Source organism: Thermobia domestica, chromosome 2 (genome assembly GCF_964235325.1).
Source record: "Thermobia domestica chromosome 2, izTheDome1.hap1.1, whole genome shotgun sequence".
In the NCBI taxonomy this organism is placed as follows: domain Eukaryota; kingdom Metazoa; phylum Arthropoda; class Insecta; order Zygentoma; family Lepismatidae; genus Thermobia; species Thermobia domestica.
The window spans coordinates 194704852-194954728 of record NC_137455.1 but is presented as its reverse complement, the minus strand read 5'-3'; the positions used below and the strand labels follow the sequence as shown (position 1 = coordinate 194954728).

Below are 249877 nucleotides of genomic sequence, written 5' to 3'. Positions count from 1 at the left end.
ATACTGTTACCAGAATTTTTGTATTTCGTGATCAAAGGTTTGGAGGGGTCTCTGCCCCCTAACCGTTTTTCTCAGGAAAATACGAAACCCGTATGCCCTCAATTAAAACCTACAATATCTGTGCAATATTTCGTTCACTTCGGTTCACTTCTTCTTACCTTTCGGGCGTCAACTTTCAAACCTTTGGTGTGGGTTCTTTCGCCCCCTAAAACTGGTTTCTGCAGAAAATAAAAAAGTATTCCTTTATTTTTTTTTGCGTATTTGTCCATACAAAAAGTTTCATTGGAATTCTTCGTGGTCTTTACACACATATGACATACTGTTACCAGCAATTTTTATATTTCGTGATCAAAGGTTTGAAGGGGTCCCTGCTCCCTAACCGTTTTTCTCAGGAAAATACAAAACCCGTATGCCCTCAATTTAAACCTACAATATCTGTGCAATATTTGATTCAATTTGGTCCACTTCTTGCCGTCTTTCGGGCGTCAACTTTTAAAATTTTGGGTGGGTCTCTTGCCGCCTAAAACCGTTTTCCCGCAGACCATAAAAACCCGTATTCCTTTATTTTTTGCGTATTGTCCATACAAAAAGTTGTGTTGCAATTCTTCATGTCCTTTACACACATCTGACATACTAGCACTTTTCATACTTCGTGATCAAAGGTTTGGAGGGGTCGGAGCCCCACGCTTCCGTTATACCCAGGAAAATACGAAACTCGTATTCCCTCATTTTATGTCTACAATATCTGTGCACAAATTAATTCACTTCGGCTCATTTCTTCTTGCCTTTCGGACATCAACTTTCAAAACTTTGGGTGGGCTCTTTTGCCCTCTACAACTGTTTCTCCGCAGAAAATAAAAAAAACGTATTCCTTTATTTTTTGCGTATTGTCCATACAGAAAGTTTCTTTGGAATTCTTGGTGGGCTTCACACACACCTGACAATCTTAATAGCACTCTTGATATTTCGTTATCAAAGGTTCAGAAGAGTCCGGGCCCCAACTAACCGCTTTTTTTTTTTTAGGTAAATACGAAACTCGTATTCCCTCGTTTTATGTCTACAATATTTGTGCAAAGTTTCATTCACTTCCGTTTACTTTTTCTTACTTTTTGGCGTCAAATTTCAAAACTTTGGGATGGGTTCTTTTGCCCCATAAAACCGTTTTTCCGCAAAAGTAAAAAACACGTATTCCTTTGTTTTCAGCGCATTATTCATACAAAAGTTTCCTCGCAGTTCTTCATGTCCTATACACACATCTGACATGCTGTTAGTAGCACTTTTGATTTTTCGTTATCAAACGTTTGGAGGGGTAGGCGCCCCACCCGACTGTTTTCCCTAGGAAAATACGAAACCCGTATCCTCATTTTACGTCTGCAATATCTGTGCAAATTTCATTCAATTCGGCCCATTTCTTCTTTTCTTTCGGCTGTCAACTTCAAAATTTTGGGTGGGAGATTTTGACCCCTAAAACAGTTTTCTGCTGAAAATAAGAAACCAGTATTCATTTATTGTTTGGTTATTTTCCATACACAATGTTTCGTTGCAATTCTTCATGTTCTTTACACACATCTGACATACTAGCGCATTTGATATTCCGTGATCAAAAGTTTGGAGGGGTCGGCGCCTCACCCAACATTTTTCTTCAGGAAAATACGAAACTTATATCCTCATTTTACGTCTGTAATATCTGTGCAGAATTTCATTCATTTCGGCTAATGTCTTTTTACCTTTCGGGCGTCAACTTTCAAAATTTTGGATAGGGTATTTTGTCCCCTAAAACCGTTTTTTCGCAGAACATTAGAAACTCATATTCCTTTATTTTTTGCGTATTGTCCATACAAAAAGTTATGTTGCAATTCTTCATGTCCTTTACATACATCTCAAATACTGTTACTAGTACTTTTGATATTTCGTGATCAAAATGTTTGAAGGAGTCCGTGCCTCACCCAAGCCATTTTTCCAGGAAAATACGAAACCCGTATTCCCTCGTTTTAAGCCTTCAATATCTGTGCAATATTTCACTCACTTCGGTTCACTTGTTCTGACCTTTCCAGCTTCAAATTTAAAATTTTGGGGTGGGTTCTTTTGCCCCATAAAACAGTCTTTCCGCAGAAAATAAAAAACCCGTATTCCTTTATTTTTTGCGTATTGTCCATACAAAAAGATATGTTGCAATTCTTCATGTCCTTTACACATATCTCAGATACTGTTACTTGCACTTTTGATATTTGGTGATCAAAGGTTTGGAGGGGTCGGCGCCCCACGCTTCCGTTTTCTCAAGGAAAATACGAAACCCGTACTCCCTCATACAATATATGTGCACAATTTCGTTCACTTCGGCTCAATTCTTCTTACCTTTCGGGTATCAACTTTCAAAATTTTGGGGTGGGTTCTTTTGCCCGCAAAATAATTTTTCCGCATAAAATGAGAAACAAGTATTCATTTTCTTTTTGCGTATTCTCCATACACAATGTTTCGTTGCAATTCTTCATGTCCTTTACAGACATCTGACATACTGTTACTAGCGCTTATGAAATTTCGTGATCAAAGATTCGGAGGAGTCCGTGCCACACTTAATCTTTTTTTTTTTAGGTAAATGCGAAATCCGTATACGCTCATTTTATGTCTACAATATTTGCGCAAAACTTTATTCACTTCGGTTCACTTTTTCTTCCCTTTTGGCGCCAAATTTCAAAATTTTGGGATGGGGTCTTTTGCCCCATAAAACCGTTTTTCCGTAAAAATGAAAAACCCGTATTTACAAAAAATTTCGTTGAAAGTCTTCATTTCCTTACACACATCTCACATACTATTAATAGTATTTTTGATTTTTCGTTATCAAACGTTTGCAGGGGTCGGCGCCCCACCTAACTGTTTTCTCTAGGAAAATACGAAACCCTTATCCTCATTTTACGTCTGCAGTACTTATGCAAATTTCATTCACTTCGGCTCATTTCTTCTTGTCTTTCGGGTGTCAACTTTCAAAATTTTGGGTGGGAGCTTTTGATCCCTAAAACAGTTTTTCCGCAGGAAATAAGAATCTCGTATTGATTTATTTTATGGTTATTTTCCATACAAAATGTTTCGTTGCAATTCTTCATTTCCTTTACAGACACCTCACATACTGTTACTAGTACTTTTTGATATTTCGTGATCAAAAGTTTGGAGGGGTCCGTGCCCTTTCCAACAGTTTTTTTCAGGAAAATACGAAACCCGTATTCAGTCATTTTACGCCTACAATATGTGTGCACAAGTTCATTCATTTCGATTCACTTGACTTTGCTTTTCGTTCGTCAATTTTCAAAATTTTGGGTGGGTGCTTTTCCCCGTAAAACCATTTTTACGCAGAAAATAAAAAAACAGTATCCGTAAGTTTTTGGTATATTATCCATACACTAAGTTTCGTTGCAATTTTTCATGTTCTTTACACACATCTCACATATTGTTACTAGCACTTTTGGTATTTCGTGATCAAATGTTTGGAGAGGGGTCCGTGCCCTACCCGGCCGTTTTTTAAAGGAAAATAAGAAACCCGTATTCCCTCATTTTTTGTTTATAATATCTGTGCAGAATTTCATTCAGTTCGGTTCACTTCTTCTTACCTTTCGGGCGTCAAATTTCAAAATTTTTCGTGGGGGCTTTTGCCCCCTAAAACTGTTTTCCGCAGAACAGTAAAAACTCGTATTCCTTTATTTTTCGCGAGTTGTCCATAGAAAAGGTTTCGTTACAATTCTTCATGTCCTTTATACACATCTGACATACTGTTACTAGCATTTTTTATATCTCGTGATCAAGGGTTTGGAGGGGGTGCGTGCCCCACCCTACCGTTTTTTTTCAGGAAAATATGAAGCCATTTTACGTCTGCAATATCTGTGCACAATTTTATTCACTTCGGTTCAGTTATTCTTGCCTTTCGCGTGTCAGTTTTCAAAATTTTGGGTGAGGCTTTTATATTAAAGCTTTCCTTTATGTAACTTTTTCTTTTTTAAAATTATTTTTTTTGGGGGGGGAGAAGGAGAGAAATGTTTTTTCTGATATGTGTCTTTTGCCATTCATCTTTTCTGAGGTGCTTAAGTAAGATCATTTTGTAACTTTTGATGTCATCCAACTCCGTTACGATAATAAAATTGTCGTTCTTAACAATTTGTTTTATTTCCTTATTTTTCAGTTTGCCACACTGATATATTTTTAAGAGAATTGAGGTTTGGTCCAACGCCTTTCGAATTCGGAACCAACCCAACCGCCGAGCTTTTTGGGTTGCCTGCTATTGCAGGAAAACGAGAATTGCAGGTGGTAATGCACTTTTGGAGTTGTGTATACAAAAATAATTTTAGATTTATTATTTATTTATTTAGACCTATATTATTTATTTTCTCTTACTTAAAAAAGAAAAAACGAAATTAAATTTCAAACCCCTCCTTTGATTTAGACATACAGTATATGTACTTCTAATAAATTTTTAACAAATTTTCCTACGTTAAACAGGAAATAGATTAATTGTAAATGTGTATGTGGCTTTTTTTTTCTATTTTTTTTTAAGTTACCCGCAAACACTGGCGCCATTTCTTGGGGTGGAACTTGCAGGAAACTAGAGGTTTTATTGGAGCATTAGGTGATATCTGATGTGGTCTAGCCAACACCGGTGCCCCTATATACCTTTCTTTTTTTCCTCCAGTTTCCCGCAGACTGATATGTCATCTCTTTGGTAGTTAAATTGTCACCGCATTGTGTACTTTTCTATATTTTATTTGGTTTCTGGGATTTCTATAGTTTACTTTTACTCCAAAAGAAAAATTAAAGAAAAGGGGAAAGTACGAGGACCTATCAATAAGCAACGCACAACAATTTATGTAACACAAAGTAATAGGAAACTAATATGAATATATACAAAGTGAAGGCTCATATTAAAACTACTTTTCATTATGGCTGCCAAGTCTCTCAACCTATTTCTTCTATTATGTTACAATTTCAAACTACCTTGTTCATTAAAGTTCGTATTTTGGAAATATAGCCATCTGCGTGCAATCAATTAAACTTCATTATCGAAATTGAAACGTTGGTCGGTCAAGGATTTCTTCATTGGACCAAAAATATAGACTGAAGATGCCAGATCAGGACTGTATGACGCGCGCTCGAGCACCTTCGATCCAAATTTCTCAAGTTTCTCACGAACAAAAGCAGCAACATGGGGTGTATTTTGCCATGTCATGGAGTGCACAATGCAATTTTGCCAATGTTGCTTCATTCGATACAGTATTTACAGTGGTCCCACATGTTAGAAAATTCACCAGTAGACACTTTATACGTATATCAGGAGTTTTCAAACTTTTTGCAGTTGAGACTCCCCTCAACCACCACAATCAGAACGCGCCTCCCCATGTCAAAAATGAAATGTGTCAACAATATAAATATATGTGTCCCTAAAAGAAAGACTCTCAATATGATAAACTTCATTTATTAATCACTAATGGAAATATCTCCCTAACACGGGTGATCTATATTGTACACACTGACTACACCTTTTAACGTTATTAGCCGGTATTAATAATTATAAATTGTGGTAAGTCAGAAATTTACGTTAAAATTGAAAAATACGATCAGAGACGGAATTTAAATAATAAAAATCGGTCCTCGCGCCTCCCCTGACAACCTTCGGCGCCTCCCCAGTTTGAAAAGAAATAAGATTTCTTCTTTGGTTGGGAATCGGCACATTTCCATTCCATGGGTGCCCGCTTTATTTCAGGCGTGTAGTAGTACACCCAGGGCTCGTCACTTGTAACGATAGTTTGCAGAAAAGCATGTACTTCTTTAGTGTACTGTGCCAGGTGGACCTCAAGCATGTCATAATCCACTGTCCTTTATTGACAACTGTGAGGTTGTTTCGCACCCACCGAGCATTCACTTTAAGAATTTGAGTTAGCTAACATCACATTATACGTTGTAACGTACGAAATGTTGAAGTTGTTCGAAGATAGATTCATGGAGCATTATGCAAGATGGAAGATGGAACATTATACACTGCCTCTTCAATGGCCGTGACGTTAGTTTGCTGGATGTTGTTACTGGGCATCCGGCACGTGGAAAACTCGTAAGCTTCATACGACCATATTCAAAGATTTGCACCACCAGGAGATGTCCATACAATCTTCCCCATATGCATATATCATTTCCCTCTGGATTTCGTTCGGGATTTTTCCGCTTGCCCCCCCCCCCCAAAATAGCGAACTACACCTCTCTGATCTTTAGTGTTATAGAGGATATGTTCATTCTTGAAAATCATGAAGCCATACGTCACAACTTCGTAACGACCAATTCACCATCTTTGTTGGCTCAACCTATAACCGATCTCTCTAACCTTGTAAGTTAAAAATTGTAATATATATTTCTTGAAAATTAAGCGGACAATCAGAAGTAAGCCAAATCGCGAAACTAGCTGAGGTTAATGAGCCTGAGCCCGATTGGGTGCGGGTCTCACTGAAAGTAATGAGCTCGAGTTCCATTCAAGGTAATGACCCCAAGCCTAAACAAAATTTTGAGCTCGAGTTCCATTGAAGCTAATGACCCCAAGCCTAAACAAAATTTTGAGCGCGAGCTCAAATGAGTACATGCTCCATTGAGGGTAGTGAACTCGGCGCAAATGCAATTTCGATTAGTAAGACCGAGTGAACGCTAGCTACTAGCTTATTGAAGATAGTAAGCCCGAGTCCAAGTGAACACGTGCCAGAATTGAATTAGCGAGCGCGAACTTCAAGAAGACTAGTGGAGTACAAGCCTCATTGAAGGATGTGAGATCAGAACCGAGTAAAAGCAAGCCCTAAGAAAATAGTGAGCGTGAGCCCCACTGAAGATAATGAATCCGAGCTCAAATGGGTGAAAGCCTCCCCTTACGTCAGTGATTTTCAGCCCCATTAAGGGTAGTGAGCCCAAGCTCAGTTGAGGAAAGTGAGCACCAGTCCAATTGAGATTAAGATCCCCAGTCCCACTGAGTGTAGTTAGCCGGAGCCCAAGTAAGTGCGTGTCAGGAAAGGGTTAGTACGCGCAGGATCCAAGGAAACTCGTGAGTATAAGACTTATTGAAGGATGTGAGCCCGAATCCAAGTAAAGGCGAGTCGCAACAAGAGTAATGAGCGCGAGCCCCAGTGAAGGTAATGAATTCATGTAATCATGTGGAACGTTAAAGCAAAGATTTGAATAAAAATGAATGCAATAAAGGCTGCATGTTTACATATGGAAAACCTAATGTTAAAATTAATATTAATGGCGGAAAAGAGAGGAACCAAACAGGTTTACCGATGCTTGCTTGTTTTTCGGCTTCACCGAATTAGGAAAACAAAGATAGCTATGGGTATGTCCTCTAATATAAACTCCTTGACTGTAATATATGCACTATTTTTGCTCTGTATTTCACGCTTCTGTCACTAGAGGTACACGACTTCCAAGTACAGTTCAAAATTCAAAATACGTCTCTTTTAATTTTTCACGTCCCAGATTAGTATAATATACTAAAATTATTGTGTTACTTTTTGATCTACACTCGTAAATTGAAAGACGCAAAATAAGCAAGTAATCGAATATTTTAAAGAAAGTAATACATATTTAAAATGTTCATTCCTAAGGAAAACGCCGTAGCTCAGTTTCGTGCTCTATTTTACCCGTACCTCCGTAGAATTTGTAGCAATAACAACAAATAGTATAAAACATTTTTAAATTAACATTAAGCCCTACAAAATTAAGAAATTAACTGAGAAATGTTTAATTTTCTATATATCATAATGGGGATCATGCCTTTCTTACTACGAAAGTTGTATTGAGACATTTTTTACAGATTGAAATATCGTGTTAACTCTTTCAAACTTGATTTTCTTTTAATTGCTCCTCCCCCCCAAAAAAAAAATCTGTACTTCAGAGAATCGAATAGAAAATCATCAAATGGCAAGTTACCTTATTAATAGTACGTACAATCTGGTATTCATCTAAGATACCAGGTATAATTCTCAAATAAAGCATTGCATTATAAGCATTAGAAATAATACGATAAACTACTGTATAAGTACCTGGACCCCTGACTGTTATAATTCAATTACTTGGGGTTCAGGCACTTATGTGGGTGACTGTACCAGGTACATCTCTATTGAAATGGATATAGAGACTGACAGGGTTAATCTGTCACAAATAAACATTCACATTTGCTACAAATAACAGTTTGAAGTGTATTGCGTGTTTCGCTAGATACGTGAAATATCTCAGAGCTCCCACCTTGTTACCAATCATGCTTTTCTCACTGAGCTCTTCATATACAATATAAATGAAATGAAATCAAATCTTTCAGTTTAACATCCCACGATTATGCACTTTAGGCTAAAGGTGACGATGATAATTGAGACAAGTGAATGATGATAGAAGAATTGGTGGAATGAGAATGTGGGAGTACCCCGAGAGAACTTCAAGACACGATGTTGTCCACCAGAAGATTACTTGGTCGGGAATCGAACGAGGCATCCTACGCACCAGAGCTAAGCACCCTATCACTGAGCCATCGCGCACCCTTTCATATGCAATGTGAAGGTCTAATAATAAGAATGCAGCATCCATATAACCTTGAAATTACGTGAGAAGTCAGTTTCGACGTTGAAAATGTCCTTCAAGTAAATTTAAAATACATTCATTTAGCCACGAAATAGCTAACTAATAACGGAATTTTCATGTCAACTTCCTGTTCGATAACAACAGGTATTACGAAACAGGTACTGTGGGAACCATTTTTTTTATTTATCTTAATTTAAAAGATACCTGTAATAAAGATAGAATCTAAAGATCTTAAAGCGCCTGTAATAAAGATATATCTTCTGTGTACGCAATATTAAGTAAGGTATTGGACTTTGAAAATTGCTTATGCCACACACACTGAAAAATCCACTGAAAATCCATTTCGTCGGATATGACGCAAAAAGTGTCAACAGTAAAAATTGGAGGGGTCATCTCCGAATACATAGGGTCATAACTTGTGGGGGCGATTGCCTCTCCATTTAAGATCCCGCTGTTCGAGGGGGCCCACTTCAAGATAAAATTTTCTTGCTCCATATCATATGACACGAACATGAATATATAAATGAAGCATGAAACAGCTTTATCACATCCCAAAAGCCACACCCCGGCGAAATTAAAATACCGCTAATATTACAGTAATTAATGTAATATCTTCAAATAGATAAAAGATAATTGAAATATGGAACAAGAGCGCCCTAGACAATATTATTTTGCGTGAGGTACCGTTATCACAAGTCACCTAGTGGCTTTCCGTTTTCAGCTGTTTAGAAACGCGAAAATAAATGCCGATTTTCAAAATGGCTCGAAATCGAAAGCAGATAAGTGAGTCGTGATAACGGTTTCTCATGTAAAATAATATTGTCTAGCGCGCTCTTGCTCCACATTTCGATTATCTTTTATCTATTTGAAGATATCACATAATTACTGTAAAATTAGCGGTATTTTAATTTCGCCGGGATGAAGACTCTTAAATAAAGCAAAAATGTGATCTGGACCCATTTCAGTAAAATGCATACCATTAGAGCCACCAGAAACAATCTTAAGGCTTTAATAGTTTCCTCAGTTTAACTTGTGAACATGAAATGTGCTTACTATACCTTTTCCAAAAGAACTGAAAATAATTTTAAAAACTGATGTGTCCCAACATCTGAACAAAATATGTTTCTCTAAGATGAGGCATAAATTTAATCTGGGCCCTACTTGAGTAAAACACCAACTGGAGCCCCTATAAGTAATAAAATGTTTATTAAGGTTTTTAATTATAGGAGGTGCCAAATTTCATATATATATATATATAGGGTGTCCTATTAATGCGTACAAAACATTTAAGGGTAGATGGCTGATGTCAAACCAAAAATAAGACCTCTTCAATTTTGGCCAAAAGTCCATAGTTTCAGAGATAGGGTGCCGAAAGTGTGGGGAAATGAACTTCAAAGATCTATATCTTCACTATCCTAAACGATAGAGCAAAGGCGGTATGGTCAAGTCAAAGACATGGAATGTGCTCTATCCAAAAATTCTTACGCCGCAATCGTGAAGCCCATGCGCAAGGGATTCCCCAAACGAAGTGGGGAATCCTCGTCAATTCTCTTGAGAAAGAGAGGTCTACATTAGCGTGGTTCGAAGACTATAAAAACAGCAAACAGTAATTCGTTGTCCGCAATGTGATATCTTCAACGAATTCAACTTGGGTGCGGGAATTTTATAATTAGCTACGGTATGTGGAGTTGCATAACTGCAACATCAGTAAAAGGTAAAAACATATGCTTTAGTTATCGTAAATGAGAGAGGCGGGCCATTCGAGGTAAATAGCAGCAGCACAGTGTGTGTATACCTGCAATAGGATTTGGCGTGGGAACATGAATGAAAAGAGGGTGCAGTAACCAAAAACATGGGGAATATGAGAAACCACTAAAAAGAACATGCACATGAGGAAAAGTGCATACTAATCAGCATGCAAGTTGTACAGTACAGATGAACCAAAATAACGTTAAACTGTGTTTGATGTAACTAATGAGTGGATGGAAATAAAAAGGAAGCTTGCTTTCTTCGTATGCAGAGAGAGAAATCGTCCAGGCAACCCAGAAGATAGTGGCAGCGAAATACCAATTGATTTCGTTCGAAGAAAAAAGCAACGAAAGCAAACATTGATATGAGAACACCTTTCCTAAAACATCCATTTGCTTGGAATGTAGCTATATGTGGTACTGAAAAAAACTTGCTGGGAAAGGCAACGAAACTAACGAAATTGTGAAATAATAATAATAATAATAATAATAATAATAATAATAATAATAATAATAATAATAATAATAATAATAATAATAATAATAATAATAATAATCAACAGTGCCTTTGCATCAACAGTGAATTTCGTGAACTTGCTCTTCATATTTCCTGAACTGCCCATTCGGGGGCTTCGCCCCCACACACTATCTTTGCTCGGCCTACGGCCTCGCATCTCTTGAACCCACAATTCTAACGTTTCTTTTCCTATTTCAACTATTTAAAAGATAAGATTTTGTATCCCAAGAAAACAACCATTTAAATAGCATGGGAATTTCTTCACTCCCCTTTAGACCCCTAAAAAATTAAAAATATTCACTTTTGGCAATTTTCCTGTCGGTTAGTCCCGGAAGGCTACAATCATGTCAATTTTCATCATTCTAATCCTGCCGGAAGTGCCTAAACATTTTGAGGTGAAGAAGAAGTCCCATATAAATAAGGTGGAAAAGATTTTTCAGTTCCCCATAAAACCACTCTACGGTTAGAAATTTTTATTTCTGATGATTTACTTTGGTAACACTAACGAAAACGTACAAGCATACCGAATTTCAAGTTTTTATTCCAGTTCTAAGTACCTAAACATGAGATTATAGGTCAAAAAAAAAAAAGCCCATTTAAATAACATACGGAAATTCTTCATCCTGTCTTTAGACCCCCTAAAAGTTAAAAATATTTACTTTTGGCAATTTTTCTGTGGGTTTGTCCCGAAAAGCTACTCATGCCAAACTTAATCATTGTAGCCCTACAGGAAGTGCTCAATAATCTGGGGGTGTAAAACGTGTTCCATATAAATAACATGGGAAAGATTTTTCAGTTCCCTATAAAACCGCTCTAGAGTTGGATTTTTTTACTGATTTACTTAATTGATGCTAACGAAAACGTACGAGCATACTGAATTTCAAGTTTTTATTCCAATTCTAAGTACCTAAAACATGAGATTATAGGTAAAAAAAAAAAAGGACCATTTAAATAACATAGGGAAATTCTTCATCCTCTCTTTAGACTCCCTAAGATTTAAAAATATTCACTTTTGGTAATTTTCCTGTGGATTAATTGCGGAAAGCTACAATCATGCCAAATTTAATCATTGTAGCCCTACAGGAAGTGCTCAATGATTTATGTCAGCTCATGTAGTTTTATATATAGTTAGGATTAGTATATATATATATATATATATATATATATATATATATATATATATATATATATATATATATATATATATATATATATATATATTACGAGAGGGGAAAACTTTTCCAAATGTATATCAAATATTTTTTTTTTACTTAGTGATGTATGATATATGTATGAAATGAGATATATTTCACTGATGTATATTTCCCGTGCAAGGAAGAAATTCTTCTTTGACGATCCGGGGAAATTACTTAACGAGAGGGGTAATCCCCCTCATCTCCCGTTGATTCGAATCCTGCCTTAATATATATATACGAGGGTGCAATGGCGTATTTAGGGTTTTGTTTCGGGAGGCTATGCACATTCTCCTGAGTGGGTATATATGCTGGGTCTAATGTAGGTATACAGTTATTACATAAATTTATGTATTTCGGAAGGGCTTGAGCCCGATAGCCACCCCCTAAATGCACCACTACGAGGGTGATTCAGAAAGTAATGCCTGCAAGGTGATAGCACCGATACAGGTATCAGTGGAAAGCTTGCAATATCAGCTACAAGTGATAGCATCATTTTTCAACGTAGTCCCCATTATGGGCAACATACTTGCGCCAACGCGAAACAAGGTTTTTCATGCCGTCACAGAAGAAAAGTGATGGCTGCTAGCGACACCATTGCCGAACTGCTATTTCCACCTCCGCGTCACAACTGTAGCGTTGGCCGTGATCCGTAAGTTTGAGTAAGAGCCAAAATTTGGAGTCAGCAGGATGAGGCAAAATGTCAACAACACTTTGCTAGCAGATGGGACAACTTTGAATTTTTGGCGGAGGAGAGGACGTGTTGCAGTCGACTGCTGTTTCGTTTCCGGGTCGTAATGGTGTATCCACGACTCGTCGCAGACGATGAATGTCCTTGGACACACAACCTTCCGCAGTCAGAAAGTCAATGACAGCCCGCTGTTTCAACTGGTTGTCATCGCTGGATATCATGGCTTGTTCCATTACTCTGGAACGAGAAGAGGTAGGAAGGTGAAACAAGTGACATTCTATAGCTTAAACATCAGTGCATTAATGATAAACACTTCAGAATGTTTGCAGTACTGTTGGCAAAATAGTGGGCTTCGAGAAATTATTTTCTGAATTACCGTCGTATGTTCCATTTTGTAAAAGTGGGACAGACAACAATTATACAAATTGTTACACCCAAGGTAAGAAAGTTGTGCATTTAAGCCATTAGCGTCATTTAATTAGGGAAAGGGGCAAGATGTTCCATTGACATAAGAGTTTCAAGGTTCACATTAGTACATTAGTAGACAATTGATTAAAATCTTGTCATTTGTCAAACTCAATATGGGGCAATTGCCCCCTGCCCTCCGCAAGTGACGCCCCTGATTTAAGCATTTCACACAAGAGTAAGATTTAGCAGCAAACCGCTAGTACTAGCATCTGATGACAATTATTGTAGATATACCTATACATTACATTGAAAGAAAAATTATGTGTGTACGCTTCTATAACACGACAATCATTACTCCTGCCATGAGTATTCTCTGTCTATGTCACTGATCTGGCTCATACGCCTTATTCAACACCAATACCCAACAATGGCATGGAATCAAGCTGGAACGCCTGCCATGCTGTTTGAATAATAAACCCTTCTAGTCTAGTGGCCTTTGGTGTTCGGATTCGATTCCTAGTAAAAGTTTAATTTTACAATCATTCACTTTCATTAATAGTCTGTCTCTTTTAGTCTAAAACCTATTACTGTAAGACGTTAAAAAAAATCAATTCATTTTGTATGAGAAACCACAAAGCGTCGACATTGTCTGCTGAAGGACCGTGGCAAATAAGAAGTCGATAAACCATATCCCATGACAACATGTCAAGGGATATGTAGGCCAGGAAAGCAACAGTATAATACAGGACATGAATAGATTTTTTTCTCAAGAATTCTAGAAGGCCTCTAAACTTTCCCCTGCTAGTCTTCGCGACAGGTAGTAGAGAGTTTGGCACCTGCTTGCTGAAAACCAATGTTACTCAGTTCCTTCTTTTTTAACTTTTTTTTTTTATTAGGTTTCTGTCAGTTTTTGTTAGAAAACATAGTGAGTGATAGCATCTGTGTGAGCAAAAGTAAGTCAACACTGGGAAGAATGATAGTTCGCATTCTCTCTAGGACTAGCTGAAGATTGTGAGAACGAATATGAGTGGTGGTTTAGAAAGAAGGCCTTTAACTTTTCAGAAGGATACCCTTCTACCGTCGAAGAATATTCTCACATTCTGGTATACATGTGATTCTGCCGCATTGTTCTGTTGAAATATGGCTTCCGGAATGTCCGAAAAAAGGTATGTCATCATCCCATATAACTTCCTTGATGTAATGGTCACTGGTGATGCTTAGCAGATGACATTGCATATTGTAATCAATAGTGCCCCACACCATTACATCTGTTATTCGGAACCTATGGAGTTCAACAATAGAGATTGCATTGAGCACAATAAGTGTAAAATAAATTGAAATGGGACACGTCCGAAAACATGACAGCATGCTACTCAGCACTACAGCGACTGTCTTCATGCACCCACTGTAACTAGGCTTTTGCGGTCCTGAGTCAATGCCAAGTCATGTATGCGTTTAGGAGACACCTCGACCAGTTTAGTCCACATCTGTCACTATGCTATAGCGCCTAGTTGACACTGTGGACGACGTTGTACGGTCTGTCACGGCCATACAGACAAGATGTCTTCATCCTGTGGTGTAGTTACATTGCGCAAGCTAATGCCTAATCATCGCTGCACACAATTCTTTTCTGTCCGTTACTTCCGTACATGTGTCAGTGTTATGGTGGCGTTCTCTGTACGCGCCAGAACTTTATAGACAAGAAATTATCTTCTGGTACATCCAATCAAGCGTCTTTATTCGGATCGTGTATTATTCGACACCAGACGGTGGTACGTTTTTCTTGGTGAAAATCGAGCCATACTGTGATGGTTGATCTTGTATGATGGTCTGTGCACCCACCAATTTAATCCACGGTCTTAGTTTCGTAGTTGACCTATAGGTCGTCCCATTATGGGTGACTTCGTTCTTCATAGCCATGGTATTGCATGCAAAATACAAAAACTCTCAAACGTAGTAGTCTGCTTATATTGTGCCTTTTGGTGTCAGTCAGGCAGAATAACGCTTAGCCATGTTTGCTATTTGCTGGTCTATGCTTCGTTATTTGCCTGCTTGAATGTTGCCTAAAAACCACTTTTTTCCTACGCACTCATAATTTCTCTGAAATTGTAAATCAGTCGCACGTTCAACTCTGCCATCCACATTTCCCTCCCTTCATTCTTGGTGTTAGAATTTTCACAAACACAAGTTTATATCAGAAACATGATAAGATAAGATAGATCTCAGTAAATACAGAGTACGCAGAAAGTACGTAAATAAAAATCAAAGTAAGTGAACTATGTGGATCAGTGCAAAATCTCTGAAAAGAGATAATAGGAGAATGCTACTTATATTGTAATGTGCTAGCGTTTATCTCTGTTTGATGTGATGAAACTTTGTTGTTTAGATGTATGTGAGTGGGATTTGCGTTATTTCTTTTACCTCATATATTGCGCTTAACTTTCGTTGACCTGGGCTCCTTGTATAGTACAGTAGGAGAAAGCGTTGTACCACAGAACACTTTTACATTTATATTAGTACATAAACACATAAAGCATGTATGAAATAATACATTTACCTAAATCAGTGATGGACAAACTACGGTCTACAGGCCAAACCGGAACCCCTAAAAGTTCTAACTCCCCTGTAACGGATTTGCGTAAATGCAACGCAAAATATGCGTTTTAATTGCTTTAACATTTATAAATGCTTGTTCTGGCCTTTGTATTGCGTTGCAATCCGCGAACTCTGTAAAGTGTACGACGAAATGAAGGTCATCATTTTTAATCCTTCGGCACTGGCGCCTGTTAATGTAACATGAGCACTGGCGCCTAGTCTCACAAACCCATTTGTTAAATTTTAAATCTTTACCTAATAATTTTTGTTTAAAATTTTTTGTTGATAATTTTATTTTGTATTACGCATGTTAAACAGATATATTGCGAATTTTGGAAAAATTGAAGTTATGAAAAATATGGTAGAATCATAGGCGGCGCCAGGATTTTGGTAATGTGGGTGAAGGCTGGCAAGGGATAAGACATAGTAAAAAATATTAACATGGTAAGCAATAAAAACTGTTATGTACATATTTTGAAAAAAAAAAAGTTCATGCATGGATACATGTGTATGTGTTATCGCTTTATCGAAAAAATATCAGAAGTTTTAAGTATAAGGGTATTTTTTGACATAATTCATCTTGGAGAAACTCCGTTCGCATGAGCAACTATTAACCGGAATCAGTGAGAACTTTCTCATTAATTTGTAGAAATTCACATATACCCTTTCTCTTCCGGATTCTTGCAACCACTTTAGCCAATCAAGAACTGTAGATGAAAGATTGTTCAAGGGCCTTGTTCTGCACTATTGTGCCTTAAGATCTCAAAAATAATCCCTCAAATATACCCAAACATAGGAAACAATACATATACAAAATACAAAGGGTTATTGTAGGAAACCTGAAAATCGAAGTTAATGTGGGTGCAGCTGCACCCACTGCACCCACTGTGGCGCCGCCCATGGGAAGAATTACAAAACAGGGGTCTGTGAGACTTGGCGCCAGTGCCGCCGGCTTAATCTGATGGATGAAGGCATTGACTGAAATTGTTTTTAATAAATTACATTGCCCCCCCCCCTAAAAAGTAGTTTCTTTCTTCTTTGGCTCCCTCCTTAAAAAAAATGTTTGCCCATCACTTATGTAAACCATGGAAAACTTTAAGCCTATGAATTATTGTCAGGGCTTGAGAAATCCACTCGCCTAGTCGCCAGTGGCGAGTACCCTCTTATATTGGCGAGTCAAGGCCGAAATACAGCTGCACATATCCAGAAGAAATTCAAGAATAAATAACAGATGTCACCCCTTTATAATTATTTGTAAGAGACATGTCAATAAACAAAACAAAAAAAAATGAAGTGATATGTTTACTGTGCCGCACCGTGATTTTTGTTCATTTGTATAAACACTGTGACTGCATTCATTAACTCAAAATTGGTGAAAAAGGTAGATAGACTACTCTGGCATATGACCATCCAATTAGAGTTAGCCTTGTCCCGTCTGGAATGTAAAATGAATTTTCGTCCCGATTTTGTTTGTTTTGATTTAGAAACGAGATGAAAAATTCCTCTCCTCGTGGGCAACATTAAACAAAACCAATATATATATATATATATATATATATATATATATATATATATATATATATATATATATATATATATATATATATATTTGCCAAATGTCACGTTTCTGCTTGTAGTGGTATAACCTGTGCGGTAATAAGTTCATAATTTTTAATCTTCTACAAGACAACTATTGTTATTGAAACATCTGAGTATTCAAATATCTGAATATAATAAAACATAGGTCATCGCCGATCAATCGCCATCAAAAATCCTAGAGTGAAAAAAGAATATTTCCCCGACATGGATTCGATCCAAGAACCTCCAGATTACTTGTCTAGCGCCTTTCGTCTTTAGTTTGGTTGTTAAGTTTCTTTGCCTCCACTTGCGAAGTTGTATGTTATATTTCTTCGTTTGAAAACGTCGGCATCGTTTATATTAATAACATGAGTTGTTCTTAAACTTTTGGTTCACAAATTTGTTTCTTGTCCATACGAAACTACAGATATGACAGATTTAATTCTCATACTCTGCATTTGTTTCAAAGCAGTCGCCATTACCTCATCAATGACTTGTGTCCGCCACGATACATTCGCGAAATGTCCCGTCGACGTTCGTGTAAAATTGATTCAAATGCTAAGTTCTCTATGGTCCAATGTGTACTGTACTAATTTTAGCGGCCCATGCCGGTAATTTGCATATTTATATCTGGAATGCAATCATACACTACTATAACGCTCGAGCACAAAATTGCATTTAGTTTCCTTATATGTAACTGGATATGAATGTGGGCATATGCAGAACATTTGGATCAAATACTGCTTCTTTGACACATGTTACCAACTTCGGCCACTATCTTGAATCCGCCATATTGGATTCATCATTTGGTTTTTCAAATGGAAATAGGTACAGATAATACATCAAATTCATGTACAATTTTGTCGGAAATTCATTGGTGTAATGAGTGTTACCATAGTTTGTACCGTTTGGAAGGTATTGCACGTTAAATGTCAGGCACTTTACGAATATTGAACCAAATAGAAACTTGTGCAGGGCTCCGTATGTACAGTACATGTAATCTTTTACGTTGACAAAATATTCTCTGAACGTACATACATACAGGCACACAGATGTCAATACGGAACTGGTAGATCTTCACTCAAATCTGGACGTATCTTAATTTACATTAGACATTTTGACCGTAATATAATACTTTCTTGTTATAGTACGTATAACATGGAAGTAATAACAATCACTCACAGAAATGTATCAAGATTATGACACCAATGTTGTAAAGAGTTTGTTTATACCTACAGTATTTTTTCAGTTAGAAATTGTTTTAATTTGTAAACATCAAAAGCGTAAGTGTTACTGATATTACTCTGCAATATCTATTCGCGAAGTGCCTGGAGGGATTTTTCCGAATTCCGTTTTTTTAAATTCCGAAATTTTCTAAATTCCGGTTTTTTTCCGAATTCCGGAATTTATCTGAATTTTTTTTCAGTTAATATCGTTATATGAAAGAAACTAACAATGATGCAAATGAAGTGCAACATGAGTGTATATATACGATATTCAGTTATGCTGTTAGTTCCAAGATAAAACTTTGCTATCTCTGAAGTTATGGAGATAACAGTAGATATCACTTGCGTAAACATTCAAACATGTTGGCAAACAAGCTTTGGTTTCCAAGTATTAACATTTTGAACGGTTTGTTGAACCTACTTATTACATTTATACGTCTTGCAAGCACTGGCGTAAATCCCGGGGGACGAGGGAGGACATGACCCCCAATCTTGGACCTGGGAGGGACTGTCCCCCCAATAATCTGACTTAAAAAGTGCTTTTTGGGATAAGTGTAATGATTTGTGCCACAAAGGAATGTAAGATGAAATTGATTTCTCTTGGCTTTTCCATTTCTTTTAAAAAGATTCGTATTCTGTAGTATTTCAAACTGAACTTCGTGCTGTAGTGCGTTTAGTAGTCTCATCAATATGTATAATTCCACTTCCGCTACTTTTGCACAAATTGCAATAAATGCCACAGGAGGATATGCCCCTCTCGTCGTGCTGGAAAGTTGTCTCAGCTGTAGGTACGGGCACAAATTCCGGGGAAATGGGGAGACATGTCCTCCCCAACATTGGAACTGGAGGCTCTCCCAATAATCCGATTTGAAAAGTGCTTTTTGCAGATAAGTGTGATGATTTGTGTCCGACTGCCACAAAGGAAACTGAGATGAAATTGGTTTCTCTTGTTTTTTTTTTTTTTTCATTTTTAATGAAAATGAAGGTGTGCGACTGTGTGGCGTAATCTGATGTGAAATCTTATCTCCTCCTCTCCCCTAGGCCCTAGAACATGAAGAGTATATAGACTAGCTAATGTCAGTAGAACCAATATTTTCAGTAAATGTGCATTTCATCTATTTATAGTATCAGTCTAGGCATCTACTCATGCTTCGTAATCTAACTCTATGGCCTATGGAACCCGGAGGTTCAATGCCGCGTTCACAAAAGCTCTCCATTGACTTCTATCCTTAGCCAACTGGATCCAGTTTCTACTTTGCATTCCTATTTTTGCGAGATCCATCTTAATATTCTCTTCCCATCTGCGCCTACGTCTTCCTAATGGTCGTTTACTGATTGGTCTTACCGTTAACACTTTGAAAGCGTTCATACTTTCTTCCATCCTGGCTATATGTCCTGCCCATCTAAGCCTCTTAGACTTGATGACCCTAACAATGTTTGGTAGGCTGTATAATTTATGTAGTTCCTTGTTATGAAGTTTTCGCCATTCCCCATTCCCCATTCCCGTTCCTCTTGGATACGAATATTCGTCTGAGGATTTTGTTCTCAAATACTTTCAGTCTATGTTCTTCCCTCAGAGTAAGCTACCACGTTTCGAAACCATAGAGAACAACAGGCATGATTATCGTTTTATATATTTTAGGCTTCAAATTCCTCGACAGAATTCGCGACGACAAGAGATTTTGAACTGAATAATGACACGAATTCCGTTTTTACTCGATATTTAATTTCTTCGTGAATATGATTTTCGTGTGTTAATATTGATCCTAGATTTTTGAAAGTATCCACTTTATTAAAAATATTATTTAATATTTTAACGCATTCATAATTTGCCGTATTACGGTCCCGACGCACTTCCATCTGCATTTCTTTCTACTGTTCTCATATCATCCCCTATTAAATTTACATCATCAGCGTAGGCATAACCTGGTGAACTCCGTTCAACTCTAGGCCCTGGTTGCAGTCTTGGGAAGTAACATAACGCAAGTAACGTTTCCTAGTAACGCGTTACAGTTTTTCCAAAGTAACTGTAGCGGTAACGCGTTACAAATGTTTAAGTAACGTACATAGTTTGTGTTATTTTTTTCGCGTTACATTTCGGATGAGTAACTACAATATAATATGTATTTTTTTTTCGGAAACAAATGTTTCTTTCCTGTAAGTGAATTTCTCAGAATTAAACAATCGAGCATAAACTACATATGTCAGTGACCGACAGTCACCGACACACAGAGAAACAGATAAGTTCGTAGTGCCACTTGCTGTTTTTGGAAGATGAAGACAGCCTCAGGGAAATCACGTGTACTGATTGCAAGCACCTGGAAGATTTTGTCGTAGTTTTTGACAGCTCCAAATCAATACATTCAGTGAGTGAACTAGGAGTGCAATGATACCGGTAGTCTATTTTACTTTGATTGGTGTTGTTTTTATAAAGATCGAGAACGAAAATATCTTACCGTTCGAACATTTGAAAGAATACTTTTTTCTTAAGAGCTGAGGATGATGGTGAACAGTGTTTAAAAATAAAGTATCTGAAGGGGCCTTGCGGAAAATATCAACAACTAGGGTGCCATAATTAACGATACACAGTAAGGGGTTAATATGAATAAACTGTTCTGATGAGCAGGCCTACTTTATTACTAGAAAATAGTTGCTGATGGTATGTAATATTGGAGTTCTTTCAGATCAGTTTGCTTATCCTGGAGTGCCGTTGATTATAGAGTTTGATTCACCCTCACGTTGGCATATTTCTTCCTCGCTGGCAGCAACACGGTCGCATTACTAGGTGAAAGTAAAATGGTGCGAGCGTGTTTCTTCTCGACGTTTCTCCCATTGTGCGCTTATTTCAATGGAGGCACAACCAACCCGTTTCCATGTCAAATTTTGCAGATCACCCCCGTTGGAGATATTCAATATACGCCACTGGTGTCGCTACTATTTTTATTGCATTCTACACATACGATTTGGTAGTTCAATTGTTTGTTCAACGGCTCTATGTGCATTATTAGCTGAGATAAAGGCCTGTTACGGGTAGTCAGATACAAGTCTGCAACAACACCTCTAGCGGCTAAATGGGAAAGGATATGACAAAGTTTGTCCTCTAAAGGTTGCATGACATTTAATGTCCTTTCAAACGTTTCCAACAGTTATACCACTTTCCATTGCAAATTTTGAAGTTGCCCCCCGTTGGAGGTATTCACGAGACGCCACTGATCTCGCTACTATTTTTATTGCATTCTAACTTACACATACGATTTGGTAATGCAATTCTTTTGTTTGAAGGCTCTACGTGCTGTATTAGCTGTGATATAGGCCTGGTACGTTCTTATTGAATCACCCGGTATATATATATAATATGAGAACGGTCTTACCCGTCTCCCCCCCCCCACCACAATGTTGAAGACAGATTTGTGCCGATGCTTGAAAGTAGTATGGATTAAATCGTATAATGAGAGCAGTACCGTATAATGGCTCTGATTCACACAATTAATGATGGTGACGTAAGATGTGATGACAAATGCATAAAACATTTGTGAACTCTCTCAGTTACCACTGGTTTCTTGTCACTAAATGAAGTCAAATTTTCTTGTACAAAGGTAATATAATCATCAGATAATATGATGGTATTACAGGGTGCACTGGGGAAGATTTCGAAAGCATTTCAGAATCAGAGATAAATTACGTGTCATGTATAAAGTATGTCCTTTAGAAAATAGTGTCTTAATGTAGCTTCGTCACATTTTGATTTCTCCTCAGCCCGGGAAACATTTTTCTGAAAGAAAGTCTAATAGTAGGTTCGATGCTCTTTCAGTGGGACCTCGTGTATCAAAAGCATGCATACTAGCTATACTAGACAGCAAAGATGGCTAAATCTTTTAGCAAACTATTAGCACTGACACATTTCTAAACACGGCATTAAACACTCTACTTCCAAAAATAATCCACCGAGTGTCACTTGATTGGTGTTATGGAGAAGTGTTGCTCGCGATACGATTCTTCATCTCGTCTCGAAAATAAAATGAGATTCAAGACAAGACGAGAAACAAGAAAACTCTCGTCTTGTTCTCCGGGCAAAACTAGTTCACCCAAATGTTAGATCTCAAACACTGATTTAGTGTTATATGGACCATATACAAAAACTATAAATTGATAAAGTGATTATATGGACTATATACAAAAACTATAAATTGATAAAGTGATTAAATGGAATATATACAAAAACTATAAATTGATAAAGTGATTATATGGACCATATACAAAAACTATAAATTGATGAAGTGATTATATGGACTATATACAAAAACTATAAATTGATAAAGTGATTATATGGACTATATACAAAAACTATAAATTGATAAAGTGATTATATGGACTATGTACAAAAACTATAAATTGATAAAGTGATTATATGGACTATATACAAAAACTATAAATTGATAAAGTGATTATATGGACTATATACAAAAACTATAAATTGATAAAGTGATTATATGGACTGTATACAAAAACTATAAATTGATAAAGTGATTATATGGACTATATATACAAAAACTATAAATTAATAAAGTGATTATATGGACTATATACAAAAACTATAAATTAATAAAGTGATTATATGGACCATATACAAAAACTATAAATTGATAAAGTGATTATATGGACTATATACAAAAACTATAAAGTGATTATATGGACTATATACAAAAACTATAAAGTGATTATATGGACTATGTACAAAAACTATAAAGTGATTATATGGACTATATACAAAAACTATAAAGTGATTATATGGACTATATACAAAAACTATAAAGTGATTATATGGACTATATACAAGAACTATAAATTGATAAAGAGATTACATGGACTATATACAAAAACTATAAATTAATAAAGTGATTATATGGACCATATACAAAAACTATAAATTGATAAAGTGATTATATAAACATAAGGGAGAGCATTTATCAACATTTAAAGATACGTCAGTCATTACACATTATAATTCAATAATAAATATAGTTTGAATGTTGTTGTTTATACGCTTTGTGGATCTTTCGTGACACGGAATAATTCTACCCGCTTCTAGAAGAAATGAAGAATAAATCAGGCATAAATTTTGTACATAAATTTACAAAAGAAGATAAAAATTTCAAGACGTGACGAATAAAGCTTTTCGAGCATCGAGACGAGAGAGATTTCTACTAAATTTACGAGACAAGACGAGAAAACCCTATTTCTCATATCCTCTCGTTCTGCCTGTAACACTATTATTGAGTCATTAACAACATTCTATAAATCTCTAGGGGAGTGTTAAAAAAATCCTTATCACAGCAATTACTGTTTAAAGCAGTGGGGATGCAGCTGATAGGTTGAGGGAATAACATTCCACATTTCTTTGCTACAAGACAAAGTCTTCTGCAGTAAAGAACTTAATGAGGGTATTTCAATATCAGTTTTATCACAGTAAGTAGCATGGCTGTCGTAGAGTACCAATTATTAGGGTTTACAAGCACGTTCAGTTTCCTCCATTTTATTTTACGCTCACACGTATCATTTTGCTCAGCTCATGCATTTCCTCGTCTGTCCGATTTGTGTGATTTTTGGATATGTTGTAGCTGATGACTCCACGGTCAATTGTTTATATGGGGTCAACTCTTCATACCCAACCCTATGATCCCCAGAGATCACCAAAAGTCACACTATTACATGGACTATCCTCATTTGCCGTAGGCCAGTATAACACACAAGCTTGGCTATTTTTTGTATGCCAAGTTTGAACCAGTGTGACATTTGGAGACCTCTGGAAGGCACAGGGTTGGTCATAAGGAGTTGACCCCTTATAAACAATTTCCCGGGAAGTCCTCAGCTACAACATATCCAAATATCACCCAAATCGGACAAACGAGGAAACGCAATGTTTTTGTACGGTGTCCTTTTAATGCGCACTAAAAGAACTGGATACAATGGGCTTTATTATTATTATTATTATTATTATTATTATTATTATTATTATTATTATTATTATTATTATTATTATTATTATTATTATTATTATTATTATTAAAAGAGCTTCAAAAAGAATCATGCATGTCTAATTTTGATTTGCGGGCCGCAATTTGATCATCACCGAGCTATAGAATTGTAATATAATGCTCAAAATATTATCGATTGGTTAAAATATTTTCGACTTTTCTTTCATTTATTAGTAGCTTTAAGCATCCATCGTTGCCAGATTTTAATTTAGAACCTGGATAAAAACTTTCTTTTAAAATCAACTAATAAAATGAGAGGAAGAAGAATGTCATGAAAGGAATATTCCCACCAACAGCACTTCCATTGCCTGGGTATTTATCCTATGTTGTTATGTAAGCCCTCATGATAAAAAAATGACGTTGGTTGCATATATACAAGGCGTTCTTACAAACTACTAGGAAAAAAAGTGCATAACGTTTGGTCCTCCGAGCTGAAATTGATGAAACAGCTTCGTACACAAATTAAATAGGTAGCTCTAGCAAAATGAAATCTTTGAGTTTTACGTCCCACGGTTATGCCGGTTAGGCTAAAGTAGACGGGGATGATGAGTAATGAATGAAATGGTGGAATGGGAGGAAACGGGAGAACCCCGAGAAAACGCACGACCACGGTGTTTGTCCACCACAAAGTTCACTTGGCGGGGGCTGGGATCGAACCCGGGACCCCAAGCAGCAGAGGTGAACGCTCTACCACTGAGCCATCGTGGCCCCTAGCTCTAGCGAACTCCTTTTTATATGGACAGCTAATGACAGACAAACACACACGCACGCATGTTATTTCATTATCATAATATTAATATTACTTATTTCTTTTCCCGTATGTCACAAATGTATTCTGATCAGAATCAAACCATCCGAATTTCAAACATCTTGGCCCCGAGACTAAAATGTTTAGAGTCGTGAATGTTGTAGTATGTCAATATAGTTTTCATTGATGTAGTGTGCCAAAGCAGATCTCCTTATTTCAATCAAAATGTTCAATCTCAGTTGAATTCTATCGCCGTATGAAACAATAAACTGGAATTTCGGCAATTTCCTTCATTGATATCCTGTCAAGAGAACAGATACCAGCCCAATAGACTACTGTGCTTTCGGACTTCTCAAATGGCGCCTGTCTCATCGTCGAGTCCGATCCATTTCTGACATGTGGAAAGTCTTTAAGGTTGGTTTATAGGGACAAGTTTTGCCGATAGATGGCACTACAGTCTTCGTATCTCTCCCATGGATTTTTTACCTTTCATTAAAATTTACAATTTCTCTTACAAATTTCAACCTAGAGACTTCAAATTTTTAGAAAAGGAACTTCATGACCTATTAAAGGGAACAATCCGTGCCGATTTTTTATTTAGAATTTTCTTCATTGTTGAAATGGCTTGATTGTTGAAATTGATACCCAAACCTTTAACAATAGAACTGTTTCAACAGTGAAGAAAATTCTAAATAAAAAAAAACGGCACGGATTGTTCCCTTTAATAGGTTATGAAGTTCCTTCTCTAAAAATATGAAGTCTGTAGGTTGAAATCTATAAGAGAAATTGTAAATTTTCGTGAAAGGTAAAAAATACATGGGAGAGATACGAAGAGTGTAGCGACATCTATTAGCAAAACTTATCCCTTTACACTAACCTTAAGGTGGAGTGGGATGCAATACTCATGGTCCAGCTGCAAGTAGTCTCCTGCAGTGGAAACTCCGATGCCGGGCAATAGTCAGTAGTGGTGTCCTGTAGATGGAACACAAACGGTGGTGGAAACACGGCATTTCCTAGGTTATGGGGCGTTTACACTTGGTCGATTTAGTCGCACGGCTAAATCGACTCGTTGCATTTGCGACTAAATCGAAGCAACTAGGCCGAATCAGATCGATGGATGTGTTCAATTGTTTCCACCGAAATTGAATGCTGCTTGTCGACTCGCTCTCCTCTGGTCGATTCGAAATCGACTGGCAATTTTAAAGATGTCCAAGCAAGCAGTAATTGGTACAATTTGCGGTGTTATAGCAGAAAAAAATAGAACTTCTTTCAATTCAGTTGCCAGTCGATTGGTCGCCTTCGATCAACAAGCGATTAAATTGAAGTCCCGTTTACACGGTCGTGACGTCAATTCAACTGAATCGAACGCAAATCGACTAAGTGTAAACGCCCCATTAAGTAGCACATTCAAACTCGTCTCAATATAAGTGAATCAACCTGTGTATAAGCTTTTACAGAAAAAGTTAGAATAGTTTTTCCTTTAAATTTTATCGTACATGTTGAATGCGAATTGTTTTAATAAGTATGACCAGAATATATTTTTTTTAAAAAAACGACCTTTGCATTCTTTCTGGACACCATGGCACGCTACTGTCATTTTAATCTATTCTCCGAAGAACAACGAAGAAAAGAAAGATTGCCCAAGTTTAATATTTAAAGACACAAGATATCTAAAATGTCTCTTCAGTGACCCAGTTCTTTTGTTTGAGACCTTGACATTCATGCTTAAATTATCGCTAGTAATCACGGTAGATGCCATGCAGTTCTTGCACTACTTAGAACGAAGAAGCATGTTATTTCCATTAATAGCCAGCGCACGACAACTCGTATCTAGAAAATCACACAGAAGCTAATCTTATTATGCCCGCTCATTCGCACACAATTTGTCATAGAATTTAGGCCAAATCTACAATGAATGTGTTACAGGTATTCCTACCTTCCTTCCGTTGCAGTTAAAAGTGCATTATTATTTACTTAACTTCACGTCACAATGTTTTGAAAATGACTAGCAAATATTTGTAGATGGCCCTTTTCTAGCCCAGAAAGCTGTAATCTCATCAATTACACTTGTTTGAAGAAACAAGACAAACAAGTATCTGGATTACTTTATAATAATAATAATAATAATAATAATAATAATAATAATAATAATAATAATAATAATAATAATAATAATAATAATAATAATAATAATAATAAACCTAAAATTGTATACAATTCCCAGTAAAAGTGAATACCTTCTTCTACAGTCCTCTAGTTAAAACTTAATAACAATGAGTATGTAGAGGGATACATTAATGTAAAGTTTATATTGGTATAAATATTGGCATAAACTGGACTCAATACAATACTATTTATCTTTGGGAACTGACGTCCATGTTTCATGATGTACTTATATAGAATTCATTCCTGAATTTCCAATATTAAAAAAAAATAAATGTATTACTACACTTAGCAATGTGTGGATGTAACGTCTCCAATTGGATGGTTTAAAAAAGAAAAACATTGATTTATTTTATATGAAAAAAAATCTTTTCCTTTCTCTTTTCTATTTTTACTTTTTTTATGCGAGAATATTCCGCTATGTGAAAAAAAAAATAAATATTTGTGTTTCATTAATTTTCCTTGTTTGTTTAAAAATTCCAAATGACTGGCATTGCAACTTTACTTGAAAAATAAAGAATAGATTGTTTTACAATTTTAAAGGAAGTTTTTTTTTTAAAAAAAAAGAAAGTCGAAATTAAAAATTAACCGAAAAATCAGTTAATCTTTCCTGTATCAATCAACTTATTAAGCAAGAAGTCTGAAAGGTCTGAATTCCATATTATAACCAGAAATGAGATCATTTTGTAATATACCTGGTGGTTTTGCATCAGGTTTGTTTATAAAATTCTCAAATTCTTTAAAAAGTCTTTAAAATACTTTATAGTTCGAAAACTATGCGTACATATGGAATAAATTTTACGTTAAAATGGAAATAAAAGTGGAATTAATTCTATTTCACACATGATATTTCACGCAGAGAAAACATACATGTAATCGCTGATGTATTAATCTGTATAAAATCAAGGAAATAGTCACTAATGTAACGAATAAAGGTTTTAATAGGCCTATCATGATTTGAAGTGTATCCAATGATGTAATTGGCCGTTTCTTACTTAATGTTTTATATTATGTATTTTATCATCAACATTCACTGAAATCGTTTCACTATATGTTTTCTTGATTTTAAAGAGAGCAATTAAAATATTACTCATTTCAAAACTAAGAAGAAATATTTTTTTTCAATTTTGTACAAAAATATGCATAATTTAATCCGTCTACGAGGTATAATCAGTAAAGAATGAATTTATTACTCACTAAAGATATTAGATGTAGTTGGGATTCATAATGTCCTTTTTGACAAAAAAAAAGTCCCTTTAAGTTGTATGCACTTGGTCCAACATCTAGGATACTTTGTATATGTTAAAACCATGATCATTTCCAGGGTGAAGAGGCAAGGGAACTGATTTTCGTGCCTACTCAGACACTACAGTATTTTATCTATTTACTATAGCTAATAAAGTTGTGCAATGTGCCTAAATAACAGTTGTTTTACATGAAATGTTATGTGGATCAATGTTTGTGTGTGTGTGTGTTCGTGATTTATCGATATCAAGATGATTATGTGTCGAAGTAAACAAACACCTGTTAATCTACAAGTGCTCGTGAAAAAATGGTGAAGGCCAAAGACAGTAAATCTATAAGGCCTCATTCGGCTCGGCACTCCCAATTTTATATTATCATTTTTATATGAATATAGAAAAATATGAGTATATGTATTTTAAGTTGATTGTACTTGTGTTGTGGCTATGACTTCCCTTTGAACCAAAAACAATAGTTCTGACTCCTTCAAACTAATTTATCCATGTCCTACGTACCTTTATGGGACTACAACCGACGCGGTCAGTATAAAGTAGATACAAAAAGAGAAAGTGGTGGCATGAGTCTTGCCCCAAGCAACCTGGCAGAAGCCAGAATTGACGAAAGATATAAGGTAACTATAAGAAAGATATAAGATAAGATATAAGGTAAGATATAAGGTATAAGGTGACAGAAACATACTTGTTGATAATAATAAGTACATATTAAAAATTATAATAGACATTTGGAAATTTTACTGCATCCATGAATTAACCTTGAGGGGCTATGATGAAACTGAAAGCCAAAACTAACATAGCTAGGGTAAATCGGCATAGGCTTCTTCCCAGACTGTTAGATGCTGAACTTTGCCGGATGTATTATAGACGTCTTCACCTGGCGACATAAACTGACCATCACGTAAAGCTAAGTCGAAACCTAAGAAGGAGCTTAGCTTTGGAACAACAGACAATGATTCATCATTCCATGACGGTTTACTGTCCTGAAATGTTCTATTCGTAAGATAGCAGCGAAGAGAAATGGGCTTCGTATATCTCTTGTGAAGTATGTGCACACACCAACTGTGCCGGTGTGGAAAAAGACAATTATATCTACGATTATTGCCAATATAATTCAGTAAACGGTGGACTAATGTGATCAAGTTGTACAGCGAACCACAAAAGTACCCCCGCCCCCCAAGTGCTCTAATTCCATTACTTGGATTCCAGGTTATTTGCAGTTGTGAGAACGCCTAGAGAGATGCAACCCAACTTACACGTAACTTTTCTCGGCATTGACAGCAGTTGGTAGCCCTGATCCAGGCGTTTATGCAGGTAAAATTGTAAAGTAGGTGACTAACGAAACAGTTCTCCAGTCTAAGATGAATCTCTATGGTGCGGATCGTGTTTTTGAAAGTACACCATATATTAAGTGCTGTGTATGTAATGTATTATTTCTTTATATACTGTATATTTAGAGAAATAAAAATACTGACCACGCATGAATCAGTAAATGCTTGAAAGTAGTTGAAAATAAATATCAAATCTAGAACAACTACTGGAAATAAGTTTGTAAATGATTGCCTCCATTGAAAGACCTTCTCCAATTCTCTTCATTCCAACTTTTTCTTTCTGGAGGAGAAAATATCTTGCTTGTCGCACTGAGTATGTATTGAAATTGAAAGATTTGAAAAAAGTATCAACCTGGCCGGGATTTGAACCCGCGTCCATCGAATAGAAGCTCAATACACTAACCACTTACCTACTGTGTCACTTCATCTTCATCTAAGCTATTAGCTACTTAAAATCGTTGCATGTAAGACTATAGAAAATACTAATGCTCGTATAAGATGATGTTCCTTATGAGTGTCACAATGACTTACTCGAGATTTCCTTCTTCAACTCAAAAACAAGTTGTATAGACCTTCGTCAATGAGGAAAATATCACGAAACGTTCTTCAACCTTCTCCAACCTTCTTGATATCACGAAAAATCAATGATTTTTAACTGCTCCCGATTTACATTACTACTATTCTTCCTCATCGTAACTTCTAATTTCCAAAATTATTTTCGCATTCTTTGAATTGCATCAACATGTGTAGAAAAATAAAGTTATATTTTTATTTTCTGTAACTACTAGTTTATTTTGTTATCTTTGTATGAGGAATTTGTGATAGATTGGCAAATTATGAAACTCGTGTGGCAGAGACACGGGTTCGAGAGATGGCAATTATTTTTTTCTTAATTGGAAGATATTGTTTACGAAATTGTTATTCTAATTCTGTTATTCTTTTATTATTATTATTATTATTATTATTATTATTATTATTATTATTATTATTATTATTATTATTATTATTATTATTATTATTGGAAAGTTGAGACTTGGCTACATATTTTATATTATATGAAGTTTTTGATTATTCAATTTGAAGTCTTTTTGTCGATATGGAAGTATCTGAAATGTTGAATTGCTTAATACATTAATATTTCTAGCAGTAGTAGTAGTAGAAGAAGTAGTAGTAGAAACATAAGCGATTTCTGTGAAATAGTAACCTTTGTTTTTGATCAGTTGTATTTGTGAGCTATACTAACGATATGCTTTACGTATTCATCAATTGTTCGCAAAACACGTTACATTCCCAGACAGTACGAATCAAGGTAAATACGGCTGACCTCATCTTGTAGGCCATTGTTCTATTGCGAGTGCACTAAAGAAAATCGTATCAACACTAAGCCCTAGAGAAATTGAATATTTTCTGTTATCTTACATTGGAAGCATCAACATTACAAATGATAAAAATTTCCTTTGGTTACAAGGCGAGAATCGAACTGAGGACCACCGGAATGTGAAACTAACGCTTATCCCCCTAGTCTAAAACACGCTGCCAGTTAAGAGGGGGGAAACTTGGTGTGAAGTGACTTAAGCAAATTGCACAGTTACAATTTCAATGTTGTATAACGCTTGTTGCAACATTTAAGTATGTGGAAGTTTAACGTCCTGCTTGAGCATCGAGGCTAACGTTATGTGAAACTACAGTCTCTTCGAGTATTTCTTTATAATTATATTCTTTCACGAGCCAGTAATATACATTGCAGATTGTCGAGTTCAACATTTTATCCAGGTTACTCGATAGTGGGGAAATCAAACTCTCTAACCGTTGCCCTCGAAGACGTGATGTGTGGCCCGAAAACTGAAACGTACTTTTTATGTATTTTTCTGTTTATTACACGTTACTTTGTATGGAACTTCTTTTGTGAAATGTAGAAAAAGAAAACTGGTAATGTAAACAACCTGAAACTCAAGCTATCCGATGCTGAAAGCGTCGGTGGACCTGCGATGGGCAACTAAAGAGCTCTCGGCAAAAATTAGATGCCCCGCAGCGACGATCTATTGTGGCCCCACTTCCGTTTTGAAAATTATACTACCAGCGTTCCACCAGTCGCAGAGACGCAACGAAACGCTAATGAATCACAAACTTACTTCCCAAAAATATGTCAAATCAACTATATGCGTGATTTGTATATATTACAGTAAGTCTAAAAAAACACTTAAAAAATACCCCGACGCGTGCGCGAACCAACAACCTTACAATTCGAATGCGGGTGTTCTTCCGACTTCTCCACTTGGCCGATGAAGGAGACGTCGCATGTAAAGGGATAAATCATCGAGTTTTTTTTTAATTTTGGCCAATCAGAGTGCTCCTGTAACCGTGTATATTTGACGATAAACGTTTGGGATAGAGGACATGCGTTCGCCATATAATTTTATAATAAAATTACACGCATCTATTTACTTTCTTTCATAGTTCTCCCATATTCACTTTCTAATGATCGGCAACAGTTGCCATCGAATTTCATACAATTATACACACTCATCTCAATATTTTTCACTTCATGATGTATCTAGAGGCAGGCCCCCGGAGCTTACTTTAGAAACAATTCGTCTGGAAAAAGTAATATATAATAATAACCGCATGCACATGACTGGTGATAGTTCGTATTGGTCCCTTCGGGATTCTTGACGACGAAACAAAGCGCGGCCAAAATGAAATCCTTTCTGCAAGATTTCCCGCTTTGCCCCGTGAAGTAATAATAATAATAATATTTATTATTATTATTATTATTATTATTATTATTATTATTATTATTATTATTATTATTATTATTATTATGCGTATAATAGTATGAATTTTGATAGCAACTGTCGCCGAATATTAGAAAGTGAATATGGGAGAACTATGAAATAAAGTAAATAGATGCGTGTAATTTTATTATACAATTATATGGCGAACGCGTTTTATCTTACCCCAAACGCTTATCGTCGAATATACATGGTTAAAGGGGCACTCTGTTGGTCAAATTAAAAAGACTTAACGATTTATTCCTCTCTAAGGAGACGTTGCTTATGTGAGTGTCACAATGACTTAATCGACATTTCCTTATGTTATGTAGACGTTCCTCAATGAGGAACATATCACGAAACGTTCTTCAAGTTAAGGCTACGTCATCGTTTTCAGGGATGGTCCCGATTTACAGTACAATTCTTCTTTACCTTCTACTATCCAAAGAGGAAAAGATGGTAGAAATTAATTTCACATTCTTTGAATTATATCAACACGTGTAGAAATAGTGTGTGCTATGTTTATCTAACATAACTACTAGTTTATTTTCTTGTCTCTGTATGAGGGATGACAAAGTGTGAAAACAGAGAAGTGGCATTACAGCGACCCGGGTTCGAATCCCGTCGTTGCATTTATATTTTTTTCTTTATTGGAAGGGATTGTTTACGTAATTGATATAGTAATTCTGTTATTTCTTTATTATTATTATTATTATTATTATTATTATTATTATTATTATTATTATTATTATTATTATTAGAAAAAGGAGAAGTCATCCATTGTGCACCACCTAAAATTCAAAGCACGAGCCGCCACTGCCAATTACATAAACATTACCTTCCCATACAGAAAAAATAATAATTGCCACGACGGGATTTGAACTCAGGTAGCTGCAATAGGGTTTCCTGCTTTTACATTTTAGAAAAACAAATCGCCCCAACCGGGGTATTGTTCGCCACTGGCACCTCCTGTCCTTTCGACGTGTTCCAAACACTACAGGAACACGAACACAGAAATACCGAGAACAGTTGAAATTCCTTCCTTGCTCTTCTGAGAAATTCGAACCTCTAGTGAATTGCGCCTCATGATCAAAAGTCCCCGTTATTCAAGCATCCCGTTAAAATACATACCAAAAGGGGTTTCAAATAAGTCAGCAACCTTCTTGCAATAACCCCTGCCAACTGTTCTTGTCTAACTACAGAGCATTTCAAACCAGAAGACTTTTTGTAATTGTAATCATCATATTGGATTCGCCATTTTGAATTTTGTAATTTTGACGTCAGATTCTGCATCAGCTATTCTAAAACTCTCCTGGCAGTATATTTTCTTCCACATTAAATGATTGTTTCTTCTGTATGCTTGAAGACTACCCCTACCGTTCAAAGGGTGGTTTCTACCCTTAAACCCGCACCATTGCCAAAATAAAAAAAATACGTGTCGATTATTTTTCAATGTTCTACAAGTATGCAAAGTTTTATTCAAATCAGTGTGTGACACTTCCAGAAGTCTCCTTGTAAGTGAAACAGTCTGTGTGTTGATATGATTGCGCTTTTCCGATATGTTCGTTCCCAATCTCAGCCGTGTGATCATCACAACCTGTTGCCTATTAAACTTTGATGTATCGCCGATCTTCCACATTCTACACACAAGCCTCACACTGATTAATCGAGTGAGGTCCCTGTCACTGTCTGGCGAGCTATTCTGCTTTGCCCCGTGCCTCTTATATCAGCCCAACTACTTCGTTCAAAAGGTAGCGAGTGGTCATAATATTTTGGTTGATCAGTATAGCTTTCCATAGTCTCGTGCACTTATTATATGAAATTATCACCAAAAGATTTTGCTTTTTATTTGTTTCGTATAGAACGTTTTTCATATTGCGTGCATGGGCGGCGATTATGGGGGCAAGAGGGGGCAGTTGCCCCCACTTTTTTGAAGTGACCACTTAACTCTTTTAAATTATATAATCTATTTTTCGGTGATAGGCTAGAATTTTCATTATTCGATTTCAAAAAGTACCATAAAAGTTTTTTACTTGTTTTTTTCTGAAGCCTGGAGACATTGTAGAACATGTTACATATGCTTTCACGCCTTTCTGCGTCGAGACGTAGTGTGATAACGCCATAACTAAAAATATTTTTATGACGTTTTTATTACTTTTTGCAGGGTTTACTTTTGCACTTAGAAGATTGAAATTTTGCACACACATTCAGTACACCCCTTAATATTTTCCAGATTATTTTCAGATTTCTGCGATAAAACAGTGGGGTCCAGAGGGGCAAAAAAGTAAAAAAAAAAAAAAGATATATTTTTAACGAATCACTTTTTTCGCGATTTTTCCTTCTCAGATACATGATGGAGATATGTGAGTGGTACCGTTTGAAAGGCTGTTCTCTTCTAAAAAGAATGATGTACGAACCATGATCCTAGTATAAATAGGGATGTCTCAGGGAATTTTTACCTGAGATCCTTTTTTATACGGGAATCTGGATTATTGTAGAAATATTATTTTTGGCGGGCTTACTTTTGCACCTAGAAGATTTAAATTTTGCACACACATTTAATACATCCCGTATTATTTTTCAGATTTGTTTCAGATCTCTGCGTTAAAACAGGGGGTACAGAGGGGCAAAAAAGTACAAAGAAGGAATATTTTTTAAACAAATAATCCATTTTTTCATGATTTTCCCACCTCAGGTATATAATGAAAACATGTGAGTGGTACCGTTTGAAAGTATGTTCTATTCTGAAGGAAATGATGTACGAACAATGATCATAGTATAAATAGGGATGTCTCAGAAAAATTTTATATTACATACGGGTCATCTGGGGTATTGTGGGAATGTTCTTAGCTCATTGGTAAACATTTTCCCGCACTTAGTTTTCAAGATAGAAGCTTGAATTTTTTATATACATTTAGTACACCCCTTCGTATTTTTCAGTTGATTTTGAGATCTGTGCGTTAACAAAGGGGGTCCAGAGGGAATCAAAGTATGAAAAAATCAGAAAAATTCCAGATTTTCCTCAAACTTTCCCGCCTTAGCGACATGATAGGAAAACGTAAATGAAACCGTTTGAAAGGTTGTTCTATTCTGAAGAGAATGAGGTACTAACCATGATCCTAGGATAGATAGGGATGATGCTGTAGCTGATTGACTGAAATTCAATAATTTACCTTTAAAAAGCCATAATTTAAAATGGTTAATGTATATAGTTGCATTTGGAAATGTAAAGTTTTTGCATATATTACTGGTTCATAGAAAAAATAGTACCATATAATATTTGTCGTTGCGTAAGAGTGTATTGGTTATTTGTCTTCCCGTGGAGTTAAGAACAGCTACAGGAATTGCGTTTTAATTGCAATTGAAAGGAATTAATATTACAATTGCGTCGTAGCATATGCATGTAGTATTTACTGTCTTTTATTTTCTAAGAGTAATAACATACATTTAATGGCAAGTGTGGAGTTAAAAATGTAAGTTGTTCAATAATCCCCAGTTTCAATATAACTTCTACAAAACAAGCCTTATTATTCATTAGTATCATTAATAATATCCTTTCTATTTATTTGTTTTACAAATGTTATTAAATAATCTGATCACACAATTTTCCAGACAGAATTTTAAGATGTTCATGAGCAAGGAATCATGAGCAATTAAGTAAATTACTCTTGTCAATTTACTTAATTAAATATGAAACACGATATACGGTATTTTAACTGAAAAATATAGTATCCTATTAGTTATACAACCTTTCGTCAAACAAAGTGTTAGAAACAACGAGGAACACTAACTTTGATATACACATATTCAGATCATATCTTGCCCCCCCCCCCCCACTTTTAACGTCCAATCGCCGCCACTGATTGCGTGTTTAATGTTTTCATTATGATGCATATGTTTAGTGTTTGGTGATTAATACAAACATTTAATGCAAGAAATTAGTAATTACAGAACATCGAGATGATAAATAGACAAAACATATTATATGTATGACATCAATAATTGCATAATAATTAACAAAATGCCATCAGTAACTTTAATTACAAACTAGAATTGCAAGAATATACCTAGGCATATACTATATGGAGATATGAAAGGTCATTTAAAGTTACCTGAAGGGGAATTCTCGCTGAAGTCTTCTCAAGGCTTTTTTCCTTTTTCTATTCCAATACTGTTTCTGATGTCACCGTCCCTATTGTCTTAGCTTTTACTGATTATTCCTTGCTCACACGTGGAGAAGAGGTAATAATTACTGTCTCTACAACCTTACTATCTCTACATATTTTTCAAATCACTCAAAATCATAAATGTGGTTTTAACAAGCCACTACTAGAAGACAGATGCTTTCTAATTTGTTAGGAACTAGTCGTACACTCAATTTTAGCTTCATAGAAGATAGTGATAATTTTCCCACTAATATATAGTGTGTTTCAAAACAACACCGACAACGTTTGGGAGGTGATTCCTGACACCAAGATAAGACAAAAAGTATAGACCAACCTGGATGTACAAATACTTCCTCTTGGAGTTATAGGTTGCCGAAAACATGAAAAAAAAAATGAACTGTAAAGGTCCATAGCTCCAAAACTATGGGACCTACCGTAGTCGGGCCAAGACTTCACTTAAAAACTGCTATGTGCCCTATCGAAAAATCTATGTTTTAAAATCCTAAGATACTCATGCAACAATTTTTGGAGGGGGAGTTAGGCTACGGGCATATAATTTGAAGTACTCATGAGCTACCTCTATAAAAATTGTTGCGGAAGTACCGCAGGATTCTCAAACATGAATTTTTGGATAGTTCCTATGTGAAGTTTTGACACTACTATGGTAGATCCCATAGTTTTGGAGCTATGAACCTTTAAAGTTCATTTTTTCGTGTTTTCGGCAGCCTATAATTCCGAAAAGAAGCATTTGTGCACCGAGGTTGGTCTATACTTTTTGTCTTATCTTGGTGTCATTCAGGAATCACCTAACAAAAGTTGTCTGTGTTGTTTTGAAACACCCTGTATATATATTCTTACTTCCTGGTAGTCTAGTAAGTATTGCTGCTTTTCTTTATTTTCTTTCTGTTAGAAAAAAAAAATAAAAATGGAGTTGGGGAAAATTAGTTTGTTTTTAGAATGTTTGTTTGTAAATTGTCCTACGTCTTATACTCCTTAACCTTCAATATTTGAACTTATTGTCATAGTTCTAATTTGTATTATAAAGAGTTAGGTTGATAGTATATACCTAGGTATATCTTTATTTTGTCATAGTTGAAAGATTGCCTTTCTTTTTTATGTTTTACGTGCTCTTTACTTTCCATCAGAGCCGTAACAATCGGTGGTGCAAGCCGTGTAACGTTCCATGGTCTCCGAACTAAGGGGCCCCTCACCCACCCTTTGGTGCTCATATTACTTATTGGTGAATGCTTAAATTAACTGTTATTCATTTTGTCTATAAGAAGATTTGCATATTACAGAATTTCAAATTGGTATATATATGAATGAAATGAAGAAAGTGGGAGGAAACGGGAGAACCCTGAGAAAACCCACGCACATGGTGTTTGTTCACCACAAAGTTCAGCGCACATGGTGTTGGCTTCAGCGGGAATGGAACTAGCGACCCCACGCACCACAAGTGAACGCTCTACCACTGAGCCACCGCGGCCCTTATATATATATACTCACACGGTTCAAACAACTCTCATTGTATATACAATACACATCTTGCAGATAGCCAGCTTAGGCTAGAACCTTGAATGCAGAATAGCAAAAGTCACTGAAATGACTCATCAATAAATATATATCACTGTGGTAATTATCAAAACTACATATGTGTTTGTTGAAATCGAAAGATCTAATGGGCTGACTTCTTTTGTTTTAATGAAGTTGCCCGTTCATGACCCTCAGAAGGAGAGAGCAAGCTATTGCTGCTTAAAGGGACCTTGAGTAGGGAAGGTTGCGCAGATCCAATCGGGAAACCATATATTTAAATACGAATTCAAAGGATCCATTCTTATGGATTCTGGCAAGGCGATCAGGCCTGAACTGTTACACTTTCAAAATAATTTGCTGATTGAAGTCTCCAAAAATACTCATCAGCATCGGTGCCACCTCCCTGATTAAAGGGACCCCAAATACCCTTCTGCATAGAGACCTGCACGGGCCGAATTTTTCGGCCCGAGCCCTATCCAGCCCGAACGTACCTAGGCCCGGCCCAGCCTGGGCCAGAAAAGTTTAGGAGATTTTCGGTCCGAGCCCGACCCGGCCCGATAAGTTTTTTAAAATTCTTGGCCCAAGCCCGGCCCGGGCCCGATAAATTTTAAAAGTTTTTGGCCCGACCCCGCCCCGATAATTTTTTTTAAAAATTAGTTCAGCCCCAATCTTTCTCAAAATTTAGTACTAAATTTGACCTAACCTCAGAAACCTTTTCTAAACTCTGGTTTACAACCTGACGCTTGCCTCCCGAATGGTACCATTGCCTCCTAGAACTTTGCCTGTCATCGAGAGAACAAAAACTCCATTCCCTGTAACAAAAATCTAACTTAATTGATTTTTAGCGTAAAGTGAAGATGGCAATATTGTTTAGCGACAGGCAAAACATTCCCACCCCTTCCTGTTATATTTTGAGTTCAGCGAAGGTCAAGGTCAGAGCTCAATTTACCGCATAATGCCTGCAATCCTCTATAGTGAAAGTGGAGCCGCTAAGCAACACAAACTGTAAATAGCTATTGCATTCTTTGTAACATTTTTCACGGACACACTTCTTCAACGTTTGGCTTTATTCCAATTATCGTTTAACGAAAGTCAATAATTATTAAAGAATTGCAATTGATCGTCCCCAGCCCAGCCCGACCTGAAGAGAAATCAGTGTCGGCCAGCCCAAGCCCGTCCCGGCCCAAAGAATTAACAGTGTCGGCCCGCCCAAGCCCGGCCCGGCCCAAAGAAATAACAGAGTCGGCCCAGGGGCGTCATTTCAGACTTCGCTTGGGGGGGGGGGCAAGAGCACCACCGACATAAGACTTTCACGTTTTGTACTAGTATATTAGTAGGCAATCTATTAAAGTATATGTATTCCTCAAACTCTTGGGGGGGGCAATTGCCCCCTCCTGCCCCCCTAAATGAAGCCCCTGAGTCGGCCCGCCCAAGCCCGGCCAGTGCAGGTCTCTACTTCTGCACCAGGACCTCGTAGGAATTTGCTAAGGTGTTGCTTTCGATAGTTTGATACAAGTATTGAGAACAAATTACTACCGCTATGCTCATGTTCATAGAAACGTATGCTTTTTGAGGTTGTTAAACAAATTATAACTATTCATTGCTTCTCTTTTATCAAAATTGTCGAGCTGTTTTTTTTTTTTTTTTTTAAGCCCATATTTCCTACAAGATTATATTTCCCAGTTAATGTTGCAACCTAAGCCCACTAAAGTGCCACAAGAATATCAAAAATGGGGCACGTTCTAAGTACTATAGCATTTAGGGTTATAATATTAAAATTATCGAATACCGGAGATACCGAACTTTAAAAGTAATTTTGAAAATAGCATACCTTGTAATTGCGTTGCCGTTGTTGAAGCTGTATTGGTTTACAGGTACAAAATATTACTTATTCGCAACCCTGTCTCTTGACAGAAGAAATTTAGTCCATTAAGTTTTTGCAACCAGTATGTGTAAAATTCTTCACCTGTCATAAATTTGAAATTATATTTTTATTAGAATGATCCCCTTAATTGTCTTTAATTTCTTCATTGAGTCTTTATAACAGAAAAGTCTTTGCGTTAGGTCTACTGTTTGAAATTTTGAAATAAGGTTAACCAATTTTAAGAAATTCATTGAATATTTCAATGGTATTGTTATTTCTGAAAAGTTCACACCACTGCTTGTTAAAAACAACATTTTTATGTGTACTGGAAATGCACACTAAACTAGGGGCATAATATGAATCAAGTCACACATGTATAATACTCACATACTGTAAACTGTTAAGAATTTATAAGGTTTTCGTAATCAAAATATCCAAAACCACGGTATTTTGGTGTGCGTTTTCATATCTTTTTCACTTGTGTTCATAACGTTAAAGTTGCCATCGGCCCGGCTTTTGCCAAAGGGCATATTCGTCAGAAGCCGGGCCGACGGCAACTTTAACGTTATGAACACAAGTGAGAAAGATATGAAATCGCACATTAAAATACCGTAGTTTCGAATATTTTTAATATACCATAATAATAAATTACGAATATCAAGATCAAAATTGTAAATATATATATATATATATATATATATATATATATATATATATATATATATATATATATATATATATATATATATATATATATATATATATATATATATATCTTAATGCCCTATTATGTCGGAAAACTGCTGAATAGCTATTGAATCTTATTATAAACGAACTAAGAATAATCCTATAAACACACGAAACAAAAAGAAAACATAACGTCATTTACGACGAGCTTGTTATTTCAAGCTATTCTAATACAGTAATACGAAAAGTAATAGTCAGTTCGCAATGGGAGATGAAAAAAAAGTATGATTTTTTTTTGGAGGGAAGGCGGACAGTTTCTTCTAAAAAGCTGGCTTTTTTATTTAAAAAACGGGATTTTTCCCTTCTTCTGGCTTTTTGTTATTTTCTTATTCAAATGCCACTTTTGTTTCCCTCTACTCGATTCAATCCAGAAATTTTTGTTGCGGGAGGCAGGTTGCTAATACTACAAGCCACTACGAGTATGTAGTATTGAACGGGTATTATTCTGTACCCGATAAGTAACTGTAAAATAGCTCCACCTACATTTTCAGAAGAAAAGTGACAGAACTAGATTGTTTTTATGTATAACGTTAAGGGAAAGAGTAAAGTGAAGTGTGGAAATCAAATGTTCATTCTACATCAATCATTTTCCTGTTGAACAAGTATAGTTTTATTGAGAAAGGGTACAAATGGGTGCCTCCCTGACTGGATTCTACAATTAACAAAGTGCGGTACTTGTGAATCCTATGTTCAGCCCAGGGCTGGCTATCTTGTTTGCTTCTCAAACTAGTATTGTATTGTTGCTAGTAAATGTAAATTATGCAAACCAACATGTCTCAAGTGTCATTTTGGTTGCCTAACCATTTCATCTAGCTGCTGGAAGTCATACATCTTGTCATATGCGCTTTACTGGTTGCCTAAATTCAAACTAATAGGCAACGAAAAAGTACCATAAATCAAGATACAGACACTAAACTATTTTTGTTTTGGTATAAAATTTCGCTCACATCTCGTTTTTCGTTTAGGAAACACTACACATTTGCTTTCAAATTGGATGAGGTATTTATCTAAACATTTTTTCAAAAGCTTTTCAGAAAAGTAAAATTTTCAATCTCATGAACTTTGTTCGTATTCCTTCAAAATCCGTCATATCATGATCATAGTATTAGACACTAAAGTACTTTTAATGTGCATTGCCCTGTCAGTTTCACCAGGCCACCAAAATTTTGATGCTTGTGATATTTTAGTGTCATTAGTTTGCAACAGTGGATAGATATAACATTGTAAGTTTTCATTTATCAAGTAAATTTGAAATGTGTTATAACCTGACATAGTGCCATTTGAAGAAATATAACTTTATGTCTGTTGGCAACACTGTTAACTTTATGGTATCACAGAGAATGCCAAACAATATCCCTCTGCCGATATTTGCATGGTACAAAATTTTACCGTTTTCTATCCATTAGTTAAAAAGTTACAAGGGTGTATCAAGGTAAATGGTCGACTTTCTATATATATATGTATTATTATTATTATTATTATTATTATTATTATTATTATTATTATTATTATTATTATTATTATTATTATTATTATTATTATTATCAACATATTACAAGTATACAGATTCTTCTAAGTGAAATCAGATCTCCCGTTTGAGTGAATGTTGTGACATTCAAGAATGCTCGTCTAGGAATTGCTGACCTAAATATTTGTAATCTTCCCACCTCCTTCGAACCTCTTTAGCTTGCTCCTGGCTTAAGAATGTTTCTCCCGCATGAATAGGTAAATATTTCAAGAAATAATTCCAACTACAGAAAGATTGAGAAGCGAGATGTTTCATAAATTGTTTCAATTCAAATAAAAATGCTTTTTAGTTTCGTTACAAAAAAATATAAGCTATTCCCTGTTGCTATCTTCATGACTATTCGAAAATAATTCTTAAAAAAAAAAAAAGTTATCCCTGCCAAGGACGAAAATTGTTTTTTCTTCACGGGAGGGAATAAGTTTTTGTCAGGGAAAAATCCCTTGTTCTCTCCCTGCAGATTCAACATTGCTTGAGACCACAATGTATGTCTTTCGCAAGTTCAATGCCCGCTCAGAGTATGCTTCATATGCATTGTTCTTTCATTTATTTGATTATGATCATGCATACCATGATTTTTAGCCGAAAGGACAAAACACATATAGTATGACTTAAACTAAGAAAATACCGTAAACAAATGTATGATATACTTAGATCCTGTTTCTTTATCTTATCTTTCTTTTCATAAAGCCACACGTGTGTTTTAACATGGATACCGAGAGTTTCGTTGAAAAGTATTCCTTCGTGACTTTGTGTTATCATTAACTAAACTTCCTCAAGTTTTGAAATATTTTAAGATCTTAAACAATCTTGCATTCATGCATATAATACCTCTAATCAGATAAGTTATTGTACTTGTTCCTATAGTTTATCAGCATTACCAATGTAGAAAATATTTATTGAGCCCGGTATACACTGATGGATATTAAAAATGCAACACCAAGAAGGAGATACCAGATTCACCCCACAGAATGTGCAGAAGATGGAGGAAGCTCCGCAACGCATCACATGTGTCGGCCACTCGCCTTGGAAACGGCAACTGAACACAAGACAAAGACCCACAGTTCAGTGGTGACCGAGTGTTAGGAGAGGACGCGAGTGCATTTATATGATTTAATGTTTCATCGTCGGGCAGCAATCCTAGTAGGAGGTTTCTGCCTTTGATAGGGGAAGAATTACGGCATATTATAACTGCGAATTATCCTTTCACGATATTGGTGATTGTCGGATCTTGTTACACGGAATGCAGCCACAGTGATGTGAATACAGAATTGATTGCTCCAGGAAACCAATACACAATGATTTTCAGGGTCCCAACGGCCGCGTCATGTCACATTCCAAGAGAGACTTCTTGTTCAGATGGCTATGGTAGATCAGACAGGCACATCTGGAACACTGGTGTATGAATTTGGCGTTGCTGCATGTTGCATTTTATATACATGTTTACCGTCATTGTAACTATTATACTCTGTTTTCCACTGTCAGTAAGCATTAGCTAGCATTAAGAGCGCTCGTTGAAGAAGTATGCTCTGATGTCCCCTCCCCTTCCCTAGCATTGTGGCGTCGTCACTGTTTGTACACCAGAAACTCAATATATTGTACAGGTTGGCATTAAAAAATCTGGCCATCGATAATTCAGTTCCTTCAGATTTCTGGCATTGGTTTTAGATTGCATTTTAAAATTCAGCGTATAAGCGCGCTACTATTTTCTGGAGGCACCATTTATTTCTTGGTAGCGTTATAATTAATACTTCGTTAACAAATTTTGCTTGTATCTGGTAACAGGCATTCCTGTTTATTCCTCGTCATTTTATATTTTATTTACTGTTGTATGGTCCCAAAATGCACGTCGTAGTCATTGTCTGTAAAATATATACAGCATTTGTAACCATTCAAAATCCAACACTTTTGAAAATTCGCCACTTCTCAGGTTCCTGACGCGGCTGGATTTTTAAAATATCACCCTGTTCAACACAGAATATATGCACTACATGGAAGCGCTATATCACATAACACCGTAAGAAAAAATCTGTTGTTTTGGAAACAATCGCTCTAATATAAAAGAACTAAATGAATGAATGAATGATCGATCAAACGTCCACACCAAATCGCTTAAACTAGAAACTTAAAAATTTTTAACAGTACATAGAATTTGTGAGATAAGATAATTACAATAAAGGCAGTATTTTTGGAAGTATTGACTCGGAAAGGAGGGGGAAACAGGGATGGCAATTATTATAGAGAAATGTCCATATCTCCAAATCTTTGAAGAGTCAAAACGTGATATTTGGTCTATGGACTCTCCATTTAAAACAGTTAGGCACGTGTTTTTTTCTTTCTTTTCTTTCTTTCTTTTCCTTTTCTTTTGTGTGTGTGTGTGTGTTTCCTAAAGAGTGGGATTATCATAATAGGATGGTCATATCTCAAAGTCCTTTAAGTTTAGAGACATGAAATTTGGTACTTAGACTTTTCATTTAAAACAATTGAAGAAATGTTTCAACGTTTTCCTAAAAGGAGTGGAAAAAGGTGAAAAGAAAAAAAAAGGTTGGGCGTTATAATTGTAATAATATGGCCATATCTCGAAATCACTAAAGGTTATGAACATGGAAATTAGTATTTGGGCTTTTAATTTAAAATGATTAGACATGTTTTAGTATCTTTAAATGTTTCCCTTAGAAGGAAAGAAAAAAGGCTGAGGGCTGCAATTGCTATAAGAAGATAATCATATCTGATTTGACTGAAGTATAGTTTTTTAAATAAATGAATAATGAAGAGAAAGACGAACAGGATCTCCTCATGGCTAAATGGTAAAAGTTCTCAACCACTGTGAGCGACACCTGAAATCAGTTACTGGTGGAAGGTTATATAATTTGGCTATACCTTTATGCCATGCCCAAGTTCTGAAAACAGACGTTCAAAAAAATGAAATCTTTCAGTTTAACGTTTGACTATTTTTATGCCCTTTAGGCTAAGGGAGAAATATAATTAAGGCAAGTGAATGATGATGGAAGAATTTATGGAATGAGAATGTGGGAGAAAACAGTAGTACTCCGAGAAAACCTACGGATACGATATTGTCCACCACAAATTTACTTTCCCGGGAATCGAATCAAGAACCCCATGCACTAGAGGTAAGCGCTCTACCACTAAGTCCCCACGCTCCCAACAAACGTAAAACTTCAATTTAAATAATTTTAAAAATTAGAACTTTACTATGTTCTTACAGAATATTGTGTAAATTATTGGTCATTTATCTAAGATTGGGTGAAAAAATTGTGCTTAAAGTGAAAAGAATTGTAGTGGAAAGTTTGGATAAAAAAGGAGAAAAAAGAAACACCTTTGGTTATTTGCAGAATATTAAAAGGTCATGTAAAGTTGAGTTGAGTTGATTTTGGGTTTAACGTCCCGTTCAGCAGCGAGGATATATGAGACGTGGACCTACTGCTGATTAACGTGGAATCTGAACCACATGAGCTCCCGCCGGGAATCGAACCCGGGTCTCCCACAATGTAAAGTGAAATCTTAGGAAAGTAAGTAGATAATATTCCTAATTGGATTAACTTTGCAGATGGTAGAGCTTAGCAGGATTCTGTTCCTGTCATGATGAACTTTCGGACTTGTAAGTCCTAGAGTTAGTTAAATTCTCTTCGGGGATTCAATTTCCATTTCTTCATCTTAACAATATCGAGTACCTACACCATTCAGGACTTTTAGCCCGTTCCATTATGTGGGGAATTTCTCTTCTATTCTCTTTAAAATGAACAGGAATTTTAATTGTGTTGTATTACTTTTTTCTCTTTCAAGTCTACCTAAGTATCATTTCTTTTTACAAAAAAAAGAAAAAAGAAAAAGAAAAAAGAAAGAAAGAAAAAGAAAAAGAAAAAAGAATTTGCATTCTATATAAATGTAATATTACCAAATTGAATTTGAGTACTACGTAAGTATTAAAAAGTACATAGAACAAACTTAAATCTTCACCAAGTAAGGATGATTTAAGTAGTTTTGAAGGAAAACTTCAGTAAAATCAAGCAATTAAAATTCCAGGTGATTTCAAAGAAAACAGAAAAAATGATTTCCCAAATAAATCAATAAGCGACATAAATCTTCATGATAAATAATGATACATATAATCGTGGGGGCATAACAAAAAAAAAAAAAAAGCCGCAGAAATTCACCATCGTTAATATAAGCAACATATTGAAATTGTGCAATAAATGGAGAAGTTAAATGAATAATTGAAGACCAACTGAATTGAGAAATTCTTCACAACTAAAGCTCTGAAGTTGTCAGATTTAAAAAAAGAAACAACAAAGAAACACTTAAAAATTTGTACTAAAAGCCAGATCACTACAAATATTTACAGTATAACCATACTTATGCGTCCTTCTTTTCTTTTCTTTTTCTTTAATTTATTCATTTATTTATTTTTGCTGAAATATCAAATTAATTAAATAATAGGGGAATACTCACCAAAATAAAGTGACAAAGAGTCCGTATCCATGAATTAAAAAAAAACTATTTTTAAAATACCGTACGTATTAGTATGTCTTGGAGAAAAACAGGGACATTTAAATTTTTGAATTTTTTTGGAGGGGGAGGGAGGAGCCCACTTGTGGTTATATGGTTAGCGTACGCGTCTTCGAAACGGGAACCCGGCTTCTTCTACTCCCGGCGGAAACTCATGTTGTTCGGGTCTCAGGCTAAGCTGTAGGGCCATGTGTCATATAGTCTCTCTGCCCAAAGGGACGCTAATTCCCCCGTTCAATTTGGGGGAAGGGGACATATTATGTAAAGTCCACACTATCCCAGCTAAACCAGGACGTCTGGTAACTCTATTCGCAACCCAAACACAGTACATTTAAAAGCATCACAAAAATATAGTAAATAGTGAAAGTAAAAATACAAGAAAATCAGTAAATCCAAGGTCAAACAGACGAAGCAAGAATTTGATCAGATAAAGGAACATTTATCTAACCTACAGTGAAATGCTTTTTTCTTTTCCTTACCCCTCTACTTCAGTGCCAACACTAGGTCAGTGTAACACCTCTTTAACTGCTTCTTATAATGATTTTTCTTCTTCTTTTAAATTTACCTTAGTCATTGCTGCGCTTGTAATAACTCACTCATGACCCAAATTCTGCTAAGCGATTTTTTCCTTATAGCGATACAACTGCTAACTGAGAAGTCCATGCAGAAATTCTTCAAGGTAGCATCTCTGTTACACAAAAAGTTTTCATGTTTTTGTGGAGTGTATTTTTAGACAGTCTGGCTTAGTTTAGTTCATCTCCGTCTTGTTGTTGTGGCTGCTATTCCTATCTATTTTAGAGAGAAGGATATCTTCAAAGACAGGCGCATAATGACACCATCATGCCACAAAGATAGAAGATTTGGGACCTGCAATGGAAGTTAATTTTTCAGTCTAGTAGGCAGCTCAAGGTTGAAATAAATAAATTCTGCAACATTATTAATGTTTAACGAAAAAATCCAAAAAAAATTAAATATACGAATCTGTAGATCTTTCAAGCTGAAAAAAAAAAAGTGATAGCAAAGAGTGTAAAATCTCATGCGCAGTTTTCAAGAAAATTGAGAAAAATTCATTTCTTTATAATCCAAAAAATTGATGCTGTACGACGAGGACGCCATCTATTAAGGTGAAACTGATACTGAAGTATACAATCATCAAGCTCTTCAATATGACACTGAAGTATATACCCTAACAGCTCTATTACATGGGAGGCGTATCCCTATCACGTTCTCTCAGGTACATGGGAATATGCCCAGTATGTGCCTTATGTACCTATGAGAGAGAAATCACAATGATGGCAAGTGATAGTCACAGTCTATGTCCGGCCCTAGGCACATGCTGGACCTGGGAATGTGCTTAGTATGTTCTAGGTATGTTCTTCGCAGAAGCGAATCGTCCACAGCACTTTAGGTAATTCCAGACACGTACAGAGCATATGTTCGGGCTGTTTAGTACATGCTATCCATGTGCCTGGCATGTACCTTATGTAGCTCAAGTACCTCAAAGAGATACACCTGGCATTTGTCAAATGTACCCCTGTATATCGTACCCCCTTAAATAAGTAGTACCCTTGGTGAAATTGATCATTTTGAGTACGCTCTTATTCTTAATCCTAACATACGTAAGTAATTAACTGATCGCACATGTATGAAAGATACATCTAATTTTTATTCATCCGTTAAGTCATCTCTTTCTTCTAAATTCATCTCCCAAATTAGAGGCATTTTTTGCTTCTTTTTTTCAAAGCGATTGTTCACTAGAAGCAACAAATGCATCAAATTTGGGATGACATAACTGATGAATAATTAAAAAAAAAAACTTTCATACATATGTTGTCAGTTAATTATTTACATATGTTAGGAATAAAGAATAAGAACATATTCAAAATTATAAATTTCACCAAGAGTACTTCTGCTTATGTAAGGGAAGGGGTTCGGGTGTTTGAGATAGGTGTAGAAATTACGTACTTGAGTGCAAGAGTAGTTTAAGTTGACACTGCAAAAATAAAACAGAGAAACAACGGCGCGAAGTCTATTCACCGCTTCAACGGCCCCAAATAATATTTCGCCATCACTCCTCATCAATAAAATATACTACCTAACAATATTCAAAAAATAAATAAAACAATCAACATACCGTATACGTACATAACTACTGCATTCAGGAAGTAGAGCAGAAAGCAGGGGGAACCGTTGCATGTTACTAAGAATGAGCAAATGCAAAAAGCTGATTGTCATTCGTGCGTCGCTGCAGATATCAATTATGTGTTATAAGTATCTGAAAAAGTATCCATCTAAAGGACGTACCTAGAACATGAAAGATATATTATGTCCCAAGTGACGACAAAAAACAAATGACTGTCACAATGCGAAACTGAGCTAAACATATAAATGCTACATTTGTTATACATAGTCGCAAATATCAATTAGATGTAACATGTGCATAAAACTTTAGGTAACTGAAGTACATGATTAGCACATGAATACCATATGTGCCAAGTGTCGGGTACCAAAAAAGTAGCTGGGATGCCTAAATAGCACATGTCAAGCACATTTTATGCTGTTAGGGTGATCATCAAGCTCTTTAATATGACACTGAAGTATACAATCATCAAGCTCTTCAATATGACAGTACATATACCCAAAAACTACGATTAACACTAAAACTTAGTTTTAATAGTTTACTAGTTTGTTATTAAAACTTAGTTTTAATAATAACATAGTTTTAATTTTTTTAAACTATAATATTGTTTAAATGTGGTATCAATCGATAAATGAACAACTATAGCTGAACAAAATGGCATGCTTAAAGATAAATATGTATTCATAGTTTTTGAGAGCAAAATCATAGAATAACTAAACTAACCACTAGAGGCATAATTGGCGTCACTATCTATGTGATTAAGCCACTAATCGTTGTCAATTTAACAGTCATTTGTTTTCCAGTTGTATGGTAAAAAGCAGCAGTGTTCGTAGTTTGAGAAAAAATACCCTGAACTAGGGAAATTTCGTAGGTAAATTTAACAAAAAGGAAAAAGGGATATTATGCGATAAAACAAAAATCCAGGGAAATTCTCGGGCTGACTGATTAACCAATATAAATGCTTATTATTACTATATTATTATTATTATTATTATTATTATTATTATTATTATTATTATTATTATTATTATTATTATTATTAATATTAATATTATTATTATTTATTCATCAGAAATAAACCAATATAATAGGAATAGTTGTGTGTGTTTTCAAAGTACCATAATTTGCACTCATTCTTGGCTTGGTGTATATATGTGAGTGGTGCTTTTTTTTGTAAAAAAAGAAAACTGAAGAAAAGAGTAAAAATAGGAGCAAAAAGCAAATTAATAAAACAAATGTGGTAGGCAATTTCTTTTATATACCTAAATTAATTTTATCATAAATTCTGTCATAGGAATTGGACACTCAACAAAGTAGGCAAATTTTGATAAGAAAAGGGAAATTTTTGTGCCAGTCGAGGGCAATTTTCTTAAGGAAAGCTACGAACACCGAAAAGCAGCTACCTGCTTTTTGTTTCAACGTATAAGTGGTGCTATCAAATGAATTTCGAAACAAATTTTTGACTGGAATTTATGTATAACATATCAACTATTTAAAAACACAATACTATTAAAAGAGCATCATATTTTCGGAGAGAGAAAGAATGCATAGTTTTTATTGTTTATATAAATTCACTAGGACAGCTATCTGAAAGTGGAGTAAGCATCATTATTCACATGAACAGAGTACAAATGATATAAAGACAATAAATATTTCAGCATCTGTACACCTCATACCATTCACGTTGCTACCTACATATTACAATAAGCTATTCACAGAGTTAATTTCAGTTGCGTGGTTAATCTTGGTAAAACGAGAAAATAATACGCTTAATTATGTCTAAGCGAAATACGTTAAGATACCGTTTTTTAAGTGTAGTGGACGAAAGACCAACACATTGAGGATTGATACTGCATGTTGATCAACCTCCAAGTACGCTGGATTCAAACTCTGGAGCGGTTTGGAATCCACGTAAGTAGTAGGTGCCGTCTTCATAACCTCTGTATCGCATAAAGACATACGGCAAATAGCAATCAAATCACATCAATAATTTTCTTATTTTTATTATAAACTAGCTGAACCTTCGCTCTCTACACAGCACATCATTCACATATGAGCATGAATCTCCTTGCCATTCCACGCAACCTCTGTACATATCCCTTCACAGACAAAAGTTAAAGACGTTGTGATAAAAATCGGCAAAGGATACTATAAAGGGAATATTTTTTTTTAATTTTCTTTTCACTATCTCGCACCGTTTGCAAGATTTGAGCCTACTTTCGGTTGAAGTTTCTAATTCATGAATGATCAGTGTTTTTTTTTTTTTCTTGCATGCAGTATGTAATAAGCAAATACATTACATACACAATTAATTATAATGTCAGTTATATATGGTGTTCATTGAGTAAAACACTCCAAAAATAAAGATTCACCTTAGATTGGAAAAAAGGTTATCGTTCGTTTTTCATTATTAGTCCATGAAACAAACACTTGAGACATACAACCCCTATATACAACTATTTGGTGTTGGAATGCATAATGCGTAAGATATAGTGCTTTTTTAAATTTCAACACTTCCAGTGTACCCGTAAAATGTAATAAAGAGATAAAGGCCATGTTTTATAGATATTTAATTAAAACTGGACAATCTATGCAAAATTTGCAATCGATCGGGGAAAACGTCATCTTTCTAGAGCCTGTAGTTTCCGAGATCTCATTGTCGTAAGGATTGACCACAAATATATAAACGTCCATAAACATATAGTTTAAAAGAACTCCAAAGATGGCAGCACAATTCATTTGCATTGATTTTGGAGAAAGCTTATTAAAATACAAAGGCTTTGCACAATAATTTTAAAACATTAATTTTATATAAAAAGATGTATTTACATAATGTATTTAAAGTACATATACTTTAAAATATTTATCTATGCTAAACGTGAAATCACAAATATTTGATTGATAAAAGGATTGAAATCCAAAGGTAGAGGTTCTAAATCAGGCGTTTTATAATTATGCCAAAGAGAGAGCGTAACTCTCTAATGGCTGGGAGTAGGAACTTTTTTTTTATAATGATAAAACAAAATTTGATGAATAAAGATTTCAATGTTACCCTATTGCCGTACCCGTAAAAAAAAAAAAAAAAAAAAAAAAAAAAAAAGCGTTTTATAATTTTACAGAGGTTTTACCTCTGAAGCGCCACCTACTTAGAACGGTGACGATTTTTGTAAGAAATTTCCTACTCGTCATCCTGGACTTTTCTCTGTGTTTTTATAGGACACTGTTCATCAGACTGATCTCAGCCAAGGGTATACAGTCTCACTGCATTAATAGGAGAACTGTCTTACTTGGACTACTATCCGAACGGGTAGTCCCACCTTGAGATCACTCACCCATCTCATCATACACTAGTCTCGCTAGCTTTTTGCATCTGGGCAGTTGCCCAACGGAGGTCTTTAAAGATGTCGAATTTACGCACCACTTCAGGCAAACGCACGAACAGTCGGCATGTCTCTTCCTTCTGTCGTTGACGAACCTACTGTGTGTCCCACGAAGGTGAGGCCACGGAAGGGATCTTCAAAGGCGCAGACAAACGCTACAACCTCTCGCACACGAAGAGATTCTCATACTTCAGTTGCATCTATTGAATCTACATCCTCCGTCCGCTCCAGGTAAACTCAGTCTAAAGACTGCTATGCTGTACGTGTTCAGGATTCACCTCCAAAGAAAAAACATCACCACGAAGATTCAGGTAGTGACACTATGGATATGGGAGCATCAACATCATCCACTTCATCTATCTCATCAACCTTTTCCATATTATTTCGTAATTACGACAGCAAGTTTTCCAACGAGAAGTTTGTCTCACTCCAATTACGGAAATATCTACCACATGCTGCTCTCAAGGAAATAGTTCATACACGGAATGATTACATTCTCAAGACAGCAGACCCACCATTCGTAACAGCAGATCTTTACACCACCATTCGTAACAAAGTACCAATCGATACTTTTGGCGCAAACGCTGATATCACTCGCCTTTCCGATTCAGCACGCAAACAACCATCTCCACCACGTCGGCCCTCACTTCTGTCTGTGGTTATCCGCGGGGTAGATCCATCATACGCAGATGATGAAATCCATGAGGAACTGAAACTAGATGGCTACTCCGTTACTAAAGTTCTTAGGATTCGTAACGACCGTGGGCCCAACTACATGGTCCGAATTCTTACGCCTCATCGGGAGACGATAGACGATCTACTTGCACATGGGGCATACATCTATAATCGAAAACATAGAGTCGAACCATCGCGATCGTTAGCACCATTGCCATTACGCTGAAAGCGCTGTCAGGAATATAATACACATACCACTTCTGAATGTAAAAACAATTATAAGTGCGGCTCCTGTGCCGGACCCCATTCAAATGGCTCTGTACCAATTTACACTAACCAGCGAAGTGCTCCACATGTTCCGATAACCACCCCACTTATAGTTATAAGTGTAAAGCAAAGCCGAACCAACACCAGCCCATCCTGAACTTGTTGTACCACTCCGTACAGCATCTGCACCCCTTCAACTCCGCCTGCTACTGACGCTCCTGTCACCTTAAACCAATTGCTCACCTTTTTTACTCTGGTACTCCAAAATATTCACCCTTTCATAAGGCCACACATTCTACAGCAAATTACTCTAGCAGCTAAAGCAACATTTCATATCAATTCCACAGTTACTTATTCTGGTAATACAGTACACTTTCATGCATCTCCAATCACTCACCTCGGATAATCACCCTTTCCTTATGGCTTTAAACTTTCTGTACCTCTACAAATAAACTCCTGTTTGAAACTTTACTTCTGGAGGAACATATCACAGTTTTTTTTTCTGTTAAACGAAACATTCTTGACAAAGAGAACTCCATGTCGCATACCCGGCTACACCATTCTTAGAGCAGACAGTCACATTCCAGCACAACGAACGAATGAGGGCGTAGTAATTAGTTCCTCTCCGCTTCCCCCTATCGCCAGCACCATTGTGCCATCAATCTGTTACCTGAACATCTTATTATCACTGTATATTTCAAATCTCTCAGCATCACGTTTGCAACCATTTACGTACGTCCTGGTCACTCTGTTCTGACTCAGTTTGTTCAATATATTTCAAACACATACCGTCACTATATCATCATGGCCGATTTTAATTTGCACAGTCGCTCATAACTAGATCGTGTTGATTTCGAAGCTTTTATAACTACACACACAACTGAAGTCATACATCCTCTCCCAAAGCCTATTCAACCCATTTCCAACACAACACCTGACATTGTCATCACCTCAGCAAATCTCTCCACCCATAGTCTCATTACTGTTCTCGATACAATAGGTAGCGATCACGCTCCTGTTCAATTTATGCTTCAGTTACAAGCCACTGCATCACCTCGCTCGCAATTGCCTTCTCGCCTATGTTATCACTTCGATAAAGCAAACTGGACTCACGCTACAATGGATACTATTACCAATACCATCCAGGAAGCCAGTAAACTTTCTATTCCAACCAGTAAAAGCATTCCATACCAACCACGTCTACCACCACATTATGTGATTATGATATCCCGCTCCCGCCAACTCTTCAGAGATTACCTTCGCACCGGAAACCCTGAAGTTTTACATCATCATAAACAAATGCAACACACAGTGCACAACTACATCAAAGCGTACAAACTCAGATGCTGGGTTAAAACCTGCAATAACCTATCAAATACCACTCATCCAACAAAGTACTGGAAAAGGTTCAACGTTTTATGCGGCAAGTCTAGCAGCACTCCATACCCCATACTGATTGGAAACTCCACTGCTCCTACAGATACTGACACAGCAAATGCTTTTGCCGATCACCTCCAGACCATCTTCACCCCGCCCCCCTCTGAGGACCGGCCACACATTGCTGATCGGTTAAACCCATCTACTCCATTCTTACAGCCTAGTCATCTGCATGTTCTCAATCCAAATCAATCTGTTACCGCACCCAACACCGTCACGGAGATCACCGATACCATACGATATAAACGAAATACAGCACCAGGTCTCGATAATATAACGTATCGCCAGATCTGAGAATGTCCTTTTACATTACTACTTCTTCTTGCAAACGTTTTCACTTTCATTCTGCGCACTGGATACTTCCATATGTCTTCGAAGACTTCAAAAACACTAATGTTTCCGAAACCACATAAACCACCTCATGAACTATCTTCCTATAGGCCGATTCAGCTCACAACAACATTTAGCAAGATTCTTGAGCGCATTCTTGTTAAACGCCTCCATAGTTATCTCTCAAACAGAAACATCCTACCTCTCAACCAAGTGGGTTTCCGCCCTTCCTTTTCTATAAATGACCAAGTCTTACACCTCACAAGCCTAACCAATACACACTAATTCAGTGCATCCATCATGCCTCGTCCTCTTCGACTTGGAAAAAACATTTGATAAAGTGTGGCATCTTGGACTTATTTACAAGCTTATCAGACTTCAGACACCTACCGCATACATACGCCTCATCTTTAACTTTCTCTCTGGCCGTCTTACATACGTAGCCATCCGAAATTGTCTATCCCATCCGATCTTCTTACTCTTCGGAGTCCCTCAAGGTTCCGCTCTTTCACCGCTATTGTACATTCTGTTTATAGCTGACATGTCACGCCTTCCAGATTTTGTTCATGCCTTCCGGTATGTAGACGATACCGCTTTTTTCGCGCTGGGCACATCCATTCAACATATTAACCGCATCTTACAAACCGCCATAGTTGACTTTTGCCGCTGGTGTCGACACTGGAAACTTAAAATTAACGGTACAAAGACACAACCCTTCGTTTACATCCCGAAGAAGAAAACATCTAATGTACGCAGAAATCGACGTTGTCTCTCCCTACATGTTGATCATGTTCCGTTGCAAGCTACCAGGACAGTAACCTATTTAGGCATCACTTTTGACACTCACCTTCCATGGATGCACCATCTTACAACAATAACGACAGAGACTTACAATAGACTAAATTTGCTTAAACGTCTCGAGGGTACGACTTGGGGCCTAATAGCTTCTACTGCCTTAAACACCACAAGGTCTTTCTGCGCCATACTTTAACGTATGGCTTCACAGCTTGGAACGCTGCTTCCGACACATTCTACAATAAACTACTTGTCCTTGAACGACACGTCTTCCTGATAGCTTTTCGTATAACATTGCCTAGCCCAACACGTGATCTCTATTTCCGTATCTCATTTCCAACGTTGCAATATCACCTTGAAACACTCCGACACTCCTAATTCTGTAGCCGCTTTCAAGCTCACCATCCCCTTCTCTTTGACACAATGGAATACTTAGCATTACATCCCATACCTTCACGTATGTACACACTCCATTATCCCTTCTTTTCACGCTATATCATTACACACTTCCACCCTCACTTTTGCTTATCAATGATTACATTACTCATGTTCATCGTCCTCTCATATTCCCATCATTTCATGCACAGTGATTTCCTCTGTTTACTAACTTGGGTTCCCATAGTCTTTCATCATAGCCTAGAGTCCCCCTAGGCAAGGAGATAACCGCATTTGTCTGCTAATATTTGACCTTTTGTGTTGTCCTATGCATCGCACCTCACTTCATCCTTCACTTCCATCAACCAATAATTACAAACTCATATATTAAAACATATATTTTCTCTGTTTGTCTTTATTTCAAACTTTGTCTCTTTTTCATACATGTTCTAGTTGTTTCCTATTATGTTTCTTATTATGTATGTTATTTCCGTAACTATCATACATACTGAAAACCTCACTTTCATTATTTTTATTTTTTTCTCTGCAATTCATAACAACTGCATGACTGTATGTATTAACATGTATCACTGTATTTAATGTTTGTAAATTGTGATCATTCCTTATCCACGCCAAAAGTCCAGTAATTAAACGAATAAAGGTATACTACAACACTCAGACCATCCCAGACCTTGAAACCTAAGTCTTCCCACACCACTTCCCTAAAACAGGGCGTAACCCTGTAAAAGATAGCTAGTCTTGGCTAGCATTAAAAAATTAAAAAAATAAAAGCGTTTTTATTGCCGTTGTAGCATTTTAATAGATAGATACTTCACCCCTCTACAATTGCCCCTATAACTGCTTAAGCAAATGCTGATTTACAACGTAGTTAGTTACGGCTGCTAGTGCATTACTTCATATCCGTGTTTATTAAGATGTGTTTTTAGTTCCTGGTCTGGTTTGTTTTCCTCGTTAGAACATCCTGTTAAACAGGATAGACGTATGGGATTTTTGACAAATTACAAACATTATTGAGTAAGTCTAGGATTTAGATTTACCAAACTTCCTGAAAATCATAAAAATAAATATACATATCAAACAATCCACTTTAAGTACCTCAAAACTCTTTTTAAAAAATCTCTTAAAACTTACATGATTGAAGTATGACTATTTTAAATATTGTCCAAATTAAAGTATCCAGCTTCGCGCTGACTCAAAGCCTTTCATTTAGATCGGGTCTGGCTTTAATAATAAGTTCTTTTCGTTATATTTTGTGTTAAAAATGTGCGATAGTGCATTGAACTCATGTTGACACTTTTAATACACAGAATGAACATTGATATATGTTACTGATAGATTATTATTATTATTATTATTATTATTATTATTATTATTATTATTATTATTATTATTATTATTATTATTATTATTATTATTATTATTATTATTGGAAATTCACTCACTTAATAGCTACACAAAATTACTTGTTTTCAATTTGCTATCTCTCTCTCTCTCTCTAGTCTGTCGTAGCATAGTTAGTTAAATATCTACGGTCTTATGCAGAGTCGTTTTGACGTATGATTAGCGTCATACTAAAGACCTAACTACTGCAGGAAACATATGTTAGTCGAACTCTTTAGTATGACACTAATAACGCATCAAAACGACTCTGCATAAGGCTCCTACTTACTAAGTGAGAGGCACGAGTTCGATTCCAAGTAGGGACGGAAAATTTTTCTCATTCAATTCTCGCTTTTATGAGGCTCTGTGGTTCATTCAAGCTCTGCGGTATCACTTCTACATCACGTCACCTCTCTCAATGCTGGATTTAACGAAATGCCGAACTTTTACTTCCACACATAGCTCTTAGATGACTACGGTCTGTTTAGAGAGGAAGAGAGAGGGTGCGACCATTGCTTTATCTTTACATCATAAAATATATTATATTAAATACAATACTGGCAGAAACTTGGAAATTTAATTTTCAACTATAAAGATTAGAAAATATCACTGTTTGTTTAGCCAGCATTAATATAATCGGTATATATATTACTGTACGTATGGTTCGGAGATTTAGACATTACGAAAGTTAAAGAAGAAGCTTTTAGAGAGCTTCTAAATGTGACGTCGGAGGAAGATGAAGGAGATAACATGGACGGAGAAAGTAACAAATGAAGAAGTTTTAGAATGAGCAGGAGAGAAATGGATGCTTTTAGTTAGCATTCTTCATAGGAAGATCAATTGTATTGGACACATCTTGCGAAGAAATTGTGTTCTTCATAGCGCGATAAAGGAAAAGATGGAAGGAAAGCGAGGGGAAAAAATAAAATGAAATCTTTAAGTTTTACGTCCCAAGGTTATGCCGGCTAGGCTAAAAAATAGATGATGATGATGAGAAATGAATGAAATGGTGGAATGAAGAAGGTGGGAGAACCTCGAGAAAACCCATGCACTCGGTGTCTAACCATCACAAAGTCAACTTGGCGCGAGCTGGGATCGAACCAAGAACTCCAAAATTGAAAGCTCTACCACTGAGCCACCGCGGCCCTCAGGAAAGTGAGGAGTAGGAAGAAGAACACAACTGATCGATGATTTGAAAACTAGAAGAAAATATTGGGAAATAAAACTGGAAGAAACATTTCCAAACCGGAAAAAAAGAAAATTTCATTAGTTCCCGGACCTGCCAACAGGCGGAATACTTACTTATACATGTATATATATACCGGGTGTGTCAGAAGGCCAGTGCCATATGTCCACGCTGGTAAGGTGCGTTATGTTAAACGAAAAAGCAACGTTTCCAGTTCAGCAGTCTGTTCTAACGAAATAACGGAACGAACAATAACACGGAGAACGTGACAATTGTTATGGAAGAACCTAATATACCTCAAATCCGTTACCCAATGATGCTGTATTGTTCGTATGGTGAGGGTCTAAGCAGAAATAGACTGCTAAACTTGAAACTTTATGAATGTAGAGCCCAAACGGTTGATGCAATTGAAAAAAAAAATCACTATTTTAAATTGAAAACTACCTATTTTCAACAACTTTCCTCTTTCTCAATTTTTTCGCATCTTTGTTTATAACACAGTTGGCATTCTTCTTTTCATTCTGGTGATTTCAAGTAAAATACTGGTTGAGGCTACCCTATAAATAATGTCTAGCTGCGTCGCGATCCGCCAATTTTACAGGGCTGACCTAACAACCTGCCAACCTACCATCTACGGTGTAAGAAACCTATCTCGAGCTTCTGGATCTGATGCGTTCCTCTCAGTTGTTAGAAAGTGTACTTTTGCATGTGTTAGTAAAATAAAGCTCCTTCGTCTGCACTTAAGTAAATTATAGTTTTGTCAATACCTACGTTATAGACTATTCACACAATACACTCACTTGCGAAACCTGTAATTATTCCTGGGATCAATAAACTACAGCCATTCTGCAAGGAGTTTAATATTTTTAATTTGCGCTTAAACATTTCCCTGAGTCGGGGACTAACGACTTTTTTCCTTCTTATTATTATTATCGGGATAACGATTTTCAGTTTAGCCGAGGCCAACGCTACCCTGTCAAGCTAAGATCTTCCAGATTGGTTAGTAGCTGAGTTGTGATTTTGCTGCTCGGATTACAATTTAGTGTCTGTCAGGTGCACACGCAGAAATTTTAATAAGATACACTTAAAAATGAATTTTTATTCTTTTTACTAGACACAACCTCAGACATATTAGTATGCTTGTCGGTTGAGGAAACTTTTGGGCCTTTGAGTCCCTGGCCCAAGGGCACATAGGAATACCTCCTCTAATAATTGGCAATGGGTACGTTGACTCACTTCCTCAAATTTCAGGAGAAATGCATAGAACCAAATCTTAAATTTTGAAAATTGCCAAAACTAAAGATTTGGTATAGGACCATGTACCTTTGCAAGTTTTGGTGGTCCATCTCATTCCCTTTCATGAATAAAAACGGTCTAAAATTCAAAATTTGAAGGTTTCAGACCTATTTTATCTCCTTTGATGAGGATTTATCACGTTACATGGTTATGTGGGCCCATTCTCATTCATAAGACATGGGTATATTAACGCACCTCTCTTAAATTTTGGGTGGGATATATAGGACTACCCTATGACTTTGGGAATTGTCGAAAAGCAAAATTTGGATAATGCTCTCTGGGACACAAATATATACATTTGTAAATTTGGATGGTCCATCTTGTTCTCTTTCATATGTAAAAATTACCAAAAATTCAATTTTTAAAAACCTATTGTATTCTCTTTGGTGAGTATTTATCATGTTATATGGTTAAATAGTGAAGTATATGAGTTTATTCTCTTTTATAAGACATGGGCACAATAACGGACCTCTCTAAATTTTCGGAAAGGGTATGTTGACCTACTCCTTAAATTTGGAAATTGCGAAAAAGTAAAATTTGATAAATGTCCTATAGAACTTGAATATATATTTTTGTAAATTTGGTTGGCCCCACTTATTCCTTTTTATGCTTAAAAAATTGGCAAAAATTCAAAATTTGGAGCTTTTTGATTTATTACATTCTTTTTGATAAGACTTTGTAGCATTATATGATTATATAAATGAGTACAAGGGTTAATCTTCTTTTATAAGATATTAGTATATTAATGCTTTCGTTTAAAAATTTGGGATGGGTACATTGTTACCGCTTAAGTTTAGGAATTGTCAAAAAATATATATTAGTATATATATATATATATATATATATATATATATATATATATATATATATATATATATATATATATATATATATAATAAATGTTCTCTAGGACTCAATTAGGCCTACTGTAATTTTGGTTGTTCCTGCTTGTTCCTTTTTATGGGTAAAAAGTGGTCTAAAATTCAAAATTTGGAGATGCTTGACATATTCTCTTCGATGAGAATTTAGTATATTATATGCTTATATAGATAAATACAAGGATTAATTATTTTTCATAGGATAAGGTACATTGATATTTTCCTTGTAAAATTTGGGAGGGGTATTGATCAATGTCTTAAATTTGGGAACTGTAAAAAATATTTATTAGTAAATGTTCTCTAGGATTTGAATATATACTTCTCTAAATTTGGTCCATCTTGCTTATTCTCTTTTATGGGCACAGATATACCAAAAATATATATAGTCAAAAGTAACATTTGATGTTTGGGAGAACTTTAAATTTTGACGGGAAATTGAAGTAGTGAGATGCGAATTTTGAATATTGTACTTAAGGTTCATTAAGATAGATTGTAACATAATCATATGGATGAATACAAAATCCAACTGTTTTCCATTGAACATGAGTTCCTTGAAATACTCTTCTTAAATTTCGGGAGGAGTACATTTGGCTCACCCTTAAATTTTGGAATTATCGAAAAATAAAAATTCCTAATTGCTCTCTAGGACTCAGGTAAATTTGAGTACTCTAACTTGTGTCTTTTCATGGGTAAAAAATGCTAGAATTTAAATTTGAGGATATTGACCTAATATATCCTCTTATCGCTTTGGAACTTAAGGACAACTCATAGTCTAAGGTTAGGACTTGAACCTCATAGATAATTATTACAACCGATTGATATGAACGAATAACATTTCAAATTTTGAACTTTAATTGCAACTGATAGTCTAAGGTCATTGGTGGAAAGTTTTTGAAAAGTTTTGTGTCAAAATTTTAGTTCGAAAATTTTTGAACCTTAGTATTGTAGTTACAGCATAGGCTATGGTCTGTCATTTGTGGAAAGTTATTCTTGATGCAATCTGATTGACTGATCCCTTTTAAATCTTTGTATAAAATATTTAAAAGGTCTTCGAAACTTTTTGCTTAAAATTGTCTGTTGATTATTTTGAAAATTTTTGAACCTTAGGATTATAGCTACAACTCACAGTGTAAGGTCACCGGTGAAAAAAATAGGACTTAGTATGTAACAATAACAATTTCGCAATCTGAATTTTAGTCACAACTCATAGTCTAAATCATTAGTGGAAAACGGTTCTTGGTGCAATCTGATTGGCTGATCACTTTGAAATTTTAATTTTAAATTTTTCAAATATTTTGAATACTTTTGTTTAAAATTATTTTGATAATTTTTAAAGTTTAGTTTGAAAATTCGTTTAACCCTGGGATTGTAATTACGACTCGTGGTCTAAGGTCATGGAAAAAAGTTTAGAACTCGAAACCTGATAGGTAATTATTAACACCTTTTGACATACAACAACAATAGTTTCACACTTTGAACTTTACTTACATGTCATAGACTAATATCATTGGTGGAACATCATTCTTGATACAATCTGATCGGTTGATCACTTTTAAATCTTTGCTTAATGTTTTTAAAAAGTTTTTGAAACGTTTCTTTACATTTTCACTATAAGTTTTTTGGATCACTAAGTTTTAAAATTTGTAGTTTGAAAACTTATTATAGTTACGACTCATAGTCTAAAGTAATTGGTGGAAAGTTATTCTTAATATAATTTGATTGGCTAATCACTTTCAAATCTTTGTGTATATTTTTTGAAAGGTTTAAAGATATTTACTTTAATTTTTGATCACTGTTTGATTTTTATATTTTTGTTTTAAAACGCTTTGTTTGAATATCTTTGTTTAAACTTTTTAAGTTGGAAAATTTTTGCACTCATTAAAGTGTTTGAAAATTTTTGATTAAAAGCTTTAGTTTGAAAATTATTTGCATTTGTTGAAAAGCTTTTAAAATTTCGTTTGAAAATTTTTTACTAAAAAATTTGTAGCTCACAATATAATTTACAAGTTTAAGGAAAGAATCGGAACAGTTTAGAATAAAGAAATCTGTCAAAAGTTTCTTCGTACTACTTTTATCATGAGTTTGAGAAAATTATGAAGTCATATGAAATAGGATTATGGCCGGGAACACACAGGGGCAGTTCAGTAAATTCGGTCCTCAGTGGACTTACCAAAATTGACTCATATTTTGAATCCTTTTGTAGATATTCGGTTAGCAAACACGTCTTCACCATGAGATATTAGGATTTAATCACGGTAGGAGCACATATAATTCAGATTCTACGTTAAACAGTACGTCCACAACTTTGTATTGAAAATAAATGGTTAGATAGATTACTCATTCGAATTAGAGACAATCGAAATCGAATGCATATTTAAATTTCAAAGCATCATTAAAATATTACCGCGTCTCTGTTTTTAAAAGTTAATATTAAAACTATACGAGAAAGGAAGCTATTGTTAACTTTTTTATCTACTCATTCGAATTAGAAACAATCAAAATCGAATACATATTTGAATTTCAAAGCATCATTAAAAATATTACTGTGTCTCTGTTTTTAGAAGCTAATATTAAAACTATAGGAGAAATGAAGCTATAGTTAACTTTTTTATCTTTAATTACTTTTGTATCCGTATGTAATCTGTTTGTTATTACATTGTTAATAAGAAGTATGTAAATGGGTATATAACCGAATGATTATTACGGTATCGAATGAGAAATTCAAACTGAACAATCAAGTTGAGCAGTTTTGGCAATATCAATTGCTTTCCTCTTTTGAATAGCTTAGGTTCTTTGTGCTGAGTAAAATGTTTAAAATTAAATTTAATAGTTATGTATGTAAGAAATACATCTGTTATACAATAGAGCAACGATTATCCGAGCTAATATGGACCGAACTAACCTAAGATAATCGGGGCTTATATAATACAGAGTTTCTGCAAAATAACTTGCAGTACTGTATGTACGTACCAAAGTAATGGCGTCATTTAAGGACGCCAATTGTCTCCTGAGTTTGTTTTTTGATTTGATTTTGAGTTTCGCGTTCTTTTCAGCAGCGACGTTACATGAGGCATGTACCTATCGCTTAGTGTGAGATTCCAACATGTGCTCTCGCCGGTCTCCTACGTTAACCGCTTAGCTACGAGGAAACTTCCCCTTGAGTTTGAGAAACATAATTTTTAATAATGTGTATACTGATAATAAAAACTTGGAACTCTTAATTCGGTACGCAATCTTGAGCCCATCCCCTGTCTAAATCTGATATGACGCTACTGGTATGAGGTACAATATAATACATAGGGCTATTAATTGTTGAGGTGTAAGTTGAAACGTAAAATAATAAAACACAAAAATTTAAAAAGTAAAACACTCACAGTACAACATTTTTCAAAATTGAGGACTTTGATGTAATAAGGGCGTAAGCGAGTTTACGCCCTTTTTGCATCAAACGCATTTGTGGCTTTTGCCATGCTTTTTTAGCCTTCTGGTAACATTTCAATTCAATATCGGAATAAAATGCTGCATTTAACGTTGTTTTATGTAAGGAAAAAAAAAAACTACTTAAATTTTCAACATCGTTTTTCTCCAAGTGCATGTTCAAGACTTATTGCATCAAACTCCTCAAATTACATTCTAAAATAGTCCTGAAATTTAAAAGACGATTCTTGACAGCATGGTTGCGGAGTTGCTTCATTAGTACGCACGGGGCGTGAGGGCTTATAAGACAGAAAAAAAAAAAATCAGGATACAACGAAAGCTGCTCGATACCCGAGCGAGTTAGAGATTCGCGCTACTGATTCCGGAGTGGAGCGTTCGAATTTTCTCCATTTCTTTTCAACTTTTTAAAATTATTATTATCATTATTCTTGTCAAGTTATACAATTTCCCGCGTCGCCTCGGTTTCTGCTCGTACACTACTATAAATATACCACATTGACTTGACACCTAGTTTTCGGTTCCAAGCGCTGCTATCGGCTGAAGGAATTCCACTGCCTTTGGCGCAGATAGCTACAAGACTCTCTCGTTTAGCAGAAGCTGAACCCTTATTGGCTCAACGCGTGGGTGTGAGTTTTAGTTCACATTTTTGCCACGGCTCAAGATATTTTGGCAACACGATAGGGGCGGATCCAGAACAGTCTCCTGGGGGCGGAGTGGAAAGATTCTCAGTTTTCTCTCTCACCGGGCTTTTGAAGCACTGTTACCTGTACCGCTGGGGGTGGGGGCGAACGACCTTTCACCACCCTGGATCCGCCTATGTACGCTACAAGGCGCGCCAGTTAAAACGCGAGTCATTCGCTCCAGCATTTCTTTTCTTTTCTTTTGGGACTACTGGTTAACCTGAAAGATAGTCTCGTTCGATTAGTCGGAGCTCAGGTGTTACTGTGGACAACTGCCCTTTCATATGGAATTTGCTTGAACTCGAAGTCCTGCTCAAAATTCGAACGTTTCAAGAATATTGTTAATGAACCACTCACATCCCTTTTCCTTCTATTCTGGATCAAATATCAAAAACAGCTTAAACACATATTTAATTATTTTAAATAAAATATATAAGTACTAAACTTTATGTCTCTAACCTTAAGGAATTCCGAGATGTATATATATATACATATAATAATTGCAACCCCTACTTCTTTTTTTCCTTCTAAGTCAAATTAAAAATAAATAAATTATTTTAAATGAAAAGTCTAAATATCAAATTTAATATATTTAAACTAGAGATTCTGAGATATGGATATCTTATAATAATTTCAACTCTCTTCTTGTTCTTGCTACTACTTTTCTTCCCTTGTAGGTCAAATATCGAAACACGCTGTGCTCCCTTGTGGCGTATATGGTTAGCGTATCTATCTTCAGTACGAGAGATGCGGCTTCGATTCCCGGTGGGAGCTCATATTCGGATTTCATGTTAACCTGTAGGCCCACATCTCATATTGCCTTGGTGCTAAAAGGGACGCTTAGCTCTTAATCCAATGGTTCCTAACCTTTTATGACTGACGACAGATTTTACTGAACGCTCACGACCGCGACACATTTATTTATTTATTTATTTATTTATTTTTTGTTAAGAAAAATATAAATTGTAATAGTGCAATTATATAATCCTAAAGTAGAGCTAAGCATTCTTGTTGCTTCTGGAGGCGTTCACTGGCACAGTCTGCCTTAGAATTTAATAAATTATAAAATGGTCCATGATTTTTAAATCCTAAAATTTCGCAACGTACTTGATGAATTTGGATTTCAGTTTAGCGTCCCTTTAAGCAGAGGCTATATCAGGCGTAGATCTGCAGTTTAAAGTGAAATCTGAACCACATAAGCTCTCGTCAGGAATCGAACCTGGGTATTCCGCGCCAAAGGCGTGTATACTATCCACATAACCACAAGGGAGCTTTGGCACACTCGATGGAATTGTGTGACATACCAGTTTGAAACCACTTCTCTAATCCAGCCTTTCATCGAAAGACGCCGAAACACACGTTTAAACATTTTAAATGAAAAGCATAAATTCCAAATTTCATAACTCTAATCGTAATGGATTTCGAGATATGGAATCTTCTTATAATACTTACAACGTTTTATTTTCAGGCAACAGTACCGACTTCTGTATAACTTTTGGAGGAGGGAATTTACATATACAGTATGTGTTTAGTAGTCAGATGCCCAAACAAAGATCCAAGTAAAGGTATCCAAATTCTAGGGGCCAAAGCCAACTTTAAAAGGGCCCGGGCCTTTCAGATAGATACACGTAGCTCCAATCGAATATCCAAAAGTCCTTTTTTAGTGGTACATTACATCACAAATCCTACGTTCTGTCAAAATTTCAAGTTTGTGACTTAAGCAGTCTGGCCTAGGTGTCGATCAATGAATCAAAACTTCTTTCATACGTAGAGATGAATATGCAATGACATTTTTTTTCTCTGTAGTATCTGTGCCCTATAATAACTTATAGAAGCCTTCAAAGTGAAAGATCACTGAAGGTTCCAAAGCGGGCGGGGGTGAGGTTATAAGGGGGTAAAAATCCGATTTTGCTGCCACTGCCGATGTGACTTCCTTCTTGTAGTACTCTGAAGCCGCCACTACAAGCAATTTATATCTATGTACTCGTAAGAAAAGGTAAGCTCATAAAAGCGAATCATTATGACATCATACGAAAATTAATTCAATTATTCTGCTATTAAAGATACAATTATGCTTTTGCAAATACAGGTATTAAGAATATATGAATTTAATGCAACAATTAAATAAATATCGATCAACATCAACAATGGAATTATAGATACACTTACTCCAGTCTACAACTCATCTACTTTGTCGCGTCACATTCTTTATACTATCCACGTAACCATAAACCAACGTAGATTAACTGGATTTATGACTGTAATATGTAAATAGGCAGATTAGATTAGTAACTTTAAGTAATCATGAAGTGAGGTTCCAATATTTTTATTTTAAATAATATATATTCATCACATATTTAAATTTTGTATACTTGTTTTTTCCCACCTCCCGAAAATTAGTCCCTAAATCCAAATGTTGCACACACGGTAAAACCGGCCCTGCATAATTATAATTGTGATAAATAAAATCGCGCACAACAAACAGTTACAATAAGCAACAAAACCTAGACATTCATGTAGAAAATTGTGTCCGGGGAGACAAAATCAAAATGCGAGGGGCTGCATTGGAGCTTTACTGGCAAAAGGGATGCTCTGCACGAAGTTGTAATTTAATCTATCTTGGCTCCGGGAGGGGAAGGTGAGAAAAAGCCGCGCTGAAATACGCCTGGTAGTAACATTGATGAAAACGATATAATTGCTTTGAATACATATGAGATTTCCCTTCTCTGTGCCTATACTCAGCAAATAAGACAATACGTTACTGTATAATTTGCAATAAAAGTGATTTGCTAGTATAGGCCTGTTTTCAATTTTGCTTCATGTAACAGAACTGTTTAGTTCAACAATAGGTGCACTGGCATTTGCATTCTCAACGCCCCTAACTCTCGCTCTCACTCCTTGTAAGCCACGGAGCGACGGATAGCGGGGAATATGCAAATCGTAATTTGCACAACGGATGTTTCTCTTGTTTCCGCAACGATATTTCTGTCTCTCTGACACAACATTAACTTGTGAAATAGAGTATGAACTTTCCTTTAAATTAAGATGATGATGTATTTCAACATTTTTTTTTTTTTTTAACGTATCCCTTTGCAATACGTTTTAGGTAGGGAAATGACGTTTCACGTGCAATTTTCTTCTCATGGCCTTGTCAAGGGTCAAGCACTTTTGAGTTTTAGGACTTGGGGTTCATAGAGTGGTGTGATACAAGAGGAGGCGGAAGTTGCGCATGCGCACAACACTGGAAAGTTCATTCGGTCTTCGGGTCACGACGCGAACAAAGTTTTTAGTTGTGTATGTTGAAGGCGGGAGAACGCGTTCTGCTTGGCCTGGTAGAGTCAACAACCATCGTTTTCTTGAATACGTGGGATGCTAAGATTTTCTCGTGTAACATTTTACGTGAATTAGCATTCGTACACGTCAGAAGTTTCACTTCTCAGTGACTTAGTTGTCCGTTGTCCTTGAGGTAAGATACAAAACTCTTTTAATTTCGCTTTATTTCATTTTGTGAAGTTGTTTCCGCCTTTTTAAAAGGTGGCTACGTAAGGTGTAAATTTATGGTGTTCTGAGAAAGCCGGTGCGTTGTGGCACAAACTGTGTGCTCCTACGCTTGACAAACTATTTTGAAAAAAAGATCTTGCTGTTTTAAATTATACATAAATAGAAGTAAATTTGTAGATAATTTTCCACTTACCATATTAACCGGAAGCACAGTTTAACGGATTGTTTGAATGAGCCGGCTGTTCGCTTTCGATGTGTGTGAAACTGATCTGTGAAGGCGTGGTTTATACTATGATCGTATGTATACTGTGCCGAAAAATAGTAAATAGTGAATAAAAGCGTGTTAGGATTAAGTAAACTTAGATCTTTCGATGTAAAGAACAGCAGGACACGTGGAGCTTTGAGGACAGGTGTGTTCGCGATGGAGCGATTGACACAAGTCTTGTTTATGTTGAGTTGAATACTGCAGTTTGGTTTCTCAGTGCGGTTATTTGGTCTAGGTAATGCGTAGCTCTAAGCAAAGGTGGTTGAATGTATCTGGGCCAATCTTGAACTACAAAATATTCATACTGAATCAATGCAGTCTAGTAAAGGGTGGTTATAGACTTGTCTGGTGGACCGTTTTATAGCAATAGTACCTTTGCAGTTAAATGTTTTCGCGATTCAACTTCGGCAATGACTGGAAACTGAGTACTTGTGATCTGTAGCAGTTCAGTGAACCACGCCCCCTTTCATCGTGCCATATTGACCTTGAGCAGTGGTTCTCAAACTTTTTTTGACTGATGACACACTTTACTCAACGTTTAGGACATCACGACACTTGTTTGATATTATAAATAATAATAATGAATATTATAATATATAAATATTATATATTATAATATTTATAATATTATAAATAATAATGAAACAAATTAGTTTTTACAATGACTGTATATAGCACTCATCATTATTGCTGCCGTTGGAGGTGTTGACAGGTACACTCTCTCGATTTTAACTATTAAAGTTCATGAGTTCTAAATTCTAAGATTTAGCGACACACCTTAGTGTGAAATACCAGTGTCGCGACACATCGGTTGAGAATGACTGTCATAGTGCTTCCAAGAATAAATGAATTTAGTTTACAAGATAATTGTAATTCAATTTACTTCCCAGTTTTGTTTTCCTATGTGTTCTCGAACGAAGATCCGGAATGAAAATTCTTTGGAGCGTCTGTGCTTATAGTAATTAAAGAACTTTTTAACAATACTTCAGTCTCGCTGTGTGTGGTGAAAGATTTGGCACTCGTCTGATGACAGACGTTAAATAAGCTTTATTAGGCTATTCCCTGATGTTGCAGCCACGAAGTAACCCTCGTGCTACGAACTCTCTGCGATTATGGTCTTTTAAACCTAGCCATATTTCCTCCCCGCTTCATGTGTTTGGTTATTGAAATGTAGCGCCCCTTTTCTACCGAAACGTGGACCTACATGTGAAGGTGAAACTACATAATGGGCAAGGGCGCCGATCCTGGGAGGCCGAGCCCCCCTTCCCCAAGCTTATGTGGGCCCCCTATTGTATTTATGAGTATAAAATATTTGGCATAATTTGAATGCAGTTTGTCTTAAAATCCTCTATTTTATATAAAGTCGGATTTAGGGGGTGAAAGGGTGCACTTGCACCCCCCTTTCGTTGTAAATATACACTACCTAAAGTGAGGAGCTGGCAGTGAGTTTTCCAAATATCAATAGTATCAGTCTATTTTGTGAAGGTTTGAAGGAAAATGATCCATCGAGAGCAGGCATTTAGCATTTCCGGGCCAATTTTTCATTCACACCACAGATACCTAAAGGCATTTACAAAACTCATTCAAATGTACGGGCAGATATTTGGTGCAACTCCCTCAGAAAATCATGGTTCCGACCTGCCAACAGGCATAATGATAAAATTCTTGTCGACTTCTTCAGTGGTTCGAAGGAAAGACTAACCCTTCAAGAAAATAATTAGAACATGCCATTCAAGACAAACCTATTACCTTAATTTGTCCTTATTCGATGTTAAAAATATATAAAAATTTGAAAAGTTAAATTAAATTTTAGTTTGTTTCTCGGTTATGCGCTTGAGACTAAAGGAGACGAGTTATTAATGAAAGGGAATTATTGTGAAATTAAATATTAGCACTCTCTTGCCGAGAAATGAAATTGTTTTACGTCCCACGGATATGCCGCGGAGGCTAAAGGAGACTGATGAGAAATAAATGAATGAAACTGTGAAATGATGTGGGAGGAAACTGGAGACCACCGAGAAAGCAAGCACACTGGCTGTCCACCATAAAATTCACTGGGGGCGAGCTGGGATCGAACCAAGGACCCCATGCACCAGAAGTGAACGCTCTACCACAACCACCGCGGTCCATCCCCTACCCGTCCGCGGACCATATATATATCTTCTGCATCTAAATGTCCCCTTCCTCAAATTTACAGAGAAATCTTCGCCCTTTATAATGCGCGTTCAAATTTGAATGCTTATATACTGGATCGAATCTGGGATCACGTGCACCAGTTTTTTTCGTGTTAATGTAGGATGAATGACCAGGTTTAGAAAGATAACGTGGGGCATGCAGTAAACTGGCATACCTTTAAAATTCACGTAAGTACCAGGTCATTATGTCATAAATGGCAGTGAGAAAGAAGTTTTCTTTTCAAAATAGCCAGATTAACCTTATTCCTGTTATAATCTTCCCGCTCCTCTAGTTGCTAGCACATGTGCCTTCGGTGTACGTAGTTTCAGGTCACTCTTGGTAGGGGATGGACTGCGGTGGCTAAGTGGTAGAGCGTTCACTTCTGGTGCATGGGGTCCTTGGTTCGATCCCAGCTCTCCCCCCAGTGAATTTTATGGTGGACAGCCAGTGTGCTTGTTTTCTCGGTGGTCTCAAGTTTCCTCCCACTTCATTCATTAGTTTCATTCATTCACATTTTGTTTTTTAGGTTCATACGGCTACTTTTGGATCTGCTCAAAAATTGATTCATATAATTATGGTACTAGCTATTTGGAATGCGAAAAGGTGACCCTCACTTCCGATAAATCAGATGAGCTCACACCTACGTTAGGACAGCTGAATTTCCTATAATTTTGGTTTGATTTCGAACTATCAACGGTGATTTGAAGATGGGTAGCTGGGAGTCCCCCATCCCATCCACAGTTTTCGTAATCTAGAAAGTCTATTACTAGGAACACTATTCTTTCACGTTTGAGTGTATGTACTCTTACTTACAATTACATCAGTTAACATTTTAGTATTCGGGAAGTGATGTTGATCTCATAAGGTTCTCCGTCCGTACGTAAGTCTACGTCCATTGATCTTAATATAGCTATTAATCAGGTGGTTGAATTTATCGCAGTCATCACATACCTACTAGCAGGAAGGTACGAGAACCAAAGATAAATTTAGATGTAGCCGGGGCCCATTCTCAGATCAAAGGCTGTGCAGTTAATTTCATGCAAGAAGACTGCATTTGAGGAGTTTTAGTGTAGCTAAGTTTTTGTGTGTTTGGAAACCCTTTGGTGCTAATTGAATTGGCTCCTTTTGTCGAGCGAATTTTTTCTACTGTAAATGCATGTAAGATGAATTAAATTCGCAACAGATTGTACCAGGTTATTCTTTCCGATGTCCTTTTTACGGAATGACAATATTTAGTTTCAGATTGGAAATAGTTATTGAAACTGCTCAAAGTGGATCAGCCGGAATAATCGTTCGATTTTAATATTTACTTTAATAATAATAATAATAATAATAATAATAATAGTAAATTTAAAAAACGGGGTTCTCAATGTGACAGTTCAATATTCATTAATGAGTGAAATTTGCTTTTTAAAATTCACTGCGTATTCAGATTATTCATGCAGTTTCACACCAGGCAAAAGTTTCACCATGCAATTCTTCAGACGGATTAACACCCAGTTGCGCACTTATGATTGTACTTACCAAATTTGGAAATCCTTCTAATGCAAGGTGACCAGACGTCCCGTTTTAGTAGCCGGGACAGTCCCTTATTTTCAACCGTTGTCCCGTTTTTTCTAATTCTCAAACGGGACGCTTAATGTCCCGTTTTTAAGCAAACATGACCCAGGTGTTCCGTAATTATTATTCAAAACTAGCAGCGTTCACCCCGCTTCGCTGCGGTCACCCCGGAACGCAATAAACTTTGTTACTTAGATAATTTTTACTTTTTCGCTTTCAAGTAAAACCATAGAAGATTGCAGTAAATCTTAACATTATATCGCCTGTCATTTATGTTAACCCGCCCCGCTTCGCTGCGGTCATCCCGGAAGTTTTCGCTTTCAAGTAAAACCATAGTAGATTGCAGTAAATGTTAACATTATATCGCCTGTCATTTATGTTAACCCGCCGAGTGACACGGTCATGCGGGTTGCATATAAATACGTTTATTTTTACCTATGATGAACTAACAAAGGATTTGTACGTTATGGACACTTGAATGGTCAATTATCTCAAGACACTGGTAATTAAAAATTAAAGTGATATGATAAAAACCATCTAGGGTCCAAATCCTAATAACCCCCCAAAAATAAAAGAAATTGGTTCAGCCGTATTAGCGTGGTGAGGGAACAAAGGATTTGTACGTTCTCTTTTATATAATAGATATAAATGGTCACTGCTAATTCTACACTCTTCCGTACCAACACGCATTGGGAAGGTTCAGCCGTGCCTAGAACTTCTGAATATTGAAATGAGAATTGAGTGTTCTGTGGTTCAAGTGGGAATTCTGAGTGTTGAAGTAGCTAAAAGTATTGTTGGATAGTACTTAAGTTAGAAACGCTGTGTTATCATTCCCACTTGTGTATTTTGTAAATTGAAAACACTGAGTCCCAAAATGCAATGTTGAAGTTACCCCTTCTCCCCCCCCCCCCCGTCGCCGATTCGTATGCGTCCCGTATTTGAAAGTAAAAGTTCTGGTCACCTTGTTCTAATGCCCCTTTCGAGCTTTGTGAGAACTACGACCAAATTGTCCTCAAAAACGATCCAACACTCAGTCGCAGCTATATAAAGTATTTGTTCATTAGACGTTTGAACGACAGGATTATTGGGGATGGTTAAATGCCCATGTGGGGGAAATTTCCAGTACAATGAAGGAGAAAGATACACATGCCTCCCTGTGTTCCAGCCTGCTCATCCAAGGCGTGCATACCGCCACGCAGTTGAAAGTTTGAGGGGATGTTCCCTTTAGATATCCCGTAGTTTAGCTCTTGAATTTCTTGAAATGACTAAAACTTCTGTCCGTAGGAAATACATTGCCAAATAGCAAATGGCCTACCTCTGCTAGTGCTTTAGCTAGTCTTTATATTCAACAATAAAGGGTTTCTTTGTAGTTTAGACTGAGTAGGGATTGACAACAAAAAAAAAAAAAAATTGAAGACAGAGAGATTTAATTTTTAAGTTAAAATGTAAATCAGGCGATAAGGTGGATCACTACCCTGAAATCGGTATATATTTTAGATCATTGCCTTAACTACTGCTCAATGAAACGTTACATATTGTAAATATTGTACTATAAGGCAGAGTAATGTTTCAGCTACAGTACAAGACACTAATTCATTTGGTTGTCTTCTGATGGCGAAAATTGTAACAAATAAGAGAAAATATTTGATTCTTTTTACAATGAGCACACAAGATGGCACTTACTGTAAGATCTTACTAGAAGTGCTGTTTTACGAAATGTTTATTTGTATGTGTAAAGTATTTTAAAGTAACGATCTTATAAAATATATTGTTTGACAGTTTTTCGTGGTATGTTTAATATTTTATTTAAATATTAATTTGCATTTAAGGAAATAATTTTGAGACGAAACTTGTGCAGAACGCCATGCGTTGTTGCCAAATTTGTACGTTTACTGTAGTAGTCACAATAAGAAAGTTCCTGGATTCTAGCAGTTCGAGAAGCGGAATTGTAGTAAGGGTCGAAAACTAATTTCTCTAGTAAGTATCCAAGCAGGATTCAATGATTACTTCCTTGATCTGGCATCAGTAAACACTCGACACTATCTGGCAACGCCACACTATTTAAGCAGCGTTTAACAACAGTGGGAACACCTAGTGATCCACCTTAATATCAAAATGAATACAATTAAATGAAAATTGATTCCAGATGTTCCAGTAATAACGGTCAATGTTATATCGGACATTTTCGTAATTTTACAAATTTTAATTCAACTACAATGCGGTGACAACATATTTACCAGTGAATCGCTGTGAAACTGTTGGTTTGTTTTTTAATGATTTATAACTCGTGGTTCTTCTAAAAAAATGCGTGCATTTATTTTTAGAACTGTAGCTGCTGAATCTTATTAGATTTTAAATTCGGTTCAGTGATAGGATTTGAAGACTTTGTCGTACTTTCCCGAGTTTGGGCTTTCATGATGACACGTGGTACTGCGTGCCAGACTGATAACCCCCGGATTGCTTGCATCTATTTAGCACGTGCTGTTGACATGAAATTTCGAGATGTGTTGGTACTGAGCATTCTACCAGGTTGTGAATGTTGTTCATTCGTACTAATTTGAGATGGCTGTTTCCTTTGTTTACCACTTGTTCACAATTCGCTCACTCTTCTCTTTCTGGACTTCTAACAATAGAATAAAAGTAGACATTAAAACATGTTGACCGCCAGGTGCATCACCAGTGATTCACAGTGGGTGTACTTTGTGGGGCCATATGCATCAAGGGCGCCCATGTTGTGATTTCCAGGGTGGGGCAGGTATAAGCAGCATTTCAAATGTAGTCTCAAACTTTGCGTTAACTATTCTAAAAAAATCTATTGGGTTTTCGATCTTCCGAACTACAATTTCCTATAGATGGGGGGGGGGCAAGCGCCCCATCTTTCCCCCCTGATGGGCGCCCTTGTGCACCATATGTGATTCACAGGCTTTGGATCCTTGTTTTTGGAGTCATGTGAATCACCGGTGATACACAAGCACATAGGTTTTAATTGATGAAATAAATTCTCCGGCCTCAGAAAGATGTTCGGCATCCTTGGTTTCTGGATTTTTTTTTTTTTTTTCAGAAATTGTTTATTTTCCTCCAATAAAATTAACCCCACAATTCACCGTATCGATTCCGCTTTGGCAGTCAGTGTTAACCCTAGGAACATCAAGGGGGGGGGGGCTCTTAAGCCCACACCCATTAGTTTTAATGTAAGTCGAAATACCTTGGTGTTCCTAGGTTAATACCAAATTTGGTATGACGTAGAAAGGTTCAATAAATAGGCCTAAAATTAAGTCTGGTTGTAATATATTTTTGTTACACTTACGTAACAATCTTCGTAAATTTTACATGGTTAAGCATTACTTGTACTAGGTTTCCTTTATTACTTTTAAAACTATTCTACTTGTAACTTCTGTAAGGTTCAAACTAGCACTCTGCACTCGCGTATCATAGCAGTTAAGTCTAAACAAACAAGTTATAGGTTAACGATAAGAAATTTAATATACGGCTCTCAGGTTCAGTGCCGTGCCGTGGAAAATCATCGCCCGGGGCGAGGGTATACAACTGATGTATTCCAAGTAATTTTTCCTATCTTTTTCCTCCCGAATTTTGCGCCCCCTTACTTCGGCGCCCGGTGCCGTCGCCCCGCTCGCCCTCCCAACGTCACGGTACTGCCGAGATTTTCAGAAAACCGGTACAACCTATGAAATTTGCACTAAGAACTGGGAAATCCTCCGAAAAGTTTCAGTATAGTCATAATTATGCTCTTACTTTTTGCTGAAATATAAATTAAATAGGGTAACATTCACCAAGAGTGAGAGTAAGCTAAATATCGGTGACCAATGAAAGTGGTGTTTTTAAATATCGCGCGAATGTTTTGGACAAGATCGAAATTGATTTTTTTTGGGGGGGGGGCAATTATGTACACTTAGGATTGCCCGGGCGAAACTCTGACGTTTGAGGGCCCAATTTTAGTACAATACTAGCATCAATTAAAAAAAATAGTAATATGTTCCATTAGTCACTTTTTACTATTACTAAAGCTCTGTCTGATATCGGTCATTTTCCAATTTTTATATTTTTCCGCCTGGTCCTTCCCATGTGATGGCTGACTTTAGATTTAAACGGCATCGAAAGTGTCACCGTTCATCACAGCGACTCCGGAAACTATGGATTCGGCAATAATATAGGTCATTCTCGATCGTTTTTATCTTTCCCTCTATCCCCCCAAGTTGTGACTGAATTTGGACTTAAACGGCATCAGAAGTGTCACTGTTCATCTCAGCGACCTTAAGCTATAGATTCAACACTCATTTTTTAAAAATCATTTTTGATCCCCTTGCCCTAAGCTGCACCTTTAGAGATGTATTAAAAACCATCCCAGGCGCGAACCTAATCTACGTTGAAGATTTGATAGAGATCGGTCGAGTGGTTCAAGATTCACAAACAGTCACTGTTAATTTTATAATATAGATTTCAAAATAATTTTCTTTAAAATACTACTTATGGACTAAAACTTCTACAACATACTCAGAACTGGATATTTACCACTCTCTTACTATGGATGTTAAAATTTAACTTCCTACAGTTATGCTTGAAGGTTGTGAGACAGTTATAAATGAGAGATTAATGATAGTGAAATGAGGAAACCTGTCCCTAAGAGAAACCATCCGCACAGTGTTTGACATAAAATACAGGGTGTCCCAATTGAATCTCCCTATTTTCACTTCTGTATTTCTCCCACACTATTTGAGATATCCAAATGAACTAAAATGCACTATGAAGGTACACTCGTTAAGTTTGTATACAAATATCAAGAAAGTCAGAACACTTCAACATATGCCCCACCAATCACACAAAGGATATCCAGGTGATGGTAGAGCTCCAGTCATGTGTGTTGAAGCATTTCAGGAGTGACGGTCGCAATAGCAACCAAATTCTGTTTCCATACTCGAGTTGTTTTCGTATTAGGGGGTTCCCTCTGGTATTTGTGGCGGAATCATCGTTGCACTGCGACAATGGAACCAAGTTCTGCATACTACCACAGTACCTGCGCTTTTTGTGTTGGTCGCAATTTCGCTGTTCCTGCTGCCACCACCACGCCTGGCGAGATTTTTGGGATCGACAAATTTCTAACAAAACTGTTTCTTCTACTGTATTACATCTGGAAAAGAAATACACATACATTAATTTACCACCACGAAATGAAAATAGGGCGATTCAATTGGGACACCCTGTATAACTCGCACAAAACCGGAATTGAAAAGCGCTCAGCAGAAGTGAGCTTTCTATTGCAGTGTTGCCTGGGGACAATATCTCGTTTCAGAAAGATATTTTATTGAAGAGTGTCTCCGCTTTGCCTTGAAATCCTTTCTCCTCGCGTAGGCAGCACTTCTGCCAATGAAGTTCTGATAGTTACTTGGAGTAGTCCAATATATTTCGATATAAAAATATGTATCATTAAAATCCTTTAAATTGACTGGAGATCACTAAATTTTTTCTTAACTTGAAACTGTAACTCACCAAGCTCACCAGACATTAGCGCGCTAATATGAGCCTGTCATGTAGGTCTACTCGTAAATTTTTCTTAATCTAGCTGGGAAGGTTGAATTCTACATGTGAAGTTCTCTCTAAGCCGCGTATTATATAATATTCAGTGGTGAAGCGCAATCTCATAAATAGGGTAGGCCCGATAAACTAATAACACAAATAACACTTAATGTGTCATAAAATATTTAAAATTGTAGCCTGAATTCTAATTTCCTTATTCAGTTAAACAAAAAAAGCTATCAAATCTATTTATTTTAAAGAAACTTCTTAGCTGTATTTCTAACTCTGTTTAGAGTTGAATTTATGAACATGTATACATAGTAGTTTTTGTTTTTTTAACAAAAAAGAATAAGTATATAAGCAAAAGCAGACATTATTATTATTATTATTATTATTATTATTATTATTATTATTATTATTATTATTATTATTATTATTATTATTATTATTATTATTATTATTATTATACAAATATTTACATGAGAACACTCCATATGTATTAATGGAATATTCCCATTTAGCTCTACTACCTACAAATGTTTTGAAGTGCAGTTCGTACTTTCTTCTGTCTGGGATTTGCAGGGGGGATGAATGGAATTTCCTTCTCAGTTGCTGTTTTAATTTCCCGCATATCGAAAATTGAGGTAGAGAAAAGAAAGTATATTCTTAGCTGTCAAATTTCTTGGATTAGCATTTAATACTATCTCCCACTTTAAAGTACAATAATGTATTTAATTAATGCATCACTTGATAATGACTTCACTAGAAATGTTAATGCTCAGAAGGAATTTCATTTTAATCAGCGCAAGGTATTTAATATTGTATTCTATACAGTGGTATATTTAAGGGGGTGGCTTTGAGCTTAAGCACTCACCGACATTTTATCACAACTTTGTTTTATATATAGTACAGAATTTTCACATTTCCTGGAATAAGTTGGCAAAGCCCTTCCCGAAACAGGCAAAGTCGTCCGAAACAAAAGCGTAAGTACTAAACTGATTCTATGAAATGTGAAGACTCAACTGAAATGGAAAATTCAACTAAAACACAAATATAATTTTATGCTGTACGGTAACGACTGGAAGCCTTCGAAATGTGGGTGTGGAGAAGAATGGAAAGAATTAGTTGGGTCGAGCGGAAAACGAATGAAAGTGTGTTAGAAATGGTGGGTGAGAAAAGAACACTTTTAGATAGTATTAGGAAGAGGAAGAGAAACTGGTTGGGAAAGAGATTGTATCATGAGGGACGTCCTAGAAGGTATGGTGGCGGGAAAGAGGGAGGGGGCGAAGGAGACTACAATTAATGGATGATATTAAAACAAAGATCATACGCGAAGACGAAGAGGTTAGCGGAGGACCGTGGAGCATGGAAGCTTCTCAGCTGTGGCAAGTGACCTGCCAATAAAGGCAGAATACCTATGATGATGTACGGTAACGTTTGGAAAATTTATACATATATGTTTAATGTATCACTTACATTCTACAAGCTATTATGGACCAGGCCCCATGTAGGGGGAAACACAGCTACAATGAATAACTCCTGAGAGTATATACCTAAATGAAACAATTGATCACTAATAGAATACCTAATTCTAAGAAATTTCTTACTCAGTGTTAAAGAAATCATTTTATAACATTAGCATTGAAAGGTGCTTTCAACGTTAAAACTAAACTCCGAGAGGCGAGCCTTCGCACCTTCCCAACAATGCGTGCAATCCCCACTGATAGAGCTTCGCTCCCTGAGCAGCATAGCCCGTAAACCTGTCTAGCGAACTGGTGAGGCTCAGACGGAAGGGACTTCGTGTTTCCAACCTTCTATTTTGTTACCGAAATGTTGAAGTATTTACTTTATAAGAACCCAAAGATGTAGGGCTATATACGGTAGTACACTTCGCCACAGATAGCATTCTTGACACCTAACAATTCCAGTTTTAGGAGATTAGGAGACATATAGGTTGTATAAGTTTTCCTCTTTTTACCAGTAATAAGAAAAAAGATTTGTAAGTAACTGGAGAGAAACAGCAAATCATTTGGGAAGGGACATAACGTATACGTTAGTCCAAAAAATGATGTAACCTTCAAATTAAAAACAACTTGCAATACGCTCAAGTTACATTTGGCGTAATTTACTACTGCAAATAAACTAAGCCCGAAACGAGCTCGGTAATACAGTAGCAATTCCACCCAACTATGCAAATAAATGTTTAATGATTTATTTGCCTAGTATTTCGTACATCTACCTTACTCTCTGATACATATCTTTAACAAATGCACTGAACTGACAGGAAGCTGGAGTTTATGATGTAAACCCAGGAACGGTGTTAACGCATTTCACACTGTACTTATAGTAATCCTAGGTTTTTGTCAAGACTAAAAGGCATTGCAATGCCATGTATTCTTGTGCTGCATTTACGTTACTTAAATATGATCATAGTCAAAACAATAAATTACTTTAAAAATAACATGTCTTGCCGAGATTCCAAATTACCATTTTGTTTTGTTCTCAACAATTGAAAATTTACTATGGTCTGCTTAGAAAATTTTCTGCAAGTCCGTCTCGTATATCCTCGGTGCTGAGGAACGCTGAACGCCAATTCAACCAATCAGACTACAAAGAAACTAGTGTCAGTTACTGAAACAATTGTGCGTACAAAAGGATAATTTTAAATACAGTATTTCCTGTGATTGTTCTTGTTCAGTGTTAAGTATTTAGATCCAACTTTTATCGGATAAGTTTTCCCTCGTAATCCAAAAAGTGGGATACTGAGAACGTGATTTCCTTCATTGAAAGCGCATATGAATAGGCCTAGTTGAGAAATATTGAATGGTCTGGACGCGTATTCATGAAATCCTTCAAACTTTTTAGTACTAACTTGTGGCACGACCATATTTTATCGCATATGAAAATCGCATCCCATATTCTGGCTGTTATCCAAGATTTCTCAATCTGTCATGGATTCCCAATTCATGATCAATAGTATAAGGTACTTGATGTGTCCTAAATTTTAATGCGTGAGGAAATAACCCGACACCATACGGACGTAGCATCTCTGCCTCCATAGACTACTTTCAGTATCGGTACAACTTGGTGTACTTTAGACTGATTTAATTTGGCGATGGACCTAGTTAAGCGTTTGGACAGTTTTTTTTTTTTTTTTTTCGTGTATTGATCATTATTTGGACAGTTAACCTGAATTTTTGCATTGGATTAAGTGGATTTGTAATAAAACGAAACTTTTCACGAGGCTTGAGTGGACAAAACTTTTCTTAAATTAGTATTGCTGACTTAGGTGGAGGGTATTGTGTTCGTGGCCAAGCGGTATCGACACTCAGTATTCTGTGCATGTTGTCCCGAGTTTGATTTATGGTGCAGAATTGCTGATACAAATCCAAGTAGTTCGGATCCCACTTTAAACGGTAAGGTCCGCCTCAGGTATTCTGTTCTGAAAAGGGTAGTTTAAGCTCGAATTTATAAATTTTATTAAATTGACGCAACGGATTGCGTATGTATAGGTTACCATTCCCGAACCGGGGCACTTCAGTGGAAGGAAATCTTCCTAGCCGGGACACTTGAATGAAAAGTTTACCTATAGTTCTTCCGTTGGTAGGCGACAAGTACATAAGCGACAAGTCATTATTTCATTCCTGTTGGGTGTATCAGTAATGATTTTATTATGGAAGTAACGCGCATCTTATATCCAAAGATTATATATGAATTTTATGCCGTAAAATAAGGCACTCTACCGATATTAAAGTACTATAAATTAAGATTACGTACTTGTATGTAGCTGTTAATGTGAAGACATGTACTACCAAAAGTATTTTAGAATATTGTAGCGAGTTAGAGCTTTTCTGTTTCAAGTGTGCCCTCGGAAAATGTGCGAAACATACTTCGGGCCCCAACCTTTGCACCTTCTTACAGATGACTCTTTGCTGTGGGGAAAGAAGTGAATAACCCAGGTTGTGTTCCCAACTTGTAATTCAGTCGTTTGATCTTGGCGAGTGAAGTTTGCAGGGTACTTAGAATGGTTAACAAGACAGTGAAGCCTGTGAAGTAATTCAATGATGCAACCCTGTCTGCATCCAACTATTGAGGAATCTCGGTCATAGCAACTTATCCCTCCTCTTTCGAGGGAAGTACTCGAACAGACACATCAACAGCAGCACCAGCAAGGGCACACTTGAAATAGAAGGGTTCTAGGATAAGGAATACAAAAAAAAAAAAAAAAAAAAAAAAAAAAGGACTGCAAACAAACTAAATGTGAAAGCTTGAATACTAGGACAAGAGCCCGAAAACCGGGAGTGTCCTGGTCAAAACAGACGTATGGTATCTTTTACCTGTGAGTGGAGGCTCGCCGAAAAGTTTTGTGCGTGTTTCTGAAGGTTTGGGCTGTGAACAGTCAATGATGGGAAGCTAATTTCTATTATTCCAAGGGCTGATTTCGGCAAAACATATTTTCGTATTTGGTGACTTCACGATACCTGAAGTTTTGTGCTAGACTCTTTGCAACTGTTGCTGCTATGGGGAAAGTTTATTACTAATGTATCAACCGAAGTTTGGAGAATACATTTTTTCTTTAAATACTAGCTGAGCCTCAAACACACAACTGCAACCAGTGATAGTTCTTGGGAGGTGACATCTGTTTCGAATGTTTTCTAGCTTTCTGAATCTATATGAAACTTTATTCCTTTAGCTTGTAGCGATAAGATCTATGGTTTCCCTGAAGAGCCACCACTGACAATATTGCATCTATTTTCAGTCATAAATTTTAGTAATCATAAAGCCGGCGATGTCTTATGTGACTGACGTCAGAGGTAGTTATTGAACTCCATGTATCTTGTTTTCCTTTTGTTAAACTGCTTTTGGCTAACATGAATTAGTTGTCAGGTCTTTGCTTTCATCTTCGCTAGTATATTTTAATGGTGTCAAATGATCAAAATGTTTAAAGTTCGATACTGCATTTGGGTTAGGGTGTTTGAGATCATATTTGATTGACTCGTGGTTGAGGCGCGTTTGAAAATCTGCGAAGTTCGAAATTTGTATCCTTACTCACCAGGTAACCTCATTCTTCATAGTTCTTAATGGTTTGGGCACATTGACCATATGCTTTAAAAAGTATAGGAATTGAGACTGCGTTGTTCTCCTGCCTCTTTAGTAGTTTATTGGAATCTCGTGGATACGAGGCTTTTAAACTAAGGCTTTGGTTCAAATTTCCGAGCATAAACCGCGCTGGCTGTTGGGAGTTAGCTTGAAATTGATCAATACATGAATTCTTGAATGCGACGAATAATAGTTAATTTGATATAAGTAACTGAAGTAGAGGAGTGTGCGAAGATTTGTTAAACTCGAAGGAAAGTTTTCTAACGTTGGCCGGGTAAAAGGTCTCTCGCTTGAACACATTGGTTTCATGAAGATCTTTCGTGGCTGCATGGTTAGCGTACATGCCGAAACCGCGGGAGGCATAAGTTGGTTCCCGATGGAAGCTCATATTTGGATTCCACGTCCCAACTGTAGGATATCTCCCATTTCCTTCGTTGCTGAAAGGGATGTTAAGCTCAAAATACAACTAAGTCTAGGTTAATTTCTCTCTATTTCACCGCATTCATATAAACAATACAACACTTCATCTATATTTAACTGGTTCTTTTACCATAGTATTTGAGGCTTTGCTAATTTTATGGCTGTACTTTGCAATCCAAATAAGAATAATTATGGTAGAAGAAATAGTAATAACTTGTCTTGAGGTTGATTTCGCTACAGATGGGTGCACATGGTTGAGCTCCATGGTGCTTATGTCGGTAGGAGTTTCCAAAGTTGATTTTGATCTGCTTTTTCTATTGAATTGAAAGAAAATGGCTTTAGAAGTCTTAGCTGAGGCCGGCAGGAATGAATGTAGGGGGGAGAGCTTTTGTTTTGCTTGTGCTTTGTTTTCCCATGAGAATTTCTTGTGTAGAAATTTTCTCGAAGTTTCAGAAATAAATTGAATATGTCCTTGTACAGATTGTAATCTTCTTTCAGTGAAGGTCATGCGGAAATAGTCGTGACTCCACTTCCGTTTTTACGGAATAATGGAATTTCACAAGCGACTGGAGGTATCTGCCTTTACTTCTGGTACTGATTCAACTGGTTAGTAATTGTATTTATTTTTATTCAATAATTTACTACTGATTATTTTAGTTCTAAACGTGGTTGCTGGGAATCTAGATTTGGGTTATCATGTCCTTTTCTCGATGTGCTGAGTTCGAATTGCTTCTGTAGAATGCTACCAATAGAACCAACTATCTTTCCGGACAATAGGGAGCTGCTTTATTTCCTGGAAATTGTCCTAGTTCAATGTGCGTAACTCTTCAAATGATTAATTCATCAATGTTGAGAACATTGTTCTTTTAATTTTAGATTTTCAGGGACATATTAGTAAGGCCAATGCAGATTGAAGGTTTGGCGCAAGACCAATATGTCGAGGGAGGGCTAAGTTTGAGGGGAGGTCAATGGCGGAAATACTGGGAATATCCTGGCAGTAGGTTCGAAACGTTAATGTCTTCAGCACAATTTAGTACGTATAATTTTTAGTAGCTTGACGGGAGCTTGTCGGAAATTTTGTAAACTTCGAGATGGTTTAGTTAAATTTATCTAAATATAAAATATCTGTTACGAGTATTGTGTAAGAGTTCGAAAAATGTTCATCGTGGTGTTAGCTTGTTACTCCTATAGTTTTTAATCGGTTCTAAGAGATTTTTATTTTGTAAGTAAATTTTAGTGGTTGTTTCTAAAAAATTTAAGTGTGCTTTTGTGCCCAGTTTGGATTGGGGGGGGGGGGAAACTAATGGTAGCGAGCACAGGCGGTTGCGATAGTGTCACGTTACCTCTTCACCTGATGTGATGGTATTGTTTGCAAATTGCTTAAGTACGCCTCTTTTCTTTCCTTATGACAGTGCAATCAACTTTGTATGCTTTCGCCTTTGACACTTGTTCCGCTTCAAGCTATTGACGTAGGAAATCTTTTAATTATATGTATGTTCTTGTACTTCACTGATGGTTTACAAGGGCCCTCATGGTATCTGTAAATTTGCAATATTTGACATAATTTGAATGCAGTTTATCTTAAAATCCTCATATATGCTTTCTGCATCTGAATGCCCCCCCCCCCCCCCCCAAATTCGTAGAGAAATCGGCGTCCTTGGTTTTCAGTGTTTTCGTATATTTTCCGTGTATATTTGTTTGGTGCATTAGAACCAACGTTAGAAGGGCTATTTAGCCTGTTTGTTTCCTTTGAGAAGTTTGGTTTAGTAACCAAAACTGTTTTAAGTTTGTCCGTGTGTCCATTCGTCCGGGAGACAATCTCAAGAATTACTTGATGTAGGAGCATAAAGTTTGGCCAGAATGTAGTCAAAAGTTTAATAGTTCGTTGTTGGTGATCCATGAAGTTGATCTGAGGATATCCCCCGCTTCACATAGGTTATTGAAGATGAATTGCACCTTCATAGTATGCAATCCAACTGTACTTAAGGAGCCGCGGTGAGCCAGTGGTAGAGCATTTACCTATGGTGCATGGGAGTCCTTGGTTCGATCTGGTTCGAGTGAGCTTTGTGATGACAGTGTGCGTGGGTTTTCTCTAGGTTCTCCCGTTTCCTTTTCTTCAATCCACCATTTCATTCATTTATCAGTCTCCTTTAGCATAGCCGGCAAACCGGTGGGACGTAAAACTTAATTTAGACCTAATTTCCAATTGTACTTAAACATCAAGTTAGTTGCATATCAGTTTCAATATTACTGACCAAACTTTCACGTGATGCGCACATGACACTGGTACTTGTTTATAGATAGCTTTATTTTGCCGTCTCGAATTTGATTCTGCACATAACATGAATGTTTTAATCTTAAACATTAGCTTGAATGTTTATCGTTACATACAAGCATTTTGAGTTTCTTTCGTCCTTAAGGTTGGTTTAAAGGGATAAGTTTTGCCAATAGATGGCACTACAGTCTTCGTATCTCTCCCATGTATTTTTCACCTTTCACGAAAATTCACGATTTCTGTTACAAATTTCAACTTACAGACTTCAAATTTTCAGAAAAGGAACTTCATAATCTATCGAAGGCAATAATCCGTGCCGATTCTTTATTTCGAATTTTCTTCATTGTTGAAATTGCTTGATTGTTGAAATGAATATCCAAACCTTTAACAATGGAACTGTTTGAACAATGCAGAAAATCCTAAACAAAATATCGGCACCGATATATATAATATTGTTCCCTTTAATAGGTTATGAAGTTCCTTCTCTAAAAATTTGAAGTCTCTACGTTGAAATTTGTAAAAGAAATTGTACATTTTCGTGAAAGGTAAAAAATACATGGGAGAGATACGAAGACTGTAGTGACATCTATCGGCAAAACTTGTCTCTTTACACTAACCTTAAGGTCTACTATTAACATGGGCTTCAAATCAAACTACGACCGGCGCAGTTGGCAGTCTCAGACCACGATGCAAGACACCTTCACAGTATAAACAATTCCCCACCACACTCTCCAAGACAGTTGGATTACAGGGTAACGCAAGTCGCTGACTTTTACAAAGTTGCTATTTGAGATTTGCTTCATCCAAACTATATTGTATTTAGTTATGGCAGATTTTTGAGTTAGTCCCTTTTAATCATAAGGGCTATATAGACCAAATTTTGTAAAAAAAGATCACAACCATTAAAATTTTGTCCTATTTGCAAAGTTTGATTCATAGGAAACTTAGATCTGTAGTTTAACGTAGGATCTGAACCAGCCGGGCCCCCTCGCCGAAGACTTCCATGGAGCTCTTACTTGGTGAAATGCAATGGTGTCGAAAAATGGTGTGATATAGTGATTATGGCAGGACCTCCTACCGGTACACGTGGGTTTTGTGCTTGCTCATAATTACCTGCCACTTCTATTAAATACTGTTCGTGGACTTTTACGCTCTAAATTTGTCACACATCATCAAAACATTGTTTCGTGAATTCGGTTTTAATTGATTGGAAGGACCAAATAGCCTGTTGCTGTCCCATAAGAAGTTGCAAGTAAGTCATGTGTTCAGGCTTGAAATCCTAGAAGCCATGGATATACAGTTTGAAATAACTTGGTATGGCCAAGCTACCCAATGTTCTACCTCTTCAGATGAATTTCTTCGCTTTTGTGTTGGATAAATCTGTATGGGTGCATTAAGTGTAAAACAAGACATAAAGGTAGATTGTGAAAGCATTCGAAATATTTTTAGAAACTTGAAGATTTAAAAAATAACATCCGAATGCTTACTCTGATTTCTTCGTGTTCTTTAATGTGAATAATGAACATAAAGTACGTGGTTTGGAACAGAGAATTGAATTTTAGTAAAATATTATAAATTAATAAAATTTCAGATCAAATATGAATACAATGGCAGTCTGGTGTGGCTTGTAGCACCTCAGCCTAGCTATGTTTCTGGTATAGTTTACTCAAGTCCATTTAAGTATTAAATTTCATGACTAGCGGTTTTTATCTTGTCCAAATCTTTCTCACTGCAATGGATGGCCCTAAGGGGGAAGGGGTTCTTCAGAATTTGACAAATTTCTTACTAGCCCTTCGAGTAGGGCAAATAATGGAACTCTGTATATAAAATCCTTACAGAAAATAATTTTAATGTATGCGAGGGCATGGTTGAACCGTTTAAGATGTTTATACATTACTTTGGTTGGCTTTGGTATTTATCGTTAGCTTTACTTGGATTGAAATGCGTATTCCAATTGGAAGGGAGGATAATTTTTCGGAAGTCTTAAATATCGGACCGCTTAAAAGTTTAAAATAGCACTTGAGTTGTTTAAAAGATAGGTAACACTTGAATCGAGTTGGATTTCTATCTTCTCATTTTGATTCAAATGCGCATCCTAAGGGGGTGAAAAAGAGGTGAAATGTACCTTTCATATATTTGCCATAGATTTATTCTTCCTGTGCTAAGAACGGACATTTTAGGTAGTTCATACTGTAAATAGAAAACGAAGGTAAAGGATATTTGAAAAAAAAAATCATGATTTGAAATTTCTTACTACTAAAATATCTTAAATATTAAGGTAATCTAAATTTGTCATTGAGTGCAGATACATTAAATCAAATAAGATTCATGCTTATAGTCAAGTTTAACTGACCGATGATTTGAAAATCGAAAATATTGATAGTTAAGAGGCAGCTGAAATCGAGACTCGTGGAAGGGACAGTTGAAATCGAGACTCGTGGAAGAAACTTTTCCAGGCCCAAACGTTAACTCTAGTCCCAGGACCTGCCAATAGGTAGAAAGTCGTGATCGTAAAGGAATGTCAAATGTGATTAAAAAAAAAATTTTTTTTGGTTTACAGTTTCTACGTTCGTTCGTATGCATGTATACAGACTGGGGGGTGCAAGAAAATTTTTCATTCCTTGCCCCAAAATTAACTTTGTTTTTACTTCAATTTTGACTAGTTCATTTACAGATTCTACCTCTTCGAAGGTCGGGAGGCAACTTTTTAAAGTTGAAGAGTAAAAGTTTGCGGACCCAAAAGCTGCTTATGTTACAATTCAAAGCTAAGCAGCATTTGGTGGAACGTATTTTTTCTCTTAACGTATTCCTATGATCTACATTATTAAGCAATATTGCAAATACAAAGAATTTTTTTCATACATACATGGTAAATGTTTATCAGTTTTGTAATCAAGTACTTATGTTGTATTGTTCTGAGCTAAGTTTTATTGCAATAACTTTCTCGACAGCAAGGTTATAAGTCATGTTTGTTCATTTGGCGTAATTTCTCTGTTGTGTGCAGCAATGGTTTAAGTCCGTGACGGATGCGGTTACCAAATGAAATATGTATAGTTCGTTCCGTACATGTTGGTACATTATCTTTAATACGTTTGAAATATGTGAATGTCGTATGGAACTAATTCGGTCGTCTTTTAGAGGGAAAATAAATTTCTTCAAGAAATGACTCTTGCTTCGTTGAAGCCATTAAAATTTGACATACATGGAAAGTATTTTTCCTTTTTATGATAAAAGGAAGTATGTAGTCTTATAAATTCCTTTTGTAAATTGTAGATGTACAGGGTGTACGAAATAAAACTCACTAAGTTTAACTGATTGTAATATCGCATGATTTAATATATTTAAAAATATATACAACAAAGAATACATATAGGCATAGTTGCCCCGCCCCGCAATCCGTAAATTTATACACGAGTTACACGGAGGATCTAGAAGACTAATGATCTATTCAGGTGGCCTGTAACATCTGCAACATTGGTTTATTTTCACTTTTCACCACCCGGAACGATAAAAACAAACTAATCGTTACTATCAATTCTCAAATTTCTGCTGCCTAGCTACTATCCTACCTAAAACTGTTCTTGCGTGATTATGTATAGGTCTATTATTATAAACATTCGAAACTGAGTTCAATTCGGGTAGGAGTTCACATGAAAAAGATTTGGAATATTGCCGTTAATTATATGTACGACGCGGGCACGTGTAAGGGGAAATGTCATGAGTAAAATATATTGCGAAAATTTTACAAAGAGTATTCCTTGATTCCAGTTTCATAAAGGCACCGAAGGGCTTGAGTTTGACCTACTAGTTTCATCTAAAACTTTTATTACTATTAATGATGACGGAAAGTTACAAGAAGTACAATCATAAACTAATAACGCGGTTTAAAAAGTCTTACACATACGAGGGGTATGGGACGTCAGAACTACTAGGTTTGTAAAGGGTGGCGCACGAAAAAGTAGTTCATGTAAGTTATATAAATGACAATAGTTTTGACAACTTTGGATTCCCATAGGATACGAAAATTAAATTTGATCAAATTGACTTAAGCTCAATTTAAGGTTGGTATAGTCCGCGTCACCCAAATTTACGTGTAGCATCAGCCAATAAGATCGCAGTGCTCTGTTTATAAACCTTCAGGGAGGAATCGAACCATTGTTAATTGTCCACAAATACGAAGAAAATCAATTAGGAATGATTACTCCTTGAAGGTGTAGCAACAGGGCACTAAAAGCTTATTGGCTGATGCCACACGCCAATTCTGGTGACGCGGATGTTCGAAAATTCTTTTCTAACTGTTCAACCATTTCTCCGCAGATATTTGAATGTCGAGGAAAAACTATACAATGTGCCTTCTGTCTTAAAAGTGGAATTTTTTTCGAGAACTGAGGGATGTATTTCTGCTAATTTTTAATATCAGTAGTTTCATCTTTTAACTTGAAGCGGTCATGAAAAGCTCTTTAATTTTGGCACAAATTTTGTTCCTCCTTTTTTCTCCTTGGAGTAAACATTTTAAACAGTGACATAATAATCTTGTTCGAGATAGGTACTTGACTATGTTCAAAATTTCACTGATCAGCAGTTTCCCCGTGATTTGTTCATAAACAAAATACTGTAATTCCAGTTTTATATATGATTTGCTCTGTACTTGGACTACTTCTTCCTACTGCATTTTTAGAAAAAGCAACGTAATTGTGTTTTGGACAATGAGAACCCCTGATTGTTTTATTGAAAATTTAACTTAATACATATAAACTCATTTATTTATTTTTTAAGCTGGTGTAATGAGATGCAATGAAAATTGCTGACAGAGAAATGTTCGATGAGAAGCGGAAGGCTGGGGCAATGCCGGAAGAATTATATAAAACCGTCTGCGTCATCATAAAACGTACGATGAATAAAAACAGCTGTGAAAGAAATGTCACGTGAGGATGGATGGTCTCACAATGATGAATTTCTCTTAGTGATTTGTGTTGGAGGGGGATTTGCAGTCGCGTCATTCACTTTGGTTAGTGAGAATTTTCTTCAGATATGAAGCCTTGAAGTTGCAGTATTACTACTGTATTATTATTATTATTATTATTATTATTATTATTATTATTATTATTATTATTAATAATCTGTATCTATAAATTAGAATACTACATTTAGGTTTGTGGCAAATTCACTTCGACAATGTCGCGGAAATAAGCTCTAGGAGCCACTTTTGCTGGTCAATGCAAAATTGTGTAGATTTGCCTTTTTTTTTTTTTTAAATATAACTTTGTATTCAGTGTTTTAAGCTTCGGTTTGAGTCCGAAAGATTAACATTATCGCTAGGACGTTGCTAAGGTTGGTATTCTTGTGTTGGGCAACCAGTAAGAAAGCTCCGTATAGCGGGTTGGACACACATGTTGCGAATTTGACATTTTATTATGAGTCGTGTTAGAAATCATGGCCATGTTACCAGGCTTCCATTTTAGTACACAAATCAATAGCATTTTTCTTTTTATCATATTTTATCATATATGATCATATTTTTATCATATTATCATATCCTTTTATCATATTTTTTCAGTTTTGCTGTTGACGTGAAGTCACTCTGTTTTGAGTGCACCACGCAACATTTTAATGTTGAGCAGCTAGAACGGTAGCAAAGCAATGTTGCTACCGTAGTTTCTCCCTTCAGCAAAAAATATTTCCTCGATATTTTCAACCTTTTTTTTTTTTCGTGTGAATAAATTAAAACTGTCAATAGTATGTTTGCATATTTTTTCAAGTAGTAACAATGACTAAACATGTTTCTGCAAGGGGGGATTTCAATATACACAAGGGTGAAAGTACTACTGCAAAAATAGTGGTAATCCACGTTGATCGTAATCGGCTATATGCTCCGGGGGAAATTTCTAGCTCCAGGGGGTTAATTCACCCACATTGTGAAATCACCACTGCCTCTTTGCTATGGTAAAGTGACTTTTTGGTGCGTCTGTAATATACACGTACAATCACAAGCAGAAGTCTCTCCTCTCCCCCCTGGGTGCTATAATTCATTCCTTTGTGTCCAGAATATTTGCAGTTGTGAAAACGCCTGGACAGATGCAACCAAACTTGAACTGCTATTTGGGATACCCGGGTTAGATTCCAGCAACGTCTGTTTTTTCAAATGCTTCAATTTCATTGCATACTCAGTGTGACAAGATCTTTCTGGAAGGAGAAATATGTTAGAATGAGAATAATTGGTCTGTGAATGGAGGCAATGATTTAAAAACTTATCCCCTTCAGTTCTAGATTTGATATTTTGAGCTACTTTCAAGCATTTTCAGATTCATGCGTGGAGTGTTTTTATTTCTTTGAACACAGAGTATACAATGAAATAATACATTACATTCACAGCAATATTGAGATTTATATGGTGTTCAGTGAACAACGCGCTCCGAACTATAGAGATTCATCTCAGAATGGAGAACTGTTTCGTGCGTCATCTACTCAAAATTTTACCTCCAGAAACACCTACCAACTGTTGTCCTTGGTGAAATGTTTCGTGCAAGTTATGTTGCATTTGTCCACGCGTTTTACAAACTACAAATGACCTGGAAATCAGGCAATGGAATTAGAACACTCAGGGGGAGACATAATTCTGCTGGTGATTGTACCAGTAGCATCATCAGGTGTTGCTCGGTGTGCGTGTGTGTGCGGAGGGTGATGATGCCTTGTCGAAAATTGGCAGGCCAATGCACAGTGATCTAGATGCCCCTAAAACCTGGCCAAAATTCATTTCTCCGAAGAGTATAACGTATATGTTTCGGTTTCTGATAACTCTGAACAATACAAACGATATGTAAAGAGCAATTACGGCATTCTGTAATACACTGAGATGAAACAAAATATAAAGACCGCCAAAGTGAACATTTTAACACAATATATGCTCAGTTAGCATAGTTCATTGAGTAGTTTCCAGCTCTCGTTGATGGTTGTAATGAGGTTTGCAGCACGTTTAAAACTGCAGAGCTTTCCTCACACTGGATTACATCCTCTGACGAACAGTTGACATGAGCTGATCCGACATAAGTCGCATCATCCTTCCATTGTTTTCTCTCTTGAACTTGTTCGTGGATGATGTTCCCGGTACTGCTTGATATTTCAATGCATGGCTTCCTGCACCTCCTCCGACATTTGGCCAATGAGCAGAACCACGAAATGATGATTAGCCCTGTATCAGAACTTTATACACCGAAACGGGCATATAGTGCCAAGAGTAGATTGAGGTAAATGTCAGTGATACATACATGTCACGTATTTCAGTGACCAACGTCTCAAATTTGAAGAACCACATTTCTCGATTAACTGTCGGTTAATTGTTAGAGGATATTTGTTCCGGATTTTGAAAAAAAGCATCTGGCTGTGTTACCATCGTTGGACGTTCCACTTCCATCCTGCCTTGGCTCGTCCACTCTGAGTCCCAGTTACCTTTTTTTTTTTTTTTTTTTTTTCCACAAGTTTCTGCTTTGAGTCTGCTAATGATTTGTTTTCCTCCCGGATCTGCCATTCTTGAAAGTCCAATCTGTATTATACATTTAAGAGCCACTCCATGAAACATATCCATGCATGAAAAGTTGACAACCCGAACTGAAAGGTTTTTGGATTCTCGTGTTTATCATCGCTGTTATTTTTAATTTCCTTAGGTGTGACTCCGCGGACATGGCACTTCAGTGCTGACGTATTACTAGTGAACATATTACACATTTTACCATCAACCATAGTTAACTGCAGCAAATCCTGGACATGGCAAATTTTGTTTGCTGTTACTATGGTGTTCAAGTTCAGCACTTGTTGCAGAATGTGGTGCACCTCATGTGTCACTGAGTCTGTAGTTTCCTTCTTGAACTGGATTCTAATTGGTCTACATAACCTTACAGATGGTCATAAATTTTGCTACACGATGGCCTTCCTCTTGTCTGACACGTAGTAGAGGTATAGTGTTACCACAGAAGTGAAGATGTATCTTGAAATCCTGCTTCATGAGCACTCTGTTTATACTGTGCTTGGCCAGTAGTTCCATCGCACCCACAATTTGATACTAACGTCAGCTGCTTCCGATATATCTAGTCAAAGATGGGTTCTTGTACTGATGTCGAGTTAGGTCAGCCTCCAATAATGTCAAAACATCGTCAGGAGTGTAAGTTGGCGTCGGAGGTTGTTTGTGGGCCATCTTGTAGGCTTACCATAAGCTTTCATTTTGTTGGTATCTTCTCAATTTTCTTCGTCAGATATGCCTTGTCGTGGTCTCCTTCGAATGTTACGCCTGCGGCATAACTGTTTATAGTTGCACTCCCGAAGCACGTAGATCTTGTCTTCGTACGTTTTGAGCGTGTAACATCTAAACAGTAAATAGATTTTTTTTTGACAGCTACAAGTTCTTGTAGCGTGACAATGTGCCTTAAAACACAGCGGCACTTTTTCAGTAGTTCGACATTTTGATCACGTTATGTTAATACCAGATTGGGGTTTTTATTAACGTTCCCATGTTTTTTAACAATCTCATTTGTATTCTTAAGTAACAAGTGGAGAAAGGTTTCTGCATTGGTGATGAAGCAGTTTTGTAAGTGTGTGACAGTGAAGTTGGAAAAAGTTATATGTATGTTAGTGGGATTATTCTCATGGATACAATGTTAATGTAGAAATCAGCTGGATCAGAGCACAATACTAGATGAACAAGGTAAAATACTATTTTGGCACTGTCAGCAGAAAGTTTTGTTGTCCATAATAAACATTAATTTAAATCTTTCCCTGTAATTAAAAGAACTTCCGTAGCTGTTCTTCCAGTTGCTTTGTATTTGTACTGTATTTTGAGGTAAATCAATTAAAAATGCTAATTTACCGAAAATGAAATTCTTTATTATACGAAGCTTATGCCCTTGTACTAAAAGAAATGGATGATTAAAAGAAAAAGTAAATGATTACGAAAGAACCTGTGGAATGAGATTGTAGAAAGAAATGAGAACCAGATAGGATGATGTCCACAAACTGATGTGACCCGAGACCGAACTATAAACTCGAAATACCGAAGATGGGCACTCTACCAAAGCCACCGTACTTTTAATTTGTCTTTGTATATTAAGTTTTGTTTAACCACTAAATAATTCTTAAAACAGACGATTTATCTGAAATTATAATCTATTGACAAGCTGATTATTTCAAATTTTTGGAAGTCTTGTAAAATTCTGATGTTTTTCATAATGTGAGGAAAAGTAATGGATTGCTATGCTCCGAAATGTTATTCTCAAGTAACATTTTATACAAAATGTTAATTGTTTTGATATGGATTAAAAAACAAAAAGGTTACTCTTGGCGGGCTCGTGGATTTCTCAAAGGCTCAGTGAGTCTTCAATGTTCCTAATGCGTTCTTAAGTTTGAGTCAATGCTAAAGGTTGTATTATTATTATTATTATTATTATTATTATTATTATTATTATTATTATTATTATTATTATTATTATTATTATTATTATTATTATTATTATTATTATTATACTGTTCAAATTGCAAATTGAAATTGCTTGTATACTAGTACGTGATATAGTTGGTTTCGTGACGTTGTTCGGAGTTTTAAGCTGCCCTTTTCTACTTACATAACGAACTGCGTTTTTGTTTTGAGTAGGTGACCTTGACGTGCATCATCAAAAAATTTGACTTGTTGCGTAAAGACAACTGCTTAATAATACATAATGCTTTGTTTAGAGTGAGCCACGGGGATAGTTTTGATTAATCTTACAATCATTACTGCAGAGCAACTAATTATCCTTCTGAGATATAATTAGCAACTCGTTTTGTTTGGCAGAATGTGGCAGTGATTTATAAAGTGAAGCTGTGTACATTAAGGGAGTTCCAGGTTTGGAATGATCGGTTTTAATTTTTTGGCACTAGCACACCTCAATCTTGAACGCAAAAATATTTCAAGACTAAGTTGACGAAATGGGATGACATCCACAGGAGTGGATTAAGGGCGGAGCCAATAGAGCCCAGTCTCCAGGGCCTTCATTCTCTAGGGGCCCACAAAATCCCTCTCTTTAATACTAAAATATAGCAATCAACTTTTAGGCTTCAGACCTATACTAATTTTTTCCCGCTCGCTATGCTCGCAGTATCGCTAGAGTTAAGTCTTCTTCCACTGGCGTCTTCACGATACGTATTTTGTGACGAAGTGAGCTATTTTGTGCCTCTATTACAAACCAAATTATTAGCTTGTGGCAATTCCTTTGAAATGTCATTATTTAGAGCAAATCTAGGTTTTCCAAATTTCCTTTATTATTGTATTTACAGGGACTGATGACAATTTGGCTTGTATTTGGCATTTGTTACACTGCAGTATATCAGCATTTAACTGTTAATAATGAATGCAATTAAACTAATTATTATAAATTTGGAGCACATTAAAATATTACAGCATAATTCTTGGTGTTTCGACAAGCCTGTGAGGCTGTAGAAGGCAACAAATAAAATTTATGCACTGGAATTATTCGTAACATAAGGCCCCCTTGAAATAGTCGGCTCCAGGGCTCCAAAAGCATTAATCCGCCCCTGGATATAAATTTGATTTATTCTTTAAGCTCTAAAACAATTACTTTGAGGGCGCAAAACCAGAACTGTCTAAAGTTGATTGTCAGCGAGGAAGCATGGATGGAGCCTTGTAAGATTACCAGAAGGCAATACACACACTTGCCTCGTAAAATTTTACACATCTGCAACGGAGGATTTTTCCTAGGGTGAGTGCAAAAGTCTTTGAACAGTAATAGTTGAGACTTTGAGTGTACAAATACTTCTTAGGATGCTTTTCTAAATCACCTAGCTATTTGTTGTACGTATTATAAAGTCCATACCTTGTTCACGAATAGCATACACGTTAAAAAGTATTTAGTTATCTTCTGCTTCATTACAAGCTGCCTCGTTTTTTGGCTGGTATATCATGCCAGCAGGTGTCGTGGGAAAGGGAAGAGTAGTTCTTTACGCTAACTTCTTTTTTGATTCGTTGCTGAAACTAAGGTTTGCAGACTGTTTATCATTGTAACTAGACGAGTTTTTTTTTAAATTTGGGTTAAGCTTGGATAATACGGAACATCGGTTAATCGAAACTCGAATAATCGGAACTCCACTGTATAATATACTGTATTATGTATTTTTTCTCTGATCTTACTCTATAGTTACTTTAGTTTTAATCCATTCTATAAGTTTGTCATTATATTGAGGTGCCTCTTTGAAACTCAGTATCATTCATCTCATTTTTTAAAACCTATTTATGGTTTTCGTACGTGAGTTAGTGTTGTCTTAAAATTCTCACGTAAAGTGTAAAACCAGGAATTTTGTAGAGCCAGGTTGAACACTCGCTTTGTCCATGTAGAACTGGCGTCTTGGGGTACCCTAGTTACATTTTGCATTTATTCTAAAGATGTGACAACCCCTATGGGACACCACTTTAATCCATGACTTACGTTAGTAAATAAGAAAATGAATTTCTGATAGAACTGAGAAATTGTTTCTATATAAATTGATTTCGTGTTGCTGCATTAGTTCAGTACTAGGTATCTTTGCAAAATATTTGGAGGAAATACGTATTTATTTAGTTTTTAGATCTGATTCAGAATTTTCATTCAAAAAGTATTGTGGAATATTTGAATGAACCTTACTTTGATATTGAGAACATTGTAGAATTGAGATCCTGTGCTTTTAAATTGTCCTAATATGGAATGAGAAACAGTTCGTTATTTATTTACTGTAAACATTCTCTATTGTAATTTCTATTTTATAAATTATGTACAGTAAAACCTGTCTTCAACGGACCCTTTATTAAACTGAAATGTTTCACGGTCCGATGAGTTTACTGGCGAAAATCGTTAAATTCTCTTCATTAAACTGAACCTATTACGCGGACAACGGAAATAAAAAAATAAACCTCTTAACGGAAAATTTCAAGTTTGGGAGTGCAGCATTTAGGAAGTTTTTAGACATCCTATGAGAGATTAATCTTTTTTTACAGCAAAATACAGTTATCTGCAAACAGAAGCAGACACGACGTATATAAAAGCTTTGAGAATTATATGGAAAGTCTGAAAGGAGGAAACAGAGAAATGAGGCATTGAGCTGGAAGAGTGTAGGCTAAAGATTTATCAAGATTCTGTCAAAAGTTTAAAAGAACTGCAACATTTGCAGACTATGAAATGACACTGATATGCTTAGTGTGGTTTGTCAAGCTAAAGTCTTTCTATGAAGTTGAGCAGACAAGCAACGATGTGTATAGAAAACCCTCCATGACTATTAAAAAAATTAAGTTAACGTGTGTACAGAAATTTCTGTTAAGTTTTACGTGTATTAAATCGTAGTTTACTAAAGTACTGCAGCATCTTATATTCTCAGTATATCCATTATAAACATGCAATCCGTTTTGCATAGATCTACCTTCGTTAACCGGAAACCTATCTGCAACGGAAAGTTTTGCGAGTCCCGTTTGATTCCACTAAAGAAAGGTTTTCCTGCATAATACATATCATCGTGGGAATGTTACTACAATACTTTTAAGTTTTTAACACCTTTGTCTCCTTTTGAGAGACAATTTTTAATTAAAAATGGCACAATTGAACTTTATTATGATACTTGTAAAAAGAACAAGAACTTCCAAAATTGAATAAAATTTAGCCTAGAAAGTAAGTTATTTACTTTTTATTAGTTGTCTCGAATCTTTCTTTTTTGGGGGAGGAGTTAAATTGGGAGGACAACCAACCACCTTTGTACAGTCATCATTCACTTCATTATTAATGAAGAACTTACTGACAGCTTTCTCACTAAGTGGTATTCCCTAATTACTATATTATGGAATGGCTTTTGATTTCCACAAGATTATGATAAATGGGGCGAAACTGACTACCTTAAGTCTAAGAAATGATGGTAGGAAACTAATGGGGAGCTAATGAAATCGACACAGTTCAGTCGAAATTTTCTCGATGCAAAGGAAGACTGTATACGTTTAAAACTTTGTAACTACCGAAAACACTAACCCACTTCGTATTCTTTGTAAATATTGTCGAGTTACTCGAGAATGCCATTCAAATACTTTAAAGGGGAGTTTAAGTAGCATAGATATAATTTTCAGTCGTAGAAGTGATTTATGTACACTCATGTCCAAAATGATTGTCGCATATCTATAACTGTCTTCTTGTAAGGATATAATTTGATAATGATTTTGCAGGTTACTTTTAATACTGATACTATGTATATAATCGGGAAATGTATATTTGTGGTAAATTTCATAGGAAAAGAATTATAAATACGAAAATTAGAATGAGTAAAACAAAATATTACTAAATGGGCAAGAAAGTTTTATTTTAGTTCTATTTTTCTTCTTTACTGCTCTTTTGATATAAAATTTGCCACATACATGTCTTTGCCGGTTATACACATACTAACATTATAAGAAATAACGGGCGAATTCGTTATCAAATTATATTCCTACAACAATATATTTATAGACATGCGACAATACTTCTGGACATGAGTGTACATATAGGCCCTATTATGGTACCGTATCATGAAGTGTTTATAAATAACTAGCAGCGTTCACCCCGCTTCGCTGCGGTCACCCCGGAACGCAATAAACTTTGTTACTTAGATAATTTTTACTTTTTCGCTTTCAAGTGATATGATAAAAACCATAGAAGATTGCAGTAAATCTTAACATTATATCGCCTGTCATTTATGTTAACCCGCCCCGCTTCGCTGCGGTCATCCCGGTGCTGGCATATTGTAAAAGTGTCTGTAAAAATAAGCAAATCAATTAAAAAATTTTAAACAGAAGATTCAAGCTATTTTCCGCTGTATATCGCCTGTCATTTATGTTAACCCGCCGATCCTCACGGTCATGCGGGTTGCATATAAATACGTTTATTTTTACCTATGATGAACTAATAACAAAGGATTTGTACGTTATGGACACCTGAATGGTCAATTATCTCAAGACACTGGTAATTAAAAATTAAAGTGATATGATAAAAACCATCTAGGGTCCAAATCCTAATAACCCCCCAAAAATGAAAGAAATTGGTTCAGCCGTATTAGCGTGATGAGCGGACAAAATTTTGTACGTTCTCTTTTATATATATAGATTTCAGATACAGGCATCAAAGTACTAAACTGCAAACCTTGACGGGAAGTAAAGAAGTAATTTCGGTAGTCATTTAGAGACTATAATTGATGCGGTTAACCATACTAATCGAAGTGTAATTTTTAGCATGGCTCTCGGCTGAATTCGAACCTGTTACTACTGGATTGTGAAAAATTGCTTAATAAAACATAGCTCACGGTGAAAGTACGTTAAATTTCTAAACGTAGTAGTTAATGAAAACTGGTTTGTGCAGTTACAGGCTTTTATAATTTATAAAATTTCTAGGAATCAATACTAGATTTCAGAATTGTTTTGAACACACTATTTTATCAACGTGACTTCTAATTCTTGCGTATCTCTGTTCGTGTTGATAGTTGCTAATATTGTTATTTAAAATCATGGTCTTTCACCTGTGATACTTCTCTTAACGCCGACGCTTTAAGTAGAAACAAGTTTATCATGGAACACGCAATTGCCCCATTTATCTAGAATTTTAATGTGTACGCTACATGAAAACACCCACACTGCACAAGGGCAGTTTCATTGACTGTGTGAATAGATGCCAAAGTTAACGTGAGGATTAAAAAATAGTAATAATAAAAATTGCAGTAAGTTCATGAACCGGACTGGAGTTGGTGTTTCAGAAGCAACAAATGAAACCAGAAAAGTGATTTAGCTGTTAGAACTTATAAGCTGTCAGCAGTGGCGTATTTACGATTTTGTTTCGGGAGGGGCTTTGCTAACTTTCGGGGGGGGGCTTTGCCTGGAAATGTGAAAATTCTGCAAGATATTTCATTTACATTACTATACTAAGATTTCGGGGGGGCTTAAGCCCGGAAGCCACCCCCCTAAATACGCCACTGGCTCAGATATAATCGTAAGGTAATTAATTTTACACTAGAATAGCGGCAGCTTTAGCGGGTAGGCCGGATAGGCAGGCCCAAATATTTTGAAAAATATATAGGCCTAAATCCTAAAAGATACAATAAAGTGTAACTATGTTTTCCACTATGTGTATTAATAATTATTTAACAGCATAAACCACTACTATAAAAGTAGTTTCCTATTTTCATTAATCAATCAAATGTGTATGTATCCATAAGCTAGGGAGCGGGCCTACCCAAAATTATAATCGTAAAGCTGCCCCTGCACTAGAAACATCTGAGTTCAGTTTTTGCAGGAGGATTAGTGCCGATATGAGATGCGTAGAGCTTAGAGAATTTACAGCGTTTTGCTTTGCAATTTAGAAGTCAATTCTAATCAGGAATCTCATTTCTCACTCTCGGTGATTAACTCTAATCAAACGAACTAACAGTCCCACTGGGAGTCTAATCCAAGTGAGTTAGTGTGTTACAAATATGCAGAATGTGCTATTCATTTGTTTGAACAAAAAGTGTGTATCTATGTTTAAAGTACTTTAGTTTCCTGAAGGACTAACCATTACGCAATCCACACATGTTGCTCTTCTGAACTGATGTAAGTCACTTTACTATGGGACTTTCCCGTTTTCCTGAATTAGTTCCCTTTGCATTTACTATCTGATATCATGCAGTAATAATTATAAGTTCCCGATTCTCATATTATATAGCTACGAGTAATAATTCAAATTTAATGTTCAGTAGTTACTTCTTATATATGTAATAGCGTAGTGAAAAATTGTTTAAAATATACAAACACGACTCATAGGTGAGATCGATCGATTCCTCAAGCATTTGTTTCATCACCTTGTTGTATGATCTGTCAGGAAAGTAAATGTACACCTATTTTTCGAGTCTGGAATTCCTGCGCTCCATCCGTAGAGAGTATGAGAATTAAATCAATCAAATGTTTACTGAGGGGCAAAAAGAAAAGCTTAATCTGAATAAGACATTGCAGAGGGGCACAAGCTGTGAATACGAATAGTGCATAGTGTAAATAAAGGACGACACCGAAAGAGAAAGCCAGAAACAGCTGTTAAACTTACAAAAAAAGAGTAAAAATTGTCGAAATGGGAACATAAAACACAAATACAACAAATTCGCCGACAACTGAACGATCACCATGCCATGATCTTGGTGTAGTGGTTAAGGTGCTGGCTTATAAATGCAAAGGACGCAAGTTCGAATCATCGGCAAGGACATTTTTAAAAATTTTTGTTAATAATACATACAACTCATGAGAGATGGTAAAAGAGGTCGTATTTAGTTTTTCGTAGCAATTATTATTGGTAATGTTTAATACTGATAATACTTTTTGTCTTTGCGTATTGCTTTTGTTCTTGTCTTCATTTCGAAAGGGAAGAATATCCGAACAAATGCCAACAAAATTCCTCATATTTTGAATGTAAACGCCATTTGCAATTAGTAAAGAATTAAAATTGAATGTTCCGAAGTAGCTGCAAAAAGTAAAAGGAGAAACATGGAAGTCGACCATACTCATGGTTACTAAAAATACAATTTCTACATGCCTTACACCTCCCGACCACGTTTCTACGTTAGCAAGTAAGAGGCTTGTGTTTAGGTTAGGCTCGTCAATACGTTTTGCAAAGGGGCCCGGTTTAGCTCTGACGCACCACAGGTGCGAGAAGGGAGAAAAACATTTTTCTCTCTCCCTCTGTGTGTCTATTTATCTATCTATTTGTATATATATAACGCTATTTGTGAATGCTATAACCACCTTAATTTTTAGCGGATTGAGACGAAACTTGGCACAAACATTAATTGTTGAAATATCTTGATGAGTTCGGTAACCAGAATAATCAGATGAAAATGTTCAAAATGGTGGCCCTTCAAACTCTTAAAAAGTTCCAAGGGAACCAAATTTCGCCAATAAATAGGTATTCAGAAAGTTTGAATAAATTTTCCTCTTTTACTGAAATATTTGTGTGCAGAAACTTATTGAAATATTGGCCCCGATTAATCGCCTAAAGAAGGTTCACGCCCTTTCGCTACGGTCAGTTTTTTTTTTTTTTGCAGGAGGGGGTTATTTTCCTATCGGAACAAGATGATTGTTAGTGTTGATATGAAATTACACATTTAAAGTGAAGTAACTTGTGTAACGTGTTATTTGAAAGAATAATGTAATAAATGTGCATTCCTCTAACACAGAGAACTGTAAATCATGTATTTCGAGTTCGGAAGCCTGAATGGCGAGGAGTGTTATTTGATTTGCTTTTTAGTAACACATTGCATTGCAAATAAAGTTAGGCGACATTAGTGGTAAGTAAAACAATAATAATAATAATAATAATAATAATAATAATAATAATAATAATAATAATAATAATAATAATAGGTGTTGTTTGTGGCAAGGCAATATCTTCCTCAGTTCTTCTTCAAACGTAATGATTGTAACGCCATATCTCCCTTACAAACAAAATATTAGCAATTTATATCGAGAGAACGGGAAACTGTAGAGCGATGGGACCAACGTTGGACAGTATGCACTCATAGTACTCAGAGAAGTAAGCGATTTCAATGCAAAATGAACGAAGAGTCATTGTCATGGGTACTCATGGGGCCACCTCAGAGCCCTCTTTAGGCAAAATGTCGATAGCTTATATCGAGAAAACAGGAGGTGATAGTGGGATGGGACCAACGTTGGACACCGTGGACCCATAAGGCGCATTGAAAAAATTAGGGAGGCGGGCGCCAGCCAGCCTTACTTATTTCCTCATAATAATATAAAATTATATTGTCGAAATACACACACGAGTTAGCTACTAATATTTCATATTATTATTATTATTATTATTATTATTATTATTATTATTATTATCTACAGCGTCTTTTCATTACGTGAGCATGTTTGACATGAAACCAAAGAGAAAATCCATCCTGTAGCGAAAAGAAACAATACTTTCTCTCAAATGGATAACATATCAAGCCGAGATTGATTCGAACTCGCATGGACGGCGCGAAAAGCCAGTGCTTTGTCCACTATTTTCTTAACTGACTCACCGAACGCGTTTCAGTAACTTACTTATTGCTAATTTTACTTGCTTTACTCGTTTAACTTGCTTTTTCTAATAACTTATAACGACAGGGACACGAACACAGAAACATCGAGAACAGTTAAAAATGATAGATGCTCTCCCGCCGAGAATCGAACCCGAGACTCCATATACCCAAAGCTCACGTACTAGCCTCTAGACCAGCGGCGATGACAACGCTCGCTCCCTGTGTCGTTAGGGATTACGACCAGCTATCACTTCTGTGGGTTGTATACTATGATCACATGTTTCTTCTTTGCTGGAAGAGTAAAACCTACATTATATGTAATACATGAGGTATTTAGACCTACATGCTCTTCATATAATGTAAAAAAAGAGTCATGGTGTCGGATTTTAATACATGACGTATTGCAGGATACAACATGCTTTGCATTACTTGTTTGTTTGTAGACAGCTACTAGCTTAGTGTTCTGAAAGGTTGTGTATAAACTAGGGATAGCCCGTTCCGGAATTATTAGTTTTCGGACTCCCGAAAGATAAGCCGGACAAATTGCGGAAAATTCCAATTTTGTAATAGTTTCGGAATTAGGAAAAATCCGGAATTTAGAAATTTGATTTCGTTAACATTCCGGAATTCGGAAAACCCGGATTTTTTGAAGGTAGCAGTTTTTCTCAATTCCGGAATTTTCTAAATTCCGGATTCTTTCCGAGTTCCGAAATTCTTCTGAATTCCGGAGTATAACTGAATTCCATAATTTTGCGAAATCCGGAAAGTGAAAGTTCCGCTTTCGAAAAATGAATTTATTTTGGTTAATATGAATCGTGGCGGAAATAAGTCTTTGACGACTGCTTTGAATAAGTCTTTGAAGCAGGTAATGGCGACTGCTTTGAAAGAAATGGGGAGTATGAGAATTCAATCTGTCATATTTGTAGTTTCTTGTGGAGAAAGAACGAAGTTGTGAACCAGTGGTTTAAGAAAAACTCAAGTTATTAATGTAAACTTTGCCGACTTCATAAAAGAAATACGAAAGACATTTTGAATCGAAAAATATAACATACAAGTTTGCAAGCGGAGACAAAGAAACCTAACGTAACCAGACTAAAGACGAATCGTTTACCGCGTAGCGATCGCGGTTCAGTGGTCAAGGTGCTTCAGCGAATGCACGTTGCAATTTTTTTTTCTTACTTTAGAATTTTTGATGGCGATTGATCAGCGATAACATACGTTTTATTATATTCAGATATTTGAATACTCGGATGTTTCAATACTTGAACTATCAAATCTTCAGGAATAATAATAGTAATAATAATAATTATCATTATCTCGTAGAAGATTAAAAGCTAGAAGCTAAATTATCGCTCAGGTCATACCATTACAAGGAGAAACGTGACATTTGGAAAGAATATTTTGGTTTGGTTTAATGATGCTCACGAGAAGAGGAGTTTCTCATCTCGTTTCTAAAACAAATAAAATAACATGAGAATTAGCATTTTACATTCGAGACGGGTCAGGGCTAAATCAAAATTTTCGTCTCTCTTTGGAGATGAGAATCGAGACGAGACGAAAAGTATCGTAAACATTTCCCGTCTTGTCTCGATTCTCGAAATAGTGTATGTCCATTCTTTGAGTAACAATTGCTCTGTAGACTGAATCTCATAGGCTATTTCGTTACATTATATTTCAGAGCTCATTGAATTATGCTCTGTGTAGGTATTTTTGTAGCAAAGCTTTTATATTTACCTCAGCATATTCAAAAAATTAGTTTATTATATGCCTTACTGTCGCGTGATATTCAGTTATATTTATTACAGTTATTTTCCTCAAAACATACTTTCTACATGAAACTTCAATGAAAGGTTCTAGTTTAAAATGTTGGTAGTTGCAGAGGTGTGTCTTGAAGGTACGGAACCCTTTCCCCGAAATCTCTACTTTTAAGTAAGTTTTGTCAAATTTCAGGGCAAGTTTAAAACTTTTATTATTATTATTATTATTATTATTATTATTATTATTATTATTATTATTATTATTATTATTATTATTATTATTATTATTATTATTATTATTATTATTATTATATCAACTCCATGTATAATCTTTAAAAGATATACGGTTTGTATCTGAATAGTAAAAGCTAATTGACTGTCGATCTCGGTCGTCTGGAAGTCTTCAGGAGGCAAGGACATCGGTCACGTTCTGGGTTTGAGTTCCGAAGGGGCAAGTATTCGGGCTCGAGCCAAAAATTGTTAAAAGTTATAGGCTTCATCCAAACATATTCAAAACAGCTGGGACCGGATTTGGGCTTCTCAACGGCTCGAGCGGCTCGGCTTACAGCTCATTCAATATCGAACCGAATCGAGAAGTGAGCCGAGCCAACAGCTCACCACACCGAGCCGATTTGAGCCATCGGCTTAATTGAGCTGAGTCGAAACGTGCTGATGAACTAGTTTCAACTTAGCTGGCTCGAACCGGTTCACATGAGCCGAGTAGGTGACCCATCCCAACCGAGAAAGCTCGAGCCATCGGCTCAATTGAGCTGAGTCGATGGCTTGTTCCAACTAAGCCGGCTCGAGTCATCGGCTCATCCCAACCGAGCCGACTCGAGCTGTTCGCTCAGTTGATACAAGCCGAGCCGGTTGATATCACTACCCGAGTTGGTCTTCTGCTTGGACTCAAGAATTCGACCGTGCAGATCTCAGCCTTGATTTTAAGAACTACAGTATATACTTATATTGGTGATTACGACATTTGAGGCTGTCTCGTAATAATAATAATAATAATAATAAACTCTTGTCTTCTCGTTATCTAGACAAGACGAGATACACTAAAATTGCACCACGAGATGCACTAAAATTACGAGATGAGACGCACGTCTGTCGTGAGCAACACTAAAAGTATTCCACATTACTGCTTACATTTCTCATGGCTTTTGCTTTCCAGTCTGATCAGGCCAATATTTCAAAACGAGTTAAAACGAGCTGAACGAGCGAGCGAGCCATTATCAAACTCAACTCGACTCGAAACTCGACCTCGAAAACAGCGACTTGGCTCGGAACTCAATTCAAGAAAATTACCTTTGACTCGACTCAAATTGTACTCGAGTATAATTGAATTTTGGCTCGACTTGTGCCCATCACTATTCGTGTTTGTATTTTATGTTTCCACTTCAACAATGTCTACTCTTTTTTCTCCTTTTACCTGCTGTTTCTGGATTTCTCTTTCGGTGTCGTCCTTTATTTACACCGTGCACTATTCTTATTCCCAGCTTGTGACAAGCTTCAATGTCTTATTCAGTTTAGGCTTTTCTCCTTACCTTGACTACACATGTGATTGATTTAATTCTCACTTTCCGCGCAGGACCGATGAAAAATTTTTATTATTATTATTATTATTATTATTATTATTATTATTATTATTATACTATTGAACTTGCACGGCGAAATTACTGTATAATACGATATCATTTCTGTAATTTTACTCCATTGTATGTTATTTAGTTTATTAATGGGCACTAAATTGTCTCCAGATCAACGAATAAATTAACTACGGCATGCACTTTGGTGGAAATATCATTACAATAAGATTATTGGTTCGTTCCAAACATGTTCATGTAATGATATTTCCACCAAAGTGCATGCCGTAGTTAATTTATTCGTTGATCTGGAGACAATTTAGTGCCCATTAATAAATTAAATAACATACAATGGAATAAAATTACTGAAATGATATCGTATTATACAGTAATTTCGCCGTGCAAGTTCAATAGTATAATAATAATAATAATAATAATAATAATAATAATAATAAAACATTTTCATCGGTCGTGCGCGGAAAGTGAGAATGAAATCAATCACATGTGAAGTCAATGTAAGGAGAAAAGCCTAAACTGAATAAGACATTGAAGCGGGTCACAATCTGGGAATAAGAATAGTGTATGGTGTTAATAAAGGACGACACCGACAGAGAAATCCAGAAACAATAGGTAAACGAAGAAAAAAAAAGAGTAGAAATTGTGAAGTGAAAACAAAATACAAATACGAATAGGGATGAGCAGGAGTCGAGCCAAAATTCGACTCGACTCTAGTTCCATCCGAGTCGAGTCAAAGGTATTTTTCTTGAGTTCCAAGCCAAGGCGCTGTTTTCGAGGTCGAGTTTCGAGTTGAGTCGAGTTTTATAATGGCACTCTCGCTCGTTCAGCTCGTTTTAACTCGTTTTGAAATAATGGCCTGATTAGACTGGAGACCGAAAGCCATGAGAAATGTAGGCAGTAATGTGGAATACTTTTAGTGTTGCTCACGGCAAGGGTGCGTCTCCTCTCGTAATTTTGGTGCATCTCTTGGGGCAATTTTAGTGTATCTCGTCTCGTCTAGATAACGAGAAGACAAGAGTTTTTTTTTATTATTATTACGAGACAGCCTCAAATGTCGTAATCACCAATATAATAATACTGTAGTTCTTAAAATCAAGGCCGAGACCTGAACGGTCGAATTCTTGAGCCCAAGCAGAAGACCAACTCGGGTAGTGATATCAACCGGCTCGGCTCGTATCAAATGAGCGAAGTTGTTGTATTACTATACATCTGCTTTCGCCCCTGTCAAATTTGGTCGATCTCGTTGACGCGACATATTTGTTTTTTAATACACCTTTCTTCGTTTCCTGAACAAAACAAACTATTCTGAAATATACTACTGCGCATGCCTCGTAGATAAATATTTCTGGTGAAAATACTTTCGTTTTGTCCAAGGAATGTTCTTTTTCTTATTCCCAGCATGACCCTTTTATTACATTATGTGAAGAGCATGTAGGTCTAAATACTTCATGTCTTACATATAATGTAGGTTTTACTCTTCCAGCAAAGAAGAAACATGTGATCATAGTATACAACCCACAGCAGTGATAGCTGGCAATACAGTGGTCGTAATCCCTAACGACACAGGGAGAGAGCGGTGCCCTTCCCGTTGGTCTAGTCGCTAGCACGTGCGCCTTTGGTGTATGGAGTCCCGGGTTCGAATCCCGGCGGGAGAGCATCTATCATTTTTAACTGTTCTCGATGTTTCTGTGTTCGTGTCCCTGTCGTTATAAGTTATTAGAAAAAGCAAGTTAAACGAGTAAAGCAAGTAAAATGAGCAATAAGTAAGTTACTGAAACACTTTCGGTGAGTCAGTTAAAAAAAAGTGGAGAAAGCACTGGCTTTTCGCGCCGTCCATGCGAGTTCGAATCAATCTCGGCTTGGTTTTTTATCCATTTGAGAGAAAATATTTCTTCTTTACGCTACGGGTAGTCCACTCTTCGTATTTTTCGCTGTCGTTCACAGTTAAAGTAACTGACTATTATTCTTTCTATGAATGATGGATCTTCTCTTTGGCTTCATGTCAAACACGCACACGTAATGAAAAGACGCTGTCGATAACAATAATAATAATAATAATATGAAATATTAGTAGCTAACTCGTGTGTGTTTTGACAATATAATTTTATATTATTATGTGGAAATAAGTAAGGCTGGCTGGCGCTCCCCCCTATTTTTTCGATGCGCTTTATGGGTCCACGGTGTCCAAAGTTGGTCCCATCCCAGTATCACCTCTCGATATAAGTTATTGACACTTTGCCTAAAGAGGGCTCTGCCGTGGCCCCATGATTACCAATTACAATGACTCTTCGTTCCTTTTGCATTGAAATCGCTTACTTTTCTGAGTACTATGAGTGCATACTGTCCAACGTTGCTCCCATCGCTCTACAGTTTCTCGTTCTCTCGATATAAATTGCTAATATTTTGTTTGTAAGGGAGATATGGCGTTACAATCATTACGTTTGAAGAAGAACTGAGGAAGATATTGCCTTGCCACAAACACCTATTATTATTATTATTATTATTATTATTATTATTATTATTATTATTATTATTATTATTATTATTATTATTATTATTATTATTATTATTATCTTACTTACCACTAATGTTGCCTACCTTTATTTGCAATGCAATGTGTTACTAAAAAGCAAATCAAATAACACTCCTCGCCATTCAGGCTCCCGAACTCGAAATACATGATTTACAGTTCTGTGTTAGAGGAAAGCACATTTATTTATTATTCTTTCAAATAACACGTTTCACAAGTTACTTCACTTTCAATGTGTAATTTCATATCATCACTAACAATCATCTTGTTCCGATAGGAAAATAACCCCCTCCTGCAAAAAAAAAAAAAAGCCTTACCATAGCGAAAGGGCGTGAATCTTCTTTAGGCGATTAATCGGGGCCAATATTTCAATAAGTTTCTGCACACAAATATTTCAGTAAAAGAGGAAAATTTATTCAAACTTTCTGAATACCTATTTATTGGCGAAATTTGGTTCCCTTGGAACTTTTTAAGAGTTTGAAGGGCCGCCATTTTGAACATTTTCATCTGATTATTCTGGTTAACGAACTCATCAAGATATTTCAACAATTAATGTTTGTGCCAAGTTTCGTCTCAATCCGCTGGGAATTAGGGTGGTTATGGCATTCACAAATAGCGTTATATATATATACAGATAGATAGATAAATAGACACACAGAGGGAGAGAGAAAAACGTTTTGCTCCCTTCTCGCACCTGTGGTGCGTCAGAGCTAAACCGGGCCCCTTTGCAAAACGTATTGACCAGCCTAACCTAAACACAAACCTCTTACTTGCTAACGTAGAAACGTGGTCGGGAGGTGTAAGGCATGTAGAAATTGTATTTTTAGTAACCATGAGTATGGTCGACTTCCATCTTTTTCTTTTTACTTTTTGCAGCTACATCGGAACGTTCAATTTTTATTCTTCACTAATTGCAAATGGCGTTTACGTTCAAAATATGAGGAATTTTGTTGGCATTTGTTCGGATATTCTTCTCTTTTGAAATGAAGAAAAGAATAGAAGCAATACGCAAAGACAAAATGTATTATCAGTACTAAACATTACCAATAATAATTGCTACGAAAAACTAAATACGACCTCTTTTACCATCTCTCATGAGTTGTATGTATTATTAACAAAAATTTTTAAAAATGTCCTTGCCGATGATTCGAACTTGCGTCCTTTGCATTTATAAGCCAGCACCTTAACCACTACACCAAGATCATGGCATGGTGATCGTTCAGTTGTCGGCGAATTTGTTGTATTTGTGTTTTATGTTCCCATTTCTACAATTTTTACTCTTTTTTTGTAAGTTTAACAGCTGTTTCTGGCTTTCTCTTTCGGTGTCGTCCTTTATTTACACTATGCACTATTCGTATTCACAGCTTGTGCCCCTCTGCAATGTCTTATTCAGATTAAGCTTTTCTTTTTGCCCCTCAGTAAACATTTGATTGATTTAATTCTCATACTCTCCACGGATGGAGCGCAGGAATGCCAGACTCGAAAAATAGGTGTACATTTACTTTGACAGATCATACCTACATTGTAATTGTCCTCGGGCTTATTAACCCATTTGTCATTTCCTCGTATGTTTGTCCCCTGTTTATGGCACTAACGTAGTTTTTAGTTTCCAGTTCCAGCAAGAATCAACATTATTTGACTTACATCCATAGTAATTTCATGTTTTGCCAGCGATTTATGTATGCAAAATTGCTCAGACAAGGGTTTGACGTTTATTAGTGTATTAATACAATTTATTATAAATGTATTTCTGAAATTCAGGCCCCCTGCTCTCCTCTAACACCTGCCTTTTATGTTAACTTGGACCTTGGTTTACCCTTGCCGCGTAGTTCCGCCAAAGATGATTAGTATCCCACGGTAACACCCTTGTCCTTTTGTTACTGTTTGCATGTTTTCTATAAACAGTGCGTTGAAAATATCACTCCGCGGTGGATATAGGTACCAACTATTTATTGTGAGGGAAATATTGAAACATTAATTTTACAACTTGTGTTATATGTAATGTTCGACACAGGCTTTCAATTCCATAGGAGACGTGTACTGCACATTACTTTCGCATAACGTTGTAACGAGCTGTTCTGTTCAGATCTGTCACTTCTGTTGAGTACAGAGTGATGGGTGTGTGTTTACAATGGAGCAAAAAGTGTTTCGTACGGGTGACAAGTATAATGAACTTGACACTATTCATTGAAAAGTGGTTCAGTAATATTCACCGAACAGCGCCAGAATAGATTTAAAACTTTTAAAGTACTTTGATTCCTGGAAAAATTGAAGAATCAAAGAAAATGTCATTCGATAGGAAAGAGAGGGTAAATTGGTAGACGCAGAGGATTTTTTTCAGCTCCAGCGAATTTATAGAGCAATTAACGTTCAACACCAAAACGTTTGTTTAATAGTTAGCAATAACTTTTCTGAAATTGTACTGGATTTCGTGGAACAAATTATCATTTGAAGTTTATGAATAGACTTAAACGTGATAACTACATTTGATACTACTAAAATTAGATTAGAAAATAACTCTCCCCCATCAATTTCAAATCTTTACGCGATTAAACAGTAAAGAAGGAATTCAGTAAATAAGGATTTTAAAGTAACATACTCAAAATAGCAGTTTACGGCTTTAATTTTGTAAACTGAGTTCTGAAGCTCATTTGTGGTAAGTTTTCCTTGCTTGCCAGGTTGAATTTAGGCAACCAGTAAAGTATACAGGGTGTTAATGAACTATACAGACAAACTGTAAGAGCTAATTTCTCACATCAAAATAAGAAAAAAGTTCATATTGACCTATGGCAAAAAGTGCATAGTTTCAGAGCTAGGGCTGTCCAAATTCGCGAAAAAGCCAAATTTCAACAGATCCTATTTCGAATTCCAGAAACTGTGGATGGTGCTCTTTATCAGTATAAAGAAAGCCACGCATACACAACCAAAAATGCATATTTCAATTTTCAATGGGTACCTATACAGGGTATTCCCTACAGGGTGTAATTCTTAGATATGCTCTCAAGAGTTTTCAGATATAGCCCGATTTCAAGGAGGGTTCAAAGTAGGCAGAAAGTAAGCCTTGACAACAATGGACATTCGGTGCTTCGGAGGAAAGTCGGAAGTGTTAGGAATCGGCAGCTCCACGGTTTTTTTTTTTTTTTTTTTTGTGTGTGTGTGTGTGTGTGTGTGTGTGTGTGTGTGTGTGTGTGTGTGTGTGTGTGTGTGCATGCATTCGGAATGTGTGATGCGATTTATTTAATCACGGTATATTTCGTTTTCTTCACTTACAAGCGTCAAAGAAAATATTGCAGCATGCGTTTTTCCGAGTACGAAAAACCGTACTGCTGACGATCCTTAACACTTCCGATATCGCGCCAAAGGATTCGGTGTTCACTGCTATCAAGGCTTATAGTTTGCCTACTTTGGACCAATCATAAAGTAAGAGCATATCTCAAAATTCGGTGGATGGTATATCTGGGAATTTCACCCTGTATGGAATAGTCTGTACTCCCACTGAAAATTAATGAAATATGCATTTTTGGATTGGGTATGCGTGACTTCCTTTACGCTGATAAGGACCACCACCAAGTTTCTGGAATTTGAAATAGGACCTGTTTAAATTTTGGCTTTTTCGCGATTTTGGACAGCCCTAGCTTTGAAACTATGCACTTTCCCCATAGGTCCATATGAACTTTTATTTTGATGTAAGGAATCACCTCTTAGTTTGTCGGTATAGTTCGTTAACATCCTGTATATCAAGATCAGGTGCTGGATATGATGCCTAGAGAACCAAAAAAACATTTTGGATATGGTGCTTGCATAACGTATATTGCAGGCAACAACTGCAATTGCCAGCTTGAAAACATCAGAGAGCTCCGGACTGGACATAGGACCCACAAGTACTAGAAGTTATAAACATACTTTAATTTTAAAATTTACTGCAGGGTAACAAGTGGTGCTTGAACAAGTCATAAAAATTAAAAATCAGTCCCTCTAGCTTGTCTACTGGAAATTAATGCCATTTTAAAATAAAACCGTTCATTTTCGTGAAATCGAAGAACTTCTTACGAATTTGAAGGCAATTGGAAGTACTTTTCATTATTGAAATTATTGGAGTAAGAGTAAGAACTCGTACTTAAACATAAGAATTACTGGTAGAACTACTTGAGCAGTACACTTGGACTTTTGTGATCAATGCATTGGAGACTATCTCAATTATATGCGGCTTTCTACAAGAGTTCACTAGCTATAAATTTAATTACTGTCCAGTTACCTAAACGAAGAAATCAAACATTACATTGATTTAGACTCAAAGCTTAAGTGTTCCTCAGCTTCAGTTTACTTAGTTGCAAGATATTGCTGAAAACCTTTTTTTAAGTTGCGTCCTGAGGGCATGGTGGCTCAGTCGAGCAGTCACCTTTTTGTTGCATGGGTTTTCTCAGGTTTGCAGCAATTTCTTCTTTGCCATTCATCAGTTTCTCTTAATCTCGGAGCATAATCATGGGATGTTAAGATTTTTGTGTTCTTATACAACATAGGCAGTGAAGGATTGAATCTAACGTTACATCTGAATCACGAGCGGGGCTTGAACCGATACACCAATCATGTAAGATTAACCCTCACTGTAAGTCTCCACCACACTATCTCGATGTCACCGGCTCCGGTAATGTTAACTTAGGTTATTTTCTTGCAAGCTCGAACGATTACTCAGAAAAAGTAGTCCATGATTTTTACGCTTACGACATCGTAATGTAGCCTACAAGACTAGTATGTCTGACACTAGACGGCCATCGAAGGGTAATTTTTAAAGCTGGTGAAAATTATTTTTTTTAAGGGATACTCTATTATTAAACAGTTTATTCTGTAGTTTGTGAAGAAAACTACGACTGAATAAACTTTCAACTCTCATAATTACGTCTTTTGTTCTGAAAGAGACGAATGCTTAAAATAAATCATTGAAGTAGTGGAATAGGAATATGGTAGGAAACAAGTGTTGAAAACCCACAAACACTGTTGTTCACCACATTCAAGTGCGACGGGTCTGGGATCGAAGATGGGACCCGTCGCACCACAGGTGAGCACGCTACCAGAAACCACCATGCTACCAAAACTACGGAATGAACACAATTTGATAGCGATAATTCCAAGCTTAGTAGTGTATTTAAAAAAATATGTAGTACTTGGTGTAGTAATAAATTTGATCTGTTACTTGAATGAGGAAAGAAAACAGCATAGGCATAGGCGAATGTTTTAGAAATTTCGTCAGGGATGCTGAGTAGCGCTGAGGGAGAGAACCCACGAATACTCGAAAAGTGAGTTTATGGAATAGCTAAAATAAAATTGAAAGTTGATCGAGATAATGAACAGTAGATGATTCATTGTAATACTCGTTAGAAATTGTAGTGAAAAAAAAAAAAAAGCAAGCTCAAATCACCAGATGGTAACACTGCACACAGTTATGAAATAATCATTAATTTTGTCCCGCAATTCTTAGAAAACTGGCAGTGATACTTTTTGAGAAGTTAAAACCTCCTTATTTTTCAACAAGGAACATGGAAACCATTTTGATATTCTTTTGATATTCTGACTGAAGGTGTTTCTCATGCTTCTTGATCATAGAATCAACTTCCTGTTAAATTTGAAATGCATAAAGTTTCCTTCCTTATTGCTCTCGCCTACTCCGTGTTGGTTCTCATTTTGAATGCAACGAGATTGACAAGATTTTTTTAAAGAAGTTGTTGGTGCACGGTGTGAATAATGTTAAAAATAAATCACTCAGCTTCAGTTTAGAAAAGATTTGCTTTCATGGAATATATAATATTGTAAAGTAACTTCAGCTCACGTGTATCGGGATGTGTAGTTCGCTGACTTTAGATGTCTGGCTTGGACAAGTTACTTGTAATTTCTCTACATTTCTAAGTCGTAATGGAATTCTAGGCTGTTAAATTTGGAGATTATAGGAAAGAGGCTGTATTGCATTATTCTATACTATTGTTAAAGAATTCCACAAAAAATAGGATTATCTTGACGAAATATGAGACTAAGCCATTAATGAGACTCCGAATTAAAGCATACTTTAATTAAGAGACCATATACCTCTTTCAAAACACATTTTTCGAGACTGCTTGTAGGCAACCCTATATTTTGGGACTTAACGAATGACCACTACCACTGAAAGAACTGACCTTACACGCCCGCTGGCGAAAGAAGGAACTTCGACAAACTAAGGAATTATTTTACGATGGGTTAAAATAAAATTAAATGATGATAGTACGGGAAATGGGGAGATTGTCAAACGTGCTTCAATTCTTTGAACGAGTTGAGTTTTATGGAATAAACCGGAAATTTATCAGGATTTTTCTTCTATCTGCTAACATTAGCGTATACAAAAAGTTGTGAAACTATCATACTGCCTATTGTGCTCAGAGGATGTATTTTTTAATAATAATAATAATAATAATAATAATAATAATAATAATAATAGATATTGCGTTATACTGTTAAAATATTCTCGTTTGAGAGATTTGTAGTAGATAGGATTGGAGGTACTGTAAACGTTATTTTTTGCGTGGAATTTTACTCACTGCGTGATCGTGATCTACATTTTCAGAGTAATTATTCGGAAGATGTTCAATTTTACTTTAGATTTCCAATTATAGATCAGTTGTCTATTTATTGTATAGTAAGCTGATAAATCTAAAATGTTACCGCATTGTTGCATTTGACAACCTGTTGATAAAATTTTTAGCAGTAGCATAATTCCGAATTTTGCTACAGGAGGGGAAAGATTGCCCACTGACAGTTCAAAGTTTCTTAGTACTGTATATTGCATACAATTTACAAATAGCATGTTTTTGTCACTCAGAAGGGCAGTTGCCCTTTCCTTTCCCAAATGACTCCACTGCACTTTAGTTTTGATGTTTGATAAGGAATCCGATAACTTTATCACATTGAGATGTTGTGGAGTTCAGGAGGTATAGTCAAAGCGGAAAGATATCTGTTTATTCCTTGTTACCATTCAGTCAGTGTCAAGGGCAAGTCTTGATAACCTCGTATGGAGTTTGAGATAGCTACCCCATAAATTCTTATGTCCGCTGCTTAATCTTTTATGTGTAGCCGATTTTTGTTATGTCCCAGATATAAAAGCACACCGTTGGCTTGGCATCTTCTTGGCGACTGTAGGGAAGAGATCGTACGCTATTCAGTTTTTTTTTTTTTTTTTAATGCCCATCCTAATAGGTGGAGATGGTTAGTTTCTCAAGAGTATCTCAGACAAGACCTCAAATTAGGCTGATGACACTTTGTATATAAACTCATCAAAAATAAGCTGCATTCAAGGGTTCGCAGATAATTCGCATCTAATCGAATCGCATCGCGTCGACTACTACTACTACAAGCTAACCTTTTATCATGCTATATTGATTCAAGGGCGTACCCTGAGGAGGATGCGGTGGTTCCAAAATTTCAGCCAAAGATTTCACGAGGCCCTCAAGTTGAGATGAAACTTGCTGATTTCCTTATTAAAAATAAGCTGTTACGTGGCCCATAGCTTGCAAAATTCTGATTTTAAGGGGGGAACGTAGGCCCATGTTTGGGATCAAAATTTTAGATTTTTGAAAGGTTTCCAGAATCTAGTCTTTGCAGTTTAAGTACTGCAAAAAATATTTTCTTCATATGACATCAGGAACCTTCCAAAAATGCAAATAACTAAGTACTACTCGTTATATTTGCAGACTTGATAGCAAGTTTTTTTCCCTTTCTTAATTTTATTGTTCGATCATCCAATTCTTGCCGTAATAAAGAACACACTTGCTCTGTTGTTTCAAAAATAACTTTTTTTTTGGGGGGGGGGTATTGGCTTAATGTTGACTGTTTTCAGGTATTACTATATGTTGGTAGGTTGTGGACTAGTGCATGGAAGCAGACGGTCAAGTATGTGGAAGATTGGTTATGTCTGGCGTAGTAGCAATAATTTTCAACAATTGGAAAATTTACTTAAATATTCAACTGATGCGAAATCAAAGGAAGATTCCTGGTGTGACTAGAATGGATCTTAAGAAACTGATACTCTATAAGCGTGTATGGATGCTGCAACCTGTTTAGAGCCCTTGCGGATTTCCAGTTTGCAAAAATGAATGGGGAAAACAGCTCCATTGAAAGTTCCATAGCACTAGCATAGCAGTGATATTCAAAAACTACATTTGTAAGTACAAAGATTGTACAAATAGCAGTAGGGTATATGCTGCTGTTGTGTGGCAAGTCTGTGTTGCCAGAATTAAAGCGATTTTTATGTATCTTAGCAGCCTTCCAAGGTTGTGTTAGCCTTCAAAAACAGCGTAACTCTTACTTTCTATCACTGCGCACAGAATTGTTTAACGATTGGTTAAGAGGAAAGCTATTTCATCTGTTTCTTGCAACATTTTTGCTGTGGCACGTGCCAGGCACGTAGCCAGGATTTCGTGAAGGGGGGAGGTCCGTGACATGAAATATCGTGGTCATCACAAAAGGGGCTTGATCATTCTAAACTATTTTACTGGAACATATATAGGTTCGTTTAGCCAGGATTTCGTAACGGGGGGGGGGGGGTGACATGAAATTCTGAAGGCCCAGGAGCTCGATCAATCTAAACTACTTTACTATCAACATATATTGCTTTGTTAGGACAATAAAGAGGATATTGTTGGCAAGTATTTTCATAAACTATGAAAAAATTTCGAGCAAAATAGTAAAAAAAAAAAAAAAAAAAAAAAAAAAAAAGTAATGAAAAAGATTTTACAATATTTACGTCCTTCTCTTGTTTATTCAAATATAACAATTTTCCTTTCGTTATGACCTCAATTATTATAAAAAAGTACATACTCAATACTGTCTTGTAAACTATCTTCTAATATAAATAAAATAGTTTGTGTTTTTGTCTGTGCGGCCTGGGGACCAGACGAGTGCACCTACCAAATTTCGGTCCAGGCCCCAGATCAAGACGAAGCGTTTTTTTTAAATTTCGAAACAGGGGGGTCTCAGGGGGGCGTTTACCGGAACCGGCTTGGGAACCAGACAAATTGACCGAGAGTTACCAAATTTAATCACGAATACCTTGGTCCAGGCTCCAGACCAGAGTTAAGTTTTTGTCGAAATTCGAACCAGGGGGGTCTCAGGAGGACATTTACCGGGACATGTAAAAGTAGTAGAAAATGACCGATATTTATTTATTTATTTAACAATCACCAGATACAGCTCAGAGGCCATTTTACACTGGATATCCAACAACATTAACAATGGAAAGGATTTGGGAATGTATCGGCCACGGCCTGTTTAGTAGGTGCCATCACGGCATTTGCCTGGTAGAACTGAGGGGAAACCCTGGAAAACCTCAGTCAGGATGGTCGGCAGCGGGATTCGAAGCCACGACCTCCCGAATGCGAAGTCAACCACTTGAGCTATTAGTGTCGAATTAATATTTTCGCGGTCCCTGAAATCAATGGTGAAACTCAGATCGCATTAACTTCCAAATTCACGCTATTCGGCTCCGGGCCGGGGGTCACCGGAGGGGGTGAGATACCAAGACACATATAAGTAATCCAAAATGACAGCTATTAGTGTCAAATCCATAGTTTTCGCGGTCGCTGAAATCAATAGTGACACTTCCATTAGCGATGACTTGCAAATTTAGTTACAATTGTATGCGGGCCGGGAGTCAGCGGGGGCTGGATACGAGACGTAAAAAATAGCCCAAAATGACCGATATTAGTATCAAATCCATAGTTTTCGCCGTCGCTGAGATCCATGGTGATACTCCCACAGGCGTTGACTTCCAAATACAGCCGCTGTGCGAAGCATGTATATGTTCAACTAGTTTTACAATATATACGTTCCTTTCTCTGTTGAATCAAATGCTAACAGAACTTTCTTTCAACATAAATTTTTGTTTTTATTATTCCGTCAACTATTGTCGGTTCCAAATGACAGGTTAAAGAAGCAATAGAAAATTGTCCTTGAAATAACATGTTTGATACTGCAAGGATACGATGACTAAAAATTATGATTTAAAATGTCTACGCTGTTACACAACGACACTATGCTTTCGAAAGCTTGAACTCTCCCTGACTAGTAGCAGGAATTCTGAGAATTCCATAACTTTTCTTGAAATTTTAAATTCCCTGACTCTTCCAGAATGTCTCGCTTACCTCGCCTCCATATTGCTAGTAATACAAATCTCCTAATAAGAAAGAGTAAGCAAAAGCTTCCTGCAGTTTTCTTTTTAATTTTTAACTCTGATCCTTCTTTTCATCATTTCATTTTGTTTTATCCTTAATTTTTTCATTTCTGTTCTCGAAGGGGGGGGTCCGGACCCCCGGACCCCCCCTTGGCTACGTGCCTGCACGTGCTTATATCCCTGTCAATGCGACGTGGGCTTCGTTTGACTATCACACCATCGTCCTTACATGGAACAGTCAATTCTAAAGTCTCGCCCTCCTCTAAGAGGACCGGACATTCTTTCCAAATTACATCTGAAATCACAATGAGTTACAATATAAATTGAAAAAGACACAGGTATGTAACAGGAAGTTAATTTATTCGTATGAGAACTTTAGTTTTTCATGGACAGTCAATATACCTAGCAAAATCTTAATTGGAAATCCTGAAGCTCACCAAAGAATAATAATAAACTCCGGCCCAAACTATTTAAATGAAGGCGTGGTTCGGATTCCACAAAGCAGTATCTTACGTCCAGCCTTTGTGCTAAAATTGGGTATTTACAGAATTAAACGTAATATATGGATAGGTGTATATATTGTAAATAATTACAATAGGCTATAGTTGTCCTACATAATTTAAAATCTGTAATTTAAATATTAAGTAATAGTTTTTGTTACTAAAGATATACTATGTGTATCTGATTAACCTGCTTTTTAAATGTACATGATTATTTATAGTTCATTGACCGACGGTGATAATAAAAGCTGTCAACTGGCTTGTCTACTTGCTATTTAGCAGACCAATCGATAACAGGTACAACTTTCCAGTAACTTGTCTTTGTAGTTTTTTCTTTCCCCTAATTAAGCGGGAAAGTTAATGTATTAGAAAGCGAAATGGATTTCTAACTGTTTATTTACGGAAATTATTCTATCATTGTTTCAACTTGCATCTTGTCAGTAGGTCAGTTATCTTTTTTTTAAACTTCCGTAAATGACACTTTCTTATATGCAGTTAATCTCCACAATTGCAATATTGACGAATTGAAATCTTAAATTTTGCTATATATATATATATATATATATATATATATATATATATATATATATATATATATATATATATATATATATATATATATATATATATATAATATAATTTATTCTTTGATCTCACTTTATCTGTGAAAAGTTAAGTGTATAATTTTAAAATGCAAATCTTTGATTATCATGGCTAAGCGGTTAGTGTACGCGCCTTCGGCGTTGAGACCTGGGTTCAATTCCCGGCGGGAGCTCATGTGATTCGGATTCGACGTTAATCAGTAGGTCCTCGTCTCAGAACTTCGCTGCTGAACGGGACGTTAAGGTAATCATTTGTGGCAGTAGGAGAAAGCAGAAACATCAAGGAGCGTGTAAATTGAGTGTCTTAGATCAGGCCCTTCCAGACCTTAACACAATGCTATTATTAGTACAAAAAACACAATTTAGCTACTTGTAATAGAATTTTTAATGACTTGACCCCCACCTAACATTTATGCCCTCTCAACCTCTGTGGCTGGTTGTGGGATTGTCTTAGATCCCTTAACATATGTTTTAAAGTTAATAATTAGAGATTTAAAACCAACAAGAATCGGCTATATATTCAAAAATCTTATTTGCATTCAGTGTTCCAAGTATTATGTATGTGACTGTTAGGAGATATCAAACAGTAGATAAGAATTTGCTACTTAACAATTCTTACATTTCCACATAGTACAATGTATTTTTATTCTAACATAATAAGAACTATCAGATTAACAGCGAATGACACTTTTAAACGCCTTAAAAAAAATAGTTTTTCTCTATTTTCTCTGAGCATTTCCTCGAAACATATCCTTTTGTTCAGCTCGACGTGATGTATCGATTTATGTGGTGTTTCATCTTTCGAAAATATAAGTAAAAATTAGAGTTCACACTGTACCATCGTGCTGTAGCCATAATGAAAAGCTTGATTAACATATATACTTCAGTATGTTTGATCTTAAAGGTGGCATAGTTATCGTACAGTATTAAATTGTGTTTAAGGGAAAAGATTCTCTTAGTTTCGTCGAAAACTGCGCATGAGGATACATTCACCTTAATTTTGTTCAGGTTTGCTACTTACGGTTTTTTGTAGTTAAGTGTAAATATAAAATGTGTTGTTGGGACGCCTAATCGATTACAGGAAATTGCTTCTGTTATCCTATTAGTTTTTGCTTTAGAGTAACGAAAGTAAAAGCTTGAAATGGTTTCCTACCGCTTCCGGTTTGGGTATCACCAATAACGCTTAATTTTCACCCTCTACATCCTTGTCAAATTGAGCGATCCATCAAAGTTCTTTACTGTCGTCTCCCAAACAGACGAACAAACGGACAGTTTGGGTAATACATAAAGGAATTTCGGTAAACCAAGCAAACTCCTTAAATAGCTTCGAAGGAACAAATTTCAGGACAATTGTAAGCAGTTCATGTAAACTTGATTGTTATTCACTAATATAGTGTTGTATGAGGTCAAAAATAGTTTTCGATATTAATATATTTTGGAGTTTAATACTTAAGAAAAGTTATCACTGTTCCTTACTAGCTTCTACAACAAAATATGCATTTGATATGAGAGAACTTAAAAGTGGAATGGTTTAGTATGAGAGTAAATATATACATATATCACGCCACAGTCAAAAGGTCTTCTTAATTTACATAATCTTAGATAATATAGAAATAAACAATGTTAGACCTCTTCCATTTATACGATACGAAATCTGAAAATAAACAGTTCGTTCTGTCACGCCACGAGGACAGATTTCATGTGAAATGTCAGTTTTTAATGAAATCAGTTGCACTCTGCCCAGGATATATAATATGGCAACTTCAAAAACAGGCTATAATTGTGATACGCAGTACGTATTTAACAACCTCGGAAATAAGTTTTAAAAATGCGGATAGAAAATGAAACTAATCAACATACAAATATAAAACTCCTTTTAAACAGGTAATTCATTGGGCCATATATATTTAATATTTACTTTTGTTTTTTTAACACTTTCAGCCCCAACCCTGTTTGTAGTCTGGTCCCGGGGTGAAATTTACTCAGTTTGCTATGAACATTGTCAGCCAATGTGTATCTATTTGATACACGTGGTCCATCAGTAAACCCTCACTGTGTATCAAAAAGATACACATGGGGCTGAAAGTGTTAAAGCGTCACTGCAGTTATAAGAGAAGTCTGTTTAGAATAGAATTCCTAATGATTCATAGCTCTTCAAAATGTACTATTTCCATATGTTGATTGCTAAATTTTTGGATGAAATTAGTGATATCCACCTGTTAATCTATTTGCAATGTGAAAAATCACGGAACTTTCATATTAAAAAATCTTCGGACATCATAATTACTTGGAAGTATCAGTAAAATTCTGTATCAATTGAAGAATCACTAAAAACTCTTGTCTGGGTGCTCCAGTAATTCATATGAAGATTTAACAATGCAAAATGAAAGCAGCTTGAGAGTAGCAGCTTCTTCACCAAGTTTCTTATTCTACCTATTTATAGAACAATGTTAAAACTCTTCGCTGTGGTCACCCCCACTTTAAAAATAAAATAAAATAACGTGGACACTAAAAAATATATGGTATGCCAGCTAAGTAGCATCTACAAAATGCTATTAGTTTCTAAACCATTTCTTATAGCACATAAATTTAAGTGCGCAGTTTGTGAATTTGTCCTCTATAGCAGTAATAATTGCAAGTGAGATGGACGTTTCGATGCACATCCAAAATACTTCAGTTGTCTAATATTATAATCGATTTTGAATCTATTTATATCGCTGATTTCGAATTAATAGGGACAAAGATACAAGAGATTGAAAATTTGATTTTTTTCAAAAACCTTTATTTCTGAAAACTACTTAGATAAGTATATAATCCATTTGCATAGATGGTTTTCAATAGATTGGAAGATCGTTTACAGGAATTCGATACCACAAACCGGTCTTGCAGATATGGTAAATAATTGTGAAATTTCCCACATGAAATCATGTAATTCCGAAAATTGTAATTATACCTACCAAAAAGGATTGTTATGTTACGAAAGAAAACTATAAATCAAAAATTCTTTTTTAAAAATCTAATATACAATTTTAAGCAATATATCAAATTTCATTTTTTTCATCATTCAAGCATCTTTCTCGTACCTCGAGTAGTTTGAGATATCAAATTGCTGTAAAATTATGATCTTTATCTGTTGGAATCACACTATGGAAGTGGATATGGTCGTATCTATCTATCTATCTATCTATCTATCTATCTATCTATCTATCTATATATATATATATATATATATATATATATATATATAATATTTATTTATTTATTTATTTAAGTTGTTTGAATAAAGTGATATTTTCAGTTCCTCATAACTTTCTTCCTATGTATTTGCAATAAATCATACGACGTATTAGACACTAAAGTACTTCAGATATGCATTATCTCGTCCATGCCACTTAAGTTACTAGTATCATAGACCCCTCCAGATTTGGTTATTTTTCGATATTGGTAATAGTGTAGCGTCCGTAGTTTGCAACGCTGCTTGAAAGTATGGTATTGCTTTAGTTTCCATATAGACTCGAAATTAAACATGAAGTAGTGCTGCTTGAAAAGAATAACTTAGGTTGCCAACATTGTTAATTTGATTGTGCCCCCTCTTGATATTCGTATGGGATGAATATGAATAATATACCCAATTTAAATCTAGACTCCGAAGTCACCATATCTTGTGGCTATAGTCCACTTTTAGTAAGTACATTGTATTATGTGTTAACACTTACCAGTCAGGAACAATACTATATAAATACTAAATTATAAAACGTTAACATACGTATCGTAATTCATTATTTTCTATTTTGTAACTCTGGTTTCCATGTAAGTTGCTGTCGTAATCTATATTTAATAGGACACGTACGAATAGATACTCACATGATGGTTAATCTATAACAATTCTGTGAAAAGCGTTTGGAAAGTTACAAGGACATATCTAGATAAATGGTCCGCCCTGTTTGTAGAGTTTTTGAGTGTCTGTAAGACTTCGGTAAGTCGAAATTAAGTCCACTATGAAAAAAGTGATCGTATTTATTTACAGAGAAGAAAAATTCATTAGGAGCAGAACTAATTAGAAAGTACTAAATTGAAAAGTCACCAAATTGTGAGGATCGTCACGGAACTTAGATATTTTTTTTTTTTTTCAATTCACTGAATATTTATCAAAGTGTCATGATTAACTGATCATCCATGAAAAGAGAAACAACAGATCCTAAGATGGTGAAGATGACACGAAGAAGCCAAAGAGAATTAGATTATATTGGGAAGCCCTCAGTTTGTCAGTTACGGGATTATCAGATTAAGGAATTTACAATCTACATCCAATTTGTTTACATAATTCGTGTAGCAGCTGATTAACAAAGGCTTAATGGGTTTGAAATAAATTTAAAAAAAAAAAAATGCTATTGACAATAATGGTACGTTACAAACGTAAGTGGCACAAGTTTTGAGATAAATGTATAAATCTCTCATCCTATATTTTACCGATTACAATTATGTATGTACAGTTCTAGCGTGAAGAATCTAGTTTCCTACCGGCAGTAGTAATTCCTGCGAGGACAGTTTCTACGCACGTGTTGGATTATAGAATTTGGTATTCATGTTTTAACTAGATATACCACATTGACTTGACATATAGTCTTCCGTTCCGGGCGCAGCTATCGGCTGAAGGAATTCCACTCCCATTCGCTAAAGCTCTCTCCCTTAATATCTGAACCCTCATTGGCTCAACGCATGGGTGTGAGCTTTGGTTCGCATTTTTGCCACGGCTCAATAAATTTTGGCAGCACTATAGTAACTCGAAATCGGATCAGATCAAATGACTACATATTTAAACAAGAGAAAACTATTTACTTTGTAAACAATTACAAACCGCATAATCATTGCACATGTAATCAGATTCATACACTTACAAAGGACTTGACCAGATAATTTTTTCACCTTGTTGTTCACCAGTTTGTCATTGAGTTGAGTACTATTTCCTAAAGATAAGCAGTACCACGAAAATAGTTTTCATCAGATTATCTAATGCTTCCTTTAGACTATTCATCAATCTTTATCTACGCACTGTTATCCTGTGAAGTTCCGCATCTGTTCCTCGATAGACATTTAAATCTAGACTCCGAAGTCACCATATCTTTGTGTGTGTGTGTGTGTGTATAGCCCCCTTTCAATAAATACATTGTATCATGTGTTGAGGTTCTTACCAGTCAGATAACAATTATAAAACGTTAACAAAGGTATGGATATTTCATTTCTTTGTATTTTGTAACTCTGGTTTCAATGTACTGTAAGTTACTGTCGTAATCTATATTTGATAGGACACGTACGAATAGATACTCACATGATTGTTAATCTATAACACTTAATTCTGTGAAAAGTATTTTTGAATTGATATTCCGTTGTCTCTTATGAAGTTACATTATTCAGCTTGCGAACTGTAAACACATTTGAGCTTGTTCAACTGGGCAACACATTTAGTGTAGTCAAAACTAGCTAAGATTTGGATATATTTGTCAGAAGTCAGTGTAAGTACGAATTTATAGCATATTTACCTTAAAATATATTTAAATATTTACTTTCACTAAAAGGAAGGAAAGAAATTACAAAGGTGAAATGTTTTAATGCTTTGGTTTAAAAGTATTGGGTGCGTATGACATACTTTGTAGCACCACAAAAGTTCTTTTCCATTTTCATTACACATGAGAATTTAGCCACAATTCAGGGGTAAAAGTGGATCTGAAAAGGTAAGGGGGCGTATGACGTCACGCCATATATATTGTAATTTTTTAGGAAATGGAGGGACGCCATATATATTTTCTGGAAATGGGGACTGGCATCCCCTCACTTTCACCCCTGTACACAATCATGTAACTTTGTTCCAGTATGTGATATATCGACTAATTTTTGGTAAACTAAAATAGTGTCCAAAGGTAAGAATCAAACATATTGTATATTACTGCGTTGCTAGTGTCATAAGTAAGACTTTAATGAAACTATATTTCAGTGTTTCCACCTCCAGTAAGTGGCATTGTTCTCGTACAGCACAAATTAAGTTTACAAAATCTTTTTTTTTTTTTTTTTTAAACTACACATGAGCTTTTACACTTACGTACCGGTATAGCATTTTGTTCAGCTTAATAAGATCCATCGATTGGTGGCATGCCCTGCCTTTGGACATTTCGTTAAATTCTAATAATTTTGTAGACTAAAGTTATCACGGAGATAGGTGATTTACCTTGAATATGCGGATAAAACATCTTTTAAAAAAGATTTTAAAACTCGGAATTTTCAATCACAAATTAAAAAGCGATAGTGACAAGCACTGAAATGGACAGGCTTAAGGGGACAGACTGCTAAATATGATACAAAAGCTAACAATTTTTTTGTTCTCTTTTCCGAGAGTGAAAAGAGATAATGAAATGTAACTTAACACAATAATAGAAAATATTATTCTACATCCGAAAATATGAATCGGAATAATTTTGTGTGGCCATCCATAGAAATTAGTGTGGCCAGAATATGAATTACCCAAAAATCTAGGTTAAGGTAGCGACTAGAATAATGAACTCAACGGTAATTGATGACTTATGTTGCCTTGATTCCTTGTTAACTACTTATTTTATCCTGTTACAGATGTTATAAATTGAAATGTTCAGACTTTGTATTAGGCCTACACTAGAATTTTAAATATTAAAGAAAGCTATATCTTAAAATATAGTACTTTTTAAAAGCAGAAGTTCATTGATTTTGTTCCGTAATTTCTTCAGTAGTCAAAGCAATGACAACTGAACGTATGCACTTTGTATTTTAACAAATGTTTTTAAAAGTTTAAGTGCTTATCAAACGGGAACAATGCATTTAATCACGAACCACTTTGTTCTGGCCTTGTTAAAATAATTTTATCAATTTGATCTTTCTTAGAAATGTAACAGTCAGCTCGATAAAAGAAATCTCAGAAGTACTTAAATTATAATGTCCTGATAATTATTGTAAAGGATCTTAAATATTTTGAAATGGTAGGAAAATTATTTTGCTTAACAAACTCAAACTTAATCTGAAGTTTTGTTACACAAATACCTGGCACTCTTATCCCTAATTCTTCCTAAAATCAATATTTATGCAATTTTCTTCATGTTTTTACTCCCCTCTTCCCCCCGCGAAGAGCTTTCAATCAGTAAACTGTCAGTTTCACATTAGAGAGAAGTATCCCAACTTTGTTTATAGGTACAATTTTAGGCTACGGTATTTTTGTTTGTTCACAAACTTGTTAGACTATTTTGTGTTTAAGTTCTATAAAAACATTAAAATACCACAAATATCAAAATTTTAAAAAATATCTGACTCGCGAAGAATCGAACTCAATCTGCTAAACATCGCTCTAAAACTTAGTTTCCAGCGACAGTCAATTTTTGTCCCGAATGAGTTATCCTCTCCAATTACTACATTATTATTATTATTACATCACTTTTCTCAATGTGGCTCATACAATTCAGTAAATCATTGCAACGTTAGAAAATGTACAATTTTGTAGAATTAGATTTATTTCTGGTCAACTGGTACATATAAAAACTGATTTATCAACAGGATACTGTGATAACCTTGACTTTCTGAAGATTCAAGGTTAGCTTGTATACGCGGCATGAACTTTATACGAAAATCCAAAGTTCAAGCGACACGGAAATAGTTTTTGTGGGTCAATGCATGTTGACAAAACTACAGTAGTTAGATGAATATTACACACGCAATTTCCCGCTTGCAATTACACAAATTACTATAGTTATTGATCTTCACTTTGAAGACATTGCTTGAATTATCTTCAAGTGAATATAGGAGCATTACACTAGTGCTTTCTTTAGTGTGAAATCTTCGATATATAAAGCTTCATTATAACAAATTCATTGCTGGAATGCCCGAAGTAGTATTGCCCCATTATACAGATTGACCTAATTCCTATTTAATATACAGTTGACAGCAAAAACTAATTCTCCCCTTACAAGTTTTTTCTGTCAATTACCTCACAATCGAACAGTTTAGTGCTTTGTATAAGGAACTTGTACTTACCTACTTCAAAGAACTACATCCAAATTGTTACTCTACTTCCAAAGTATTGACAAACCATGTAGAGGCGATGGGATAGAGAATGAATTTTCCCGATAGATCTGTACATTTTTAGCCATGAATAAAATTCTTGATGGGGATCTATATATTAAAGCGGTGTCTGCGAACAAAAAACTTCAAATCCAAATTAAGTGTTTGTGATTTTAATCTCTTAAACCACCCAACCGATCTCGATCAAACTTTCAACATAGATAAGGTTCGGACCTGGGATGTTTTCATAATTTTACTTTGATGGCACAATGGAGGGAAGGTGACACATATGTAAAAAAAAAAAAAAAAAAAAACTAATCACGCTTAAACCACCAAACTGATCTTAAATTATCAACATAGATGAATTTTCGAAAATCTTATTTTCACCATTAAATATCTCAGGAAAGACCCAAGTGAAAAATCTCAAATTTGCACAAAATAGACTATAGCTGTGCAGTAACAAGTGGGTCAAGTTGCATCACTGAGACTTGAGTAGTTTGAGTTTATATACACATATTATTTTATTTATTTATTACTAATACACAATAACACTGAGCAAGGCTGTGATAATAAATGTAAAAAACAGTATCACGTAAGTTTCAACAAAAATACCTGTCATCAGACTTCCACTCCTTCTCTTATTGAAGGAGTGGGAGTCTGAAGACAGTTATTCTGTTGAAACTGTTACGTGATACTGTTTATTTATATATATATATATATATATATATATATATATATATATATATATATATATATATATATATATATATATATATATATATATATATATATATCATAGCCTTGCTCAGTATTATTGTGTATTAGTACAAAATGGAAACAAGGCCTGATAGAATAGTTATTTATTTATATTTTACTGGGACTTTATATCCACACCTCATGGCGGTTCATGATATTAAATTGTCAAAATGACAGTAATGTTAAATGGGTAAAGTTTGCATAATCTATGAATCATATCTTGTACAATCCGCGGCAAAAAACCTGCAACATGAGGATGTAAGTTTATTGTGAAACTACGCCTAATAGCACAGGGAATGAACATAACGTCTAAGTAGAACGAATCACGCCAGCATAAACCTCGGCCTCCTCCCGTGCACACTTATTTTGGGGCAAAAGACTTCGTCATTTCACAATTAACTTATATGCTCATGTTGCAGGTTTTTTGCCGCCTATTGTACAAAAAGCGAAACGCATCTACTTATTTTCTGCCTATAACGCTGCTAAGACATCAGTGAGATAAATAGTTGACTAATTTATGTACAGAGTTTGGCACTGATGTTGAAAGTACGACCTGTAGGAGTTATGAACTGTGGATGAGAGTTTCCGGAGAACCTTATCGGTTGGCACCCACACTTTGTCATTCGTAAATGTTTTAAGAGGTTCTTGGGCCATGGGGATGGAAAAAGTTATCAAAAAGATCGTTATTTTCCTGACTGATGTCTTCAATTCCTCGAATTTACCATGTCTTGTCATAAATGCAGGCTACGGTATCATGAGGTACAGATGACAACATACTATCTTCTGGAAGTACTGAAGTCTGGTGTTGATAATTCTTTTACAAGTAGCAAATCTCGAATTTCTTGCTGTTTGGCTGCACTTCTGATGAAACCTAGGTAAACTGTGTGCCTGAAATACTATATCAACACAAAACATGTACATTTGTTCCTCTCTCAAAATCGCGAATTTCACATCACTGCAGGAACTTACAACTCAAACTACTCAAGTCTCAGTAATGCAGTTTTACTCACTTGTTACTATATAACTATCCTCTCTTTTGTGCAAATGTGGGATTTCCTCCCCTTGAGTCCTTCTTGAGATATTTGATAATGAAAATACGATTTTCGAAAATTCAATGTTTATAAATTTCCAAAAAAATCAAGAATATGGTTCTCAGATCTGAAACTTGCTTGAGACGTTGTTTACTATCTAGTCTCTATGTAGACAAAGAATTGAAGGTAAGTCTTATGTATTTCATTTCAAAATGTACATTCCAAAATGGCCATTTCTAGGTTTACAACCTCAATGTTCAGAGCTTAGTTTTTTCGACGTTCTAAAGTAAGTCTCAATGTGCACAGAACACAATGTTAATTTCATTAACTTTCATATGGTTTTTGGTTTGAACTCGTTGTCTTTAAAGCCTAAAATGTTACAGCGTCTAAAAGAATCCTCTGAAAAGTGCAAAATACGCATACGCGCCTATACAAAATGGACGCTATAAACCAATCAGCGCGGCTAAAAAATTGAATATCAGTTTTCATCTCCCTGAATGTGGTACATTCTTAGGTAAAAAAATTAAATATTGTCAGCAACTTTTGACCTGGAAATTGGTTGATTTCATTTGGATTGCCCCAGTCATGAGACATGTCGCAAACAACCTTGGGAGCATTAGTGGATGCCTTCCAGGTATAAAGAACAATAGTTGAAGTACTGCTCAAAGCGCTGGATTTCACCACAGTTCTATTGTTGGATTCCGTATCAACTGAGTACAAATCGAAAGGGCAAGTCTCCATATGTTTCTTTGCATTCCTGATTAGAAAATGACCAATTCTTGCCACGTGTTCTCACGAGCGATGAGAAGTGCGGTTTTGTACCGCATCGTGAAGCGTTGAAAGCTGTGTCGGGTTTCTGAACACTCGATAAACCAGAACTTCATGCTAAGGTGTTGCTTAGTATGTGGTGGGATGTTAAAGGAATAGTTCACTGGAACTTTGCGATCGAAGCGCCCAGACCTTGTCACAATCGTCAAGGAGTCATTCAACATGATCACGCTAGACTTCAGCTGGCTATCATAACATGTCAAAGGACAAAAATTAGAGGACTTGGTTAGAAAATTTTCACCCCATAAATCTGTCTCGGTCCCTATAATAACTTACTTCGCGCAGTGCAAAACTCCCACAATGAGAAAGCTTCATATAAGATAAATACTAGTTTCTCCGTAGTAAACTGATTCAAAATACATAACCACTCTTAACTTTCGACAATTTGCAAAGGAAAAATAATCTTAATTTGTAGCAGTACCTTTTTCTAGATTGTTCGAAACAAATCTGAATCAAAAATTGACTTTTAACGGTACTTGAAAATCATGCAAGACTTCATTCACATTGTAAACTATGCTTGGAATTTGAATACCTCGCAGAATGAACTTAACCTAGAAATACTTTGTGTAATGGATTCTTTGATTTCTAAATCATATATACTGTTCACTGCATACGAACATACTTCAATTATCTAATTAGCTTAGAGATTGTCTTATGTTACCGTCATAATTTCCTTTTCATCGAGTTTTTAAAAATCCTAAATTTATATCTTGGACCATCTCGCAGCAGAAGAATGACTAACATAATATTCACTTTTTTAAATGACCTACTATAAATAGTTTGAAACTGAAGACTACATATATTAATTTGCTTATGAGTGCGCAGACTATATTATGCATATTCAATCCAGAAAGGTGATAGTTGGACATGAAACTCCTTTTGTCACTAATGCAAGATTATATCACGTATCTCGGAGATGAATTGATATAAACTCTAGATTAAATTAAAAATCTAATATAGTTTGAGATTTCGAAAACTGTTCCTAAAAGGAGAGACGGGGGCGTCTTCTATAATATTCGAATTTCCAACTCTAGACAGAAAACTTTTAGTGCGATTATTCTCTTGAGAAATTTGGTAGTTAATTAAAAAGAATACTGTATATAGAAAGAGAAAAACTACATACTGTATACATAATTGAAATGTGATAGAGATCGGATGTTTAGGCACTAAAAACCTGGAAATAGGCAGGCAAATAGGCACTTAAAATTTAAAAAATAGGCAGTAAAATAGGCACTAAAATGTAACTCGAAATAATGAAGATAAATACTCAATACCATTAAAAAATAGATTCAAGTCATAGATAATGTTCAAATAATATAGAAACATACTTGTTTGTTAAATATTTTCTTTTGCTGTATATACAAAAACGAGACATGTTATGCATTGCACATACTGGGTGAATCTGAAAGATGTGCACATACTTCGGGAGGTGATTCGTGACATGAAAAGACAAAGTGCTGTTGCATGTTGTCGAATTCTGCGTCGTGTTCGAGTGACAGGGGTGCCAAATTGGAATCAAAATCGAATCCTGACAATTGGAACGGGACATAAAGGTGCGCACATACTTCAAATGATTCGTGAAATTCAAGAGGACTTTAATCTTCTTTTCATGTCACGAATCATCTCCCGAACTATGTGAACATCTTTGTTCATCCTGTATATATAAATATATTGTAACGTACCACGAGCTTCTGTTTACAAACACATAATATAAGTATATATGTGTGTATTATGTTACGTAAATTATGTATTTTCCCAATGAAGGCTTATTTTGAAGAAAATGCATAGAATAGGCAATATTAGGCAATAAAACAATTATTTAGGCAGTAAAGGTCGAAATAGGCAAAATAAAATTGGCTTAAATCGAAACTATAATCCCCCATATAAACTTTAAAACGTTATTTTTGATTATATCTTTAATATTAAAGAATAGGCATTTTGCCTAACATCCGGTCTCTAGTGATAATACATAATCTTTTTACATAATTTTTATTACATATGCAGATTGATTTGTTGCATGCCTCACAAAACTTATTCTAACAGCTCTTATACACCATGTTTCGATAAGCTTGAAACTATTTAACAGATTTGAGATCTATTCTCGGTAACGTATAGATGATTATTTGACTGTTCGGCATACAAAACAGTTGTCCACTCTGAGATGGATCGGTCCTTTGTCGATTGTAGAACTAGTTGAATGTAACAGTACGAAATGTCACGCCAGAAATCAAACAAATGTGTGTTCGAGCTCGAGCAGTAAAAGTTTCATCATTAATCTCTTTATGTAAAAGTAAGTCCTATCTGACTGATCAACGCAAAGCCCAAACCGCTTAAGCTAGAAACTTGAAATTAGGCTATAGGATTTGGGACGTAAGAGAAAATCAACGGGATAGGGAGGACATAGGGGTCGAAATTATATTAAACTATCTTGAATTTTTAAAGATCAGATACATGAAATTCGACATTATTGGCTTTACATTTAAAATAAAACTCGCGTTTGTTTTGTCTATAATCTCGAAATCTCGTAAGGTTAGAGACATGAAATTGGGTATTTGGACTCTCATTTAGAATAATTTAATGTTTATAGTTCTTTCTTTGAGGTGAAGAGGTGAAAGGTAAGAGAAGAGGTGAAAAGAAAAAAAAGGTGGGAATGTTCGTGTTATCACCTCGACTACTCATATTTAAATGAAGGTCTCTCAAATATTCTCTTTATATTTACGTAGAACTATTGAGCGTTTAAAGAAGCGAAATTACTTTGTTTTGTATATTGCAAATGTAAATTATTACTTTTCGATTACTCCTCGTAAATGTAAATTATATTAATTTAAATGCCATATTGCCTAAATAGTTCTTATCGTAGTAGTCAGAAACAAATATTAAGTATAGGTTGTGGAGGTATATGAAATATAGTTTCTGACTGTACAATGTGTGCTATTTATCTAAGTTTTGTATTTCTTAAATAGTACTTATTCTTGTGAAGAATAAAGAAGTTTTCTATTGCAGAGTATATTTGTTTTTCCTAAAATTTATTGAACATTAATTGTATGAGAGACGAAAAACGTTCACACTTATTCTAAAAGAATTTAGGTTTTTGGAAATTAAGAAACAGCCTGCCATTTACAATGCCTTGTATGTAAACCCGAATACTGATTCGGATCCTATCAGTTTGTAAGTCTGTTCCTTTAGAACTTCAATATTGCAACAGTATATTAGCCTTTCGGTGCATAATCGTGGTGTTACTCAAAAATAAACTTTCAGGCACTGATAGGGCGGTTAGGCAACCTAAACAGCAGTTGTATTTTGTTCGGTTGCATAACTTGCTGGTAATCAGTGCAATGTCGGTTTGAGAACCAATCAAGGTATTATCAAAAATGAACATAGAGCTCATAAGTACTGAATGTTGCAAAGGCACTTAAAAAAAGGTATACGTAAACAAAGTACTATTGAATAAAAAAAACAGTGGAGCTAAGAAAAAAACAAAAAAAGTTGATGCATAAATGCCGCTAATTTCTTCTGGTAAACTTTCCTAGTTTGATTCCTGATCATGTGAGTTTGTAGTGCACTATGTACTGTGGGAACTGATTAATCCATCTCCTTCCACTCGTCATTGCATCAATTTATCATTCAGTTGAATTTGTCATCGCATATTTTAGCATTTATGTACGTACCTGGAGGACATTAAAGATCGTTTATAAACGCTAGACATAGTTCCGTTGTTTAAATTTTATTTTGTTGATGTTGAGAAATATTTAAAAGTGTAGCCTGATATCCTAATGTATTTTTTCTTCCTTTCAGCTTCGAAGAACGTAACATTTAAATATGGATGTAATTCGCCCAGAATCTATAGAAGAGAACGGTATCGGAATAAGGAAAGGTTCGTTTCCATCTTCACTGCAGAATGGCACAGTGACCAATCACATTAATGGCGATGTTATTCACTCAGTTGAGAAAACGAGCACAACTACTACTATGGTGAATGGTCTTTCCACTGTCACGACTGTTGAGGTAAGAGTTTATGCTACTTTAATAACTGAAAGACGTTATTAGAAATGTGCACAAGTTAATCCAAGTCTTGTTCATAATTGTGTATGGTATGAAGTGCGATATGCATTGGCGTTGTTCCTAAAATCATTGCAGTTCGTTAGCTACAGTGCGCTGAAAACAAACAAAAAAAAAAAGTATTCGTGATTAGTTATCCGTAGCGTTATTACAAAACAATTTCTAATCGTAGGAAAGTAATGCAAGATTTTTTTGAAGAAAGAAAAAAAAAATCGCAACTACTTAATGCGTTCTAGTAGTTGCATTAGCATTAATTCATTGTTTCCTCAATATCGAATCTGCAACATTCTCACCATACAAATTCATAGAAAACGTGTAGAATAGAATAATTCATGGTTTAATTTTGACATAGTTTCTTGTTTGTAGAGTTGTTGCTTGAATATTAGATGCAGTTCATATGGAAAGAAGTCTTTTCTCTTTGATAATTTCTATCCAGAAACTAGTTATAGAACGTTATTTGTTTTTAAAAACATTCTATAGAATAAAAATCAGACATCAGTCGGTTTCATTTGTCTCTGGAAATATTTATTTCCGTAATTTTTCTTATTGCTTGTAACAGATTGCCTGCGAAAGTTGTCGAGTAATTCTGGCTAAAATAAGTGTACATTATAGTTCAGGAAATTGTGCGAAATATTGGAGAGCCACGTTATTTTTCCTAAAAGAGCGTTCGAAAATCCAGTAGTCGAAGAGAAATTGATTCGAACGTGAATACTGTAGATTCCTATGCAAAGATAAAACTGCATTTACTAATGGGAAACAGACTGAGAGCTCAGGGAAACATTGTTACATGTAAGATTACCAACTATCCATTAGGGGCATAGTTGGGGTTGCCTCAGAGGTCTTACACGAATTCAAATGATCAATGCTCATGAATGGGTGTAAGAGAAAACGTAGGACAGAATAACGTGGTAAATTTTATTAGTCTGTATTAATTAGTAAGTTTCCGCATTGTGACAAGTGTCCTTCATTGACACTATATTTTTAATAATATAAGAATAATATTAATATTTTGGGGAAGAGTGAACTTGACTCTTTCAGCTTAATTGGTTCATAATTTGGGAATAAGTCCTACACATCTGTATTTAATATGCGTACTAAATTCGTCAGTCACTATGCCAAATTTGATCCAAAGTAGATGCGTTGAATTGAACTTGTACGGTATATAGTGATTTTGTAATTGATTCCTTTTCCCCCCCTTTTTTTTTTTAAAAAAAAAAGTAGCAAATATAATTATCTTATTGAGAAATTTACTTTGAAAGTTTTGTAATATAAATAGGTACTACTTATCAGAAAGTAGTGATCCACCTTTCGAAAAGTAATTACTCACACATGTAAAACTCTGTGATCAATTGTTTGTTAATAATGCATTTTTTTAAAACTAACTCTTGGAAGTAGTTTAATACTGAAACCTACAATACAGTTGAATATGAATAAGCAAATTCTTTGTAGAAGATAATTGAAAGTTAACTTTGGATTGATCAGTACCTTGACAAGTTTATCTTCGTGATACAGATGTCGATGCAAGATAGGACTTACTCTATGGACTGTATCCTCGGTAGATAACAATTCATAAATTCAATAGTGAATTTAGTCAAGTATTAAAATTAGTTAGCAACGAAAGTTTTTATTGTTGTACTTGTGATATACACGGAACTTTGATTTGGTATATTATTGGAGAAATTAGTTCCATATCAGGTAAGTAGAACTTTCACATAAGGATTGACGTTGTAGCAACGCATAAAATAAATTTAAATAGCTGATATAATTAGCTCGTCAGATTTTCTTTTTTCATTCAAGTTCATTGCCGTATTGTGTAATATCATAGCTAAGCAGAATACAAATGTTGCTTATTTTTGTGAACATGTTTGTTACTTCCATCACAAATTCAGAATGGTGTTCGTTCGTTGTAGACTGTAGACTTATTCGTTAGCAATTAAATTCTTCAATTGTAACGTGTTGACAAGCTCAAATTTAGTCTTTTGCTCGCTTCTCGAGTTCACGGTACTGTTAAGTCTTAGCAGTAGATAAGTTTTGCAAATTGACAAAGTTTACGAGCAGCTGCCAATAAATATAAATACGTGTATATATAATAAAATATACGCACTTGTATTTTACGGACAGCTTCGTTATTTAGCATTTCTTGTATTACCGATTCTCTTCGAGATGTTCACGTCAAAGGTTCTAATTTTTTTCTTTATTGCTATATTAAAGAGCAAGAAGTCCTGTAAAAACTATTCCCCTTCAACTTGTCCGAATTGTACTTTTAAACACCTTTCACGAAAATATATATCTAACTTGTATAGATTTGATCATTTTATTAATACATTGTATTTGACTTGTAACCAAAGAATTTTACCTCCTGTTATTGCTAGTTAATATTTACTGTTGTATCTTCGACATCCTGAAGTGTGTGCCAAGAAATAGCTTCTGCTTTTCGTGTTGACTGCCATTTCCCATGAAAGCACGGAAAGGGAGGGGGAGAAGCGAAACTGCTACGAATATTTAGTGATGAGACTCCTTTTAGATGCCAAGGATTTTGTTTCTCGTTAAGCGGAAACTTTATTGCCGTAATAAGAATATTAGAAGTCTCTCATATTAACTCCTGAGGGTTCAAGTTTTTTGTGGATGTTTTTGCTAATTCTTGGAAAGTTAGACTGTAAAGTCTCACGTGTCCTGTTTTTCGAGATAATGACAATTTGTGGTTGGCTAGGCCCTTCCCATTGGTCTAGTGGTTAGCGTGTACCTGGTTCCGGGTTCGATCTCAGTGGAAGAGCACAAAAGTTTATAATTTTAGTCACTTGCATTAATCATTTATAGCTAAAGGGAATAACTATAGGACGTTAGACTAAAATTTTCATTTTTCAAAAAGTTATTAGGACAACTTTTTAAAATCTTATCCCAATCTGATTTTTATTTTTACTCTGCACGAAGAAAAGTAAGGGGGAAGGGAACTAGAAAATTTTTAATTCAAATATAGTCTTAAAATATCAGAAATCGTTCTGATCTTAGATTTAGGTAAAATCCTAATTTAATTAAACCTTTCTCAGTTGTCACATTTTCTGTTTTAATGGCGGTATTTTTTTTTAAAATTTCTTTATGCTTACTTAGGAAAGAGTTATAATTTATGTGAATGTTCATTGGAATGTTTTTCAATTCCTGTAGATTCCTTTGTTGTTGCGGTGGTTATTCTATTACCTTATTGTTGAAACGTTGCGTTGAAGTAACAATGGAAAGATTGTTTATTTCTTAATGTATATTTGATATAATTATATATTTTATTCTGTTTGAAATATCGACATGACACAGACGAATTACAATGTATGTACTTGTTCTATCGAATCGTCATAATTTCCAATACATTTATTTTATATATTTAAAAGTAAATTGAGTAAATTGTGATTTTGGCAGATTTCTTCAAATAATTACCGCATTGCGTTCATCACTTTATAAATGACATACCCTTTGTTTACCCAATAAAACTTACAAATATCATTTATTCCTGGTAATCAACTTTCCCGTTGAAGATTGCAGATCCCTGAAACTAAATAGTCCCTTACCTACAGAAAAAAATGTAAAATATATTTAATATTTAGGTAGGAGGGAAGATAAACGGGCCCTCGGATTTTCGGTTCAAAATTGATTACAACGTCTTCCTTAGGTCCCAAATAGTGTTTCCTGAAAATTTCAGACCGCGGAAACTTCAAAAAGGTGCCCAAAATTACGACAGAATTTACCATATATGGGCAGGGAAGATAAACGGGCCCTCCGAGTTTCGGTTCAAAATTTTTCACAACGTTTTCCTTAGGTCCCAAATAGTGTTTCCTGAAAATTTTAGACCGCGGAAACTTCAAAAAGGTGCCCAAAATTACTATAGAATTTACTATATATGGGCAGGGAAGATAAACGGACCCTCCGAGTTTCGGTTCAAAATTGATCACAACGTATTCCTTAGGTCCCAAATAGTGTTTCCTGAAAATTTCAGACCGCGGAAACTTCAAAAAGGTGCCCAAAATTACTATAGACTTTACTATAATATGGGCAGGGAAGATAAACGGGCCCTCCGATTTTCGGTTCAAAATTGATCACAACGTCTTCCTTAGGTTCCAAATAGTGTTTCCTAAAAATTTCAGACCGCGGTAATTTCAAGAGGTACCCAAATTACTATACAATGTACCCTCTATTACCTCGTATAGACAGGTTAGATAAAAGGGCTCGCAGCTTTTGGGTTCAAATTTGATCTCAATATGTTGTTGAAGTGCCAAATAGTGTTTGTAGAAAATGACAGAACGCGGAAACCCCATTTGAGACCTAAGGAGAACATTGTGATCAGTATCGAGCCAAAAATCCGAGGGTCCGTTTATCTACACACCCCATATATGTTAAATTCTGTCGTAAATTTGGGCACCTTTTTGAAGTTTCCGCAGCCTAAAATTTTTAGGAAACCCCATTTGGGATCTAAGGAAGACGTTGTGATCAATTTTGAACCAAAAATCCGAGGGCCCCTTTTATATTCCCTGCCCATATAAGGTAAATTCTGTCGTAATTTTGGGCACTTTTTTAAAGTTTCCGCGGTCTGAAATTTTCAGGAAACACTATTTTTGACCTAGGGAAGACGTTGTGATCAATTTTGAACCGAAAATCCGAGGGCCCGTTTATCTTCCCTCCTACCAATATTTATTTACTTTAAAGACCTGAATTTACCTATTGTGGTTTGTTACGTAGTTAGATAAATTCCGAATTCTAACAAAATAGTTTTCGTAACAATTTTATTTCCCAAAATGCTTGTAGTAGATAAGGTTTTCTAATTTTAGCTTCATATGATTTTGTTGTTGAAATTTCGTGACTATTATAACTAAAATAATTCTCATGAGTTTGTCAAAACCCGCAATTAAAAAAATCATGCAAAATGGACATTTAAAGTATCAGTAATAAAGATGATTATGTAACAAATTATTTTGTAAAACTATCTAGTCATTCTCCATTTTAATGTCCTATGACGTCAGTTTGCTATTTCCTTTCTCAGTAAATGACATAAAGGAGAGGAAAAAAACCAGGTAACCTTGCGTGAAAAAGTACAGTAGTGACGAAATACATAGACTAGGGTTTTGCGGGTACACTACTCGTAGATCCATAATTCTGCATACACTGCCAAGTTCTTTCTTCAATTTTCCACTACCTCGTATTTTCTCCTCTTGTGTTTTCTCTTTCTCCTACCGAATATAAATGTGTGCTTTTAACGTTATACATAGTCTAGTTGGAAAGAACTGATCTACACCAACAGAACTGTTATCCGGAGATGTAATCTTTACTAAAAGAAATATGACCTTCAATTTCTCTTAACTCATATTCTCGTAACCTTAAGTAAGTCATTATAATGCGTTGCCTTGAAAGATTTTAATGGGCGAAAGACGTTTCTTTCTTTTTAAATCCATTCTACGGACATGGATACAGAGCTTTCCAGGGAGATGTGATTATGAAAAGAATCCAGGTGGTTACAAGATACCTAGGAATCTTTGAGGGAAGTTCCTGTAGTACGAAAGATCAAGCAAAATTTGAGTTTCTGAGGGTTCAAAAAGTCAGAATCATTCTCTTTCCTGACTAATGCTCAACTAGAAAGTGTACTGAAAGCTTCAGGAGTATGATTTCGGATGACGAGGCCTCGAGCAATGGCGTATTGCTAGAATTTTTTGTAGTGTTATATGCTAGACAGCTTTCAAAAATAGGTTATACCCACTCTTGTATCGCAAATTTGAGGTACCCTTGTTGGTTATTCCAACGACTAATTTATATATATATATATACACTCTGTAAAGAAAAAATAGCGACACCTCAATTCTCAAACTAACTTACACAGAAAACCATAGTTGCAGCCCGTTAGAAGAGGAATAGAAGGAAATGAAGAGTGGGATAGTTCATTTGCGTTATCTGTGACACCAGTGGTGTACGACATCGCTTGGCAATTGTTTGTGTATGAGTAATATTTTCGCTAGATGGCACTGAGTGCGTCTCGTAAATTATTGTAGTGAGAATTCTGCATTACATTTGTGATGTGTATGCTGAGATAAATAGCATTTTATGATTGTTCTTTGCTTTCTCGCTGTTTGGACAGTGTCAAGTTTCAATATTGTTGTTGTGCAGTGGTGTGTTTGTATGATATTGTTGCTACATGTGGACTGTAAACAAGAATGATGGGTAAGAAATGTAACTTGTCGCCATGTGAACAAGATATAACTCTTGCTTTGCACAGCCATCGCCGGCTACGATCCCTTAGCGCCTTCCCAAATAGCAGAGACAAGCGAACACGGCCTAGTTCCTTTAGGAGCCGCTGTGGCGCTAGTTACGTGCACCAATATCTTCTCTGTGTAGCAGGCAAATGAAACGGCTAGCTATAACAGGAAAATAATTCTTAAGCCCCCCCATATAGTATCACAAAAACTAAGCTGTTTTTAAAATTTAATACAATTAGTATCGATTAATTAAGAATAAAAGATAATACAAACACACCGACAAGAAATCCTTTACAAATTACAAACGAGGCACTTTCCCAGATAATGGCTTGGCATTTAGAAATTTTGTATGTTCAAAATATCCTGTTTCAACATCTGCTATGTTCTTCAGCAACACTGGAACTATTACATCGCAAATTTTTACACTTAATTTGAATAAATGATTGTCCGAAAAGAGGCACTGCAAATACTAAAGTGTTGCAGAAAGGAAACAATATAGGCGGAAAGAGTTTCCGAAATTCGGGTATTCACAAACCGATGGGCCTTTTCATTAACGTGAATCACCCACACTAGTTCTTTTGTAGGATAGCACATTACGTTTCTACTGTCTTGTTTATATATCAAATTCTAAGCGTGGAATTATATTTGTTCTGACTGATAAGTTTGTGACATGAGGCACAATTTATACTTTGAATAATTTTCCGATCTACAAAACTTCGTAAAAAAACAGTAGAAGTTAATTTCACTGTTCCTGATAAAATGTCTGAAAAGAAAACCATAAATGGGAACATTAAAGAATTATACAAATTGTGAACAATAGGCTAAAATGTTATGAATTGACTAATTTCTTAAAAATGTTATGAGTTGACTAATTTCTTAGTGTATATAGTGTGTACAGTCTGAATTGTTAAGGATTGGATTTCATTTGCGTTATGATTTAACTGAATTTCACTTTTAGTTTACACTTTAATGAATGTGTCTATTTTTCTCCTAGTGCAAAATGGTTATATTTTTTTCCCTGGCATTATCGTATTAGAAGGTTTCATATGGTAGATTGACAGAAGTACATAAATATATTTCTACAACATGGGATCTTTGTATATTATCTGTTTTATAAGATGTAAATAGGAGTCTACTAATATATTACTACGATAATCATTTTATCTAGATAAATATTACGGAAATTTGGGATTACCACTGGCACATCAAATACTGGGATAGTATCTGAAATAAAGGCTCTGGGTGCTTCTTCTATTCCATTAGCAAGGGCATCAATCTTGGGAAGCTTTGGAGGCCGGGCCCCCCGAAGTTGAAATTGGCTCACCTAATTGGGGGGGGGGGAGAGGAATGCTAAGTTGAAGTAGGTTCTCCAGTTTCTACAGTACATGGTAATTCGTTTTCCTGTTCTACTAAAACGTATCTGCCATAGGGCTCCCCCAAAGTTACACAGAAATCGGCACTCGCCCATAAGCTAAAGGTTTTAGATCTATTTTTTCTTTAGAAAAGAACAAATCTACGCATAGATCCCATTACTACTCAGAAACATAAATAAATAAAATTAATTACACAAGCAAAAAACAACACTTACTAGGATCAATATGAAGACCAGTCAACAATTCTGTAACTGGTATGGGGATATATGCTTCAGAATCAGGAAAGTGACTAGGAATGTGTATTTTCCTTAGAAATATTAGTAAAATTTGCGGTGGAAGGCAGAGATAGTAATCAAGTTTTTAAAATTCGATTTATTGTACACAATGTCTCTGCTAACCTACATATCATTGCTCCCAGACAAAATGATACACAACAATATACCATAGTTAAAACAATAAAAGAATACTTTTTGTGCTGTTAATTTTAGTACATAAAGATACTGCAAGTATTATGCAACTATAGTGCCTACATACGCCACGTTACTTTTCTTTCTTTTTTTTTTTAAGCAGGGAGAAAAATTACGTAAAACACAACACTCAGGGTTCCCATATGTCCCGCATTTTAAGGGACAGTCCCTTATTTTATGATTTTGTCCCGCATCCCAGGGAGCTTCGATACGGGACAGCAAAAGTCCCGTATTTTGCCCAAATGACAAATTTACCTCAGACAACGACTTTAAATTAAAGCCCGCAATTTTTAATGAGTCGTCATGAGCCTGGCCAGTAAATGGCAAATGCTATTTCAGAAAAGCTCAGAGTTGCCAAATTTATTTAAAGTCGTCCCCTTTTGCCTAAGGATCCCACGGTCAAATTCATTTGTGAAAAGGGTTTTCTCACATATGAATTTGAAATGGACTGACACAGAAATATGTGTTTCTGCCCAGTTGATGCCAGCTGAGTTTTTCGACAGCCTAAAGAAAAATCCAAACTTCAAAAATTTTATCAGTACAGTTAAGTCAAGCGTGAAGTAGGATTTTTGAAATAGTTTAGATTACGTAAATTCAATGTTTTAAAAGTAAGATTTACCTATTTTTTCTGAGATCTATATTAGCTCTTTGTGTTAGTTCATACTTTTGTATTCCTTTCAGTCTAAAATGATTACTTTTTTTATTTGATGCCTGGCTCATTTTCTACCACTAGATTATGTTTATTAAAACCCTTCCCGTTAATACTCATTGAAATTCGTCAACCCATCCCTTATTTAGACTATTTTTATTTGGCAATCCTGACCACACTACACTTGTCTAAATCCACTCAGACTTACGTGACAGACAACCTGTCCTTCTGTTTAGTGCACGTTAGTAGCGCCACAACGGCCGAAAGGCCAACTATCCCCTGTACGCTAAATCTCATGTTACGAGAGAGATATGGTAAGGCGCTAAGAGATCGTAGCCGGCGATGGCACAGCTAAGGCAAATCTCTACGGGAGATAGATGGAATAGTAAAAATCCATCATTTGACGGCAGGAAGAATTATTCACAAGCAGAAACAGCATAACAAATCGTTCCTTCGTCAACAGTGTGAAAGAAAAAGAAAGCATCGCCCAGAGCAGATCGCTAAATGAAATCAATAGCACTGCAGATTTAAGGAATGATTTCCTCAAAAATCGCTTCTGTAATTTGACATAATCTTGGAATTGTAGTTACTCATTCAACTTTACTGTCTTGACTGCGTGAAGAGGATATTAAGAAGAGACCGCGTAGAAAGTCGAAACTGACAAAAACACAGAGGACTTCAACATGTAGGTTTGTGAGTCGATATGCAACTTGGACTTATGATAACTGGAAGAACGTCGTTTTCTTCTTTGATAGTAGGATAGTGGGAAACGATGGTGGTGTAAAGTTGTGGATACGAACGAGCAAGAAACTTGACACGGATTTTGTTTAACAGATGCAAATATTCAGTTACTGAGTGATGGTATGAGCTTGGTTCACCGTTAAATACGTCAGAACGATGGATATATATGTGAAGGATCGTTTGATGCAGGAAAATATCTTCAAATTCTGGTACGTAAAGTTTTTACAGCAGCTAAAGATGACTTTTCTGAAGAAAGCATACATTACTTCCTTTTCCAGGATGATAATGCTTCATGTCACCGAGAGAAAATCGTTAATACATGGTTCAAGAATATGACTATTTAGAACCTCATGTGGCCTCCGAACTCACCTGACATGAATCCAATTGAAAATTTGCGTCGATAGGAGAAGATTCAATAGATAACTATCTCGAATAAAATGAAATTCAAGGAACAGATAATCCGGGTGTTATTCCGTGAAATCGAGGTTGCATTTTACAATAGCCTTGCTACCAAAGGGCCCCGATGATTCGCTGCACTGCAGAAAGCCCATGGTGTACATACAAAATATAGTTTGCTGTATTGTACTTCCCGATGTTCGTACACAGTATATCTTAACCTTAAGAAATTCCATTTATCGTTTTCTGCTGTTGATCTTTTTCACTTTTATGTATAACTTTTCCTATAAACGATTTTGCTCAAAACACACATATCTACTTATATATGTATCTAAATTCATTAAATTAATGTCAAAAGCCTGAAACTGTGGCGCAAGTATTAAAAATCAACTGCTCATTGGGAATATGCATTGTAGTATTATCAGGAATTCATGTAAAAAATGATATTGGTTAATGTATGTTGCGAAAACCATATCGGAGCAAGTGTCGCTATTTTTTCTTTACAGAGTGTGTGTATATATATATATATATATATATATATATATATATATATATATATATATATATATATATAATATAATAAAAATATGAGACATCGGATACTTCAGCCTAACCATTTTTGTCTACTACTGAATATCACGCGTATTTTATTGCGTAATTGCAAGTTTACTTTTCTAAAGTAATTAGCAAAATAATGCCAGGAGCATGGAAGAAAGATGACCTAAAATTTATACCCATCAACCTTGACCAAGAAAAGATCAGTTTTATACAAAGAACTGGCTAATTACGTAATTTTTAAGTAGTGAATAACGCAATTTTCAGTCATTTTATTTTGAACATTCAAGAGAGCATTTAGAAAATCCAGCGGGATATATCATAGTTACTCTGATCAAAAGTTTTGGCCCAAACAGACTACATGCCAGTAGTTAGAAATGATCGTATGAAAATAATCTAGCATTGTTGAACCCTAATGTTGGTTGAACGGACACCATTATTGTCCCTGTTATTGTACGTGGAATAAAGATTGAGTGGGGAAAAGATGTTAATTTTGGCCTTATACTAGTGAGTAACCGTCCGACTACCATCTGAAGTTACTACAGAAACTGAACATTGCAGAAAAATTAGTTTATCGCACCATACAGCGATATATGAAATATTCTTTCGAAGATAAGCCTCGCACTGGTAGACCTCGCTTCAATAGGACACCAGGTGTCATTAAGACAGTGAAGGCAAGAATCGCTCGAAATCTGGTCCATAAGCAGAAAACTCATAGCCCTGCAAATGAACATATCGTAATCACCAATGAAAAAGGTGGTCAGTGAAGACTTTATAGACTGTATGCCTATCGCAGGACGGGCCAGCGGTTAAATCAGCTCGTGATGAGAATGCAACGCGATAGATCAGTTTCTCCTGCAGCAGTACGCGGATAAGTATAGACTAATTTGTTCACGGATAAGAAAATTGGCAAAATGGATAGGATGTATGAAAACCAGTGTTGCAGCATGTGAACAAGTTTCCCGAGTCCAGCGAGGCCATCACCCTTTATCAGATAGTTTGACTGAGTGTGTCGTACCTGGGTTTCACTGACCTCAATTTTTTACCCCCCCCCCAAAAAAAAAAGTATGAAAAAGGAGCCAGTGTGTGCTAGGACATTCTCGATAAGATAGTGAAATCCCTTAGCACAGCTACATTCAAGAATGAGCCTGTAGTGTTCCAACAGGACTTAACATCAGCTCACAAGGCGAAAACTAGACAGTAGTTGTTTCGTCGCAACAAAATAGCATTCATCACCACCGAAGAATGGCCCTCGTCCAGTCCGGACTTAAATTCTATTGACTATAAGATCTGGTCTTACTTGGAAGTATCGTCAACCTCACATGACTGTGGACCGCTTGAATTCTGCTGTAGTGAAAGCAGTGGCTAACGAGACATGTAGTGCGTGTCGCCATTCATGATTGCCTGCGTTGTTTACGAGCTGTGTCCAGGCACAGGAACGACATTTTGAATAACTGCTGTACCCATTGATTGATCACTTACCTTTGTGTATATTGCATTTGTCTCACTATACTTAGTTTCGTTTTTATGGTTTGATAATCTTGACACAGCTTTTGACCAGACATAATATAGGGATATAGTGAAGCTATTGATAGATTTAAAATTTCGTAATCCCTTAACTCGTGGCTTAGTGTTAAAGCTTATATTCTGGAATTACGGATGCTTGTAACATTAAAAAAAGAATCGGTATTAAAATTTTAGGGAATGAAGTAGATTGAATTAAAATGTTTGGGTATTTTTTTTTTATTTCAAGGCCAAATAATTCAGAAGAAAGGTGTGGGAGGATTGAGTACATAGTCATAATCGTCGGGCACTCATTTCTTCACTGTATGCGAGGTCTTAAAAAGCAACAATTAGTTCATAAAATAGCATTTTGCATTAAATGACTTACCTGTCAAAATCTGAATGTAAACATATTCCAACATTGTTGCCATCGTTAGCAGTCCTGGATGCTTCAGTGTAGGAAACAGTAAAATCTCACGAAATAGGGGATGTAGGAGTATCTTGTTTTTGGCTAAAAAGTCTGACACCATTCCTGAAGTAACACACGGTTTCTTGTGGAAACTCTGCTCAGTTGCCTGCTTGTCCAGCTGTTCACGGCAAACGGAATCACGTAACCGCTGTAACATGACTGTAGACCATGTTACTGACAGTTGATCTACTACAACGGTTTGATAAGATTTTTCCGGACATGACCAAAAACACAATTTGCGAAATTGGAGAAGTTAACACGTTCGCTGCTGAGGACGCCCATCGGCGTCCAGTACTGAATTTGGCATATGCGCCGGACGCCGTTCGGCGCTTGTCCCTGCAGCTGATTCACTTTCCCGTCAATACCTGCACTAGCGCTGGTGGGAAAGTGAATCAGCTGCAGAGACAAGCGCCGAGAGGCGTCCGGTGCATATGCCAAATTCAGTACTGGACGCCGATGGGGGTCCTCAGCAGCGAACGTGTTAAAGAAAATATGAACTGGAATAAAACTGAAATCATTAACGTGTTAGGTCGTACTAGAAGGTTTGGTTCAAATTGCATAATTAGTTTCTTTTTGCATATATAATCTTGTTCTTGAATGTCTGTGAACAAAAAAACTTCAGATCCAAATTGAAAGTGACTGTTTTTGACTCTTAATTTCTTGAACCACCCGACCGATCTCTATCAAATTTTCAACATACATAACATTCGGGCCTGGAATAATCATGCCGTGGCCCGCAACATGAGGAGGGATATATAAAAATCACCGAAAATGACCAATATCAAACAGCGCTTTAGTAATAGTAAAAACAGAACATATTACTACTTTTCCTTAATTTAACCCAGCGAAATCGGGATGAGTCTTAGATTCGAGGAAGACTAAAATTCGAGTAATTATAGAGAAATTCTTAGATATTCAGACAATAAATGTCCTGCGCTTGCGCAGGACGTGCGGGTTTGCTAGTATAACTGAATGTGCTATACAATTAGTGCAAAATTAAGTACAATACTTTATATATTCAATATTACCTTAAATTTTGTTACAAGAAGTTATTCCTTGCACGCGTATTTACTTTCTTCAGACTGCAATTTACTGCGAAACTCACTCTTAGATTGTCCTTGTAATATCCAAAGTTAAAGAAAGCATATTCAATTTGACGGGAAAATATATATAATTAACAAAGGCTTGCACAATTAAAATGAGTTTCAAGGTAAACAAGTTGATGTAGCAAGGACTTGATAAAACAATAGGGAGTTTGTGTAACAACTCGTTAAAGTTTAAATCTATATTTTGGCTAACAACAATTTCGCCTGAAGATGAACGTTAAACTAGCAGTAATTATGCTATGAACTTCAGTTGCAATTACGTTGCGACAGCGACATGTTATGTAGAAAATCAGCGTTTGTACAAAATTTTGTTGGTCGAATGTAAGCATATTAACTTGGGTTATTTTGAACAATACTTAAATAGAAAAAAAAAAAGCTATTCATTCGCGTGCACTTCGATATTCTGCTACACTTGTGTATGAAAGGTATTAATAATTCCCATCTCTACATTTGGCGCCGGGGCCGACGTCTGTCCTGTAATGCAGTCATCTTGGAGATTGAGATGGTATGGTGGGGAACGGCATATACTGTAAATTAGTTGATCTTGCATGATGGTCTGTGGATCCACCAACTGCATTGAATTCAAGCCTTCGGGGTTTCAGTCCACCTTCCGGGTCTTGCAGTCAATTAAGTAAGCATTACTCATAAAATGCTTCGTGTGGAGTATTGTAATGTAGGTCTAGGTCAGAAACATGGACATTTCGCAAAAATGATGGAAAACTACTGGAAGCTTTCGAAATGTGGGTGTGGAGAAGAATGGTGAGAATTAGTCGAGAGGACAACGAATGAGTGTTAGAAATGGTGGGAAAGAAAAGAACAATTTTAGATATTAATACTGGGATGAGAAACTGGTTGGGACATTGGGTATGAAGAAACTGTATCAGGGACGTGTTAGAGGATATGGAGGCAGGACGGAGAGGGAGGGGGCGAAGGAAACTACAACTAATGGATATCAAAAAAACAACAATCGTATGTAAAGACGAAAATATTAGTGGAAGACGGTGGAGCAAGGAAGCTTTTTTAGCTGCGTCAAGTCACCTTCAAATAATGACAGAATATCTATGACAAATAATGACAGAATTTGAATGAGCTGTTGTAACTTACCTTAAAACACCTGTAAACCGACAGATTAAAATCAGGTATTTCAGTCAAAGATGTTAGGAGTAAAGAATTGATTGCTTGATACTGCATACAGAAGATTGTTCGATTTATATCCGACCATTTTTGACATGTATTCGCCTTAAATACTGCAACCCCACCACCGATCGTGTTCTGTTGGACTCCTAGAATTGTGTGAACTAGGGATGGCCAGATCCGGATATTTTTGGATCCGGATTCACTTGGGTCCGGATATCTGGTATCCGGATATCCGGACACTGGATCCGAAAATCCGGATCTTGGATCCGGATTCGAGAAACCGAATATTGGATCCGGATCCCAAAATCCGGATCCGAAATTTCGGATTCGAAACTCCGTGTCAGAAAATTCGGATGTTCCGAATCAGCAAAATTTTCGAAATTATTGACAAAGTGACTTTCATTCCTATGCTTAAAATAAGATTTTAAGACCCTTTTGGTATCTGATCGTGTGACAGCCTTGCGTTCTCTTCATTCTGTTGATATTTGGTTTTCGTGCCTTAATGTCACAATTACTCCAAATTTGATTGAGTAAAACTGTCGACTTAGGTGAGAGCAATCTCATTGTCAGATTCGATTCTAGTGGAAATACTTGACCGAAAAGGTAGTAAATCTTTTTTAAAGCGGTCGTCCTGATGGAAATTTGTCCTTTGTTTTCTGTAACACTAATCAAATGCTGGGATGAAACCTTAGTCTCAAGCCCAAGCTTCTTCATTAGACTCAGGCTGCTTACTTTTCTAATTCTTTCTGAGTTATTGTGGTCACTGAATGAGGCCATTTCCTAGTCGTGATGGGCTAGGCCATTGCTAATGGAACAGCCCATAAAATATAGATCAAATCAAATTAAGGAGCAACTTCCTTTTCTTGCTCTTGATGAGCTTTTTTTTTTCTTTCTTTAAAAATACGTTTCTACTAGAGATGAAGTTCTAAATGGCAATTAATGTATCAAAATCAATGTATTAATGTACTGTATGTGTATACAAAATACCATATGGAGCCTCGAGCAGTAACACGTAGCTTTGTAATTAGCAATCCACTACTATTAACTCTGCATAGGTTGTATAAGGAGCTATATCATTCATGTAAACACATAGGCGGATGCAGGGAGAGGGCGAAAAGTCGTTCGCCCCTACCCAGCGCCACCATTATTAATGTACTTTAGTAGTAATTTGTGGCAATTTCAGATCATCTAAGTATTTTTCACTGCTAGCAACCCCAACCGCCCCCTAAGAATCCATCCGCCCGCTCCAGGAGTCCGTTCTGGATTCGCCCCTGCGCAAACATAATATACAACTCATTCAAGAGTACATTTTGGTAGCTTTTTAAAATTTTTATCTTAAAGGATTATCATTTCTCGTGGCTACTTATGCAATTTTGTCCACAGGCATACATGCAATTTCCAGTCATTACGCAAATACATTTATATACTTAAGACCTCGGCTAGTTGGGGGCTTCGCCACTAGACCCCCGTTACTAGGGCCTCGCACCACAAAAGCCTCTAATCATAATCAATTTAAAAAGAAATGTCTGGGGATTTGCCCTTAGACCCTCTGATATCTCATTTGATCGGCCTATGACCTCGTACCTCGTAAACCTACAACCATACCGAATCTCAGTTCAAATATCAAATTGTATGTAATAACATTCCGGTATCCCGAGACATACCGAATTTCAGTGCGAGTACATGGGGGCTTTCCCCCCAGCCCACACATTTGCTCGGTCTACGGCCTCGCACATCATACGCCTGCAAACATAACGAATTTTTAAGGGGCCGCGGTGGCTCAGTGGTAGAGCGTTCACCTCCGGTGCTTGGGGTCCCTGGTTCGATCCCAGCTCGTGCTTTGTGGTGGACAAACACCGTGCTCGTGGGTTTTCTCGGGGTTTTCCCGTTTCCTCCCACTTTCTTCATTTCATTTATTTTTCATAATCACCGTCTCCTTTAGCCTAACCGGCATAAGCGTTGGACGTAAAACTCAAGGATTTCATTTCATAACGAATTTTTGTTCAAATAAGTTTCATTTCTCTAACATTCCAGGATTCCGAGATATGTCTTTTCTCCCCGCCCCTTTTCTTCCCCTCTGACATACATAAAAAAAACGCTTAAGTACATACCTAATTATTTCAAATGTAAAGTCCAAATACCAAATTCTATGCTCCTAACCTTCAGAGGTTCCTAGATATCGACATATTATAATAATTACAATCCCCACCCTCTTTCCTTTCCATCTCTTTTCTTTTCCTTTTTACTAAAACGTCAAAAAACACTGAAACACATGTCAAATTATTTTCAATGAGAAATGCAAATACCAAATTTCAAGTCTCTAACCTTAAAGGATATAACATATTAATACAATAATTGTAATCCCCACCTAATTTTCTTCTCGCCCTTTTTCTTCCCTTTTGGGCCACATATATATAAAACGTTGAAATACGTATCTAATTATTTTAAGTGAGAAGTCCAAATACCAAATTCCATGTTTCTAACCCTTTGTTTCCGAGATATAGGCATATTATTATACTAATTGCAATAATTGCAATTACCACCCGCTCTTTTACTTTCTATATCTTCCCTGCCCCTTCTAATTTAAATATCAAAAAGCACTTAAACAAGTATCAAATTATTTTCAATGAGAAACCCAAATACCAAATTTGAAGTATCTAACGTCAAGAATCATCAATATTTTCCACCCCAATTCCCCCCTTCTTCGTCGAATTTCCCAAAGTCCTTCCTTAGTGGTATCCTACGTCACAAAGCCTATAAACTGTCCAAATTTCAAGTTTGTAGCTTAAGCGATTTGGCCTGTACGGTGATCTGTCACTCACTCACTCAGGACTTTGCCTTTTTTATATAGAGAGATTTAAGATTTTATGGGAAAGCCATGGATTTTGTCCTAAGGCCGCCAGCGTCTTAGAAATGTAATAGCTTTGCTATAAACTTTAAGCAATCAACTGACTGATCTGCGTCTATATGTATTTTGTAAAATACCGCTTATGATATTTATTTTGCTCGTAATAAAAATAAAAAAAAAAAATGACGAAAATTCAGACATCCATGATTTTAGCGTAATGCTGCAGGAGTTCAGATCATTGAATTAATCATAAGAGCCAACTGTATAAGATAGACTACATTAAATTCCAATGTGGCACAAAGAAAATATGCAGCATTACTATGCAGTTTTTGAACGTTATAACTCATTCTGAAAATATTATCATAGGTCTCACAAACAATCGAATTTTAATCCTAACTCGATTAATATATAACAAAAGGCAGATCTATACAACTACTGACTTGAGATGAAAGTGGCACACTTGTAGTACGTTTAAAGATATACTAAAGACTAAATGATGTGTGCTCAACAATGGTCTAACCCCGAAAAATGTGAAAATAAGATTTTGATGTAATCTTTTGTCATTTAAATTGAATTGTCTTCCCACTGAGTTGGATAAAATTCACCTAGTAAATTTTATACATATGGATATTTCAGTTCTGGATCTCAATCTAAGGCCTAAAATATTCAAAACAGGAGTCCGAATCTGAACTTCGAAATTTCGACTGTGGATCCAGGAACCGGATATCCGGATCCAAGATCCGAAATTCCGGATCCGGATCCAAGATCCGAAATTCCGGATCCGGATCCAAGATCCGAAATTTCGGATCCGGATCTTATAGGATCCGGATATCCGAGATCCGGATCCGTCTGGCCATTCCTAGTGTGAACTATCATACGGTATCGGTTTCCATTTGCAGCAAACACCGGCGCAGGACAGGGATGGTAATTCTGTCCCATTCCTTCCTGCAAACTTTACATAACCATACAGAGTGCGCAGGTGGCGATGTTGAAGACAGTTTCAACAGTCAAAATGCGCAAACATCCATTGGACTGGCATCTGGAGACTGGAGGTTGTCACAGGAAGGTCTTCAAATGGAGTGACGCGAATTCCTAATTCCTCTCATTTCCTGATTAAAATGTAGTGATATTCTAGCTGTATGACTCGAAGCCTTGCTTCACATGGTTCGCGTCCATTCCATTCAGTTATGGGATCTCGCTGATAGATAGGCGTCAGAATAATCCTTGGAAGTATTTTGCTTGCACCTTCAAGTTTCTCTACTTTGCATATAAACTTACCCTCATATCCGAATCCCGCAACAGCCATAAAGCCACGAGGGGAAAACTTTCCCTGCACTGACGAAGTTGCTGCGTCCCTTGTCATCAATGTCCCGGTACATGATGGCCCGAATGTGAGCAACAGCAGTGAGATAGACCTGTGATTTATTCATTATCACAGCTTTCTTCCATTTGGAATCTGCCAGGTACTTTTCCAGTTTCCCGCAGTTCGTCTTACATTCGGCAATGTGACGCGGTAGCAGGTGGTGTACACAAGCCTTCCGCTTACACTTCAACATGAACAGTTTGTGAATTGTTTTGTTCACAATTGACGGTGCGAGGTGAAATCTGTCCCATATCACGTTGCGTCGGGATTTTTGGCACGTCAACGACCGATCCTTCTTAACACTACGGGTGTCACTTGCTTGCAGCTCTTTTTCTAGTAGTTTTCATGGGTGAATGTTTAGCAAGGGGAGCCTGTTGTGTGTAACGGGCAACAAAGCTTTTGTAGTAGTCACCCCGAGTGTTAACCCATTCTCCCGACTGTGTTACAATGATACGTACGAAAACTTAACATGGAAAAGGGTCATTACGTAACCATCCCAATACCGGTTGATTTTCGACGCCATTGATAACTCACTATCAACACTTACGCACCTACAAGGTCAAACAATACTTCTCCCGCCAGCCAACTCAGTTCCAGCATGATACACCAGGTGCAAGCACCGAATAGAAAATATTCGGATATACATCAACCTTCTGTAGAGTAAAATATTTTTAAAATAGTGCTTTTATGGAATAATAATAATAATAATTCCACTTGGTGTGAGAAATGTAAAATTGGACTATGAAAAGCAATGGGCGCAATGTTAAGTTTCTACCGACTCTCATCCATAATACCCATGAAAACTCCAAGCTTTCAAACTTGAGCGAACAAGCTTTTCTTAGTTCGTTTTGCACTCCCTCTCCCTCCCTCCGAAAAAAATCACTTTAAATAGCATTTCAGATGAGTTTTTTAAACTCCATTTTACTATTTTTTTTTTAAAAATAAAACCCCATATAATTAGGATTATATTAATCTTTACATTACAAAACATCAGTTTTGGACTATATATCATCTTCCACAAATTGTTTCAATCTGATTGGACATCGGTGCAGTTTTTTCGTATTGAAGATATGATCTGATAGAGCTTAACAGAAGTCACATCGAAGTGTCCTCTGTCTTAACGAATGTGATTAGACTAAAAATTGCTGTAATTATTTCCCATTAGTATTCTCACCTAAGAGATTACTTCCGGTAGGCAATATTTTAATGTTTTCCTTCTTTTGTTCATATAATTCCTAATAATTACAGTAAACATACTGTACTAGTCTTCAAAATTGATAAAATTTAGGATTCCATGCTATTAAAATGTCCATGCAATTCTTTGCACAGATAGAGTATATTTTTTCTCCACAAAAACGTGAAATTTTCTGCTGCAACAGATAATGCAACCTTTAAATCGATGTTTTGTTTCATTTTCCCTTATCTTGTATTGTTAAAGAAAAGAATTTCGTCAGCTCCTATTGCTATCTATAGGTAGTATATTGTAAATAGAACGTCTTAAGCTCCTCTACTCCCAGAAATAAAATAAAATTGCAGGGGATATGTTAAAACATAAAGTGACTTTGGAAATTAAACATGCCAGTTAATCAAGTATAAATTCAGATTTTGGGGCGAGTTCTGTTTCCATACACTTCGCGATACGAGTTTGCTTTTGCTTGTGTGAAACCACTGCACACTTACGTTCACAAGTGGATTTTCCCCATCCCACTAACAGTGGCGGATCTAGGCCAGGGCGCCTAGGCCCCCCAGTTTTTTCAGTGACGAAATAATTTAAGCTATTGTTTGTATATTTTTGAAAATTTATATATACCTATCATAGTCTGGGTACTAGCTGCCCCCCCTCCCCAGTTTTTACCTTCTAGATCCGCCACTACCCACTAACCTGTTAATGGGTATTCATCCTAGTCCATTAAAGCAAGCTCGCAAAGCTTGAGAATTAAAATTTAAAAAACTTTGCGGCGCCCTTTTGTATAAATCACCAGGACACTGACCCACAGTTTGAGGAACACTGGTGTAGGGAACAGTGTTTACATGATTACTCGTCACTATGCTGAAACTCTCGACTATTTTTTTTTTTTTTTTTTCATTTCGCGGCACTTCATTTTTATTCGAATCATGGTCAAATCACTTCGATTAATCATCTCTTGTTTAGCCTGAAGGGGATAATCCTGGGATGTTAAACAAATTTACACCAGCATCATGAAGATAATAGCTCTAAAGATCGACCTTTAGTGAGAGAGTGGGGGAAACAAGCCAACTGACAGTGAATATGGTTCAATTTTGTTGATTCGTAGTTTGAGGGGAAAACATACTACTGAGCACCTCCTGAAGTAGTTTGTTAATGCACTTTCCGAGCACTGACTTTGGTCCATGGCAGGCACGTAGCCAGGGGTTGGGGTCCGGACCTCCCCCTTCGAGACCAAAAATCAAAAAAATTAAGGATGAAACAAAATGAAATGAGAAAAAGAAGGATCAGCGCTAAAAATTAAACTACAGGAAGCTTTTGGTTACTCTTATGAAATCTGTATTACTTGCAATACATGGTGGCGAGGTGAGCGAGATATCCTGGAAGAGTCCGGGAATTTGAAATTTCTAGAAAAGTTACGGAATTCTTAACTCAGGGAGATTAGTCAGTCTTAACTCAGGGTTACTAGTCAGGGAGATTTCAAGCTTCCGAAAGCATAGTGCCGTTGTGTAGCAGCGTGGACATTTTTTATCATAATTTTCCGTCATCGCATCCTTGCAGTGCCAAACATGTTACTTCAAAAACAATTTTCTGCTACTCTTTAACTTGTCATTTGGAACAGACAGTAGTTGACTGAATAATAAAAACAAATTTGTGGAAAGAAAGTTCTGTTAACATCTGATTCAACAGAGAATCACAGATATTGTAAAATAATTTAAAACACATTATTGAGTATGTACTTTTTGTAATAGTTGAGGTCATAACGAAAGGAAAATTGTTATATTTGAATGAACAAAGGAAGGACGTAAATATTGTAAAATATTTTTCAATACATTTATTATTTTACTCGAGATTTCTTCATAGTTTATTAAAATACTTACCAACACATCCTCATTTTATTGTAATAACAAAACATGTTGATAGTTTAGATTGATCGAGCTCCTGGTCCTTCAGAATTTCATGTCACGTCCCCCCCCCACACACACACCCGTTACGAAATCCTGGCGTGACGAACCAATATAGGTTGCCAGTAAAATAGTTTAGAATGATCGAGTCCCTGGTGTGATGACCACAGTATTTCATGTGACGGATCCCCCCCCCTTCACGAAATCTTGACTACGTGCCTGGTCCATGGCTTATGTACTGAATAGTCCATTCATTTCGTAAGAAAATGTACTTTACAGTCAATATTGCATATTACGATTTGTAAATTCAGCGCTACATTGAACCTTCAAACTATACTTCTTATGTAAAATATTTAGTACGAAAATAACCTGGGTAATGGAGAGTTAATGATTAGGAACATGGGTCTTAGTTTTGTTATTTATGCTTCTTGCCGATAAGTAGGTTGGTATATAGATTTTCTTGGATAGTAGGTTGAGGATACATGGGAAACAAATATTCGCGTAGCTAGATTGATGCTTTCACACTTTTACAAGTTAGAAAATCCAATTTCAGATAACGTTGCTATTGTTACATACGCACTTTATATTAGATACGAGAAAATTGGATTTTTCATCTACTGGTTGTAGATTAGATTCACTCGAAGGTGCAATAAGCTCAGTATTGGAACATTGTGATAGTTTTTGTAACGGCATTCTCTTTAAATACGGGAAGATTTTGAATTTTTCTGAACTAGAAGTGTAGTAAGGTAAGAAAATATAATTGCAGTTAATATACCATGAGGATGTTGGCTAGGGTTGAGGTGTTTTTTAAGAAAAGTAGTAGTATAAATAATTTTTCGAGTTAGCATATATTCTCCGTTAAATACTGTTCTTTGTCAATCGATAAACTAAATCCCTCTCGTTCACGGTACATCAATATCTTCTAGCTAATGTGGTGTAATACTGACTGTATTCTCAGTGCAAACATGATAGTGCCTGTTAAAGAGGAGTGTGTTCATTTTGTACTTTGCCGAAATACAAATGACACTCTGATAAATATGAAAAACTTAACAGTTGGAATTTTATGTATCTCTATGTATGAACAAAGATAGGCAACATAGATTGAAGTCTCGCCCTTACAACCAGTATTTCAGTATTAAAAGCATGAGTGTACGCGCACTTGGAGCAGGTGACCACCTCTATTACAATAATTACATACAATTCTATGAAACTGATATGACAGAAATAAACTAGCTGATCTCACAATAAGAAAATTCCTGTTGACTAATACCGCAAAAAGTATCCATGACTGTATCCTCTTTACTGTAGTGTATTCTCTCTTAAAAGAAAACCTTAGTTATCACCGATAAAAAGTGAATGATCATTAAACAATTAGTTGAATAGGAATGTAGGAGAAAACGGGAAAACACCCAAGAAAATCGAACACTGTTCTCCCATACCCACATAGCCTGGGATCGATTCAGGAAGCAAGTATACCAGAGCAACTTTGCCTCCTGTGACTTATTAGTTTGTATCGCATTGACGATATTGTAAATATCCCAGTTACTTAATCTTCAATGATTTTATTGCTTGTAGGAAATATGCAATTTTGTCTGAAATGTATACATTTGATCTGTTAACCTTATTTTTCGTTTAAATATTGACAATAGAGTAATATTGACATGAAAGATTAATTCGTGAGAAAATATTAAAGGGACAAAAACTCCCAAAATCTACAAGTAATTAAGAGTATTAAAACACAGTGGCAATTACAAAGCTACGGAGCAAAACATTTCAGTTGTATGGCGACGTAACTTATAAGAGGGCACATTTCAGGCAGTACTGATATTTGAAGTTGAGGTGGATACTACATCCCATAAAGCAAGAGATTGCGTTTAATTCATAAAATGTGGTAAACACCGGTATGCTATGAGCAGGGGGGAGGGGAGAGAAATGCAGAACTCTCGACTGAAAAAGTCTGTACAACATTACATAACTCTCAGTATCAGTTGCCTCCGCTAAACTATTGCTAATACAAAAGTTCTTATGCATGGTCGTAAAATTTGAAGTTCTTTTGCTGAAAGCTGATTTCATCTTGAAAGATACATGCAAGTGTTACGAAAGATATTTCTGAATACCCTATACGTAGTTTCATTAGTAATTATTCAGCTATAGTAAAGCTTTTCGCTAAGGTCACTTCTTCCATTTTTATTTTATTTTTTAATTTTTTTTAGTGAATAGACTAATGACAGGCTTTTTTTTAAGGAGGGAGGAGTTAGAGAAAATCTTTAGGCGGTCCAATGCAATTAAAAAATAAAAGTTGAAGCAAGTGTCTGTCCTCCCCCCCTCCAAAAAATCTCTTTTTCTAAAAGTTCACTCGGACCCTTTTCGGGGTCCAAAAAAAGACACAAATATGGTAACCCAGTTATTTTCATTCGTCGTATTAGGTATTCCACAGGCCGAATAAAAAGTTTCAGGAAGCAGCGACTGGTTTCAGCAAGCCGTAGTTGGTCCATCAATCTTAGACAGTGAAGAATATGAAAACTAAAAAAATGAGTCTGGTAATAGCTACTTTATATATATATATATATATATATATATATATATATATATATATATATATATATATATATATATATATATATATATATATATATATATATATAAATAGATAGATATAGATAGATAATAGATATAGATCAGAAATTTGAGTGCGCAGTTAATGACTTCAAAATTGTGAGCCTATAAATTTCTACACTAAATGAAAAGACATTGCAAACAGTTATTTCGTTTCTTAATAGGATTTTGAAAATGCTACCTAGCTCACTTCCTAAATCCTATTGTTCATTGTCTTTGTTATTCACTGAACTTTAATGGGAGAGGGAGATGAGTAGCTCTTGTCATGTTTAACGTATCAGACTATAAATGTCAATGCAAAATAGGAAGAAGTTTCAAGTGTTCTCGGCCATGTGCCAGTATGTGGGAGACCACAAAACAAGATCTTTCTGTCAGCATATTCTGCGAACGGATGGAAGCCGGGCACAGAACTAGGTCACCAGTGAAGTATCAGGGTTATACACCAAGGTGCGTTCTACATTTGTAAGAGAGAGAGAGAGAGAGAGAGAGAGAGATGAATGAGTTATTTTGATAGAAGAAAATACTTAAAATGTAACATCAATAAGATTTTGGAATTTAAGGCAGATCTGGGTATTAGTGTTATACTACACTAATCTAGTACTCCGCGTAGGCTTTGATAAAGAAAGACCTTAGGTAGTAGCGCAGTGCTTAATTTATCTAATGTTACAGTTCTCTGGAAACACCAGTGGCCGGCGCAATGTCTGTGTCCTTACGACCGCCACTTTTATAAGGCTTATATTTCGTATATAGTCTGTCCATTGTAATTATTCTCGAACATGGCAGGCAAGCTGATAATACTGCGAACTAGTGTCCATGGAAAAAAGCCAATCAGATTAAGTGAATGCTTCGCTGGAAGTGTTTCTTACGTATGAACTTCAACGTTCTATGAGCCAAGTGTACAGTCCGCAGCAAAAAATCTGCAACATGAGCATGTAAGTCTATTGTGAAAGAACTGTCTTTTGCTCCAAAATGTGTGCAGGGGAGGATGCCGAGGTTTCTCCTGGCGTGATTCGTTCCACTTAGACGTTATGTTGATTCCCGCGCTCTTAGGCGTAGTTTCACAATAAACTTACATGCTCATGTTGCAGGTTTTTTGCTGCGAACTATACCATACCTTTTGTGGCAAGATGAGACAGGATTATCGCGACTTCCAGTACATAGAACCGATGGTTTTCAGGGAATAATAACATTCAAAGTCTGGAGTATTTATGACGGCCATTCTCTCTCTCTCTCTCTCTCTCTCTCTCTCTCTCTCTCTCTCTCTCTCTCTCTCTCTCTCTCTCTCTCTCTCTCTCTCTCCCACACAGAAATAGTTTCCAAACATATTAAGAAGTCGCTGGTCTAAGCTTGTCCTTGTGTGGTGGTGGTGTTGAATAACAATTACAAAATATGAAAAATAATCTTCCATTGCTGTCAGATCTAAGTTGTGATCATAGGGTCATTCCATATCAGCTCAACACAATGACTCAACCTCACAATCTCAGATAAAAAAAAAAAAAAAAAATAAATAAATAAAAATAAAAAAAAATACATAGATACCTTAGAATAAGAAAAACCCAAATTTCAACTTTATATATCAACCGGTATTGAAGATAGTGCTATGTAAAGCTTTTTTAAAGCATGTTCAATGAATTTTGAATTAAATTGCAGCTCTCGTAATTGAGTTACAGAGCTGGTTGAGGTGTCATTTTATAGCAATTTTCATGTTCTTTCCTGTGGTATACATCATAGGCGAATATTTTTTTAAAATCAATTTTACTTCCAAATTTTTTTCAAAGTACATATTTTAAAATTTTGAAATTAATTCAATGAATAGATAGTATTGTTATCAAGCACCTGGTAAAATAAGAAGTTGGGATAAGGGTTCATTGTTTAAAATTCAAAACTAACACTACGTAGGGTAATAACACAACAATGCTAAGTTTTAAATTTCCGTGAAAATAAAAATGAACGCTAACCTGAAGAGAGTATAGATGAGTCAATAGTAAAACTTTTCAATGAGTAGTAGGATATGTTTATTATTTGAATTTTGAAAAAAGACATTTGTTCAGTATACATCACTTTCAAGGAGAACGTAACTTCTTCCATCGGGAGTTACAGGATTCACTTTTATCACAACGTCCACTACTAACATCCACAGAACATCAGTATTTCTTGGATATAAGATTGATGGAGATGGCCAGGTGGATGAAGTTATTTTTACTTCGTTCTCAATTTTTCTGTAAAACATTCCCGAACCACCAATTTTGTTCATAGACAGCGGTGATATAGCCTGATAGGTCTTCTAATTGAAATTTATTTGGAGATTTTGACACTTCGTTTTCCCAACCCTGCAAACCATCAGAAAATGTTAATACAATTTGCCCCATACTGAATTTAAACCCCCACCCCTGAAAAGCTGTGTATACCCGAAATAAATTCCTGCGTAGATCCCTGATAACCAGTGCGCTAAAGTAGCGTTTAGACAATGAATGCTGAAATTTTAAAGTTAAATATTTAGTATGAGATCATTCAAGAAAAGTCCAATTGATAGGCTACAGATGTAATCGAAAAAGTTTGCGTACTTTTTATAAATATATTTAAGCAAAGTTAAAAATACTGGTAACTATGAAACAGACATTCAGGCAAGCAGATAGATAAGATAGAATTTGTTTCGTTAGCACGGGCGGCTTCAGGATTTTAATTTTGAGTAGGCCAATGTGGTTTAATTTTGTTTAAATATAAAGTTATTTGTTCCTTTGCAGTAAATATATATTTCTTTTAGTCGTTTATTTTTTCAATTTTTGTAGGCCCTGACCTATTCGCTAAAGCTGTTCCAGTTCATTTGGTTTGTTTAGGCTTAATGTTCTTGTGTAACAGCGAGGTTATGAAGGATTGGACTTATTACTTAGTGTCATCTGAACCATTATTCGGTTTCCAGCTGGGAGAAATTTTGTGGGCTTATAGGGACCCCTTAATTACAAAGCGAAAATGAAACTAACACAGATGATTCGAGATATGTGAAAATGTCACTATGAAATTCACATGATTTGTGGATTTTTTTTTTTCGTTTAAACCATTAAAAATGTGGTTTAAACCAGCCAACCCTGCTGGTCTATCAGTGTTAGATGTATACTTTTTATAAACCACGTTTATATACTAACATTTTTAATTGTGAAACTTGTATTTTATTAAATTTTATAAAACTAAACTTCAAAAATATCAGCACTTTAACTTAGCTTTGTTAGTGTTTAGAATATGAGCTAATAAGTGTTGCCAGCAGATTACAAGTCTGTATGATATAAATTCGTTACTCGACTAAGCCCATTACTTCATATTGATCCCCCCCCCCCAAAAAAAAAATATGCATACTTGTATTTTTCATCTAAGTACAGAGTATATTAATGAAAACTCGTGTTAGTTTCGAATTTTTTCTTTTAACAATGAACTCATTATCATCCCAAATTCATACTTCGCCAGGCGCTTTACAACAATACTATGTATTCATGGAATTTTAAAATTTTAAAATATGTACTTTTTGAAAAAATTTTGAAATAAAATTTTGATTAAAAAAAATTCTGTATTAGCCTATATGGTGTACGCCACAGGAAAGGCCATGAAAAATGCTGTAAAATGACACCTCAACCAGCACTCTAGCTAAATTAGGAGAGCCGCAATTCCAGTTTCAAAATACATTGAACATATTATTTTGGGCAATTTTTTGAAACTTTATATAGCCTTATCTACAATACCGGTTGATATATAAAGATGAAATTTGGTATTCTTAGTCTATATTAGTAGTACCCTTGTGCAAAATTTCATAATCTGAGACGGTAGGGTAAATTATCTTCAGATTGTGTTGATTTTACTTGAAACTGCTCCATATCAACAGTAGCGACACAATCAGCAGAATTCTGCTCTGAACGACCTTGCTGCTGTTTCGCAAACACACAGTATATGCGTGTGTAGATGGCAGGATTGTGCAGTTGAGGCGCCGTCCTGGCTGGCAAGCTGAGAACTACATGATTCGACGGCGACACAGTAATTTTTGAGTTAGTATGTAATATGGATGGGCAAAACAGGTTTTTATGAAATCTGGTTTCTAGAAAAACTGACATTTCGGTTTTCTACGAAACCGGTTCGTTTACCCCAAAAGCGGTTGCTAGAAATCTAAACCGGTTTTGTTTTCAAAAACCAGTTTGTTTCCCGAAATCTTTGCGATTTTATATATATATATATATATATATATATATATATATATATATATATATATATATATATATATATATATATATATATATAATCTCCATATATATATATATATATCTATATCTATATATATATATCTATCTATCTATATATATATATATATATATATATATATATATATATATATATATATATATAGAGAGAGAGAGAGAGAGAGAGAGAGGAGAAGGTCTAAATACGGGCTACCATTTTTATTTTTCGAATATCAATAAAATGTTCTAATATATGTACGAAATAACAAGTCCAAATATGTTGAGAGATGTTAACTTCATAACAGAGTTACAAATATTGTTGAAAATTCCAAGACTAACATTAATACATACAGTTTTCTGAGAGAGGCCATAATGTTAAGTTTAGAAAGTATGGTCTAAATATGGGCTACCTTCGAAATTTGCCACAAAGAACTAAGAAAAATGCTTGAAGGTACAAAATAAGGTGAAATAATAATTTAGAGGTGATGACTGTCTATTTACAAAAGTCACAGATGGTCTTCCTTTTCCGCACCAGCACATTCGTTATGTGCCCACATTGAACACTTTATACATCTAACCCATAGCTCCCCTTGTGTATCTTCAGAGAATTTCCTATTGCAGAATATACAATTTGCGTCTTCATCATCAGGCTATCCCTTGGATGCGCTATGCCAACGGATCCTGGAGGACTTCCTTTCATTAACTGACTACTCATGTTCGTTCGCGGAAATATTACCATGGGAGGCACATATTGTCCAGCGGCGTTCATACATGCGCAATAATTGTGATTGTTGCATCTTTCTCTGTAGAAGTTAGAGCTGCTATTTGTCTTTTACCTTTCCTCCCAATTAGAGACGGGAATTTGTTTTGAACATTTGTTGGGCCATTCATCATAAGCATCTTCGAGCAGACGAAAAAACTGCTGAATATTTTCCTTGTTGAAACCAAAAGCGCGAGAAAAAGACGTTCCACATGGTTTACGAAGCGCAATAACGTTTTTTGTGCCGACGAAGGAAAAGATCAAACCATGATCTTCTAGCCTCTGTGTCCATAAATGGATGTTGAAGACCATTTCGTTATGCCAGTTGCTACGTCATACGTTGCAAGTCGCTCCTGGTGTATCCAAAGAAATTTTGCTCCATGAGTAGATATTCTACCAATTGCTTTTCAAGCTCGTCCTCTAATATAGGTTTTCTTCCTAGTTTTGTCGTTGCTGCTTCAATGAGAGTTAGATTGTTTCTTCCTTAACGTTTGCAGAGTTTTAAGTGGAACATTAAAAATCTTTGCTTTCAGCGTCCCCATGCGTTCTTTTTTCTTACGGCGCTAATAGCACTCGCCGTGTCCACATCTTGCTTCCATATCTTTCTCTTGCCTTTTGGAATGTACTTGGGTTTCGATCTTGGCATGCTGAAATAAAAGACATAGTTTGAGAATTTTACAATGATGGTCCATATATATAGACCTAGCAAGGTAGCCTGTATTTAGACCATTCATAGATTTTGCTTTGTCACGTAACAGTACTCATACACAATATTATTTATCTTTCATTTTCTAGTAACTACAAATGCTATCCCTGCATAATACAACTTACCTGTTACAATTTTTCAAACTGAGTTTTCTTATGGTCAAAAATAATACAAAACACATACTTGATAAAACTTTCAAACGATTGCACACAGGCAAAATACACAAGTTGATCAACCAAATCCAACTGTTCGTCGCCAACTGAATCACGCTACTACCTTCGTCCTTGAATAATGCTTTCACACATTTGTCACTAGGTTTTAGTACTAGACAAGCATACAGAAGTCTAGAACGCCACCTAGCCCATATTTAGACCACAGCCCGTATTTAGACCTTCTCCTCTCTCTCTCTCTCTCTCTCTCTCTCTCTCTCTCTCTCTCTCTCTCTCTATATATATATATATATATATATATATATATATATATATATATATATATATATATATATATATATATATATATATATATATATACACACACTAGCCTTTGGCTAGCTGGGGGCTCCGCCCCCCAGACCCACGAGTTTGCTCGGCCTACGTCTTCGCATTTATCTATCGGGCATTGCATCAACAATGAATTTTGTGAACTTGCTCTTCATATTTCCTGAATCTGCCTATCGTTCCCACACATTGTCTTTGCTCGCCTACGGCCTCGCACCCCTTCAACCCACAATTCTATAGTTTTTCCTTTTTCAACTGTCTAAAACATAAGATTTTGTATCCCAAGAAAACGCCCATTTAAATAGCATGGGAATTTCTTCACCCTTCCCCTTTAGACCCCTTTAAAAATGTTAACTTTTGGCAATTTTCCTGTGGGTTAGTTCCGGAAAGCTACAACCATGCCAAATTTAATCATTGTAGCCTACAGGAAGTACTCAATAATTTGTCAGCTCATGTAATATAAACGTAGTAATAGCATTTGAGTTTTGACTTGGTCTGCACATAGTTCATTTCGGTGTGCGATTGATCAGTAACAAGGCACACATGAAAATTAAACCAAAAATCACGTACAGATATTAAGGAACACTTCAAATTTTATCAGTTACGCCCTTTTGAGATCTAAAATGTTAGAATTAAGAGGTTCTGATTGTCAGGGCCAAAATAAAAATTTCTCTGCCTTACCCCCCCTCCCCCCACAAAAAGCATATTCCAAAGGGAGTTTTGTGGGAATGTGGCCCAGTGGAGCGCTCACTTCTGGTACGGGATTTTGTGGTGAACACGTCAGTTTTTTTTTTCTAGGTTCCGGTTTCTCCCACATACTCATTCCACTAACTTTTATAATAACTTTTATTAGTCTTTAGTCTAAAGGGGGATATCCGGGAAACTTTTTTCCACGATGAATTTACTTTTTTCCAGTGGTGTTCCATAAATGCTTTTAATGCTTTGTTAGAATAAGTAGCTTCCAATTTGTCATAACTTTATCATATTGTTATTTGAAAGGAAAATGAAATCTTTGTTTTACGTCCCACAGTTATGCCGGCGAGGCTAAAGGAGACGGTTGAAAGTATTTTTATAAAACTAGAAATCCTCGCTACCTTAAAGCATAATTTTCTTAAACTTCCTTTTAATTTACAAATAGGATAACGAGAGAATTTGTTAGTTGATTGGGAGTTTAACGTCCCGTTCAGCCCGAGGTCATGAGACATGGTTCTAGAGCTAAGTGTGGGAACTGATCATTTTCCACCGGGCTCCCGCGCCGAAGGCGCGTAAACTAATCGCATAACCTTGAGGGAGCTCGAGAGAAATTTGAATTTTGTTTTCAAATGGGGGAGACGTGCGGTAATTACGTATTGGCAGTCAGTTCTTCCATATATCCCAAATGAAACTTTGTGAGACTAAGCCGTATTTGGTACAGATCAAGGATTTTTTCTTTTGTCAGTAGAAATCGCAGCCACCAGTCTTATGTATCCATATCCTTGCAGAATTATGAAGTTTGAAGACTAAGGATCGTGTTATTTATGAAAATAAATTTATTCCGATTATGTAGCTACCATCGTAAGACCACATTACACGGCAATTATACTGAATTGTAATGTCCAATTTCTGTGTCAGTGAATTGGAGAATTAAAAATACAGTAATTCTGTAACTTCTATAGTTCTCAATTTTTTCAACTAAATACCTTGAACTATTCTTCGATTTCCCCCCTCCCCCCATAAGCTTGTTGCGTGTACTAGTTCAGCTAGTCATTTGAGGTAGTTAATATATATAAAAAGCTCACGCACTTTACGCAACAGCACATATCCAAAACAAGAGCGCATACTTTTAGTAGCGCGTTGTTTCATTGGCAAAACTTCCGTAAGGTCAAATACCTTTTGTTACATTATTTTTCTTCAGTCCTTGAGGGCATCTTTCACCGCTTGGGAGAGAATTGGTGAAAGTATATGGGATGTCATCAGTCTTTTTTTTCTTTTATTTCTTTCATTTTCCTTTTTTCATAATCTCCAGTATACTTTTTCTTATAGCTTTACTGATATTAAAAACTATAATGGGTCATCAAACATGTCGACCTGGAACCTTGACGGACATTCTGTTGATGAAGGATTTCTACTGGAAAACCGGTTTCACCACAAGCCAATCTTTTTTTAAGAATTGCACAGTGTTTCAGGCAGAAAATTTTTTAGCATTCGACAGTTTTATTCTCAAGGTTGTTCTGAAACGACACCGCTTCTCAAGAGCATTGGTTTTATGATTTATTGTAGTGCTTTATTATTTATTTGTAGTGCTCAGTTTTATTTGTTCGTGTTATTTAAAGTTCATTCTGTTCGCAGTGTATAAAAGAATCATTAATGCGAGGTAAGAGGGCTTGCCTACGTTTCTTATTTGAATTTGTGATTACTGCAAGGTTGTTGCTCTGGTGTCACTCTTCAGTTACGTAACTCAAATGTCGTAATACAAGAAAGGAAATAAAAGTTAGCTGGTGGTAGTTTTAAGAATATTGTTGATCTTTGTAGCAAGTGTACTATACGTGTTTTGCATTAAATCGCATAATGTATGTACAAGTCATTGCTCACTGCGATCACGTTAACATTTTTTTTTTTTTAATAATGAATTAAACTTGATTACCTTGTTAAAAGTTGCTTGAATGCAGTGCTACAGTCAAGCATTATTTACCCATTGGTATACATTGAATTACTTACGGTAAATATTATTTCAAGTTGCAGTTCGAGGTTTGAGATCGAATCATTAGTTGGCATTGTTGAATTGTGTATATATGGAAAGATTTTTTTACATTTAGGAATAAAAGCACTGATACTTTGAGTTCTACAGCTTACGTCAGAATTTGACAAGTTTTTGTATATCTAGAAGTATTAGGTGGCATTCTACAGTTGAAATGCGTATCCTAGGGCGTATTAGAGTTGAAAGCTGATTTCACGTCAATCTATGGCCATGTAATAACACTACAATTTAACCATTTGTTGTTCAATGGTTAAACAACTTTAGAAAAACTAAGATGTAATTTTATTATTTGGTAAGCCTATAGTTAATATCACTCCATGCAGAGAATTTGGAACTAACATTCTAAGACTTTCTTTCATATAAATCTCAAGATCTAATATACAGTGCATTCCGCCTACTGGAATATTGGAATCGTAATTTTTGAAAACCGTACGTTTCGGCCGTAACAGTTTCGCACGGTGTATGAACATCCAATTAGCCTCGTATTTAAGTTTAAGGTTCTTTGGAACTAAATGATGTCCCTGAAATTCATCAGAGCAGAAAACTAAAATTTTATTGGTTACCTCTCCGGGATGAATTCACGAAATGCCAGCACTAAATACCGAAGAAACGAATGGCCATGCTTTCTTGATCTCATTACTGACCTGCTCAGGGGCGGCTCTAGGATATTTTATATCCTAGGCGAAAAAATGTGTGCCCCCATAATATCCTCTCCCAAATCCAAATCAAAGTGAAGTTTTGTAACCCCTGACATTTTCACTACATCATCATTGTTACCATTTGTTTAAGGGTGATTCTGAAATTAAGGGGAATTTTGGCATTGGAAAAATCTTAAAATTAAAAATCGGAGAAATAATATACAATTTATTTTTTACACACTTAAGGGCTAAACAAATACAATCATCACAGTGGATGAGGTCAAGAAAATATATATTTTTTAAAAAATGGTAATTTATTATTTTGACAAACACGGTGGTTACATTAATATCCACGGAGGTTACAAAACATACTCAGTGAAGATATTTAAGTTTTATTCACTAGTAAAATGTAAGACAATGTAATATTTTGAATTGAATGCTTAATATAGATTTGTGCACACAGCTAAAATTGCAGTAAACGTAAACCGGAATGTTCTATTTTCCAAGAAAAGCTGTTCCAATCCCGCAACAATGTCTTTAGTATCCACAGTGGCTCTATTTGCTTTTGAGGGAAACAGAATTATGAGTTCTGCCTCTATTCTGTAAAAAACTCGACTTTAATCGGAGATGTTAGTAGACATTTTAAGACCACGTAATGTCTGATGGTGTTTCTGGAGTACATAATTTCAACATAACAAAAGAGTTTGCTGTGTAAGTTCTGTCGATATCCCAAAAAAATTGGCATCGTTTTCGTTGTCACTGGCAGATTACACATCTTGATAACACAACGTTTGTTGAGATTTATTTGGTACTGGGTGCAGTAGTTAAGTAAAAATACGGAACTTTTAACACGTAACTATAATGAAACTTCTGAACATCATTAGGCTAGAGTAAGAGTACGAAGATCTGAAAACAAGTTGTAGCAGTTCATAAATGCTGTTACATAAAATAATACACTTTGTGGTTGAAACACACTGAGAAAAAAAATATAGGTGGACTACTTAAAGAGGTCACATGCGTAATTTCTGTAGTTTTTGGACTTAACGTACAGCAGACGTATAACTGAAAACGCATGTTTTATAATACTTTGTGTGTAAGTGTTCCATCTATACGTACTTTCCGTATGAAACAATGTCTGCGGTAAGGATCTCACATACAAATGGACGTATATAACATATAGCTGACGAAGGTAACAGAAGTATACGCATGTGATATACGGAAAACTGTTAGATGATGTGACATCTAAGGGCAATGCCTATGTAGCATGCGGATAACGTATGCTGCGTACTGATTTCTATAGTAAGCAAGAGGATACCGTATATTTGTTACCGCTGTCCGGAGAACGGATTTTTCTCTGTGCAGCAGGCACAGAGTTGTATTGTCCCTCATGAAAATGACTGCATTTAGTGTCAGGATTACATTGAAAGCAGCTTAGTCTGCGCATATTTAATACCAATGTGTTTCTTCCCCATGTCACTTAACGGCACTTCCACCCCCTTTGGTAGCTATAACCAAAGGAGATTGTCCCCCTCATTTCAGTTATAATTCGCACACTGTCAACAGATGTAAACTCGAAGCGTGAAGAACATTTTTTACACAATGACTGCGGCAACCATAATATAATTCGTGATACCAATATATTTACGGATTAGATTACATTTTGTTGATAGTTAACATGGAACCTTGAAGGATTTTACAACTGATTTCAACATATCTATTGTTTTATTCATTATAAACATATGGAGAATTAATAGTTTACTTGTAGCTACAAATGGCTACTTTATTGGTTGAAGCAAAAAAATAAAGTTGACTCGGGCGGAAACCAAACCCGGCACCCTTTGCACGTGAGTCATAGATATTCCTCAATCTGACACGCCGTCACTTGATAACTTCATGCGTCGTACGATATATACGGCCAGTCGGAAACTTCAAGACGCTTTTTCTCCGTTATTTTTGGGCTGTTGCGCTCTCCCAGTTTGTAATATTAACACTTTAAATATGCACTAGCAGTTCGCGAAAAATGACCCCGAAGCTCATTTACCAAAGTCTGCTTTCTCCTTGTTAGTTTTATTTCGTTTTGCAATTTTCTTACCACTTTTCTTTCGGTTGGTTTCTACCCGGTCAAAATTAGGCCCAACAATATCATTCCTTACATTTCGATTGTTACCACCATTATGACTGTCAGGAGGAGTTGCCTCTTCCAGCATTTTATTTACTGCTTCCTTCTTTTCTTCGTTTCTTCTTTTTTTATGCCTTCTAACTTTTTCACGTATTTTTTTCTCTGGGCTCTTTTCTCTGGTTTACTCATGTCTGTTATTTTTTAAAATCATTCCGCTTGTAGTTCTGGCTTTGTATCTATCTCTCTATATTTATTTTGAATTCTTCGTATAATACAGGATCTGCTTTTATTCTTTCTCTTCTTCGTCTTTCTGATTCTCTTCTCTTTTTTCTATTTCTGATACCTTACTTGGCTTTTTCTCTCCACAATTAACGCTTTTATTTGATTCCATTGTCACTTTTTCACTACCATTCCTCTTTTCTTGGTGCGATTGTCTCTATAAAATAAAAAAGTAAATCAATAATTTGAATCATCCAGGTTTAATCAGCAACAAACCTGTTTTTATTAGCTTGGACTCTACAAAGTGCACATCCTAACACCTAACTTCAAACATTTAGTGCTTTTGTTCAAAGAGATAAGCAACAACAAATGGTACAGATGTTCTATTTCGAAATTTAACTCATGTATAACATTTAATTAAATTTTAATTCAATATTCATCAACCAAATCATATATTATTGAAAACAACTGTAATTTATATTATAGTAGCATGTTTAGCAAACATATGATGGAATTTTTCCTCCGGGTAGCTCTAATAGGTAGCATTTCAATAAGAAGCTCATAGTAACTCAAATATATAACTATTTTTTATAATAATATCATGAAATGCTCATGATGGTAACCTCCATGGATCATGTGTAACCTCCATGCTAGATAGAAACCATGGAGGTTACTTCCATGGAGGTTACAAAAGTGCACTTCAGACAGCCTGGTACTCAAAGCTAGAAGACTATATATGCAATGACTTCATTTTTAGTAGGAAAACTGCTATTTTAATAATAATCAATTGAAAAAACATTTTCAACATTTTTAATAATGAAACTAGCAAATGCATGGAGGTTACAAGATCAAAGAGTACGCACCTATTTTCCACAAGATGTGAAGATTTTTCACGAACACAATACTGCACACACACTTATCAACATATCACTCACAAAATGGCTGCTCTGAGCTTCACTTTCAGATCTAGAGACTGGACAGTGTTGCATCCTAGTAGAGATTCTGGTAATTTTTAAAGTACTCCATGGAGGTTACCTCACAACCCAGGGACAATATTTTCGCATTAAATAGGCCATGAAAATGACCTTAAAATTTAATTTCTCGCTAAGTAGTTTCATTATTTATGTCTTACAGTAGTAACTTATGCGGATTTTTCACGAATTTTCTAGTGAAAACATATTTTTCTCTTCTGTTAATGTTGAAAAATGCTGGTGGGGACACTCCACGGAGGTTACATTTCACATATTTTTCGCTTTTTTAAAAGCAGAAAAATAAAATAAATGTTAAAATAAACTCTGGGAATACAAAGTACTAATTATCTTTTATTTAATAATAACTTGGTTACTTTAATATTGTATATCTAGAGGCTGAAAAATCAGAGGGACTGAAAATTCCCCTTAATTTCAGAATCACCCTTAAGCATTAAATAAAATAAAATTTACTCCTAATGACTCTCTATGGTATTAATAAGTAATCTATAAGCCAATTATTTTTTAAAACATTTTTATAGCTGAGGCATTTGGAATGAAATTTTAGTAATATAACCTGTCCACTGTAAATAAATATATATTTCTTTCTAAAAGATTCCATAGAAAATGTGATTGAAGACTGCAATGTGTCTAAAAGTTTTTAATTTTTGCCTGTTTAAATAAATCAAGAGGTATAATATAAACAACTTTGTCTTTTGAACAATAACTTACACGTTAATAATTAGTCTAAACTAGCAATATAAAGTTTATACTGATAATTTTTGATTGAAGTTGCTTTATCTATATTGAACAAATATCACAGAAAAATCAGTTCTGCTTACACCAGTATGAAAAGCCACATAGCCAAGTTCGTGATGTTGACAGTTCATACATTTTAATATTTACATAAGTCTCTCTCCCTGAGATAAATTGAGTAACAACATTTATAACTATATAACGTTACTTTCCTTGCTTTCATACTTGCAAACTCTTTCACTAGGACTGTCGGTCTATTGGTCTTACTCACTTTCAATAGAAATTGTGGCTAGATCTAATAGTCTTTTCTGGTACATTGTAGAACGATATGTTTTAATAAGTTTTAATTTGGAAAAACTTCGTTTTGCACTAGCCACGGACGGTGGCAACGTGAGCAAAATACGAAGAGCTACATATACATTAGGAAATCCATTTTCAAAACCATGGTAGTAAATGTAGCTTAATTTTTCTTCAGGGGTTGATGCTGAGTCTTAAGATGACAAATTCCTTTGAGCTCAGAACAGTCCTAAAGCGTCAATATCACATTCCTTCACACCTTCTTTATTTTCAACTATTAAGGCCTTTTCCAAGTTTTCACCCAACAGTTAGATCTTTACTGCGTTTTTGTTTCTGGGATCATGAATGCTTTACAAAAATCCCAAGATAACACATACATCATTTAACTGGGAAAATCTTTCATTGACTGCATTCACAGCTGTATCTAAAACGGCAAAATAAAAATGATTTGCAGATTCATCTATTGATTGATAGTCAAACATTATTATTTCGAATGTGAATCTTCTTTCTCAAAAATGCTTCTATTCAAACTTTGACAATAGAAAAAATAAAAATGATGAAGACAAAGCAAAGATGAAATTTCTTAATTCATTTTGAGTTATTTTGAACTTGTGTAACCATTGTCAAAAACAGTAGCTTAAAAATGTCCACGTCAGTTATCTAGTTATATAAATTTGGTGCTCTTGAAAGGATCTTTTGAATCGGCAGTCTAGGGCGGGAAAGGTGCAAAAGGTGGGTATTTGGTGCTACACGGGTGGGAAGGTGAAGGAATAATTCTTGCAATAGGGTTCCAGACCTTAAGTTTCCATTGACTACCTTACGTAGAACTTAGGTCAGTGACATTTCTGCGAACATCCGGAGTCTGGATGTTCAGATAATGCAGGAGATATGCTTTAGTCATAGAATAAACAATGGGAACACAAACGTACCATGGCCAGATAGTCGTTCTCCGCGCCATATTGGTGAGCAGTATTCGATCCTGGGTGGTTCCACTTTTCATTGACTTTCTAAATATGTAGGGTGCTGCACACTATGTTTTGGCTGATGTTAATAAACTGCACGTAAAAGAAAAAAAAGAAAAAAAAAGCCTATCATTCAGACCCTGTTTCCGCCCTAGGCAGCCGCCTAGGTGGTCTTTATGGACGAGCCGGCCCTGGACCTGCTTCTCCTTCGGTCATGGATATACTGGACTCTACCAAAGAAGAATGTTTGGTCTTGCATCATAGCTGTAAAACCAGCACTTCCAAGCTCAAGTGGTGACTGCAGCAAGATGGTTATCCGACACCTACTGAGGAAGATTCAGTTTGATATGGTACGCCTTCTATTCAGGGGTTAAAATCCTAGACACACACACTTTGCATAAACGCAGTGCGCGAGGATTGCCTTCACAATGACATTTGCATCAGTCCTAAATTTCCGAAGATTTTCATGCGCAAATTGATATTTTTGTAAGGCTCAGAATTAATATTGGTTCTTAGCTACAAATGTTCTGAGACTACAAATGTACTAGTAAAGCTGGTATGGAACAAATATGTACACAGAACGTCACTCTTATACACAGTATGATCAGTTCTCGTCAGCTGTCGGCCTTTGTATACTGCTGTAATCATTGAACTTTACCACTTAGAGTAGTAGTTTCAAAGCAATACACATCATTGAAACCACTTAACTGACTTAAAAATATAAGTCTCTGTTGTTTTATTTTTGTTTGTTTTGTAAATCTTTACTTTTCCTTCATTGAGAATGAGCGAGTAAAAATTGTCAGAACGTTCAAATTCAAGGCTCCGCACTAAATGGCGTGTGTGATACTACGGATTGGCTATTCCTGTACTGCACTAAGGGAAGCATGATTTACGTAGAATGCCAGAGAAGGAAAGAAAAATCAAAATCAATGTAATGTTTCCACATGAAAGTTTGTCCTGCAATATTTGAACCATTGACTTATTCATTTAATTTTATTATATTAATAAAGAAGTATATTTTAAGAAAAAAGTATAGATAGCTTATAGAAGATTATTGAAAAAGCATTTCTGAAAGAATTAGACATTTTAAGGACGATAGGTGGAAAGAACCTCCGAAGAAAGGATAATTTACAGTATATTGGTGACATGTATGCACTCTTGGTTAATTCCTATATTGAAACTAAAAATCATTCTTAATCTATATTATAAAAGAGAACGCACAAATCCTTTGTTAGCTCATCACGCTAATACGGCTGAACCAATTTCTTTCATTTTTGGGGGGTTATTAGGATTTGGACCCTAGATGGTTTTTATCATATCACTTTAATTTTTAATTACCAGTGTCTTGAGATAATTGACCATTCAAGTGTCCATACGTACAAATCCTTTGTTATTAGTTCATCATAGGTAAAAATAAACGTATTTATATGCAACCCGCATGACCGTGTCACTCGGCGGGTTAATATAAATGACAGGTGCTATAATGTTAACATTTACTGCAATTTGAAAGCGAAAAAGTAAAAATTATCTAAGTAACAAAGTTTATTGCGTTCCGGGGTGACCGCAGCGAAGCGGGGTGAACGCTGCTAGTCTATTATATAAAAGAGAACGCACAAATCCTTTGTTAGCTCATCACGCTAATACGGCTGAACCAATTTCTTTCATTTTTGGGGGGTTATTAGGATTTGGACCCTAGATGGTTTTTATCATATCACTTTAATTTTTAATTACCAGTGTCTTGAGATAATTGACCATTCAAGTGTCCATAACGTACAAATCACTTTGTTAGTTCATCATAGGTATAAAAATAAACGTATTTATATGCAACCCGCATGACCGTGTCACTCGGCGGGTTAACATAAATGACAGGCGCTATAATGTTAACATTTACTGCAATTTGAAAGCGAAAAAGTAAAAATTATCTAAGTAACAAAGTTTATTGCGTTCCGGGGTGACCGCAGCGAAGCGGGGTGAACGCTGCTAGTGGACTATAATGCATGAACACGTAATTTGTAGTGAATAATAATAATAATAATAATAATAATAATAATAATAATAATAATAATAGATATTCGTTTAATGAATTCGATGGAGATAATTTTCGATTAACCATCTGTGAAATAGAGCTTAATGAATACGATGCTATGTTCTCAAATATTATAGATTTAGGTATACCGCACCAATACAGTTATGATGGGAAGTGTACATAGTCGATAATCTGTGTTGATAGCTAAATGCTAATTATACACAATAAGTTAAAGGCTAATCATTACTTTACTAGATAAGCAGAGCAGCTAATCAGATCAGCTGATGTGTCCTTTTTTTGCTTAATAGTAAAATCTCGTGCGCATTCTGTACGTGCTATGACTGTCTCATGACATTTCGTAAATGCATCGATTGAACGTGTTGGAATATGTTGTTTAGGTCAAGGAGAAATCTCGTTGAGTGATGATAGCATGAATATTTGCAGATGTATTAAAAAACGTGCTTGGCAAGTTCTGAGTATTTGTCCTGAAGGGGCATTATCCCTAGCTGCAACTTCTAGTCTTGGCAGTCTTTCAAATATAAGTTACATAATATATTCATTATGAACTACATGAATTGAAAATCTGACAGTTTTATAATGGAGTATTCAATACAAAAGTTTGTGATTTACAAAACACGTTGCAGACACCAGATGAATTATTCGTACAGTGGCTCAATAAAGAAGTCGGAGATATACATATTCACACATTCGAAGAGAGAATAGACATTCCAAGAGTATGCTTCAGAGAAGAAAATATATATTTCAATTACTCTATATTATTTACTTATGGAAAATAGAAATATTAACAAAACTCAATTTCATGACTATAAAAAATACAAAAAAGTGAAAATACAGCTAAAATCCATGTCAAAAAAGAACTCGGACAAGTAGCACCACTCTTTCTTTTTGGGCTTAATAGGGGAATTTCCAAGAGTTTGTCTACTTGACAGTTTCAGGTGTCCAAGTGAAACGAGATGAAGCCACACTGTTCGTGCGTGGATAAAACTGTGTGTTTAAAATTTAAAATGGAAAGTCTACTTGGGCAAACTTCTTTAACAATAAGATAACTTATTTTAAAATATTATAAAGAGGGAAAATTAGTTTGTGATACTGTATAAATAGTAAATAGGGCACACTCCAAAGCTTATGACATTATTAGACGTTTTTAAATCAACAAAATCACTGGAAAACAAACCAAAAAGTGGTAGACCTAGAGTGTTTTCAAAGTCAGATGAGTGATGGATTGTACTATAGGCTAATAAATACTCCAAGATAAGTGTCCTAAACTGGCCAAAGAACTATCAGAACATCTTAATAAAGTGTGCATCCCGAAACGATAAGATTGGTTTTAGGAAGAAGCAATTTACATGGAAGAGCAGCCCGTAGAAAACCATTCGTGAGTAAGTGCAATAGACAAAAGACTTAGTTTTGCAAAAACTTATAAAAATAAAGATTTTTCGTTTAGGAGCACTGTGTTAATCGCGGACTAAAGCAAATTTAATTTGTTCCGCTTAGATGATCAATGTTATATCTAGCGAAAACCTAATGAAGAATTCCGACAGCGTAATCTACGATCCACTGTGAAAAGTGGAGATGGCTGGGTAATGGTTTGAAGCTGTATGTCCGGTGCTCGTCCAGATAAACTGTGTGTAATCGATGGAATTATAAACCAAACGAAGTATTTAAACATTCTGAAGCAAAATTTGGTAAAAAGTGCTGAAACAATAGGAATAACAGAGAACTTCCAGTACTACCAGGATAACTATCCCAACCACAAAGCACTCAATGTGCGCTTCTAACTCCTGTATAATTATCCGCATGTGCTGGAAACACCTCGGCAATCTGATATTACCTTTATTGAGCACTTATGGGCTCATTTGGAAAACAAGTTAAAATATATCATACTATTAGAACAAAGGAAGACTTGGAATCAGCACTTCTGACTGAATGGGCAAAAAATTATCCTTCCTTCAACACAAAACTTGTAAAATTGATGCCCAGAAGATTGAAAGCGATCGCGAAAAATAAAGGATTGACAACAAAATATTAAAAATATCTAATAACAGTCTAAAATTGTGTTAGAAATAGTGTCCGAGTTCTCCTTTGACATGGATTTATGCCAAGTTTTCACTTTTGGTATTTTTTATAGTCATCAAATTGAGTTTTGTCATTGATGTTTCTATTTTTCAGAAGGAAATAATATAGAGTAATTAAAAAATATGTTTTGTTCTCTGAAGAATACTCTTGGAATGTTTATTCTCTCTTGCAATGTGTAAGTATGCATATGTCCGACTTCTTGAGCCACTGTAATTAGATTCGGGTTTCTAGATCACCTTAACTTCCAAATATCTTTTAAAATGTAACTTCGGAATTAAACAAGGTAGCATACGAGGCATGTTCAATAAGTATCGAACCTTTGGTTGGCAAAAATAAATTTATTGATTTGGAACCCCTTCAAAGTAGTCTCCTTGGTAATGCACATACTTCTGCCAACGCTCCCGCCATTATTGGAAACACTTCTGGAACGCAGTTGTTGGAATAGTGAGTAACCGTGCCCTTGCATTTCACACGATGCCTTCTTTTGACTTAAATCGGGTCCCTTTTAGTGGCATTTTCAGTTTTGGAAATAACCAAAAGTCACATAGGAGCCATGTCGGGTGAGTAGGGAGCCTGACACACAGGAATGTAGTTTGGCGATGAAAGCTCGAATCAAATTCCGCGGACACTCTTCCCATGCCCAAATTATCGTTAAAAATTGAATATACCGATCCCATTGAATGGTTTCCGCTTGGGCATCGCAAATCTTTTGGCAAAATTTGGTGCAATATCTATTGCTGCTCAAATTTTTCTATCATTTAAAAAAAAAAAAAAAATCCGACGACCGCTCGCTACACGTCTTGACTTGGCCGACTGCCAGCGACTGATGCTTTCTGCGGGCGGGGAAAAATATTCACGACTGCGCACAAGTGTCCCCTCTACACTGTCTCCCGCGCTTCATTGGTTTACGCGAAAAAAACTAAGGATCGGTACTTTTTTAACACACCTCGTATTCATATTTGATGTACCTCCAAAACTGTATATTGCAAGGATTTATTGCAATATTCAAAGTAATGTTAAACTAGATGTTGTGGATCAATTAAAACTACTTATAACTATGAAACGCCACTCACAGTTATCCATTCTAATGCTCAACACACAGACTAAAGAAAGAAACTTCTGTACAGAAAGGCTTTCTTTATTAATAATATATTCGACTTGATACTTTTTTTTCTTTCCCTCGGCAAAGAGACTTTTCTTTTAAATAATACAATAAATTGATTGGATTGATTTTTACATTCCTTTCAGCACCAAAGCAATACGACGATGGTTGCATATTCAACTTAGGATTACCGGGAATTGAACGCAAATGTCCAGCGCTGAAGTCGCGTACGCTAAGCTATGACCATGTTTGTAATAAGATCCTTTACAATTAAGATAATAATCAGATGTGTGTATCGGGGGGGAGGGGGTGCAGACGGGGCACAGTAAGTCTCAGATAAACTGATTCACATTCAAGACTTCAACCCACAACACTACATTTCTAAAGCTCTGCTTACTTTTAACTTACTTGTATCATAAAATAACTTTATTTGTGGTAGAAGTGTAATTTTGTCGTCACGAATCTGCCCTGTGGGCTAAAGGATATTTTCATTTCCTTGTAATAAAAAACGATTGCCTCATCCTTAAAAGAAAAAAAAAAGTTAACACTGTGGGCGAATAATATACGGTAAACTTTTTAGGATTTATGGTAACCTTTGTTACCATAGCGTAATGTTGTCTTTTGACCGCTTATTTAGGTACTATAACAGGCATTTCAGTTTTTTTATTATTATTATTGGTCAAGCCTAGCATGGACCAAAGAACAGTCCACATGCGTTTTGGAACCATATGATCAACGTTGCGACTCCAAGTGGGGACAGAAGGGTGTGACTGAAGAAAAAGGCATTTGAACCATGACCCTAGGCGAAATAGTAATGACGCAATAAATTTTACACGTACATTAATTAGTTCATAATCTATTTTTTATGTGTACAATTCCATGTAACATTCCTGTCCATACTACATCCCAACAGCCGTCACTTCATGAATATCTTCTGTAACTTTTTAGTGGCAGTGACGGTGAGTATTCAACAACGTCTGATATCTAAACTGTTCAGTGAAAGTTCAAACTCGGGCATAAAGCTGAGGCAGCAACCCAGAACAGGTGTCACGAGAGAGGGGAAAGGTGCAGTGAACCACAGAACATCAACTCGTTGGTTCCACAAATTTCGTTGAAGATAAGCCAGGATCCGGACGCCACATGGTAACTTTCTGGCTCATACGAAATTCCATTGAGGAAAATCCATCCGACACGATGATTGTCAAACCAAACCGCGATGGCCCAGTGGTAGAGCGTTCACCTCTAGGGGTTTCGGGTTCAAACCCTGCTCCCGCCAAGTGAACTTTGTGGTGGACGAACACCGTGTGCGTGGGTTTTCTCGGGGTTCTCCCGTTTCCTCCCCACTTTCTTCATTCCACCATTTCATTCATTACTCATCATCAGTCTCCTGCAGCCTAACCGGCATAACCGTGGGATGTAAAACGCAAAAAATTCATTTCATTTCGAATGTTTGCTTTGATTGTACTGTAATAAATACAGGTGTGTTGTATACCAGAATATTGTAACACTTAGTACTAAACTTCGTAAAAGTACTTTAACCAGTGGTGCCCACCCCCCTCATTTCCATGACGCACCCCCGCTCAATTGTCTATCCGTAGGTGTTCTTCCATGAAAAAAAAATCATTTTGATTAATTTTTACACCCCCTCAAACATACTTATATAGATTTTTACACCCCAAATATTTCAATGACGCAGTTTGCGTCATAGCCCCCCTTTGTGGGCACCCCTGACTTAACAACATAATACAAAGCAAGAGTCATAAGAGTAATCGTGGAAATCAAAATTCTAATTCTTCTTATATTTGAAAGAGGAAAATAAAATTTGTAAAGGTATTGCTATAGCAATAGTTGTTTGCTGACGAACAGGAACCGCCTCGAAATAGTGGCGGATCTAGAAGGTAAAAACTGAAGGAGGGGGCAGCTAGACCCCAGACTGATAGGTATATCATGAGTTTATAGTAAACTTCCAATATATAATGAAGATACTAATGTATCAGAGCAAAATAAAATACAGTTGCAAATGTTATTTCCGTGATATAAATAACCGGACATTGCGATTGTTACATATTCTAAAAAAGTTTGACGCGTTCTCATGTCTCTTGTAAATTTTGTTTCAAAGTTTCGTTGAAATAAACTATTATTGAATTTACTTTTCTTTCTTTACAGGAAACCTCGTATATAAGAGAAACTAAGACTGAACTTGCGAATGGAGGAGACGGAAATTTAATCAGGTAATTTCTCATTTGCCGTTATTCGAAAGTTCTTGCCCTCGTAAGTAGAAGTGACAGTTACAAAAAGCGAAATATTAAGCCTCATATATATATATTTCGTATTTTGCTAAAAATAATTTAGGAATATTAAAGGTATCGTAACATACATAAGGTGACAGCCCTCAACCAGAGGGGGAAGGGCTGGCCCCCCTAAACTTTTCGTCGCCTCTCCAGACCTTACGACAGAATGCTATTATTAATACAAGAAAAACACAATCTAGAAGATAATTTTTAATGACTTGGCACCAGGGATGAATTCAGGGGGTAGCCCGGGGGAATCTCCCCCCTTAAGAAAATTCATTCCCCCCGGAAAAAACTTCCAAAATTTCAGTGACAATGTAGAAATTACTTCACGCAATTATTTGCTTTTCTTTCCGTGCACGTGCAGACGAAATCCGATCTCTCAATATACATATAAATGACACAGACCCATGGTATATAAATATTAAACAATTAACATCTAAGATAGAATACCAAAATAGTCAATAAAACCTATATTTCTTAACGCTATGACCGAGTTTGGCAGAACATGTAATTTTCAACTGTTGAAGAAAGGTTTGTATTTTAGTAGGTACTATACTCTCGCCCTATATTATATATTAGTACTGTAGGTAGCACTAGCACAGATTGAGATAGGAAAGGAAAGATAGGGCTTTGATCATTCCATATGATCTCTAATGTCAGCAGACTTCATTCAGTTCTTGAAAATGTACAGTTCTTGCATTACTTGAAATAGAGCGCCTAAATTCCATTTCTCGCATCGGAAGTAACAGACGTAAATGTGTTTTACGATTGTTAAAGTAAACACACCTTTCTTTAACTAAAAATAAGTGAGTTAAAGGGTGAGATTCAGAGGGATCAGGGAGGAACAGTTATCCCTCCTGGGTTAGAGATTTATATAGAATTTATCAATATAACAATGGTATATAAGTGAAAGATTGCTATTGAAGGTGACGAAGATCCTGCTCAATGCCATGCAATGGGGGAGGGTCAACGGCCCCGGGCGCCGAAGTAAGTGGCGCAAAATTCGGGAGGGAAAAGGAAAAGAAGGAAAGAAAAGAGGAATGAAACACATATGCACATGTGGGCATGTGCACATATATAAAATGAAAAAAAAAAGTAATAAAAAGTGCTCAAAATCAAGGAAAAGCAGGGTTTACTTTTTAAAATTTTCTCACCTTTCGCGGCTGGTCTGTCGACCTCACTCACACGTACAGGGCTACTGTCGTATACTCTCGCCCCAAGCGCTGATTTTCCATGACACGGCACAAAGTCGTGGAAAATCCTACTGAAGACAGTCCTACTGAAGATTTCGCAAAGTAAACTATTGATGTGTATGCAATGAAGAAACCAAGGCTAATATGTTTGATTTAGAATCAAAGTGTGAGAAAGAATAATAACTTTTTGTTAAGATATTCCTATGTATGTTTGTTTTAGGACAAAAAAATATTTGCGTTAATTTAAATCTTTTTGAAAACTTCTACATTAGTAACAAACAGTAACTACTGAACATAGGAAATAACAAAAATAGCTACTGTAAATAGCATTTAAAGTTTAGTCTAAAATATTTTTGCCAGTCTTTACTTAATGTTTTAGATAAAATTAAACTATTGTTTTTTTTTTAATTATAATCTCTCATTGAATATTTATCAGCAATTAGTCTCAATATTAGGTAAGATGTGCATGTGAATGGAATTGTTAAATATGTTGCTTTCTTCCAAAAATACAGAAAAACAACCCTTCCCCCCGAGGAGTTCACATTCCCCCCGGGTGAAAATGTCTGAATTCAACACTGCTTGGCACCCCCTAACATATTCATGGACTCCCCCAACCTCTGTGGCTGGTTCCGGACCTGTCAGGTGATTTATTCAGTGATAGCTACACTTATTTTCCGTTATCCAGAGTTATTGATCAGTTATCATATTCCATTATTGGCCACTTATTTCTTTAGAATACGATATGACATCATGACATCGGTGTTTTGAGTATAATCTTTTATTCTATGTTTACAATGCTTTCGCTAGGGTGCGTTCCTGTTTGCTTGTTAGAAAAATCGAGCAACTTCAATTTCACACACCTGGAAATTTTCCTTAAAAGTTCTGCTACATAGCAATGCTGAATGAGAAATGCGTATTTAGCCACGCCTATAGCATCTAAACGGTTCATCCTAGAGAAAAAATGAAGAGAACATTTCTTGTAGAGAATGTAATGTAGATTATGTTTTGTAATAACATGTTTTGCTCTAAAATGCTTTCCATGCGAGATATTTAAAAAAAAAAAGGCACAATTTTTTTCAAGATGGCGGCCAAATGCAGAGTCGTAGGATGCAAAATTAGTATGTTGTTACAGACACTTCTATAAAGAAAATAAAATTTGTTCCAGCTTTCCACAATTTTTTTAACCTTATTCCACAATAAATCATCTCTTATTGACTGGCTTATGTATCAGTATATAAACAAATATTAGTTTCCGAATGTAATCAACATGCAAAACAGTATTTGTGCAGTTTCTCGTCTGTGTCGCCGGTAGTTTTGCCATCCAATATTCGTGAACATAAGAGTTACGTCCTAGGAAATTTTCATAAATGCCCCTCTTCCTTTCAGTTCATGTATACCATGCATCCTCCTGTATATCGTTTGAAAGTACTATTGCCATTCGTATGAGGTATGAATTGTAGCCTTACAAGAATTGTTTTCTATACATATTTTAGTGAATGCTCTTTAATTTCAAATTACCAAAACTGTTACCGGCCTTTCTAACACAAATGGTTGTGAATCTCTCCGCCTTCAAAATCACCTTCCGCGATTGACACTTTTCTCCTAATTACTTTAGATACGTAATATTTTACTATCATTAATCTTTTAAAACTCATTTTTGGATATATGTGTTTTGGAGAAGTTACTCCTTTAAATTTGGCAACCGGAATTCTTACCGGCTATTAAAAGCTACATCTCGTGTCATTTTTTTTTTTAAGCAAAAGTAAAAAAGTTCGAAAAATGATCATAATTTATTGTCTTTGCTTTTATTACGTGTCATTGGAAACATAGTTTGGAAGATACTTGCTTTCAAAGCGTAAGGAAACAAACAAAACTGAGCCTCAAATACCGTGAGAACTGAACATCAGAAACATATTGTTCCACAGCTATTATTAGGTTTAATAAAATATTGGACAACGGGGCGGGACTTCCTGGTACACAGAATGTTACTTCACGCAAAGTGTATAGGGGCTATTCTAATCAATGAAAAGCTTGTGATATTACGGGAACTGCCTCATTCATAAATTTGAAACTCTGAGAAACTGAACGGTCTACTTGCTAACATTTATTATTACTTTTTTGTTTTAAACTCCGTTGGAACATTGCATCGAATGATGTAGCCCTATAATTAATGTATTATTATTACTATTATTATTATTTGTTCGTATTATTAATTATATTATTTATTATTATTAGTATTACTATTATTAGTATTAGTATTATTCCGTATACTTGTAATATTAACAACTGACCATTGCTTTCAATATTCCATGTAGTTAGCAATGCCCTAGATTGAAAAAAAATAATAAGGTTAGGGACCGCGGTGGCTCAGTGGTAGGGTTGTTCTCCTGGTGCATGGTTCGATCCCAGCTCGCGCCAAGTGAACTTTCTAGTGGACAAACACCGTGTGCGTGAGTTTTCTTGGTTCTCCTTATGCACCTCCTGAGTTTCCTCACACTTTCTTCATCCCACTATTTCATTCGTTTATCAATCTCCTTTAGCCTAGTCGGCATACAGGCCCGCAACCAGACGGGGGCTAGGGGGACTTGGTCCCGTAAACTTTTTGTGGCCCCTCCAGACTATAACACAAAATGCTATTATTAATACAAAAACATTAGCTATTGGTAAGAGAATGTTGAATGACTTGCCCCCCCAACATATTTATGACCCCTCAAACCTCTGTGGCTGGTTGCGGGCCTAAAACTGATATCATTTCATATTATATTCCATTTCATATTACGAGAAGTCCTTCCCTGATTACAGAAATTGATAACTCAGGCTAGAAATAAGATAGAAATATGAAACTGGTGTTGAATTGTTTACAAACTATAAAAGTTTTTGTCTGTGTTAGGTCTACCAAACACGTGTACCAGGTCTTGAAACCCTGCAGCAACGAACAACCAGTCGTTGCATCGATCCCTCCAGTGATGTTGGCTAATGTGTGGATGGAAATTGAATATCGCCTAGATTTGCTACGTGCTACCAAGGGTGCTCATGTGGAAGTGTACTGATGTGACCAAAACTTTTATAGTTTGTAAACAATTCAACACCAGTTTCATATTTCTATCTTATTTCTAGCCTGAGTTAATCAATTTCTGTAATCAGGGAAGGACTTCTCGGACACCCTACCGTGTTATGCAAAAGTGAACTAAGCGCCAAATTTTGAAAATCCACGTAAATGCGACGATTGGTTCCTGATAAGGATTAGAACGTTTTGCACAATCGAAAAGAGAGGAAAACCAACACCTTTCCACAAAAAGAAACATAATTTCACTTTAGATTACGGCTACCTTAATGCTGGACATCAACCTTTAAACGTAATTTTCTTAAAAGTATGAAAGTGGCGCTTAGTTCGTTTTCGCATGACACGGTACATATATATATATATATATATATATATATACACCTACCTTTCAAAGTATAATATAATTTCCAGTATCATAATCCTGCAGCCTTGTAACAAAAGTCCGCTCTGACATAGGGTAACTCTATCAGTTAAAATGTAAGAGGGGGGGGGGGGAAACAGTCTCCAAATGTTTTCAAGCTAAAGTGAAAGAATTTTTTAAAATCAAATGAGTCATTTAGGCTGTACACTCTTTATGAGCCCAATGTTAAATGAAAATGCAACATTGCCTATTATATGGACCCATAACATAAGTGAATGAAGTTACTGTTTAAAATTGGGGCTGGCCATCGACACGTTAGACAGGAACTTCATTCACTTATGTTGTGGGTCCAGATAAATGGCAACGATTTTCATTTTAACATTGAGCGTGTAAAGAGAGTACACCCTAAACGGCTCAAGAAAAAAAACAACTTTAGATTGAAAACATATATTGGGAGACAGTTTCTTCTCTTACATTTTGTTGTAACTCGGATAATAAGTTACCCTATGTTAGGGACTTTTGAGACACTCTGTATATAAAGATGCCTTAAAAATGTCTGATCCTTACATCTTAATTTTATAATACATAAAACGTAAAAATAATCTATATTTCTTAGGGATTCCTTACTTTTTTCTCTTTCTGTAAACGGGCGAAAGTAAGCTGCTATTGTTTGTTTTTCAAAAGGCATCAAAAGTTCCACAAATACTAGATTTCAATAACACATACAGTACATTGTTCACATAATGTTCTTCATAGTATTAGTCATGGTACCAATATGTTCTACAAACCTCTACTAAAGTAATAGATAAACTTTTCGAAAAAATCTAGAAGACCTTTTCTCTTAATCCTCTTCCTAATGATGAATAAAAACAATTAATTGGATACATTAAAATGGAAACTGAGTGAAGGCTCCTCTGCGGAGGAAGTACAGAGGTGGAGTCCCAACAGAAATTTTGTACTGGCTTTCAGTTTAGTTCAGTTTAGAAGAGAAACTATTCCGTTCTCTCTAAAACAATTTTTGTGTTCCTTTGGTATTAGTGTTGAATGAGTTTCTCCATTTAAATGTGGCCATTCGATTGCTATGAAAATGTTACACAAGGTCTCATACGGCCCTCGACGTCAGGGAGTCCTCTCTTATTGGCCCACTCCCTGTTCCAACTTGCACATACCTGGATTACAGGAATGTTTTTATTTCGTGCTTACAACTGAATTTTTCTTTGGAAGTTGAAAGTTGCAACAATATTAACAATTATTTACAAACAAATAATCTGTAACTACCCAAAGAGATTTCCTTAGTTTCGTCAAAACCTACCAGGATTATTTTCAGGGCTAAATAAATGACCGGGTAAAAGAGGGTATCTGGTAACCCTACGTTTAAAGCTGTGCAAATAAATAATTTGTATATAAATTTGTTTTGTCAAACCAAAGGAGCTAGCATAGGTAAGCAGTATATGAAAATTCGTTAGTTTGCAGTATGTGACTTAGCAGTGAGAACATGTAATGATTTTTTTCAGTCAAAGTAGTTAATCATATTTGCTTTGCCGTGTGAACTATTAATCAGGGTGCAAGAAGAAATTGTAGTCTGGTCCCGGCGACTCTAGAAGTATACTGTGTGTGTGTGAGTGCGCTTTTTATCAATAGGAGTGAAAAAGGATCTTAGTGCCCCAGTGTGAAATACCAGAAACATGGTAATGCGATATGAAAGGTGGACTATTTATCTAAAAACACCCTTCTTACTGATAATTTAACAGAATTTGCTGGAACTTTGTAACTTGCATATATTGCCAGGGGAGCATGTTCTTTGACGGCAGCCAATTAAGTATTCTAACCGTCTTAGGAAGATGGAAAGAATATGTTGAGTACTTATGATAATAAGGATAGACCATGTGATCTAGGTGTTAAAGTAAAAAATCAAGTAGGAGAGAGTAAAAAAAATAGTATTTTTGGGGATGGGTTTGAAAAAGTGATGTCAGATTAGGAAGTGAAAGGCAACCGGGATAGATAATATAGCAATCGAATTAATTAAAAATGAGACACAAGGGCAAGAAAGAATTGTTCCGACTGTGCAATGAAATACACTGCTCCACAAACCTTAAGCAACCCGAGAGAACGTGGTATAAGTGACGTGTGGGGCCCATTCAACACTGGTTAGTGGTATGCACATACACACACACAGGCAAGGCAAACACCCACTCTATCGCATAAGCAGCACCATTGCAAGGGCGATGAACAAATTGTGCCATGAGGCGTACACCACAGCCCAGTAATGTCCGAGGCTCTAAGCATTTAGTTAGTGGTTCTTGTGTGGGGTACACATCTTGCAATGGCTGGTAGACGACATTTGAGTGACTTTGACCACTGGCGAATAATTGGGCGGTTGGAATTGGGCCGATCGCAAGTGGAAGTGGCGCAGGAATTCAACGTAAACAAGTGTTGTGTCGAGGCTGTGGAGTCGCTTCCAAAATAGAGGTGAAGTCAGTAGACGTCATGGAGGAGGCCGTCCGAAGAAAACGCCGGCCGTCGATGACAGATTTCTCACAATTTCTGCCAAACGTAACCATCAAGCTTCATGCTCTCAACTGGCCAATGAGTTGTTGCAGGCTACAGGGCAACGCGTGAGTCGTGAAACTGTTCGTCGGCGGCTCAATAGAGCAGGACTGTATGCAAGAAGGTCTGTGCTGTGGTGTCATTGAAACTGGAGCACAAACGTGCGCGTTACACATGGTATCAGGAACATGTTGCATGGAGGAAACACCCGTGGGCGCGTGTCATATTCTCCGATGAGTCGAGATTCAACCTGTCGTCTGATTCTGGTCGGACTTTAGTGTGGAGAGACAGGAACACGCTATCATCCAAACTTCATTGCTGAACGGCCGTCCTATGGCGCTGGTTCCATTATGGTGTGGGGTGGAACTATGCTGGATGGGAAAACGGACCCATATTGTGCAACATGGCACTTTGGCAGCACAACGGCGCCGGGATGAAATTCTCAATACACATGGGCGCAATTTCCGCGGAGCATTTGGCCCAGACTTCCTGTTCATGGATGACAATGCCCGCACACACCGTGCACATCTTGTGTCCGAGTATCTGAAGAGAAGACATTACGCGTATTGCATGGCCTGCATATTCTCCGGACTTGAAACCTATCGAGCATGTGTGGGATGCTCTTGGGCGGCGAATAGCGCAGCGCAGTCCACCAGCACGCACGCACTCTCCCTGACCTGCAAACAGCTCTTCTCGAGGTGTGGCGCCACCTGCCGCAAGACTTGATTAACACTCTGATTTGCAGCATGGAGGCCAGATGTCGTGCCTGTATAGCTGTTCGTGGTGGTCACACGCCATATTGACTGCCTATGCCCTCGCACAATCCAGTTTCACCTGGTTGAGGTATCGTTGTGCTGAACTTTTTGGTCACTCTGTACATCCTAACTGTATTGTTCGTCTTCACTTGTATTGCATTGTGCTTCTGAACAGTCTGTTTGTTCATTATACTTGGTGCAATGTTCGTGTAGTTTTATTTTCTTACACTTTCTTCAAGTTGCTTAAGTTTTGTGGAGCAGTGTATATGAAACAATGGCCAAAAGATTTCTGAAGACGATCATGGTACCGATGGCTAAGAAATCGAATCCAAAGTAATGTGAGGATTATAGAATTATTAGTCTCATCTCACGCAGCAAAATTTTTTCTCCGAATTCTAAACAGGTTATGGAAGAACAAATGAAAAAGGTGGAACAGTTCGGGTTCAGGAGAGGTAAGGGCACAAAAAATGCAATTGGATTATTAAGGGTGATCAGTGAAAGGTTTGTTGAAAAAGAGGTGTATGTTTATTGATCTACAAAAGGCTTCTGACCACGTGAATTGGGAATTGTTGTTGGAAGTTCCAAAGGAGGTTGGGTTGGAATGGAAAAATCTAAGACTCATGAGAAACTTATATATGAACCAAAAAGTAAGTCTTAGAATAGGGAAGGAAATTAGGAGAGTGCAGTTGGAAGGGCAGTTCAACAAGGATGCTCTGTCGCCAACAATATTTAATCTTTCTAGAATACTGTAGTTAATGAAAAAGAGCCTACATAATGAAGGCATTTCAGTAGGAGGTAGAATGATTAGGTGTATATGGTTTGCAGATATGACTTGTAGTAGTATCTGAAGAGGGAATCAGTAAGATATTAGGAAACTTGAAGGGCTGTGAAGAATATGGTATGAAAGTGAGAAAAACAAGTGGCGATTTGGAACGAAGCGGTCGGTATCAAATATGAAAGTACGAAGGGAGAAAATATAACAATGTAGTCTTCAATACCTGGTTAGTATTATTAGTGATACAAAGTGTGAAGGTAAAATAACAGGGGTAGGAATGGCGAAAGAAGCCATTAGGAAGAAAATACTTTTGTGTGTGACCATGAATGAAGTTAAGAACTCACAAAATACTTTCATGTGGAGTATCGTACTGTATGGGTCAGAAACATGAACATTACTCCAAAATGATTAAAAACGATTATAAGCTTTCGAAGTGTGAATGAAGAATAGAGAGCATTAACTGTGTTGAGCGGAAAACGAATGAGAGGATGTTGGAAATGGTGGGGAAGAAAAAAAAATAAGAGGAAAAGAAACTGGGACATTGGCTAAGAAGGAACTGTTATCATGAGGGAGGTGCTAGAGGGTAAGGTGGCATGAAAGAGAGGGATGGGGCGAAGGAGACAATTAATGGATTATATAAAAACGTATATGAAGAAGAGATTAGCGGAAGGCCGTGGAGCATGGGAGCTTCTTAGTTGCGGCAAGTGACCTGCCAATGATGGCAGAATACCTATGATAGATTACGTATTTCAAATCCATATGTTAAACTAAGACTTACAACACATCAATTATTCAGTTACAAACTAAGCACGCTAAAATATCACAAATATCCGTAAACGTCCAAATTTTGGAGGCTTCTACAACAGGAATAACGCAAGTGAGGCGGACGTGTAATGAACAGGGAACGTACCTCAGTGCTGAATACTATGACCATGATATGATATATTTCTAAGAAGTAGGAACGAAATTAAAAGGGATTGTAAACAAAAAGGTGCTCAGATACGTAATGACATCTACGAGGGTTTTTAATAAATTTAAAGATCATGACATTTACAACAATTTGGTATCTTAATCCGTTCCGGAAATATGTAAAACAGATGGACATAGCTGAACTGGTTAAAATGACTTAGTGGTGGGAAGTTGTTTAAGAATGTTGCTATGGCCTGCTTCTTAACATTACAGCAATAGTTTTTGGTAGTTTTAAATACAATTTATCACAATTACGTAACTTGAAGCAAGCAATATTGTGAGCTTTGGTCAGTGTTTGCATCTCTGACTTGATATTGCTTCCGAGTTGTTGCAAGACATAAGGTCGGAATTGTTTTGGGTACTGGAAGTTTCCTGATTTTAATTCTGTCCATCACGAATAATTTCATTCTTGTATTTCCGGACCGTGATGGCTTAGTGGGAGCGCTATAAAATGTAAAAGATTAGAACTTACTTCCAACAATATTACAATGCGTGATGACATTTTGGACTATCCTGTATGTCCTTCGCATATTGTCTATGAAATTCAAAAAGTGGGGAGAAGGATAGTGGAAAGTTTTACGTATAGGAGGTTGAAATATTTTTCCGTGCCTTCTCTTTTTTAGGCAAGTGATTGCAATGTCTGGGAAGGTTCACCATACGAAAATTCCAGAAATGCTGCTTTAAATTTAGGTAGCTAAAGTATTCAAGGAAATACCTCACAGAGCATTTAAATAATAATTTATGAACTGATTTTCTGTACATAATGTTTCGCTCTTTTATTCAGTCTGAAAGCTAATTTCCTGGAACAGTGGCAGTCTCCCAACAATTTACTAAAGTGAAGAGGAAGTTTCCCAAAACTTCCGAGAGTAGACCCCGTAATAGAAAACATCAACCTGTTACAGTAAATTTTATTTGCTTATGTCAAGTTCATTGCACTTATCGGTCAGTCTGGATGAACAAACAAAATTTGCTGTGCGTGACAAATATGCCTTTAACTAATTTTGTTAACGTGAGTTTCCAATTTTACATTAAGAAAGTGTTAATTTTTTTTCTTTTTCTAGGGTTCAAGAAGCAGTTTCAGCGGAGAGCAAGATGCCTGTAGAAAGCTTGGACGGTAATGTTTACTTTCGCTCTTTTATTGCACTTCTGTGCTTGCTTTTATAATTTTACATTGTTTAAGTAGTCTCGTTCTTTGCTACAGACTAAAGAGGACTGAGAAATGCAAGTGAATGGTAAGAGAAATATCAGAATAGAAAGAATAGAAGCAACTAGAAAACAGAACCATAAAAGCTCAAATGGGCAAGATGTAGAATCAGGGTTCCTTTCATACCAGAGGTGAGTCTCTAGCAGGAAACATTGGTTGCCGTTTTGATATTCTTTGTAGATTAATAGACCCCTGGAAATCGAGGGGGTCGCGGTGGCTCAGTAGTTGTTTCCAATGATGCATGGGGACCTTGGTTCGATCCCAGCTCACGCCAAATGTGAGCTTTGTGTGGTCAAATACCGTATGCGTGAGTTTTCTAGGGGTTCTTGAATTTCCTCCCACTTTTTTCGTTCCACCATTTTATTCATTTTTCATCAGTCTCCTTTAACCTAGCCGGCATAACCATGGGACGTAAAACTTAGATTTCATTTCCTGGGAATCGAACTTAAGACCAGACAGTAAATATTTTACGTAATCTTGGATCTGCTTAGTCATGCTCCACTTTCAATAATACACGTTTTATTGAAGAAATAAATGTTCATGAAAGTGCTAAATAAGTAACAATCTCTACTATAATAATGTGGAATGTAAATTTCTATTGTATCGAAGAGAATATATCAAAAGGAGTTCGTAACCTTCTCGAACTGATTCTTGGATTTCGAACGATTTAATCGAATAGTCCAGTCCATCTAGAAATTTACGGGACTACATATGTAGTTGTCGAATATATTAAATATACACTGCTGAACAATGAAAAATGCAACACCAACGGTACAAGCTTCAAGTTGTTTAAGCCAGTGCATTTTTCGATTTCGCCTGGACGGCTTTCCATACATGAGGTGAAAGCAATACTACAAAAATAGACTATCAGAGATGTCCCCTGTGCGATGTGACACCATCGCGAGTCTTGTCGAGAGTCCAATAGCCACTTGCGTGTGGGATCCACTTGGGCAACCACAGAACAGCTGCGGCACTACGAGACTGAGGAGACCTTGGGATGTACTCCTGGGTATGGAGAACCATGAATTTTCGACACATTGCAAAGCTTATTAACTGTAGCTAGGGAACTATCTTCTGTGCTAAGCATTGTGCAATTATAAGAGTTCAATCGGTGCGCGAGATCAGGTGAACGCACTGAAGGAAGCGATTGAATAGTGTCCATCCAGGAAGTCGAAAGCATAGATACCAATGCGGTAGAGCGTTATCCTGCTGGAAAATTGCTTCATACAGAACCTGCAGTAAAGGGATTACAAATAGATCCAACAAGTCAATGTACCGACGGCTGGTTAGATGCCTGTTCATGTGTATTATATGCGAGCGGGAACGGCATCGAATGGCTTCATACCATAACGCCCGTGGCTAATGGACAATGTAGGTGTCGCCTAGGCTGTTGCCAAGATATCGCCTGACATGGATGCGCATGTATCCATAATTATGCTAGAAAGGTGGGTTGCCCTAGAAGGGATTGTCATAGCATTTGACTCAGCATAGTTCGCAGTTCTTTGTAGCTACTCACGCATATTATGTTAATTTCGAGTCGCAGCAATAGGTGTCGTGCAAATGTCAGTAGTCATTGCAGGTAGTAGAATTGTTAACAAGGCTGCACAACAAATTTGTGTGCCAGTTTCCGAAAAGTGGATATGCGTTCTGCCATAGCTATGTTTTCCAGAGATCTGGTATGACAGTCGTTGAAATCATGCACGTTGTTGTGTATTGAGTTTTTGGATCCTTGTATTCCATATTCGCATCACTGTTGCTACATTCTTTCTAATACTGACATTAATGTCCCGGAAGTATAATCTGCACTTGATATGCTACAATTCTTGCGCGATCAGAGACTGAAACCTCCTGGAATTGTTGCCCTACTATACAGTAAGATATTGTTTGACCGTCCACACACACTTGTCACAAAAGTCGGCCACTACTAAACTACAGCTCAGAAGCATGCTTCTAATTGCCGTTCTTAGGGTCGTTACTGGCGGATACGGTGCGTTTCGAAACCACACTACTGATCATTTTATTTTCCATAATCTACAGACTGGATATGTGGAGTCAGTCCAACGTCTTGGTGGTGCATTTTTAACGTCCAGCAGTGTACATTGCGCGATTAATTTGACACGCTGAACTTAGTGTTCGTAGTTCCTTCAAACACCTATTCAGTGATACTAATATTCACGGTTCAATTTTTTTTATTGCGTAGGCGCCACTTCTGAACACCCGGCGCTAAATCAGCTTCTCGTAGGTAAAAGAAAGAAAACTAACTTAACAGAAAATTAGACCTCAGACTCGTATTTCCAGTTGCCGTAGCGACCTGGCGCATGGATGGATATATATCTCAATATCAATATCAATCTCAATCTTAGTTTCACATCAATCTTAGTTTCCCTGGTTGTTTCTAACACTGTTTGACGAAGGGTCGTATAACTCATGGGATACTATCTTTTTCGGTTAAAATACCGTATATCCTATTTCATATGTTAAATAAATTGACAAGAGCAACGCAAGTAGGTACTATACCTTTGTACTCTTAAACAACGAAAGTGTAAGAGGAGATTTGATTCCTTGCTCATGAACATCTTAAAATTTTGTCTGGAAAATTGTGTAATCAGATTATTTAATAAATTTACAAAACAAATAAGTAGAAAGGATAATATTAAACATAGTAATGAATAACGAGTCTTGTTTTGTAGGTTATATTGAAACTGGGGATTAATGAAGAACTTATTACGACACATGCTATTAAATGTGCATTACTCGTAGAAAATGACAGTAAATACTACAAGCATATGCTACGACATTTAAAATATTTGCTTTTGCAGTTTCCTGGAACACATTAAAACAATAATACTTAGAATCACTCCACACTCCAGTTATAGAAAATAATCCTAAAACCTAGAATTGTTGAATTCACTAAATTTCATTGTATATACACTCGAACACCCCTAAACACACTTCACTCGTATATTACACTCAAAAACAATGAAAAGGTAGAAACTGTTTATTACGCTCTTTTTTAAATCAATATTCCTTACTTAAAGAAAAGACATTTTAGGAACTGTCAATTTTTGTGCAATTAAAGAATACCTTCTGAAATACGTACTTTTCTTGCGAAACGTTCTGTTTCAAAACGACTAAGCCCTTGTAAAAAGGGGGTATAAAAGCAAAACCTGCTAAATCCATTTTCGAATTTTATCTGGGAACGAAGAAAGTGACTCATGTTTTCAAATTTTTTTTTGGTTGATTTCATCAGGGGTGCCCACAAGGGGGGGCTATGACGCAAACTGCGTCATTGAAATATTTGGGGGGGGGGTAAAAATCTATATAAATATGTTTGAGAGGGTGTAAAAATTAATCGAAAAGATTTTTTTTCATGGAAGAACACCTACGGGTAGGCAATTGAGGGGGGTGCGTCATGGACATGAGGGGAGGTGGGCACCACTGATTTCATCATTTGTATTTAGTGAACACCAAACAAACAAACAAACAAACGGAAAATTGAAAAATGGATTTAGCAAGTTTTGCTTCTATATCCCTGAATTAAAAGTATGCTGGAATTGTGCTCCAATAGGTCAATTTTTTGGACCATTTTCCGTGGCAAAAACAATTCTTATAGCTTTCTGAACTTCACGGGAACTCAACCAATACGTACTCACGCAACGGCAAGTATTATATGGCACCACTTTTTTTTCTTCTATGAAACAGTAATACATACAATAATTTTAAATTTTCAAATGAAACTAGATATATACATTAATGGGTCACTTCAAAAAAAGGGGGGCAATCGCCGCCCATGTGACTATACTGATTTTTAGTTCCTAAAACTAATGAAAACTAATTGAAAATGTACATGGAAAAGAAGTGGAATATCTCTAGTTTCACAAACAGAAATGTAGAGAGAGGCTTCAATTTAGCAAACAATTCCACCACACTACTTCGCTGAAGTATACATACAATGTTTTAGAAAACATTCCTCGAGATGAATCGTGATGTACTGGGGTTAAAATGGAATTAGACATATTTTAACAAAATGTAATATAGTTACTTGTAAAAAGTCTTTCCGTGAATTATACAGTTCACCAGGAGATATTCTACAGTTTATAAAACTAATTTTAACTAGTAGGCTTTGAGGTCTAAAGGAAGATACACATCTAAGCAGTCTCGTGTTCGATCCCTGTGAATTCTTGGTGTGTCCACTTGGTACATGAGGATTCTTGTATTATTAGATTTTATAACTCGTTAAAACTATTTTACAGAAACTTTTGAGAATAAACTGTTATGGCTATCTACGAAGATATACATGAATAGTAAGATTCTTAATAATTCGCCTGTCAATCATTTGTAATTGAATATGTATGCATGTTGAATTAGGAAAGGGTGTACCTGTAATTGAATATGTATGCATGTTGAATTAGGAAAGGGTGTACCGTGACCTTCAGAAATGGGTGGGTGGGTATTGTATTCGATAACATTAGCGCTCTGATGTAAACACTAACTTACAATGTCCCTGCCCGACAGCGATACATAAAAAGAGAACAATCCAATAACTCAACAAAGATATTAACGATACGCTTGCGCGTCTTGCACTCTTTTTCCTTTATATCTAGTGCAAAAGGCAGTTCTGTTCTGAGCTTCTCAAAGTGCAGAAGGTAGTTTGTTGGTCTGGAGATTTGTGCGTGATTTGTCTGTTCCAAAGTTCAATAATAGGTGTATAGTGAAGGACATGATTCACAACACTGATGCTTAGCTACTCATGTCACGCTAGACATATAATCAATTTTGGGTGCCTGCATGGCGGATGATAGGAACAATGATTTACTAATTCGTCCTCGGTGGAATTCTTATTTTCCATACATTTCAATTCAGAGAACAAGGGATATTTGTCATGGACGACACTGTGAGTATATCAACGAGTTCAGCACTGTCATTTTATATTTTAGATTTTATACAGCCTATTGTATTTTAAAAGGAAACCAAAAATCAGCTTAAATAATCACATTAAGTAGATGCTGTGACAAGTAGGTAGGTTTTCTTTTCCTTTTTTTAAAATTTAAAAAATAAATAAACTAGCTTAAGTGGAGAAAATTTGAAATATATATATATATATATATATATATATATATATATATATATATATATATATATATATATATATATATATATATATATATATATATATATATATATATATATATATATATATATATATATATATATATATATATATATATATATATATAACTCACTTGTGGCTCATTACTCACTGGAAAGTTTCAATTTCACTGAAGACCTGAAAATCCCTCACCCGGAAGTAGTTGCTCAGTCTATTTTTTTAAAGCGTCCGCCAAATTTATGTAAGTGAATAACTTGTAAATATGATTTTTTTGGCGCTACCCTTTATTTTATATTTTACTACAGTGATTTTAATATTTTAAACCCATTTTTCAAAAAGGGAAATTAATACTCAAATACATGATATAGGTATATTTAGTATTTTAAAATATACATATGGTGACAATTACATTGTTTTTTTATTATTTATATACCGATATGTATAAACAAACACTATCGAACAACATTTACTGAATACTACCAATGGTGACATCATTACTGGTGTATTTAAATTTTGTTATATCAATAAAATCAGGAGTCCTTCTACCATATATCAGACTATGTAACAATATATTCTAATAACGTAAAATACCAATACATACATTTCACATATGTTGAACGTGTTTTACGTACAGCAATATAAACAACCCGTTTTATGTAAGTCCTAGAGTTGAAGTCCATAGCATTCGTAAACGTATCCCATGAATTGGTACAAAAGCTGAACTCTTACAAGGCTAAAGCTTAATAAAAAGTTTTATAAAGTATTAGAAATCCTACAACTTTAAGTAAACCACATCAAAGGCAATTTTGGGAACCTCGTCCATATCTTTTTCCTCCATAAAAAAACAGTACCAATCTAGATTAATTTACACTTAAAAAAAAAAAAAAAAATAGTAACAGTTTTAAATACATCTGCTTTTAGTATCTCACAACAATTACAAAATAACCTTCCAAGCTTTTTTGTACAAATCTGACAATGACATCTGTTAATGTCTTGAAGAGTGTCACTCAATCGACATCATGGCGACTCCATTGAGGCGCTCCTGGCACATGGTAGATCACAAATAATTTTTAATTAATTTTAAGTTTGAGAGGCTCCTTTTGCCTGAAGCCATGCTGACAGTCAGGGCAATTCAAATTGCTGTCGATACATGAGGGGAAATTTTCAGTCAGTTTGTTACTCAAGTATTTGAATACTCCAAGGGGGGCTTTTAGCATTTTTATCTGTTAGTACAGCGTTACCCAACCGGTGTGCCGCGGCACACTGGTGTGCCGTGAATGGGTCGCTGGTGTGCTGCGAGGAATCGAAACAAAATTATTAATTTTATAGCAATCAAATTGTAAAACGTAGGGAAAAATGTACATTTGTATTTAACATTACTATGAAACTCTACTATGAACCTACAAATTTAAGTTACATGCCGGTTACTGTTCTGTACATTTCTAATGTTGAAAAAAGTATGTGTTATCATTGTTATGACCATTATTGCTTTATTGTTGCAGACTATTTCGTAACTTGAAAATTTAAAATATCATTCAATCCTTCCGACAAATTACCTACATTTGTGTTTTAAAAGTAAGAGATTTGTTTGTTCGTTCGTTATTTAGTGATCTTCCTTCTTTGTAAAAGGTTGGACACAGTTTTTAAAAAGAAAGCGTAGTTTTAAAAAACCTGAGTCCAAAATTTTTGTAATTGGTTTCTATTTTAAAATTAGAATGAAAAATAAGCAAAATGATTTACCACTGGGGAAAACCCAGTGATAGTGCTTTCTTTGTAAAAAGATGATCAATAATCACAGAAAAAATACCACTGTGTTTTATATTTACAAATATCATCATCTATAAGTGTGCCGCGAGAATCTAAGTAACACCTGTAGTGTGCCGCTAGTTGAAAAAGGTTGGGAAACGCTGTGTTAGTAGGATGAGTAAAACAAGTAGTTCCTGTTGAGTACTATGAAATCCTCTTCTTCCGTGTGGGATGGGAAAAAATGATGTAATTGACGCTATTTTACTAGAATATAAACCAAAAAGGTAAGTATAAAACTTTATAAATTTACTTTTTGACGCTCGTTTTGGTGCCCCAGGCAGTTGCCCAACCCTTGGTGTGCCCCTGGATTCCCTGGTGACCTCCCTAATTATGTCAAGATTGATTATAGTTGGAACACTTACGGAACGCAGATTCCAACAAGGTAATATTTGTACAATGGCTCCTTATTCGTAGAAAAAAAAATGTAATTTGTCAAAAAACTCAAACTTAGCCAAGCCCCCCCCCTCTACCTAAAGCAACAAGTACACCTACACGGTATTGTTGTGGGGTACTTCATTGCTTCACATACCAATTTTTTTAAGTGTGTACCCCAAGGGGGGAATGGCCACTAGAAAACCTGATGAAAAAAAAAAAAAAACTTCACTCCTTGTCGTGGTTTACCCTTATACATAAAATGCAAATGCGGAAAGTTTTATCTTTGAGGAACACATTGATACCAAAATTATTCTCCTAGCTTAATTAGGGGCTAAGCTATTGAAGTTTAAAGCCTCGACGCAGCAGTTGCGTCAATTTGAGTTTTAAGAAAATATTTTCAGTTAGTCTATACAATGTCTAGCTACATTGTTACGCTTGTAGTTGGAAAAAGTTTATTCGGGCTGGCCCGTGGGCCACTATTTGACAGTTTTTTGAAGGTAAAAAGTATCAATGTTTAGATAGTCTTTAGTAGTAATTACGCAAAATAAGCGAAAACCTGAGAAATGTACCAAAAAAAAAAAAAAAAAAAAAAGCAGAATATGTATGCTACATGTCAAGTAAAAAGCCCCAATTGAAGCCGGAAATCGGAAAAGCGTAATTTTAACTGTACAAGTAAAATAGAATGTTAATTAAAATATGAGACTGCTAATGAGATTACTTTCTTCAGAAGTTAGTCCCATCGGAGAAAGTTCCAGCCAGTGTTAATTGCAACTCAGTGTAGTACCTAGGTAAATCTGAAGTTACTTTCCTGCGCGAATTGTAGAGAGAACTTAGTGATTTTTTTTTTTTTTTTTTTAATTTGTGCATACTCCGGAATAGCCTGACTTAATTTTCAGATTTTATCCCTGAATGCTATATATATATATATATATATATATATATATATATATATATATATATATATATATATATATATATATATATATATATATATATATATATATATATATATATCGAAAGTAATTATGATTAAAATACTGTACTGTAGTGTTCCCATCAAAACAGGATTAACTACTGAACACCGAAAAAATAATTTTTGCACGAAATGTCCAACTAGCGTGCAAAAATTCATAGTTCCTATTCAGTACTATGAAATTCTCTTCTTTCATGGTGGGATGAAAAAAAAAATGATTGTAATTGGCTGAAAAATGTTCTGCAAATATAACAGGTGACAGTAGTACATTGTATTCTAGATGAGAAATACAGTACTGGTATCTATATTCCTCTTTCTGTACCCATTGATCTTCCGTATATTCCCTAATCCGGTAATTCCCTAATTATCTAATTTTGGCAAAGATACTGTCAAAATATATTACACATGCATTCGGTAATAGCCAATCAAATGTGTGCCTACGGAAGACGCACTGAGTTTTCGACAACTTTAATCTGTTGCAAATGGGAACGACAGCGCCCTGTTTATCGTGCTTTTCCATAGTTTTATCTCACCCGGTAAGAAATGCACATATTATTCTGTTACATGGAACTGTAGAGCACATTTTAGTAATTAAATTTTAGTGATAACTGTAAGGTACGAAGAATAAATCAATAAAATGTAGTGGTCGGACAATGACTTATGAAATATTCTTTGTTAACTAGTGTTCGACCACAGGGTGGTCGAGCACTGAAAAATTGTAGAAATATCAATAACGACTAACTTTCGATTCATCTGCATGAAATGAGTACCTAGTTACCAATTCTGAAGTTATAATGGAATACGAAAACATTTACTAGTGTTCGACCACTACTTTTCGTAATACATTTGTACTGGTCTAAGATTAGCTTTTTTTTTCTCAGTGTCCAACCATGCTTTGCGTTTGTATTTTCTCGCAGAATTTCTTGATTCAAACACTAATTCAGTGATCAATTTACATTTGTATAATCATCTGCTGAGTCTTACCGTTAATACATGAATATTCACCAAATGGCCGTGGCTCAGTGGTAATGGTGAAGAGGCAATCCACTGAGGGTTCGAATCCCTCTCAAGAGCAAGGTTATTTTTAATTGTCCTTGATATTTCTGTGTTCGTGTCCCTGTCAGGATTGGATTACCTCCAATTGGCTCGAGGAGCACTCAGGCTTAATGTCTCGGCTGAGACGAACTTTGAAAAAACAGTAAAGCGTTCGCTTAGCATTCGGAAGGTCCTCGGTTCGATCCCAGCGGTCGACCATCTTGACAGTTCTTTCGGGTTTTTCCTCAGTCACACCAGGCAAATGCTGGGATGGTATCTTCAAAATAGGCCCTGGCCGTCTAACTTCCAACATCCTCTCCCCCACCCTATCCCGGTCGGAATCGTAGATGCCTAAAGGCCATAAAATAAATTCAAATTCAAGTAACTGAATATTCATGTAGTTTCCCAACATTTTCAGGGAAAATTAACGGCACTGTTAGAATATGACATCGTGGTGGAATGCATTCAATATTGTTAGCGGAATAGCTACTATCAGCTTACGTCTGGAATACATCTGTTTTCCTTGCATGTCCTTAAGAATTTTTATTTCTTTCAGAGATAATGAGTGAGCAGGCCTAAGCTTAAACTGCCAGCTTATTCGAACGAGGATCTACAAAAAGCTCTGGAGGCTTGTTGAAAAAAAAAAAAGCGCTCCATACGAAAGGCATCAGTAATCTATGGAATTCCTCGGGTAACGCTGATGGATAAATTTCATGGTCACAGTCCCAAAAAACGAAAAATAGATCCAGAACCATACCTAACACAGAAAGAAGGATTAGCAAACTGGCTCCTTAATGTGAGCAAAAGGGCTTTCTACAGAAGAAATACAATCTTCTGAACAGTGTTAAAAAATTGTCGATTCAGAAAAACTCAAAACGCCGTTCAAAGACAATCAAGCTGGTGAAACCTGGCACTACACTTAATTACTTGAGGAGACACCCACACATTGTGTCCCTAAACTTTGAACAAGGCGCGTTACGCTCTAACCGAGGAAAACATTCGCTTGTGGTTTTTTAAGACCTTGAGAAATACTTGAAACAAACGGGACAATCTGATGTTCTAAATGATTCTGAGCGAATATTTAATGCTGAGTAATCCAGCTTTCAACTGTGTTACAAATCAGGAAAGGCGTTGGAGTCCAAAGCGTGGAAAAATATGTACGAGGTGAAGGGCAACGAGAAAGAAACATTAACACTGATTTGCACTTTTTCCGCAGCAGGAGAAATTGTATCCCCGATGGTCGTATATCTGTATGTAAGACATCTTCAAAAGGACGTCATCAGTGCAGTTTCTTCATAGATTTTCATAGGGAGGTCAGGTCAGATAGCGGCTGGATGGGATGTGAAACACTACGAATGGATAGCAAAGGGCTTCCTAAAATGGGTGAATAATCCCTCTATTAAGAAACCAGTCCTTCTGCTAATCAACGGCCACAAGACTCACTTGGCAATGGAAGTCAGCGAATTTTGTTCCAGCCATGCTATAGTACTCTACTGCCTTCCACCAAACAGCACACACATTCTTCAATCCTGCGACGTATCAGTGTTCAAATCGGTTTCGAGAGTTCTACATGGAAACTGAGTAAAATGTTACACGTGGCATTTCTGCACCACTAATTAAAAGAGTGATATACAAGGTAACAACACAATTAGTAATTAAAAACGAATTTAGAAGATGGGGTTTATACCCTTTCAACGCAGGGAAGACGAAGTATGTTTGGTGCTGCATTCCACTGAACCTTAAATGAATTTGGTGGTCCCTTTCTTGACAAAACTATCACATAATTAATCTCAGCGACTACTGTGCGAAACTGCGAAGTCATACCTGAAAAACTAGTGATGTAACATCTACAGATGCTATTAGTTTGGTCAAGTTATGCTTTAGCCTTCATACTGTAATTAAAAACACATTAACCGAGTAGTGGTCGATGACTAAACAGTAGGCGGTCGAACATTAACGAAAAATGGTCGAACACTAAAAAAAATCAGTTACTGGTGTTTCTCCGACAAATATTACATAAATGGAATAAGTTCTCAGTTTTTGATAAAGTATAGATAAAATATAGTTTTAGGAACACGTGTGAGCTACTTGCATCCTCCTCAGTTGTTCCACTGAGTGAAAAACGATTAAGGACCATAAGAAAATGAGTTAGGTGGTCGAGGACTGGCACATTTACCCTATATATTTTAGCAATAGGAAGATCTTTTATTATTATTATTATTATTATTATTATTATTATTATTATTATTATTAACTTGGCTTCAACGGATTCTGCCACTAAAGCTTGAGTGAATACTCCACCATGCTTCACTTTCTTGCTTGAGAATACAGTTGTATTATAGAAACACGCAAAGTTGTGCAATTCATACCGAAACGCTTGGTCTGCCAAATCATGAAATTCTGGAATTCAACAAGCATTGTAACTGTTGATGTGTGTTAACCAAATATTCATCGCTAGCATAACGGCAGAAAAAAAATATACGAATTATGGAACATTTCACAGTTCGGTGCTGTTGCTCCTCGCCATGTAAAGTTACCCTTTCCAGGTAGAAATTAGATTTTTCCATTTGCAATAAGCGTACTTCAAAATACATGATAACGCAACACATTAATATTGAAATGGTTTGTGTAAACTGCGAGTTAATCTTATATTTAGGATTAAGCATAGGAAGAAAATCACGTGACACTTCGTTATGACTTTTTGTCACGACAGACGCGTGCGTCTCAACTTAGCCACCTGTTTCCCGTTCTCTCGTGCGCTGGCAATGAACTACCAAAGCTTTCAGTACCAGACAGGAACAGATGTTATTTAATTTGTTTATACAGGTCCCTTCAAATAACTTTGATATTTTGACCAATGATAGCTAGCCACGACTTCCAATTTTTGAAGCACCATATTGTATTAATCTATAGTTATTTGAATTTATCATATTTCAGTTAATTCATAACATTGTCATCATCGTAGTGCCGAGACTCACTGTATTACAATAATCAGTAAAGCAATATACTTAGAATACTATGTGTGTGTGTGTGTGGGGGGGGGGGGAAATACCTATTTATGAAAGGTAGCTCCTAATTATATTCTGGTGAATTCGGTTCCAATAGTACTCGTATGTATATCTTTCCTAAACTGTCAATGACTAAAGGAACACGAATTCATCACAACGAACAGAAATGAACTCGATTCAGTAAAGCAGTGTTAACACGGGTCACCCTGATTTAGGGCTGACGCAAAAGCAACGCAATTACTGCAAAATTTTATAGATCAATGTCCATTGCTCCCATCTTGAAAATTTATGTATTCAATTCCCGATGACATTTCTTAACTTGCTGTCTTGAATATTTTAAATATTTCATGTTTATTAATTCTCCCATACTGAAAAGTAAATGGTTCTAAACTCATACTATACAAAAACATTAAACAAAACACTTTCCCGGCTCAGCGGCATCTTTCATGTTCTAAAAGCATGCTCGATTAAACTCGGACAATCCCTCGTAAGAAACGCATGTAACTTGGTCTCACGTGCTTATACTCGGATAGGCCTTGTTAAATTTTAGTGCAACGCTTTCACACACGCACGCGCGTGCGCGCGCAAAGGGAAAGGAAACTTGAAACAGAATTTGCATTAGTAGCCTCATATATGCTCTCAAGGTAGGCCTCAGCCAATTTGCTACCCGCCTTTCTTAGAGCAAATTTTATAAATCACTGTTTTAACTCTTGTTCCGGGGAGAAGGACTGCCGGTATTATTTTATTATATTATAGACGTATCATTTTGGTCTTCTCCGGGGGCACTTTCAGATCTCCGGGGGCAGTGCCCCCCGAAAAAAAACATGTCTGGAAGAAACACTGGTTGCACATATGGTAGAGCTGGCCCTGCTACTATACTCTCAATGTGTTACTGCTTCGTAGTCTTCGGGGCGCGAGTCTATCCAGGTTACGGGTTTGGTGGGTAATGAGTCTTTCTATGTGGATAATACGTAAATCCAGTCTGAGCTATTCCCTACCTCAGAATTCTCCCGAACAGGGTTTTATGCATTCCGCGCATATTTCACGTTACTCTTTAGGAGTGTCAATTTTATTATTCGTATATTTCGTAATTGTACTAATATGAAGTTTTACATTATGTAACTTCCCTTTATTCACTAGTTTCTTCGCTTCTTTTTGCGACCAAAAGATCTTGAGAATTGTGCAGACGGGGCTTCTAATTCCTTTCCTTGGCTACTTCAGATTGCTCGAACTCCGTGCTAAAGACTACGTACGCTTTACCGCAATCTCCCATGCCTAATGGTACGACTTACTCGCCCATTTGGGAGTCAGCCAAAGCGTCTCATCCCCTGGTAGGGTTGTCCGAACCTACCAAGTTCTAGATAACCCCGACTATTTCAAGCTTACGTGCTGAGGTACCTGCAATATGGTAGAGAAACTGTACACCGGTTTATCCCTCACGTTTTTTATTATAAAAGTCTTGATACAGTTTAAATACTGAATTACAAATAAGTAATGTCCCTAGATAATACTTTCTCGAAGTTGGACCTCCTGTCCAGAGCAGCGCGGAGATTGGAAAGGAACCTCTTCCTTGTACCAGCGCAGAGATGGGTTAGTGTGTCTTGCCCAATGCAGCACAGATTGGTAAGGAACCTCTTGCTTGTAGCAGCGCAGAGGTACAGTTAAGGAGTCTCTCTCTCCCTCCCTCCCAGAGCAGCTTGGAAAGAAAGGATGGGTTGCCACGTTAGAAGAACTTGTAGCTGTCATAAAAAAAAAAAAATCTTGAAACCCTACCGTATTTCACCGTGTACAGTCTTGAAAGGGTCATAAAACATTTTTTCCATCTTGCAAGAATTCGAACAGTGTCCAACTTTCTGGGACGTCTTCTTTGCTACCTGCTATCGCCCTCCCGCTGACATAGAGGAAAAAAGTTTCGCCGCTTCAGAAACAACGGATTCTTTTGGACAGAGAGGGGGACTGCGCCAAAATAAAAGTTTTTAATGAGGAGGTTAAATGTTTGTCCACTAGACTGCAGTACTGCATGGGTGGTGATACCTTTCTTGCTTACAAGTTGTAAAATGTAAACAGTAGATAGAAAGATCGGGTAGCAAGGTCTTTTTTACGACAGCTACAAGATTCATGTAAAGTGGAAACGTGGTCAAAGGAATTAATCAGTTGGAGACTCATGTCTTTTGTCCCTGTGCGTCCTATAGCCAGGTTGGAGGCGGAGCCTATGGAGGGGTTTGAATGGGTTCTTTCCTGACTCTTCCTGTACTCGTATTTCTTCGGACATGGTTGCTTGGTCGTCCTTGTGCATACCACAAACACGTTAAGTACGAAGTACCTCTCCCGAACCCAATAGTAAGTGCAAGTCATCATTTGTGTTTGCAGAGAAGCAAACCTCTCTGCCCTGGTAGAAATGCAATAGTTGCCTGCTTCCTCAGATTGTTCAAATTCCGTGCTGAGATACCACCTACACTTGGAACCATTGGAAGATTGATATACAACAAATACCTTCTCCGTCACCCCACCCCCCACCTGTGTCTATCGCTGAACAACGTAACTATAGGAAAGCACAATGTCTTTTCACAGCAATGTTTTCCTTCTCTCTAAATTGGATGTGATAAAGTAATTGCAGTGAGTTCTATATTGCGGAGGGACTTGACACACACACTCCCAATTTTGGAGTTTCTCCTTTCTCAGCATGGCCTTGGGACCGGCCATAGTGAGGTTTACGATTGACAGGCCCAAATACACATTTAAACCATTCGTTCTCTTTTGGTTGGAGGATTCTCTTGTATGATTATCCTGCGAAGTTTCGCCTGTTAGTGGTAGCTTATGTGCACGGCAGTTTTCTCGTCCACTTTGTTGAACTCAACGCTGATGTTACTTGCTGATTACATTCTTGATTAGCTTTACTTTAATGATACAAATTTTGCTCTTACACTGCTTCCTGATCAGTGAGACTAACTTTGCGTTGTAATGGGGTACAACAGAACCCTTCCAAAAGCGACTTAGTTTTGGGGGTATTTTCGTTCCGCATGAAAACACACTGCGCTGACAAACTCGCCAAAGGTCGGTAGATTTCATTCTGCTCCTGGGAAGGGGCGGGAAATTACGTTTTGTTGAAAGTACGCAGAACAGCCTTCTGTAATAGAGAATTTCAGGTAAGATTTCGTATTATTAAACTAAAAGTACAAGAAATACAAGGTGTCGCAGAAATATGCGACTGTTTTGCAATTGGAATAACTTTCGTATTTTTGAAAGTGCATTTGTTCAGTGAATTTCACATTTTGCCAGTATTGGTCACATCAGAAAAAGTTTTAGAACATGTCTTGCAAATATTCACAACTTTCAATATAATATATTTGTTTTTCACAGCTAAAGACTTGCTCTGAGAGTAGTACACCATATGTTGACAATTATTCTTAGAAGTGCACCAGATGTTGATAGTTGTTGTTGGAAATGCACAATATATTAAGTGTTATTGGCACCAGGAAACAATTTTCAAAACACAATTTAGGTATGGAAAAGAACGTTCGGCAAATGTCCTGAATTTGCATATACACATTGCTATAAAGTCTTGCTCTGTAGTTTTTCATGACATCACGAAGCATGTTTATCAGTATTGCCTGAATTTCACGTGTAATGGCAATCTTCAATTCCTGCAAAGTGCGTGGTTTATCAATGAAATTTTGATTTCAGATGACCCCACAAAAATAGTCATATGCACACATATTAGGTGACCGCACTGGTCAGGGGATCTCCACGAAGTGAAATTAGGTGTTTGGGAACGTGTATCTAAGCACTGCTTTGAAAACCACTGCTGTATGAGGGGGTGGGATTACCTTATCTTGCTGGAACCACACTGAGATTGGTAAGTCGCATTCTTCGAAATTTATATATATATATATATATATATATATATATATATATATATATATATATATATATATATATATATATATATATATATATATATATATAATATTAATATGCCATCATCAGACACATTATGAAATACAATTTCTAAGATTACAGCTTATATACTTTCACTTAAGAACTAAACTTTTAATTGGCACATCTGTGTATGAATTATTTTCACTTTTTGAAAACAAACTTTTGTCTATCTGCTGTTCAATACACCTATTTTTACCTCTTCTTTCTTCTGTTTATCCAATATCTTTCTCCATACATCATGTAGATTTAGTCCGCTATTCCAATTCATAAGTTTCTTGCTTCCTTCCTTTCTTATCCATTCTGCCTCTTTCCATTTTCTTATAATGCTTTTCTCTTTTTCCAGCCCCTCTACGCCTTCCCAGTCTTTCATGTCCTGTCTCCCTTACATGTTTATATATAGCGTTACTATCTCTCTTCAATCTAACGTCGTCCCTGCGCTGTTTAATCCTTTCTTGTAACCTCTTTCCTGTTTCTCCTATATAACTCATCACATTCTTTGCATTTAATTCTATATACAACCCCTTCATCACTTATTTGAATCTGTTACCTTCCTTTTCCTCGTTCGCAACGTATCTTTCTTTTACTTCCTTTTCTGTACGTTCTTACTCCTCCTTTTCTCAGAAAGTTTTTTAAGACTTCCGTTTTTTCTCCTATGCTCTCTATCCCGAACCATCTTTTCTTTTTCTCTCTTCTCACTCCCTTCTGCCTTCTGTCCTCTTTCTTGCTATTCTTCAGTCTATCCTCACTATACCCATTCTGCATTAATAAACTGTGAAATTGCTCTGTCTTCTTTTCTCTTCTCGTCATCACTGTCTATATTTCTATTCGTCTCTCCAGGTTTCTAATAAAGTTCCTTTTAGTTTCTTCATCACTTCTTCTATAGCAATAAATACCTGCTGAACAATTGTTGCCTATACCATGTTGTTTCGAATCTCCCTCCTACTTTCCTTATTGTCATATCTAAAAAGTTTTTTCCCCTCTTCCTCTAATTCTACCTCCAGGCTTATTACTTTTTATCTTATATCCTTCCCACAAATTGCTCGAACTGTCTCTTCGTTCCTTTCCAAATACCTAAGCAATCATCCACATACCTGCAAAACATAATCAGTCTTTCGCCTCCTTCCTCTTTGTTTCCATTTATTCATCACAATTTCTGATAACGCTGGGCTTAGTTTATATCCTATACTTAGTCCTTCCTTTATTTTCACTAATTTTTTTCCTATTGTACACACACTGTTCTCCCATATCAGTTTTAATGCTTTTATCACTTTTTCTTCCATTTCCTTATTGTTCTATTCTCAATTTCTTCTTTCAATACCTTCAAAATATAATACCTTCTTAAGCTGGGAAACATTGCTTTGACATCTACGCTAAACATCAGTGTTCTCTCCTTTCTTCTTCCTACTTTCTCTATCATCCTCTTGACTTCTTCTGTATTCTTAAATCTAGTACTTACTTGTTCTCCCCTTATTTCCTCTGCTATTATCTTAATTTCCTCTTCTAATGGTTGAAAGATATTCTTTCTGCAATCCATTACTGGTCTCAACTTTACCTCTTTTTTTGCGTATCTTCGGGAATCCTTTCATATCCGGAATTCTTCCTTTTTCGTCTAATAACTTTCTAAAGCCTGCCTGCCTTTGCATTCCTTATCTCCTCTTTTACTTCTTTAATCTTTCTCACCTATCACCTCGTATGTCTCGTCGCATAATTCATCTAATTTATCTTTGTACCATTTTTCTTCCATTACTACTACTGCTCCTCCTTTATCGGCTTGTTGTATAAGTCTTTCCTTCGTCTTTAGCTCTTCAATCCTTCTTTCTCTTTTGTAAGATTCCCTATTTGCTTCTTCATATTCTTCCTCACTATTGTAGCAGAAGAAAAGCTGTGTGTGTGTGTGTGTATTGTTTGCTGCTTTTATCATTATATTGGAAAATACGTTCGCTTGTGGGGGGGGGATATCTTGCACCGGGGCCCCAAAGTTATGCCACTGCGTATGGCCCTGTGTAAAGTCGAAGGAGATACTTTTTGATTACCACGGTAGAAGCGCGCTTCCTTCGGAAAAGCAATGTCTAGTCAGATAGCTCCTTTTTCAATTGGATATTAGTGCATTAGTTCTCATTGTAATCAGTCGTGATTTCAGAATATTTCCTTTTGGGTCGGGGAAGGGGAATTACCAAACTACTTATAATAGCCAACGCTGACTATGTATCTCGTCTGAAATCGATCCTAGGATCGCTATACGGGGAGAACTTATTCGATAATGTTGTAAATCTTTATCTGAATTGATCATTCTCTTCAGCACATTGTGTGTCTTTTGTATGTAGTTCTCTCTATGAAGTATTTTTATTTATTCACTTTTTTTCATTGCAGGTCCTGATCAAGTAATATTGACTTCCAATCTATATACAATCGAGCCAGATGGTGCTGTGAAATTAAAAGTGGGCGAGAGGGGAATGTCTGCTATTCCTCCCATTTCTGTTCCTGGTCTGGTCCAGCGTACAGTGGAAAAATACCCAAAGCATAAGGCGCTGTGCTACAGAGAAGATAAAAAGTGGAAGTCTATTACGTACAAAGAATACTATGATAATATTTGCACGTGTGCAAAAGCATTTATTAAACTTGGTCTGGAAAGATTTCATTCAGTTTGCATCTTAGGATTTAACTCTCCCGAATGGTTCATTTCAGATTTGGCAGCTATTTTTGCAGGGTAAGTGTGTACAATGATTGAAATACTTGTCCAAGCTCATACCCTACATTAAAGTTCGTAAGTGTCCATTCTAAATAAAATATCTGTTACTGATTATGAAATATGCACATTATTCAGCAATTAATTGGTAATCCCTTCTAACTTTTTTCTTCCAGCATTAAGTTATATCAGCTTTAGCGAATGATTAAGAGTTCTTGTTTTTCACGAAAACAGATTACATATTTCATACATTGCCAGAATACTCTAGATTCGAGTAATGGTTTTTGCTGTGCGTTCTCGTATTGGAATAGTGAAGTCCCAGTAGATGAGTAATTTGTGAGATGGAGTGTGGCAGTTCTCATTGTAGCTGATGGCAGAGCACGTTTTTCTATACGAAGCAAATGCAGGATTTGAACGTAAACTAATATCTGAACTGTATGTAAATATATTTTGCAGGCATCTGAAAATTACTTATAACATAATGTTGAACATAAGTCCTTTTCTACTACTAAATACTTCAGAGTTAAAAAACTTCTTTCTAGCACTACCGCCAGTTCACGTACCCAGAGTACATTACGGTTCGTTGATACCTTTACCCTCAATACATATAAAAAGAACTAACAAATGACAAAGTTCACACTGAGACAGTTTGCTTCTTTATTTTTTTTTAACAGTAGCAGACGCACAAACAGGGGAGGGAGAGGACAGTTGTATTGGATGATGTGGATATTGTAGAGGAAAAGGATAGGAAGATAACGTAGGTGATCAATACTCATTAGGAAAGGGAAAAGATAAGAGGACCGATCAGTTTTTGGATGCAGCATTCACTTGTAATTAGAAAGTTCATTCAGTATACATTTTCGGAAGCATAATGTCTTGTGCTGGTTGAAGCGTATATTCAACTGAATAAATGCAGGCAGGAGAAAATTAGGAAACTAACTAAATACACAGGAACTAACAGGTAATAGAAGAATTTCGAACTTCGTGTAGAGGAAGTTTGTAGGATATCTTTGAGAGCAGGGCTAAGAAAGTTTTAGCTCCTATAGTCCCCCTCCCCCTTGGATCCGCGCCTGCCTAAGTCTGATACATCGAAAAGAAATAGTTTCTTTTAAAAATTAAGTTGCGTGTATTAAACTTGATAACCAATCAGCCGTATGCATAAAACTTGTTACTTGACCAGAACGGCAGCATTAGAAATTGTGTGCAGAGTTTGAGAAAACTGAAGTGCATAGTTTTTTTTTTTCTCTATTAAAATCAGTGATTTCATTACATTATATTGTAGGATGTTAAAGTGGTGGAAAATTATTAGTGAGGATAATCTGGTTCCGCTGCTGCTTACTTGCTCGGATTATTAATATATTTGAATAAAGTACCGAATTTGTAATTTCGTCTTCTATGTTTGTGTAGGCAGTTTTCATATTGTTAATTACTGTTTACTTAAAGATTATCAAAATACTAGCGTAGAAAGTGCGATCAGATAACTATTACATAATGTTACAAATCAGGAATGCATTTTTCGATATTTTTCCCTTCGACAAAGTGTGAAATTATTTCGATACCTTAAATGTTAGGCCCTTTACTTTTGTACATACAAACGAACGGACAACCGAAACCAGTTTTTTCAAAAACGTCTTGAAATTTGTAAATCCATTAGCCAACTTACTTTAGTCACGATAAGGACCTATACGCCCATAATTGCTCGAAAGTTGAAAAATAATCTAACAATCTGATAGATATAATGTTTGAACGCTAAGCGGACCACAAAAAGCCATAAAAGGGGTAGATTCAATAAATTCCTCTTGAATTTTATTTTTCCGTTTAAAATCACTTGACTCCAAAACTACGTAGTATCATCTTTTAAGCTACGAAATTAAATAAATAAATAAAAACTACGTATATATGCAACATGTTAAATAAAACTTCTATGGCCCAATTGGTGACCTCTCACTCTTTTATCCGGCAGTAGTTTATATAATTTTTTGCTTCAAAATTTTTTAAAGAGCTTATTTAAAATAGGAAGTTAATTAAAACAGCGCACATTACTAGGACTCTAGGAGACCTTAAAATTCAACCGAATCGTGAAAACTGATCGACATTTACATTGTAGCACACTGCTCAATGAACCAGAAGTAAAATAGATGAGAAATCGTCCAAATTCATTTTTAGTTCAAATATTTGATAATTTGCGTGGTATGTTGATAAATAGTAACATAGCATTTTGAACTCGCAATTATGACTGAATTGAATCCTCTTTGGGTCATTATGATGACTGAATTGGAGGCTGTGTGGTGAGAAAGGGTCGTTCTGATGTAATCTTGCATGATGGTCTATGGAGCTGTCAACTGCACAGAATTCAAATTCCACGTAGTACAGAACTTTCATACAAAAGGTACTCCCGTCCGTGACACTGTTGCATAAGAATTAAAGCGAACTTAACGATACTGTGAAGACCTACGAAGATGTACTTCGGCATATTTTTGGAATGCCTAGTTGAAATTGAAACATCAATGAACCACGTACTACTTAGATCCTATAATTATGTAAACAAATACATGAAATTATTCAAATTGTCCGTAGGAATAAGTATTTGAACCTAAAATTTGATATTAAAAAATAATGTATGCTTCTAGTGTTGCATACTTAAATTCAGTTTTTGCTTTCTTTAGAGGATTTGCTGCTGGTATCTACACTACAAATTCTCCTGAAGCTTGTTTTTACTGTTTGCAAGATAGCAGAGCTAATATAGTTGTGGTGGAAGACAATAAACAACTTCAAAAGATCCTCGAGGTTAAGGACAAATTGCCTCATTTGCGAGCAATCGTTCAATATAATGGCAAGCCTGAGGTGGAAGGAGTGTACACGGTAAGTACTATATATTATATATATATTTCCTAAACAGAAAATACTTTAAATTCAACCTATTTTTTAGCAAAGATGTACTATACAATTTTCTTTTCTTAATTTTTGTCTTCAGCTGGATGACTGTTCATTTAAATTAAGATACATTAAGCAAGATTCATCTTGAATTCACGCAGCCTTAGCACGGAAATACTGGCACTTACATTTTTACAAATGTTTACACTTATTTTGTACTAAGGTCCTTTTGGTATTTATGTCAAACTTATTAAAACAAAGAGCAACAAGTATTTGTAGCATGATAGCAGCTCAACAGATAAGTGTCAAGAACTCGGATTGAAAAGGTTCGCGTTAAGAACCCTGGTTGAAGTGGCCTGGCTGGCTTCAACATTAATTCGCTGCTTACTACTATGAATGTTTGTTCAGAGATTGTAGTATCTTGTTCGAAACGCAAAAGAAGCGTAAACTGATTAAAATATAGCAGCTTAGTATAATTAAAAAGCCATATCTAGGCATAAAAATGATGCGCCAAATTAATTTTTAAATTTAGATTTTCTTTGTTTTCCTTATCAACTTACTAAATCCAAATTCAGCCCTTTATGTCCAAAAAGAAAACTATTATCCCCGTGCGAAGAACGGATATTCTGCTAGTGTAAAATATCTGTAAATATCAATTTTAAATACTAATGGTAACACTAATCTTGGACTCTGTATATTATAGGTTAAAATCGTGCTAAATAAAAATCTCTAATTCTTTACTCGTTCTAATCAATAGCAAACCACGTTCACGTCCCAGCATCATTATCCACTATAAAATAAATTGATATGAGGAAAAACCGGTCTTCGCGCCTATTAATTCGTCAATTACGAACCATTAATGAAAAATATACACAATATTCTACGCACTTTTTTTTGTCTATTTTCTCACATAATCGCATCTGTGAGGTACTTGTTCCACCGTACCATTCCCGATGCGTATTGCGTAGAAGGCGACCGGCTGATCACTGAATCAATGATGAACATTCTGCTTTTCAGTGTCGTTCGTGAACCTCTATCTTGCTAAGAACTTTTCCAATGGACCAAAAGTATGGTAATAACTGGGGCCAAGGTGTAAACTGTAAGGGTGATGCTCCATAGTTTGGATGAAGTTTGGAGATTTTGTTCGACGTACGGTTTGTGTTGTCATGAAAGAAAACCACAAAGCAGCAGGATATTCGGGATGTTTTTTCCTAGTGGCTGCTCGCAGATGAATGTGCAGCAGTAACGTTCTGCGTTGGTTTCACTCTTCGTAAAAATTCCAGTAGGAGTGGTCCCCGGCTCTTAAAACGTTGTGAGCATCAGTTTACTAGTCGATGGTGGGAATTTCTAGTTACTTGCTAGCCTATATATTTGCACACCATGCTCTGCTGTTTTGATTCGACAGTAATGCAGTATCCACGTTTTCGTTGCCAGTGACACCACCATTCGCATGGTATTTTGATGTTAAGAAGTTCAGAAACTCACTGACATAACGTCTTGCAGTTATCTCAATGAATCGTGAACAATTGTCTTTACATGAGCACGTCGATTCACTTTCACCATTCCGTTAACACACGTAATGTCCGGTGTCAGCGAGGAACGAGGTCAATCCAATCGCTCATTGTCCTAGACATTTTCTCGTCCATCGCTCTTTGCACCCCATTGCACATTTAGCACTGTTAAACCCATGGCCCCATACACCGGCCCAATTTCCTGTGGATATCTATGGCTGTGGTCCCTCCCCCTCATACCACAGAAAACGAGTAACACCTTGCTGCTCATATGGAATGGACTTCTTGAACACTCCGGCAGTCTTTGGCAACTGTTAACAGCACCATGCGGTAGGAAGAATCAGAAGTTATACGACTGATGTAGTAAGCCTTTCTTGGAACAGTCTCACTGTCAGTGTATCTAGATTTTATTAAAATGTATTATACTCTCTGAAAAAAGGAACACAAAGGCTTTTCGATTTTTCTCTTATATTACAGAAATACCTAAATATTAACCCGCTCGGGCCTGGTGGTAACATGTGTGTGTATATTATATTTCAAGGTGAATATATTTACTGTAGAACATGTAAAATGGCTGATGTTGAAGTCTTGCATTCTTTGAACTTGCTAAATCATTTTTCGCTATTTCTGTTGTGCTTTCATGTTAGGAAGCTACGCATAGTTCTTGTGAAGTATTTGTAGGCGCTATAACGATGAACAGAGCCACGATCAGATTTTAAATAGTTATGGCTCTTGGCGTATTTTGAAATAATTAAATTGAAATAATTCAGTTTAAGTTGCACTTAAATAGTCAGCTTTAAATCTACAAATTGTATGCTAGAATCATCTATTGGAATCAGCCAGGCAAGCAGGAAGGTAGCAACACCTATTAGGTTGATTGTACTATTAGGAATTAGCATTACTTAGACTGACATGTTTTGTATTAAAAATAGTGTTTTTCTTTTTCAGTGGAGTCAAATTATGGAAATTGGAAGTGCTGAATCCGATACAATTCTGCACGAAAGATTAAAAAAGATAGCCATAAATCAATGTTGCACCTTAGTGTATACTGTAAGTAAACTGTTAAAGATAGCATGCCTTTCAGTTAAAGCACGAATTTGGTAGTCATATAATTTCATTATTTCCGTAACATTTTATGTATAAAAACTTAATATTTCGAACTAAACGTCTGACTTCTAAGAGTTCTACAAGCTTATTGAGAGGTACTAAGAGTAAGTTCAATATGTATTAGAATAGTTACATTTAAAACCTAAGGTGCTTAAACTTTCTTCTTTATATCTATATACATTTAAGTAAAATTACGAACAAATATATCAGAGGTTAGTACTTTCTTGGATCATAATGTAATTTTTATGCTATTTAGAATGAAAGATCATAGACTTCAAGTAGTCTGATTCAGTTTTCGTGTTTTTAACATTTCACTTGAAGAGTGAATTTTAATTTGAATTGTAGTCAGATCAATCGTTCAATTTAGATTCCTACGTCTAACGATTTTCACACATCAATTGCAAAATAATTAGGTATAATTAAAGAAGATAGAAATAAAGCACAGAGTAATATATGAAATAGAATAAAAACTCGAACTATAGTAAAAGTTTAGTGGTTTAGGTAGCTCAACACCGATAAATATATTTGAAACAAAAGCAGTGAACAGGCTCCTTAAATTTCAGTAACTTTCATTGATGTGATGGTAGAATAATCATTACCATTATTTCTCATTAGGAAAGAGGGATTGCGAATTTAGGTTAGACACATCCAAGAAGCGGAGACTAACAAAAACAACCAGGTTCTCAGATCAAAGCTATACTTCCAAATTTCAGTAAAATTAGAAAACATTTATTTGTCTTTCTACTCTGAACTCGAAAAATGTCACTAAAGTATTTAAAAAAGCTGGGGAAAAATCAGTTTCTTTGCAATAACGTACTGCAGAATTCACTAGATTTCACAGGGTAGAATTAAAAAGTTAAAAACCGTTAACGTCATTTGGAACGAGTAGTTTACTCTGAAATTAGTGTTACAAAATATTTTGAAATTGTCAACCCTGTAGCCAGCAGGATAATAATAGTTTAAGATCTGGCTACGATCGGCTGAAAGCTTTGTTAAATGTTAAGTCGAGTCATAAATAACTTTCGATGCAGCTATTGTTCGTATCTACCCACAATGAGTCACAGGAACAAACTAGTTTTTGCTTTCACTAAATAGATAAAGATTCAGTTAGTCTTCTGACAGCTGTTTTGTGTGATCCATGTTCGTGTTGTTACTAATCTCCAGAATGAAGTGAAAAAGTGTATATTCGTCATGTGGTTCTTTGGGAATTTAAACAAGGCAAGTGCTAAATCGATAGCTGAAAAAATATGAAGTGTATACGGTGAATGACTAAACTGATCATGCTATTGATTAGTTTGCCAAATTCCGTTCTGGAGATACAACCTTAAAGAACAAGGGCGGGGCGTCCTCCTGAACGTGACAACAACCTTTTAAAGGCAATATTGAAGCAAAATCCACGTCAATCAAAATGGATATAGCAGAAAGATTGAATACATAACTGTTTGTCGCCACTTGGCAATTAAGGAAATTTAGCAAGACAGTATGGGTACCTCACAATCTCAGTGAACGAAATAAAGACCGCATATCACTCGCTGCAAGTCTATTCTCATGGGTAAAAATAGTTTTTTAAACACAAGATTATAACAGGCGATGAAAAATGGGTTATGAATTACAATGTAGTCTGCAAAATAGGCCATAAGGATCAATCACCCTTACCAGATCAGAGGTAACATTTATATATATAAAAGGTGTTAATATATAGATATATATTAAAAGGTGTTAATGTACTATAGACAATCTGTACGCCGTGATTCCTCACATCAAAATAAGCAAAATAGTTCATATGGACCTATTGCGAAAAGAGCATAATTTGAGCTAGGGCTATCTAAAATCGCGAAAAAGTTAAATTGCAACAGGCCCTATTTCGAATTTCAGAAACTGTGGATGGTGCTCCTTATCAGCGTAAAGGAAGTCATGCATACACAACCCAAAAATGTATATTACATCAATGGCTGTACAGGGTATAATTCTCAAATATGCTCTCAATAGTTTTCAGATATACCCTGATTTCAAGGAGTGTCCAAAGTAGGGAGGAGGTAAGCCTGAACAACAATCGACATCCAGTGCTTTGGAGGGAAGGTGTTAGGAACCGGCATCTGTTTGTTTGTTTGTTTGTTTGTTTGTTCGGAATAACGTGTGATGCGATGTATTTCGTCACGGTATATTTCAAGTTTTCTTCATTTATAAGCGTGAAAGAAAACATCGCAGTATGCGTTTTCCAGAGTACGAGAGATCGTGCTGTTGACGACCCTTAACACTTCAGACGTCTTCACTGCTGTCAAGGCTTATCGTATGCCTACTTTGGACCAGTCAGTCAGCGCATCTCTCAAAATTCGGTTGATGGCATGCCTGGGTATTTCACCTTGCAGGGAATACTCCGCACACCCATTGAACATTAATGAAATATGTATTTTTGGATTCTGTATTCGTGACTTCCTTTATGCTGATAAGGACTACTACTTCGATTTGTCGAATTCGAAATGGGGCCTCTTGAAATTTGGCTTTTTCGCGATTTTGGACAGCCCTAGTTCTGAAACTACGCACTTTTCCCCACAGGTCCATAGGAACTTTGACTTATTTTGATGTGAGGAATCACCTCTTACAGTTTGTCGGTATGGTTCATTAACACCCTGTGTATATATTTATTTTATAATAATAATAATAATAATAATATAAAATATTGCGTGTATGGTGGGATTGTCCAGGTATAATTAATCACAAATTGTTGAAGCTAATTTAACTATTGCGGGTACATAACGTTCAGCAGCTGTAAAGAGGAAAAGAAATTCCATGAAGAACTTGATACACTCGTCAATCGCAAGTCATTCTTCTAAACCACAATGCGCGATCACATACACCAAGGGTGGCTCAAGAAGAAGAAGAAGAAGAAATCTTTGTCTTTCTGCCACACCCATCATACTCCGAACCTTGCTCCGACAGACTACCACCTTTTCGGTTTCTTAAATTTTTTGAATGGAAAAACCTTCAGTTCAGAAGAGCAAATCAACCAGGCTGTCGAAAATTTCTCCCAGTCCAAACCAACCACATTTTACAAGAAAGGAATTAATAAACTGCCAAGATAATGAGAGGCCATACATAATAGTGGTGAATACATAATAAATTAATATAATTTTGTTATTTAGTAATAGAAGAATGTATGTCTAATAAGAACGAAAGTTATGATTCCAACTATTGTTTTATCCCCTTACGAAAATTGTTTCTTCTGTATAATTAAAATAATGCTGTAGTATTATTAATATTTACTATTCTCTGAGTAATTTAATCTTACTTTTCAGTCTGGCACCACTGGAAATCCTAAAGGCGTAATGTTAAGTCATGACAATTTAACTTGGGACGCTGCGTCCATTGCGTCGTACTTAGAAGGAAAAGAATCAAAGGAAGTGATTGTCAGTTACCTTCCACTCAGCCACGTTGCGGCGCAGGTAAGTCAAGAACTTTTAAAAGAATTTTACTGTTTTTATGGATCAAATTTTTAATGCTAGCTTTTCCAAAGTTAGTAAGTTACTTTTAAGCGTGGATTCTAACAGTGTTCTAAAATCCAGCTATTAGAATTTATCATAATTGTTTTGCACTCTTAAATAATTTCACAATAATAAATATCTTGCATTATAAACTATAAAATATTTACATTACTGATCATATAGCAACTATTAATTTGAAATATTTATAATTTGCTTGCAACATCTACTTCCAGGTAGTGGATATTTATACAGCAATAACAATGGCAGCGACAATCTATTTTGCAGACAAGGATGCACTTAAGGTAAGTTGTCCATTACGGCCCATATTTTTCTACGCAAAAAACAAAGGCAAAAAAATCGTTTAAAAAAAATCCGGATTTGCTATTATGTAATCATGATCACTTAGGAATATTTTAATTTCTTTTGGATTGAGCTAAGTTACAGTAAATGTAAATTTTAAATATGAAATGCACAAATTGATTTAACCAGTACTGATAAATCTCTTTAAAATCTATAGTATTTCCCTACATCGTAAGTATTACAATGTGGAGACGTGTCTGAATCAGCGTTTAACGAAAAAGTCCAAAAATGATTTTACACCAATCGGTAGATCTTATGTTGAACAAAGTTATATGTACAAATTTAAAAGTTCATGCAAAGTTTCCGAGAAAATCTAGGAAAACTGTTTGTAAACCTAAAAATTCATGCTGTAGGAGAATTGTGCCACTTAATGAGGTGAAAGTGATATTGAAATATACTCTTCATTAAACTGTTCATTATGACACTTGCAAGATTTAAATCCATAAGATACTTATTGTTTTAAATTATTAATTCCTAAATTTTAATTTCTGTTTAACTAAAATATTGTCCAAAGATAAGACATACATACATCGATAGATTGTATCGAACTGAACAAAATGACGTACATTTGAATAAATTCTCATGTGTAGTTTCCGAAAAAATCTACCAAAACTTAATTTTTATGATTCTCAAAAGTATCGTTCGTTGCCAATCATAAGCGAGTTTTTTTCTTAATTTTCCTCGAAGAAAATTACGTACTAAGTTATATAGAGCAAAATATTTATTTGTTGAACAAATTCCCATTGCCATTTTACACAGGGAAATGTTAACAAAAGGAAAACAGAACAATATCAACAAAGTGTGTAAAGGTAATATTTCGTCAAGACTTCTTTAATTGCTCTTTCAAACACCAGGTAGCTCGAAAAAAAAAAAAAAAAAAAAAAGTCCATCAGTTGTTACTTGTTACAACAGTTCGGTGAGAGAGAGAGAGAGAGAGAGAGAGAGAGAGAGAGAGAGAGAGAGAGAGAGAGAGAGAGAGAGAGAGAGAGAGAGAGAGAGAGAGAGAGAGAGAGAGAGAGAGAGAGAGAGAGAGAGAGAGAGAGAGAGAGAGAGAGAGAGAGAGAGAGAGAGAGAGAGAGAGAGAGAGAGAGAGAGAGAGAGAGAGAGAGATAATTGCCAACCTAGGGCGGACAAGATGGAATAGGTGGGTATTCAGAGTTATGTGAGAAGGGACACGTAAAGATAGTTCCTGAAGTAATGTTCCCTATCGTAAGTTTCCATTAACTATTTTATGAAGAAATTTTGTCAGCCCCCGGTGTCTGGATATTAAGATGTCACAAGAGTTTCCTCCTTAGATAATAATCAACGTGCAGGAACACGAAAATGTACTATAGCAATAAATTGAGAATAAAATAAAGTCTGCAGAGATGTGTAGGTGCTGCCATGGCCAATATGGGAGAGCAGTATTCGATCTTGAGCGCTATTCGAGTTTTATAGAAAGTTGCTGATGTCACAGCGCATATCCAGTAAATCGATTGCTGTTAACTAACAGATTGTTTCTTGTCTTCTAACTCATACGTGTTCCTTTATGCAATATTAAATGTAATTTTTCACGCCCAACGGTGCCTAAAATTAGCCAAAGTATAGTTAATAATCTTAAGTACTTCAATTGTGGGCAGGTCACTTGCAACAAACGGAGAAGTTTCCATGCATTTGACTACCAACTAATTTCTTCGTCTTGACATAATAGTTCCCAGATTCTGTACCATTCATTAGTTCTCTCCCTGCAGTGGCAGCTCTTGAGGGAAGTCACTTCGTTAAAAATTACATTTTTGTAGCTATAAGCTAGAAATTCTTATACACAAAAATTAAAACATTTAGGTAAGTTGTCTTCTAGTTTGAAGCGATGAAGGTTTAATTTTGACCGGTGTTGACTTATCTCAAGAGTCGCCACTGCTCGTAATATAATTTGTTTCAAGTGTCCTAATCAGTTATTTTACTTCTATATTTTCTCCCATACGAATTAGTTTTCCATTCGAGTCACACTTTTCTCCATCTCCTCCAAGAAAACGATTAAACCAGTTTTTGTTTCATGTTTATAAGATAGTGATTGTAGAGTTAGTTTTAGTACACTTTAAACTACAGATAGTGCTAGGATTATTTATATATTTGCAAAATCCTAAATAAAACGTTAAATGCCACAGCAAAATAGAACCTGTTTTATCTTTCATACACGTGTAAGTACACTCGTGTATACTGAATTTCAATTTATTTGTAGGGTTCACTGGTGAACACATTGAAGGACGTCCATCCGACCAGGTTTCTTGGTGTTCCTCGTGTATGGGAGAAAATCCATGAGAAAATGGTAGAAACTGCAAGACAAAGTTCTCCATTAAAACGGAAAATTGCAATGTGGGCCAAAGCAAGAGGTTTAGAATACAGCATGAACAGAATGATGGGGTCAGTATAATTGTTTCACGTAGCATACAAACTGGTTTTTCCCCGATATCCAGTAGTTCGTCACAATTTATGTACGTAATATGAAATGAGTTTAAGAACTCGTATTCCTTGCTACTATTATTATTATTATTTTTTAAATCTTGAATCAGACAGGTTTTGCCAATTACTTATATAGCCCATCCCTTGTTCGATTTTTTGACAGCAGTCAAGATTTTCACATAAGTACTTAAAATTTCTTGTAAATATTGTTTAAACGTCTGATGTTATTTAATTTTATAATTAAGTAAATATTAAAAGTTTTTAAAATTGTAATTGCAAAAGTGCTTTGATTCTAAACTAGTTAAGATTTTGACAGTTCAGTTTGTCTAAGAGATCAGAAGAGATTTCTCCCCCCAAATTTTCTTGATCTATTGCATTTTACCACAATGAACATTCATTAAAGTTAAAACTATAATATATGTTAAGTACACGAATAAATTAATTTGATTATATGCTATTGATGAGTTATCTAGAGAAGCTATTTAATTTACTCCATAAATTTCTTTCCTAACCTAATTTACACCAAACTGATCTATAGAAGTTATTATCGTTGCTATGGATTGCTTTCTTGGTTTAATTTGTTTTTAACACTTTTGATTACCCATTGTTAAATAAAAGATTAGTAATCCAGTTGCTAGTTAGCAAGATTTACTACGAAATTAGATTCTATAGCTTTTAACGGGAGTTTCCATATTCAGAAGAATCAAAATTATTACACACACAAATCTTAGTACATGCTACATTATAGTTTTGACTGAGATATGGTAGTAAGTCTTATTACCAGTTGGAGTAACTGTTTCTTCAGAAAATGTATATTAAGTTCAGTTTGTATTACTAAATTATACACTCAATTCACGAAGGAAACCAAATTCAGTCTGAGAAACATCTAATTTATTTTTTATTTTTCAGACGTGAAACTGCATCACTAGGATATTGCCTAGCAAATAAAATAGTTTTTAAGAAGGTGAAAGCTGCACTTGGGTTAGACAGATGCGAATCATTTGTATCAGCAGCGGCACCTATATCACCAGATGTTGTAAAGTTCTTCCATAGTCTTGATATTCCAGTTGTGGAGGTAAGTTAACATACTATTTATAATATCAGAACGCTTCTGCTTTTCTGATACTTAAGAACTCGCTGAAAACTAAAATAGTGAAGTGAGTGTATACATATGAATCAGTTTTTAGCTTTATTAAAAGTAACAAGTTGAGCAAAGCAAAGAACAAGATATTGAAAAGCAAAATCGTTCAAGTATACAGTATTTGTTTCTGCTACTCACTGCAACAAAATATTTGTAATATTAATATTATTTTCATTTGTAACTTTGACTATATGTATGTTCCTTTTTAATATGTTATATACTTTTTCCGTATTGTATACTCAAATCAATGTTATTATTTTATTCTCATGACTGGGTGTACTTTGAGATGTACTTGAGATGATAATTATGCTTATTTGTTTTTTCATTATGATTTTCATTGTATGTTCATCTGTAATTTTTTTTTTTTTTTTTTTTTTTTTTGTTTGTTTGTTATGTTTCATTTTTGTTTAAATGTAAGCGCCCCCAGATTTGTATAATCCTTCTTGGGGGTACTTTGTGGCTGTAGCTGTTTGTCCCTAATAAACATTTAAACATTAATAATAATATAAATTATTCTGTTTTGTTAAGGGAAACTTTATTAATTTTTAAATCTTAATTCACAATAGGCTTTCGGAATGTCCGAAGCGTCAGGTGCCCACACAGTTGGAAGCCCATATTCATTCCGAATTGGAAGTGTTGGGAAGACGTTGCCAGGAGCTTACACTAAAATCTATGAAGAGGATGCCACGCATCAAGGAGAGGTAATTTAATTCAATAGTAAGGTTACGGTTTTGGGAGACAATTTCGTCGAACTCAGGCTTCCCCTCCTTTTCTTCTGATGCCAGACAGCAAAGTTTACAGAATTATGCATGGTTTTAAAACATTGATGTAACTTATGTAATACGAGTATAACAGTAGTCAGCGCCTACCGACTGACCTACTTCCTGTATTCCCATTTTCAAATTTACTTTACATGCGTAAACATCTGACTCAGCTCTTTTGAAATTCTGGCACACACTCACTGCAGATTCTTTTGGGCAGCTGATATCAAGAAGTGTACTTGTAGAGAAATTCCTAAGTTAACTAACGGAAGGAACCATGAATTACGGGGTGGCTCTATTGTATCCGAATGGGATTGCGAATGCGAAGTTTCCAATACGTGTAAATGAATTGGAGTGTCTCCAGTAGATTCGAACTGTGTAAACCTACAAAAACTTGCGAATGGAAATGATCCCAACATACTGGGATTGTTCGAAATGGTGCAAATGAAGTGTAGTATGTATTTGAAGCAATGCAGTTTTCAGCGCGGGAAAGGCTTCAGGACGTCTTAATTTCTCTCTTCAGAAAACTTAAGACCCTACAAACAAAATATAAATTCCTTAATCAGCAAAAAATTGTTTGTTCTGACAGTAGCGGAATACGGCGAAAAAAATTTAAATTGAATGTTTCTTGTTAAGTGCTAGTATGTTACAGCTTTTCCGAAAGCTTAAGATATGTAATTCACATTAGCAAATTTTCGGATCTAATGTAGGCAGCTGAGTTCGCATTCGCAGTCTGTTCCACTGGCCTTAGTAGTCTACATATCAGACTATCAGTGCGTCCTATTGCTCGAAACTTTGTCTTGTAATACTAGTATGAGACTTTTAAAAATAAAACTTTTTACAATTGCATATAGCATAAAACCATGACAAATAAGATATATCAGCATCAGTATTATTTCAGTGTTTGCTTCATGGTATTTTTCGACTTAAAAAACTAATAGCTTCAAGGAACGCTTCAGATGAGCAAGCTGAGACAGTAAGAGATCTGCGGGAGCTATCAGAACATACCGAGAAAAAAAAGCACCAGTCGACATAAAACCAACAGCAACAATGTACGCCAAGGTATATAACTGTTAAGATTTCTACCTGCATATATCCTCTCCCCCTACTCGTAAGTTCTTCACTACTTATTTTGTAAAATCACTTAGTTTTTATTTACAAAACTCAAAATTATATAGTGCTTTATCTATTCTCGGTGTTAATTCATTCCCCAATACGAGCGTGTCACTTTTACTTACACTGGCTTCTCATAAATTGCGTATTTGATATATTTTCCTAAATTTTAACTAATATTACGATCAGTGTAGTAAAAATTATCTCTATAAGAGTACCGTATACGCTCGCGTAATGTTCACAATTTTTTTTTTCTTACGCGGGTCGGGTCAAATAACGCACAATTTTGACTTTTTTTTTTTTTCTCGAAGTAAATTGAATTTTGTACTTCCCACATAATGTCGGTAAATAATTAAATGAAAAGCTTAAAATTATATTTTATACAAAATAATCCAGTTATTTTGTATAATTTATTCTAAATTTTTAAATAGTGTCTGGTTCCAGAAGTACGAAAATTCGTACCGTATTAGAAATACCACAAGACGTCACTTAATTTTCAAGCTGTGATTGATTTTTAGGGTGCGGACATTATACGAGCGCGAACATGACGCGATCGTATACGGTACTTTTTTTTCTTTTTTTTTTTTTTTTTCCCTTTGTGTTACAGCTCGATGACTGTTTCGATAGTCAGTCAGTGTTTGTATAAGCAAAGAATCTTGGAAATACATCAATGATACCAGGTTGTGTAACGATCTGAAAACCGATAGTTTCAAATCTTGTTTTGATTCACATTGTGATTGATTGTTTCATTTTATTCTAAATACTTGTTCATTTAATTTTAAGCTTATTGTTACTAAGTTTAATACGTTACTATTAATTTACAAAACAAATTTTATTAAAACGAGTCTATGAATTAGTTTTCTGGGATGCTAAATGAATCACTGGACGGAAAGTGCTTTAAATTCTGTATATATGCATTTTTTTTTTTTTTTTTATCTTATTGATCGATTGATGGATATACAAAAATACAGTGAAAGTTGATGAATGTAAAACTGAATTAATTCGACGTTTAAAGCAATTTTAAGTGGTGTTTAATCGAACTGCCATAAAATATTGAAAATTATATTCTTTTGTGCATTAAATAAATGTAAACGGTAAGATGTGTTTGTGGAATATCGTTGAGATGTACCATAATATGAATTGCTAAGAGCCTAGCCCCGCCTACTTTCGTATCCCAGATGATTCCCAATGTTAAATTAAGTTAGATTTTGTATGAAATAACTATTTTATTAAATAATGAGTTTCCTGAATCTAGAAGGCTAATATTACAGCTTATGTTCAAACTACGAGATGGATGTCTTTTAAATACGTATTCTTAGCCATTATTATACAAAGCTCCGCAGTCATGTACCAATACGTCGCTGTCTTAAAGTAATGAATGAGTTAAATATTATAAATAATTGAAGTATATACGTCGAATTCTTGGTAGTAAATGAAATAATCAAGGTACTTGCTGTAGGAAGTAAAATGGTGCTAAGATAACTGATGTATCCTATAATCCGGATCGGTTGAAAGCACAGCTGTAATATAGCTCTTGTATCGTGGTAATTGAAGTAAACATTAATATTTGGAACTGAGATTTGGAATCTGTATGACTATTATGTTAAATGCTGTGAATCTGCTTCCACGCATGATATCCGGACCTGCTCGACTGGTGATAATTGGAATGGAAGTCCGAAATACAATTTATAAATGTTAAGGTTTTCTTAGGGTAACGAATGACTGTTACTATAGAAATAAAATGGGTAGTACTATTGAAAGTGTTTTAGAAAATTACCCCACAGTTGTTTAAAAAGTATAGAGCCTTTGGAGCTAGAAATTGAATATTATGAAACCACATATCCGCCACTTTGTTCGATGACCTGTTATTTATCCGGCAACACTATATGCCGTCTGCAATCTCGTCGCTATAGAACTTCTGTGGTTTCTGATCAAAAACTTGACATGTGATTTTTCACAGGCTTCTTTTGAAACTAACTAAACACTATTCAGGAAGTATCTGCAGAGTTCGAATCAAATGATAATCTGACTGCTGAGAAGTTTTAATGCGTCCACCGTATGACCCAAACTTAGCAAAGTTTTCTCAGTTTCAAACGTCGTTAAAGATATATGCAGTATGACATTATCAACGTGGTGTAAGACAGTCTGTTGAACGATTCGTCAGTTTGTTTGAACTGGAAGGTGCACTCGCGCTCTTTGTCAATAGTACAGATCCAAGTAATAGTCCTATCTATAGCTCATGATGCACGATGGCCTTCTAAACATGTAACATAAAGTTCTTGGGCGGTAGTATGAGCTTTGCCATACTGTGGAGTTTCTCCTCGCTTGATTTTTTTTTTTTTTTTTTTTTTTTTTCACACTGTTGTAATAGTTTACGGCGGCCGCTACGTTCACTGGACTTCACTTCGCTGAACTTGTGAGGTGACGTTGAGGATCGTGCGTTTGCGACTAGTAACACCGTTGAGTTACGACCCGGAACCGTGGTACGATTGAAATGGTAACATCGGGACATGTGGAGGTATATTTAGTGTGGAAAATAAAATTAGTTTAGTTTTTTCTTTTTCTCAATTTCATTGTACTTTCATTCATACTTTTTCTGTGATTAGGGACATTTGAATGGAATACCCTGTATTATTTATTATCATTAGGTTCTAACTTACGTACAGTATATTAAAAAGTTAGTTATTTTCAGTTTTAGGTTTTTTAATGTATTAACTGTTTTGTGAACGTCTTATAAATGTTACCAGTACCGTAAATTGAATAACTGAAGCCAGGTCAAAATATTGTTTTAATTATCCTTTTTATTAAAAAAAATCTTATGACACACTAACACAATTACCACATGACGTTTGATGCCACTAAAAATTGAATCTTATAAAGTGTTCAGACCGACTTGAATTGTAACTTGAAATAAGACTAAATAATTCGTGTTGCCTCCATTGAGATTTGTCACAACCATACCTAACGAAAGGAAGAAAACTTGCAACGGGGTTAAGTCTCCCTTTCAAAAGCACTTTCCAACCACCTAAAACTTTTCTGTTTTTTTGTAAATACTATCCCTCAAATACTATTATTGTAATTGTAGTATTGGTATCCTAATTTCAGATCTGCATGGGAGGTCGACATGTATTCATGGGGTATTTGCTTCAAAAGGACAAAACAAGAGAAGCTCTCGACGACGAAGGTTGGCTACACTCGGGAGATATTGGCCGAGTAGATAATGACGGATTTCTGTATATAACTGGTAGAATTAAGGTAAGCAGTTATAATAAATTGTTAAGTGATTGTTGTTCGAGATCTTTAACTTTTTAATAGTCATACTCGGGAACATTGAATATTTCATACTCCTGAAATATTTGAAGCTGTATGTATCTGATTAGTTGATCAACTCGCTACAAATTATTAGAATGGATAGCTACTCATCATATTTATTGAAGTAGAAATTAAAATGCTCTTCAGAACTAAAGCTGGAAGAAATATAACTTCCATGTCCTATCATAAATTTTACCATCATATCTTAAAGTATATCGGTAAGGAATCTTTTATAATATAAAAATGTTGGCGATCAATGTATATTTGACTTTACGCTCGGACAGTAAACTTACCGTAAAATAAAGATTGAATAAATTTAATTACCAGCTATTCAAGTAGTCTTGAAAGTGAGCAATCAAGAACAGAAGAGTGAAGATATATATATTTTTTTATTTCTTTCGCAAATTACCCTATTTGCTTGATCATGTAGTCTCCGGATTGCTCCTTGAACTGCTGCTTAATTCGTTTATTTTCTTTGTGTTAAATTTAGCACTTACAATTTGGTAGATAATATTTACTTTCTGTAAAATTGTAAAACTATGCACAGAACTTCCATCTTTCGTTGAAACCGTGTTTTCGTATCTCTGCATTACCATTCAAGTAGGTGGATGCTTAATGAAATGTGCTGAATCGAGTGGTGTGGACACTGTTTCATCAAGTAAGATGGGAATTTTCTGCGTACAGTTTTCCAGTTTCGTAGAAAAATAGTCATACTGTCTACCAAATTTCGCCCATAAGTGCTGAAGTTAACATAAGCAGCAGAAAATGAAGTAAATAACTGTTTAAGAAATAATTTGAAGGATTGAATAAAACTGTGGGGGTTTGCAAAATATAGTAAGAAAAATCCTTGACACACCACTCAAGTAAAAATATTCGCTCATTTATATAAATTAGTGCTTTAATATGCATGCTATGATGTATAAACAAGAACATAGCATCTAGATTTTTTGAAAAGTTACTAATACTATCGTTGTATGGCGGGAGTTAAGAGTTAACATGAATTAGTGCTCTGAAGAAAGGATGAAGAAAAAGTAACATCTTTGCTTCGAACTAGGGGAAGAAAAAAAGTAAAATACAGGCATTTAAAACAGTTCTTGTTGCTAATCAAGGTTGTAAAATATTAAGTTCTTGTATTGATGTTGAATATTGAAACTCACAGGAATCACGCGCAATTATATTAGTAATTAACTACTTAATTGGATTCTGTATGTAAGAATAATTTCACATTAGGTTTAATATATACAAAAGTAACATCTAGACATATGTTGTTTTGTCACAGCATCTATTTATTCACTTGCAATGAAGGGCCAATTTGAAGTTACTCCCTGAAGAAAGAAGAGAAAAGGGAAAATAAAAAAGCAGTGCTACTGGAAAGGTAGTTACTGACGAAATACAAATGGCATGGCGGCACTGCTTTTCTTCCCTTCCGAATGATTTCTCCAAATAGTTATTCCTGACAAAGGAGTAGATAACTTTTTATAAGCATATGAACTAAGTTTACAGTAATATAAAATTTTAAATAATGAAATATTTTCAGACTGAAATCAAACAACAAATCGCCAAGAATACTAGTTCAGTAACTGTTTTAATACTTATTTTTTTGACTGCAGAGATTGAGAGGCTGATCAAAGTTGCGCATAGGAATTCCTATTTAGATTCATCCTACTGTTACCATTCCATTAATGTCAGGTAGATTGATCGTCTGCTGGAGCTTACACGGCATAATTGTGGAATGTGTTAAAGATTTAATGTAATATTAGTTAATAAATTTATCTTTGAGACTACAAAATGTTGTTAAATTTTTTAAATAAAAAATGTTAAGGTTCTAATTGTAAACTTTATATTTTCAGGAGCTTATAATCACCGCAGGCGGTGAAAACATTCCCCCAGTGCTTATAGAAGATGTATTAAAGAGTGAATTACCATGTATAAGCAACGCCATGCTTATTGGAGACAGAAGAAAATTCTTAACAGTTTTGTTAACTTTAAAGGTCAGTTTACTGTTAAAAATAAAACTTAACCACAACACAAGTTGTTCCAACCCTCAAACGAAAACTTTTTTTTTCTTTCCGAAGAGTCTTTCACTTGTCATAGTTCCCATCGGCGTTGACCAACTTACGCCAACTGCGCACTGATTGTTCCATGTCGTTGAAGAACGAGGCCGGTGGCTGATGACACAAAGCGCTACCTTGATAGCCTCCATGTCGGATGCGAAACCCTGGACCCTGGTATTTACAAAATTACATTTTCCACCAACGAATGCTATTGCAAAAGTGAACTCAATTCCCACGTCAAAAACCGAGCAGAGAACAGCTTATTCCTGAGAAAAATAAGTATCCCGGAACATTGTTTATACTGGTGAAGACTTACCATTACAGATTCATATCTTCATAATTCCCGAAGAAGCTTTAGTGATATTGACAGGCTAAAACTAATTGTTTAAAATATATACTTTACATTAAAGAATACTCATTCTTAGCAAATCTAAATTCCCACAGTTAGAATTCCCTGACTGTTTCCGATCTTTTCAATTCCCTGACTTCCCTGGTTTTCTAAATTTGTCGCTACCTTGGTTTCCCTGCAGATGACTAAGTTTGAACTAAAAAAAAAAAAAAAAAAAAAAAAGGATGGATGTCTTTACAGCATGGACTGGCGACGGTAGTTATTACACCTTCTAATCAGGAATTAAGTGACCGCAAGCTACTTTAACCGGATGTTCGTGTAGTCCGTCAGTAAATCGGTGACTGGTTGTTGTTAGTGGAGTGGCCTGAAAAAAACAAGTACTTGTAAAGCAGAAGATCCCAGCTTTCGTTTGAGGGTACAATTGTGCAATACAACAATAATTACTACTACTACTACTAAATCATCTACATCATTATTTTGTACTGCCCGTGAAAAAGTACGTATCATTTTGAATCAATGTAGCATCATAAACTAATTAAACAGCAATAATTGTTACATTGACTCAACCTGAAGTACTCTTTCAATTTTTCATGGACAATTTCTGTACGCTAAGAGAATGTTAACATACCCAAATAATGAAACTTACGAAACTTCGGATTATAATTAATAGCTCTTCAAGAGCTGTAACAAATTACTCACAAGCGCCATCAGTTCATTCAGCATACACACACATGAAACTTTGAAGTGATAACAATATTTGTATTTACTTGTTTCGAAAATTGCTTGTGTAAGAAAATCATATGAAACATTATTTTCTCCTATTTTAGACTCATATGGATCCTGATACTGGAGAACCACTCGACACTCTTATTCCTGCTGTTCAGGATTGGTGTGAATCTGTAGGTAGCTCAGCGAAGACTGTCACGGATGTTCTTTCAGGTCCTGATGAAAAGGTACGTATATTCAGTTTCTTCATATCTCAAATGTAAACTCTCACGTAAAGATGTTATACCAATAACAATCAAATATCAAGTTCTTTGTATTAGTAAAAGTACGTAATATATGCACATATTAACATACATTATGTGGCTCAATTTGATATTTTTCTTGTGAAATTACTTCAGAACATTTTTTTTTTTTTTTTTTAAATTTACAATAAACCTGAACTAATAAACTTGCATATTGAGAATGATCACTTAATGTGGAAAACTAAGTTTAAATAATTTAAAACTTTTTGTGTAAATTTATTGTATTTCTGGAGGTAGATTGAAATATGTTCTCTAAAATCGCGCCTACGCACAAAATCTGGGGAATAGTTTTAAGCAATTTATTTTGAATGGACTTCTACCTATCCTAACAAATGTTCTACGTAGAAAAAAAAATCACATCTAACGAAACTCTTCTTCAAGGTGTTGAGAAAGCCGGTTTGAGGCGTGGAAAGAAATAGTCTAGCTGACAAGGAAAGCTATTCTACTCCTCGAAGAGTATTGCATTGAAACTTGTACAAATGGAAGGATATATTGGAAGATGGAAATATGCTTACTCTTACGATTCGCAAACTCGTCGAACGGGAAGTAGAATGATCGTTCCCCCATAGCCCCTGAAAGTTATTTACTCTGGTCATACATGCCAGAATGTGATACACTGGAACCTGCCTTCTCACGAATCCAAATATTGCAAACTCAAGATGATGATAGTCGGTGGTGATTGGGATCTCTAGTACGTCATTGATGCCAATCGATGTCAAATGGAATACGATACACGATTCTAAATTCCAAAGGAAGACGTTTACTACTACTACTACTACTACTACTACTACTACTACTACTACTACACCACCACAGACTATCATTGTCTTGAGTTTGCAATATTTGCCCTCGTGAGAGAACAGGTTCCAGTGTATCACATTCTGGCATGTATGACCAGAGTAAATAACTTTCAGGGGCTATCGGAGAACTATCATTCTATTTCCGGTTCAACAACATTGCGAATCGTAAGAGTACGCATATTTCCACCTTTCAATATGTCTTTCCATTTGTGCAACTTTGAATGCGATACTCGTCGAAGAGTTGGATAGCTTACCTTGTGAGAAGAAAGTGTTGAAAATGCAATAAACTACTATTGTGAGATGATAATATAACTCGCTGAAATGAGTCATCGAATTGGGAGAACTTAGAGCAAAGAAACTGAAGTTAAGGTTGCTATTGGAATGAGGGTCACGTAATAGTGATACAAATGGGCGAATTCTTAAGTTTAATCAGGTTTTATTCCTGTATAGCTAATGGAGAAATTTCAGGTTTTCTTTACATTTCAAGTTATGAGAAAAAAAAAAATGTCCTAATTTGGGGAACCTAAATTAGCTCTTAGAACTTACAACGTCTTAAATTGCCGTTTATGGTTATTTTTAACTTTCTAAAATGCTTTTGAAACAGTTTTTTTTTTTTTTTTTTTTTTTTAACGCACCAAGTATCAATAGTTTTTTATAATCAACCAGTTTTCAAGAATGCAATAAGGTTTTCTCCACGCGGTATGTTTGTAATTTATGGTGGGTGAGGTTAATAAGGACACTGATTTCGAACAGATAAACCAAGAGTATAAAGTTCTTCGTGGAGACAATGTGCAGGAAAATTTTGTGTAGAACTCGTAGAAAATAGCCAATACGAATAAAAATCTTATATGGTGTGTTGCAAAGAGCAGTCGTTGCTAATGTGAACGATAGAGAGAGGTCACTTCAGAGAACCTTTCTAAATATTTTGTCCAGTATCACTTCAGAAAGTGAAGTGACTCCTCTGTGCTATTTAGTAACGTGAAAATTACCGAAAACACACTGGGTGGTATGAATAAAATGGAGCCTAGACTCTGCTCACTTGAGATGAGCATGCTCTATTCGTGAGCAAACTCTAAAAAATTCGTATGAATAAAAACTATCAATAGTTTTGAGAGCTTACTCTTGCAGAAGCCGAGCATGCTCATAGAGGTTGCTCCTGGCAATATCCTGGCAATTTCATTTCTCCTTTGTTGCCCACGTTTTCTCACGCGCGGGATACCCTCGTTATCCTCTTCCATGTCGTCATAGTTTTCAAACGCTCTCTCAACAATGTAAAACTCGCCGTCTTTCAGATATTTAGCCACATTATGAAGGACAAAAGAGGCTAGAATCACCGAAGGCACTTTGTTGGTCGCCAATCGTATTTTATTTTCCAGTATAGGGAATCGCTGCTTGACTTGACCGAAGCATCTTTCTATTATAACTCGTTCTCCTTTGAAGCAGTTGTTGAATTCTTTCTCCTTCTGTAGCTGGATTTTGGAAAGGAGTCATAAGCCAGGGAGCAATTGCGTATCCAGAATCGCCCAGAAGCAAGGCTCCTGACCTGTTTTGTCATGACCACACGAACAGCTGAATTCATCCATATTCGGGAGTCGTGCACCGAACCTGGCCAGGAAGCATCAACGCTCGTGAATTCCTCGTTACAATTACAAGTGACTTGAACATTCAAGGTGAAACGTCCTTTACGCTTTATGTACTCCTCCGCGTATACATGAGGTCGTTTAATTTCCATATGTGTGCAATCGATGACCCCGATGGCAAAGGGAAAATTGTATTTTTGGCGCCAATTATTCATTTCTGCCTGCTGTTCAGCAACAGTTGTTGGGAACTTTATCCACAGGGGAGCCTTTTCGATTATTTTGTCTAGAACATTTGCAAATGTCACGGACACCGTACTCTGATCCACACCTATACCCTCCCCTACCCCACTTTGAAACCCTGGATCACTCAAATATAAAAAAAAATCGCATTCTCTGTTCGTTAGTAAGTGCCCTGTTTCATTTGTTGCACCTAGGAAATAATCACTTAACCACTCCACGTTTTCTTGATCAAAGCGATCAGAGTTTTATAGTCCACTTCCCACGTGTTTCTGCGCTCCTTGTATATTTTACGTCGTTGTAAATTCATGAATGCAGCTATTTTCACAACACACCTTACTGCACGGCTTGAGTCAGCTAATGAGGTGACTCCATATTTTTGGAGACAGTACTCCGAAGTGCGAGCACGAACTCGTTTTTATTCATATGAAATGTGAGCATGTTCGATAGTTTTCAGACCATGCTCCAGCACTGAGTAACCTCTCCGTGAGCATGCTCTCTTTGCTCCTCTTTATTCATACCAAAAGGAGTAAACTCCACAAATACTGGAGCATGCTCACCTTGCTCCACTTTATTTATAAGACCCACTAACTCAAAATATTTTCGTAATGTGATTCTAGGAGAGTGAAGTAATGTTTCTTGTACACGATTTTAAATGTAATAAAATTGAAAATGTATGTTAGGTACACTGGAGTTCTAAACAGGCTATGCTTGTGCTATATCAAATTTCAACTGTCACTAAATTTCAGATGAGGGAAGTTTTATTAATATTTTTCGTTTGTACAAGACGGATTTAATTTGAAGTATACTAAACTAGTGTTTCGAAAATATGCAATAACTAAGAAAGGACTAAAATATAGTCAAATGTACTAAAATCTAATTTTCTCTAATGTAAACTCATCTCATAACAGTACATTTGACCATATTTTCTACTGTAAGTACCGTCAAAATCCTTTTACTCTTCCATATCCGTTAGAAAGAGCTGCGGAAAGATATTACTAGCCTGTCAGCGAACTGCTCTCGGGTGTATAATACCTCGTCTTACTGCTCCCAACAATTTTTTTAAATGACACTTTTATTGTGCCTTATCTCTCATTTTTTTAAAACTAATTTCCTTATCTCCTGTTTTATTATAAATTCGTTATATTAAATTTTCTCTTAATTTTTATTTTCCCTGCTTAAAATTTTCCTCCATTTATGGTTCCTTTGCTTAAATGCACTTCTACCGACCTACCTGGGCCATTAATTATATATACACCCCAAGCAAACTGTACCTACTGACAGCCTGGTGACGACTACGTTGACCACGCATCCCAATATGATTCTCATGGTTGTTCCTCAGCTCTCTCTTCCTCTTTCTTTCGTTCCATATCTAGCGAGAGAGATCATAGTGCATCTTTTTAGTGTTGATTTAATATTTTCTATAAGTAATTCATTATACGTACATCTATTTTCAACTGGAAAATTAGGATTTTAAACTTCCAGTATTATATCAAAGCATGAACGTATTTCCAGTCTTCGGCAAAATAGACACCGTTCCTGTTTAGTAATGTTTCGACGTAATATATTAACTTCACTAGAGTTCATTGCGATGTCATGTAATTTTGTAGCTTAGTGAATCTATGTAATTTTTTATTGTATTTAGATGCGAATATATAAGTACTTGATAGTTTCTTCTTAAACTACTTTGAATTTCTAAATTTTCTCATTTTTCAGGTGATGAAAGCCATTCAGGATGGAATTAATCGTGCAAATGAGAAAGCAACCTCCAATGCTCAGCGGATACAAAAGTTCAGAATTCTTCAGAAGGACTTCTCTATACCAGGTGGAGAACTAGGTAAGCGCAGCTATAAATATCTCCTAGTATGTTGGTAATGTGGCCTGAGTTTAAATTTCAGTGAAAGAACCACTTTATTTTGCAATTTTGGAAGAGCTTTTAGATATATATATTTGCTTCCAACAATGAGCAAAAATTTTGCATTTCTATTTTTACTTAAATTTCACAAACAGGTATAGAAGCGTGTATACTTCAAGAATTCTGCTCCTACACGGATGTGATCAACACAATATACTTCTTTCACGAGGTGCTCATTTAATAGATTGGGTGAACTTCTAAGCCGGATTTGGACAAAGGTAGAACAAGATGATCCTACCTACACCGGAAATCGAACCTCAAGTGTACTCTTTACACCACCGCAATTTGCATAAACAAGTTAAGAATTGGGAAATAAACATTGGTTACATTAAAGGAGTTTGAATTCATGACTTTGACAGAATATTTTTATAAAAAACTTAAAATTAGTTAGATGGATATTAAACCACAGCAAGATTGTTACGAAAAGCAGCTTTATGATTACACTGGAAAGTCTTCAATTCCAGACGAAAAAAAAAAAAATCCAGACGCTGGCATCACAATTTTATGTATTTTTTTCTTCTGTAAAACTTTGATGCATTTTGATAGGTTGAAGTTCAAAAAGATTTCAGGTGACACTGTATTATTATTATTATTATTATTATTATTATTATTATTATTATTATTTTTATTTTTATTTTCATTTTCAATCATCCTTTTATGCTTCAAGTTTGTGCCACTTCATATAAACCAAAAAGTGCTTCTCAGCGGAAACTACCCCTGTAGGCGAACGTTTTTAGTTAATTCCCGTTCTCTTAGCTCCTGCTAAGTGTGATAAACAGTGTGCATCAATTTTGTCGTGGTTCTCCTGTTTCCTCCCACTCCTTCCATTCATTATCATCCATCTCATTACCACAGTCTCCCTTGACCTTAGAACATAGCCATGGAATGTTTTCATTTCTATGTGAGCATATAAAACTTTACAATGGAAGATGGAAAGTAATTTTGCAGCATGATAGTAGATATATATTTAACTTCACGCAGTGATTTCGTGTGGAATAATTATTCATATTTTTCAGTTATCAGTTCATATCCAAAATAGGTGAATTCTAAGACTTCAATGCTTATTTTCTATAGCTTTCTATTGCAGTAACAGTAATCGAGTATCTTATTAGAAATGTAATTGTAACAATTTATTTTTTATTTTATTTTCGACTGTTCGTTTTGAATATACTGAGCATAAATACGACCTTAGATCGTATTTGAGGATTTAATGAGGTAATGTGCTGAATAAGTTGGCGAAATCTTTATATCCATTCGTAATTCTTAATTTGAAATGGATACAGTTTTTTCTCAGCAGTTGCATCGGGGTTCAACTATATTACAAAGTACCGCCCAAAGTAGCTAAATGAGCTATATTCCTCCGACTGAAGAATAAAAATCTCTCTAAAATATATCTTATGCAATATTACGTAAAGATGCACAGTAAAAATCTGAATATTTGCACTTGAATTGGATTTTGCAATGCAGGAATACCTTGCACATAAATCTGTTAATTGGTTTCAAGAAACGTCCGTTCTATGTAAAACCGCGTTATTCGAGATCTGTACAATGGATTTAAATTTAATTTGCCACAAAAATTACTGTAATAAAAGTGGGAAAAGAACGTTCGATCATCAACGGCACAAGTTATAAATGTTAATACCTTTAACATAACTAGTAACAACCCTGATTAGATTGACAAAAAGGACAAACAACATTCTGTTACGGCTAATAGTGAGAAAATTATTACCTGTTGCAGTTTAGAATCGAAAACATTGTGTGAAAAATGATTGCGACTGGGTCACCATCCCCCCCCCCCAAAAAAAAAAAAAAACTGGTATCATTCTTATTCCATTACGATAGTGTTCCATAAAGAACTCTGTTGGAAGCAATTAGTGCAATCATTAGTGCTCTATACAAAACACACACACCAAAGATACTTGTACTCGCTTTATCAAATATCTCACTGTTATATTTCAAACAATTTTTATATCATACAATATTTTTAAAAAAATTCATATGTTCTGTAGACTAAAGACGGATGCTAATGAAGATGAATTATTATAAAAGATAGGAACTGATGGAATGAAAAGGGGGAAGTCCCCCCTCCAAAAAAAACTCGGACATTATCACATGGTCTGGAATTGAATAGGGATCCCTCCCACCACCTTAGACTCATTCTTTAATTGAAGATCGTCATCACAAGTTAATACTAGACGCGACTTATACAGAATTTCCATGTATAGGCGCTATTCACTATGTGGTTATTTTTAAAATTTTGAATTGGCAAATTTATTGCAAAGCCGTAAATATGTACAACTTGCACTGTTCAACACAGCATTATGGAAGGTATTCTTGTAATTTGAAAATTGCTAATGTAAAAATGCAATAATGACACTCCTAGCATTTGTCATATCCCAAGAGCTCAAAGGAACTGAATGCTTCGTAGTTTACATATGGAACACCAGTGTTAATAGAATAAAGGCCTCAAAGATTTGCAAATTCTACTATTTAGTATTTGCAGATACTGTAACAGTACAATCAATGTAGTAAGTTTTCAGTCTAAATTTAGACAAAAATACTGAAAGCTTACAGCTGTAGAAATTTCTGAATGCTTCTTTTCGTGTCTTTCTTATTTTGAATTTAGACGTATTTGAAAAACTATAGCTTTGACATTTCTCTGAATGCTTCTCTTTTTGTATCTATAGAAATGAAAAATTCTAAAATTAATTTTGACGTAAGATATACTATTGCAGTAATTTTCAACTAGCCAGCGTTATGTCTGAGCACAAAGTTGAAAACTGGTTTAAAAGTGTAATACAAATGAATGAAATTAACATATGGCAGATTTTGAATTATAGTTTTGCTGATTGTTTCCTTGTTATAGGTCCGACTCTTAAAGTGAAGCGAATGGAAGTGACGAAGAAATACGCTGACATTATAGAAGAATTTTATCAGGGAACGTAGAAGGGATTTGTACTGTGATAATTTGGACATTAAGCTCAAAGGATTAGTTCTAGATGGACGCAAGCAGAGTGCCTTCTCCCTACTTCAGCACTGACCTTTTTTTTTTTTTTTAAAAAAAAGGACAAAACTTAATGCACACAATACTTTTTGCCTTTGGGAAAACACTGTTGCTTTACACGTGTTTCTGCAGACTTCAATTTTGTATTAAACATAATTCAAGTGAGATTTCATCCCCCAAAGAAACAGTGTGGTGCTTTAAATTTTTGGCCTCAGATTTTGTATACCTGTAAGAATTGAAGGAAAAAGATATTCTTGTAAATTGGAATAAATTTCTCTAAAGTCAAGTCTTCGTACCTAATATATATTAAAATATTTTTGTAAAAATATTTCATTTTTGAAAATATTAAGGAGAGAGTACTTAACTATATTTGTACTTAATATTTTATGTTTGCAAGTTGTTGAGTATTATTCAATCTGTTTCTTCCATTTTTGATATTTAAGGTGAACGTTGTTGAAACTGTCTCCTGAATATAGTTGTGGTGCCATGGATGTTGGTTATCATGGTATATTTGTAAATAAATGGTTTTTGTTTTTCTGATTTGCGTATTTTTTCCTATCTTCCTTACGTCATAAATAGCTCCATAAACCATACATGTAAGTTAAATCAGTAGTTTTAGATGAGAAAATAATAAACATGATTAATGACTACGGTATACTTCTCTCTTTCCAGCATTGTTATATTCCAAATGGATACGAAAACTTGAATGAAGCTACAGTATAATAATAAACATTAATACAGGAAACTATCGATTAACCTATTCGTTGCCAATGAAGTATTCCCTTGAATCTACTCGCTTACACAACAGTTCTCCCGATTTTAATCACTACTTCAGGAATCACCGTGAAGCAATCTGTATGAGGACAACAGTAAAACCAATCACCTCATTTTAAATTTGTGCTTGCACTTTGCTTTCGGACTAGTATCTTAAGGCGGATAAAAACAGTAAAGGTAATTAGAAAAAAAAAAAAAAAAAAAAAAAGCAAACTAAACGAGATTTAATCTCAAATCCAATGTTAATTATCAGAAACAAGTTATGGATCTACATAACCTTACGATGGTAATAGGGGTGACTCGTAACGCCAGCCTAGTGTTTTTAAGTTCTGGCCTAGCTACCGTGCTAATCTCTTCAATATAAGACCATTTACTGTATTGCATAAGCTTGCGTGAAGTGGGTCCTACTTTTGTTTTCTGAGTACTGTTGGGTGGCGTGTCACTCCAGTTACCATTTGTCTGTAAATTTCATTTAACCCAACAATTGTTCCTGTCGCTCACCATGGATCCTATGAGTGTTACCGACGACAATTTTGCTTACTGTCAAGAGTGCTGAATGAAGAGAGCGTGGCCAGTGATGATGATAAAGTTGAGGTTCAGTCTGAAAAGAGCAGTGAAATAGTTTGCTTCTTCTCATGCGGATTGAGAGAATTCTGCGACTACAGGGACAATCATTAAAGGTAGAAATAGCCATGTATGGTCGACTGTACAACCCAAACAAGGAATAATACATTATGATAAAATTTATTTTTTTTTTGTAAAAAAAAAAAAAAAAAAAAAAAAAAAAATCGTAGTAGTTATTGGTCACCCCATGTTACCTACCAAAGCTGTCATTGATGTTACCATCATAGGGTTAAATCTCATATTAATCGATATGTTTCTTACCCATATTCATTCATTATAATCAATGCAATCATGGTATCCTCGCGAATTAAAAATTAGCATTTCAACCAGAAGTCTACCCGCATATTAGGCAAATAGAACAATAGAAATTTTATAACCGTATTTTGACAATATAATGTAGACACTGAAAGCTCGACTTTTCTTCAAACTTATTACACATTATTTTAGTAAAATTTTAACTTAGTTCATAACTGATTATTATACTGAGTATACTTTTATACAACTCTTTTCTGTCTTACTTTGGATCAACTTCTTTCAAGTTTGTTTCGCAAATGTATATACCGGGTGCATCAGAAGTCCGGGACCATCGAACAACTTAGGTGCGTAAAGATACGAAAAAAAAGGTAGAGATGTAAGAAATTGGTGGTTTTTGATCTAAAATGCTGGAGTTTTTGCAATGGCACAAAGTTGGACTCGATACTGCATAGGTTCCCTATGTTAAATGAAAATGCAACGTTGCCAGTCCAGCAGGCTGTTTCTTGGGCCCTCACCATAACAATACACCAGTGTAGGGGAAACTGATTTTAAGGTGTTCCCTCACGCAACAATGCGCAATTTTCGGTCTTTTAACCTTAAATTTTGAGGATAGATGCACGAGACGTCGGAATTTGTTGTATATATTTTGACTGCGATCCAACGTAAAATTTCAAAATTAGTGGTTTGGATTTCACTCTAAACAATAAGCCCTGTCATATATCCTTGCTACTGATACAAAACTGTAATGTATCAAACTGAACTAATTTTGTGTGTTTCGAACACATTTGGGTTGCAGGATAAATTTGGTTGTTGGTTCCAACTTATATAAAAATTAATATTTTTTGGATATGGGGCATTCAGAGCACAAGAGATCCAAGTTAATTTTCAGAAAGGCTCACTTTAGTTCAGCAAACGTAGTATCTTCATAGCCAAGATTACGAAATGAATGAAACAAAAACCACGTGAAAGGGTGTGGGCTAGAGTTTCATAGGACAATTGCTAGATAAGGGCGTTAATGAAACTGCGCTAATTTCACTCTCCTTGCTCATAAATGTAAGGTATTAACATTATATTGTGTACGCTGCAGGTGGAATGACTAAAAGTCAAGCTCTGAATGCCACAGTCAATGATGCATAATTACGTTAAATAAATGCAGGGTGTATCAAAAAGAATACACCGAAGGAAAACATATCTTTGCAACCACGAATCCGAAATAACCTACGTGACAAGCTGCAATCTAGAGTTTTATATGATTGCCACTAGAGGGTCGTCCGTTTAGAGGTCATTCGCCCTACCCTGAATTTCAGATTTTGTGGGCAGTTATGCAGATTTAGAATCCTTTTGCTAAGCAAAGCTCAACCGAAAAAAAAAAGAGAAAAAAAAGTTTTTACACCGAATATATATATACGGATTTTGATCAGTTAAAAACTATTTCCATTGGTCGTAAGGAGCTATAGGCCTATATTGCTCTCTTGTATATTTTTTGATCCAAGGATTCCAAAGGGCGCTCTACTTAACGAGTTTCAGGTCTGCTTAAAATTCCGGAAATTGGGCCTAGCAGCTTTCCAGTTTTGATTATCTGTATTTATTCGGTATAAGAACCTCAAACTGATTCTGTTGGACTTTACCAAAAAGTTTCTAAAACTGCCTTACTTCTCCCAAAATCTGAAATTCATGATGGCGGCCGCCCCAGTGACGCCCCTGTCTAGTGGCTGTCATATGGAACTATCCCACGACCTTTCACGTGGTTTGTTACATTATTTTGGACTCTTGACTGCAAAGATATATTTTGAAAGAGAATTCATTTGCTGAGCAAACCTAAACTTTATTGAAAATGGACTTGGATCCACTGTGCTCTGAACGCCTCAAATGTTACTTTTCTTCAATGAATTTTTGACTTGAAAAAACAACCAATTATATAGGCTTGCAGAAAATATTCTGAAGTTAGCACAAAATATGAAGTGCGCTTCAAACATTACTTTTCGAAAATTTATTTTAAAATAATTTTATTAGCATTAGTGTTTTGAAATAGTAATCAAATTTTGCAACTAAAATCTCACTCGCATTCACGAAACGCGAGCTTAGGCCCTAAGGCAGCGTTTCCCAACCGCTGTGCCGCGAATGGGCCGCTGGTGTGCCGCGAGGAAATCGAAACAAATTATTAATTATATAGAAATCAAATTGCAAGACATAGGGGAAAATGTATATTTGTATTTCACATTACTATGAACCTCTACTATAAATCTACAATTTTAAGTTTAATACTGTGTTACTTTTCTGTACATTTTTAATGTTGGAAAACGTATTTATCATTGTCATGACCATTGTTGCAGACCCATTTCGTAACTTGAAATTTCAACATATCATTCAATAAATTCAAGAAAGCAAATATGCATACAAATTACCTACATTTGTGTTTTAAAAGTATAGGAGATTTGTTTATTTATTCGTTATTTAGTGATCTTCCCTTTTAGTTAAAGGTATATATATATATATATATATATATATAAATAAAAACTTCATACATAAAAAAATTCAAGTTACACCTATAGTGTGCCGCAAGTTGAAAAAGGTTGGGAAACGCTGGTCTATCCTGTATATTTGCAGGAAAATTTGGACATTTTCAGAGTTTTAAATTTAAACTAGGAAACAAATATACTTTCTTTTATTTTAACACGAAAAAATATATAAATTTTATATTTTCATAAAAAGAAGCAGTTATTTCTCAGGAAAACGGTAAATTGATGACCAGGGACATGAAGTATCAATAATTCAACTTGACTGAATTTTTTTATGTATGAAGTTTTTTTTGTTCACGAAATTTACAATTTTGAAACCCAATAGAAAAGTGTATGTCTCGAACTGAAAACTTAGTTACCGTACTTTGAAAATAAGCTTTCATTAATAATAATAAAAACACTTTGTTCAATGTGTTTAGGCAATCTTTGAAACCCAAATTCCAAGTAGTATGATTTTCAGGCTTCCCCCAATCGAACTTAAACGCATGTCATATACTGTAATAGCACTCATTTATTTGTAATATCTACTACAGGAAAGCAAAGATGGTTGTTGAATTAAAATATCACAAAAATAACTGGAACGAAGATGGGGAGGCACCGAACGGCAATTTTTTAATTAAGTCTACCACCTTTCCCACCGACTAGAATCATATTACGAAATCCTAATGCGAGAGTATCACGATGACTTCAGAAACGGACGATCAACCACAGGCCAACTATTCACAATCCGACAGACCCTACAGAACTTCTGGGAAAAGAATATCGCCACATCGTATCTTTTTAATAGAGTTTAAAACGACATATAAGGTACACGGATAGACACTGCAGGAACTCATACATATAAGCTAGGCAGTCGTGTAAAAATACACAAAAAGACCCACAAGCACAGGTAAAATTATGAAGTAATATATCAAAATAATTCCCAATTCAGAAAGGTGTCAGACAAGATGGTTCAGCCCCAATACTGTTCAATTTGGTGCTAGGCTCCGGTCCGACGAGCAGAAATAAAAAGAAATGGAACCCTAATCACTGCAATCAAACTTTAGGACACGCAGATGACATTAATATCATGGGAAGGAGTCTTAAGGAAGTGAAGGAAGCATTACGAGAGGAAACATCGAAACAAGTAGAGCCGGAAGGGAAAGAGAAAAATCCTTAATGAACACCCGAAAAATTGATGAAACAAATAAAAGTACATACATATAACTATCAACTTACCATAAACAATATGGAAACAGTCTCAGGATTGTCCAAGCAAAAGAAATAATAATTGTTCTACAGACGGCCACACGATTCAAAACGTTAAGCATTGCCCTCAAAGAGAAATCCTTAGTTTAACGCCTGGTAGGTAGAGATGCATGAGGTATGAAAATATATGATGTAAGCATGGGAGAACCAAAACAAAACCTAAGGAAACTGCTGTCCACTACAAATCAGGTGGCTTCAGATCAAACCAGAGGTGATACTTTTATCACTGAACCATCGCGACGTCGTCCTAAGCTCGAGACAAAAATGTATGACTACTCTGAGAGAGAAATGGCTACCAAAGTGGTTCACGCATTGAGAACTTAAGCCGGAGACCCAAGTACGATTCAGAGTCCAGCTGCATACTTTCTTTGTTTTATTTTTTTTTTAATTTAAAATCAATGAAAATCCTCATATGATACAAATAGTTGAGAAAATAGACTGTTTACTTCATTTTCCTTAATATATATATTATAATATTCTTTTATAGACTTGATTGTACAAAATGTCATAAATGAGAAGATATTGGTTTAAAAGTATGACACTTTGTATGTAGTGTAACGTATAGTATGCAGCTATAACTTGATGTAGCTAACGAAAGCTAGTCACGGAGAATCTTTTCATTAGGAACTAGTTCCAGAGTGCCATTCATATTACATTATCATCTAATTATACTTTTATCGACAAAAGAAAATAGCATGTCTTACGTGCAAATTTTACAAATAAAATACGCCAATTACTATTCTAGCAGACTGTACAACTATATTTCCTTGCAAACTGTTTCTTCATACATTAATAATTTGGAATTAAGTAATAAAACTGTCGCATAAATTAATCGTAAATGTAAATATCAGTAGACCTACCTTAGTACCGAAACGAATATCCTTTGTTAAAAATCTTGGATAATTTCGATCAACAGCCATCTTCGTTACCATCACAACCTTTGATGGATTTTGATGTTAAGAAGTCATTGTTGATGTTATTGTTTTGTAAAATAAAAGTACAACACATAACTTTCTGAACAAATAATTATTTATGTATCACTTGCTGCATCTACTACTATCTCCACTATAGAAATCACCTTAGATTGTTATATGACCTCCCTTATATTTGTGAACACGAAAAAAAGTCCATTCTAACGTTATTTTTGAATGTCTACACATTAAATCTTCGTGAACTTAATTTCCTGAAAAAAGAACCACCGTCAGATTTTCGCTGAAATACTTGTCAATAAAACATGAACAAACACTTGTATTTTAAGTAACGAATAAAACATCTTTTCAAAACGCTTATTGTTATTTCTCTTACTTATTTTTCAAACTAATGTTGCATGCATTCACTGTACATAGTTTAAGTTTATAAGCTTTCTCTAAAGAAACTTTCAAAAAATAGGTGTAATTCGTTACATAAAATATAACTGTTTTCTCGCGATAGTTTTAATTTCAGGAAATTTAGTTCACTAATATTTAATATGTGGACATTTAAAATTGTTACAAGAGGTAACAATCTTTAACGCCTTCTTTGTTTGTTTATCAATTTAAGGCGATTTGTGCAATGGAAGCAAGTGATACATGAATTATTGTTTGTTTAGAAAATTCTGTGTTTCACTTTTATTTTACAGAATAATATCATTATAGTTAAAAAAAAAAAAAAAAAAAAAAAATGGCGACGTGATTTTAGTAACTCTTGGGCTATCAGCCAGCTGAAGGTATACATATCCGACATTTCGAATGCAGACATCGTATTTGAATACCTTCACCTGGCTGATAGCCCGAGAAGAGTTACTAAAAAACATCAAGAATGACTTGTTTAACATCAAATTACATCAATGGTTATGATGGTGATTAAGATCAGTGTGTTCATCGAAATTATACTATCATCATCATTATCATAAGTATTCTGCTCTCACTGGCAAATTCTTGCCGCAACTCAGAAGCTTCCAAGCACTATGGTCTTCAAATAACCATTATGCCTTCACGTATGACTTTTCTGTTTTGATACCGTCCATCAGCAGTAGCCTCCTTCACTCTTCACTGCCATATACCTTCTTTCAAAGAGCTTTATTCAAGGACCAGGATTAATACACAAACATATATATATATATATATATATATATATATATATATATATATATATATATATATATATTCGTCGCGGTGCAAAGGAAGGTCTACTGAAATTAATGAATAATTAACATGTAGTACTGAATAATTAACATGTAGTACTTTATAGCGTCAATTAGTAATTGTAACAGTAAATGTATCTCCAAGACTGAACATATGTATTTAAACTTCGGCTTATCGTGATGGTGCGTTAATTACTACGATACCCAGCTTTCCT

At 35.8% G+C, this 249877-nt stretch overlaps 1 protein-coding gene across 1 annotated transcript; it reads left to right on the top strand.

Annotated features, from left to right (window-relative positions):
• Window positions 1-68759: 68759 nt before the first annotated feature.
• On the top strand, window positions 68760-242660 carry LOC145678345 (long-chain-fatty-acid--CoA ligase ACSBG2-like). The gene is made up of 17 exons (XM_081748383.1): window positions 68760-68952; window positions 136052-136261; window positions 183126-183190; window positions 193979-194031; window positions 212738-213074; window positions 215720-215915; window positions 218387-218488; window positions 221842-221988; window positions 222261-222329; window positions 224606-224787; window positions 225736-225901; window positions 226534-226668; window positions 230947-231096; window positions 233004-233144; window positions 234384-234509; window positions 238918-239038; window positions 241983-242660. Exons 2-17 carry the CDS (start codon window positions 136076-136078, stop codon window positions 242060-242062), a joined length of 2256 nt encoding a protein of 751 aa, XP_081604509.1. The 5' UTR covers window positions 68760-68952; window positions 136052-136075; the 3' UTR covers window positions 242063-242660.
• Window positions 242661-249877: the final 7217 nt, after the last annotated feature.

Coding starts and splice junctions, on each gene's coding strand:
- LOC145678345 (XM_081748383.1), top strand. CDS start 136,076: ATGGATGTAATTCGCCCAGAATCTATAGAAGAGAACGGTATCGGAATA. Junction 225,902..226,533: donor TTGATATTCCAGTTGTGGAG/GTAAGTTAACAT, acceptor AATTCACAATAG/GCTTTCGGAATGTCCGAAGC. Junction 234,510..238,917: donor TTTCAGGTCCTGATGAAAAG/GTACGTATATTC, acceptor CTCATTTTTCAG/GTGATGAAAGCCATTCAGGA.